The sequence below is a fragment of the Xiphias gladius genome, chromosome 8 (assembly GCF_016859285.1).
Source record: "Xiphias gladius isolate SHS-SW01 ecotype Sanya breed wild chromosome 8, ASM1685928v1, whole genome shotgun sequence".
Classification (NCBI taxonomy): Eukaryota; Metazoa; Chordata; class Actinopteri; order Istiophoriformes; family Xiphiidae; genus Xiphias; species Xiphias gladius.
This window is the reverse complement of record NC_053407.1, coordinates 19437925-19701527: the sequence shown is the minus strand read 5'-3', so window position 1 is coordinate 19701527 and position 263603 is coordinate 19437925. Positions and strand designations below refer to the sequence as shown.

At 40.7% G+C, this 263603-nt stretch overlaps 23 protein-coding genes and 1 long non-coding RNA gene across 40 annotated transcripts; 14 read left to right on the top strand and 10 right to left on the bottom strand.

Annotated features, from left to right (window-relative positions):
- Positions 1-3296: 3296 nt before the first annotated feature.
- LOC120793234 (aquaporin-9-like) lies at positions 3297-7663 on the bottom strand. 2 transcript variants are annotated; one of them, XM_040133116.1, is made up of 6 exons: positions 7403-7663; positions 6957-7083; positions 5759-5896; positions 5438-5556; positions 4389-4606; positions 3297-4100 (listed from the first exon to the last, which is right to left on the bottom strand). In XM_040133116.1, the coding sequence occupies exons 1-6, from the start codon at positions 7502-7504 to the stop codon at positions 3893-3895; spliced, it is 912 nt and encodes a 303-aa protein (XP_039989050.1). In that variant the 5' UTR covers positions 7505-7663; the 3' UTR covers positions 3297-3892. The 2 variants fall into 2 exon arrangements, with proteins under 2 accessions (XP_039989050.1, XP_039989049.1); XM_040133115.1 differs by having other exon boundaries at positions 6957-7480.
- Positions 7664-7782: 119 nt separating this feature from the next.
- Positions 7783-19915, bottom strand: LOC120793750 (cingulin-like protein 1). 3 transcript variants are annotated; one of them, XM_040134084.1, is made up of 20 exons: positions 19869-19915; positions 19232-19291; positions 17084-18085; positions 16916-17010; positions 15715-15820; positions 15520-15615; positions 15276-15424; positions 14513-14654; positions 14192-14404; positions 13882-14088; positions 13614-13718; positions 13175-13327; positions 12773-12943; positions 12279-12431; positions 10921-11010; positions 10083-10166; positions 8975-9099; positions 8587-8695; positions 8327-8490; positions 7783-8226 (listed from the first exon to the last, which is right to left on the bottom strand). In XM_040134084.1, the coding sequence occupies exons 3-20, from the start codon at positions 18056-18058 to the stop codon at positions 8157-8159; spliced, it is 3207 nt and encodes a 1068-aa protein (XP_039990018.1). In that variant the 5' UTR covers positions 18059-18085; positions 19232-19291; positions 19869-19915; the 3' UTR covers positions 7783-8156. The 3 variants fall into 3 exon arrangements, with proteins under 3 accessions (XP_039990018.1, XP_039990016.1, XP_039990019.1); XM_040134082.1 differs by having other exon boundaries at positions 19764-19890; XM_040134085.1 differs by lacking the exon at positions 19232-19291 and having other exon boundaries at positions 19764-19890.
- Positions 19916-21274: 1359 nt separating this feature from the next.
- On the bottom strand, positions 21275-32315 carry LOC120793313 (transcription factor 12-like). The gene is made up of 13 exons (XM_040133271.1): positions 32149-32315; positions 29630-29729; positions 28848-28984; positions 28636-28759; positions 28443-28513; positions 27957-28053; positions 27760-27833; positions 26509-26685; positions 25589-25706; positions 25286-25439; positions 23494-23723; positions 22560-22721; positions 21275-22234 (listed from the first exon to the last, which is right to left on the bottom strand). Exons 1-12 carry the CDS (start codon positions 32215-32217, stop codon positions 22579-22581), a joined length of 1494 nt encoding a protein of 497 aa, XP_039989205.1. The 5' UTR covers positions 32218-32315; the 3' UTR covers positions 21275-22234; positions 22560-22578.
- Positions 32316-40668: 8353 nt separating this feature from the next.
- Positions 40669-56120, top strand: LOC120793200 (DNA-binding protein RFX7). The gene is made up of 10 exons (XM_040133030.1): positions 40669-41084; positions 43419-43452; positions 45853-45938; positions 46393-46431; positions 46522-46644; positions 46763-46879; positions 48105-48189; positions 48294-48501; positions 49462-49757; positions 49852-56120. Exons 1-10 carry the CDS (start codon positions 40957-40959, stop codon positions 53275-53277), a joined length of 4542 nt encoding a protein of 1513 aa, XP_039988964.1. The 5' UTR covers positions 40669-40956; the 3' UTR covers positions 53278-56120.
- Positions 56121-59393: 3273 nt separating this feature from the next.
- On the top strand, positions 59394-73977 carry LOC120793521 (protogenin B-like). Its single transcript, XM_040133668.1, has 19 exons — positions 59394-59460; positions 60204-60503; positions 63537-63681; positions 63844-63977; positions 64081-64377; positions 64637-64796; positions 64945-65192; positions 65811-65975; positions 66270-66575; positions 67518-67703; positions 69622-69717; positions 69829-70015; positions 70248-70375; positions 70541-70711; positions 71240-71422; positions 72903-73026; positions 73142-73280; positions 73361-73468; positions 73564-73977. The coding sequence occupies exons 1-19, from the start codon at positions 59394-59396 to the stop codon at positions 73975-73977; spliced, it is 3558 nt and encodes a 1185-aa protein (XP_039989602.1).
- Positions 73978-77020: 3043 nt separating this feature from the next.
- Positions 77021-80441, top strand: rsl24d1 (ribosomal L24 domain containing 1). Its single transcript, XM_040133795.1, has 6 exons — positions 77021-77171; positions 78984-79097; positions 79179-79251; positions 79345-79408; positions 79592-79677; positions 79928-80441. The coding sequence occupies exons 1-6, from the start codon at positions 77091-77093 to the stop codon at positions 80002-80004; spliced, it is 495 nt and encodes a 164-aa protein (XP_039989729.1). The 5' UTR covers positions 77021-77090; the 3' UTR covers positions 80005-80441.
- A 601-nt stretch (positions 80442-81042) lies between these two features.
- LOC120793586 (cAMP-regulated phosphoprotein 19-like) lies at positions 81043-83222 on the top strand. The gene is made up of 3 exons (XM_040133801.1): positions 81043-81313; positions 81848-81970; positions 82060-83222. Exons 1-3 carry the CDS (start codon positions 81269-81271, stop codon positions 82228-82230), a joined length of 339 nt encoding a protein of 112 aa, XP_039989735.1. The 5' UTR covers positions 81043-81268; the 3' UTR covers positions 82231-83222.
- Positions 83223-84889: 1667 nt separating this feature from the next.
- On the top strand, positions 84890-102212 carry LOC120793516 (unconventional myosin-Va-like). Its single transcript, XM_040133662.1, has 40 exons — positions 84890-85176; positions 85565-85675; positions 86265-86436; positions 86638-86782; positions 86902-87058; positions 87141-87284; positions 87683-87764; positions 87897-88004; positions 88140-88246; positions 88391-88656; positions 88746-88827; positions 88908-89048; positions 89189-89314; positions 89802-89885; positions 90207-90332; positions 90583-90680; positions 90793-90879; positions 90991-91099; positions 91221-91432; positions 91525-91681; positions 94022-94261; positions 94419-94667; positions 95943-96036; positions 96126-96268; positions 96576-96689; positions 97353-97487; positions 97641-97697; positions 97915-98142; positions 98280-98347; positions 98665-98739; positions 98829-99027; positions 99205-99298; positions 99400-99543; positions 99672-99826; positions 99944-100033; positions 100136-100286; positions 100400-100679; positions 100914-101088; positions 101175-101255; positions 101382-102212. Exons 1-40 carry the CDS (start codon positions 85150-85152, stop codon positions 101532-101534), a joined length of 5466 nt encoding a protein of 1821 aa, XP_039989596.1. The 5' UTR covers positions 84890-85149; the 3' UTR covers positions 101535-102212.
- A 1352-nt stretch (positions 102213-103564) lies between these two features.
- Positions 103565-114399, top strand: myo5c (myosin VC). The gene is made up of 40 exons (XM_040133663.1): positions 103565-103682; positions 104053-104163; positions 104273-104444; positions 104549-104693; positions 104773-104929; positions 105080-105223; positions 105304-105385; positions 105560-105667; positions 105755-105861; positions 105969-106234; positions 106334-106415; positions 106509-106649; positions 106775-106897; positions 107037-107120; positions 107272-107403; positions 107531-107628; positions 107746-107832; positions 107940-108051; positions 108154-108365; positions 108466-108631; positions 108738-108884; positions 108965-109129; positions 109240-109333; positions 109407-109470; positions 109603-109877; positions 109991-110054; positions 110146-110226; positions 110353-110533; positions 110649-110742; positions 110844-110907; positions 110992-111160; positions 111268-111352; positions 111433-111531; positions 111722-111876; positions 112192-112281; positions 112391-112541; positions 112640-112925; positions 113005-113179; positions 113259-113339; positions 113425-114399. The coding sequence occupies exons 1-40, from the start codon at positions 103650-103652 to the stop codon at positions 113575-113577; spliced, it is 5235 nt and encodes a 1744-aa protein (XP_039989597.1). The 5' UTR covers positions 103565-103649; the 3' UTR covers positions 113578-114399.
- Positions 114400-114847: 448 nt separating this feature from the next.
- On the top strand, positions 114848-119059 carry gnb5a (guanine nucleotide binding protein (G protein), beta 5a). Its single transcript, XM_040133776.1, has 11 exons — positions 114848-114983; positions 115534-115670; positions 115807-115848; positions 116424-116500; positions 116600-116732; positions 117112-117255; positions 117363-117454; positions 117819-117867; positions 118330-118426; positions 118691-118857; positions 118958-119059. Exons 1-11 carry the CDS (start codon positions 114848-114850, stop codon positions 118967-118969), a joined length of 1086 nt encoding a protein of 361 aa, XP_039989710.1. The 3' UTR covers positions 118970-119059.
- Positions 119060-120269: 1210 nt separating this feature from the next.
- Positions 120270-133640, top strand: ap4e1 (adaptor related protein complex 4 subunit epsilon 1). Of its 2 annotated transcripts, XR_005707997.1 has the most exons (22): positions 120270-120598; positions 121962-122033; positions 122154-122277; positions 122532-122605; positions 122686-122807; positions 122930-123089; positions 123233-123399; positions 123514-123587; positions 123687-123809; positions 123908-124017; positions 124105-124244; positions 125088-125200; positions 125310-125428; positions 126270-126572; positions 127084-127195; positions 127289-127427; positions 127516-127771; positions 128662-129219; positions 129304-129494; positions 129577-129737; positions 131050-131283; positions 133534-133640. XR_005707997.1 is itself a non-coding variant. In XM_040133664.1 (21 exons), exons 1-21 carry the CDS (start codon positions 120458-120460, stop codon positions 131208-131210), a joined length of 3420 nt encoding a protein of 1139 aa, XP_039989598.1. In that variant the 5' UTR covers positions 120270-120457; the 3' UTR covers positions 131211-131514. The 2 variants fall into 2 exon arrangements, 1 of the variants encoding a protein (XP_039989598.1); XM_040133664.1 differs by lacking the exon at positions 133534-133640 and having other exon boundaries at positions 131050-131514.
- LOC120793548 (aromatase-like) lies at positions 131591-137503 on the bottom strand. 2 transcript variants are annotated; one of them, XM_040133737.1, is made up of 10 exons: positions 137218-137502; positions 136079-136314; positions 135526-135676; positions 135281-135435; positions 134922-135098; positions 134673-134787; positions 134473-134587; positions 134199-134361; positions 133867-134108; positions 131591-133781 (listed from the first exon to the last, which is right to left on the bottom strand). In XM_040133737.1, the coding sequence occupies exons 2-10, from the start codon at positions 136242-136244 to the stop codon at positions 133530-133532; spliced, it is 1536 nt and encodes a 511-aa protein (XP_039989671.1). In that variant the 5' UTR covers positions 136245-136314; positions 137218-137502; the 3' UTR covers positions 131591-133529. The 2 variants fall into 2 exon arrangements, with proteins under 2 accessions (XP_039989671.1, XP_039989670.1); XM_040133736.1 differs by having other exon boundaries at positions 133867-134361; positions 137218-137503.
- Positions 137504-138284: 781 nt separating this feature from the next.
- On the top strand, positions 138285-148336 carry LOC120793535 (gliomedin-like). 4 transcript variants are annotated; one of them, XM_040133705.1, is made up of 20 exons: positions 138285-138594; positions 138761-138973; positions 139998-140049; positions 140167-140184; positions 140272-140343; positions 141425-141553; positions 142544-142627; positions 142789-142878; positions 142987-143079; positions 143207-143287; positions 143591-143668; positions 144640-144714; positions 145364-145417; positions 145544-145633; positions 145731-145823; positions 145983-146063; positions 146377-146445; positions 146554-146679; positions 146771-146930; positions 147086-148336. In XM_040133705.1, the coding sequence occupies exons 2-20, from the start codon at positions 138800-138802 to the stop codon at positions 147546-147548; spliced, it is 2082 nt and encodes a 693-aa protein (XP_039989639.1). In that variant the 5' UTR covers positions 138285-138594; positions 138761-138799; the 3' UTR covers positions 147549-148336. The 4 variants fall into 4 exon arrangements, with proteins under 4 accessions (XP_039989639.1, XP_039989637.1, XP_039989638.1 ...); XM_040133703.1 differs by having other exon boundaries at positions 138285-138973; XM_040133704.1 differs by lacking the exon at positions 140167-140184 and having other exon boundaries at positions 138285-138973.
- Positions 138908-150052, bottom strand: LOC120793593. Its single transcript, XR_005708004.1, has 3 exons — positions 150005-150052; positions 148564-148656; positions 138908-138971 (listed from the first exon to the last, which is right to left on the bottom strand). It is a non-coding gene; the product is annotated as an uncharacterized LOC120793593 (long non-coding RNA).
- clpxb (caseinolytic mitochondrial matrix peptidase chaperone subunit Xb) lies at positions 148621-159853 on the top strand. Of its 2 annotated transcripts, XM_040133720.1 has the most exons (15): positions 148621-149014; positions 149570-149647; positions 150537-150697; positions 150825-150939; positions 153098-153252; positions 153393-153552; positions 154447-154488; positions 155155-155331; positions 155487-155651; positions 156613-156701; positions 156917-157081; positions 157193-157492; positions 157953-158045; positions 158136-158242; positions 158375-159852. In XM_040133720.1, the coding sequence occupies exons 2-15, from the start codon at positions 149593-149595 to the stop codon at positions 158463-158465; spliced, it is 1875 nt and encodes a 624-aa protein (XP_039989654.1). In that variant the 5' UTR covers positions 148621-149014; positions 149570-149592; the 3' UTR covers positions 158466-159852. The 2 variants fall into 2 exon arrangements, with proteins under 2 accessions (XP_039989654.1, XP_039989655.1); XM_040133721.1 differs by lacking the exon at positions 154447-154488 and having other exon boundaries at positions 158375-159853.
- A 281-nt stretch (positions 159854-160134) lies between these two features.
- Positions 160135-163570, top strand: LOC120793559 (ubiquitin-associated protein 1-like). The gene is made up of 7 exons (XM_040133760.1): positions 160135-160213; positions 160405-160578; positions 160665-160814; positions 161310-161975; positions 162092-162259; positions 163050-163151; positions 163251-163570. Exons 2-7 carry the CDS (start codon positions 160477-160479, stop codon positions 163383-163385), a joined length of 1323 nt encoding a protein of 440 aa, XP_039989694.1. The 5' UTR covers positions 160135-160213; positions 160405-160476; the 3' UTR covers positions 163386-163570.
- Positions 163571-164025: 455 nt separating this feature from the next.
- Positions 164026-168702, bottom strand: LOC120793545 (protein regulator of cytokinesis 1-like). 3 transcript variants are annotated; one of them, XM_040133727.1, is made up of 14 exons: positions 168543-168701; positions 167995-168127; positions 167777-167899; positions 167452-167685; positions 167204-167374; positions 166943-167092; positions 166715-166862; positions 166478-166614; positions 166277-166372; positions 165836-165982; positions 165621-165731; positions 165405-165512; positions 164976-165149; positions 164026-164139 (listed from the first exon to the last, which is right to left on the bottom strand). In XM_040133727.1, exons 1-14 carry the CDS (start codon positions 168551-168553, stop codon positions 164068-164070), a joined length of 1815 nt encoding a protein of 604 aa, XP_039989661.1. In that variant the 5' UTR covers positions 168554-168701; the 3' UTR covers positions 164026-164067. The 3 variants fall into 3 exon arrangements, with proteins under 3 accessions (XP_039989661.1, XP_039989662.1, XP_039989663.1); XM_040133728.1 differs by having other exon boundaries at positions 164027-164139; positions 165043-165149; XM_040133729.1 differs by lacking the exon at positions 164976-165149 and having other exon boundaries at positions 164028-164139; positions 168543-168702.
- A 2049-nt stretch (positions 168703-170751) lies between these two features.
- Positions 170752-173761, bottom strand: spi1a (Spi-1 proto-oncogene a). The gene is made up of 5 exons (XM_040133787.1): positions 173611-173761; positions 173023-173116; positions 172740-172924; positions 171474-171639; positions 170752-171344 (listed from the first exon to the last, which is right to left on the bottom strand). Exons 1-5 carry the CDS (start codon positions 173635-173637, stop codon positions 171034-171036), a joined length of 783 nt encoding a protein of 260 aa, XP_039989721.1. The 5' UTR covers positions 173638-173761; the 3' UTR covers positions 170752-171033.
- Positions 173762-174971: 1210 nt separating this feature from the next.
- tmem276a (transmembrane protein 276a) lies at positions 174972-177580 on the top strand. The gene is made up of 4 exons (XM_040133786.1): positions 174972-175772; positions 176219-176332; positions 176444-176581; positions 176738-177580. The coding sequence occupies exons 1-4, from the start codon at positions 175370-175372 to the stop codon at positions 176983-176985; spliced, it is 903 nt and encodes a 300-aa protein (XP_039989720.1). The 5' UTR covers positions 174972-175369; the 3' UTR covers positions 176986-177580.
- A 3124-nt stretch (positions 177581-180704) lies between these two features.
- fibina (fin bud initiation factor a) lies at positions 180705-181949 on the bottom strand. The gene has a single exon (XM_040133793.1). The coding sequence runs from the start codon at positions 181792-181794 to the stop codon at positions 181165-181167; it is 630 nt and encodes a 209-aa protein (XP_039989727.1). The 5' UTR covers positions 181795-181949; the 3' UTR covers positions 180705-181164.
- A 7554-nt stretch (positions 181950-189503) lies between these two features.
- On the bottom strand, positions 189504-222675 carry ano3 (anoctamin 3). 3 transcript variants are annotated; one of them, XM_040133678.1, is made up of 25 exons: positions 222622-222675; positions 210527-210733; positions 208992-209122; positions 208681-208836; positions 208387-208487; positions 208228-208272; positions 205066-205200; positions 204349-204455; positions 202433-202488; positions 202215-202336; positions 200705-200839; positions 200467-200563; positions 199701-199761; positions 197772-197854; positions 197444-197584; positions 196868-197032; positions 196619-196655; positions 196385-196496; positions 196015-196072; positions 195623-195720; positions 195220-195374; positions 194912-195064; positions 193954-194104; positions 193676-193865; positions 189504-193074 (listed from the first exon to the last, which is right to left on the bottom strand). In XM_040133678.1, the coding sequence occupies exons 1-25, from the start codon at positions 222665-222667 to the stop codon at positions 192892-192894; spliced, it is 2925 nt and encodes a 974-aa protein (XP_039989612.1). In that variant the 5' UTR covers positions 222668-222675; the 3' UTR covers positions 189504-192891. The 3 variants fall into 3 exon arrangements, with proteins under 3 accessions (XP_039989612.1, XP_039989613.1, XP_039989611.1); XM_040133679.1 differs by having other exon boundaries at positions 205066-205197; XM_040133677.1 differs by having other exon boundaries at positions 202215-202488.
- A 9029-nt stretch (positions 222676-231704) lies between these two features.
- LOC120793587 (small VCP interacting protein) lies at positions 231705-235628 on the top strand. 2 transcript variants are annotated; one of them, XM_040133804.1, is made up of 4 exons: positions 231705-232393; positions 232684-232734; positions 233213-233259; positions 233697-233803. In XM_040133804.1, exons 1-4 carry the CDS (start codon positions 232331-232333, stop codon positions 233776-233778), a joined length of 243 nt encoding a protein of 80 aa, XP_039989738.1. In that variant the 5' UTR covers positions 231705-232330; the 3' UTR covers positions 233779-233803. The 2 variants fall into 2 exon arrangements, with proteins under 2 accessions (XP_039989738.1, XP_039989736.1); XM_040133802.1 differs by lacking the exon at positions 233213-233259 and adding an exon at positions 234374-235628 and having other exon boundaries at positions 231717-232393; positions 233697-233810.
- Positions 235629-235731: 103 nt separating this feature from the next.
- On the bottom strand, positions 235732-254769 carry LOC120793570 (growth arrest-specific protein 2). Of its 3 annotated transcripts, XM_040133780.1 has the most exons (9): positions 254535-254769; positions 253010-253129; positions 249908-250068; positions 247005-247135; positions 243711-243855; positions 242306-242369; positions 241962-242184; positions 241760-241867; positions 235732-237829 (listed from the first exon to the last, which is right to left on the bottom strand). In XM_040133780.1, exons 3-9 carry the CDS (start codon positions 250050-250052, stop codon positions 237620-237622), a joined length of 1026 nt encoding a protein of 341 aa, XP_039989714.1. In that variant the 5' UTR covers positions 250053-250068; positions 253010-253129; positions 254535-254769; the 3' UTR covers positions 235732-237619. The 3 variants fall into 3 exon arrangements, with proteins under 3 accessions (XP_039989714.1, XP_039989715.1, XP_039989712.1); XM_040133781.1 differs by lacking the exon at positions 253010-253129 and having other exon boundaries at positions 243711-243852; positions 254535-254767; XM_040133778.1 differs by lacking the exon at positions 253010-253129 and having other exon boundaries at positions 254535-254720.
- A 569-nt stretch (positions 254770-255338) lies between these two features.
- On the top strand, positions 255339-257691 carry fancf (FA complementation group F). Its single transcript, XM_040133777.1, has 2 exons — positions 255339-255441; positions 255717-257691. The coding sequence occupies exon 2, from the start codon at positions 255765-255767 to the stop codon at positions 256794-256796; it is 1032 nt and encodes a 343-aa protein (XP_039989711.1). The 5' UTR covers positions 255339-255441; positions 255717-255764; the 3' UTR covers positions 256797-257691.
- The last annotated feature ends 5912 nt before the right edge of the window (positions 257692-263603 follow it).

Sequence of the window (263603 nt, the reverse complement as noted above, 5' to 3'; positions counted from 1 at the left end):
CTGATGATTTTTTTGAAAAATGACTGAAAGAGGCACCAAATGACGTTGATACTGGGGTGGGCCATCCTTGTTTTTTTTTTAAATGTCCTCTTGTCCTTAAAATGCTGCATGATAAACACGTGTGAGGTTAAAAAAAAGGACCTTAGGGTGAATGATACTGCAGAGAGATGAACTGACTGCAGTAGGATGAAGGATAGAGAAAAATCTGATTTTTGCTCGTTGATGTGCCTTTCCCGTAGTGTCGGGCTCTGGAAGCTGGGTCCCTCAGATGATCATTTACCGTGGGGAATTCCTCGATATTAAGCTCTTGCAGTAGAGAGGCATCCACAGCAGAGGGAGCAGCTGCTGTGGACGAAGTGTTGGGACCGGAGGTTTTAGAGCGGCTTGTGAGTCGCCAACATCAGCACCACAAACCCACTCCTCCTCTCCTCTGTTTCCGTCAGAGAGTATTTTAGCAATCACTGACAACTTTAACCTGAGAACATAACTCCAAATGCTGTCTGGGATCAGTAATACTAATGTCCTTTTTGGTTAAAGTTGGTAGAGGGAATTCCAACTGCTGTAATGTCCCACACAAGCAAACGCAGCTTATTGACAGGATGATCCACGTGTTTGTTACACACTTTATTGTTTATTCCCTACATTTATCGATGACTTTTACCTCACGAGTGTGTCTGATGATGTAACAGCCACAGGAAAGTGTACGTGAGATCCTGGAAGCGCACATTTCCACATGCAATGGACTGAGGGCTGCTATTGATTTTCAATGCGGATCCTCAGCTGCAGTCGCTGGCCGTGACATGAACGAACACAGTCACCCACAACGAGAGTTAAGGTTCAATATTTCCTGGATAAAGCAGGTGCTGATTTGTACTACAGTAAGTTCATATCGTTGATGCTACTGATGCTGTAGTCCACTTTCCCATAGCTCCCTTCACACTGATGCCACTCTGTGCCTGAGACAATGTTACCACCACCGGTCAATATGCGACATTTAGAGCTGCAGCTCTGTGCAAGGAGCTGACGTCACGGCCGATAAGCGAGCAGTACCTTTTGTCTCTCCTCGCGGTGACAAAAGCGTGATTGTGAAAGTGGCACCGGCCTGCCGAGTGTGACCCAGCCCCAGCTAAGCGGCAGCTCGCGCTTGCTCCAACGAGCAGCTGACCCTTTGCAAAAGAAAGAATGGGGATCCACAAGAGGCCAAGACGTAACTGCCAGTTGATTGTCCAGTATCAGATAATGGCCTCTAGATTTTCAAGGTTCCCTCGTTTAGTCAATCTGAGGAGATGTAGTCAGATGTAAGTTTGTATATCTTATGAAAAACACAAAGGCACTGCTCAGTATAAGGTGCCGCCAGTTGAAGGAATCTCATCCGTTACTCTCAAATCTTGCTGTGACTTTTCCTTTCATTTAAAACAACAGTGCAGTTTTGGAACGATGAATGTGTGTCAGTTGGGCTGAAGGTAACAGATGCTTTTGAGAAACAGCGTTCCTCACGTTGGCCTTGTTTGCAGTGTCCATGCAATTTCACAGAGAGAGGGAGAAATGCAGTGTTTCAGACCCCGTTCTCAGAGGACTGCTGCTTGTTGATGCTGAGCGGCTTGTCAGGGCTTCTTCAGAGCCTGGCTGACTCGGCGCAGTAACGTCGTCCTTACCTCGGCCCAGGAGACAGGCGAGAACGGAAAATCACGTGCACCTGCGCTTGTGTCGTTATTGAGCCGCCATTATTTCTCTCTGTTCCATGTATGCAGTCACGCACTGTATACATGACAAACTGACGCGAAGAACAATGTGATCTGTGCTTCCAGCCTCAGGCTGGTGTCAGATCCACACTCTGCAGAGAGCAACCCTGCAGCTCTCCAGTTCACCCGTCAGATACCTCACCCTCCAGTGTTGAGGATTTGGGCTCCTTGCACCCGTACTCTGTTAGTGTTTCCTCCTCCAGGCTAGACCCAGTGGGAGAGCTTTTTTTTGTCTCTGAAACTTGGCTACAGCATGAAAGTTTAGGTGGGGACTTGTGTTGCCTATGCACTTCCTCCCCTGGAGTTTCATGTGTCACTGAAGACATCCCCCTTTTTTAAAGTTTGCCTGCACCCACAGACCAATACTGAGGCAAAACCCAGCGGTGGAAAGTAAAGTACATTTACTCAACTACAGTCATGAGGTACTTAATCTCTACTTGAATATTTCCATTCAATGCAACTCTATACGTCCACTCCACTACATTTCAGAGGGACATATTGTTCTCCACTTCATAAATCTGACAGATGTACTTACTAGTTACTTTGTAGATTAAGATTTTATACACAAAATTTAATTAAACAATTTAATTACATGTTCCTAAATTGTGGATTTTTCAATTGGGGAGAAGGAGCGGATGTGCTTTTAGGAATTTTTTATAGCCAGGTAATTGAACATTTTTGTGGATTCTGGAGGGGATCTTCGAGTAAAAGTTTGACTTTACGACTTTTACTTGCGACAGACTAAATTTCCACTCAGGTATTCATATTTTTTCTCAGGTGAAGGTTACGAATACTTCTTCCCATCACTGACCAGAGCAGTGAAGAGTCTTTGCAGGATGACAGGAAGGCTCTCCTACAATTAGACTTTCATTTGCTATGTACACTAACCGCAACTCTCAACTCTCCGACAGTGGAGTCAGTAGCTGAGGTTCCCGGTAGAGTTAAAATCAGATAGCCAGCTTTGACTCAGACCAGCTATGATACGCACCGGGACATTACGTAGAGTGATCCGCTCATACAGGGGATATTTCTTCAGCGTAGCGCTCTGAGCTGACACCGTGAGGCATAATCATCCCCTGCAATCGTTTCATCTAAACATAAATAATCCATCTCTTATGTCAGTCCAATTATTGCTGACGGTGCTCCGTCTGAGTCTAATGAAACTACTTGTCTGCTGGTGAGGTTTACCGAAAAGATTCATGTTGCTCTGACTGTCTTCTTTCACTTTATCACATAGGCTGCTACAGCCTGGGATGTATGACGATATATGAGACTAATGGTGTAAATGCTGGGAGGAAAATTACATCAACAAACTCACTCAGCTTAACTGCAGTTTTCAGTGAGAAGTGAAATACTCACTGATGCATAATGAAAATAGATCAATCACTGCTGAAGTGAACTCTGTCCCTGAAGTGAAATATCTCTTAGGAAAGTGATGTTTGTAGAAACTTTAATGTAGACAAAACAACACTGAGTAAAATACAAATAATAATATTGAACAGGAGGGAGGATTCCTCCTGGTATGCAAAAGAAGAAAAATAAAAACCAGTTAGAACAAAAAAAAAAAAAATGTAAGTGAATATACAGATAAACTATCAAAACCACTAAAGAAAATGGGAGCAAACCTAAAAGGAAACTGGCATGCAGGTTAAACTATTATTCCAGTGTGAGTTGTTTCCAAGTGAGTATATTCAAATGAAGGGTAATATTTACAATACAGTATTTACAACACATTTATGAAAAGTCATAACAATGTGGAGCAGGACTGAGATTTTCATGTGTTTGTGAGACATAAAACATAAAAAGTTACATTGAGGAGGAGACAGTCCAGCATTGGTTTGGAAACCAGTATCAGCGCCGTGCAACTAGCTGCAGTTTTTTAGTCTAAAACGTTTCCTAATTTATTTTACTTTGTGTTTTGACCCGTGAAGGTTTTAACGGTGCCGCCACTGAGCTGGAAAAGCTTGTCCCTGCAGAGCATAAAGTCAATCAGAAGTGTTACTACAGCCTATCCTGCTATTAAAGGGTTTACCACAGAGAGCAGACTGACAGAGGAAGCCCGCCGCTGTGCCGGGTGCTTGTCGTCTGATTGACAGCAAAACAGCTGAATCTGACCAGTCAGTCCTGGAGGTTAATGTCTTTTTTTTTTTTTAGCTCATGGTGATCATCTCATATTTGTCCTTCAGACTGCTGTCCTCGTCCTCCTCGTCTTCCTCCTCCTCCTCGTCCTCCTCATGGGGCGTCTCAGGCTCGTTGTGGTGGTGGTGCAGCTCGATGAGCAGGTAGTAGACGACGGCTGCGACAACCCCCCCCACCATGGGCCCCGCCACGGGGATCCACCACCAGTAGTCCGCGGTGCTGCAAACACCGACGTATACAAAGAAAAAAGAAGAAAGAATTGAACACAGCTCTGGCACTCACTCAAGCAACTGGCACAGAGGCACAGATGGCGTATTTGGGCTAGTCCATTCTCTAAGGGCCAAACTAATTGTTGCCTGAAGACCCATTCATGTTACGTTTCCCTGTATTTGATCCAGCCCAGGTATACGGGAGAAATCACACAGCTTAATATAAGGCACTTTGGGGGGGGAATTCTGATCTATTAAAAACACAACCCTAATCTGTCTTCCTCTGTTGTACCGTTACCTAAAAACCTCCATCCCCCACCCTGCTACAGCCGTGAACAGTCGGGGTCCCAGGTCTCTGGCGGGGTTCAGGGGGTAGCCACAGTTCAGTCCCATGGACACGCCGATTGCCATGATGATCAGCCCGATGGCCAGCGGCTCCACGCCCTTAGGAGCTCCAATGTTTCCGCCATCGATGATTGCAAGGATACACAGGACCAACATGCCCGTCCCCACCACCTGAAGGAGCACAGCATCACTTTGTTGATATACTGTAGTTTACAGGACAAACACAATACTTTTAAAAAACAGCATCATAACAAACACTGGTAACTTCCCAATTACAGTGTTGATTGATTTTCTTTTTCCTCATTATTTTATTTTATGTTATCCTGTTTATCTTGCCCTGAGTTTTTTAGGAGAGGAGAAGCTTTTAGCTCCCTACCTCCCCTGCACAAGCTTTTGTGTAGTTTACTTTCATGCATGTAAAAGTGCTTCCGTTTTTTTCTGAACGTTTAAATATTGTATCTTTTATGATAACTATATTTTTAATGTGCAAACAAATAAATGAAAATAGATAAATAAAATGTGTAGTTGGTACAGTTGTCAGGCTTTATTGGTTAGCATTTTGGTCTGTCATTCCTTATCCTAATGGTTCAAATCTAGGTTTTAAGTGCGGTTAATTATTTAAGCAAAAAGTATTTAGGGATCGCAAATGGTTCCTCACCTCCGAGCACCACTGTTACACAGAACTAACAAAGAAAACATTAACATAAGCACAATCAGACTAATTCAACTGATCTGATTCACCTGATGCGGTTTTCAAAAGTTTTAAGCTGGTAGACGTGTTATTTTTGGATCGTGTTAAGTATAGATTTGACCTCCCGGTGAATGGCAGGAAATGGTTCATTAGGCCCAAAACCAAGCAAAAGAGGGGGTGTTCTCAGACTAACTGGGGCAATCAATTTCGCATTAGCCATGTTTTCCAGACTTTGCGGTATTTAGAGCCTGAACGGGAGCGGCAGTCCCTAATAGAGGTGAGGTCATTGGGTCACAGCAACCAGAGCTCACCTGATCAATGAAGCCGCCAAGGGCTGACAGGTGTCTCGCGGGGTAGGAAGCAAAAATGTGACCTGTTGCATTGATTCCCGTCACGGACAGAATCCCGCTGGTGAAGTCCATGAAAGCATCTGTGCGGAGGACAAACAGACAGTCGGAACTGTGCACAATGGTTGCTTTCATCCAGGAGCTATCTCATATTGATGGACGTGTGGCTGAAATATTTTTTACTGTGAGAGCTCAATAATGACAGATTGGGTTGGGTTGACAGTTGGGTTTCTTAGGGCTGGTTTAATAAGGATGTGTAAGAGAGTAAAGTTCAGGTGTACTCACCATAGTATAATCCAAAGACTGCAGCAGCTCCAGCAAAAGCACCAAGAAACTGAGCGATGACATAGAAGGGAAACTTCCAAATCTTCAGCTTGCCCAGAATCACCATGGCCAGGGACACAGCAGGGTTCACATGGCCCCCTGGGACGGAGGACAAAGCACAGAGTGAAAGAGGGGTGCAGTGGTTGGGGGTGGCTGGCATGATAGCCTCTCCATCATTAGCGAGGCCGTCACCTTTACAAGAGGCAGCAGAAGGGGGGGGCAGCCCCCAGGGCGGTGCTGGGCTTTGTTATGTATGTTCAAGAGCAAAGAGGCAGAATAATGGTCACATATTAGAAATTCATCCTGTGAGTCAAAACACAAAAGTCAGCATTATTCTGTTCCCTTTTTAATCAAGCTGTGCTCACATCCTTCAAGCTTTTAGTTTTTAAAAACATATTAAAAATCTTTTGATCTGCCTTTATGAAATACAATTGGTCCTTTTGATGTAGACCTGGAGGGAGCTGCTGCTCAGAGGAGGCAAGCAATCTCGTTTGGACTGAGTCTGGTCTCTGTTCCCCGTTCGCTGATGAACGTAGCCTATGATCAATGGAGTTTGCAGGACATTTAGTGCCGAGGGTTATGTATGACCCTGGAGAGGGTGTGCACTAGCACTAACAAATCAATGGTCAGTACACATTCACTGAATCTGGACGGAGAGCTGGCACATTCCTGCTGAGACCGGAGCTGGGGAGATGACACATGGCTGAGCAGGAAGCCATAAAGTTATGTTATTACAAGCTGCGAGCCACATGAGTAACAATGCTTTGATTACAACACATGCAAGGAACCTGTGCCAGACTGTTTTATATGCTCTGGCACAGGCTGTTTGTATTAACCATGAATTATTTTAATGCATCATAGAGTCTGTGGTGCTGAACAGGAGATTATACAGCGGCAAAGAAGCTGAATTTGCAACTGTTCACAACTATATTATTAAAACTGATGACGTTTTCCAGTTGATCTGACAGGACGCCAATATCAGCAGAGTGGGAAATTGATCTCAGCAACGTCCATCAACAATTATTTACTAAATCGTTTTGTACATGCTTTAAATTCAAAGTATGTCATGTCAAACACTGTTAGTGGGGTGTCGTGGCTCATATGAGATCAGTTCTACTTTAGTGGAGATAAACAGGTGCATTCATGAAGTCATATTTACCTGACACTCCACCAGCCACATACGCCGCCATCATCAGTCCTACGGAGAAGCCGATGTGGACAGTGAGAGGCTCACCCAGGGTGTTTCGACTGAGCACGGTTTGAGCGACTGAGCCACAGCCGAACAACTGACCAACAGGGAGGAAGACAACAACAGCAACAACAGATTTATACCAACATCTGTTCAAGGGAATTAAACCTCTTTTTAAAGGAAAGTCATTAACATTCCTGAAGATCCGCTTGAGTGGTCTGGACCTCAACAAAAAACTGAAAATTAACATATAAACAACATCTCAGACTTGAAAACTTAAGAAAGAGAAGCTCAACTTCAAAATCTGTCAGAAGGCAAATACATTTTATATATTGCACTACACTGAAGTATTCTGCACTATTGCTCAGTCCAAAGCTCATCTGAAAAACAATTTTACCAAGCAAGGGGTTACTTACAACCAAGACAAACGTCCCGAGGAATTCTGCCAGGAATTCCTTGAGTATTCCATGTTTGAGAGCACAGTGTTGCCTCATGCTTCTCTTGTGCTGTATTTCCATGTATCACTGTGCAAAATGCTGTTAAAGCTGCCAGATGTCCAGCAGTGTGAACCTCTCATGTCAAATCCCCACCTCTACCCCGACCACAGCCATTCAGCACAGACCATTGATCCACGTGTACAACCGTCGCGCTCTTCTCGTCAGCCTCAGCCCAACACGCAAAAGCTCACAGCCGAGGCCAGGTGATTGAAAGGTGTGTTTTCGCTTGCATTTCCTTTAACTATAAATCAAAATCTGATCTGGTATTCTTTATTTATGTGTGTAGCCACAGACAAACTCTCAGATTTACGGAATCATCATACAGCTGGATCGATTTCAGTTTTAAGAGATTCTGGAGGTGTATAAACATGAGTGAACGCTGGGAAAGCATTTTAATACATTTAATCATTCAGTTTAAGATTTGCAGTTTGCACCATGTTAACTCATACAGCAATTGAATAACTTAGGAAACAAAACAAAAAATCAATTTCAGTAAATAGGTTGGAATTTGTCACATTGTAAAACACAAGTTTTTTAAGATATTGTAGTTATACATGTTACCACAAGAGGTCAGCCTCGACAAGCTGCCATGCTGCTCTCAACTGGAAACCTTATGAGATCACACCTGAGTTGTTAATATGCAGAATTATTAAATCAGTGATTCCTCAGTCAGTCAGTCAGAGCCAAAGTCGTCCACGTCGTTCACATCATCCTTAATGGTAGGAGGTGATTTCTTCTTACGCCTGTTGATGCAAAAACATAAAACTGCCAGAGTTAAAGAACATGATTTAATGTAACAGTATATCAAACCCAGAAACCCAGTGGCAGAAGGTGAGTGGTCACCTCATCTCATTCCGCAGTGTGCTCAGTTGACCATGAAGCTGCTCGTTGGCCTCGATCTGCTCATCCAGTTCTCTCTGCAGTTTTTTTTTGCTGTGTTCCAGACGCTCGATCTCCTCCTCCGCCTCATCCATCTGCCTCTTTGCCGTCTTCAGCCTCTGAGTCAGCTGCAGAGTTCCCAAAAGTGAGACATTGAATCACGAGTCAAGCCCTGCTGCTTCTGACTACTTAACTTCTTTCTTAATGCTTAAATATGCGTCTACCTGATCTCTCTGGTTCAGCAGGTTGATGTGCTCCTCATCCGCCTGCATCTTCATCTCCTTCGCTTTGCGCTCCAGCTTGCGGTTTGCTTGTTGCAGGCTGTTGTTGTCTCTGAGGGCAAAAGCACCAAGAGATCACGTCGCTGCTGCAGCTTCCTGTAACTCAACACCTTCCCTGTGTGTTCGGCCCAGAGATACTCTCGCTCTTACAACCACAGAGAAAGTGATATGAGTGGGTTCATCGCTCCAAGAGCTACCATCAAGTGTCTAATGGAACTATTATCCAAAGTGTCTTCTAATTGTTAGCCTAAGCTGGTAAACACAAATTCTGTATACACTTATGTCTGTAACTAATATTAATGTGAACGCGGATGCGGATGTGGATGCTTACCGTTCTTCTCCTTGCAACCTTTCCTCCAGTTCCTGGATGCGGCTGTTAAGTTTGGAGACCAGTGAATCCTGGTTGGTCCTCTGTGATCCTTCCAGATGAGTCACTCTGCTCTTCAGGTCTTTATTCTGACAGAGGAAATCAAATGGAAGAGTGACATAAATGAGGCAAAAATTAAGGTATCCCGTGGAACGTTTGACCCCCTAGTAGCGCCATGGTGCAACATAATGTGTGTTTTTTACAAATGAGTCTCATTTTTGTTTTTCTTGCGGTAGAGCGCGCGGATGATGCGATACACAGTCACCACATCAAGTTATTTCAAAATTTTCCAGATAATTGGCTTTGCAAATGTTTCATGACGACGGAATTCACACGATGCATTTTGGTTTTTGCGTTCGAGAAAACCCCACAGGACATCTTTAAGTGGGTTTACACTCGTACTTCAATGTCAGCAGAGTAATAATGCTGAATTATCTGTAGAGTTAAATGTCCTACAGATGTGATGACAGGTACTGTGAGTTTGCTGAGTGGCAGATGGTGTCAGCGGTCACAAAATATATTTAGAAAATCAATTTAAATTTCTTTTTAATGAGTCATTATTTTATTTTTATCCTTCAACAGAGCTAACCCCCTACATAAAACCATTTTAACTCTGGTGAGCTTGACATTTCATTATCAACCACTTGATAAAAAAGTCTTGGCACAAGGTCCACTTTCTGGAAACTGTTCTGAGCTTTCAGCCACATCCCACGGTCTTCATCAGCAGATTGAGTTTGCCCGGTTTTCATAGAGATAATTCAGTAGTTATCACGATTCAAGACTAAAGATTTAGAGTAAAAATGTATTAATTAAAAAAAGAGATATAAAGGATAACATTTCGAAGATAAAAAATTAAATAAGTATTAAAAAGTGCATACTGTCAATATAGGAAAATTGTTAAAAGTATATACGTCACATTTTTAGGCGGACTACACAGTCACATGATAACGGGTGGTCAGATATGGTATGGAGACAATAACCCACATCTCTGATCGAGGATAGTCTCTGAAAAATGACTCAACCCTGGTTTGTTATCCAGCATTGCCAGAGTGAGGGGGTCAGGGGTCAGTACCTGTCTCTCCAGGCTCGTCTTGTCACACTCCAGGTCCTGTCTGACTGCTCTCTCCTGCATCAGCTCGTTCCTCATCTGATCCATCTGTCACACACACAACCCACGGAGAGAGAAACACAGTTTCAGTCATTGCATAACATGTGCATATGTAGTCCCTTCCATTTTAACTGAAAACACGGCTGTACGTTATGAAAAAGGGCAGAACATGTTGACGAGCACTTTCGGGTTAAAGGAAAAGTGTCCAGCTTAATTCCTAAAGCCTGAGGAAATGCCGTCTGTTCTGAGTGGCCACATCAGATCTAAAGGCTCTTTCCTCTCTAATAACATCCAGAGGCCCAGTGAAGGGAGTGTGAATAGCTGCTCACAATTGTTAGCTGCTTTTTGTCTTTGCACTGCACCCAAAACTGTGTTTTGTGTCAATTAGTCTGCACCACTTTTCTCCAATGAATGGTGGCCTACTTTACAGACACCCTGTGGATGCGAGGCTCTTATGACGGCATCGGATAAAGAAACACAGGGTATGTGAAGTAAGAGGGATTCAGTCATATTTCAGGGCAGTTACGAAGTGAGTGTTAAGGCACAGAAGCAAAACTTGTTAAACTAGCTGGTCTGAAAAGCAGCTTTCAGTTTCTGCTGGGAAATCTGAGTACTCAGCCCGACATCTGTTTATGATAAAAACAGACGTAGGTATGGGGGTTCAATCTTGTGACTGGGCATAATTCAATCACTGATGGGTTGTCTCTTTACAGTCGGGGAAATTTACGAATGTCGGCAAATACAAAATGAGAGCCTTGTGCAGAAAAAAAACAAGAAAAGACAGTGAAGGAAGTAGACCTGCCTGCTCTTTGGTTTTGTCTAAACGTTCCATCAGGCGGTCGGCACTGCAGCGCTCATCATTAAGATCTTCTGCTAGGTGAGTGATACGTCCCTGAGTCGAGAGGAAAACATGAAAAATGTGTCGGACCATCATCAAGTTAATTTATATTAAGCTACACAACAAAATTGACCAGTACAGAGAACATGAGGAATCTATCCCCTGAGGCTGTGGTTAGAAAACTGACTCAGAGAAAAGGGTTATTGGGTAAATAACATATGAGGGGGCCCGTGGGAAAAATGCAGTTAAGACAAAGATAATATCATTTAAAAAAAGGGGATAATAATTAAAGGATGTGAGTGTTGGACAATGGAAGGGTGGGAAAAAGCGAAAGGAGATTCCTGAGAACACCCAGACAAGTCTGATAACTTTTGACAGTAAACACGAGCCTCCTCGGTTGATACGCAGTGTCAACAGTGAGCACACTGGTGTCACTGTGTGATGTTTTGTCATTAGCAAGACAAACAGTGCTGAGCTGTGAGATGCTGTTGCCATGGCTCCTTGCAGCGACCCTTATATTTCACAGGAACCAGTGTGCGCAAATACTGGCACCTGAGAAGATAAACATGTGATAAAGTAAAGTGTGCTGGACTGTCTGCCCTAATAAGAGTGAGAACAGTTTCTAATTGAGAAGTTCACCTGGTCATCAGTGTCAAAAGGCAGCTTTTTAGTAAAACATTTTCAGTATATATTATTATGACAGGAATAATTACCTAAATACCTGCTTTGGGTGAATTTTAATCTCTAAACTTCAGCCAGAGGATTTGACCTGCTGTGAGCTCAAAGATATTTAAAATCATCTGGCCTCATTAAAACCTGTCAAAACTGGCTGCAAAGTTTAAAAAAGGCTTGAATGACAATATAGTAAAGCATACTTGTAATAAAGTTATAAATATTATTAATGGGAGAATTTATAATTGTTGGCAAATACTGTGCATTAATAAAAACTTAGAAATGTCCTTATATCCGCTATCTCAACTACATTATAGTGTGTTATAAACCAATAATTAGATGCTTGCATACTGCTTATAAATGTTAAATAGGGCAAGTTAAAGTAAAGTGTTACAGACAATTTTGTGGACAAAATATTTTCATGCCAATGAATGATAAAACATGTAGCATGTGAGTATATTTTCATTCTTTTTTGTTTCTGTCTTCACTCAAAAGCAACAATTTATTCATATTTATGTTAATCCAAATGAAAAGTGTTTTCTACATTCTGCACTGCGACAAAGAAGAACCAGGTCAGTGGATGCATGTTTATGTTCTGACAACGTCTTCATTCGATGCGTTTCCTGAGGGGACGTTCCAGAGACATTTACCTCCATGAGTTTGACCTGTCGCTCTCTCTCTTCCACCGCGGCTGCGTTCCTCTCCTCCAGCTCCTCCACCCTCTGCTCCAGCTGCCGGCCCCTCAGCTGGGCCTCCTGCTGCTCCCGGCGACACCGCTGCAGATCCTCCTCCAGAGGAAGGAGCTGAACACAGAACAGACCCCTGAGTAAACACGCACCATGAGATAAGGTAACGTGCAGCGTTTGGTGTTGGGCAGCGGCTGCAGTCAATCAGACATTATCAGGAAAACACAGACTTAATCAAGTCTGGTAACACATCTGACTAACACTGAAAGTTTTTATTAAATCTCCCACAAAGCTTTTGAAAAATTCTCTTAGGATCCTCATAGCAACTTCTCAGGAGAAAAATCCTGAAACAAAGGGACATAACTCCTTTTTATCCTGTCGCTGACTTTCTGTTTTATTGGTGACCGAGACAGTTGAACCCACGAACTGATGAATCAGAGAAAAAATGAGTACCACACCTCTTCCTGCAGTTTTTTGGCTGCCTGTCGGAATTTCTCCAGCTCGGTTCCCTTTTCCTGCAGCTGTCTCCGCAGCTCAGCCAACTCCCTCTGACTCTTTTCTCTGGCCTCATCGACCTGGTTCTGAAGTATGTCTGTAGACGCCTCGCACTCCTCCATGATGCTATTCATCTGACCAGACCGAACAAAAAGCTTTTAAAGTCAGATATGTGTTAATGTCTCTGGGTATATGAACAAAGGGGGATGAAAGAAACTATGCAAGTACAAGAAATATCAGATTTCTCTGCCGATCTCTTGTGTGGCTTCAGGGTTAAGATAACAGATTTTTTAGGTCTCCTTAGGCTCCAAAAAATGTTGAATTTTCACATTGGGCCTAATAAATAATCCCAGTGCACCACTCACCTTCCTCTGCAGTTGCTCCACAGCCCGGTCCTGCAGCCTCCTCTCGTCCTCCAGTTCGGTCTTTGTCTTCCATAGCTCCTCTATTTGTTTCCTCTCATCCTTGAGCTTCTCCTTCAGGTCCCTGTGCTCATGATTGAGTTTAGTCAGCTTACTCTGTCAAAAGAAAACAGTGGAAAGGGGAGACTGTGAGCCTCCAATCATTGCTAAAAAGCATCTCATGTCAGGATATCAGTCATGAGCTTAGTGCCATTCAAGCTGCTTCCTCTTTTGTTTAATCATTCTTTGAGACAGGAAACATGGAAAGAGAAGGAGATGAAAACAAAGCACTGGGTGGGACTCACACTGGGAACATTGTAGCTACATGGTAACATCGTGGATCACTAGGCCACCACCACGCCCCAAGGCGGCTCCTCTGAGGCTGACAGCGACCTGGCCTTACCTGCACGTCCTCCAACCGAGTGAGCAGCGATTGGTTAGACTGACACATCTCCTCCTCATTCCTCCTCACATCTTTTAGCGTTTCCTCAACCTGCTGCTTTTCCCTCTGAGGAGCAAGACAAAGAACAACAGCAATATACATAAAAATTACAGATCAAATCAGTTAGATAATCTTTGATTTTAGAAAAATCCAGTAAATAAAACATGTTCCCGTAAAAAATTTGTTCAACATCAAAATACTTCCACCCCCACTCACACCTTCTCCATACCTCCAGCTGCTTCGCTCTCTGCTCCAGCAGTCTCTCTGTGGTTTTAGCCTCCTGGATTGCCTGGTTCAGCTGATCCACTTTCTTGTTGAGCTCCTGCACCTTTCCTCTCAGCTGATCTCTCTCCTGGCTCAGCTCCTTCAGCTGCACCTTAGCTACACCTTTCTCCTCCTCTGCCTCAACCCTCTCCTGACCCAGCAGAGCATTGCTCTAAAGACAGGATGGAGTAATAAATGATGACCATGAGAAATAAACCACATTTTGGCTTACGAAATAAAGAGAAATCAAAAGAGATGCCCATCTTCCCTGTTACCTCCTTAGCCAGCTCTAAGTCCCTGAGCAGCTTCTCAAGCTCCTGCTCATATTCATCCTTCAGAGCGGCCGTGTATTTGTCATGAGTCTCCACCTCCTCTTTGAACGCCCCCTTCAGGGCATTGAGCTCCCTTTCCCGGCGGTGCAGCACCTCCTCCTGCTCCTCCTTAACCTGTAGCATCTCCTGAAAGTCCACACGCAGCTGCGCCATATCCTGACAGACATCCATCATATTACAGTGTCAGTGCCTTGTGTCCAGCGAAGAAGCTTTACAGCTGCTGTTGATTTGTGAAGTGTATCTCCTACACCTGGTTTCATTTACCTGTAGAAGGACTTCTTTCTCCGTATTTATCACCTCTGCCTTCTTGGCTTGGTCCAGCTCATCATGCATCTCAGAGAGCTGCTGCTGAAGGTCTTTCATCTCCGTCCTAGATCTTTCTCTCTCTGCCTTCATCTGACTCAACCTGACAACACACGAGAAACGAAGATATGCAGGAAAGACAGACATAGTTCGGTTAAATATTTTGTATCAAAAGATACGAAAGAAGCGTTCTTACCAAAGTTTTAGATGTGCTGTATAGGACTAGATAACAAAAACGGATATCTGCACACTTAATCCAAGTGGTATTTGACTCTGCTTACGGTCTAATGATCTTCATCACATCACACATTACAGTTCACTTGAATGACCTAAGAGCACGAGCAGAGGCTTCTTCAACGAAAGTCAAGCACAGCGTTGAGCTAAAGTGTGTGGTTATTCTGTTTAGTCCTGCATGTTGTGCAACGGTTTCATTTGCTGTCCATGGAAAACATACTCTTTCTTCCGTGGCACCGGACACCTACGAGAATCATTTAAAGGAATAGTTCGGCTTTTGAGGGAGTGCACTTATTTGCTTTCTTGCCAAGAGTTAGATGAGAACAATGATACCAATCTCAGGTCTGTATGGTTACCATGAATCTCCTGCCAGCGGAGAGTTTAAATAAGACAAAAATCTTCTCAATTCTCCTTTCAGCTGATAAGATGTGAGTATTTTACAGAGCTTTACTTTGAAATTTTCTGAATGACTGAGGGGCCAAATCCTTACTCCTGTTTGGTAGACTGAAGTTTTGCCTCGATTTCAGCCAGTCTGTCCCTGAGTTTGCAGAGCTCTGTCTGACTGTGGGTCAACTCTTCCTGAAGTTTCTTCTTCTCTGTCCTGGCCTTCTCACAGGCCTTGGCTAGAGTCTTTTCATTCTGCACAACACAACAACAGAAAAGGACACCATCAGTCACAGGAACAGGAAGTGATTGGTTTAGAGGTGAATCAGCAGGATGGGACCACACTGCACCTTCATCTCAGTTTCCAGTTTTTGCTTTAACACAGACGCTTCTTTCTCCAGCTCTGCCTGTTTCTCCTGCAACTGCTCCACCTCTGCTGCACAATCCTACATGAGAAGCGAGGTGTGGTTGGGGGTGTCAGACAAAGACATCAAGTCATGCTGACCAGCTATCAACACTGGCAAACATCCCATCCCAACACTCACTTTTTCCTCCTCCTCCACATTCTCAGCTGTCTGCCACTTGAGCTTGTTGATCCTTTCAAGCAGCAGGTTGACTTTCCTCTGAGTGGTGGAGTCATCATCAGTCGTCCTGAGAAGCAAGAAAAATATCTCGTAAACACATCTACAGGGATGTAATGATAAAATGAAATCTAGTCAGTTTCCAGCTCAACAAATACGTGGGCGGGGCAGGACTCTGAGTGGTGTGAATTTGTTTGTACTTTTGGTATCCTGAGAGGAAAACATGTAAGAGCTTTAACTCAACCCGTTTTAGGTATGAAGAGTTTTTTTTTTTTTTAAACTTCAGCACATATTTGAAAATAGGCACTGATAAGTCTTAAAAACTTTACTAGTGAGTAAGTTATTTATCAGTGGAAACGAGGTTCATTCTTTGCATTCCGGACTGGTGTGTGTTTGAGTACACATAGCTCATCTTGACTGCACTACACACCATTGGATCCCTCCACTGAAAGTGGAAATGCAAACTCATTTATTAAGTTGTTTCAAAGGAATAGTTTGATATTTTGGGAAATGTGCTTATTTTCCTTCTTGTCAAGAGTTAGATGAGAGGATTGACACCACTCTCCTGTTTTTATGCTAAATATCAAGCTAAAACTAACAGCTAGCTAGTTTAGCTTAAAGCATAGTCTGAAAAAGTCTGAAAACACAGGGAAACAGAAAAATCCATCTACTAGCATCTATAAAGCTCACTAGTTAACAGGTCATATCTCGTTTGTTTGACTACAGGAAGTAGCTGCACCCGGGCCAAGAATTAGTCCAGAACATAGAACAGAACAACATTAGAGGTGTTGTTTGGTTGATTTTGTAACCATCTGGACAGAGTCGTGCTTATCTGGTTCTCCATTTCCAGTCTTCTTTAAATGTAATTTCATTCTATTTTAATCGGTTATATTTTATTTATTTTCCATTTAGCTTTTTATTATGTTATTGTTATACTAACGCCTTGCTTTGCCTCGTGTAAAGCACTTTGAATTGCCTCTGTGTTTAGAAGGTGCCACACAAATAAAGTTGCCTTGCCTTTGCGCTAAGCTAAGCTAAGCAGCTCAAACACGAAAGTGGTATCAATGCTCTCACATAACTGTCAGCAAGAAAGCAAATCACCACTAGTTCCAAAAATGTTGAGCTATTCCTTTAAGTAAAACTGCTGAAAGCTGAGGGAACTTACCCATCCTTGAGATAAGTGAACAGTATTTGTTTTGTCGTGTCTTCAGTTGGGTCTGCTGAGAGTTCTTGCTGTCCTTTCAGGAGATCAGGAGTGACCTGGTTAGAGAACATACAGCAGATAAATACAACCTTCAAAAGGACAACTGTGCTCTAAAGCAAATCTCATTACCTGTGCATCTCTTTCGTCAGATTGATCAGTCTGGTCACTACATGGTCTGGAGAGAGAGGGTTTCTCTGTTTTGTGAAGCAGTTTTGCAGCCTGTGGAGATAACGTCTCTTTTCCATGATGTCCTTTGAGCAGTGTCCTGGGCTGGTTCTCCTCCCTTGTATTTGCCAGAGAGGCCTCTCCACCAAGGAGTCGAGCCCTGGCTGACCCGGGAGGATATATCCCACCTGGGGTCTCCCCCCTGACGCCCTTCAGAGACGAGGGTCTGCTGGAGGAAGAGGAGGACGAAGAGGAGTCTGAAGTTCGACGGCTGTCCGCGCTGCGTGACCTTTGACACTGCTCAGGGTTCAGCCTGTTCCTTGGGCCGCCTCTTCCTCTCCGCTGGCTGCTGTTGAACTGGTTTATTAGCCTCCCCACAGATAAGAAGGAGTCTGTGTCCACTGAGTTTGGGGACCTTGCAAGGATGTCTCCACCTGAGGGGGTTTCCTTATTCTGGGCCAACTCCACCTGCTCTCCCCCTGGGCCCTCAGCCGGCAGAGGGATCCTGGGTTTGGTCATGTTAGCAGTCTGGGTTGTCTCAGGAAGAAGTCCAGGTTGGGCGACTGAGGCCGTTTGCGAAGGAATGACTAGGTTTAGGTTATTGCTTTCAGGGTCATAAGGTCTCAGAATCTCTGGGTGTTTCTGATAATGAAAAACAGAGGAGGCTGCAGTCCTCTGGGTCTCAGCTGGAGCGTGTCTTTCATCCACAGACCTCCTCACCATACCCGGCTTGTAACCCGTCTGGTGAGTGATGACAGAGATATCCCTGTGGCTCTCCTGGCCAGAACTATTCAGAACCACATATGGTTGCCCTTTGATCCCCTGAACCTGCACCCGCACTCCAAACAAGTTGTCCTGGCTGCCTCTGGGACTGTGTTGCTGCATGTAGCTCCTCTGTATTCTGATGTCTGGAGAGCTGCTCGGTGTGTTAGACTCCATCTTGATTCCACTAGATTAACAGATGAACTGGCGAAAAAAAACAGACAGGTGAGTTAAAAAGCGGCACTGAGGGAGACTCCTACATGGGAAGGTGAAATTGAAAACTGATGCATCAGGTTGGTCAAGCTGAGGTTGGTGTTTACAAAACAATGGAGCAGGGCTGTCTGTCACAGTGGGACACAGTGACAGACATCCAGGGAGCTCCTCACACAGCTGCACTCATCCAACATAGAGACACAATAAATAGACACTGACAAGGGGCTGATATTGCTGTGCAATGAAAACAGCTCCTTCTGTGTGCCAATGACAGTGTACTATTGTTCAGCCAAAGCTGAGCCAACTGCATGACGACTAAGACTGGCCAAGGTCTCCGAGGTGTCGTCACCCACTTCATGGCATAACACTTGACGAAAACGTTTTTGAACGAATATGCTACTGTGAGGCCGAAACAAAAGAACACAGAGGTGTTGTGCTGCAGACCAAACGGTATCTTTTTAAGGGCATCATCCCGAGCGTGGATACTTAAATTTTTAACACTACAGACAGCAGCTCTTTTATTGTAAGTGTAAGTTCAGAAATAAAAGTATTTGTACCACTTTCTAAAGAGGTAACCTTCATTAAAGGTTTATAAGCTGTGACAAATGGCTTTATTAATAGTTATCAGTGATCCACTAAAGCTTTATAGATCAGATATAAGCAATTAATAAGAACCACTTCGGGTTGCCAAGTTGTACAAAATCCTCCTCCAGCACACTTGCTGAGTCCTTTTAGCTAGCTCTTATACTCATCAAGTCCACAAAAAAATCGACTTCTCTGGGGCATTTAATGCCTTTATTAGAGAGGTGACAGGAACTTAGAGGAGATGATCTGATATGCAGCAAAGGTCCCCAGACTCAAACCTAGGCCCCCATGGTGACCTCAGTTCTGTGCAGTTTTTGAGCTTGAAATTTTGATACTTCAACAGAGACTTCATAGATCAGTTTGAAGAAATTAATAAGAACAATTTTTGGATCGCCAAGCCGTGGAAAATCCTCCACCAACGCGCCACTTCCTTTGCCCTTTGAGCAAACTCTTACATTCATCAGGAAAGTCCACTCAAATGGACTTTTTGACCACCCAAATCCATTCAGCACCAACTTTAACAACATCAACTTATCAACATTGACTACTTACCAAAAGGGAATTGGTCGGACGGTCAACTGAAGGGGTCTTCTTAATGAATTAAAGAGCTTGCTGAAAAAAGACAAAGCAATTGTCATGCAGAAGGAGGATTTAATACAACCTGGCAACTCCTTTCACGTTCTTATTAATAGCTTATAACTGTTCTCTGAAACAAATAATTTATTAACCATTAATGACACCATTAATTACAGCTTATAACCCGGGTGAAAGTGTTATTTATCAGAAAGTGGTAGCAAAATATCTTAAGAAATATCATTTGCAAGTAGGCTACGAGTTTATTTGCCGTCTGATCTGCGTTTATCCGGTTTTACTTGATGGACTTCACACTGTTACCTTTAAACAAAAAAGGCCAGCGTTCAGTCGGGAGAAAATAGGCCCGCAGGTACATTATTACATTCAGCCACATGAAGGCTAGATATCAGCGAAAACTGCGTGTCCCGCTCAAGTATTACAGCAGGAACATAACAGATAAAGTGGGGGGGAAGAAAAAAAGAAGAAAGTACATTATGATTCCTAAACTCACCACTGAGCACAGCACATACACCACGGGTCGGCACCAGGTCGGTAACGTGGTTCTTCCCGCGAGCAAACATGGATAATAAAGCGATCGATCCGAGGTGAAACTTACCCGCTGTGTGTCCAGTCTGAGCGCTGAGTCCTCCGCCCTCCTCCTCCTCCTCCTCCTCATCCTCCTCCTCCGCCCGGACACGACCACACCGTCCCGCTCGGAGAGGCGTTCACTGCCCGCTCGGTGTCAGACAGTCGGGCCATTAGTGGGGTGTAACGAGCCGCACGAACGTTGCGGGGACGCGGTGATGATGAGAGCACCCGGGCCATCTATCGCGCTTTTACGGTCTCGAACAGCTTGTGGTGGGGGACACTGGACCGGATATGGGCTGAAGGAGGTTAAAAGTTCCCGTAAAGGTTTAAAGAGACTATTGCACGACTGACTTGGTTCAGGTGTTCAGTGTAGCCCACAGCACTGTGAGGCATTGACATCTCGGAACGTTTGAACGCCAGAAAGGAAAACGTTTGTCCCAATGGCTCCACACGCAGCATGTCCATATAGTTAAAGATCCCCTCCAAACATTTTTAGGCGCATAAAAATACTCCGCTTGGAATAACAATTTGTGACTGGTATAAGATAAAACATCAAGGTAAGTTAACAGTAAGCAGAGCACATTTTTGAGTGGAGGAGGACTTTAAACAACAGGGCTATAGTAATCCTGGAAAACTCTTTATAATTTCCGTGGAGTATTTCCATTATTTGAGGGTCAAGGTTTCACGCTCTTTGCACCAGGTTCCCTCTTTGTATGCGGGCCCTGATTGAATGTGGTGTCTGAGCTGCAGCCCCGCTATAAATAGACCACAAGCTTTGTGAAGCTCACAGAGCACAGTTACTGATAAGACTAATTGATTCTGTGTAAAAATAAATAAATAAATGAATAAATTAGCATTTTGGGGGCATTTGATGCTTTTATTAGCGTTGACAGGAGTAAGCTGAGAAGAAATGGAGGAAGATGGAGGAAGTGTGTGTGTGTGTGTGTGTGTGTGTGTGTGGAGGGGGGGTGACATGCAACAACTCTCCCTGGACTCAAACCTGGGATGCTGCACCTTAAACCCCTTGGTCACTGGAAGCGACCTCCGTTCTGTGTCATTTTTGAGGTTGTCATTTGTTGGCATTTCACTGCTTTAACTGCAACTTTGTGGGTGCTGTTCATTCGTACTGAGGCAGTTGGTCATGTCTCATCTTGGCTGTCAGTCCGCTCAGGCTTTACAACATGCAGAACTTGCTACACTGTGATCAGTAAATACGAGCTATTTTATTTCTATTGGATATGTGTTACTTCTCACTCACTAACTTGAAAACGCAGATAATGAAGGGGAGTTTCATACATCTACAGCTGTCACTTTTTGACAACTGACCTACACTGTAAATCCTGTTGGCGCTCTACACAACACACAGACTCAAACTATTTGAAAGAGACATTTATTGCTACATTATCATTTTGACACATGCCTGCAGGCTACTTCAAACTGTACACATACTGTACATGTTATGATAGGAGTTTTTCAGATTATTCTCGATTATTATTCATTATCTGTTCAGCAGTGTGATAAGCAGACAAGACATCAATTCTTCTGTAATACTGTATTGCTCAGAGCATGAAACGTGGCTACATCTAACAAAACTGCACAAAAAGTGTTTTGTGTAAAATCAGAATGAAGAAAAACAAAATAGAGACATTAATAAATTCACAACATCTGTATAAAAGATAACTTACATAACTTAGAAAAACAAAATGTTCTATTAAAAACTCAAACATGCAAAGAGCTTTGACTACATCAGAAGAGCAATAATAACACTGAGTAGAAGACGGGTTCTGTCCACCAGTGTTTCAGTAAGTGTAATCTTGTTAACAGTGCTATAAGACAAATTTATAACAAAAATACAAAGAACAGACGATGCCCACACGTTTAAGAACATTCTCGGAGATCTGGTCATTCACAGAATGGTCAAACTCCTGCAATATTCACACACACTCGCACACGCACACACACAAACCACAGGACAAATGAAATCCTTTGTCTGAACGCACAAATGTGGTCATGTCAGTCCTCTGAGCTCAGTGGAGATCACGAGTGTACATGGTAAATAGTGATACACTGTAAAAGTCGGACTGAATAAATCTGGCCCTGCCAAAATTAAACCTGTGGATGACACCTTGCCACTACTGGGTTTCATCCATTCAGATATAATCCAACGTAAAGATAATCAATAAATATACAAAATATGTACAAAATATCTGCGGCATACAATGCATTTGTCTGTTCCAAGTAAAGTTTAGGCACAAAGTTAAAAGTCCGTTTTTCGAAGCGAGGAGATGATTGTTCAACTGCATCCAACTTTACAATCAGAGAGGTCGACCTCTCCACTCTGGTCCGAATTCAGAAGAAACGCCGGATGCTTCTGGGATGCTCTTCACTCAACATCTGGAAATCAAAGAGACAGTGACATAAAAGATGATGACAGACTCTTTGTATAAATATCATTCATTCATCTGAAGAGTTCCTTCTAAAAACGCTTTCGATCCACACAGGAATATCCTCGACTATACCGCTCAGTATCTCTAAAAGTAGAGACATCATGGTGTGGCAGTATTAACTGTGTCAACTGGTTTTCAACAATATTTGAAAAAGAAACATATATTTCCTATTTGCTGAAAATCATAAAGCATATACCCTGTATATCTCATCTCATTTCACCAGTGATATCAAACTGTATAAATTAATGTTAAATACTTGATGTTGGACGCACTGTAGTTATTATTAGATGCTCAGAGGTGGCCCATGGGGTTTGCTTGGTCAGTCAGACTGGGATGAAAAGCGAGGTGCATGGACTGTGGATCCGTCATGACTGTAGACGCCTTCTCTTCCTCTCTCCTCCGCAGACACGCTGCCTTCGGGTTCAGGTTCCTCTCTGTAGGATTCAACAAAGAATGGGGTTAGAATTGAACTAAATAAAGAACCTGAAGACGTGTGGTTGTACGGGGATATTATTCATTTCCATCCCCTGTGTAATGCACACTCAGATATTTTAGCTCTGGGGGAAACTACTGGAAAATACCTCATAAATTCTGCTTGGGCCGTTGACTTTTCTATCCGTTGTTGTTGTTCTTGTGGCAAATCAATGCACTGCTATCGGCCACAGTGCATTTTTCATATGTCTACAACAAGTCATAAATGTTCAAATCCTGCTCATAGGGCGATTTAAAGCTGCTCCAAGTCATATTCTTATATTACCCTTTAAATCAAATGGATATGTGTAATGTGAAGTGGGGGCGGTTTTAGTAAAAAACCCCACTGAGAATTATCACCTGACTCTGCAGTTCCACTCAGCTGTTAGGAGCGTTTTAGCTTCTTTCAGCTCAATGTTTTGGTTTTATGGTCGCAACTTAAACAAAACTGTGGATAAGAAGATATGATGTGAGATATTTTAATCTGGATAAACTGCGGCTAAAAACATGTTCAGACTCTGTAACCAGCTGATTACCCACCTGCACTAACTCTCAACCCCTAGTTGTAATTTTCTATCTTATTTTCACTTCCCCCCCTTTAGTTTCACTCTCCTTTACTTGTTTGACTTGACAGAGAAACAAGGCCCCATCTTTGCATCTCCCTCATGAGAGAGGAGCGCATGCAGCCTCTCCCGCTTCCCTTCACACCTGGCCCTGCAGCAGCGATGCACTGACCTCTGACTTGTTGTTCCAGGCTGAGGATCACCGCCACGGCCTGGTGCAGCACCAGCAGTTTGGTCTGCGGCTTCTCACTCTTCAGGTGCAGCTGACACATGTGACCCAGCTCCTTGAAGGCCTCGTTGATGTCCCGCACACGCAGACGTTCACGGGCATTGTTGGCCATCCTCCTCTCACGCTCACGCTCGGCCTTCTGCTCCGGGCTCAGCTCCTCATCCTCGTGGATACTTCAATAACAAAAAGGTACAAAAAAAATAGAGAATGCTCACGAAGGCATAAAGGATTAAAAGATTCCATGTTTTTAAAAATGACATTAAAGCTTAAGTGGATCCAAGTTAAAACTTCAGCAGATTACACGCAATGGGACTGTGTTGAGTTATCCTGTGGATTACTCTGCCCTCTGCTGGTCACTGAGCTGATGCCATGTTATTGAGTCTGCTGAGGCCGTTTGATATTCTCTCATTTTTTCTGTGAAAGCCGTTTTCATAGAACCTCGACAAGAGTCACACATTTGCAAATTAATCATTAATGCATGAGAGCATTTATTTAAACAAAAAAAAAGTTTTTAGAAAATCAGTCAGTGTCCATTCTTAGGCAAGAGATGCACTTTGTGTCATACTTCAGCAGGGGTTTTATTTTCCATTATTTTATTATTTGGTTTGAATAAAAAAAATCAAAACAAACAATGTTCGGTAGAAAAATTGTTGCTTGAGGTCATTCACATATGTCAACATTGATTTCCCTCAACTAGATTATAGATCTAAATAAAAAGAAAACATGCACTCAGACACCAGAGCTGATGTCATGTGGAGGTTTGTCCTGAAGTGACCTCTGGGATTTGAGACATCAGGACATACAGTCTAATCTGTGAAATGTTCAAGATGTACAGTGTGGTTTTAAATCCACATTTTTTAATGGCTCATTTAATACCAAAACCTTGTTAATGAACCTGAAAACACCATCCTTCCATCAACAGTGGTCAAGTCTGATGCCACAAATAGACGTGAAACAAAAAAGTCGATAAATCGATCAACAGAAAATTAATCGGCAATGGTTTGATTAATAGTTCAATCCATTTATTAAGCGAAAGATGCCAAACATTGCTGGGTTCCAGCTCCCCAGAAGAGAGGATTTGCTGCTTCTTCTCATTTCTATATCTTTGAAATTTGAATGTATTTGGGTTTTGACCTGTTGGTTGGACAAAACAAGCAATTTGTTGACATCACCCTGGCATCTGGGCAATTTTCATTATTTTACAGACTAAACAATTAATCATCAGTAATGAAGATAATTGCTAGTTGCAACCCTAGTTAAAAAGAATACAAGCGCAGTGAAAACTCAGCCTAGACTGTATCTCACGCTTCATTTTGACTGAGCTGTTTACCATGATGTCTTTACCATGAACTGTATGCCCTAGCGGCTGTTCTTATCCCTCTTTTTTCATCATTTTTATGGCAACTTAAAGCTTAAAAAACAACTGTAAATGTTCATTTTGCTTCATTAATGTGTTGCCAAATACTCCAAAAAACCCCAGCGTTAATGAATCATGCACAGCACACATTTCAGCAGAAAGGCCTGACTCTGCATAACAACACAATAAGTCTGGGGCAGTTACTTTCAGCAGCAGGTTTCACACAACAAAATAGTTTTTTCTGACCAGGTGGATTCTGTTTTTTTTTTTTTTTGCCCCCTCAGAGTAAAGCAGGAAACTATGTATGTATGTGTGTGTGTGTTTGAGAGAGAGAGAGAGAGAGAGAGTGAGTGAGTGAGTGAGTGAGTGTGTGTTTACCTGTTCCTTGTGCTGTTTTCTCCTTGTGTTTTGTGTTCACTCTCCTCATCTGATCTCTGGCTGTCAGAGCTGTGACTGTGATTGGTGTGCATCATCTCTTCCCTTTCCCCGCTTTCCATCTTCAGCTCCAGATTACCCTGAACTCCCAGAGCTCCTGTGGGATATCACATAATTAAAAAAAAAAAAAAAAAAAAAGTAAATTGTGAAATGTCTTAAGTCCTAATAGTTCAAAGGTTGAAAAGTGCAGATAAAGGAGGTGAAATACAGGAATGCAGCAGCGGATAAATGAGAGGAATAACTCACCTCTACCTCCACCTTGCATGGACTGAAGTGTGGCCCTCTGTCTGGCTGGGTAATGGTGGCCATTTTGTGTGCGGCTCTGGAAGGCTGAGTGGTTGCCGTTCATACTGACAGCTTCAACCTTTGTGACACACAAAAGACGGGATGAGATGAGGGCAGTATTCATGTGTTCATTAGTCATCGGCTGAGCATTGAGCACATGAAAATTCTCTAAGCGTTGAGTGTGAGCGGTGCTGTGGCCCCGTGGATCTTTCTCAGACAGCGAGTCTGGCTCAGTCACTTACAGTATACAACTCTTAGATCCAACCAGTGAAAAATAAGTCACAAAACCAACATCTGCCCTCTCACTTCCGACGTAACCCTGAGTAGTTCTCTCGCTCTACAGAATTAAATTAATCTCAGACCATCTTAATCCTTCCCTTAAAAACACTGAATACTTCCTAAACATTCCCCTAATTCTTCTCAGGAATGATTCACTCCCAACCAACACATCATTTGGAAAAAAAATAAAAGTGAGAGAATTTAATACCCTCCTCCCCCAAAGGATTAGACTAAAAAACCCTTTCCCCTGCATATACTTCAACTCCAGCTGGGCTAAAATCCCCTTGGTCTGCTGTAAGGGAAACATGCTGGAATGGAAGTGCACGATGCAGGCGTCCCCCATCACCCCCACAGTGGAATTAGAGTCCGCACATACTGTACGCTCTCCATACAAGGGCAACGCTTCACAGCGCTCTCCCATTGTGCTCAGTTTCCTATTTCAAGGACAACAACCTTTACATGAGGAAAACATGCAGACATAGCGGGTGGAAAATTCCTGCAACTGAATACCAGCAAACACTCATACTGTACACACACAACAGGGAATTTCCATACACTCGGCCCTATCCTTCCTTAAATACTTCAAAGTAAAGGTTGTTAACCATGGCTGGAGTTTGACAGGTGAGCGGTAGAGTGTTGGCAGAGCCCGGGTGGCCATGTTGGATCTGGTTCAGCAGGCCGTGGATGTCAGTGGGAAGACCGGCCGTGGGGCCCACGGCGTGGTTCCTCAGGACGTGGATCACATCGTCAAGTCTGTCCAGACGGTCCTCCACCTGAGACTGCAAACACAAGGAGACAACAAGTTAAAACTGTACTTGTGGCATTTGGCAATCAGGGCAAAGTTTTTAATATCCTCTCAGTTACATGGAGTTTTAAAAACTGTAGCTCTGCAATTCATTCTCTCAAAGAACAAAAACCAGCAGTTTTTGTGCTCAGTTTTGACGAGAATAGTCAAGATTTAGTCAGATTTTTAGTTGAACGATGGAAACCTTAAAGCAGTGGCTGGACATTTCGAGAAAATACATTTATTCACTCTCCTGCCAAGAGTTAGATGAGAAGATCGATACCAGGCTGCCAGGCAACCGGCCCGGCACATAAAATCCTGTAAAACCTCAACATTACATACAGCATAACAAGTCTATTAGTGAGCTCTAGAGGTGCTGATAGGTGGATTTTGTGACTTTTGGACAGAGTCAGGCCAGCTGTTCCCCCCTTGTGCATTGCCTATGCTAAGCTAAACTAAGTGTATTTATATTAGTAAATTGTATTGTAATATATCAATAAATATGTTTTCTGGACAGAAATGAGAGTGGCACGGATCTTCTCAGCAAACTCTCGGCAAGAAAGCAAATAGGCCTACTTCTGAAAATGTGGAAATATTCCTTTAACGTCTCTATCAGTGAGTAAAAATTCAGTCCACACACTTAATATACGGTGCAAACTACATGTGTACAGTTTGCTTTTTTTCCCCCTCATTTTCCGTCATTTGCAGTCTCTTCCAGTTGTCTGTTCCTAAGTCTTGAACTGGTAAAATGACCAATTATATATTATTATTACATATATTATATAGGTATTTTCATAATGGTCCAAATTTTTTCAGGTGTGTACACATGGTATATACTTTTATATATGTTTAAATGTACTTTTAAGGCATTTGCTTTTTTGATTGTTTTGATATTTGATATTTTTTAGGTACTTTTATATTGAACATATTCTACTTGTCTTTTATACTTACTACATTTTTTTGCAAAGCTGTCATGAGTTTCATTTATCATTTATTTATATATCCATCCATTAATTATCTCTATATGAATAAATAATCTAAGGGACATGATATTAAATTAGGTCTTTACCAGTGATATAAGTGAAGACTCATAATGTGGTGAGACTGGTGCCGGAACTGCACTCCGGGGCCACATGTTAGTACCTGGGAGGAAGAAAACAACCCAAAAACAACATGAAGAGGTTGAGATATACAAAAATAAAAATAAAAATAAATTATACTTCACTCGGAGCGGCACCTACGGCTGCATCTGTCACTCCAGTTTACCTGCAGGTTCAGCTGAGTTCGGCAGCGGAGACGGAGACCTCACCGGTGTGGACGAGCTGGAGGGGAAGCTGCTGCTGGTGTGATCAGGGGAATAAATCTGGCGGCAGACAGGGAAAGAGAGAGACGGAGGGGGAGGGGTGGGAGCAGGGCATGGATCATTTTAAAAGCACAACTTGTCATTTCTGCGCAAGGTTTTACAGCTGCTGCCACAGCCTTTGGAGCAGGCTCCTAGCCTGAACTAAACTCATCAATTCTGGTCATTTTACTAGTCAGCAGCCAATAAAAAGTCAAACGGCACAAAAGTAGCTTTCGTTAATATGCACTTGTCTGTTACTGGCAGGGGGGAAAAACTATTTCCCTTTTGCTATATACCAGTGGGACTCTCAAGGCTTGTTTTTATGCTCTGGTCTTACTGTTTAAACATAACAAGGCATACATGAGTCGGCCTGATGGGATTGAGTTGGGGATTGAGTGTTGCATACTTACAGAGGCCAGAGCTTTGCCCAAGGTATCGCCTGTCTGTGATCCTCCTGATACATTTCCCTGGTTCCCTGAGACTGAAAAAAAAAAAAAAAAAAAACCCAAAAAAACCATTTGTCATAAAATATAAGAATAAAGTACGGTCAAGACTGAACTGAGCTGAAAAAAGAAGTCAAGATTATTTTCTCCATTTCCTCACCTGTTGAATTCTCTGAAGCACTGATTGACGGAGTGCGTGGTGCCGTATTGTTGCGGTGAAAAGTGGACATGGGTGGGAGACCCCTATTCATATCAGCAGCCATCACTGAATGTGGAGAGTAGTCCTGAACAGTAAGCAAACACACAGTTAAATACACAGGGGTCAAAAAGGGGTGCACTGTCAACATCCACGGGCCTGGAGGTAAAGCTCACCAGGTGATTGTGTGGTGGTTGCAGGCCGCTGTAGCTCCCCGTCTGTGTTTGGTGAGGTGCTCCCAGTGCACCTTCATAGCCCTGCTGGTTCAGCCCATTTACAGCATTCCAGATGTCGGGCGAATTGCTCGTCCCCTCTAAAATGCATAAAGATATGTTATAGCCTGCACTGGAACAGCATCTCAAGCAGCCAGTCCAGTCATGAAGCTCTACCGCAGCCGCTATGGAACCAATGAAGTCCCCTCACATCATTAAAGCTAATGTTTACCACTGGTTCAGTATACAAACAATGTTTTTTCCCTTTAAAATATCATCTACACTTTGAAAGCTACATCAACTTCATACTTATCTGAAATGGCTGGACGATGTTAATCAATATAACTGATGTGACGATGTTTATGTGAGCTCTGAGAATTAGTTTTTATTTCTTATTTCCTGAAATCAGGCTTTTCTGATTAAAATTACATGACTTTATGGATGAATAAGAAAAAAATACAAAAAGGCCAACAGAGAAAAGCCACGTTGAGAAAATTTTACTGTTGTCTACTTAGAAATCAAAGCAGGCAAAGCAGATCGTGGGTGTGTTCACAGGATAAGTTCGTCTGATTAAACGTGAACCTGATGACCATTTTGGTATCCCTGAAAACTCGGACAGTAGTTGTAAAGGGACGACAGGTTTGAATGAACATTGAACCAAGCAAAAATATTCTAATTACAGAGACAGTCACTCTGGTAGAGTTGTCGATGGATAATCATGTTCATTTTGGATTGTTTGAGCTCACCAAAGAAGGTGCTTGCGAACACATTGCTGGGGGCCTTGTTGGATGGATATGAAGATGAGTTCTGGTTGATGTCGTCATTAGTGGGAGACTGCCCATAAACCTTAAAAGAAGAACTTATTTAAGGCATTGTCATAAAACAACTTTCAACCATAAGATAATGTATAATCAAACACTAATTTTCTAATTTGTCTATATTACTCAAATAGATCTTGCTGACACAAACACACGAGTACTATGAGCGCGGGCTGATATACCAACAGCATTATGAAAACAAAGCACTGAGCTGATGCGCACTTAGAGCTATTGCGATAATCCATAAACTGCAGATCCATGCACCTCCTCATCCGGATTTAGGAACCATTCACCATGAGAAATCCCTGCCCTAATCATGATCAGGTTCAGCTGGCTTCAGAAGACTGGGATACAATTCCCTCCCAAATCAAATTGAATTACAGGCCTTCTCATGCTTTACCCTCAGAAAGAAACCAAACACAGACCTGAGTCTCACCCTAATTATCTCTGCTGTAGGAAGCAAAATACTGTAAATAGCAAACCGATCAATTAAACTAAAGATACCTTCATCTTATGTGTTTTTCTTTTACTTGTAGGCACAGGGCTACCAACTGAACATATGCACACAAAACACACCAACACATGCTCACTCACTCAAACACACCAAGAGGTCTGGGCTGCACCTGCACCTCCCTCGATTGCTTTGATGTGCCCCAGGAAATGAAAATAAACCTCCCTGCGCAGCATCAATGGGGTGTCAGTTACCCGGACGACAAGTTCTGTAAAGCAGGCTATTAAAGACTCTCTTGAGTATGCTCGTACAAGCACACTCACAGTGTCTCTCTCTCTCTCTCTCTCTCTCACACACACACACACACACACACACAAAGACATATGCACTTAAGCACACACGCGCACACAGACACACACGCAGCCATGACCCTGGCTGGCATGAGTCCCATGGTGATTGTGGGCTAGGCCAAACAGAGGAGCCCCTGCCGACACTGGGCCCGTCTGAGCCGCCATGGGCAGCATATGGTGGAGGATAAAGCCAATTGTCCTCCTTACCATCAGCATAGCAGGCGACCCGTTAATAATGGTCACACCCCCGCCCCAGCACGCCCTCTCTGGCCCCCGCTGGAGAGGAGCCGTCACCATGGCACCCTCTTTTAGCATAGCATTGATTTAGGAACCATCAATCATGGCATCACAAATGATAAGGGACTTTTTTAACCAAATTGAGACCACAACTAAGAGGGAATTGGAATAGAACAAAAACCTTTATATCTGCTTGAAATAAATATTTTTGAACATGTGTCTTTGAATACATAAAGTTATTTTAATCTAAAACCACCTATAAGCTTTTACAAAAAGAGCAAACAGCTACACTATTTTCCCCATTGTAAATGTACACAGCATTATGATGCCAGATGAGTGAAACATCAACTTGCTATTCAGGGCCTATGCTGTGCTCCACCATGGCCAACTCCAGCCACATGCAACCAATTTTCTGCCTCTGTGATCCACGATGTCTGGATATGGTTAGTCTCACAGAGATCAAAGCTGCCTTTGATAATGGCTGCAGTGGTGGAGGGACTGATGCAACATAGCAGGGTTAAATCAAATAGAAATAGCAGCAATCTGCTTCATGTCAAGATGTTTACTGCTGCTAGGCTTGACTACATGGCGTCCAGCTAACAGGAAGCACGAGTCTCGCCAATGCCTTTTAACTAGAGTTTGTCGACATAAAACCACAACTGAGTGAGTGTGTTATCTAACTGAATGATAACATTATTGTGGGTGGTGTGATTTGTGAATAACCGTGATTTATAATGCCAGAAAATCAAATTCTTACGTAAACTCCAAGACAAATATAAATGTATTTCATGGGGAACTAAATAAACCAAATAAAAAAAAGTAAAAAATCAACCAGTCAATCAACAACTCAATTTATAACCTTATAATAGCTGCACAAACTGTTTCAGTTCTTGCAATTAACTCCGCTAGGTTGCAGCCACTGATGTCTAAACAAGAGTAAGCTCATCACACATTCAGTATAAACTATAGACATGACACATTCAAAACACAAAGCTCTTTCTCCCTCTGTCTCTCACTCACACACATGCAAACAAGCCAGATGCACCAACCTTATATCCCAACAAATGCTCTGTGCAGAGTAGGAAACATTCACACCAACTCTAAGGTGCCCCACTAAAGGTACAACCAAATTAGAGAATGTTAAATTACAATACGTATAACTTTTATACAGGGTGCACATGTAAATGCATTTCTTACTGATGCAAGATTTTCTATCACATCTGTCAGAGAACACATTGTTCAGCCACTGTGCAGCTGGAAACTAGTGATGAATCACAGAAGTCAACAAACAAACACAACATCTGAGGAGACCATTTCAGACTGCAACAGTATCATCACTAAACACACTGACCCTGTCATTTAACCTCTGGAGAATAAAATATAAATTTATAGATGAGAAATGTACTCACTGGTTTCATGTTGTAGCAATACATCAATGAGTTGTTTCCTGTGCCAGAGACAGGATGAGCACAGTACATAACTCTGCCTGGTTCAGTGCAAGACTCCGGGCTCACAATACAGTCCACACACAGCTTGTCTGTCCGCGTCTCTACTCATGTGTATATAGTCCACATGCACTCCTTCTCCTAACCTACCCCTGCTGGTCATGCAGCTACCCGCAGACAACTTATGCAAATCAGGGCCGGACCATTCCAGGCAGCAGAGAGGGGTGGCCAAGGGTTGATGCTATTCTTGTAGTACAAGCCTGGTTCAGAATATTAGGAGCGTCCCCTTTTTAAAAAAAAAAAAATTTTATTCGAGGAAATTCAGTCATTAAATAAACATAGTTAGGTTTTAGTGTTTAGTGTTAAGTGTGTGTTGACAGTTAAGGAGCCTGTTGGTGCAAAATGGTATGAATGAAAATAACTGAAACTTGTATTAAACAGGGAATCCCCCACACAGGTATGACCAAACAGGATGACCACACTAATCCCAAGAAAAATAAATAAATAAATAAAATAAAGCCATCATCAGTGTGGGTTAGAAATGTCATGGTTCAGGTGTCACCCTTTTCCTGTGACATCCTGTGTTACTGTAAAATCATAAGCAAGCAAGCTCAGAAATGCCTCCACGGGACCGCTGAGCTAGTGATGACGCCACGAAGATTAGCTCCTGTTAGACAGGTAGAGGTTTTCAGTAAACAGATGATACCACACCCCTGTCTGACCTACATTCACAAATAGAACCAAGTCTTAGATTGTAGGCACGTGTAACGTGGCAAGCTCCTCCAGCGGCTGGGTTAAATGTTATTTATACAGTAGACTGTCTGGGTGATCTGCTAATGAACAACAGTTAGACTTCCTGTTTGATGTAAAAGCCACTGTCTGCTGCCCTGGTGCTGAAATTCCCAGTGACCTACTGCATGTGCAAACAAACAGCTTACAGTTACGATTTCTTCAGAAACTCTCTTCCGGGAAAGTCAAACGCCAAAACTGTTCATACTGAAATACTTTATCAGCCCGAATAGAGGCTATGTAAACAGTACCAGGAGTTTACGTGCAGTGTTTTTGCACCGTACGCTGTACGTTGCAGAGAGATAGGGAAAAAAAATACTGCAGTTGGCTTGATGCACAGACTTGCAGTGTGGCACACTGTCCTGGCAAGTCCTGTCGTCCTAGAGAGACCTCACAAGAATCCAACCAAATAATTCCCACTGAGACAGCGTCCAAGTATTCATCTCAAACACATTGTCTTTCTAACCCCTCCAGTGTTTACACTGAAACCCCATGGGACTGGGTGTACTGTGGCCAAACCAACGGTTCTTTGGAATCTTTCCATGCCATCTATTTCTATTTAAGCCTTTGAGAAAATGTTAGCAGTGGCTGCCCAGTGTCTCACTTTTAATGCACCATTAGTGCAGTTTAAAAATAGTCAACATATATTTGTAAAAGTGTTTCTGAGTGTACTTTTTTTTTGTATTTAAAGAACTGATACACTCGCTAAGAATTAGAAAACTGTTATTTAAAAAGCATGACCGTAGGTAGAGGATTACTGTTCACTGTGGCAAACAGCACACTAATAAACTGACCTGAAAGCAGAGAAGCAAACCTCTGTTAACTGGTTTCAGTCTGTCTGAAGGTGAGCCGTGCAGCTTCCTTAAAGTCAAAGTCTAATCCCGACTATCCACGCTAGTGTTAACTGGGTTAGGAGGTCAGTCTCTTCATCATCGTCAGAACAACCATTTGTGGATTATTCCTTCTTTATAGGAATAGTGTTTTTCCTATGATTATTTGGGGTTAGTAAGAGGAAGTTATCACAATACAGGTGTCTTAAGCCAAAAATTAAAAGCAAAATTCAGAATACATACATATACATATATTTATATATAATTATACACACACACACATATATATATATTAAAAAAATTATTATTTTTTTGTACAAATAATCCAGGAACACCAGCGGCTACTGAGTGACCTTTACCGCTGACAGAGATCAGTTCTCCTATCTTAGACACTAAGCATGCATAACACACACACTCTTGGGTAAATGATCCAAGAGCAAATATATACAGTCCCCTAACCCTGAACTTTGCATCAATCTTAGTTAATTGCAGTCTTGTCAGGACTGCGATTATTCAAACAGGTAATGCAAATGTTAATGAGTTCAAATTTGCATATCTTTATTTTCCCATGGTTGAAATGTCATTGGTTATGGCGCTCTACAATGAAGAATGTCAATCCTGATGGCCCCCTGATACGCTGTTGGCCATTAAGAGGCTAAAAAAGACCAACTGAAGGAAAAATAAATAAGGAGCCGCTTTTAAAATAAAAATGAAGACTTTTATATGCAAATAAGTAAAAACAATTCACATAATCATGCCATCACTTCAGTCCTCGGTTATCAAATCGGTTCAGTTTTTGCAGAATATCATTCCGTGAGATGCACAAAATCTGATTATATTCTGTGAAGGAAAAAAATCTGTGTTGATGTGGCCGACCAATGGGAACAAAAACAAAACCTCTTTGCAGTCTGAGGTCATGGTTGTCCTTTTAGCATACGATATGCTGTTGTCCATACTATGCCTTTAACACACATTTCAAGTGTTGTTGGCATATTCCTCATCGTCACGCGCCTGATTTGACATGGCTTAAATAACTATCTTCCTGCCAGTGACTGGCATTCACACAAGAAGGGGTGAGTGGGACTGGGGAGCAGATGGTGACATTCCACATGACCAAACTGATCAATCAGCATGCTGGGACGCAGGTGCAGCACAGGCGGGCAGCACCACACCATCTATTTCACCATCTACGGGGCACAAATACATGGGCACCATTCATGGCACCCTGAGGGTCTGCATGCTCCCCTGTCCCGCTGTGCCAAGGTTGATGACATCAGAATTTCCCATCCGCTCTTCCGCAGGATGCCAGGAAAAAGGAGGAAAAAATACCCCCCCTCACTGCATAAAATCTGCAATAACAGCCCGGCCTGGGATAGGTTGCGTAAGTGACGTCACAGCCAGGGACTCCCATATTTCACCCTGGTACTAAACTGGTAGACCAAAGGAAAAAGCAGACAGAAGTACAGTGTTGTTTTTTGGGGTCTGACAACAGTATGTGGGGGCTAAAATGACTACAATGACTTCCTCACTGCAGACACACTGTGGATACTTGACTCCAACGGAGTTACATGACCCCATCCTAATATTCACGTTTAGATTTTACAGAAAAAGGACAATATCTTTGAAGATTTTTAGTATTTTTATTATTAATTAACCTGGTGATTATTTTCATGAATAACAATAATTATAATTTTACTTGTTGTATTTATCTGGTCAGTATTCCATCATATGTGAAAGAAAAATCAGCAAATCCTCACATTTTAAGAGCTGAACCCAACAACATTTGAAAATTTTTGTTTTTGGTAAATGACTGATTAATATAGATTGATTATCAAAATCGTTGCCAAATTATTTTCTGTCATGTCACTAATCGATTAAGCAAGACATTGATCATTTCAGTTTTCGTTGCCTTCCTGTCCTTTTCAGCAGCAAATTTTTTGGATGACCACCTGAGTATTTTAACAGAAAGTAGGTTACTATCAACAGTGATGCTGGTTTTATCAGACAGATAAAACTAATTAGGTTTATACTGTACATTACACATTTGATGTCACTATAATGAGAAGATATCTGGCATGGAAAGACACAACTGACCTACACTGTCGCCTAACAATCCTGTAAAAATGTGTTTGGCAATTTTCAAATTCTAAAGCAGTTATAAAATAAAATCGCTTTCTGAAATTCCTTTTGGAGGAAATGTCAGTGGATGCATCTCAAAAGCAAACAGGCCTCCGATATGCGTCCAGAGGTAAGCGGGGTTGGCTGTGGTGTTTGATACCTGCTGGCGTGACTCTGTACTGAGGATCTACTACTTCGGGATAAGACCTGAACACAGTGAGCTGATCTTATAGTCTGAACTGAGTGCTGGAAGAAGTGGGGGGTGTAAGAGGATTGAATCGGCTGTGGCTGAAAGGTGCACGTGAGATCCAGACTCACTGACCTCCGCACCACGGCGTCCTCGCTGTCCCACATTCACCAATAACTATGAGGTGAAGACGGGTGGTTTTAGGTCAATGTGGGTCTAATGTGTGACCTGGTCAGTATTCAGAGAGCATGTCATGCAATCAAAACTCCACAACAAACAAAATAAGTGGTGTTTAGAGTAATAAATGTATTAGTGTGGCATATGTCTTTATATTTCAAATAGATTTAAATATTGGAGAGAATATCCACTTTAAAATTACTTGTGTTAATTAGTAAACCTCCAAAAAATACAATTGCATGTTTTTGATGAGCATGACACAGCATAATGTGCCATATTAAACAAAAGTAATATCTAAAAAGTAATATTTTGTGTAATAATAAAGCAACGTAGGCCGACGAGTGTCTCGGAACCGCGCAGACTAAACTGGGGAGATATTGTGAGGTGTGAGCATTGGATGGCAGCCACTTTAGGGGGAGTGTTGTGTAAATCTTAACATTCGGAGGAATGAGCAAGGGCAAAGACTGCTGAGATGAGACCTTCCAACCCAAATCAGAAGTGACAGAAGATTGACAGTAAAATAAATCAGTCCAGAATAGCCAGCAACCGAAGGTCAAAAATAGAGTGAGAAAACAATGACTAAGAAGGAAACAACATTTTCTTGAGATTTAGATGAAGTGTCACCGTTCCACACCTCCGGTGTTGTTAACAAGTCCGCAAATGACAAGGTTTGATGGATGTGTGTGATACGTTGTGGAAAGAAGGAGAAATTGTCAGGAATATCTAAATGCCGAAGCAAAGATCTATTTTATCAAATCACACCAGCAATAAAAATAAGACATGTTGGCCACCAGATCATAATTAAAGCATCTGCCTGTCAATTATATGAAACAATGTTTTACAGTTTCAGAAAACTGCTCCCAAAACACCCACTCTCACCCAAAACAACTAAATTAGTGATACAATCCTGCAACTTTACATCGCCGGCCTTCTGTTTTTCTCCAGTTTCTAGTTGTCATGTTTAAAAAAAGAGGATCAAACAGGGGCTGAACAGGCCCAAGTAGATGTCTCCATTTCTGCAAGCTCAGTCTGTTTCATGCTTGATTCAAAACTCATACACCAGAGGGTGCAAAGCCCACCTATAACACACAAGCGCAGATGAACACATGTATGTAATATTTCTGACCTGCTCCATAGCTCTACTCCACGCCTCACCTCACATGGCCCCCTCATCGTATGTCCTCCAACGGCAAGATTTGTGTCTATTGTGGGCTCTCTGCGAAACCGGGGAGCCCACAACATCTCCCCCTCATCTGTTTTTGATCCCCCCCCCCCCAAACTACTACAGCTTAGTCGATGATGAGTCAAATACAAGATTCATACAACTGCATGTAGGTACCGTTGCTGAAATATTTATACGATTTGACATTTTGCAAAGCAGCAAGCATTGGTTGTCATTCCGGTGTCATTTTTCAGCAGAAGTTTTCATGCATTTTCTGAAGGGGAAAAAGTAGGTTCACACGTTTCTGGTATTCTGTGTATGTTAAAGGAATTAAACCAAAATGCGAATCAAGCATGTTTCTTGTCATACGCTCAAATGTATGACTTTCGGGGGAAAAGTGTATGAAAATGAAGTACAAAGATCAATATTCCAATTTTCCAAAAAAAAACAAACAGTTTCAAATATAACGGACCCATTTTCCCAACACAGCTTTCAAAGAAATAACTAATTGCTTTGGGGACCCAGTGTATTTATCTCATTTCAAAAATATTCAGTGATAGTTAATCCGCAAATGCTCTTCTTTTAATACACCCTGGTTTTTTGGGGGGGGTTTTTTTGGGGGGGGGGGGGCTTGGCTTGTTTTAATGTTTGTGTCTTTTTATTTATATAATTACGTAGTGCAAGGTCGAATTACTGCCAACACTTCCAAAATATAAGGATGTACCATCCATCCATCACGACTGCATCGGAGCATTGGTGTACACGAGAAGTTTCTGCCCCCGTGACAAACCCGTGACACACTAACGCGGGTACAAATCCATCCCAAAATAAACAGGAGGGTCCAGCGTCGAAAAACATCTGTCACAAAAACGCCCGGGTGTGGGCTTCGTCTCGGCGCGTAAGCAGGTCACGCCGCTGGGTGCGAGGTGAGCCGGGCGACACTCCCTCGGCCCTGTCCTCCGATTGGAGGCTGCCACGGCTGAACCGGCGCACTCGACCCCCGTGGCACGTAGACGGAGTAGCCGACCGGCAGTCGACCATTTCGAGTCTGGGCACCTTGGTGTCCGACCCGCGCATCCGACTCCATCGTCGGATTGTCTGCACCAAGAAAAGAACACAGGGGAGCGACATTTCAATTAGTCCCTTACGCCCCCGGTATTTCTCGTCTCCAGGTCGGACAGGCCCCTGTATACTTGTGCATAGATGCCTTTCCCGTGCGTGCCTCAAATCTATTGCTGTCCTGCATTATGTTTCACGGTGTCAGTGGAGCAGGGGAGTAACACTGCCTGTTTCCATCAACAGATGGCAGCATAAAATCAGTCATGATGAAAGAATTTATTTAGGTCTTGTTTTTCTTGACCTGGTGACTTCATTCTTCTGAATTTCTACATTTCTATACTCATAAAAGGTGGAGGAGGGTGTATAGATCTATAAGCAGTAACTATAATCAAATGGACAACATTTGTGACAGGTTTAAAGATGTGACATCAGTGACCATCATATTTATATCTGCTGCAGACAGTCTCAATTCAATTTATCTTCTCAGGTGTGGTTTGGTTTTTTTGTTTTTTTGTTGTTTTTTTTGCCAACTTCGTCTCGGATTACAGGCGAAGACAAAAATAGTAGGCTGGGTGAAGAGCTGAGGACACTCCTGGGACGACCTGTCTGCGGAGCCAGTTTCGGTGTTTCCTCGCTTCCTCGCTCCGAGAGCCTGATCAGATGATCCCTCCATGGGAGCATGTGGCTAGATGCCGAGAACGGTACATGCGCTGGTAAATGACCGGTGTACATGGTGGAGTGATATCAGCCCCGGCTGTTTACCCGTCATTGTCACTATCTGATCAAGCAGCTTCCTGCAGCAGCGGCCGCCCCCGGCCGACGGCGGAACTGCAGCGCACGGGCGGCGTCAAGTCAGACGCAACGAGAAACCGAAGTCCCGGTCAGGATTTTAACATTAAAACCCCTGTTTAAAACGACACGCGGGTCTCTGGAAACTGGAAACTCAGAACGGGACAAGGACGCATTTATGCATCGGTGAAATGTCTGCATGTCTGTCTATTAATCTGCCATTGTGAAAAATGTCTGTCTCGTAGTTGCTTGTTTTATCCGACCACCACTCACTAACCCAAAGATTTCCAATTTAATATAAGACAAAAAAATTTTTTTAATATGATACAATAATTCATACCTAGTACCGCTATCTGTGGGAAAAAATGTAGTGGAGAAGAAGTACAATATTTCCCCCTGAATGTACTTTTTTGGTAATGCACTATAAGTATTTAGTTTCTTTCTACCACTATGTATTAGGGGCTCCAAAGGCCCCAGGTTCACAACGAGGCAATTAGTTTGTGGTAATTTGATGAATTGCAGAGTAACAGTACAAACTGAAGTGTAGTATTCCATCACAGAAAAACTGCACATTGAGACGGGGCATAGTGAGTTTTACCTGGACCTGATGTCCTTTCAGTAAAAAAAAAAAAATGCCCCCCAAAAACCTCTCTGTGTGGAAACACAAAGGTATTCAGTGCTAAAAAGACTAACTTTGGAAGATGCCCACTTGATCTGATTTACCCAGACAGCTGAAGACTCATATGAACTTCAGAAAACGGGATGTTTTTGTACGGAGCGAGGCCTGTGGATTTCGTCCCCCTTTACATCGACTGGAAGCCTTTTAGGGAGGGGTGTTTTCATGGCCAGCAGAAACGCCTACAGCTAACAGAAACGCCTTGAATGTACGTTGCTGTGCAAAAATTGTACGCATTTCAGATGAGGAACTATCTTCAAGAGACAAGAAAGAACAAGGAGTCCTGATCTCAACAGGATCATGGAGTCGGTCTGGGACCACATGAAGACACAGAAGACACTGGGACAGACTGAACCCACAGAGGAACTGTGGCAAGTTCTCCGAGATGCGTGGAACAACCTGCCTGCCAAGTGCCCTGAAAAAGTGTGTCCAAGTGTACTAAGGAGAACTGGTGCTGTTTTAAAGGCAAAGAGTGGTCACACCCGGTACTGATTTGATTGAGGACTTGTTCTCCGTTTACTGCACTTTGTATGAAGTTAATTGTCTAATAAAAGATAATCGTGGCTCTATTTTCTTAAATCATCCCCCGCTTATCCTCAGGTGCCCGAGCCTTTGCCCCTAGCAAACTCGGAGCTTTTATTTCCTCGGCGAAACCCCGCCGCGTTTCCGGCCCCGTCCGTGCTACCTGCGCGGAGCTTGACGCGGGCAGCTCGTCTGTAGCTGCTGCTGGCTGCTGCAGGCGTGCTATTTGCGGCAGCGGAGAGACCCCCTCGACATGCCTTTTGTATGCCCGGGTGTTTTTTCTTTCCGGTTTTGTTTTGCGTTTTGCGAGGGTCCGATCCCAGTGTTTCGTAGCCATGCCCCGCGGTGGATTCAGCGGGCTGTCCTAGCTGACTGAGCCGCTCCAGCGGCGGTGGGTCCGGTGCAGCGCACAGCCGGGGATGAGGCCTACTTGTTAAAGCTCCCCCACCACCCCTCCATCGCGATGGCTGATGATCAACAACAACCTGGTCAGAAGCCTGCCGCGGGATTAGGCTCTCTTCCAGCGCTGGTGCCAGGACTCCAGGGGCCCGAGGCTAACGCGTTACAGTTCAAAATAAAGAATTCCATTTGGTAAGGATGCAAACGGTCCTCGGGCAGCCACACGGTCCTCTTCGCTAGCCGTAGCCTCGTAATTAGCGTATCTAGCTCTGGAGCGGCAGGGAGGCAGTGAGCTGCACAAAGCGGGCTGAAAAATAACACGCGTGCTCCCGAGCTAACCGTGGGTAGTTATCCGTCGCACGGGAGCGGCGAAGGGGGGGTGGGGGGAAGGCTACTGCGCCCGGTGCCCGCTCGGGCATCGACGGCACGGTGGCGTCGCTTCACCCACGGCCGTGGTGGCCCGAGTCACCCAGTGTCGAGCCACGGGAGGCCATGTTACAGATGACACCAGGTCCATCGGTGGTGCCGATGCTCAGGGTGACAGGTGTCAGGCCAGACACCTCCACAGTTACAGCTCCGCACTGATTTTAATGCTGTTAATGTGAGGGCTTTGGGGGGGGTGGGGGGTGGGGAGGGGGACAGTTGTCACAATACAAGAACTTCCTCTGATAGCGGTTCAGTCAGTCTACAGTGGCTTTGGTAATTCTTCATACAGTTTCAGTTGGATTTCCCCCTTCACCATGCAGTAAATGGTGATTAAAATCGACCAAATAACTCTGCATTTTAACATCTGTACCGGTCCAGTTGTTTGACAAACCGTACCGTGGCCTCACCTTTTGCACACTGTCCGTCTACACACAATAAACCCACCGTGACAAAGTGCACATATGTTTTCAGGGTTTTTTTTTTTGCAAAATTGTTAAAAGAAAAAAAGAAATCTCTCATTTACACACTGTAGATACTCAGACTCCGTGCTGTGGGATTCAGCAACATCCTTTGATGCACCCGCTTTGAAAATCTCTCTGGCTGTCTGAATTCACTATTGACTCAAATCACTATACTCAACAACTAGGAATTGAATGATGCACTGCATTTACTGTCCACCGTTATCTGACTTTCAGGATTCTTAATATGAAAATTATGCCCTCAAAAACTCCCACAGTAGGCCTTTTTTTTTTTTTTTTTTTTTTTTTGCAGCAGACATTTTGATGACACGCTGAAAAAGCGCAGGTGTAAATAATAAAATGAATGATGGCTGAATTCCATTTAGCTGCCTCAGTCCCGGGGTCCTGGTATTCAGCATGATGGCTCACTGTCAGGGATTACTGGGACATTTTAACAGGGACAAAGTCGCCAGTAATGTTATTAGTTACACGTGTTTTTGCTACTATGACGAGCCGGAAAGTGTCCATGGCATGTCAGCTACTTTCTCTCAACAATCCCAGAACGCAATGCCTCACGTTTTACGGAACGAAAATTACAGTAGCGCAACACTACACCCGCCAGTGATGATGCAAAACGATGATAATACGGCGAGTGTCCGGAATCTCTTAGTTAGGTCTGTAGCGTCTGTTGTATAGGGAGGAGTAGATTGAATGAACTAGGGAGTGATTTCGACACAACCCAGACCTTGACTGGAGTCCACATAGGGCAAATTCAGTTGATTGACCACAGAGGTTTGGTGTGCTGTATGGTCCCACCTGTCTTGCTTTGTCAGACTAAAAACCAAGCCATAAAGTCCAAGGAACTGTATGTAGTCCTCTGCGATTAAATTATCAGAAGGCGTGGACCTGGGCAGGGTCTTCTTAAGCTTCGAATGTTCCCGGGAGCACAGCAGGCTCCATCATTGTGAAACGGAAGTAGTATGACGCCACTGGGGTTCTTTGTAGAGCCAGTGGTCCAGCCAGATCCTGTAACCGAGCAAGAAGAGCCTCGGTCAGGGAGGGGACCCAGAAGTTCAGGTTATGGGCACTGCTCATCACCTGGTTAACACCATCTCATTTCAGCAAAGCACTAAATAAAGGCTCTGGAGTTTTACATAAAGGAGAGATTTATATTTTTAATTAATTTGCAAACAATTCAAAGACATGTTTTCACTTTCCCAGTATGGTGCGATGCGTGTAGATTGATGGCCAAAAAGTACAGTCATTCCATTTCAAGTGAAATAGTCTGAATACTTTCCAAAACCACTGTATATCAAGGTACCTGAGTAGATATAGATAAGATACATAGTCACTTTGTCTTGATTTCACTCACACTTTACCACGTGTTGAGGCAATAACTTTTTTTAAGCACATAGAATTATGTAGCTATATCTAGGAAATATAAAAAAAAAAAAAACTGTGATCAGACCAACTGTTCATATAAAGACTCATTTTGGGAACTATTTTCATACCATACAAAAAAACAGGGTTAGGAATTAAAAATATAACTTGAAATATCAAGATATCCTGCATGTATCAATGTTATTTTTATCCAAGACATATTCATTAACGTTTCTGGCTTTTGTTCCGTTTCTCACTGTAGCAAATCTGTACAATCAAAAGTGGACAGCATATTGGTGAGTATCCATAACAAACTGTCCTACTTTATGACAATCTTTTTTTGTTACCCCCCTCCCCCCGTCTTAATATCAGAGAGACACATATAACTGTTTATTCGCGGATCATGAGATCAGGTGTCGAGCTTTAGATTTTGTTAAAAAAAGAATAGATAACTGTGCGTTTCGTACTTCTAAACTAATGAAGTGACTTAGTTGTCCTACGATGTACAAATGACTAATTGAAACCATGAAGCTTAAATTTGCTGATCTATTATTTACATCACAGCTTTGGATACAAAATAGGACATAGGGTGATGATAATATTAAAATATGTATTACAGGGTAGTATAGTGTACATTACATTGGTGCACATTATTGGCCTCAAAATACATGTTCGTCCTGTTTTTCAGAATATACAAAGGAACTACTTTTTTTTTTATTTTTTTAAATTTTGACATGTACAAAAGTGTGAGGTATTTAATCCCTGCTCTATGTGAACAAATGTAGGTTAATGACTGAATCCAGGTACAATTAATTAGATATATATCAGATATATCAGTGTATTAGTGTGTTTTAAGTCAGTAAAAGTGGATCTATTTATACACATTTTGTCGTGGATTTATCTGCGCTGAAGTGTCACACACCTTGTGTTCAACAACAATCAAAGCTGCATGATAAAGCTTTTGTCTATTTTTATGTCACCGGAAAAAATAAATAAAAATACAGACAGTCAGAGTCTGTATTTTAATTTCAACAAGTCTGCCTGGTGTTTGGCAGATTTCAAGAGGCAAGTTTAGCCCATTTCGTCACAAGTCCTGATGATAAAATATCTACCGCTTAGCACCTCTGATGCTTACACATTGACATAGTTGGACACAGCACATCAGATTAGGGCAGTTGATGCTTAAAGGATTAGAATAAATGGTTAATCCCAGTGTAAACATTAAGCAGAATCTTTTTTTTTTTTTTTTGTGGAAAGGTTTCCTTGACACCAAAATCACATTAATATGCATAATATTTAGGGATGGGTGATATGGATACAATCCTCTAACACTAATGTATGTAGTTTTATTTTTATCATGATTTTTTTAGTATGATCTTGAAACCATTTACAGATAAAATCTTATTCAGTGTCTGAAATACCTCAGAAATCAAGATACTCAATCACATACATGCAAAAATCCTGTAAATCCAGTATTAGGATAAGAAGAGTGGTGGATTAACCAGAGATATTACCATCGTATAGACAGTACAGGAAAATCTCTTACAGTTGATTTTAAAGTTAGGTTCATAAGCCTAACTGCCTCTGAAAATGAGGGACTATGGATAAAAATGGTTGTAATTCCTAAACGGTGAATGTAATTTTTTTTGTCAAACCTGTTGTACTGAAGCTGAAAGTCTACACTTCAATCACATCTTGATGGCTTCATTTCAAATCCATTGTGTTGGTGTACCGAGGCAGAATCACGAAAATTGTGTCACTGTCCAAATACTTGCGTATGTAACGGTATATAATGTCATATTGGCCAACCCTAATAATATTTTAAAATAATGTTATTATTTGATGCCATCCTTCCTAAGGGTTAACACTTTAAAACCTGCACATCTCAGCATTTTATTCTTTTTATAAAAACGAGTTAATGTTTGGATCAAACAAGCTGAGGAACAATTCAGATCACATTTATGTGGTACAATAACAATATTGATACTTGCATAGTGGTGCTTGACATGAAGTTTTCCATTTCTGAGACATTCAAACATGATTCTGGAAACAAAACTCACCAGTATACGTGCTAATGCCAGGTATAAAGGCCTTCCTAGAAAATCCAAGAAAAAAAACAAGAACATAAAGGAATGGTGCAAAAGAAGAAAGTTAAAGCTCCAACCATGGTGTAAGCAGAGAAGGACTCATAAATGACTCCATGCTTGTAGGGATGGAGTGTAGTAAATAGCGTTTTTCCTTCACTGCTCATTGGCCGACAGCCCTCACCTCATTCATTCAAGTATTGGTTCCCCTAGCAACAAAGAGACAGACAGAAAGGAACAGGTAAGATGAGTCCATTCTGAGAAACCAGCTGAAAAGCAGATGAGGTGGAATCAGTAGTGACGGAGGCTGCGTGCGACCGTCACACCTGTGTAGTATTTTGAAATCGCTGCTCAATTCTGAACCAGATAGTCTAAATTTTCTGCCTACTTAAATCTATCTGACTGGTCCATTGGTAAAGACCTAACCATTAGGCCCGGGATAGGATTTTGATTCCTTTGATTAATGCCACCTGCTGACTTCATTCTTCATGTTTAATACATAATATTCATGAAACATACATTTATAGATTCTAACAGTCTGCATTTTATTTACTTACTTTTAACTGAATAACCTTTTGACACATGTGCTTTGTGATATTTTTATTTTTGCAGCAAGATGTTGAGAAGTTTACAGACATTGAAAAACTCTACCTCTACCTTAAGTTGCCTTCTGGTCCCAGCAGTGGCAATGATAAAAGGTATGTCACAGACACACACTTTACTCCAGTTTTCCACTTTGCTCTTTGGGCTTTATTTATTTTTTTATTTTATTTTTTTTGTCTCACACACATGGCTGCTTTGTTGTGGCTCTCATTACATTATTGGCACTGTTGTCTCATTGCTTGTCAAAAAAATTCAAGTCTCCACTGCTGCTACACAGACACAGTTCAGGCTGATAGCTCCTAGAAATGAAATTGAATTTTTTTCTTCTTTTTTTGCTTTGTGACATTTTTTTTGGGGGGGGGGTTGTTGGTCACTGGTGAGTTTTTTTTTCTTCGTATGAAATTATCGCTCATTTTTCAGCTGTATGATTGATTATCATTATGACGCAAACCACTGATATATGTAGATTTTTGCTATACCTAGCTGTCTGTGTTTCATTTGTTTCCCCATATCTATTCATCACCCCAACCCCCAAATTCTGCCCATTTGGACTGAGAATGAGAGGGGGTCCTCCACTCCTGGATTATGGTATTGAAGTTTCTGTATTAACAAGAAATGATGCATAAAAGTCAAGGACGGTGCCTCACCAGATTTGTTTTTCTTATGCACCCAATTCAGTGATCAGAGTTCCATGTCATCGAGCCGTACTCAACAGATGTATGCGTTCAACTGGATACGGAATCACCTAGAAGAGCACCCAGAGACTTCCCTCCCAAAGCAAGAGGTGTATGATGAATACAAGTGAGTGTGTGACCTTCACTGTGGGGCCCGGGGGGGGTGAAGGGGGCAGAAGGGGAGACCAATATACTGTATGTACAATCTTTTAATCTTGTGGTGAATTTTTCTTCTTCTCTTGCAGGAGCTATTGTGACAATCTCGGCTACAATCCACTGAGTGCAGCAGACTTTGGAAAGATCATGAAGAATGTCTTTCCTAACATGAAGGCACGTCGACTGGGCATGAGGGGCAAATCCAAATATCCTTTTTTTTTTTCTGATGAACTCGTCAACAAAGTGTCCCAGTGTTTGTTTTGCAGTTTTTTTCTGTGTGCAGTTTTGGTTGATGCTTTTTGCTGATAGTGCTCTCATTCAGGTGCCAAGATTTGATCAGGCAGGTTGTGGATTTTTTCACTGCTGTAAATTTGTGCCACTTTGTTTCCATTTTAAAGATTTTTTTTTTTCCAACAGTTTTAACAAGCTCCTGTGAAGAGTACGTGACGTGTACGATAAACATAAAAACTCAAAATGGACACACTGGACAGAACCATTAGAAGAATGCCTTTTAAAAAACAAAAAAAAAACATGCTTATGCTCTTGGCTCATTTTTCCAGGTGTTCATAAAATTAAATTCCATCATTAGAAAGGTCAGGATGCAAGTAAATCGGCTGACTGTTGGTGGGCAGTGATTATAAAGTTCAGCTGCTGACAGTTTTTCTTGACCAAAAAGCTCATAGACATTCTGCCGAGCGTCAATGGTCAGACAGCTCTACACTTGCCTGGTGGTTTATTAGCTGTGTAAACGCATGAATATGCACAGAGGATAGTCTGTTCTGACTATGTCAAAAGTAAAGGAAAATGCTGTTCAAACTGTAGATAATATCAATAATGCACAAGAAGAGGCACATGGTGTCAACAAGGTGTCAGTGAGAAATTAAACTATTCCTAAAATGATGTAAATCCTTAATGTGAGTACAGTAATTAGGGGATTTATCCTACACATGCAAAGGGATTGTTTTTGTTTTTTGGTGGTATCTTTTAGAAAAGGATGTAATACTTTTTTTCTGAAGGAGATTTCAGTTTATAAAGACTACTACAAAAAGTGACACATACAAAGGTATGTGTTAGTAGTTGTCAGTTTGGGCCAAACACATTGTTCTGTGGTAAATCGGCCGTTGAAAAACTGCAAACCACTATTTCCAAAAGACTGTTGCCAGTGTTGCTGGTGTAATGAAAAAGTGAGCTGCAGGGTATCCGTGGCACGGAGCTGAAAAGCTAATGTTTGGCCTTGGATTTTTTTTATAATTTGAGGCAGATTTTCAGAGCAACTTCTCTGTTGATGCATGTTGACTAGTAGAGGATAGATTAGAAAGAGAGTCTCAAAAAAGGATTTGACCAGACTCAACGTAAAAGTCAGCATTAGCATATAATAACCATCTCTGTATCCACAGTCATTATGTTTCAGAAACCTTAACTCCTTCTCACATACTGTTATAGCGGGTTAAGGAAGAAAGCTTTTGTTCACATGCCGTCTTTACCCAACCTGGATCTGCAGAAATCTGGTGACGGGGTAAGTTACATCATAAAAATTTTAAAACATAAAGTAAATATCTAGTTAGACTTTAAACTAGTCCGATGCTCATCCAGCCACTGCTCTGCTCTGTCTGACTGTAGTGTGAACTAATGGAGCCGACCGGCCAGTCGCCAAGCGCTGAAGATGAAATGAGATCTGCAGCCTGTGGACTGGTGTGTGAGTGGGCTCAAAAGGTCCTGAGTCGTCAGTTTGACAACGTGGAGGACCTGGCCCGCTTCCTGCTCAATAGCCACTACATTGGTACTAAGTCCATGGCTGCACTCACTGTTATGACCGGAACACCCACAGGTAAAGACGTCCTCTGATACTTTGTTGTGTTAATTTTACGGTCGTCTTTGTGTGTCATATCGATGTGTTATTTGAGGAGGGATATATTAACCTGGAAAGGCGTGAGCTAACGCCTTTCAAAAGTACCATTTGTCGTTTCCATTGTTATTATTTGCCTTGGGATGATCACTACTTGACATCATGTTTTACACATTTACACCTTCACGGTATAAAGTGTTTTCGTAGTGTGACCCTAGGTCAGCCGAATCCTATTTCAATTGTCTGTAAACCATGTGTCATGTTAACATTCCTCATAATGTGTTTGCGAGAATAAAACATAGGCTATGGTAGAAAAGTTGTACGACGTGATTTTCATTTTATTTCAGGCATTTGTGTATGCTTCCACACGTCTGCACCTCGCTGTCTGTGCACTCTTCAGTTTTGAAAGATGTTAAAAATTAATGATGAATTCTTGGAAAATTCATTGAGTACGCTATGAAAATGCTCTCAACAGTCAGAGCTCGCCCAAATGCAGCCATTAAACACAAATTAAAAACAGGCTAAAATAAAGAGGAACATTTCTCCAAGCCTCCTCAAAAGGATAGTCATCAACATTTCATGTTGTCATCACGTCCACATTCTTGAATGAGATCTTAATGGAAATTGGAGATTTTCCGTCAACGAAGAATAAAAATTACATAGCCTCCTCCCAGTAAACAAAACAGAAGTTATGGAGACTAAAAAACAAAAGATTAAACCCATCTTGCATACCCGGTTCAATGGCTTGCTGTCAAATTAGAATGAAGTTTAAATAACTGGTGATATTAGGCAACATGGTTTAAGAGTGACAATAAAATATATGGATTATGTTTTCAATTTTAAAACTTTTTGAAAGTTTTACATATTTGATAATTGTATATTGTATATGTGGCACTGCAAGCTGCTAATCATAAGTCTTGGATTTTTTTCTTCACTTGACAGGAATGAAGACGCCAACTCCTGCCTCTGCATTTGTGCCCACAGCTGAGGCAAACTCTTTCCAGCCCCAGGTGAAGACCCTGCCCTCTCCCTCTGTTGATGCAAAGCAGCAACTGCAGCGAAAGATCCAAAAGAAGCAACAGGAGCAGAAGCTCCACTCACCCCTGCCCAGTGAGACCCAAGTGAAGAGAGCGGAGGCCAGTACCCCCGGCCCCACCATCCCCTGTGGCAGCCCTGCTCTGCTTTCCCCTCAGCCCACCATAGGCATCGTAGTAGCAGCTGTCCCCAGCCCAGTCACGGTATGTGGCTGAATTTTTCCCACTAATTATGTTCAGATATGTTACCGATACATATGCCTAATGTTATTTTATGTTCTTGCCGTTTTTCTCCCAGGTACAGAGAAGCAGGCAGTTAATGACCTCACCCAGCCCTGTAGGGACAGCAGAGGGAAAAGTGTTGCCTGTGAACTTCCAAGTGGTCACTCAATCTCTTAAGCAGTCCCCCAAAACTCCCCAGAATATCTCAGCTAGTCCTGTGGGTGACCGTCTGGCACGACACGGTACACGATATGCTCAAATCCTGCCCAAGCCCTCTGCCACCAGTGCCATCACGCTGCGCTCACCCCCCACTCTGCTCATCACCAACAGCCCCATAAAAACTGTGATGCCCACTTCCCACGTGAGCTCAGTCAATGTGGTGAAGATGACGGCGATCGCTCTGGCTCCCAGCAGCAGCAGCAGCACAACTGTGCGTCCTGCCTCGGCGGGTGTGAGTACCACAGCTGCTTTGGAGGATTCCCAACAATCACATGGTGGGAACTCGGCTGCGCCTCAGTCTCCTGCGATCAGACCCACTGCTCCAGCCTCCACCCTGGCCCTCTCTAGTGACACCAAATTGGTGTCTGAGGCGGGAAATGACAGCAACCCCACGTCTGGCACAGAGAAAAGTGCTGTTGGGGTCAAAGAGGAGAGAGTAGCTAAGTTCAGGGCTGCCAGTGAACCAAGCTTCCTGGTTAAGTGTTCCCCGGGACCAGATAAAGTGGTAAGGATAAAAAGTGACCCCACATCCTCACCCACCTCTGTAGCTATAGCTGGGACTCAGGACAGCAATAACGGTAACTGCCATGACAGTACTTTGTACTTGACTGTTGATAATCAGAACTCCAGTGGCAACACGTCATCCAATGGCTCATCCGCTGTTACCCCAACGTCAAAAGATCCCTGCCCAGATGCCAAGAGCCCCAGGAAGCGCACAGGCCCAGGTGGGGACTCCCATGTTATTCCTGTGAAGAGGGTGTTTATCTCCCAGCAGCCACTGGCTGTCGGTGACAATCCAAAACCTGGAGTCAGCGCTGCGGTGAAGAGGATCCCCCGACCGGGAACCCCTGCCAGACCAGAGAGTGCCCCCTGCAAAGTGACTGTGAAACACACACCCATAGGGCCTACTCAGATCCTTGCACTCTCCGACTCACCCATCACACACACTGAGGGCTCCCAGACTGTTGTCAAACCCCAGGCCTTGGTGGTGAAACACGAAGACCATTCTCTCAGCAACGACATCAGCACTGGAGCAGCTGGAAACAACCCGTCTGGTCAGACGTTGCTACAGCAGATCACTGGGGACCCTCGTGCCATACCAGCCAACTCAGGAGCACACGAAGCCTCTGTGATGAGTGACTTAAAGAGCACAATATGGGAGGCGGGACAGCTTGATGAGCTTCGAAAGCAGGCGTTTGCTCAGCAGATACCAGCAGAACACAAACAAGCCCCTGCTGACCAACTTTCCATTATAGCTCAACCCCCCGAGGCCTCAGGCCAGCTCACCCTCACACAGGAGATGGTTGACTTTGCAGGTTCTCAGCCAAACATTGACTACTTCCCATTCAACGATGACGACATGACCCAGGACAGCATCGTGGAGGAGCTAGTCCAAATGGAGGAGCAAATGAAGCTCAAGGGTCTTTTTGGTAGTTGTGTTGAAGTGTCTCTACAAGGCCAGTCAGCCAGTAACCAAGGCTCTATCCTGAATGCCCACCAGGCAAGCACTACCTTCTACCACTCTGCCCACAGTAGTACCACTCCCGTCCAAACTCCCACTCCAACACCGACACCAACCCCGACACCCACCCCTACTTCTGAAATGACGCTTGGGCACAGCCTGACGAGAGAGAGCCCCTGCTCCCGCATGGCTCCCATCACCCCTGTGGATGGAGCCATGGGTCGCCACACCCCCATCAGCACACCACTGTCCAACTGCAGCAGCAGCGTCCCCCCAAGCCCAGTAGAGTGCAGGAACCCTTTTGCTTTCACTCCCATAAATTCGAGTATCACAGGTTATCATGACGCCAGTATTGTCTCCAGCAGCCCTGTTAAGCCCATGCAGAGGCCCATGGCAACACACCCTGACAAGGCCAAACTGGAGTGGATCAACAACCGCTATAACAGCAGCTCTGGAGGCCCTTTGTCCAACCATAGTATTGGTATTCTGCCCAGCTACCAAGACCTGGTAGATGACCAGTTCCGTAAGCCACATGCTTTTGCAATTCCCGGCCAGTCATTTCAAGCCCAGTCGAGACAGGATGCTGCTCACTTTGGCCGTTTGACTCCCATTTCCCCAGTGCAGCAACAGCAACAACAACAAACACCGCAGCAGCAGCAGCAGCAGCAGCAGCAGCAGCAGCTGGTAACAGGTGTGACTGCTCCCACTAAACAGGAGAGTTTTGCTGTGCCTGCCCCGTTAGACAACAAAGCATCAACCTCGTCTGCGTCCATTACTTTCCGGTGCCGCAGTGTTAGCCCTGCAGTGCGCCAGAGGAACTTCAGTGGCAACACAGGCCCTCCAACCACCACCACGAATACCACCACAACCACCCGAGCTGTGGTTTCACCCTTTAACTCCCCCATCACCTCCGAGGTGCTTAGTATCCTGTCCAACAGCCAGACAGTCAGCTCTGTCCACAGCATGGCCCAGCGGAGCCAGTCTGTACCTCTGAACATCATGATGCAGAGTGAGATGCTGCCTGTGCAGGGTCAGAATAACACCGCCAAAATCACCAATGTTCTTCTCAGCAAGATGGAAGCTGATGGGGATGATTCTGTCCGTGGCCTGGGCATAAACAACCTCCCCTCTAACTACACGGCCCGTATGAACCTCACTCAGATCCTGGAGACCACTCCTGGCTTTGCTGGAGGAGCTGCTCACCAGACTCAGCTGCCTGTCAGCTCTAGCCCTGGTGCCTTTGAGCTCCAGCAGCATGGCTACCTCACCACTGGTAGTGGAGAACAGGTGAGTTTCTCTACTGGGGATGGCCAAGCACAAGCAGGTCCTGGTGAGCAAGAGCAGCAGCAGCAGCAGCAGCAGCAGCAGCAGCAACAGCAGCAGCAGCAGCAGCTCCAGGAGAATCCGGTGCAGACACAACCACAGCTCCTCCTCCAGAGCACACAGCAGCAGGAGGTGGAGGACGAGCAACAACAGCTGGATTTCAACAACACTGTCAAGGACTTGTTGGGGGATGATGGTCTCAACCCCAGTTCCCAGTTGGTGGGTCAGGTCGCTTCGGAGCTCAACGCCGTGGCATCTGACTTCTCAAACGACATCAGACTGACCTCAGATCTGTCCAGTAGCATCACTGACCTTAACACTTTGGACACCAACCTGCTGTTTGACCCAAATCAACAGCAGGAACAATATGAAGATTCAACACTGGAAGAACTGAAGAACGACCCGCTTTTTCAGCAGATATGCAGTGATACTGTGAACTCTGGTTTTGACTGGCTAGAAAGCAAAGACCAGCCTACTACAGTAGAAATGCTGGGCTAATGTTATCTTTTACTCTGTATGATTTCTGTTCTCTGTTGTTTGTTTGGTGCATTTGTAGTATATCTGTTTTTAAAACTATAGTTTGTTGGGATTTGTCTGGACTTTGCCATTCGTTCTGTTAAAAGTGCCAGGCTTACCAGAAAATCTCTCCTACTGATGTTTAGTTACTTCTCTCCTTTTTCATTTGTCACCCAGAGTTTCAGTACTTAACCACTTTTCTCCCTCATCTGAAATCAGAAATGTAAGCCTTTCAAGTAAAAAGTCTGAATACTTGGTGGCAGCATTGCACTTACAAAAGCAGATTTGTATGGTATGAACATTAAGAGGAACGTAATCTTCCATGTTATAACCAATCAATAATGCAATATTTCTATTTAACGAACACTTAATGAAAGCGAGATGGGTAGGAAATCTGGCACAAAAGACTTCACCAAAAACGTATGCTGTTGCGTACTATTTTCAGTGTGTGCAGTTCAAGTTCAACCAAATGGAGACAATATTGGGATTGTAGTATATGCACATAATAGTTGTAGTACATTTGCCTGCCATATCTGATTATTAAAAAGGGTGGCATCTTATGCTGCCAGGTGCTGAATTTATGACATAATCTTTATACTTTATCATATACCAAATCAGTGGAAAACTGATTCACATCTGAGCATTGTCCAAGAGTGAAATTTTCTTAAAGCCTATACTTCTTGTACTGTTTAATATCTTATAAAGGGAGTAGATGAATCAGTAGGGAGAAGATGGGAATTCAGGCCTCTTTGTGGACTATACATTGAAAGGAATCAACAACTGGCTGCCTTATTCCCAAAGTCCAAGGCCTTATGCCATCTTTAGAGAGACTGTATATAGTATAATGTTAAGATATCTTCAGAACCATCCAGAGCTTCATCATATCAAGGCAGCTGTTACTCTGATATTTTCAGTACTATTTCTTATTCTGTTTTTGTTTTGCAGTGTTACAATATAGACGTGTATTGTACAGGCTAACGACTACACTGTGTGTGCCCTTATCAATGGATTTAGAGGAATTTGATATGCTGTCATTTCATGAAAACCATGGCAGGCACACTTTCAGTCATGAGATTTTTTTGGCATGCTACACTCCCAGCTTGGATTACAATATTAATGGTATGGAGAAGGCTTAGTTACATAAAAGGCTAAAGGCTGACATGTATGTTTTGATGTCATCTGGAGATCAAGAGGAAGGGAAATTATTATGTTTGTGGAGATCCAGCCTTATTTCCATACCAAAGATTATCTGTTTGAATAACATAAAGAGATTATTACACTTAGAGACACTCCTAGTAAACATTAACAACAACGGGAAACGGGCAGCCTCGGAGATATAAAAGAGTTTTATTGCATTTGAGGAAAAAGATTAAGTTGCATAAATCTTATGTACAGTATGTAAATTTGTGAAATGGTCACTGTCCTATGTTTTATAGGTAACCATGGACCTGAAAGCATGTTGAAACCATCACTTCTAGCCAGGTAGGCTATGTGATACAGTAGGATGCTTGCTTGAGTTTTTGGCTATTGTCAATGTTGTATAAGTCATGTTTAAGCTCCATCTGTAAATAGGATAGATACATAGAGATTTGATGTATCAAGACACTATATTATGGCCATTATTCTAGCTAAGTATGTGCCATTTAAAAGAAAAAAAAAGCTTAACAGATCTATAGTCGGCAAGATACTGTATGTTGTGTGTTACATTTCTGGCTCAATGTGTCGTACAAGTAATGCTGTCTGGTCTCGCTTGCTGATTTGATTTTGTTTTTTTCTGTTCAAAGATAATAGGTCTCTGCAGTTGCAGAAGTGATGTGTGCTTTGAGCAGGATCAGTAGCATGGTATATCGAGAAAAAAAAGTTGTGATACTGTTAGCTGGTTGCAAACATCTCTATGACAGACATTGTGCTTGAAGCCTTTCAGCAGACACTGGAAAAAAAAAAAAAAAAAACAATTACTCATGCTTCAACAAACTTTGGAGGTTCACATTATTGCACTAAATTTTTATGATACATGGCTTTGCCACATCTTTATGGACAAATGTAATGATGGATGCCCGCAAAAAAAAAGAAAAAAAAACTTTTTTATGACAAGATGAGTAAGGAAATTAACTGAATTGTCAGAAAATGACTAATTGTCTTGTAGCAAAATGTGCATTAATCTCAGTGAGATACACATTTCTTACTCATTCTCATACATGAGAATATAAAGCATTGAGGGAAAAAAAAGTTAAATAACCTTTTAAAACCTACATGCTCATTATGTTGATAAATGATTGTACGCACGCATGTGTGATGACTTCTGTTGTACTTTGTATTCTTGGTAACCACTGTCTTCTGTGATTTGGGCAGGTTCTGTTAACCAGACTGGCAGTGCTAGTTTTATGAGTTACATTACTTTTGTTGTGTGGCGTTTACTAAGTTAATGTTGTTCTATATGTTATGTTGATGACTGTTTTCTGTCGATTTTACATATTCTTATTTTGCTAAATGCATTTGTGAAGAACTTTAAAATTTTCTCTTTTTTTAACAATAAGGCACTGATATTTGAATTTGAATGAAGGAAATGCACCTCTTAATGTGTACAGGAGCTCCATCAAGCAGTGACTGATTCTTTACCTTTGACTGACCCCGGAACCAACTCTGTTTGACTATCTTGTCCATTTCTACCAGTAGAAAAAAAAAAAAAACCCTCCTCTGTGGTGTTGTCTGGTGTACTGCTTAATGTACAGTAGCTTGTTAATATTGCAAACGCGTTGTTTCTTTTTTCAATGGAAAGTACTCACTGGTGAGATTTTTAAAGTGGTTTTAAAAGCCAATAAACTTTTTTAAAGAATGCTCTTGTGTTTTTCTGTGCTGATGATTTTGTATTTTATTGCAGTAAACAAAAAAGTGGGAGAAAGTAACTTTGCAGGACTTAGTTGTCATTGTAGTTAAATAATAAGCATACTAGGCATTAATAGCTGAATTGGTTGATTTATTAGCTAAACAATTTCTATGGTAGGTGTCATTGTCAGTACTGTGAAAATGTCACCAGGTAATTGTAGGAAGGAAATCTAGGATCCAACTCCAATACAAACATTGGAAGAAAAAAGTTGATTATTTGACTGTCCCCAGCTTATGACATGATGGTATTGATTCTTTTCCAGACATTATGGTAATACCGATGTTTATTTGCTTTTGGTCAAACACAACAGACTTTTAATATTTTAGCACTCAGATCTATGCCAACATAAAAACCTTTCCATCACCCTCTTGACATAAGGTTAGAGGTCATCAGCTCTTCAAATGACCTCTTAGGTCAGTGGGGGGTGGCCTCTCCTAGAGACAAGCTACAGCCAATCAGAGCCCAGTTCGTTGGTCCTCTGCTCGGCTTTCCCAGGGCCTCGTGATATTCATAACATGTTAATGACCTTAACCCTATTGATCATGGCCAAACAGCCTAACTTTTAGCCATGTGGAGCCCAGCGGTAACCTCGATCTCCACATCACAACATTTGGCAACGTGGGTTAAAAGGTTTCACAAGGAATACATGATCATGTTTCCTCTTTGTGTACAACATATCAGTAGCCAAATAATATAAAGCTATAGGCACAGACAAACGCTTATTTGAGGCACTGATAGACACCTTGCCATCCTTTTCGTTACTAAAACAATGACCGGAGGTTTTGTGAGAGTGAAGAAAATATTTCTTTTGTATCCACAGAAATAAAATATTACCAATTTTTCATCTCTGTCAACTGATGGATGTCAGTAATTGTCATCTGAACACAGTAAAACACGTGTCCTTGAACTAGTGGATAACCATCCATTACTAATAAACTACAACGTAAGTGTGCTTTTCCTAATAAAGTAAATGTAATTTAAATACATAACAGTAGATGCACGTGTTTCTCCCTAAATTTGGGATAATTAATAAAATAATCTCAAAATCTAAACTGAATAAACATATTACAAGATGCTATTTACCTGACCATTGGTTTTGAGCGTTGAATTATGGCTATGAGGCTTTAGATGATTAAATCAATATTTAGCTCTAATCAATACATAATTACTTTTCGCTCTCCTCATTTGATTGGATATTGAAGTGTGGAGGTGCATGTCTGCGACAGTAACCCCCTTAAAATCATTACACAACCATTCGTAGATAGCGTTGAGAATAAGAGTTATATAATATCTTTTATAAGGCGCCACACATCTCCCAGTCTGAATGTGACGACTGCATTTACCTGTACCGATGGACGGGTGTTTTGCTGATGCAGCATGTCTGATCTCACAGCTGGAGCCCATTGTACTGCTCCTGAATGAGGGCTGGGAGACGGGAGGGTCATTGTCAACAGGCATGGTCGCTGGATCAATATCTGAATTCATTAGGCAGCTGACTTGCAGCCATCAATACCTCTTCATAACGACCAGATTCTGTGGTAGGAACAGATGTCGTTCAGTGTGACCTTGTTACCGGGGGCCCTTTGTAACTGATAATTCACTATGTTCATCTTGTTTTGTTGTTTTAAATATCTGATAAACAGAAAAGAAGATCTCACTAAGCCGAGTTGCCACATGGGAAAATCAGTCGTTAATGACTGATCAGTTTGTAGTTTGAAAATCACTGTATGTAGGGATGTCATCTGTAGGCCTGATCAGAGCTTAATGTGTATGTGCATTTCAGCTTCATATAGTGTGTTAATTAGACTGAATGAAATGAAAACTCAACTTGTTGTCCACCTAGTGTCAAATCTAGTCAGTTTTATTCATATAGCCCAAGATCTCGGAGGGCTGGGATAAGAGAAGACTCCACTAAAAATCCCTTTTAACAAGAAAAAAGAGGGGAACCTCAGGAACAGAAGAGCAACAGAGGTGGAACAGACATGCAATAAATGTCTTGTATACAAAGTACGCAGGAAAGGCGGTAGTGAAATAACAACATGGAGAATAATATTAGCTAAATAAGGCGCAAACACACGAAACATATGGCTCGGAGAAAAACATCACGCAGCTTTTAGGTACAGTTGTGCACTGGTAGAACCTGGACCAGAAAACCTGTGCTCAAGAGAAAAATAATCAACAACTACTATTTTGATATTCATCAGTTTTGTTATTCAGTTCGTTTCAGTCATTTTTCAAAAACCGTGAAACAATGCCAAGTATTCTCTGATTCCAGCCTCTCATTCGTTGCCTTTCTTCGTCATACATGAACGTAAATAAAAAAATTTCAGGGTATCTGGACTGTTGGTCGAGCAATACCAGACATTCAGAAATGTCTGCGAAGTTGTGACGGACATTTTTTTGACAGTTTCTTGATGTTTCAGAGACTTAAAAAATGAACTCGATTAATCACAAAAATTATCAGCAGATTAATCAATGCTGAAAATAATCATTAGTCCTAACAATAAGACAGTTCAGTCAGACACAGCAGTTACCGCAGACCCACACTGAGTATTATTAAACATATTAGTAAGAAAGAGGAAAGACTACACACGGACAGAAGAGGCAGGAGTCAATGATACAGTTCAAACATCGGGAGAAGCTGTAGGTTGCACAAAAGTGCAGTTTTAAAGAGCTCTTGTATCTGAGCACTTTTCAAAGTTCCCAGTTATTTATGTCAAACAACGAAATGTGAAGATTATCAGGCCACAGAGACCAAGTTTGATTATAGTGTGATACCTGATGAGACCCTCCTCTTATGCCAGTTTCAGCCCCACGTGAGGATCTAACAGGAAAGAATCAAAGTCGCAGATCATTACATTTTTTCTGTGGGTGTAATGGATGAAACTGCTGTGGGAACCTTCCAGTTCTGTATCTTGTGAGAGTTCCTCCCGGGGGCCCCTGAGGTCCCCGGACCCCATTTTGAGACACACACACACACACACACACACACACACACACACACACACACACACACACACACACACTTGCCTCTGGCCTGTGCTATGAGCGCATGCGTGAGAGGGCGGGATGAAGGGGTCCCCGGCACCCCCTGTAGAGCCGTTGGTCCTCCACCGCCGTCAGAAGCGGTTTCGGGGATCTACTGACAGCACGCAGGACAGCGGCGGTTCGCAGTCGGGGGGGAAAGAAAATGACACAACAATCCGGGTAAATGGCGAAGTTTAAGATGAAAGTCTACCAGCGCTGGCTGCTTTTTGTTTTGTTTCTTCCTTTATCAGGTAAGTGTCCCGTTTTTATCTCTGATGTTGTGTTATTGTCGTTGTTAAAAAGTGTGCTGACCTGATTTGCGGTCCGCGGACGGAAAGTCGACCGCCTACATATCGTTAGCTACGAAAGAGACATATATATATATATATATATATATATATATATATATATATATATATATATATATATATATATATATCTGTGTGTGTGTGTGTGTGTGTGTGTATATAACTGTTTTTTTTTAAAGAGAACATTGTTTTGTTTTTTTTCGGACCGCATTGATTAAAGGGAGATAACAGGACAGGCTGCTTCACTTTAACCGCGTTCTTTCTATGAGTCCAGTGCTTCTCTGTCATTACGTCGGTCAAGCTGCGTCGCTTCGGATGCTCACAAAACTTCATGTCTGATGTTTATGACAGGCAGCAAATATTGAAGCACCATACCTCATTGTTTCTGAGAGATAAATGTTTCTCTTTTCTAAAAACAGGATAGCACAATACACATTAACTGATACAGCTGCTATTACTTTAACATTTGTGTCATACAGTATGTCTAAGAAATTAGTGTTTGTCTGTAAAATCATTCTGTGAGGTGTGTTTTTTTTTCCAATTTTTTCCTTTAACAGCAACTTATTTCTCCCTAATACCCCTGTAGGGCACAATATTTCAGGCTATCCATGTGCAGCCGTCTGTAGTCTTCCACTACTCAGAACCATAACGAACTCTCTACTAATGTTCCCATTGTTTTCCTCCAGGTGTTTTATGTTTCAGCGAGTTGTCCTTCATCACAGAGCCCAGTGATGTTACGGTACTACCAAAGGACCCCGCTGTCTTGGACTGTCAGGCTCACGGGCAGCCTCCAGTTACCATCAAGTGGCTAAAGAATGGAGTTCGGTTGGCGGAGAGTGAGCACGTACAGTTTCTGCCCAACGGCTCCTTGTATATACCAAAGATAAAGCATACCAAGGAGGATTCAGATGAAGGATTCTACCAGTGCCTCTCCCAGAACAGATACGGAGCTATCCTAAGCCAAAGATCACATCTGACTATCGCCAGTAAGTATGGAGCTCAGAGTGAAAGGAATTCTCCGGGGCTAGCTCGGGCTTTATTGCTGTTTTGCACAGTCGGGACCAAAATGAAATGGCTTAAACTTGTTGGTGATATCCACTTGGTAGTGTCAACATGCAGGCATTAGAATAGCAAGTTCATGGGTTATTAACCTGGAGATGGGAAGCACATGTACCCCACCCCTCTCTTTTTTTTCTTTACTGAGTAAAAACTTCTAAAGACTGGGTTTCCATGTTATTGGAAGTTGTTGAGACTTTGCCATGCTTGAGTTTAAAGCTGTCAGTCCAGTTATAGGAACATTTTAAGAGACTGTTAAAGATAGATGGAGAGTCAATCTAAAACCTCATAAATACTCCATAAATAGGCAGCCCTGCGTCTGAGTACACTATCTCTTCCTTGTTTTGTGGAAAAGTACCAAGTGCACATGTATGAAAGTGCTCAGGAAACATTGGCAAAAAGTGAGAAATTAGCCTTGTCTCTCTCACATGCTATAGGGATTTCATTGTCACTGTAGACTATGGCCCTGTAATTGCTGAATGGTCTGCTACACAGAGGAATCTCTGAAAGGCCATTTGCCTTTTAGCCTTTGTTTGGAGTGCCCCTGACTGCCCCAGAAGAAAAGGCTAGGTTTTCAGGGCATTTGTTTGTCCACATATCAGTGGACAGGACAGCTGTGTCTATTCACTGGGTCTGGTCTACCATGGCCACTTTTCACAGGTCTTGGAAGGGATATCCCGTGACTGGTGTCATGGAAACTAGCATGGCCTTCTGACATATACTGATTTTGACAATGACACTGAAGATAGAAAATTTTCGGGCAACGTGTCCTAATACTCAACATTACAAAATGAACTAGATACAACGAAGAGATCTATAAATACAGAAATACAAACAGGAAAATAAATCTTAGTGGCTTTTTTTCACACCAATTCTCTGACAACCTTGTTGGGACTGTTGCAAATCTGTTGAAGAAAAAAAAGTCTGCTATCAGATGACCACATAGAAATCTTCAAATGTCGAGTTTGATCTGGCATCCAGCCTTTGTCAGTGAAAGGGTTAAAGGTTTTTGGTCAGCTGTAGGCGGGGACTGGAGGATGGGCCTGCTCTGTGCACCCCTTCTGTCCAGAGGTCCCGGGGGTCAGGGGTCACCAGGGAAAGGCTTTGTGATGTCACGGGCCTGCTCTGCCTGAGCTGCCCTGCTGTTCTTTCTCCCAACCCACAATTCCTTTTCACTGGATCGGTCCCTCTGTTGCCCTGTCAAGCAGAGCCCTTTTGTTAAAGAAAGGCCAGTTTGTCATGTGATTGAACGGGCCTGATATTCCACTGTGAATAATTTTGGTCCTTTCAAAACATGTTTACATCCAGGAAGGGTTTTCCTTGCAGTCCTAGGACTACATCACCAGTTTCGGTACCTCATAGATTTACAGATGTCATATATTTCTTACAATATTTGCATAATAAGTACATTTGTGCTTTGCTGTTAAAATTTTTTTTTGCTACTATATCATTTGGTAGAGGATATAAACAACATAAGAATCACAAGGTTCACATTTTTGGAAAAAAATGGTAAACTGACTTCGATCCGGCGCCCAGTTTGGGCTAAAATTGAATGGACAGGGGGTTGAAGCGAACTTTGACCTCTTTAGAGAAACCTTTGTGCTGTTTGACCTAGACATTGATTTGTTCTTTACAACAGAGGTGACCAAATTAGCGCATCAGTCTGTGCAGGCCACGCCCACCATCTACATCTCTGATCCGAGTAAGAGGGAAGATGGTCGTCTATCTCTTAGATAAACGTAAACAACATATTGTTTTTAACTTCTTACCAGGTGCTGAGGACTTTTCATGCTGCTCACCAGTCAGGCATGCTGTCAGGAGCCAGAATAGGTGGATAATTCCAGATATTACTGACCTTTGGAAGATAATTAAATGTATTTTGGCATAGGGTTTGGTTTGGTTTACTTACAAACAAACCACAAAGGATCATCATTTCTGATTCTGGTTTTGGGCTAACCCCCTAATGCACTTCAAATAAGCAGGGTTACCAGTTTATCTATGTAATATTGATGAGATTAGGCTTTAAATTAAAGGATTGCTATTTAATTTGGATCTCCCAAAGCCCATGATTTATATGTGGAGTTTCAGTGGGAGAACAGGTTATTGATTTTCTTTAACATGATATTGACTTCCTTCCTGTGAGTGAGGGGGAAGGGAGAGAGTTATCACCTTAATGAATGAAGGTCATTGGTCATATCTTATGGTGTGCTTCAGATTAATGCAGATTGGGGGTTGCTTATTTGCGGTGATTATTGAAAGCCCTTTTGAATGCACAAAAACAGAATGTGACTCAGCCAATTGTGCACAGCTGTTTAGTTATTGTATCACAAGTATTTTTATACTCAGTCAGTGTCCTAATATCGGGTTCTAAGTAAACACGTTTACATATGTCGGACGTAACACTGACTAAATTGGAATATTTTGCCTTTATGTCTTGTGTTGTCCCTGACTTCTGCAACAAATAGGTTGACTTTTGTATTACAACATTATTTTAGATATTTTCTATTCCTAGTGGTTGCTTGCAGCTCTTTTTATGCAAAGTGAATTGATTAGTTTTTATCTATAACAATGTATCATTCAGTGTCATTTCTCAGTTGATCCATTGATCGGAACAGCTGGTCAGTATGGGACTTCATCTGCACAAAAGCAAGATCATGGTGTCTTACAGGGATTAATTCCTCTTCATAGAATCAGTTCACATCCATCAAATCTAGGGCTTTGCAAGCATGATGTATAATGTTTTACCAAAAGTGGAAGAAATTGCTATATTAAGTGTGTGACCATCACAAGTAACTGCAAAATAAATTTGTGTAAATAATCATGTAAAATCTCTAATTCAATATCTAATTCACTATTAAAACAAATGCCCATTAATGGCCCAATAAGTGAATAAGGAAGGTTTTAGTTGAAATTTTCTACTGCTGATACTTCCGGCTGTGAACCTTATTTATTTTTTTCCCCAGGTATCTCAGAGTTTGTGTTGCATCCTGTGCCTATGGTGGTGACCGAGGGGTCAGTGGCACGATTCTCCTGTATAGTCACCTCCAGCCCTCCTGCAACCATCACCTGGGAGCTCAACCAAAGCCCATTACCACTACAGACAGACAGGTACCTGCAGACACGCCTTGAGTCATTTTAGACACCGTCGTACAGGTGTCCCCGTATAATAAACTTTATTTTGTCATATATTTGCAGCCCATGGGGGTTTTTAGGTTGCCAAATTCTGTTGCAGTCCAGTTTAACGTAATGTTACCCTTTGTGTGTTTGTAGAATTACGGTTTTGCCAAACGGAGTACTTCAGATTCACAATGTGCAATTGGAAGATGCTGGACAGTATCGATGTGTGGCAACTAACATCGGGAGCCGTTTAAAGAGTAGAGAGGCCGTGCTTACAGTCAACCAAGGTAAAGAGACTGCATCTGATTAAACATCATGCTGGACATTAAACCGCCATACTGTTTAGACAACTCTGAATTTATTTTTCAATATTTTCCTTTTCTTCTAAAGGTGTAGGTGCTAAACCACTGCAGAGGCCCAGAATCATTGCTGGACCTCAGAATGTCACAGTTTCTCTTCACCAGACTGTGGTGCTGGAGTGTGTGGCCAAAGGCAACCCCTGGCCCATCATCTCCTGGAGCCGTGCCGACAGTAAACCCATTGATGTGTACAATGCCAAAGTGCTGGGCAATGGGAACCTGGTTATTACTGATGTCAGTTCCAAGCACAGTGGAGTCTACCTCTGCAGGGCCACCACCCCTGGAACCCGCAACTACACTATTGCTGCAGCCAACCTCACAGTTCTAGGTACTGTATGCTCTTAAGTAGTTATTCCACGTAGGTCCTCACATCACATCTTCCGCCTGTTTCTTGTATTCCATATTCCAAAACACAACAAAAGCTTTTTGCAGATTTTAACTCATTTTTATAACCATAAAATTAGTCAGTGTCTGCTTGTAGAGAAACTGTTAGGTGCAAGATGCCAAACAGTTAGTGGTTTGTGAGTCAGTAAATGGTAAAGAATAGACTGTGTTTTTATGACTTTCCTCTCGCACGTCTCTTTCAGAGCCACCATCCATTGTCGAGAGGCCTGAGAGCCAGACCCGTCCAAGAGCAGGCACTGCTAGGTTTATGTGCCAAGCAGAGGGAGTGCCCCCGCCACGCATCAGCTGGCTCAAGAATGGAGAAGAGGTTCACTTAAATGGAAGGATTAAAATGTATAACAGGTACTGTACAACAGAAGTAGCGGCCATAATCAAACGTAGCTTAGTACCATGAAAACAAACTTCCCTAAACGGATTAAAATTAAATGTCTTGAAGTAACTTTTCTATGTTTCGTTCTTATTGTTATTATTTTTCTGTATTGGTTCACAGTAAATTGGTGATTACCCAGATCATCCCTGAGGATGATGCCATCTATCAATGCATGGCAGAGAGTGAACAGGGTTCTGTGCTGTCCTTGGCTCGCCTTATTGTTGTCATGTCCGAGGACAGGCCCAGTGCACCGAGAAATATCCATGCTGAGACCATCTCAAGCTCTGCCATCTTACTGGCCTGGGAGAGACCACTCTACAATGCAGACAAAGTCATTGCCTACTCTATTCATTACATGAGGGCTGAAGGTGAGGCCAAGTGGAAGAACCAGTTTATTATGTTTCAGGTTTTGCATTTGAGCTAAAAAAAAAAAAAAAATCAGCTGTGACCTGGGAGGGATAAAGGTGTGAGTAGATGCAAGAAGACAGTCAACCACAATTAGCAATCTCACTCTCTCACGTGATCAACTTTCCTTGGTGAAGGCCATCTGTTGATGCTGCACAGAGCAGAGGTCAAGGAGGACTGAGAATGGCAACTTCACTGAAATAACAACAGGCTTAGCCAGCCCATTGTCCACTCACCGGCTCATTCTGCTTGCAGTTAAAGGGACAGGGTGGCGTTTTGAAAGCCTCATAATCTTGCAAACTAGTAATGTAAGGAAATATTTAACTTTAACCATTGAATTGATAGTTAACTAACTCAATTAAGTCGAGTCTGCCTTTGTAGTTGACTTTGCTTTAAGTGGCCTGGAAGCAGTTATGTTGTAGTGCCTAGCATTGCACATGTTTATAGAAAGGATGAGTGACATTCAGAAACTAAGAGGATCAAGCCTTTCATAACACTGTCTGTTTACATGGTACATGCTTGACAACCTTGGTTAATCTTAACCTATTTCCTAACATGCTTTCTCATCTGTTGCATGTCAGGGCTAAACAACGAAGAATACCAAGTTGTTATTGGCAACGACACGACCAGTTATATCATTGATGACCTTGAGCCAGCTCGAAACTACAGCTTTTACATTGTGGCTTATATGCCAATGGGAGCCAGTCGTATGTCCGACCAAGTCAGTCAACATACCCTGGAGGATGGTAAGCAAAGAGCGTTGAGACTCCCAGCATTCCTTGTAATAAATCACTTTGGTAGTTAAGCTAACATGCATGCAAGTGATGTGTGTACAGAGCACATTTTGAGTGGAAATAAGGGGGATGGGTATGCTGTTGTTAGCACAATTTTCTTGTATATTCTACTCACTAACAGCAAATTTGTGTGGATAATAGATAGAAATTTTACAGTCTAGCTTTTTGCAAGCAAGTTTGTATTTTGAAGAAATCCATCACCACATTAGTGTCAAGGATATTTGTGATATCCTTGTCTTTCCGCAGTGCCTTTGCGTACCCCAGAGCTAAGTCTGACCAGCCACAGCTCAACAGACATCCAGGTGAGGTGGCAGCCGCTGCCTGCCAAGGTGAGCCGTGGTCGGGTGTCTGCATACAGACTATCTTACCGCACAGCTGCAGACAACACTGTCACCTCTGTGGAGCTACCTCAGAACAGCACCGAATATCTGCTGGAGGGCCTGCATTCTGACACCATCTATCTGCTCCGTATGGCCGCAGCCACCCGTGTGGGCTGGTGTGAGCCTTCAGCATGGACCTCGCACCGTACACCTAAGACCTCCAGCAACAAAGGTAAACCTGCTGAAGGCTGAAACGGAAATGCCAAGATATTTTCAGTGCTGGTAATATAAAGCCGTATGTGATATTTTTCTATGCAATCACCTATAGAGGTTTTTTTTTTGCCACTTATTTTTTTCATTTCTTGCTAAGTTTTCATGCATGTTTGAATGTATTTAATTGGGTCAAAAGCAGAGTTTTTCATTTGAGTAAGAAAAAAGTACATAAAGTACATGTTATACAAAAAGAACATGTTATAGAGTATAGAGTAGAGAATCAAGTGGTGGCAGATTGGTAACTGGATGTCCTTTTGCTTTTGTCATATCAGTACTCTGCTGCTCTTAGAATACCAGGAGGCTCACTAGAGCTCATGCAGAGTGGTTGGCTTATTACTAGAGTTTGCTCTTGTAGCATTGTCCGACGGTCTTTGTGTTGGTTACCCAGGAACCTTTGCCCTCCGCTGTCAGTGATGTTAGAGCGGCCTCAGTCACGGGTCATAAAGAGAGGGCCTCAGGCGTCTATGTGGGGGAAAGAATAGCCTCTTTTCATGGCCTGGTGTGTTGGGGGAGGATGTTTGTCCACCAAAGCTGGATTTCTTGTTTTCAGAAGTTTAGTTATATATTTAGGTGTAGATGTAGATCACAGAGAATATTAAACATTTTTGATTTGAGGATAATGTGCAAATTGGTACAAAGCCAATTGAATATTTAGAGTCATTTTCTTCCAGAAAGCAACTGAATTATAACTAACACCTGAAACTCTCAATATGAACTGGGTCTTCTGAAAAACCATTGTCTTAATAAGTGGATGTTCCATCTATCTATCTTTTTTCTATAACCAGTATCCTGTTGTTTTTTGTTTTTCAGGGGTTTAGTCTTCAGTTTTGCTCAGTAAAATGCTAAATATGAGTGTTTATTGATCCCACGTCTGCTGTCTCTAACACCCCCGCCCCTATAGTGCCTTCAGCCCCTATTCTTCAACTTGAGCCGCTTAACTGCACCTCCATTGTGGCACGCTGGCAAACATCCCCAGGATCTGTGGCTGTCCAGGGTTACCGGCTGTGTTACCATGAGGAAGGCCAACCAGAGCAGCCCAACATCCAACTGCAGGCTAAAGCCCATACCTACACCATCAGTGGCCTTGGTGAGTCATGCACTTGTTATAGCTGTCTGGTTGTGGGGTCACAGGATAGTGGAGTGAATGAAAAACATAGAAGATTATATTTGACTGTGTTAGTGCATTTCCACCATCTAGACCTCTGTTTGGGTGTGGAGACAACAGAGAGTGACCAATAGCTTCTCACTCAAATGGGTCTCTTTTGCACTGCCCAATTTAATTCAATGGGCAGTTAGATTTTCACCCTCTATCCTGGCTGACCCCTCTTGCCTAACCAGAGGCCCACTCCGGTTGGGCTGCAGTATTGTGTGAGATCAGGCTCCAAGGGTTAGAGGTCAGGGACCAGATGTCCCTCCCACCACCGGTTTCCCATCCTGCAGCTTGCATAATTACCCCTGGCCATTGTGTTGTATCCAGGGCCAGACATGCCCTGTAAGACTGGTCACTACCCCCCTTCAGCTGGACACTGGAGCACACAAACAAAGACCCCTGGGATTGGCCAGAGCTGGACTGAGCCACTGACCTCTGGCCATGAGACAGCAGTCTTGGATTAGGACCCCACACCCACTGGTCGTCTGCGCTGTCCATGTGAATAACCCACAGCAAACTATCTGCAATATAAACCAGGGCCACACTGATCAAAAGTATATCATTTTGTCTGATGTGAGCCTTCAAGCACAGTTTGGTTCCAACTCAGTTTATACCCAAAAAGTTGAAATGGAAATGGGTAGATTGTTAGTAACTGTTTTTAACTTAAATGTTTTTGTAGTAATTACTTGCTAGAAATGTAAAACCTTCTTATTATGGTTCTATATTGACAGTTTCACAAACCACCGTCATTGGTTCCATATTCCATAATATCACAGTTCTCAATGTAACTTCTGTTTTGGAGCCATGTTTGCTCCAAGTTGAAGGCTATAACACAAGGCCAGTAGGAAGAATGTGAAAGGGGAAACAAAAGGGGCCCAGCTCCTATCCCAAAGTCCTGCGCCCAGATTCCTTCTGTTCTATCTTGGCCTGACCTCGTGACCCCAGTCAACCCCCCCCCCCTCTCCAGTCCCATGGGTCTAGGATCCAAGCAGCTGAACATTGCCCCTGGCCCAGCCCCCACAACAGGCCTGGACACACCGCCTTCACTGGTCAATACCCATACGCTGACCTTTCACACTGGAGGCATAAAGCAAATCTTAACACTCCCTAAAAATGTCCTGATTTAGGAGCTGAGGCAATTGTAGTTTTTCCAGTTAAAACACAAAATTTGATGCATATTTTCCAACCCCTAGACCTCATTGATCTCTCCGATGTCTTTTAGTCAGTCCGTGATACAGCCCTGTGTCCATCATTATTGTAAGCATACAATACAAACAAGATCATATTTTACCTGGTTCATCTCTGTTATTCCCCTCAAAGTTAATGATTTGTTTGTGTTACGTGTAAGGCACAACATAGTACTAATATGGTTTTATTGTTGTAAAATCTTTATAGGCTTTGAAAGGGGAAAAGACGATATCATTTTTTATAATTTTCATAGAGCTTATTGATCATGCCACCATATTTACTGGGCCTTAGGGCTGGTTTATCTTTCACATGCTCCTTACACATGACAACACATGATAAATGGGAGGTTGTTGTGACTCAGGAGACCATGCATTGTTCATGCATGGGGGATGGCCAGTTATGACCTACAAACTTCCCCTCCTGCAGCTAATTGTCAAAGTGTCTCTTTGCCTTTTTTCAAATAGATGCTGCTCTATTTGTTAACCATCACTTTTGCTATTTTAATCGTGATCTTTCAGGCTTTGGCATTATTAACAAAGTTATTTGGCCCCTATTGGATTATTAATTTGAAAGAAGCTGCTCTGCGCTATTATTGTAATGTGAGTTTGAGCAACCCTCTGTTGTAGTTGTAGTTACAAATTTTTTAATTTGATTATTTCTAATCCAGATCCAAGGAGAAAGTATCATGTCAAGATTCTGGCTGTCAGTCAAGCTGGAGATGGCTATCAGACAGACCAAACAGTTAGTACTCCGGGATGTGTGTGTAAGTACATTTCTCTATTTGTTTATTTCACTTGCAATATAAAATTGAATAGAATGTTTTTCTCAAAGTGAGAAATGTGACAAAAAAATACATTTTGTTTGCATCATTCAGCGGCTAGAGACCAACTGGCAGCAGCCCCTCCACCTCCAGATCACGTGACTGTCTCGGCTAGCAATTCATCAGCAGTGTCCCTGCGTTGGAGCCGTCCTGCTTTCCCCTCTGGAAAGGCTGTTAGCTATACGGTCCGCTGTACACCTGTGGGCACCCACAACGCCTCTGCCATACGCTACATACAAACGTAAGCAGAGAAGCAAAAAACAGTTTGGTATTTTGGCAGATAAAGCCTCCAAAACATCTTTTTGGTGTGGTTGCGTTAGTACTTACGTTATGTTACACTGAATGTTTGCAAATATTTTTAATGACGATATAGGAATATAAGTTTAGTTTACAATTGTACATTTCATACAGTAAGTAGCTCTGGATTACTCCCTCCTAGATGCCCATCATGTAAGAATGTTGTTTGTTCACAGTACCAAACAGAGCCTGATGGTTCAGAATTTGGATCCAAACACCCACTATGAGTTTGTTGTGCGTCTCCATGTGGACCAGATGTCGAGTCCCTGGAGTTCTGTTGTCTACAATCGAACCCTGCCGGCAGGTAACAAATTGGACGTTACTGTAACATCATTTTGTCATGATTATGTTGCTTTCTGTGTATCCCGCTACTTCCTCTAGGGTGCAGACTCAAATCAGATCATTTCATATTTCTCAGTAAACTCCACTGTTAGCGTTGTTTATAATGCATGTGATTTTCTGTGTGCAGCGCCTAGCCAACCACCTGCAGGAGTCCGTGTAACTTTGATCGAGGATGACACTGCTCTGTTGTCCTGGAGGGAGCCCACAGAGCCCAATGTAATGGTTACACACTATACCATCCTGTACGCTTCCCAGAAAGCCTGGATGGCTGGTCGCTGGCAAATAATGCAGAGGGAGGGTGAGTGGTACACTGGATCACGTTATCTGTAGTGACAGTGATGCGGAAAGTATTCCCAGCACCACCTCTTACAAACACCTACTTTATCGTCGTGATGTTGTAATTTTATAAAGATACGCACAACAGAACATTACATAGAAATATAGTGAAAATGATGAAGGAATGGCACATGAAAGAATTAAAAAATTCTTTGAAGTAAATAATAAAGAAAGTAACCACTGAATATACCCAAAGTGCCTTTATCCCTCGTTGTATGAGTTTGTGAGTGTTTTAGGCAATTTTTACAAAATAAGAACATTGTGTTACCAGGAAGCATTTCAATACATCTTACTTTGCTGAAAGTTATTCATCTAAAATACCTACGAAATGTTAGGTGTATCCCCAACCACAGAGGGACATACTCTGACCACCAGTTATAGTGGGTTGTCTATCACCTGAACTCTGCAGCTTCAGGTGCAACAATAAGTGCACCAGTATCAGTTTTCTGAACTTCTAATCCTTACTATCTGATTCTTTTGCCGTTGACAGGAAGCCATACGATGGCCCTGCTGGAGAAGCTGGAGCCGGGGAATGTCTACCTGGTGAAGATCTCTGCCTCCAATCAGGTTGGTGACGGGCCCTTCTCTAACATCGTGGAGCTGGCATTGAAGCGCGGAAACACTCACCGCAGCAAGAACCCCAGGCATTCTGACAGCTTCCCAGACACAACATGTAAGCATCATGAAACACTGCAGCATACATATTATTAATATATGAAAGTAAAGCTATACTCTGGTGTTAGTGTTCTTCACTTGACATGAAATGGTATGAATTTTCTACGTGGAGCTCTTCAGGCTGTACTGTAATATTATGGTTGTGATGCCACTTAGGCTCCATTTGAGTCTATCTTTATTTAGTCTATGTATGTTTTGTTGACAAAACTGCATTTTGTTGTTTATTTGCTGTACATATCCAGAAAGCCTGCGATTCTGACACTAGTGTGGGTTTATAATCATTAGTTAAAAAGGGTCTGTGAATGAAGGTTCCTCTCTGGTAGGAAACAAACCACTAGGAGGTGTAGGTTAGCAACACTTATTAGCCCTGATCATTAATAAACAAAAGAGTGGTTCCTTGTAGGCACAGTAGAGCACAAAGTTTTACGATATTTTTTTTGTTTTTTGTTTTTAATTTTTGGATGTTAAATTTCAATTTCAGTTAAGTTTAAATCAAATTTCAAGTTAGACCGATTTTTTTTGTTTTGTTTGTTTATTTAAATTGTTTCTTGTTTTAGTTATAGTATTCTCACATGTAAGGTGGGAATATGGAGAAGCTCCGTGTTTTTTCTGATAAAAGCACAGTGTACTGTTTGACGTGCTTCTAGTCCTGCACACAGTGTTGATTGTGAACTGCTAACAACAATGCTGCCCTACAAAGGCAGATAGCAGTAACTACGGAAGCAATGAAGCTGAGAAAAAAAGGGTTTAAAGTTTTCTGGCCAGCTGCCAAACTTGGTAACACATAGAAAAGTTAAAAGTAAAGCCCTCTTTTTTTTTGTCTTTTTAGGCTATTATTTTGATCACAAAAATCATTGGCATCGAACCTAACCCTAAAACTATCTTTAAAAAATGGAGATAATGCATTCCGCTGCAGTATCAACCAACAAAATGTGTTCTTTCAGCTTTCTTGTCCATTTTTACTGCTTCGCCTAGAAAAATAAACTTTAATTTGATTATTTTGCGTTCACAGATTTTAGGAATTTTTTGTATCTCTTTTTGCTAGGTGTCCATTGTTGTTAATATTCATATTGGAATCAATACAGTACATTTAGTTTTGTAGTTGACAGAGGTCTATGACAGAGTGCATTAAGCGCGACGGTGGCTTCTGGAGACCACAGGGTGTAGTAACTACAGCGTGGGCAGCAATAGTAAGCCATAATGCAGTAGGCATAATGATTTTATATATAGTAAAAGATATGTCAAGACATAAAATTCTGGTCTTACTCAAGTTTGTTCAAACATGTAGCTACTGCATTTTGCCTTGTAGGGTAGAATACATAAATGTGAAGTTTTGTTAAACAGCGCTCTCTAGGGGGACAGTATTAACTTACATTGTCCTTTAATGTTATCTTTCCACTGTATCTTAATTGTTTTTCATAAGTGTAGCTGATGTGTAAGTATTTCCCACCTGAAACACTGTGCTGTTTATCTTCCAGTGTTCTCTGATGGTCTCTACCACATAGACCAGAGGTCTATGACAGGGATCATTGTTGGTGTGAGCATTGCCTTGTCCTGTATTGTTATGTGTGCCTTGATCCTCATCAGCAAGGGCCGACCAAGGTACTGATTACAATCATTTGGAATCGTTAAAACCAGCTCACAATTTTATTATAAAACATAATCAATGGGATTTGTATGCCATTTGTTTACATCCTTATCTTTGTATGACTAATAGAAAATCCTCCAGTCACAAAGTCATTGCTGTAGGAGCTGATGAAGGTCCACGTGCTGGTGTGTCTCTGCACAATGAACACCATACAGAGAATGTCGAGGCCCTCATACCCATGATAAATGGTCACTTTTTAGATGCCAAGGTAAGCGAAACAAAACATGTGTACATGAGTAAGTGAGCTTCTGGTGATGTCCTGCTCAGGCATGTTTTCATATATTCTAGGGTGGATCTAATATGGTCATAAATAGGGTCGGTCCAGTCAGCAACAAGAATCAAAGCAAGAGGTGGCTGCTCTTCAAGAGGGAGATCAGGAATCCAGCTGAAAGAGATGTGAGTGATGTGACATTATTCCGGTCAGTCAGCCTTCTATTCAATCAGATTTCTTTTTATTATAATTTCTATCCCATCATCTTTTATCTCCCCAGGTGGAGAGGAGAGCCAGCTTGTATGAGGCCGGCAAAACCGTTCTGAGGTATGAGGAGCATTTAGGCTCAGCACCCCTGCCGCCTTCTTCCCGGGAGATCATCTATGGACCACTTCACTCGGAGAGCTCTCATACCAGTGAGGGCAGCCAAGAGACGGGAGACTCTGGACATTACTCCAACGAAGAAAGCAATGAAGAGATGAGCAACCCTTCAAGAAGCCAGAGATCCAGACCAGAATCTTTTGAGCCGGACGATGGCACCACTGTCGCTGAGCTGAAGCAGTCTTTCGAAGTGGAAAATGAGCAAATGCTGACTCATCCCCTCCATCACCCCGCCCCTGATGCTTCCCGGCTCGGCTGCACCTCGGAGGTCTCTCATCCTGCCTTGCAAACGTCCCAAGCAGCCGGATCCTGACATCACCCGGCCCGTGTCTGCTCTCCAGAAGCCGAAGCTACATCACTTCAAACTCGTTCGCTCCCTGAGTTGAGTCCCTCAGTCATTTCACAAGGGCACAAGGGATCAGGCAGCTGCGATGGAGGAGATGTGCTTTTGCTCTGAATCTACCTCAGGATTTTGTGTGAATGTTTATTATAACATTTTTATTTCTTTTGGGGTTTTTTTTTTTTTTTTTTTTTTTTTTTAACAACTTTCTACCTGTTTGCCTGTGTTTGGCATTGTCTGTCCTAAACCAAAGCTCACCCATGATGAATGTTAAAAAGAATGTCAGAAATGTACTGTGATACATTTTCATTATATTTAATTCCTTTCCACTGGAGTGAAGGGTGTAGTTGAGCCCTTTTGACTGATTATCTACCTCAGTGCTCTGTTCTTATATATACATTACTACCTCCTTTTCACCACATATTGTGCAGTATTATCTCAGACTCAGGGGACAAGGTGAAAACATTTCATTGCCACGTCTTGTGACCTCTGTTGGGGCGTTATTATCTCGGTGTCCTCATTTTTGAAATTCTCTCTTTTATTTTCATGGTTGAAAGAGCTTTTGTTTCACATTGTTTGTCTTTGAACGATGTATGCTATGAAATGAACAAGTGCTTTAGATATTGTCAAACTATTTGAGCTTCATCATACTATATTGTTTGACATTTCCAGTGCACTGAACTCAAAGCTTTAATATGGCCTTAGTATCGAAAGGGCGTTGCATACCATAGATAATGAGATCTAAAGGAGGAAAAATTGTACCCAAAGAGTTTTTGATAATAAAATAGATTATTCTAAGGCAACCAAAAATATAGTGGGCGTACATTAAGGGTGTGTTTGCCGAAATTATTGTTCTTGCCAACGTTGTAAATTTCCCTTAGGATGGTGGTTTGAATGCTTTTTCTCAGTGTAAATTTTCTTGATGCTTGATTCTGGTGAAAGCTTTAGCGCAAGTCTCCACCCGGCTTGTGTTCCATTTGCCTTCTGGACCATTGCTAAACGCAGCGGTGATGCCGGTGCTATTATCCAAAGAGTTGTCTGCTTCCTCAGATGGGTATGGCTTTTCATTCAGTTAATCCTTAGTATGATGAGGTGAAAATTACTAACACAAGACCAAAGATCCAGTGTGTCCTGCCAGTGACAGATGATGATATTTATTCTTTGTTTAGAGAATCATCTGTCACCGTTCACCAATATTACTGTATGGAGAAGAATTCATTTCATCTCCTTATAATATTTCCTGTCCAGGTGTGACAATGAAGGATTCTGACTATCATAAAAGAAACCCTATGTGTGAAGAGCAACATAATCAATTTTTATATCTTTGTAATACAAATAATCCTAACCAAAGAAACTTAAAGTCTCTGTTATTTAGTGATTTTCTTTGGTTTTCATTTACATTATTTGAATTTAAATGTGATAGCTTTCCAATGGTTTTGATTGCTAGAAAGGCATTTCTTCTTCTTTTTTTTTTTTATTAAGCTTGAGATGTCAAAAACTGTTCTGCTGTCTTTTTATCACCATGAGATTTCACCCAAATGGTACTTAGGTTACATTGGAAATTTTAATATAGATTGTCTTTTTAGCCTAATGTTGTAAACAGAAAACTTATCCCAATTTTAATGTGACATTTTCCTAAATTGATAAGGCTGGTTTCAAGTTCAAAGTTTGTCGGTGTAATGCATTAATATAAAAGGTTCATTTGAAAGCCACAGGTAATTTTTGCTGACTCAACTCAGGTGCCAAATGTAGATTTAGAGTGTAGACTTAACTCTTATTATTTAAGTTATGGTTTTCGGATATTTCTGCTTTTGAATACCAAAATAAATCTTTTAATCCAAAGTGAGTAACAAAACAAATTATTTTAAGTGCTGAAATGTTGCAACAGATTTTTTGATACTCTCAAGATGATCACAAATACTAGATATTAAAATTGTTCTTGGAAAAATGCATTTTGTGTTATTCTTTGTCTCATTGGGTTCATCAGCATATGTGCGTGTGGGTCATGTTTGAGAGGAAATGAATGTTCCCTGAAGCGTTTATTAAAAAGTAAAAAAGTACAGTCCGACTGATACTGGATTTTTGAGACTAATACTGATAGCGATGTATGGGAGTTTTAAAAATCCAGTAACAATGTATTGGCCCAAAATTTAATTTTATGTATTCATTTATTTATTTTACATAAACACATGACATAAATAAACAATCTCAGTAGGGACCCCTTAGATTTTTTTAGGAACTGTGAACAAAACTGAATGGAGCATTTAACAGATGAGAAAGTTTATCGTTACTTATTGATCAACATGTACACTGATACTGATATATTCACAGTAAGATTATATTGGCCAATATTCCTGATTTTTCAGTCTAGCTCTTACATGGAGTAAAATATAGGAAGAAACTGATACGTTTTGAAATTTTGAATTAAATTCATTATTATTAAAAAGTTACTTCATCATGATTATTTACATAATAACATGACAGTTTTATCGGCGTTTATGTCCATATGATTGGCTGAAAGATGAGGCGGAAAATGCCATTATGAAATTAAAAACTGACTTCTGAAAAACGGCACTTTGAAATAAATATAACTTATAATTTAATAACAATCATTTATTTTTTAACAATTTATTATATGAATTACAGTTTGTTTATTCATATGGTTATTTATGTCGTAATGTCTTATTCATTTATTAAAAATTGAACAGTTTTGGCCTCCATACAAAACAATGACATGTCACATTGGACAATGTAATGTGGCACAGCAGATCAAAAAAGTCCATCCAAGAATATAAATTATCTTCAACTATACTCACCAATCTAAAGTGCAGGTGCAGCTTTTTCAGCAATGGGGGGATGAAAGTTTTATAAACGCTGAAGTTTGAACCTAGGTGCCCCTGAATCATTTTTGAGGCAGAGACTTTGACAGGTGTAACAGAAGGTCCTGCAGGGGGCAGTACATCTCCGGAGGGAGCTTCAGCTGCGAGGCTCGAAGAAGGATACGGAGGAGAGGTAGAAGAAGAAGAAGAAGTGACGGGGCGGTCTTGTTTTTGTCGGCTGCCGCACGCAGCAGATGCGCTGCGAAAATGCGCATCGAAAAGTGTTATTTCTGCTCGGGACCGGTGTACCCTGGACATGGGGTAATGTTTGTACGGAACGACTGTAAGGTATGGTGCTGTCTCGCTGCCTGAATAATGATGTTACTTTAACAGAAGCTCGTGTTCGACTTTCAGTGTCGGCCCGTTAGCTAGCAGGCTAACATAACGTGCTGGATTTACTCACGTGGGTCGACACAGGGTTTTAGGAGCTGACAGACAGTAAATAACTCAGCGGTAAACTAGACTTACAAGGTGGGGGTTATGCACGTGGTGTTAAGTAAATCAGTTATGAATGTTAGATCCAGGCTGCGTTTATAACAGAGGTAATAACGATGATGGACATTTAACCAGCAGGGCCTCGGTTTTGTTTAATGGGTCGATTTCGCCCCCTGAAGGCTCAATGTGGAAACAGAGGCTTGGAGCAGTACCTGTGGACAAATCATAAACACCTCCACAGCCTAAACTCTGAAAATTATACTGTCCTTTATAAGCTTTAAATATTTGTTGAGATTGTGTCAGCGCCATTTTTAAACTAGGCAACAATTTTTGATGTGTGGTAGAATTAACACCTTTCTGATACACAGTACATTTGCCTGAGTACAATTTTGAGGTACTTCACTTAAGTATTTACATTTTCTGTTACTTTATACTTCTACTCCACTACATTTCAGAGGGAAATACTGTACTTTTTACCCCACAACATTTATTTGATGACTTAAGTTATTGGTTATGATTCAGATTATTAATACAAAATATAAACAACAATAAATGATTATGTATTATTATAGCTTAAGCTACTCCACATTATCTAAAATCATTAAAATTATCCCTGCCTTTACCAGCTGCAACATTAAAGTGTTGCCTTCTGCACAATGAGTACTTTTACTTTTGGTACTTTAAGTATATTTTGATGCAAATACAACTTTCAACACTGCTGACACAGTCTTAACGAGGGTAAAACACAGGCTGCACAAGGCTAGTCTTCAGGAGCTAATTATTTTTATTTATTTACTTTTACTTTGTTATAATAGTATATAGTAGGTAAATTTAATTTTAATTTAGTTATGTTTCTAATACCTACAGTTTTTAAACTAAAGTTTGATGATGTTTGTAAGCCTGTTTATCAAAATTATTATTGTTGTTTTTGTTGTTGAAATTCATAATTTTAAACCACAAGTTTTTTTTCTTCTTCCATTCAGAATTATTATATTGTAATTATATTCTACCTGACACTGTTAACTTTGTATAATATTCCTTATCAATACTAAATTTAACACAAAATGGTTATGCCAATTAGGCAAAATTTGAATTGGAAAATAATAAATAAATAAATAAATACATTTCTATGATGTTTCTCTAAAAGGCGCTATGGGATAAATATTATATCCTGATGTATTTTGGATTTTTAAGGCTGATACCGAATTTGAGTGTTTTAAAAATAACGGATACAGTAAATTGTTATCATTGTTATCATAAGCATATAACAAGTTTTTGATAAAACAATTTTTCAAATATTGTTATTAAAGAATTGTGACCAGGATATGTAGTGAGTGAGACACTTTACAGTTGAAAAATAAACTACCTTTGGCAGTCTTTTACTGCAGTTTCTTGTGGCTTGTCGGACAAGTTGAATGCAATTGTGTCTGTGACAAGCTCACATCAGCCGATATACCGGTTGATAAAGAGAGAGTTTGTAATTTTTGACAAAGCTGATGTCACATCTTAAATGATGAATATTTCAAATTTGTAAATAAACTGTAAAACTTTGAAATCCTACAATCCAAAACCGTCCAAAGGTCTACCTGTTCATATCCATTCAAACGCTTGTGCTTCTTTTGGTTAAACTGACGGGTTTTTCTGTCTCCTTTTAAATAAATGTAGACATTCAGATTCTGCAGATCAAAATGCCACAAGAACTTTAAGAAGAAGCGTAACCCAAGAAAGACCAGATGGACCAAAGCATTCAGAAAGGCATCAGGAAAGGAGCTGACAGTGGTGAGCTGGTTTATAGAGCGCTAACTTGGTGTCATTAATTTGTTTTACTGTTACTTATCCACCAAATTTACTGTTTTCCAGGATAACTCTTTGGAGTTTGAGAAACGCAGAAATATACCTGTTAAATATCGCAGGGAGCTGTGGGACAAGACAGGTAATGAATGAATTCAATTCTCAGAGGCACTTTTTGTAAAGAAATGGTTGACTTTTAAGCACTTTATATATGTTTCACTGTTATCTTCTGCAGTGGAAGCAATGAAGAGGGTGGAGGAAATAAAACAGAAACGACAGGCAAGATTTATCATGAACAGGTGAGCAGTTTATTTTTGTGTTAATGTTTAAGGATGAATTTTCTTTTCAGTTTATCTTTTTCGCATCTTTAAGCTACTGTTTTGTGTTTAATAAATGTTTTATTTATTTATTTATTTTTTAAGTATGGTATTTACAGGATTTGGAAAACTGCCTTGTCTTAACTGTTTGTGTCCACTTTGTAGATTAAAGAAGGGCAAAGAGTTGGAGAAAGAAGAGGCCATCAACGAAGTGAAGAAAAATATTCACCTTATCAAAGCGCCACATGCAGGTAAAGAGCCAATTGTCCAAGTTAGACACTAGAATCATGTAATTATGTACAAGGAATTTGATTTGGTGACATTGATTTTAATACACACATACTTGAGAATGTGCACAATGTACAGCCCTATTTTAGTATAAAGAATACTAATAAGAGAATAAGATTGGGGGAAAATTTTAAAAATTTTGCATAATGATTGTCCTTAAAACAAGTGTGATTTCCACATTGTTTAAATTTTCTTTTATTTCTTTTAATATAGGAAAGGCCAAACAAATGGAAGAGAAAATGGTGCAGAAGTTACAAGAGGACGTCGACATGGGGGATGAGGATAATTAATCTTATGCCCAAGGGGTTCTTTTTGTGTTATGAAACTTGAGAGCAAGTTTACCTTGTATTATATTGTATTTTTTTTTATTTCCAAATGGCAGATGGTGGACACAGTAATGAATTCAGTTTTTAACTGATGTAAAAGGACAGGAATCATTGACCTAACAAATATCTGTCTCCAAAGCAGCAGCAATTAACCACGTCTCCCTTTTTTTTTTCTTTTTTTTTCTGTGTGGTGGTTGGGGCTGTTATTACAGTTAATTTACTAACTCCTGATGCATAGTATAAAGTTCTACAGAAATGCAGAAAATGTTAAAAGGTAACCAACAAAAATTTAAAAAAAAAACAAACATCTTTTGGGGATTGCTCTTCTTCTGTTTGTTATTTTCTGTGACATTAAACTCACTATAACCATAGCTAAATTAAAAAATTGGTTGGTATCAAAATGAATGGTGGTTTGAATATTTGTTAGAAACAATAAGCCATTTTACTTTTGTGTTAAAATTGGATTTATGCTGATAAAACCTTGATCTCTTGATTGCTGTTGCTGGCATGAAGAACATTATGGAGGAAGGGAAAGTTAACAGCACTTTTCTTCACTGCACACACAATGTATAAGTTGTATAATGCAAACACAGAATGAATTTACCTGCCCAATGTGTAACCTATATTGTAGACGTAGTGCATAATATGCTATCAGCAAAAAAACTCTTTGGATATGTTCATGATTTCTGCATCTGTTACTCATTCAACCATAAATAATCAATAACAGACAAAAAATTTGCGACCCAAAAAAATAAAGATAAAATTATAAGCTTCTTAATCACACCATCAATATTATATTTTCAACATATTTAAGATGAAAGTGTTCATGCGCTTTTGAAGCCTTAATTGATTATATCTCAACATCTTTATTAAAAAAGCCAATATAAAATCTGAAAAGATATGGTATATATGGCATCAGTTGAGCCCGAAGCTTTTTAAAGTTTTAAAATGTATTTTTGTATAGTACAAGGCTTGACAAGGAAAGAAGAAAAAAAAAAAGCAATTTCCGGTCGCTTGACAGACGTTCATGTCACAGACTGTAAATTGGGATCCTTAGATGCCGCGGTCGGGTTCGTGTAATGCTTATGGTCCAATCTGCCTCTCTGGCATCGATTCACCGTCCTGTTGCTGGACAGGCTGCTGCCCTCGCCCGCCTCGTCGCTGCCAAGTGCTGCCTTTCATCGTCCACGAGAGCTAGTTTGACGCAGAGTAGGGACTCAGTACAGCTATGTTCGAGGAGGTCGAAGAAACGATGACTTCTGAGGATCAGCAGGTAAACTGTAACGACGAAAAGCTCATTTTAACGAGTAATCCAGCGCTGCTGCTAGCTCGTCGAATCTGGTAAATTAGCAGGCGGCTAGAAGCAAGCTAGTTAGCCAGTAGCTGCTCTTGGCTACTGTCATCAACGATGCTAACGCCTAGTAATTAGCTAATTATCCACCAGCGTTTGTTGGCAAAACAAAGCAAATACGCTGCTTTTTTTGGGCCGACGAGTAGATTTCCATAAGCATTTGTAAACTGAGTAATAGCTTAGCTAACATTGGGTAATGCGGTAGCTAAACTTGCTAAGTTAAATGGCAAGATTAATGCTAGTGCAAACACCAATTGGGAGTTTCCCTCATGGCGGCGCCTGCATATTATGCAAAATAATTAGTAGCCAAACTAGCCTTATTTGCTGCTGTTGTCAGAATATATATGGCAGCTCCGCTAATCCCTTTCATGTGTAATCTTTAAGAAACTTTACAATTTTTCACCCATCAGCTGAGTGCAGCGTCTGCCATCCATACACTCTGTGCTCTTTCAACAGGAAATGGAGGACAAAGTAATCAGTCCCGAGAAAGCAGAGGAGGCCAAACTGAAGGCCAGGTATCCTAACCTCGGAGCCAAGCCTGGAGGCTCAGACTTCCTCAGGAAAAGACTTCAGAAGGGGGTGTGTTTCAGACCTAAACTTGGCTAGCTACTCATTTAAACAATAGTAATCTTGCAATATTCTCACTGTATGTCTTCTTGTTTGTCCAGCAAAAGTATTTTGACTCTGGTGACTACAACATGGCCAAGGCAAAAATGAAGAATAAACAGTTGCCATCAGCCCCAACGGAGAAGACTGAGATCACAGGGGGCCACATCCCAACACCTCAGGACCTGCCTCAAAGAAAGACTTCAATCGTGGCCAGCAAACTGGCTGGTTAATGGTTCTATGTTTACTGTATTGTCACCATTCCAACCCCCACTTCATATCTACCTGCCGTTTTTGTTAGTTTTTCACCTTTTTATGTATTCTCTAAGAACAAGTTATGTACCAAGCCAAATACTTGAGGAAAATTGGCCACTGTCAGGCACTGAACTGTCAGTGAGTTGAATCCAACAAAATAGTAGCAGAAAATGTTTCTCAAGCTTTTAAAAGACTGAATAGTGACTGATTCTGAAAATATCACACTCATAAATATGAATGGATGTTAATGTTATCTTATTTTCATAGAACATTTTTTCACTTTTAAGGATATATGCCTTCATACAAATGCCTAACAGCAGGTGAAAGGATCTGCCTTCATCACCACAAGGGAATCTTGTCACTGGTAATTAGAGACAACTTCTGAGTTAAGAAGATGTTATCAGAGTTTGCATTGAGGTATGTGTGAAGTACAAGTATCATTTACAGATACGCTTTTCTGTTTGAAACTTTTGAGTGTTCACCTGCTCATTTGGAGGCATGTCTGTTTAAATAGTGAAAAGTGAAGTAATCATGCTGTTTCTTTTCTAATCCTTGATTTTGTTTCTGTCCCTTCCTCTCCCTGTGAAGCAATTTGATTCTGTGCTTTCCAAGTACTGAAGATTAGATCACAGTTTGTAGCCAGTTGTATTTTAATTCATTTTAGTGACATTGGTTTTGCCATGTCTTACTGCTGGTTTGCATCTCATCCTGACCTCTAAAATGGCCTTAAAAGTAATGAACCGTTGTTCCTCTTGAGCAATATTTGCTCCCTCAGTGAGAATCTTAGTTGTGAGTCTTGCCTGAAATGTCTGTCACTGTCTGACTGGAATCACTTAGGATTTTATGGAAAGAAACTCCCTTGACATGTCTGGTGTGTGCATGTGCATTAACTGTGCAGTCACACTGTGCCATTTGTTTTGTAAATAAAATAGTTTTGCATAATATCTTATAAGAACACTTACTCAATTGATTGTTTCCTTGCATTTTTTAAATTAATTGTTACTTAACAACTACCTGCACTAAGAAGAGTCTTGTTTACATTGTACTAAAGTGGAAGCTTAGGTATTGCTAAAAGGAAATAAAAACTATGCCTTCATCCATGGGTAGGGGGAGGTATAAACATTTCAGTAGAAAATACATAGTGTCTTGAGACTGCTTGAGGAAGGCAGGTTTGCCAATATGTGCTGATGTCTTTCTCCAATGTATTAGCCCGTATTTATTAATTTGGTTGAAGCCATAGTTTTTCCTTTTTGAAATTAGTTTTTACCCTGTGCAAAAGCACCAGTGGACACAGCAGACACCAGAACCCGATACCAGTGTTTTTATTCTTAAATACTCCCAATAAGCAGTACAGGAAATGGTATTGAAATATTTGTCAATAGTAAAAGTAACCACAATGGATACTTAGACGTTTGGAGAATAAGATGTACTTTACTAGATTAAATGAACCCATTTAAAATGTTAAACAATTGATGCATTGACCAGTAATTAATATTTGTTTGTGTTAGTCTAACTGCACCACTCTCAACTCTTCTAATACATCATATTGTGAGATTGTTTTACACGTAAAAGTTAACTGTGCAAAACAGTGACTACAGCTTTCAAAAAAATCTCTTTATTTTAAGATCATCTGCTGTAAAGTTATGTTTTTATCAAATTGCTTTAATTTTTTCTGTGTCAAGTAATTAACACACAGTAAACCTCAAGCAAGTTAATATCATTCCAACACAGGAGAAGAAGGCAACAATAATTTTCATGATGGATAGGTCTGATGATAATTTTCCTTAATAATAAATGTATTTTTTCAGTGGATATCTGAAATATGGTGACAGAGCTTTGTTTGTTTGTTGTACAGCGTTTATGCACCTAAAGCATGGAACAACCCGTTTACTGAATTGAGGTTTGCAACGAGACTGTCCTCTTTTAAAAATAAGCTTAGGACATTTTTACCTAATTTCGTTTTGTACGAGTGTGTGTATAGGTGTTGTGTGTGTGTGTGTGTTCATGTATGCTTGCTGTCTGCCTTTATGTATCCTTTAACCTATTTTCTAGCAATCTATCACTCTGTAGAGCACTTTGAATTGCTTTGAACTTCAAACGAGACTTTGAACTTTCTATATAGTGTCAGAAAATGTTAGAAAAAATGCCCATCGTTATTCCCTGAAGCCCAAGTTAGCATATTCTAACTGCTTTATTTTATCTGAACAGTTGTGGAAAAAACCCAGAGATGTTGAGTTTACTATTACTGAAAACTGGGAAACTAGCAAATATTCACATTTGAGAAGTTGCTAACAGTGAATATTTGCCCCCCCTCCCAAACTTAAACAATCAATGAATTATCAACATTTCTACAAATTAATTTTATGTCAGTCAACTAATTGATTAAATCAACTAATCATTGCAGCTTTAGAGTACTGGTTGGTTTCTGGGTGGGGTAGTAATGAAACTACAATGTACAGCGAGGGTCAGTAGGGGCCCAACAACAAATTTTTGCCGTGCTGATGTGGACTAGCAGTCATGATGATAATGATATAGTGATTAAGAATTAAAAAAAGTACTCCAGTTACAATCTTCTAACATGAACATCCACGTTGACACCTCCGTGGCCATCTCCTCCTCCTCGTCCTCCTCCTCCTCAGGTGGGTTTAGGTGACATGAACGTGCTGGCCGCTGGGAGGCACGCAAGACGCGCGAGACCAAAACGTGTCAGGGCGCGCGCGGCTTACTGACAACTGTTGAGGCAGCGGTAGAGTCCTCCTCCCGGTTGAGAGCTACGAGACCTGGAGAGAATCCCTGAAAAGTCCATGTTTTTCAAGTCCGGGAGACCGTAAGATGCGCCACCCTTCTCTCTGCGGGCAGAGAAAGTTTCTGATGGCTCACTGAGCGAGTTCAAAGACATGGCAGCCTCTGAACTTTACTCCAAGGTAGGTATACAAACTTTGTCAGTCTGTCGGTTGTCCAGCTCATTCAGCGGTTTCCTCAAGCTAACGTTAGTTAACCTACTTTTTTTATTATATCCGTAAATAATGGTGGTTTACTGGTGCCAGTCACTTAGAGTAGTCTGCTGAACAGCTTTTAGGTTTTTTTTATCTTAATTTATCGCTCTTTTACCTTTCTACCACCTAAAAAAAAAAAAAACCGTATCAATCCACAGTATACACGACTACTGTCTGCTGACTTGAAGGCAGCTATCCTGCCATTTTTTTCTTACGTACATGGCATTGCTGTTTCACTGTAGTTTTGTAAAAGACTGTGTTACTGTAAGGGCAGTGGTTGAATGGCTCTGACCCGGTTTCCCCCACTGTCCATCAGTATGCCCGTGTATGGCTCCCAGATGCAGCAGAAGTGTGGAAGTCAGCAGAGCTTATCAGAGATTACACTCCCGGCGACCTGACGCTGTCTCTGCAGCTGGAGGATGGCACGGTGAGGCAGGGACATGCCACGCACACGCACACACACACGCACGCACTCAAATAGGCACTGGGGTGGAAATGGGTGTGTGATGTTCTGTGTCGTGACCACATTTCTCTGGAAAAACAATGGCATTGGAGCCTTATAGACCTCTTTGCTGTGGGATTATGCCAGGCCGCTGTGATGTTTGGTAATGCACATAAGAAGCCTACTTAACGTACTGGATTCAAAATAGGTGGAATGATGGGTGAAATCGTACAAATAGTGTGGTTTAAAAAAAAAAAAATAATAATTACTCAGCGCTGTTGCTACCTGCAGCTGTGATGTCAAGTTTGGGCATGCACTTCAGGTATGGAAATAAGGCCACGGTATTATCATGAGTCTACATGAACTAGGGAAACACAGTGGTTGCTAGATAGCTTTTATATGATGTACAACTGATGCTAATATTTTTTGGTTTAACCATATATTATTACTTGTTTTTTGTCTTTTTTCACTGGTTGTCCTCCCAGTTTTTGTAGTTTTTTCTTAAATGAAAGCGACATAGTGTCTTCAGACTACTACTGTAGTTACTCAAAGCTAACTTCTTGTTCATTTCTAGGAGGTGGAATACAAAATAGACCCCAAAACCAACAACCTGCCACCACTAAGAAACCCCAACATCCTGGTGGGGGAAAATGATCTCACATCTCTCAGCTACCTCCATGAGCCAGCAGTGCTGCACAACCTTAAAGTGCGCTTTATCGACTCCAAGTTCATTTACACATACTGTGGTAATGAGCTTCATCTCCTTTGACTCACACTATCACTGTCACTGTAGACTTTGGAGCTCTGCTTACTGTATGCTCTGAGATAATCTACAGTACATTATGCTGATTATCGTGGCACAGGCTTCTCTTAAAGGAACACACACCAAAAGGTATATTGGTTTAGAGTCTAATTGAGAATTTTTATTTTCTCCTTGTGGTATTTAGGAATTGTCCTGGTTTCCATCAATCCGTATGAGAGTCTGCCTATCTATGAAGCTGACATCATCAATGCCTACAGTGGGCAGAACATGGGGGACATGGACCCCCATATATTTGCAGTGGCAGAGGAAGCATATAAGCAGATGGCCAGGTTTTGACACTTAACACTTCAAATTTTAAAGCAAGTAAAATGTTCACTTTCTTTGATGATGATTCTCTAAATTTGTTTTAGCTGATATTTGGTCTGTATATTACCACATTTTCATGCAGGGATGAAAGAAACCAGTCCATCATAGTGAGTGGTGAGTCTGGGGCTGGCAAAACCGTCTCTGCTAAGTACGCTATGCGTTACTTTGCCACAGTCAGCTGCTCCTCTGTTGAGACCAATATTGAGGAGCGAGTCCTTGCCTCCAGCCCCATCATGGAGGTAACATTTGCCACTGCAGGAAAATGGGACAGAATCTTAAAATAAGAAAGGTTACTGATACTCTTATGTATGTTTTATTTAGGCACTTGGGAATGCCAAGACAACAAGGAATGACAACAGCAGTCGCTTTGGGAAGTACATTGAGATTGGGTTTGACAAGAAGCATTGTATAATTGGGGCTAACATGAGAACCTACTTACTGGAAAAGTCTAGAGTTGTGTTTCAGGTAATTTCATTGGTATGGATTTAACTCGCATGTCTTTCGCTGACTGCCCTCAGTGTGTGAATGTGGCCCTTACTGTCTTTTTTAGTTAATTGATTTAAAACACTCTCATGGGCATGTAAAATCTAACATGAATATCTTAGCAACATAATAACAAACAATATAAACAACCCACAGTTTAGCCTCACTGGACATTGACTCACAGACATGTAAATTTATTGGGTTTTGTTAAGCAACTGTCGACTATTTTCAAGACAGAAGTTGATGATTTCAGTTTAGCAAAGCACTTGCTGTTTATTCCTACATCTACAGTCGAAGGGCTTTGAATTTTACTGAATGCGTTTTCAGTACTTATGTTATTTACCTGGTTCCCATTTCACATCTTTTTGCACTACTTTTAGACCCATGGAGAAAGAAACTACCATATATTCTATCAGCTGTGTGCCTCTGCACATTTACCGGAGTTCAAAGCATTCAAGTTAGGTATGTGAGTCTCTGAATTATCGCTTTCCTTTTATCATGATTTAAAAATTATTTTAAAAAAAACAATTCTAATATCAGTTGTAACAGGTAGTCTGTATTAGTACAATATTTTTATGTGATTAATGATTGAAGGTTGCGCAGATGACTTCCACTGCACTAACCAGGGTCAGAGCCCAGTCATAGATGGGGTGGATGATGCTGAAGAGATGTGCATTACCAGGAGGGCTTTTTCACTGTTAGGTGGGTGTTAGTTGCATGTCAACTAAGTTTTCTTTTACAGCACATGTTGAATACTTTCCCTGTAGATTTTTGTTTCTGGATTGCCTGACATGATAAATTATAATTTATTGTTTCATTGTTTTGTTTTCACTGTAGGGATCTGTGAAAGTGGTCAAATGGAAGTGTACCGAATTCTGGCAGCTATTCTCCACCTTAGCAACGTGGAGGTGAAAGATCAGTCAGCAGACAGAAGCAGCATCATGGTAAATACAGATTAATTTAACAACATAACTTAAGTATTTTTAAGTATTTTGTTTAGTATATTTGTTTAATTTTTACGTCTGAATGATGTATTGAGGATGTGTAGATTTATTTTCATTGTGAGATCATTGTGAATGCATTTCCAGCCAGATAATGTCCACCTGATGGTGTTTTGTGAGCTGATGGGGGTGCCCTGTGAAGAAATGGCTCACTGGTTATGTCACATGAAGCTCAAGACTACAACAGACACCTATGTGAAATCTGTCTCCAAAATGAATGCTGTCAATGGCCGAGATGCCCTAGCCAAACACATCTATGCCAGACTCTTTAGCTGGATTGTGGGCAGTATAAACAATGCCTTAAAATTAGCAGCGACGCAACATTCATTCATCGGTGTGCTGGACATTTACGGGTATGTAGTTACCCCCTGGTTTGTGGTTTTTCAATTTTTTTCCCTAGATGACCAGACATGTTTTAATTTAAACAATGATTTTTCTTCAGGTTTGAAACATTTGATGTCAACAGCTTTGAACAGTTTTGCATTAATTATGCCAATGAGAAGCTTCAACAACAGTTCAATCTGGTATGTCTGTTGCTACTCGACACATTCATTTTCTAGTCAAAATGTACACGTAAATCATTTTTAGCTATCACTCCCTCCAGCATGTCTTCAAACTGGAGCAAGAGGAGTACATGAAAGAAGAAATCCCTTGGACATTGATTGACTTCTATGACAACCAGCCGTGCATTAATCTCATTGAGGCCAAGCTGGGTGTCCTTGACCTTCTTGATGAGGAATGCAAGGTAAAATGCCAGTTTTACTTTTTTCCCCACCAAAAGACTGTTTGGCTTCTTTCCGGTGGAGGGACTTCCACCAGGCTATGTTTGGAGGTTATGAGTAATGCCATGACTAACTGATGTGTCAGCTCTTCCTCTTTCCACAGATGCCCAAAGGCTCCGATGACACATGGTCCCAGAAACTGTACAACACCCTCTTGAAGCAGAATGCTCACTTTGACAAACCTAGGTTATCAAATAGAGCTTTCATCATCCACCACTTTGCAGACAAGGTACTTAATCACCCGGTAAACACAGTTATGTCTCATGCTGAGGTGGCATTGCATCCTGGTGCGGATTTCTGTGTGGAGTTCTGTGTGTATCTGCATGGGTTTTCTTGAGTGTTCAGTTTTTTTTCCACAGTCCAACTGTGTACGGGTTAGGTGAGTAGAGAACTTTAAATTGGTCGTAAGTGAAAATGTGTTTGTCTGCATGTGTTTGGCCTTTGGGACTGCACTTAGACTGGCAACCTGTCCAGGGTATAACATGCTCTTTTATCCAATGTGTGCTGGGACAGGCTCCAGCTCCCCACTAGCACAGAACAAGCAGTGTGGAAAATGAACGGATGGATGGATGACTCATGTTTTCTTTTCCATACCACAAATGTTTGATGATTCTATTAATTAAAGCAGGTCTAATCAGTCTTCTTCAGACTCTGGATGATGAATATGAACTTTGCTCTTTTATTCGAAGAACACTGACCTGGTGCTTTGTGCCTAGGTGGAGTACCAGTGTGAGGGCTTCCTGGAGAAAAACAAAGACACAGTCAATGAGGAGCAGATAAATGTGCTCAAAAAGAGCAAGGTGAAATAGTTTATCAATTGTTTACAATATTTTCACTCATTAATTCTTCTCAATTAGTCAGTCTTTGTGGTGGTCAGAGTAAGAAATGTATTCAGTGTCATTTAATGTTAGCAACTCTTCAATTGCCAAGAAGCCCAGCGCAAATAACTGCTAAGTATTTTTTGTGTATAAGTCCCCAGGCACACACCCTAGAATTGTTCAACCCTAACTATTGCAGGAAATACACCCACTGTTGAATTTTAGATTGAAAACACTGCCATCTGCTATACAGTGATAACTTTGTATTCTGCTGCTTTGCTGTCTGAAAAACTACATTTTCAGTTTGATTTGCTGCTGAGGCTGTTTGAGGATGATGAGAAGGCAAGAAGTTCTACTAAGAAACCTACTAGCAACACTGGAAGGGCTGTTCAGAGTCAGAGGGATAATAAGAAGACAGTTGGACTACAGGTGAGAGCATAAAAAGCAGGAAACATTACATCTGGTGGTGATAGTTGGTCATAAGGTTACAGTGCCTATACTCATTAAACACCTGGGGAAGAGGGATGAATAACCACCAAAAAAGAAAAAGTATGATTGGATAATGTCTAAGCAATTGTAAGTCAAAACATATATTCGAAACTTAACATGAAAGTTCAGTCACACTTTACAATTCATGTATTACAATACTTTTTGTTTTTGTTGTTGTCATTTTACTCAGTTTCGACAGTCTCTACATTTGCTGATGGGCACACTAAATGCTACAACTCCTCACTACGTACGCTGCATCAAGCCAAATGACCATAAAGCTCCATTCACGTGAGGAGGATGATTTCACTCTTCTGTTTCATACAGTTATCTGCACCAAGCACAGATGAAAGAGTAGTACACTCATTTTGTGACGGGTGTTTGTATGTTATCTTTTATAAAGCTTGGACCCTGTGAGGGCAGTGCAACAGCTCCGAGCATGTGGTGTCCTCGAGACAATCCGGATCTCAGCAGCAGGCTTCCCATCTAGGTAGCATATCAAAAACAGCAACTGGTACACAGGGGCATGGGTAGTTGCGCACACGCAATTATATGTTATAAAAATGATCTGTCCAACTTGTCTTATCCATGAATATTGCAGATGGACCTATCAAGAATTCTTTAGTCGTTATCGGGTCCTCATGAAGCAAAAGGATGTGCTTTCTGATAGAAAACAGACGTGCAAAAATCTCCTGGAAAAACTTATCAAGGTTTGTCTAAATTGTATAAAAGCATCTCCATAATGTTAATAACAAAATAAATGTTACTTTCACAGACCCACTAAAATATGTCATACTGCATATGCCACTATTTTTTGTGTTTTGTCTCTAGGACCAGGATAAGTACCAGTTTGGCAAAAACAAGATCTTCTTCAGGGCTGGTCAGGTGGCTTACCTGGAGAAGCTGCGTTCTGACAAACTGCGTATGGCTTGTGTCCACATCCAGAAGACTATTCGCTGCTGGTTGGCCCGCAAAAAGTACCTGAGGATGAAGGAATCTGCCATCGCCATTCAGAGACATGTACGGGGCCACCAGGCACGCTGGTGAGTGGAGATGTTAAACGTTAAACAGCAGAACAAGAAGTTTTGAGGTACTAAATATTTCTCTCGCATTTCTTACATGTTTTTCATGTCAGTTATGTTAAGTTGCTGCGAAGAACCAAAGCAGCTGTTGTCATTCAGCGGAATGTGCGTATGTGGGCAACTAGAAGATGCTACCAGCAGCAGCGCTCTGCAGCTATCACCATCCAGTGCTTCTTGAGGGCCTACGTGGCTAGAGAGCAGTACTATAAGGTAATGCCCTACCTGATAAAAATTTTGAAGCATTTAGAAATGCCTGCTGTGGATTTCTGAGTTTGTTTCATGTAGTTTGAAAGGGTTTTTAGAAAGGAATTTACTCAGTCCTCAGAGGAACTGGACTGTTGATTTTTGCAACAACAACAACTGGATTTAACAGGTGCCACCAAGAAAAAACAGGAATTGCATCTTGAATGTAATGTTGAAGAGTTCTTTGCTGAAAGGGAAGTCCAGATGTGCCAGGTTCCGGTATTAACATTGTTGAGGTAGTGAAGGCTTGATTGTTTTGGACTTCCTAAACCTCTGTTGCTGTGTAGTATTACACAGCAATCATTAAGTCATGTGAATAGAGAATGACAATATTGTACTGAATTTGTTGACCCCATTTACACCTCAGCACAGTATAACTAGGCAAAAGCTTGGGTCTGTGTTTACTTCCTGTCAGCTGATGTCATTCACATACAGAACATTCAGACAGTATCCAGACACCTTCACTTTTTTTTTTTTCACATTTTATCATGTTGCAGCCTAATGCTAAAATCCTTTAAGTTCATTTTTTTCCCTCATCAATCTACACTCAATACCCCATAATTACATAGAAAAACAGAGTTTTAGAATTTTTTGCAAATTTATTAAAAAAGGAACAACTGAAATATCACATTGACTTAAGTATTCAGGCCCTTTTCTCAGTACTTACTTGAAGCACCTTTGGCAGCGATTACAGCCTCGAGTCTTCTTGGGTGTGAAGCAGCAAGCTTTGCACACATGGATTTGGGGTTTTCTGCCAGTCTTCTCTACAGATCCTTTCAAGCTCTTTCAGAATGGATGGGGACAGTCAGTGGACAGCCATTTTCAGGTCTCTCCGGACACGACTGGGTTCAAATCAGGGCTCTGGCTAGGCCACTCAAGGACATTCACAGAGTTGTCCATAAGCCATTCCTGTGTTGTCTTGGCTGTGTGCTTAGGGGCATTGCCCTGTTGGAAGGTGAACCTTCAGCCCAGTCTGAGGTCCTGAGTGCTCTGGACCAGGATTTATTAAGGATCTCTGCACTTTGCTCTGTTCAGCTTTCCCTCAACCCTGACCAGTTTAACTGTCCATGCATCTGAAAAACATGCAGCATGATGCTGCCCCCACCAGCGTTGGGATGGTATCGGTCAGGTGACGAGCAGTGCCTGGTTTTCTCCAGACATTCTCCAGACGCTTAGAATTGAGGCCCAACAGTTCAATCTTGGTTTCATCAGACCAGAGAATCTTGCTTTTCTTAGTCTGAAAGTCCTGTTGGTGCTTTTTTTTTTTTTCCAAGCTGCTTTCATGTGTCTCTTTTACTGAAAGGCTTCAGTCGCGCCACTCTGCCATAAAGCGCAGATCAGTGGAGTGCTGAGTGATGTCCTTCTGGAAGATTCTCACATCTCCACACAGGATCTCTGGATGTCAACCAGAGTGTCTATCGGATTTGGTCACCTCTCTTACCAAGGCCCTTCTCCCCCGATTTACTCAGCTTGGCTGGGCAGCTAGCTCTAGGAAGAGTCCTGGTTGTTCCAAACTTTTTCCATTGAAGAATTATGGAGGCTTATTTTTTTTGTAGCTTTCCTCAGATCTGTGCCTCAACACAATTCCGTCTCTGAGATCTGCAGGCAGTTTGACCTTTGACCTCATTGCTTGTTTTTTTTTCTCTGATATCCATTGTCAGATGTGAGACCTTATAAGGACAGGTGTCTGCCTTTCCAAATCATGTCCAATCAGTTGAATTTACCACAGTGGAACACCAATCAAGGTGTAGAAACATCTCAAAGATGATCAGGAGAAACGGGAGGCACTTGAGGGTCTGAATAAAAAAAGGGTCTGAATACTTATGTCAATATGATATTTCAGTTTTTCCTTTTAAATAAATTAACAAAAATTTCCAAAATTCTGTTTTCATTTTGTCATTATGGAGCATTGAGTGTAGATTGATAAGGGAAAAAATTAATTTAAAGGATTTTAGCATAAGGCCGCAACATTACAGAACCTGAAAAAAGTGAAGAGGTCTGAATGCACTGTACACTGCAACAGGAAATTAACCGAGTCACATTTCGAATATTTTTGTTTGAACCTGTGAAATGGTCTGGTAACAGTTCTGTTATTTTGATACACAGTGTTAATGCAGTATGTTTTATAGTATAAAATCGAATTAGCACTTTTTATGTAGAAATAATCTTACCATCAAGTTTAAAAAAGAATACAAAATTTTGTACACAAAGCCCCTGGATTTTCACCTCACCTCTTTTTAACACTTACTGTAAATTTTTTTCATTGGCATTTCACTGACATTAAACATTTGTCTTTGTTTTAAACAGTTGATGTTTGAGAAAAAGGCTGTGGTCATCCAGAAGTGGGTGAAAGGCTGGCTGACCAGACAGCAGTATAGACGTACCGTGGCTGCTATCGTCCTGCTGCAGAGCTGTGTACGTCGCATGAGGGCCAAGAAGGAATTTAAGAAGTTGAAAGTAGAGGCTCGCTCTGTGGAGCACTTCAAGAAGCTCAACATAGGCATGGAGAACAAGATTATGCAGTTGCAGCACAAACTAAATGAGCAGGTGAGTATTGTGAGAGTATGGATGTCTAGTTTTGTCTGTGTTACATAGTTGTTTACTCTGGAATCTACCATTAGAAAAAAATGTTGCTGGAGAAATATTGGGTCATTGGGAGTAGTCGTATCACATGCACAGCATGTGTGTGTATCTCCCCCTTTAGCAAAAAGAAAACAGAGACCTCAGTGAGAGGCTGAATGTGGTGGAGAAGACCCAGTCCATGGAGAGAGAGAGACATTGCAGAGAGATTGAAAACCTACGTAGATCAGAACAGGAGGCCAGAGCCAAGGCAGAAACACTTCCCTCCCTTCTGGAGCAGCTCTCCTTCCTTCAGCACGAGTTGGATAACACCCGCAGACAGAAAGAAGACCTGGAAGAGCAATCAAAGGTGTACAAGGAGCAGACACAACAGGTAGGCTTATTACACAGTCCAGTGTTTGCCATTAATTACCTAGATCCAGACCTGCCACAGTCTAATTTTGCCCTGCCACAGTCACAGAATGAACTGAAAATATTTTTACACTTCTCACAATAACGTAATAGATCTCTAACATAGTCAGTGTTTCCAATACATTGATTTATTTGTGGCGGCCGGCCACAATATCAACATGGACCACCATATATTGATTTTTCTGGTTGTTTTTTTTATTTTACTACTCCAAATGGGTAGAATCTTATCTCAGTCTGGAGCTGCATGCAGCACACTGATTTGCTCAGCCCCACCTTGCCCCACTCTCTCTCTCCCCCTCTCAACGGACCTGTCTGTGAATAGTACCTCCTATCCTTGCTCTCTCTGAATCAAAATATGATCATGTGTGGGAGGAAGGATTGTTGTTGGCTTTTCCCCACAAAGAAGACAGCTAGCATAGCTGCTAGTCAATATTGATTGGATGTGCAAGTTGATAACGTTAATGTTAAGTCTGAAACTCTGATGCTGAATGTTTGCTCCCTCAATTCAGATGAATATTGAAAATATTTTCAAAGAATCAAAAGGGCTCATCCTGAGGAGGCGCAAAGACAGTCTGGACCACAGGTATTAGCAAAACAGAGTATCTGGAAAGTTAAGAAACAGTGTGAAAAGTGTGTTTAGCTATCCAATTTGTTTAGAATATTTCCAGGCTTCAACCAGTGCTGCTGCAGCAGCCGAAGCAGAAAGAGAGTTTCAGGAAGGGATAGCTTCAGTAGAACTACTTGCCGCATTTCTTTAATTATGTGGAAAGGTAATAAGTAGGGTTAATGACATAGCAATGGTGGAGCTACATAAGTACCTGCAGTGACATTTAGTTTAATTCATACTGTACTCTATATACCATACTATTGTATGGGTTTTTTTGTATGTATAGTTGTTTTTGTATAATGTGTACTGCTGGTTGTAATGATGTAAAGACAAGTTTGCTAGCCCAAAACATTTAGGAAAGAATGGAACAGTCCTACATTTGGGTTTAGGCTTCCACAAATCAACTATGATGGCCTACGGAGGACAATAGAAGAATTTACTTGGCTGCAAATGAGTTGCAAAAGATCATAATGAAATGCAAAATAGGAACTTGTCATTTTTAGTTTTTGCACATTTCTGAACTTAGTAGGTTATTGTGCTATCTTTCTGTTTAGTTTCTAAAACCTTAAGAGCCATAATGAGGGGGAATAAAGACTGAGTATGCATGATCTTGCCTTCTCTCACAATCAGGTGGTAGAAGAGCTTAATATGAAGAACAGCTTGTTGAACCGCGAGAAAGATGAACTGAACACGCTAATACTTGAGCAAGCCCAACAGTTAACAGGTACTGAGCAGTTCACTTTAAACATTTACAGTTGACCAGTAACAGCTAAATTCAGAATAAATAAATAAAACAGAACTGTTTTGTTTCAGAGATTAAGACCAACATTGAGAATACAAAACAGCTGGAGAAGGACTTAACTGACGAACGCTCTCGCTACCAAAGTCTGCTGAGTGAACACCTGCATCTGGAAGAACGGCATAGAGACTTGAAAGAAGAGATGAATTTCAGCATTGTGAGGAACTTTATTCCTTTATTTCTCATTTGATACCTCTTGAGCCATTGATTTGAATAACATAGTGATTTCAAGATGCTGTCACAAACCAGAATCACTTCAATTGAGAAGTTCAGTAGCTGTAGACAACTTTTTTTACATGTTGACAGTGGCTTAATGATCATACTGAAACCAGTTGGCAATAATAAGAAAAAGGTTCAAAGTATCGATTACATTAGAAAAATATTTCTCATGAGGGTACAAGTATAGGCCTGGCTATTTATTCTTCCTGTAACATGTTCTGTCATGTTTTTTTCACACAAACCAGACCTCAAGTAAAATTGGTCACAAGAGGACAGACTCCAACTACAGCACTAACTCATCTGAGTTTAGTCAGAGCATAGGTTCTACTGAGGGAGAAGGCAGCTCTATACAAACAGAGGTAATGTACTAAACCACACAATATCATGTTGCATAATCAGAATTGTCTAGAAGTGATACTCTTCCCAAAATGTATGTTTTTGAGTATGAACTACTCACCCTCTGTAGGCTTAGAGGTGGATGCAAAACATTCTCATTTTCTGTAGTGACAAATCAAAGCAGCTGTTTGGTATGAACACTGTCATTTAGGAAGGAATTCTAAAGCTTTCACAGTGTAAAAATGTTTGTTATGGTGTATTATCTACAGACTTCTACAACATCGACATCTACAACTTTACTGAGGTGTCAGTTACAATGTTGACATGCTCAACCATAAAATGATAACTGTAAATAGTTAGATTACAAGGTTTGTGGATGTTAGATTTTCCTAATAACAGGAATTCATATGGTTTCTTTAACAGTTGGGTTCCTGTTAAGAATGTAGGATAGCCAACAGGAAACCTTTTTATTAGTCCCACAAATAAAGGAGTGGAAAAAATTCTCAATGTGTGTTGATATTTGTGTTGATGACTTTACAGTGTACTTACAGGGAACTGGACAGGCATTCCTTGGAGCAGCTGTGGGAAGTTTTTTCTGGCCTTGTCTGTGTTATAATCCTATTAGTGCAGCATTCTGGTTAGGTTGTGGATGGATTAATCAGTCAATGCTTGCATTGTTATGTTAGGATGAGACCCAGTCCACGGTGGACCTGCCTGTCCTTCTGAAGCTCCAGAGAAGACTGAAGGAACTGGAGCAGGACAAACAGTCACTATGGCAGAAGCTGGATAAGAGAGAAGAAGCCCAACAAGAAAAGGCAAAGGTATGTACAAAAACACAGGTCATGTTTCTTAATGGTGAAATTAAAATTTACTAAACAGATAGAAGACTTTTGTATCAGTAAGCTATAGTTCTTTTTCACCGAAATTTGTGGTTGAATGGCTGATATTTACATTGTGTGTATTTTTCTAAAAAGGAGATGGAGGAACAGAGAACTGTTGGCAGAGCAGAACTGGATTTGGAGACACTGAAGGTAAGACCTGGTCAGGTACATACAGTATATTTGGATCCAAGCAAGATCTGTTCAAAATCCCAAAAAGGAGTTCATAAAGAGTCAACCCATTACTATTCCTGAAAACAGTTGTCTATGATAACTTATCTTTGTATTGAAATACTGAAAGGTGAACAGAGACAAAAATTCATTTGTAGATGTGTGGTTTGTTTATGATTCTATAAATGTCTTAATGCAGCGGCAAGAATTGGAGTCTGAGAACAAGAAGTTGAAGCAGGATCTAAATGAGCTGCGAAAATCTCTGACCAATGAGAATAGTGAATTAGCTCCTCCTGCCCCAGGCTCTCTGCCCTACAACATACTGGTAGAGCAACTCAACTCTTCCAACGAGGAGCTGGACATGCGAAAGGAGGAAGTTCTGCTCCTTCGATCACATATGGTCCGCCAAGAAGCTCTTAAACATAAGGTGAGAAAGTACATTCATTATTATTCTCATTTTATAGTAGGAATGTTTTTTTTAAATGATATTCATTGTTTTGATTTGGCAAAATTTACATCTGACATTAATTAGAAATTATTTATTCCATTTGTACTGACCTCTAGGACTCTGCACTGGGAGGAAGTGTGAAATTAGATCTCAGTGAAATTCCCTCATTTCAAGATGTTGACAGGTAAGACCACTTGGCTCCCACTCTTGTCTAAATTCTACAGGGTTACCAGAGGCTGACACGAATTATTGTTATATGCTGCTGGAAAGTACTGAAAAAAATGAAATTGAATAATTAATAATTGTAGGTCATACCATCCACTGGCTTCCTCTCATACTTTCATACTATGGTCAGTATGATTGTGAAACAATTATTAAATTGCATTCTATGTGGTATTAAGAAGTCTTAAATCTAACTTGGTGGACCCTGCAGAAACTTTCTTCTAGTTTGAGTCTATCAGGAGTAATGTGTCATCTTCATTTTCTGATGCTCCTCCTCAGATCTCCTAACATCCATACCCTGAATGAAGATGGAGAGCTGTGGCTGGCTTATGAAGGCTTGAAAGAGACCAATAGGTATTGAAGTGATATTCTGTTTGTGGTTAGTACAGTCAAGCATGTTCATCCCATATGGAATCGGTATCTCTCCTCTCTCCATCCTCCAGGCTCCTGGAGTTCCAGATGCAGGAGCAGGAACGTGTTCACGATGAGAAGTGTAGGAAGCTGCTTGAGGAGGTGAACAAGTCGAAGGATGAAAAGCAGCAGCAGCAGAAGCTGTTGGCTCAGAGCCTCCTCCTGCCTGAAGATGCCCGAATTGAGGCAAGCCTGAAGCATGAGATTGCACGGCTCGCAAATGAGAACCTGGTGGGTCCACTCACAGCAAAAGAATTAATAGTAATATAGAAAACACAAAAGAGTAAGGAAAGTGATTTTAAGATGCTTATGAAGTGTTTCTACTCGTCAAAAAGAATTTTTATCATGTTTCTATGTATAATTGTGTTGTTTTTCCTCACATAATGTAATATATTTGAATAATTTTAGGAACTCCTGGAGCAGCAAGAAAAACAAGACAAAACCATACGCAAGTTGAAAAAACAACTTAAATTTTACATGAAAAAGGTTGGCGATTTTGAAGGTAATTACATGGCGCTGACTACGTTTGTAAAGTATTTTCTGGATAATATTTGCACAGCATAAATCCTGTTATTGTTCATATTGTGTCCTTTCTGTGTTTAGCAAGCACTCAGCAAAAGAACAATTCCTCCACGATGAACGATCCCGTCAGAGCAGTTCATATCACCCGCAAGGAGAAAGAGTACCAGGGCATGTTGGAGTACAAGGAGGGAGACGAGAGCTGCTTGCTCAAAAATCTGGTCGTAGGTATGTCAAACTTCTTTTGCTCAAGCAAATATTTTTCTGAACTGTTTTTAGAATTGCAGGCAAAGGTTTTTCATAGATAGAGGAAACATTATTGGAGCATTTTGATTGAAATATTGTAACCTTCCCAGATCTGAGGCCTCGAGGTGTAGCAGTCAGCTTCATTCCTGGGCTTCCAGCCTACATCATCTTCATGTGCCTACGATATGCAGACAATGTCAATGATGATCAAAGAGTTAGCACTCTGCTCAATTCCACCATCAGCAGCATAAAAGGGGTTATTAAGGTGCAGTATATAACTTTGTTCCGAGCTACTTTTATTTACAAAGCAACTCATGTTTATCCTGAATTCATTTTCATTTTCACATTTTTTATTTTTTATTTGTTTTTTTATTTTTTTTAGAGAAGAGGAAACGATTTTGAAATAGTGTCCTTCTGGTTGGCCAACACATGTCGCCTAATGCACTGTCTGAAGCAGTACAGTGGGGATGAGGTAAGCTTGAAAAGGTTTTGATGCCAGAGTTATGTTTACATACTGTACTGGACATGTCCCTCAGTTAAACCTGGATGTCTGTATATCCTATGTATACTGTAGGTCTTCATGACGCACAACACGGCTAGGCAGAATGAGCACTGCTTGACAAACTTTGAACTGTCAGAGTACCAGCAGGTTTTTGGTGACCTGGCCATCCAAATCTACCGTCAGCTCATCAAATGCATGGAGGACACCCTGCAGCCCTTTATAGGTGAGGAGACATAATCCTAATATAGAGAATAACTAACACCGTGTTCCTCTGAACTCTGACTGTAACAGGCCAACATGAATTGTTTTTTCCCTCCATTTATGGGTTATGTGTAGTGGCAAGCATGCTGGAGCATGAGACAGTCCAGGGAGTTCTGGGGTCCAAACCGACAGGCCTGAGGAAGAGAAGCACCAGTTTCCCAGAGGGGGCTGTTACAGTGGAAGTCCTCCTGCAGCGTCTTGGCCTCTTCCACACCACCATGAGTCAGCATGGGATGGACTCAGACCTCATTAAGCAGGTGGTAAAGCAGCAGTTTTACATCATCTGTGCAGTCACCCTCAACCACCTGCTGTTGCGGAAGGACATGTGCTCCTGGAGTAAAGGCCTGCAGATCAGGTACGTGATATCTCAGGAACGTCTGGAAGGACTTTCATTACATCTGGGAAAAACGTCCACTTGGTCTCAAGGATGAAATGATTAGTATTTGGTGTTTTATATTATATTATATTATAATATAATAACATAAACTGTCATCAGATGTGTGGTTGCACAGCACTGATGATGGGGGGGACCTATTTAGGCGGCACCTTGATGTAATCTGAATTGTTTCCCCAATGTCTCTGGCATCAGGTACAATGTTTGGCAGTTGGAGGAGTGGCTGACAGAGAGAGAGCTGGCGGACTGTGGTGCCAAGGAGACTCTGGAGCCGCTTGTACAAGCTGCACAGCTTCTGCAGATCAAGAAGAAGACAGAGGCAGATGCCCAAGCTATCTGCAACATGTGTACTGCCCTCACCACAGCGCAGGTCCATCATCAGTAAAGGTTCAGCCTTCTAAATGTGTAGACATTATATTTTGCTAGTGTTTGATCAGTGTTTGTTTTTCTTGGCAGATTGTAAAAGTGCTGACCTTGTACACCCCGGTGATTGAATTTGAAGAGCGAGTGTCAACCACTTTCCTCACAACCATTAAAGTGAGTAGCTGGAAAGTTTGGGCAAGAGTGCAGTACTCTGTTGCACTCAGTGTTGTGTTTATTAACACTATTTTCATCTTATTTTTACAATATCTCCTTCTTCTTTTTTTTTAATTTATATTTTAGAACCTTTTGAAAGACAGGGTTGAGTCATCCACTTTGATGATGGACGCCAAGAAGATCTTCTCCATCACCCTCCCCTTCACACCCTCCTCTGTGGCTCTGGAGACCATCCAGGTCCCTGCTAGCCTTAATCTGAGCTTCCTCACCCGCATCTAGACCAGTGACCTCTAACACATGCACCTTGTTGTCTGAGTTGTGTCTACCGGAGTAAAAACAACCAAGACTTTTTTCACCAACATTTCTACCTTTTGTAATGTTTTCAGTATCACTGGTTATTGCAGTATTGCAGCAGAATAAGGATATGTCGTTTACATGCATGTATGTATTAGCTTTTCAGCGCTGCATAGCCAAAGAGCAATAATCGTATGAATAGTGAATATGCAAAAATGTCTTTTAAAGGTTATCTCTTGTCACACCTGATATTTTGCTGATACAGGTGTAGATGCTCTTTAGCGAATTTGTGGTTTCATTCATGGGTATGATTTTGGCCTACTGTATCACCTAAAACCAAGTAAGGGACATTGTGACGTTTCACAACACAAAACTGTTCACTATGAATTTGAGTGCTTCAATGGACAAACCTTTAAAAAAAAAAAATCGATAACTAGGAGCAATTTTAAAAAACGACTGTGCAATTAAACACTGATTTAAATGTTGAAAATATCTCAAGGAGATTCAGGAGAACTGTTTTATATCTGTAACTTTATATTTCTATAACTCCCAAGATCAAGTGATGGTATTTATGTCATGACAAGGTAAAGGAACAGAAAGTAATTCAAGTATGTATCTAACCAGTCTCAATGCTGTTGGTCATATTAAAGGCTGGATCTTGTAGCTCAAGCTTGGTGTTTTTCTTCCAAAGTGGGGTCTGCAAACCGCCATGGAGATACACTCCATGAAACACATATAAGCAAATAGCAGTCTGTATCTCTAATCCTCATCGAGTTGGGAGCAGAGCTGCAGACTTGAGACTCGGCTTGGACTTGATCCTAAAGACTTGAAAACGACTTTGTCAATATGAAAGCCCTTGACATGGAAAAGTTTGTAAGTTAGTAATCTCTGAATTCATTCAGATTTAGAAATGTACCTGTATCAGACTGATGTGACAAACTCTTGCCTTTCAGTCTGTGTAATATCTGGAGTTCACATACAACCCTATGCTGTTAGAACATCTTGTCTTTTATTTTTTCACGTTCATCATTGCTCTGTATTTTGACATGCTTAACACATGAAAAGGCCTAAAAGGCATTAATGATTAACCTCATGTCTTAGCCTCTCAGGTGTGCACACATGTGTTAATGTGCTTCCTCGTAAAAAGCCCTTTCTCCAAAACTTTTCAGTTTTGCAAGTCCACCGATCGCGTGGGTCAAGTTGGTGAGAGGTGGTAAGGCAGTGGCTGAAATGCGTTCACACATGGTGAGCTGGCTGAGATCTGCATCCGGTTTCTTTTGTTGTCAGTATCCTTGATCAAACGACCACACCCACTCCGTCGGGCCGATGTCACAAGACGGGAGGGCGGAGACACCCAGTCAGAAGTCCGCAGCAGGTGAGCGACAGGCCATCCAGGAAGCCAACGAGACAAGCCTGCAATATGAGTGATGGGGCTTTCAGAATAAAAGCTTCAGGTTCGTCACTTTTAGATATAGAGACCTTTCACAGTTCTGTTTACCAACCTTTTGGCATGTGACCCCTTAACAAGAAGCATTGTCTACTTGACCCCACATCACAGGCGTATAGCAGAAATATAAATGTTCCTATTTCATCTCCTTTGTCTTATTTGCGAGACCCCCTTTTTAGATGCCCAAAAATTTATCTGGGTTCCCCATGCCGTGCTGATCAGTGTTAATAATGGTAACAATAAATAATGATCTGTATCTCAATATAGGTGAAGCCTCAGAGTCAAGTAAGAGGGGCATTAGTTAGACCAGCAAACATCAATCAAGTTAAAGTAAATAAATTCGAAGCACAAGCTAACTGGAGATATGGATGAAATAATGGGCAAACACACGAACCTAATAAGATTTAAGGAGCATTATATGTAGTGAAGATTAAAAGAATAAGTGTTTTTCAAAGATAGATTTTGAATTAATTCAGTGAGTATTATTTTGAAAATTACGGCCGGAAAGGGGATTGTGAATGTTTTGTAACTTGACTGGTGATTCTGGCATAGTTGTGAGGGGCCGGGAGGAAATTCGTCGGTAACCTGAATAATACAGTGATACAACAGGTGTTGAATAAATACAGCGAAAGGACAGGTTACAGTAGTAATGCATGAACATGGCTCTGTTGGAACTGTACACCGAGGTAAGAGAAGGGCTCCCTGCCTTTATTGCAGTGGGGATAATGTTTCCATACTTACTGAGACATATGGAAACTTTGTCAGTGTCTAGGCAAGTTGCTGGGATGTAGAGGAGGCTGTGCCCAAAGGAATTTCAAGTCTAAATGCTCAACTTTTTACTTTTATTACACTTCTTAAATGTAAATCTTTATAATTTTGTGACATAGATTAGGATACAAACCATTTTAACTTGGCAAATAAGGTCCTCATAGTTTATTTAGTTAATGTTTACATAGGCGATTCCTTACATTTATAGTGTTAAATACTGTTTTAATCAATTCTTCAGAAAGTATTGATTGTTTATTAAGCTGTTACCCCTGAAATCTTCTCCCTCAGTACAACAGAGTGTGGATTCCAGATGCAGAACATGTGTGGAAATCAGCCGAGATTAAGAGAGATTTTCGTTTTGGAGATAGTGTTCTTGAATTGCTTCTTGAAGACGGCACAGTAAGTGAAATGTGACTAGCAAAGCCATCACATGCAACTGTAGTGGGTTTATGATGGTTGAGTAAAAATAGCTGACATGACTCTTTTACATAACTTGTCGCTGTGAAAGGAGCACCACTACCCTGTTGACCCATCCAAACCACAGCTCCCTCCTCTTCGCAACCCAGACATCTTGGTTGGGGAGAATGACCTCACTGCTCTCAGCTACCTCCACGAACCTGCCGTTCTGCACAATCTTAAAGTGCGCTTTGTGGAGTCCAGAATCATCTATACCTACTGTGGTACAGCCGCAAACCGTTTTTAACTACTAAACTATATCCCAGCACTGAGGTGTAGGCTGCCAGCAGTGCTTTTGGCCCAACATGTGTTGTTTCCTCATTTTCAGGTATTATACTGGTGGCTGTAAATCCTTACAAACAGCTCCCTATCTATGGAGATGCAATCATTCATGCCTACTCAGGCCAGAACATGGGAGACATGGACCCTCATATATTCGCAGTGGCAGAAGAGGCCTACAAACAGATGGCCAGGTAAATAAAACCATATAGTCACATAAAGTAGAATATAAAGTGTATTTTTAACAGTGCATTGCACCTTTTTCTTTCTCAGAAACCACAACAACCAGTCTATTATCGTCAGCGGTGAATCTGGAGCCGGTAAAACAGTGTCTGCTCGATATGCTATGAGGTACTTTGCTGTTGTAAGCAAATCTGGCAGCAAGACTCGAGTTGAAGACAAAGTCCTGGCATCCAATCCAATAACAGAGGTATGGGTTCACTGGACCAGGAGCCCAGCTCACGAGGCAACGCTAGACCCCCAGGCTTCCATTTTTTTTATGAACCCACTGTTTAATTAAGTTAACTAATATCTCTCTGATGATCGGAAATGAGATCTAAAGGGCTTGGTTTTGTCTCAGGCGATAGGAAATGCAAAGACCAACAGGAATGACAACAGCAGCCGATTCGGGAAGTACACAGAGATCAGCTTTGACAGGAGGTACCGGATCATCGGAGCGAACATGAGGACCTACCTCTTAGAAAAATCCAGAGTAGTTTTTCAGGTAGAGTATGAGATGAGGTTGTTGCCAAGTGTTACTTTTCTTATGTATGATCCATAATGATGATTTTCTGTTTTATTCAGGCGGACAACGAGCGGAATTATCACATTTTCTACCAGATGTGTTCCTGTGCTCACCTGCCAGACTTCAAGAACCTAAGACTGTGTGAGTGTCAGTACGCAGGGTTTATACGGCATATGTGAGATGGAGCTTTTACTGCTTTATTGCTGTTGTGTTTAATCTGATTCACTTAGAACAGATGTCTAAGTCTCACAGTTGTACATGCATTTATTGAGGGATTATTTTTATTGTATTTATTGTTATTCCCTTTACCTGCAGTGAGTGCGGATAACTTCCGGTATACCTGCATGGGTGGTGACATCACTATTGAAGGTGTAGATGACAAGAAAGACATGGAAGAGACTCAACGGACCTTCTCACTGCTGGGTAACAAGTGCCTCAGCTTTCGGGCTGTAACTTGCTTTTAATGTGACTTTTATGTTAGCCATTACGCTCCTCTCTCTGCATCTCCAGGGTTGAAGGGGGACTTTCAGTCAGATGTGTTCAAAGTTTTGGCCGCCATTCTGCATTTGGGGAATGTGGAGATCAGAAACTCAGGAGAGGACAAATCATCAGTGCCTGTAAGTCATTACTCCCCAAGCCTAAAAATGCTTTTTTTTTGCGGGCAAGGTCAGAACTTCAAACATTAACCAGGTTAAATACAAAACCTAATTTTTGTATCTTCCAGCCCAGTGACCCACACCTGGCAGTCTTCTGTGAGTTGCTGGGTGTGAGCGCAGAGGGGTTGGTGCGCTGGCTGTGCCATCGGAGGATCGTTCTGGTGGCTGAGACTGTGGTGAAGCCGGTGCCCAGGGAGCGGGCAGTGAATGCCCGAGATGCCCTGGCCAAGCAGGTCTACGCCCACCTTTTTGACTGTATTATTAACAGGATAAATACAGCACTACAGGTCCCAGGAAAGCAACACGCTTTTATAGGGGTTCTGGACATTTATGGGTAATGCGGATACAAGACACATTTTTCTTCAGCTTTTTGATATATCCAGGTGTCTTTTGCCGCCGTTGTTGACAAAAACTTGATGTCCTGTGTCCTCAGCTTCGAAACATTTGACATCAACAGCTTTGAACAGTTTTGCATCAACTATGCAAATGAAAAGCTTCAACAGCAGTTTAACTTGGTATGCGACGCCATCAACCAAAATCATTGCAAGGCACTGCACACACCTCTTTATCAGCTCAGAGGGTTATTCTGCTGTGTCGTTAATTTTCAGCACGTCTTCAAGCTGGAGCAAGAGGAGTACATGAAAGAGGACATCCCATGGACGCTGATAGATTTCTATGACAACCAGCCAGTCATTGACCTGATTGAAGCAAAGCTGGGGATCCTTGACTTGCTTGATGAGGAATGTTTGGTAAGATTGAACAGACATGATTTGGACTTCTACAGTTACATTTTTCAGTTCAGTATTTGTATTTACCCTTGACTGCGTTTTAATCATCTCTGTCCTTCCTATACACGTGTCCCTGTACTTTACAGTTCCCTCAGGGCACTGACCAAAGCTGGCTGCAAAAGCTGTACAACTACCTAGACGCCAATCCTCTGTTTGAGAAGCCCAGGTTATCAAATGAGGCTTTTGTGATACAACACTTTGCAGACAAGGTGGAGTCTGATGACCCATAAGGATCCATTACCTGCGTAACGGAGCACAAAAATCACCATAACTGTTATTAACAGTTAATGCTTTTGGCTTCCTAGCAGATGTCTTTTTTAAACAATGTCAGCCTATTTCCCCTAACAGGTGGAGTATCAATGCAGAGGTTTTCTTGAAAAGAACAGAGATGCTCTCTATGAGGAACTGCTGGACATTATGAGAGTCAGTAAGGTAATCCAAGGCCCTGTTTTATTTTGGCTTTTAATCTTACAATGCACCACTTTGGTCACAAAAACAAATCAGAGTTTCTGTATTATCAAGGATGTTCCATGCAGCATTGTGTTCTCATTAACACATTTGTCCTGGTTGCAACTGTTACCAGTTTCCTTTTCTGGCCAAATTTTTCCAAGAGGAAGACGAAAGCACTGTGACCAGTAAAGGCATCAAAGTGAGGCCCGCCAGGCCTGGGGTGAAACCAGCCAATAAACAGCTGAGAACATCCGTGGGAGATAAGGTGAGAATATTTACTCTGTCACTGGTCACAGGAGATTATTGGAGCTCCAATCCTGTAATAGCAAGTGCGTATACAATACAGCTGGGTTTTTGTTTTGCATTTATTCTTTCTCTGTGGTCAAATGTAGTTTCACAGCTCCCTCTCCTTACTGATGGAAACACTGAACGCTACCACTCCCCACTATGTGCGCTGCATTAAGCCAAACGATGACAAAATCCCATTTGAGTGAGTACTAATGAAGCCGTGATTGACATGATCCACTCTGATTGAATGAATGATTCACAGAATCATTTGCATTTGTTTGTATCTTTGCTACAAGTGAGGGTTTGCTCGTATTTTAAGATATGACTCCAGGAGGGTAGTGCAGCAGCTGCGAGCCTGTGGAGTCCTTGAAACTATTCGTATCAGTGCACAGAGCTATCCGTCCAGGTGATTCTCTACTAAGTGATTCCGTATTAGCCAAATTACAATACTCACCTACCTTTCTGACTGAGTTGTAATGGCTAACATGCTTTTTTTTTTTTAATTTTTTGCAGGTGGACATACATTGAGTTTTACAGCCGATATAGTATCCTAATGTCACATCTGGAGGCGGACCTCAGTGATAAGAAACAGACCTGCAAGAATGTGCTGCAGAGGTTGATTCAGGTTAGCTGCCTCTTCAAATTCTGCCTTTAAATACAACGTTGTCAAGCATTATTGTGCGCTACATGTTTGTGTATCACTTTGACCCCACGGCTTGATCTCCAGGACCCAAACCAGTACAAGTTTGGTCGGACAAAGATCTTCTTTCGAGCTGGTCAGGTAGCTTATCTAGAGAAGCTGCGTCTGGACCGACTTCGAGGAGCCTGCGTAACCATCCAGAAACACGTCCGTGGGTGGAGCCAGCGGAGGAAGTACCTGCGCATGAGAGAGGCAGCCGTCGTCCTCCAACAGTACATCCGTGGAAAGAGGACAATTCGGTTAGAAGCATTCAGTAACGTGGTTGTTGTCCTGCATCCCCTGTTGTACCAACTAGGATCTTGACACATAGACCTACTTGTTTTCTTTGTAAACCTCCAGTAAAACAGTGAGTGCTGCCACACTGAAGCAGGGCTGGGCAGCAGTGGTGATCCAGAGACACTGGAGAGGTTACCGCATTAAACAGATCTATCAGTTAGTCCGTCTGGCCTCCGTCACCATACAGGCCTTCACACGAGGTTGGATGGCCCGTAAACGGTACAAGAAGGTCAGTAATTGATAATTAATTAATCATTTGTGTCATTTAGTATGCTGAAAATACAAAATGTCCTCACATGGGATTTATGCCATGCCATCTCTTGTTTACCCGTCAGATGATGGAAGAGCACAAAGCCCTGGTTCTCCAGAAGTATGCCAGAGCGTGGCTGGCTCGACGGCGATTTCAAACCATGCGTCGGCTGGTGCTTAATGTCCAGCTTTCGTACAGAGTGCAGCAGCTCAGAAAGAAGATTGAAGAGCAGGTAAAGATGCTTCCGAAGTTGTTTTAGCTGTGGCTTTGATGTAGAAGACAGACCATATATGAACCCCTGTAACCTTACAGAGTAAAGAGAACCGTGGGTTGGTAGAAAGACTGACCAGCTTGGCCAACACCCACTCTCAAACTGTGGACAGACTTCAGGGTGCGGAGGCACAGCTGGGAAAATCAACCAGCCAGAAGGCATTTTTGGAGGCAAGAGAGAAGAAAGTGAAAGAAGAGGCTGCGCTGGTCAGTCTTCAAAGTTAATGCCAAATATTTAACATAGTTGTTCATGTCTCTGCAGCTTTTTGTTGCTGATGAAGCAGACTTTATGAAACATATTTTTATTCTCGCTGTAGAGGATTGCACAGCTTCAAAAGGAGATAGATGCACTAACCCTTGAAAAGCAGAACTTGGAAAAAAAGTTTGAAGCTTCCATCAAAGAGGCGAAAGGTAATAGGAGTAAAGATCCCTTCTACTTGTAGTAATTTTTACCATATTTATGACTGGTTTTATGCTCTTGCAGAGAGCTTTGATCAAATAAAGAGGAATCTTCTGGACGAGAAAGAAAATGAAGCTAGGCTTAGAAAGTAAGTAATGAAAATGTGCAATCTACCTCCAGGACAGCTCTGAGGAAGTTTTTCCTTTTTTTTTTTTTTTCGGCTAAACCAAATTGTTGCGTGGTCAGTTGTTCAGATTGTCAATGAGAGTTTTCTTGGCAGGATTGCAGAGAACAACACTGACATCCAGAGACAGGACCACGAGAAGGAGGTGGACGCTCTGAAAGAAGAGATCAAGAGATTGAAAGAGGAGAGTCTCAGTATTCACAGAAAGATAGAGGAGGGGGGCCAAGTGAATTCTGACCTGCAGGAACAAGTCATCCAGCTCACCAAGCACGTCAAGGTCATTCCTGAGCTACGCAGAGATCTGAACCAACTGCAGAATCAGAGAAATAACATGGACCGAAAGATGAAGCAACAGTCTGAACAAGCAAGAGGCACAGACGTTTCCATATTTAGTGAACCTTATCTAAAAAATATGACACAACCTCATGTTAGATACACAAATAAAAATTGTATTTGCTGATAATCCCTGGATATTTTTCTGCAGCTAAAATGAATGAGATTACGAGACAGCTTCTTGGTGGTGTTGTTGAAGAGGAAGTTCTTACAGGGTAAACCAATTATTTTAGGTTTTCCCTTTCCCTCCTGCAGTTCTTCTACATCTCATTTAGAAATGTAATCTCACACATTGTTTCTCTGAAGGCTTACTCTGGATGACTCTGATAAGATTTCTGAAGTTGAAGATTTGCTGGCAGCCTTTGAAGGCCTGCAGAAAGCTACCAGGTCTGTATTTGGGCTGTCAACCATAGCAGTCCTTCCACTTAATATCAGATGCATGAAGTGTTGTATTTGAGAGACAAACGTGCACACACGTGACCCTGTTAAACATAGTTCCACCTTTGATGGCAGAATACTGGAAAACCACCAGAGGGAACAGAAGGAAAGCTATGAGACTCAACTGGAGGGCTTGCAATTGAAAGTGGACCACCTTCAAAATGAGAACAGCAAGCTGCAAAACCTGTTCCAGGAGAAAAGTAATGTCAATGAGAATATTCGCCACGAAGTGTCCAGGCTCAGCAGCGAGAACTCCGTGCGTTGGTTGATGATTGATTGATTGATTGATTCCATATTGAATTTCTTACGAGGATCAATGAGGTGCAGTACATACAGTGATTGTTCTTTCCCTTATTTGATGTTATCCACAGGTTATACCAGAGCTGAAACTGCAGGTTTCAGAGCTGCAGAGACAAAAACAAGAATTGGAAGTCCACGTAGAGGAGCAGAACAGAGAGTTAGCAGGTAGATCAGAGTTTTTTTTTTTGTCCAAGAATTCCGAGGCATTTTTTCAAAATAGTATTTTACTTGTTCTTTTGTTTATTTTATTCCGTGTCATCTGAAAGAAAAAACTGAGGAGATCACCAACACTCTTCAAAAGAAGATCAAGGAAGAGAGCTCACTACGCAGGTAATTACTCAGATTGGAGTCTGTTTCTTGATTAAAGATGGGACCCGTCCTTTCTGAGTCCACGTGATTTTTGCTGCTTTTTAGGCACTTTGAGGAGAAAGCTGAAGAGCTGGAGGAGGTGAAGGGGGAGCTTCAAGGCCAAGTGGAGGAGCTGATAGAGGAGCATGATCACTTGAAGAGACAGCTGCTGATGGAGAGCGAGGCCAAGAGCAAACTGAGACAGGAGACTTCACGGTTAGCTGCTGAGAACATGGTATGTGTAGATGTTAAAGGTTAAGGGTTACCAGTACAAGTGTGTGAACGCATGATTGATCTTTGAGAGAGACAGTAACTACTTTTTTTTTTACGTTTTTCTTCCAGGACTTTGAAGAGCAGCTCGACCAGAAAGACAGATTAATAAAGAAATTCCAGAATCAAATAAAGAGCCTTGAGACATCACAGAAAGGTAGCGTTGCGGCTGGTAGGTGAGAATTATCAAATAAATCTAACTTCTCCAGCTTAATGACTTCGTTGTTTCTCACACAGCCAAGCAAACGTCTGCGCCTGCTATTCCTAAAGATTACCTCGGCATGTTGGAGTACAAGAGAGAGGACGAACCCCGGCTCATTGAAAACATCATTCTGGGTATTCTTCCTCTGTACTATTTCTATAAAATGCTCACATTCATCTCGTGAGTTTGTCTGCCTTTCTCCCAGTGCTGGCGTAGGCTGGATCCTCGGTGGGTTTGAGATGGAATAACCAGACATACATAATGATAAATGAAAGAATTATTGAGTGCATATCCTCCCTCAAACATGTCACAATCTGCCCACAGACCTGAAGCCCAAGGGTGTGGTGGTCAACATGATCCCGGGTCTGCCAGCGTACATCCTCTTCATGTGTGTCCGCCATGCCGACTACCTGAACGATGAAGCCAAACTCAAGTCACTTATGAATGCAATCATCAGTGCTGTCAAAAAGGTCATCACGGTGAGGTTGATTAGAAGTCGATTTCCCTTTATCTGCACTGTAGATCTGCTAAATGAAGATTAATTTTATAAAAAAGCTATTATTCATGAGCACATCTGAGATTGTGTAGTGATTTGGCAGCAGTGTAGTTTTCTCTTGTAATTAGATTTTGAGATATTTTTCATCTAAGAAGGATAAAAGGCAGGAAGAAAAGTAAGATTTACAATTTGCATAAATAAAATAAAATGTCACATCTCTAAAGAATTCGAATAAATATATAATTGAGTTGCTGAAAATAACTGAAAACAAAACACAACTGCCATGTTTGTGTTTCAGAGTCACCACAAAGACTTCGAGTTGCTCTCCTTCTGGCTCTCAAACGTGTATCAGCTGCTCAACTGTCTGAAGCAGTACAGCGGGGAGGAGGTATGGATTTCCTGTCTTTCACTCGGTTGCGCTGTTATGCTTTTTGCCGGTCATATACAGCGGCAGGCATATTTTGACATGCCGTTGTTTTTCTGCCTGTTCACTGAAGGAGTTCATGAAACAAACTACTCCCCGTCAGAAAAAGAACTGCTTGCAGAATTTTGATTTGTCAGAACACAGACAGATTCTCAGCGACCTGGCCATACACATCTACCATCAGTTCATCACCATCATGGAAAAGACCCTCACTCCTGCCATTGGTATTTTGCACAGTCCGACACTGTCACATGCAGATTTAGAAAGTAGTTAACCTTTATAAGCATCTTAAAATGTGCTTCTTTAATGCCTTGACCCACAGTACCCGGTGTGTTGGAGCACGAGAGTTTACAGGGGATTTCTAGCATGAAGCCGACGGGCTTCAGGAAGCGCTCCAACAGCGCCTACGAGGACTCCGAGACCTACACCATCTCCTCCGTCATTCAGCAGCTCAGCGTCTTCCACTCCACCATGACCCAGCATGGTATGGAGCAGGGCCTCATCAGACAGGCTGTCAAACAGCTGTTCTTCCTAGTGGGTGCGACCACCCTCAACAACATCATGCTCCGCAAAGATATGTGTTCCTGCAGGAAGGGAATGCAAATCAGGTGTGTGTGTGTTTGCTTTTGTGGCATTTGAATAAAAGACGGAATAAAGTTCAGTTTCATAGCGTCTCTGCTCATTTAGGTGTAACATCAGTTACTTGGAGGAGTGGCTGAAGGAGAAGGAACTTCAGAGCTCTAATGCTATGGATACTTTGAGGCCGTTGTCTCAGGCTGCCTGGCTACTGCAAGTCAGCAAGTCCACAGACGATGACGCCAAGGAGATCGCTGAAAAATGCACCGAACTCAACCCTGTTCAGGTACTTTATTCAGTGAGATATCGTTTATTCAAAACTCCAGCATCACAGTAAAGTAAAACAAAACTCTTTGCACCTGCAGATTGTCAAGATTTTGAATTCATATACACCCATTGATGATTTTGAGAAAAGGGTGAAATCATCATTTGTCCGCCAAGTTCAGGTGAGTTCTGCTGTGTTCATTTTCAAATTTTAATGCAATGAGCCTTACTTACACGTCAAAAAACATGCCCTGCTCTTGTTTGCAGTCGTTACTACAAGATCGTGAAGGGTTCACACATCTGATGCTGGACACAGATTATCGTTTCCAGGTCACGTTTCCTTTCTGCCCGTCCTCGCAGGCTCTGGAGCTGCTGCAGGTCCCGAGCAGTCTTCATCTGGGCTTTCTGACCAGGATCTGACACAGCCACCCTTTCACCTTTCACTCCACATGACTGATTCATAGTCTAGTTGCCTGTGGCTGCATGTTACTGTTTATATAAATATGTAATAAACTTTTAACTTTTAATGAACTATGTACACCACATATTTAAAATGTAGCACCATAGCTGGGATTTAAGAAAGATAGACTGAGGTCATGTCTCCCCAGAGCACCCCCTCTCCTCTGTCGGAAAAAATTGTTTTCACAGCTTATTCTTTCAAATATTTTTGTCAGTTTTATTAGAGCTGCAAGGAATAGTCGATTAACCAGGTGATCAAACGAAAATTTACTGGCAATTATTTTTGATAACTGATTGATTGTTTCAGTCATTTTCTCTGTTTGACATGGTAGTAAATTGAATGTCTTTGGGTCTTTGGGGTCCTGGTATTGGTCAGACAAAACAAGACATTTGACGGAGGACACCAGTTTGGACTGGAGGGTCCATTTTTCGCCATTTTTTTCACGAAGCAATTAATGGATTAATCAAGAAAATAATGGGCCGTTAAATCCATCATGGAAACAATCGTTGCAGCCCTAAATTTTATTACCCAACATCAAGCCTTTTTTACACTGCTGTGAATAAAACTCAGGTGGGGGAACGGTGAATCATTTATGTTTTTTAATTTGTTGCCTGAAAAGTAGTCAAATCTATATATATTTTGAGTCTAAAAAATGCTGCGATGAGACAATGAAATGCCCACTATATGTATTTTTTTCAAGTGTATAATGTAAAATATTCACCAGGTTGCTAAAAACCCTTGAATGGGGACACGACCTCACTGCCCTCATGTGTATCTACGGCCCTGGTAAAATGTGAAAGTGTAATCAATAAAGCTCTCTCACAACAGAGGACTGGATAAATAATGTATAATATATTTCCTGTAGCAGATATTTAACGTGAAAAAAAAAAAAAACAACGTGCTTGCTAATTGACAGGATCCACCGAAAATAAACCGTTTTACATGCCGGAGTGCCAGGTGCCGTATCTGTCGGCTACATCTTGACAGGACAGTCGGAGGGACAGTGTGCAAATGCGATGCATTATGTTTCGCCGCGGAGCCATGAGGCTGCTGAGGATGCAGCCCGTGTGGTGCGGCGGCAGCATCACCAGGATACGGGACCCTCCTCCCTCCTGGAGGCTGGCGGAGCATCTCCCCCCCCCCCCCCTCTGACGTCATGACAGCGGCATCAGCTGTTAGCCCCGCTTCGAGCCGTTCCGCCGCCGATCGCCGCCCGCACAAAGGAAATATATGAGATCCCCCCTGGTCCCTGAAATGGCGACACAGGAGGTACCGCTGAACGAGACCCTGGCCCACCTCAAAACGGAGTCGGAGACGCTGAAGTCGAAGCTGGAGGAGGAAAGAGCGAAGCTGCACGACGTCGAGCGTGAGTGCTGAAAATGGAGGGGCCTCGCTTCGCCCCCTGCGTTTACACCGTGGCGGGACGAGTGGCACCAAATGTACCGAAATAGCCTCCCGTATTTTTTTAACGAGAGGGTCAAATATCAACCGATTTCACAGGGATGCGAATTTGTCGGAAGTGATTATCGATCTGATTGGCCTGACGTTACCCCAGATGTGACATTTTACAGTCCAGTGCGTCCAGCCACATCTCCTCTGTGTAGTGGCTTTGTCCAACCACGTCTCAGGAATATAGCAACAGTAAAGATGTTGAGTAAAAATGTGAATAACTAGAAACAGGCTCTTTTGTTTCTGATGCCTGTCTGATGAGATGCTCATAAGAGCCGTTTGAGGGCAAGACAGATTAAACAAAGATTAATTCAATATATCCCTCCATTTAGCATAGGCCTACTGTACTTTAATCCTTATTGCTGCCAGCAGTATTAATCGAGGGTTAGAAGCTTGACTGTAATGTACATTATGTGTGTGTGTGTGTGTGTGTGTGTGTGTGTGTGTGTGTGTGTGTGTGTGTACAGTGCATCAAGTGGCAGAGAAGGTGGAGGGGCTGGGTCAGTTTGTCATGAAGACCCGAAGAACTCTGAAGGGACATGGCAACAAAGTTCTGTGTATGGACTGGTGTAAGGACAAGAGGAGGATCGTCAGCTCCTCACAGGTCACAGACTCAGCTGAGTTTTATGCTTTTAGAGCCGATTTTCCACCTTGACTGACTGACTGCAGAGTCAGTCTGCGATTGAATATAATCGTTGGTATGTGGGTTTTACATTGTACTTGTTCTAATCTCTTTGCAGGATGGAAAAGTGATTGTATGGGATGCTTTCACCACCAACAAGGTAACTGCTTTTTTTCAGTGTACTGGTATTTTATTACAAAATGAAGATCATCAAGATCAAATTTTGTTTAACAGAATTTTTTCTTTTTCTTTTTTTTTTTACACAATCAGTTTGTGACCTTAAAGATTTATCTTAAGTCCAAGTCGTAACCTTAACAATGCCAACAAGTACATGTATGTGGAGTAAAATGTAATGTTCATGTTAGTGTAATAACTAATCCAAACCATGAGAAGACACAGCAGAAATTAGACACATTGAAAGCCAAAATATATGTGTGTAGATTATAAAATAGGAGTTATCAATATCATATGTTCATAAAAAAGGGATTTGTCATTTTTTGTGTAATTTATAAAGGGCTGCAATAGATTCTTCTAATAAGCTTATAAGTGAGAATTTCACATTACCTAATGTCGTGTGGAAAAGGGAGGGATGGGAGGCGCTACCCGAAATTGCTAATATAAAGAGCTGAGGAACAGCCTTAAACTGGCCGCTCTGCTCTGATTATGCCTAATGAATTTGAGTCATCTCCATGTCGCGGTGGGGTTCATGCAGCCTTGTCTTTTGATGTGTATTAGGAGCATGCTGTGACAATGCCTTGCACCTGGGTGATGGCCTGCGCCTACGCCCCCTCTGGGTGTGCTGTAGCCTGTGGGTGAGTATCTTACCACCAGTGATGACCCAACTGCTGTGTATTGCCTATCTGGTTATCTGGGGGGGTTTTTTGGTAAACTGGGGTTTTTCTCTGTCACAGTGGCCTGGACAACAAATGCTCTGTGTATCCTCTGTCCCTGGACAAGAATGAAAACTTGGCCGCGAAGAAGAAGTCAGTGGCCATGCACACAAACTACCTGTCCGCCTGCAGCTTCACCAACTCGGATATGCAGGTGAGACTATCCCCATTTCACAATAAACAGATAAATAATTACACAAAACGAAAGAAGGTCAAATATATTTCTACCAAAAAAATTGTAGTTGCTCATTTCGTGTTAAGCTTCTGTTTTAACAACAGTTTAGGTTCCTGCACGACTGCTTCTCCTCTCATTATTAGTCAGAAATCACTGCCTTCCATATTCGGGTGAAAGGAGCTTCGCCACTTTGTTAATAATTCACAGCAGCCAGTTGCTCGTGGTTTGGTGTCCTGGTCACATGATGTTTCACACAGCAAAGACAACCCGTTTATAGCCTTGTGTAAGCTCACACTGGCTCCTACTGAACTCAAGAACAGCCGTTATTCTTCCTCCTCATCGTCTGCTTGTGTTAAAGATCCTGACATCCAGCGGGGACGGCACATGTGCATTGTGGGATGTTGAGAGTGGGCAGCTGTTGCAGAGTTTCCATGGACACGCAGCAGACGTCCTCTGCCTGGACCTGGCCCCCTCCGAGACCGGAAACACATTTGTTTCGGGGGTGAGGACACTTATTCCTCAGTTTTCCTTACTCCTTATCACTTATTCAACGCAACTGAATTATTTAAAGTATTTCTTCATGTTCTACATGATTTTCTATTATCACAGGGTTGTGATAAGAAGGCCAATGTGTGGGACATGCGTTCAGGGCAGTGTATTCAATCCTTTGAAACTCATGAATCAGACATAAATAGTGTGCGGTAAGTGACTGCCTTGAAATGGCTCTGTCAACTTTGACTTCTGTTATAAGTGTAGAGATAAGCATATTCTTCTATTTATCATACAGTGAGGAAAATACAGATATTTTAAAGCCATATGTGTAGAATTTTTTATGTGGTTGTAGCATCTCTCAATTTATTCTGATGACCTATGTTTTTTTTTGTAGAAAAATGAGACAATCCTGGCAAAAACTTGATTTTAGCCCATTCATTCTAGGCCCCAGTGTCTTTTCATACTACCACTGGGATTCACTAAAAGTCAGATATAATCTATGTATATCCTATACACAGGGGCTTTAAGAGACTAATTTGTTCCTAACTGTGGCTGTCTGTTTCTTTTTAATAGATACTATCCCAGTGGAGATGCATTTGCATCTGGCTCAGATGATGCTACAGTACGTATTCGGATATTATTTACGGGTTTGATATTAAAGGAATAATTTGACATTTTGGGAAATATGCTTGTTCATTTTCCTGTCGAGAGTTAGATGAGAAAATCAGTGCCACTGCCTTGTCTGTATGGTAATTATGAAGCTGCCGCGAACAGCCGGTTAGCTTAGCTTAGCAATAAGACTGTAAACAGGGGGAAACATCTAGCCTGGCTCTGTCTGAATGTAACAAAATGCACCTCTGAAATTCACTTATTAACACGCTACATGTCACTCGTTTCATCCGCTTAAAAACCGAAGCATGAAAATTCACAGAAAGAAAGCAAATAACCGTATTTCCCAAATTGTAAAAAACTATTCCTTTAAACTGGCATAGGAGAGGCTCCTGTTATTGACTTTACAAAGGGCTCTTGTAAATCAACGCATCTAAAACGCTGCTGAAGATTCAAACACTGACCTTTGTTACAGTGCCGCTTGTATGACTTAAGGGCAGACAGAGAAGTGGCTATTTATTCCAAAGAGAGCATCATATTTGGGGTCTCCAGTGTTGATTTCTCTCTCAGTGGTAAGATTCATACACATTTCTGCTTCAAAATGACTCAAACACAATTAAATTGAATTAACTGCAAGTTCATAGCAATTCAGTTCCCCCCTTAGGTTAAAGATATTGCTTTACATACTGTTAAAACCATTTGTGTGTGTGTGTGTGTGTGTGTGTGTGTGTGTGTGTGTGTGTGTGTGTGTGTGTGTGTGTGTGTGTGTGTGTGTGTGTGTGTGTGTGTGTGCGTTTGTGTGTGTGTGTGTGTGTGTGTGTGTGTGTGTTTCGCAGGCCGGCTACTGTTTGGCGGCTACAACGACTACACCATAAATGTTTGGGATGTTCTCAAAGGGACACGGGTGTCTATTCTTTTTGGACATGAGAACCGTGTCAGTACGCTGCGAGTTTCACCAGATGGGACCGCCTTCTGCACAGGTTCCTGGGACCACACTCTTCGGGTATGAGATGTCTGTTGTTATAGTCTGGTCCGACAACTTTTCAGTCTGAAATGACCTTTCTTGTGATATCTTGTTATGGCTGCTGTTTCTTTATTTCCAGATCTGGGCTTAAGGATGAAGACACGGAGGATTAAATGGTAGACAGACCTACTGAAGACACCCCGATGTTTCTGTTTGCTAGAGTACAATCACAGAGATAGAGACTCAGTTTTGATTGTACAAAGAACATATTAATAGAATTGTATATACTCCAGTTTCATGACCAGGGTATATTTACATATTTCAGAGAGTAATTAAACCAAATGGCACGCTTGCATTACAGTATGATTGAAAGAAAATTGCACAGAAGTACTTATGATGTAAAATGTATATTGCAGAAAATATAATTGGTAGTGACTAGCATCAGTCTAGGATAGAAGTGACACACTAAAGTGATGTATTGTATGTGCCCACATAAAGGACATTACTTGTTTATTTATTTGTTTTTTGCACAAAAAATAATGGAGGAACGTAGTCTGTGGAAGAAAATGGGGACACAAGGAAACAGAATGAGAGAGGAGAGAGGAGAGGATGCGGATATGCGGCTTCTCTGTAAATGAGAAATATTGGAAAACGATGGATGGTAGTCAGGATGATTAGATTGGCCTGTAGAAATGAATCAAAATTAGTCTGCAGCAATTAAAAATAACATAACATATGATTGAGCATTGCCATAAAATACTATAACCAAAAATAAAAATTTGTAGATTATTAAAGATTAAGATAGACAGCAAAGTCATGTATTTTTAATTCTACATCTTCTCCAATCTTGAGAGCAACTCACCTGCCAATATTATTCTATTGTAAGAAAGCACATTTAAAGGTAAACCTACGATATACAGTATGATGTTTGTTTTCCATCCCTATGATCATAAAATATGATTTACCTCTCTGTTTGTTTCCAGCCGTGGAAGCCACTCACGGCTCAATGCGCACATTCAGCCACTGCAGACACCCTGAACCTGTGGTCCCCCACTAGCTATCTAAATACTAATATACAGATATTTAAAAAAAAAACAAAACAAAACATATTTCAATTCTTATAATGTACTCCTTTTCATGCAGTTGTCCAATGGCTGTAATTTCATATTTACTGTAATTAATTTATTGTAGTTTAGTGTACAGTTATACAAGGGACTGTTTATCAAAATATTACAAACATAATAAACCAAGTTTTGAATATCATAACTGTGTGTTTCATTGTTGTTCTTTACCCTTTTCTTATGGTTTTACAGTTATTTTCTTGCCAAACTACTATTATAATCATTTAGACCAATTGATTTAGACCCAGTCGCCACTGTTTTTTTTTTTTTTAAGGTTTCTAATAAAGTTTCAAAATTCAAGGGGAAGTGACGTTGTCATCAAGCCGTGGCTCGTCTGCTGAATCAAAACAATGGCCGACTGGCAAGCTAGCATTTTACCTCTTGTGATCTTTTTAAATGTTTAACAGGCAACGTTCACTGTCTCTGTGTCAGAGAGTCCCGCGGGGATGGAGAGATGATTTAAGGAGTGCGTTTTTGAAGGAAGAAGACAGCTGACAAGCCCGCTTTTCGCTGCCAAAATGAGCGATGTTGTGGAGAAGACCCTGACAGCTCTGCCTAGCCTCCTGTCTTTAGACTCTCAGCCTGGCTCTGCGAAACTGTCCTCCACCTCCAAACTAGGAAACCTCATCAGAGGAATCACTGAGCTAACGTCCAAACATGTGAGTCTGCCCTTTAAAACCGGAGCTAAGGCGAAACAACATGAGTCTTAGTCAGTTTTTCATGATATGCTTTAATGTTAGCTTGCTAAGATGACTATGCTAAGCCTAAAAAAAAAAGGTGTGCTTGTGTTTTTTTAACTAATGTTTTTTTTTTTTTCACTACATGCCAAGTATCCCGTACTAAGTTTTACACTAATTCTCAGACAGTTTATGCTGTGCTTTTATTATCATGTGGATACTCGGGTGAAATACAAATTGGATTATTTCAAAAGCTTGTCCTTGTTGGTGCGTTCAAGTGCTTGTGATAAGATCAGACCCTCAGGCTGTTCAGAGTGAGGCTGTCAACATGCTTTACATGAACAAACTGTGCTCTAGGGAAGTTAAACCTGGAAGGGCACAAGTGGAGAGAAACCAAAAAAAATCCTCCTGCTTTTCGTCAGATAATTCTCAATCCGTCCCACAAACGCCTGAATGCAGCAATCGAAAATTGTTTCCAACTGTCCCTGTTTGCAACTACGGCAGCATAACGACTGTGGGATAAAAATGCAGCTAATTGTCACTGAGATGGACTGCCAATCTAAAGCAAGTCTCTCCAATTTGATATTCATTGTGTGCCGACATGGTAAACTTTAGACAGTAGGTGGGGGTAATGTACTGATTAACAAATCTTTCGGTTTGATTTATTGAAAACATAGTAATATATTTATAAGCACATCGCACCAGATTGGATAGAACGATAAATTCCTAACCTTGTTTCCACTGTTGCCCCGCCAAATGGTCCACAGTCCAGAAAGCAGGAAGTAAAAAACTATATATTTGAACTGTATAAGCCAACAATCTACAAACAATATACATTTTTTTCAAGAAGTGGACAAGGTAGAAGATAACCTAGACACCCAGAGTATCACATGATAAATGACAATGGTTGCGTGACATTATTCAAGGTACAAACCTCATTAGGTTAAAAGGTAAAACATAAATAGTACATTAAAATACCTGCATTCAGTTTAGGGAATCTAGATGCAATGTTTAACTTTTGCCATGAAGGCCAGAAGGTTTGACACTTTCTTAATTAAAGAAGGCAGCTTATTTTGTCCTTAGCACTAGCATACAGAAAAGCATCTTTAACTGTATAAAATCCATAAAAACATTTGTTTGTTGCACTGACTCTGGTATTTTTACTTTTAACCTTTCCCACCTTTTGAAATATTTGTGAGTAGCTGGAGACACTTTCATGTAAGCTCTTGATATATGAATAGGCTGAAGTATGTTTCTTTAACCCAACCTGGTCAATGAACGCAATTAGAGTTTTCCTTTAGACATTTGCTCTGCGAGTCTTCAGTTGTATGTTGCTCCTGTTCAGGAAGAAGAGAAACTTATTCAGCGGGAACTAGCATCCATCAAAGAACAGGTGTCCTCCCCCAGCACCTCCATGGTACGGCTGTCCTGATTTTTCGTTTTGGTTTTGCACAAGAAACCAGATTATTCAAAACGTCCAGTGATGCCTGAAATTGCTGATGTGTTTACTTCTTCCTTGTGTCATAATTTGATTCAGAGGCAGATGAAGGAACTAATGGTGAGAGCGATCTACTGTGAAAGCCTGGGTTATGAGGCGTCTTTCAGCTATATTCATGCCATTAAACTGGCTCAACAAGGCACAGTTCTGGAGAAAAGAGTTGGTATGTTCTTTTGTAATTAGCTAAATACCGTAGTCATTCCTCAGAATAGTTTCCTAGTGGTTCTGCATTACTAACTTAGTCTCATGATCCACACAAGGAGCATGATTCGTAGCTTTTTGAGTTTTTAAACTAATGATTATTGAGAACCTTCTTCATTTGTCATCACAACAACTTTATTGGTCTAACCATGAAACAACTCCACTGCATTTTCCAACACTCCCACAGGCAAAAATAGTTTTCTGTGTGATTTGCAGGTTACCTTGCTGTGTCCTTGTTTCTGAACGAAAGTCATGAGCTGCTGCTTCTTCTTGTGAACACTGTGTTAAAGGTGGGTGTTAGGTTTTTACAGCATTTGTCATCTTGAGTTTGAACGAGACTAAGAGATTTTGATGTATTTTGTGTTTGCAGGATCTTCAGAGCACGAACCTTATTGAAGTGTGCATGGCTCTAACTGTTGTCAGCCAGATGTTCCCCAAAGATATGATACCTGCAATCCTTCCTCTGGTGGAGGAGAAACTTAATCACCCAAAGTACGAAATACTTGTTGCCTTTCCTGTTCAATTAGTTACCTGTTTATTCATATGGTAAATGGAGCATGAAAAATTAGCTTGAATCTCGTGATTTATAAGTGTTTCTCATAACATATTTGTAGAGAAATCATTCGACGAAAAGCAGTCCTGGCACTTTACAAATTCTACCTAATAGCACCGAATCAAGTTCAACACATCCACAACAAGTTTCGCAAAGCGCTTTGTGACAAGGATCCCGGTGTGATGACAGCTTCACTACACATCTACTTACAGATGATCCAGGTAATTTGTTTTTCTGGACTCGACTTCACCACGCTTACTGCTTTTTATTGGAAAAAACATTACGTACATCTCGGTTTGATCATATATGGTGTAATCTGCTCCTGTCTACTCCTAATCTACTCCATATTTTTCTCTTGTTACAGGAGAATCCAGAGGGATATAAAGACCTAACAGCAAGTTTTGTCACCATACTGAGGCAGGTGGTGGGAGGAAAGCTGCCCATGGATTTTAACTATCACAGTGTTCCTGCTCCTTGGCTTCAAATCCAGCTTCTCAGAATACTGTCCTTACTTGGAAAAAATGACCAGAGGTAATTATTACTTATTCTGTCTTTGGACAAACTGGATGTTTATGCTATCGTGTGGTTGTGCTCCGTTGACGAATTCTCACAAATAGATTTTACGAGTCTGCTCTGTGTTCACAGTGCAAGTGAGATCATGTATGAAGTCCTCGACGAGTCTTTACGAAGAGCAGAGATGAATCATAACATTACCTATGGTATGTCAAAGTTAGAGTAACATTTCTAATAAATGTGGTTGTTTGAAATCATTTAAATAATTCCATCAGCCAATTATCTACATCTCTCTTTATTTCCAGCAATATTATATGAGTGCGTAAAATGTATTTACACAATTCATCCCAAATCTGAACTTCTGGAAAAAGCTGCAAAGTGCATTGGCAACTTTGTTCTGTCACCGAAGATTAATCTCAAATATCTAGGTAAGATCCCAAGAAAACATGATTTAATACAAGTAAAATTTTCTCCACTGACAATCAAGATTTCTTATATAGACTTTATTTATTTGGCGTTATTTTAGGTTTGAAGGCCCTAACCTACGTGGTCCAGCAGGATCCTAAACTGGCCCTGCAGCATCAGATGACCATCATAGAGTGTCTCGATCACCCTGACCTCATCATAAAGCGTGAGGTGAGGCTGATACTGGCGCAGTTTGGATTTTGGTGTCATAGACTTTGTAGGTTTACAGGATTTGGTGCGTTCTGTGTTCTCTTGTAGACACTGGAGTTGCTCTTTCGGATCACTAACGCCCAGAATGTCGTGGTCATTGTCGAGAAGATGCTGGAGTTTCTGCACAACAGTACAGATGACTACAGTACTATTGACCTAGTGGGGAAGGTGGCAGAACTGGCAGAAAAATATCCTTCCGAGCGCGTCAGTGCTCCGTGTTAAATGTACATTTGTTTACCTTCGGCAGCCCGCTGCACCTGGAAAACGGGGAACCGCTTACAAAAATAAACCACAGTCGTAGAATTATGCTGATCTAAATATTGAAATAACAGCCATCCGCAAACTGCAATGCCTACTGGAATTGCTTCACCGATTCAAGAACCAAGTCATACTTAAAACCCCTTCCACTACATCTCATATATAATTCTGACTGTTTTTCAACCCACATCCTGTTACAATGTTTCTGCTCATTAATTACTCTGCGTAGTATGACTTTATCATGGTGGTGAAGTGGTAAATTTCTTAAAACTTACTGTACCTCTTTGTTGCAGCTTTTCATTGGGCTTAAACACAGTCTAAAGGGGCAATTGTCGAGGCCTTCAAAAACAAAGATACATTTTGTTTTAACAAATGGGTAGCTCACGATATCGGTAGGCTTATTTGTTCTGACAGTTAAAAGGGGTCACAAACTTTGCTTTCTGTGAAGTTGAATTGTGGTTATCTCAAGTTGAATTTACTTTCTTATCTATATAGATATAGATAAGAAAAAGTCAATAAAATCTGGAAGAAAGTACGGTTTTCAACTCTGTTTTTGTCAGTGGAGCAAAAAGACAGTTATGACTCACTCCAAACTTACTGGTGGTTCAAGGCCTGGATGATAACTCTGTTGGACTGTGTTAAAGCCCGGTGACCTGTAGCTGAATTTCTCAGTTTCCCAATACTAAAGCCTCTGGTAAAGTGCAAGTATGACATTTAAATCAGTGTTTGGGTGAAAACCTTGTTGTGTTACTTTTTCCTATAAAACATTATACATATGCACCAGACAACGAATGGTTCATTGAGACCATGAACACAGTGTTTTCAGTGGGTGGAGACATGATGCAGCCTGACATCCCAAACAGTTTCCTTAAACTGCTGTCTGAGGGTGAGATAACCACATATTATTCTGTGGTGTTCCTGTGTTGTGATAATTCAGTTCAGTAATTTGATACTGATATTGATTTGCAAAACTTAATTTCTCTTTAATGACCCAGGGTTTGACAGTGTGGAGGAGGACAGGAAGTTGAGGTTGTTTGCTGTGGATTCATATGTTTCTCTGCTGCAAGGAGAGCCTGGCAAGCTGCCACAGCGCTTCCTCCAAGTCATCAGCTGGGTGAGTGCTATTTCCATAATGAGCAGTATGAGCAGTTTGTATAATTCTTGTGTAATAATAATGATAACAAAAAGCAGAAGAGGGAGAAGGAATACAGTATTTGGTTTGAAGCATACTCTAATATTACTTTAAAATTTCCAGGCTTAAAAAAGGAAGAGTAGTAAAACAAAACAGGAGATGAAATATACAGTATGCATTTCATTAAATGTCAGTAAGAATAACTACAGGAAATAAAAGCAAGCCCATTAAGGACCATTATCAGGAAAGGCTCTTTTGCCCAAGGTCCTCTAGCTCTAGATCATCTCATAGTCAACAGATCCAGAAGATAAAAGTCATGCTGGAGTCTGGACTGTTGGATGGTGAGAAGTGCCCGTTGAGAAGATCAATTTTATATCCGTGTCTTAGCTTTGTAGTGTGAAAATTATAGGGGATACCCCTGCATGTTTGGAAGATGATTAACAGGACCGGAACCGAAAAAAAAAACATATTCCTGCTACACAAATTGATGATTACTTAATCCAGACTTATTAATTACAGTGAAATATTGTATACTTTTGACCTCTTTAGGCCTCTAGAAATAGAATGCAGAGAAAAATCATTCTTTGGTTTAACTGGCCACAACCATTAGACATGCAGCTGGTAATGAGGGGTCACAGGTATACACTGCTTTCCTGTAAGGTGTCATAAGCAAAAAAGATTGGGAACCTGGGCATATAGAGGATGTTGCAGTACTGTAAGCAAGATGAGATATAATCATTAGGTTGGTTATAATTTCTAAATCGGTTGCAGATAAAAACTTCTCTTTACACTGAGGCTTTGCCCCCCTCTCTGCCATGCGCAGGTCCTCGGTGATTACTCTCATTTGAGGGAGGAACTTGAACCAACCACAGTCCTGAGGCTGCTCGCAAAGCTGTTGGACATGAAGCAAACCAGCAGTGAAACCAAGAGCTGGGTCCTCATGGCAATGACCAAGCTCTGTGAGGGCGGGGCAGGTGTTTGTGTTGCTCAGGAAGTTTCTGAAACATACAGCAGCTCAATGGACACAGTGCTGAGACAGAGGGCTCAGGAGCTGCAGCACCTCAGCCAAGACTCTGGACTACGAGCCAGGGTGCTACCTCGAGAACCCGGCCCGGAGCCCCTGGAGGTAACATACATGTGCTGCAGAATTACAATAATGATTCTTAAGTGTATGTATTTGATGATTGAAACGATTATAGTTACTCCTCTCTGGCAGAGTAAGTTCTCATTATCTGATGGTTGGAGAACAGCCTGCGCAACACTCTCCCTCCATGACACACAGTCGATTAGATTAATGACCGTAATTATCAGAATAATAGGGATCATCATTGCAGTCGTTATCATTAGTGTTTTAGCATGTCTGGAGTAATCTGAAGGGTGGGTTTACCGCAGAACTGCATTCAGTGTCAGCCAAGTAGAGAACAACAACAATATTCTAAATACATACAAATTTCATGTTGCAATTTTAATGTCTTTTGTGGCAAAACAAAGTGTAAAAATAATAGACATAGTGTATTTGCAAGCGCTCACATATGACGTCTTTAATTTGCAAATCCTACGGAACTTTTCCAAATGCTCTTTTCCTCCTCACTAAAGGAGGAGTTTAAACTTGCAGCTGTTATGATGTTGGTTCCCAGGTGGATTCCTCTCTGTCATTTCTTGATGGATTTGTGTCGGAGGCATTGGCTGCTGGCGCTGCTCCATACAAACCTCCCCATCAACGGCAGGAGGAACTAGCTCAGGCAAAAGGTAAAAACCATTTAAAACTTTCAGACTGTGGCACATTTGACAGAATGTGCACTGCCTTGTTTTGAGTTGTTCTGACTGTGTTGTCTGCCTCAGCGTTGACCCTGGAGCCATACGGCTTGTCCCTGCCCATCAGCATGTCCTCCTGCAGCATCGCAGACAGACAGTCTCCTACGCTGTTGTCCATGAGCTCTGGTCTGTCGGGCGACAGTACCGACCTCTCACACAAAGGAGGGTACGTGGACACAATGTGCATTCCACTGCTGGCAGAATTATGTTTATTGTTTTGAACTCACACTGGTGGTTCTCCATTTTTGCTTCAGCTCTACAACTCTCAAGCTGGACGGAGTTAAGAGAGTTTGGGGGAGGGAGGGGTACCTGGCGCGGAGGGAAGCCGTGGAGGAAGCTGCCCAGGTGGAGGAACCCAGTCCCCTCCGGTCACCCAGCCAGCAGGCGGAGGCTGACAGCTCACACACCCAGATGCTAACTCCGACACTGACCCCTGAGCCTGGACAAGAAAAACAGCTGCTGGCATCTTCTCTGTTTTTCGGCCTCAGCTCCCAAAGCTCTGTCTGTCTGGTGAGCTTGCCAATTATTCTGTATGGGTTACCTTTATCTGTCTGAGGTGGGGCTGCACAATAAGATGCAATCTTTGAAAAATTTCTTGGATATTATAAATTGAAAAGAAAAGTACAGAATCCCGCACATCCTCCATCACACACAATTCTTGTCTGTATGAATGTCTGTAGAAGGTCTGAGGACTGAAACGTCATTTTAATAAGGTGAGTTCATGTGATGGAAAGTGTGTGGGATTCGTGAATATTATAAATGCAATTTGTAATGAAATAAAACTTATTTAATTGCCTTCTTCTGGCAGAGGTCATTTAGGGTAAAGCAGCTGCAGGCATATGACATAGATGAATCAGCTGAGTTAATCCCGAATGCTCACTTGCTGCTTGATTTTTAAATCAGGCAGCAATATATATTTAATATATATAATATATATATATTGGGCCTATACTTTTGGCCTATACTTTTGGCAGATCCTTTTGAATCATGACGAGGAAGGAACAGATTTAAAAATGTATACAACTGGGGGGCCGTTTAAGGCTGCAACTAATGATTATTATGATCATTGGTTAACATGCCAATTACTTTCTCAATTAATTGATTAATCATGCAGTTGCATAAAATGCCAGAAAATGGTTAAAAATCATTTCTTTCCCCAATCATAACTTTTCAGATCCGTTTTTAAATAACTTGTTGTCTCAAATAAACAGTCTAAAATGCAAAGATATGTAAGTTTTTCTCACAAAAGACAAAAAAAAAGCAGAAAATTTTGGACTAATCGTTTTGGCACTTCACTGGATCTACTGGCTCTATACATCTCAGCTATTTTGATGTGATATTACAGCCCTTTGCAATGTTGAAAATTCACATTTTGAAACTTAAAGTTTTCTTTCTAACAGATGGGAAAATCTGAGCCGATGCTCCAGCGATTCAAAAGAAAAGCCAAAGGTCAGGGCTCTTCCTCGGGGGCCACTGAGCAAATATCCAACTCCCTCGTCTCTACTCCCAGCACTGTGGATAACTTGCTGTGTAACAACCTACTGGACTCCAATCTCACATCAGAACTGGCCGTTTCCTCATCCAAACAGACATCTGAACCTTCTCAAGGCCTTAATACTGCTAATGGAGCCTGTGATGTAGAAGCTGATTTAACTGACAGTGACCTAAAGGGAAGTAACCTCTCTCTCATCGGGGATAACGGTGTGGTAGCTGCTGATCCTGCCCCACGTGAAGACCCTGACAGACCTAAAGACTTGTGTCTCAGCTCTCATCTGCCTGCAGAGCTCTCTGAACTCTGCCACTCAGAAATCACTCCTCTGTGCACCCTCCAAAGCCTGGATCTCTCAGCCTGTCATGTGCAGAAAGAGGATTCCTTAGTTCTAGTCATTTTCATTACCAACTCCTCTGACTCTGCCATTCAACAGATACAACTAGGTCTTGACTCAGAGCAACTAGAGGTAATGTACTGAGCTGAAAATTACTGATGAAGGCCAATGCTGTCCTTATTAGTCTTCCATATTAAAGGACATTTTCATTTTCAGGTATCCTGTTTGTCTGACAGTCCAGTGGAGGATGTAAGAAGTCACGGTGTTGCACTGTACCAGTATGCCCTGAGTGTGAAGAGGCCTTCAGTTCACGTTGAAGTAGTCGGGATGGTATCTTACCAGTTGCCTATTGAGACGCCTCATGCAGTGCAGTTCTCATACAAACTCCCTCTAACCAGCTTCATCAGGTGACATATGTTTCTGCTTTTATTCAAAGTGTGGCCTAGCAGAGACCAGTAGTTGCTTACTTTAATTTCACGTTTCCTGCAGACCCTTGACGGTGTCCACAGAGGAGTACGGGACGATGTGGCTGGCCTTCTCTCATGACACAAAGCAGAATCTGACACTGATAAGTGATGGCCAAGAACCTCTCACAGCCACTCTGAATGTTCTGAAGAGGAAACTTCAGCTTCATGTTGTGGAAATCATAGGTGAAAAGACATTCATCTCCTGCTCACACTCAGTTGTCTCATTGACCTCAACCTTCTCAACTGAAATGCCAAAGCTGAGTTGTCAATTTATAGCAACATCATGTAGGATATGCTTTGATGCTTAAAGTATGTAATAACCTGCGATGGCATTAACATGTTAGAGTAGTCTGGTTTATTCATTGTGGTAACTGCAGTAGTTAGTTTAGACATGAAAACTGTAAGTTCATTCTTGACCTCAATAGTTTTGCTAAGTAATTGTAATACGAGGTCAACTTACGAGCTTTTTCCACAGCTTTCAACCCCATCTCATGGTCTTTACCATCTAAATACATATTTCAACTGTGATGACCGTGAGATGCTTCTGAAAAAGCTAGTGGACCTTGTCGAGATTATTTTGTGAGACTAGGTTACACATTAAATATTAATCATCCGTTTTCCACTTATGCTCTATATTACTACTAACTGGCACTGCTTTCTAATGAAGTATACATGCACTTATAAAGGACTTTTTTTAATGGCGTAATGTTAATAAATTAATTATGTTAGTAAATCAGTTATTATTGCTTTATAGACCAGTAATAAGACATTGAAGCTAAAAGCCAGTTATGCTGGTGGAGAATCAACACCAGCAGATTGGATTTTTCACCACGTGACAACCCAAGTGTTCAATGCCATTCAGTTCAATTCAATACAACTTTATTCATCCCTTTAAAGGGCAGTTGTATGCAGCAACCCATCACCCAAATCATAAGATACACGGTAGACTTAGTAGGGAAGAAAGACAATTACTGTTAATGACGAAACTAAAAATGTTTAGGCTATAAGCTTAAAAAAACTATATGTGGAATTAGTAATAAATAAATTCATATATAACTTTAAATGCTTAAACAACAATCTAAAAATATATGCAAGACAACGAGGTTGCACAAAAGCATAGAAGCATCAAAACACACTAAGACCTGATCTTATTTATGGTTTAGCGCTGCTCTATAAGTATTAATAAATGATTTATTAAACATTGATAGCGCTATTATTAGTAACTTATAAACATTTTATAGTGTGTATTATTAGAATGTATTTATTTGTTAATGTTATAGTTAATTCAAGTATTGTTACATAGGTATAAGCAATGCAACCCATGTAATGTATATAGAGCATCTAGCTGAAGCTATTTAGTTTGACAGTTTTTGTTTTTTTTTGTTTTTTTGACAATCAGTCTCAACTCAAGGTCCACTTGTTCCAGATAGGCCTGATGTGTGTCCTATGTGTTTTTACACTGTTGGTGAGTTACCCTTCGTCACTCTCCCCACAGGGATTGAAGGTATTTTAGCTTGCCGGCTCCTCCAGGATCAGCCATGTCTGATGCACTGCCGTGTGCATGCAGGCACACTGGCTGTGTGGCTGCGCTCTCCAGTCCCCGACCTGCCCGACTGCCTGATCTACCACTGTCAGAGAGCTTTACAGGAGCACTGAGCCCCGACTGCAAAACCTCCACTGACACCACTGAGCAGCCAGACCACCAGACCCACAACCACTGAAGAGGAAGGTACACAGAGATGTAATGGAGAACAGAAAGAGACATCTGATGTTGTACATTCCCATCTTTATATTACAGCATTAACCATTTGTTTATCTCTCCCACTATGGGTTACTTAGTAGGATTTGGTTTTAATTGTCCATGGATCATTGATTTTTAACAGTTAAATTGGTAGAATATTTCATAGGACCACAACTGTTTTAAAGTCATGGATGGTAATAACCTCAGGGCCAAAAGACTGTTTGTTAAACCCTATGTGGGTGTTTGGTGTTTCAGCAAAGCACTAATGTCTTAAAATGACAACAGGGCTCCAAAATGACTTGAAAACTTTAATGGTTAAAACATTGTTTGTTTGTGAGTGAAATGAATACTAAGTACGATATTCTCGGTATAAGGGAAAAATCATGACGTTGTTTCTGTGCCTCGGGTATATAGTAAGAGAGATATCATGACAGTGAAGCCCGTTAGAATTTAAATAAGACAAAGACATAAAGATTGGGCTTAATTTTTCATTTTGTATCTTAAAACAATTCACTGCTGTTATTAACTGAGCTTTTTGGTTCTTTTCATGTTCATCGATACTGATTGAAGTAATACTAATTCAAATGGAAGGAATAACACCAATCCTTGAATTGGATTAACTGATGTTATTTATTAAGTGTTTTGGGAGAAACACTGGGAAGATATTGATCTCTTTTACGAGTACAAAATGAATTGTTCAGAATTTGTGGTATGGACTTGGAGAAACTATTGCAGGAGAATTTAAAATACTCTTCCTGTCAGTTAAGAAAACTGATATTTACAGTTGGTTTTTTTTGTTTTTTTTTCAAGGAGCAAAAAGAGGTTTACATCCATGTTTGTCTAAAAAAATGACATTATGCTGACATTAATCTTGTCTTAAATATAGCAGTGAGGCTCTCACTCTGCGATGTCCATATTGTCCATTTATCATTATGCTGACGTTTTGCAGAAGCTGCCTTCTGTGTGGTATGTTTGTCTCTGCACGCATGTTTGTGGTGTGTCTGTTTCAGTGAGAGTAGAACTTTAGTGGTTTTTGATTATTATATTTTTGTATCAATGCAGTATTGAAAACATATTTATTGGATTTATATTCTTACAGAAAATATTTTATTAATTTCAATCAAAGAAAAAAATCATTGTGCTTCATGTACTGTTTTGATTGCGCTGTGCCAGGGAAAGTTTACCTTTTTTCTTTTTTTTTTTTCTTTTTTTTTGCTTGCGTGCAGATCTAACGACTGAAACTCTACTTTAACCCAACGCCTTATGTCCTAACGCCAAACTGGCGTGTTTGATTTGTGCCTGTGGTACAGAGAAAAATCACTGTTTCTTAGAGTGCCTGTCAGTGCATTCTCCTAAATTCTGAATAAATTCGACATGTAAATTAGCTTGAAGCAAAGAGGGATATTATGAAAGTATTAATATTTTCTGATGCGCTTTCCTCTCATACTGGTCTATATTTGATATTTGTAACATGGGAACAATTATTTCAAGTATTCAAGTACGAAATGTAAAAAACATTTTCAAATGTAAAAAGTATTAATAATGTTGTACCTCTACTGAATTTGTGTCCCATTAACAAAGCCCATCTCTCCATATGCATTTTTCATTGTCTAAGAAGAAAAATGTTTGTTTCTTAAACACATCTACTTCAATTGTACAGAGTTGACATGACAAATACAGTGAATAACGGATAATAAACGAAAATTGGTTATAACTGGACTCAGCTCATCAGTATACAGTGAATCATCTTAATGTTAATGTTGTTAATGTTTCCTAATAATTTATATGTTTGAGTATATGCTGAAATTGTAACATGATGTGTACCAACGCTACTCACTAGACCATACTGTTACTTCACCATATTAATTATTTCTGGTGTTTCTTTCATGGTATTTATTTTTTCGACCCCAAGACAGCAAAACAAAAACTGGAATCATGTTGACTCTGGTTTTTCATATGGTGTCATTCCTGCATTGCTGTGCGGGGGGCAGAAACCTCAAACTATCTCTTCAAGCTCAGTTAAGTCAGAGTAGGCAAAACAGCTGCTGTGACACACAAATTTACTGTTTTCTATCTATATAGAAAAAATATATAGGATTGTGATAAGCTGGAGGACCGGAGTGTAAGAGAGTATTAAAAGCTCAGCAGGCCGGACTCCTTCATTTTAGCAGCTACAGACTTCAGCAGAAACAAAACTATAGTTTTCATCCAAAATGTAACAGCGTCACTGTGTTTCAGAGCTGACGGTGGCGAGGTTGTGTGGCTCGAGGGATGAAGCGCATGGTCAGGCTGTGCTGGTCCCCCACAGGCTGCTGCGACAGGTTGTTGGTCTGCCTCAAGCTGTCGAGGGTGCAGCCCTGACGAGGACACACTGTGTAACGAGACAGCAGAGTGACCAGGATGGCCTTCATCATCACCATGGCGATGTGTTTGCCCACGCAGGAACGAGGCCCGCAGCCGAAGGGCTGGAAGAAACGACTGGGCACCTGCCGAACAGAGGAGGTAAAGACTGAACTAGTGTTTGTTTGTTTCTTGAGCCACGTATTGTTTCGTGACATTCGGCTGACTCACTGTTTTTTCGAAGTTCATCAGGCTGAACTCCTTTGGTTTGGGGAAGTACTCAGTCTTATGCATAAGGCCAATGTTGAGAATGATGTTGGTTCCTTTCCTGATTTTAGTGCCTTCGATGCTGTCATCTTCCAGAGCTTTCCGCATTGTGAAATCAACCACAGGATGAAACCTCAAAGACTCATTGATGAAATTCTCCAGCACGTTCAAGCTTTGATAATGAATGTTGTCAGCACCGTTTTCACCTGGAGGTGAAAGTGCAGCACTCGTAGATTGTTGGAATAGTTTAATATTTAGCTGTTGTGGAGTGAAGCTGCGATTAATACAGAACTTACTCAAGACACTGTCCATCTCCTCCACAATCCTCAGCTCTACGTCTGGGTTTTGTTTCAGCAGCATTAGCATGAAGAAGAGGCTGATGGAAAGCGTGTCAGGGGCTGCAATCACCATCTCTAGCACGCACTGTCGGACGTTATCGGCTGAAAGCTCTCCGTGGTTCTATTAAACAGAAAAACGAAGGTAATCAGAAGGCAGCAAACGCACACCATTATCAGAACGGTAACTCCGTGACACAGATATTGTAGATTCATCAAGAGAGAGCGAACTGACCTGTGCAAAGATGAGCTCCGTTGCAAAGTCAACATCATCATCCAACTTCTCAGATTCATTAATAATTTGTCTTTTAATTTCAAGAAGGCTCTCCATCGCATCCTGCAGCTCTTGGCTGTTGGCTCAAAAATCAACACAAAGATTAAGCTGAAGAGTTCAGAAAGCAGATGTTAATGTACTGGTGTGTGTGAGGTTCTTACGCTGCTCTCTTATGCTTGTTGTACAGCCATCCAATCCTGAAGAATATATCAGGCTTTATCAGAACTGTTTGCCAGGTCTCAAAGTAGTTGTGGATTTTCTTCAGCAAGTCCTTCTCTGAGTTGTTATGAAAAAGAAAAGTAGTCAGGAGCTGCGGGTTTGAGTGTGAGAACTGGAAATATTATTATTTACTGGCAGGAAACCCATACAGTTTGAGTGTAGAATTAACAGACAGTGAACATGCAGCTGACCATTGAGAGGCACCCTGAGAAAAAGCCTGTTGGAAATGTCCACCACTATGGCTCTCAGCAGATTGAGAGCATCCAGATGTCCGGAGGAGTCGGTCATCTCCTCCAGGCTGTCCAGGTGTTTGGCAGTGGAGCTCTCACAGATCGCCACTGTCCTCCGGAGGCCAGGGCCTGTCAGGGCTGTAAAACAACACCATAACAGTACAGTAATTCCACCTCCACGAACCCGTGTCTCCTCCATCATCAGATTTGACTCTGCAGGAGTTTGATTTATTTTTGTTAACTTGTGAGGTATACGAAAAGCTTAGAAAGAGAGATGACATAAAGCACTGCAATACTCTCCGTCTACGGTCGAGGCTCACCTTTAGAAAAGTATGTCCTCACTTTTTTCCAGAGTGTGACATCATTGTTGAAAATGATACCCCTCCCCTCCATCCCAATACACTGCAGCCCTTTTTTGCTCCCAAATCTAGCCGTGTAGTGGGCGCTTCTCAAAACATGATACACTACTGAAGACCTGTAAGTAAAGCCAGGCTTTGACTCAATCTCATTGCAGAGTCATGGCATAAACTGTGAGTGCAAACGGTTTTATCTCACAACGACTCGCCTGCTCAAAATGAGGGTCTCCTCGCCGTTAATCCACACCCGCACAATGCTGCCGTATTTGTTGTTGTAGTAGTTGCTCGCTGTTCCGATCCCAGTCCAGATGAACCTGGTGTAGGTGAGAATAGGACCGAGTCCGGCCAAGAAAGGAGGACCTGGCAGAAAGGCACAGGTGATGAATTACAACATGATAGTTCACGTCTGCTGATGGGACTTGGAAAAAGATGTTTGAATCAATCTTCGGTGCTCTGATGTACATTTGGTAAGGGGCGGGAGGACTTCTTGTATGCATGTCAGTCAATAAACAATCATGCTGTTTCATTAATAATGTGACGCACAAACGTTCAGTTTGGCTCTAGATTTCCTTTCTCTGTCAGGAATTATAGAGAATTCACTGTTACTAAATTTGCATGAATTTTATTGACGTGTCCTGCCATCTCTCATTGGAAAATAAAACTCCTTTACAAGACATCTTTTTTTTTTTTTTTTTTACAGTAGTATTTAAAGTACAAAATATCTCGTAAGACAAGTTTAGAACAGTACCTGTAGTCTCTTACCTGGTATGTGCGACCGGTTTGATCGGCTCCAGGCGGTGATGAGCAGCACCAGCAGAAGAAGGAGAAGAAGAAGAAGAAGAGGAGGAGGAAGAATTTGCAGGGTAGTGGCTTCGGACACTGCATCAACCACCACCGTGCCGATGGCGAGCGTCTCTGGCGGCAGCATTGCCCTCGTGAGTCCGGCCGCGTGCACACGCCCGAACCGGGGTCCCCCCCCCCCGTCTCTCCTGTCCCGCCTGCAGATAAAAGAGTTCGCCCGGGGCTCACAAGACAACAACCTTAATCTGCGGACAGCCCTCCTTTTCCATCCCCTGTAAAGCTCCTGTCCGTCAGTGCTCATATGCCACGAAGCCCCGGCATGCACTAAAACCACAAAAATACGCCCGCGTGCGCTTTATGGCGGATCCATTCGTTGGCGACGCAGCGGGTTGTATCAGGGCACATTCATCAGATTCTAAATCTAAAATCATCGTAATGATGGTTCACAATGATCTAACATCATGTATAACACTTTAATATTTAACATAGTATTTGAGGCTTTTCAGTCATTTTTAATGTGATAGCAAGTTTATAACGGTTATACATTATAAGTGTATTCTCCTGACATATTAATTACAGCGTGTTGCACTATTTCCCCCCCTTTTACCTTTGGCACCATTACGGTGCAGCATCTTTCAAAACCTAAACGGGAGGTCAAACTGGATTAAAAGGGCCCCAGTGACGAGATCAGGGATTCCCTTGAGAGGTGGCAGTGAAGGCCAGTTCCTGCGGTTTCAAGGAGAAATGATCAGCGTGTCATTATTCCCTCCTTGCCTTGTTGAAAATGAAAGTAGTGCACTTTGCTTCACGTTTAGGCCCACCTCCCAGCTGCTTAAAATTTGCTATGATTTTGCAAAAACAGCACTGAGTCCAACACTGAATTCCCGAGTATGTTTGTGTTTTCTGATTTAATTCCACATGAGCTGTCCACTTCGTCCAATTTTTGAACTGAGTAAAACGCAAGGATTGGGTAACACTTTTGCATCTTTAAAATATTGAAGCGGTATCTGCGACAGTAATTTGGTTTACTCTCTAAACTGTTTTTTTTTTTCTTTTTAAATTCCTCACTAACAAATAATCAGATCATTAAAGCAACTTACTTCTTGTCCTGTGCTTCCCCTGACAGGTTACAGAGCAGTTTGATGAGAAACTTTTGTCCACTGGCTTTAGAGATGATCAGAATTCTCCTACCGAACAAATCACAGTGATACCGGTGTTTATAAATCCTCAGTTTAGCCTTCACTTTCCTGGTTGCTTAGAGACGCTGCCACTTTGGGGGTAACAAGGACCATTGCATGGCAGCACACTGAACAGGCCAGATAACAGTGCACGTCCAAACCACAAAGCAGCTTCAAGAAGTTTTTCATTCGTAGGAAATTCTGAACTCTTTCATTGGTTGTACTCTGCATTATTTTATTTTTTTTTTAAAATGGGCTTACATCACATTTGGTTCTGTTCAAAAGGAAAAGAAAAAAAAAAAAACCCCCACTGTCCAATTCATCAGCCAAGGAGGCTTTTCAGGGTGAAATTAATTAGCTAGGTCAGACTGACCTGTGACAAAGGGAGCAGGGGTTTACCCAGTGGCATGAGAACATTTTATTTTTTATCATTTTATGAGCTTAGTCTTAAGAATTTCATGTCAAATTTCTGTGAACAGTTCACTCACCACTTACTGACTTCATCGTAATAAATCAGAGATGCAAACGTGGAATGGAAAACAGTGTTCAAGCGGTGGGCGTGTGCTTATAATGAGCTGCCCTTCAAGCTCAGTGGCCTTTTGAAAAGCTGGTATGCTGTTGATCAAGATATTGGCCTCACATTTAGGGGTTTAGGTGGGGGCTTTTATTCCAAATTGGCTGACAAAGTTGCTTTCCTCATTGCAGTAGCGACAAAACTGGAACAATTGGGGCTTTTATTTTGAAACGGAGGAATTTTTGAGGTTACTTGTACAACAATACAAGTTGAGAAAAAAATATGCAACTTTGATTCTTTATTTGGTAATGCATGTTTAGATAATAAAAAACAGCATCAAAACCCCTTTCATAAAAAGGATATCTTGACACACACATACACACACACACAAATACGCACGCACACACACACACACACACACACACACACACACACACACACACACACACACAATCACAGTCTTTGACCGAAAGCGCTTTTGTAGAATGCCTCCTTTGTTCACAACTTATTTGTTCCACTTCCATGTCTTTTTGTGTAGGATGGTTTGGTGACAATATTGAGAGGAAGAGTACTAGAAAGATTCTGGAAATATGTACATTAGCTGCTTCTAAATCAAGCAAGCCTACCGATTTTACTGTAACGGTTTCCCAGATGCTTTTTGTTGCGCAACACATCATGTGGTTCCCCGAGTAGTTACAGACAGATTTTTGACATGTTTATCCCTCTCCAACAGCTCGAGTGTAGTTCCCCCTGACGTCTCATCTGTTGGCAGGTGTTCAGATACAGTATGTGCTGTATGTGTTTGTGAATTTCAGAGCCCAGATCAGGAAACAGGGCACAAATATGAAGGAGAGAAGTGGAGTTTTCAACATGTGGAAAGTGCCGCTGGTGGGGATGTGTGCGCTACTGCTGCTGAGCTCTGCAGGTTTTGTGTTTCTGTTGGTTCGGCAGAAAGAGCTGACGGAGGAGCTGGTCAGGTTGGACGCCCAGATGCAGGAGCTGTCGCAGAGCTGCAAGCTGCAGGCAGGAACCCTGTCCGCGGACCCTGGAGAGGCTGCAGAGATGAAGGCGCTCCGCCGCAGCAGAAGGAACCGGGAGGACGAACCGACCCAAAGTCAAGACAAGAAGGATATGCTGATGCTCATGACATACTCCATGGTCCCTGTAAGACACCAAAATACTTGAATATGGGCTCTTTTTGCGAGACTGTGAGGGTTACAGTTCATTCACTGCAATGTAAAATATGAAAAAATAGATTTCTGAGCTACTGATTACTGTTACTATGAGAGAGAACAGGCAAGGAATCGACAAGTTTTTTTTTCCGGCATCTTTAATAGAGACATTTCTCCTCTTTTCCCTTTTGGGTTAAGAACCACATCCGTGTAATGCAAAGAATCCAGGAGTCTGTTGCAGTGATTAAGAAGGGGTCAGTTTTTCCATTGAATGCTTCCTGGATAAATACTTTGAGCAGTGTGGCATGACGGCTGCCTACTTCTCCCTGGACTGCACTCACATCCTCTAGGAGCTGGCATTTCTTCAGAGGGCGCTACTGTATATTTTGACAACCCTTGTATCACTGATACGGAAGTATTTATTTATTTTACACACAGTAACTTCGCTTTTTAATTATTAATAATTACCAATAGTAATAGGTAACTTCAACCTATTATTTTCATTATCAGTTCATCTTTTGATCACTTATGCAGGAACTGTTTAATCGTTTAAGCTAATAAATGACAGAAAATAGGGGAAACATGCAAGTTCCCAGAGCACAAGCTGACATTTTCAAATTGCTTGTTTTGTCCGATCAACAGTCCAAACCCTAAAATGAATCGATTTTCTATTGAAGAAGACGAAGAAAAGCAGCAAACATTCACATCTGAAAGAAGTGAATTTATGGCCTTTTTGTTTGGAGAATTATTTGAAAGATTAATTGATTATCAAAATAGTTTCCAGTTAATATTCTGTCAATCGACTAATTGTTTCAGCTTTAAAAAAAGACTGTTGCAGGTGTTAGGATGTGACACAGTAAAAACTGATATTTGTTTCCAAGCAACTAAAAGAGTGGACTCTGTAACTTTGGAAAGCTTCCTCTGAGTTGTACAGGACGGCTTTCCCAAGTCTGTTGAAGTTAACTTACGGTCAACGCTTACTTTACTGTGTCTTTCTCTTTTTTTCTAAATTTCAGGTCAAATCCTTCATGGACCTGTGTAGCAACTTCAGAGGAGTTTGTTTAACAGGTGCACATAAATAAATATTCTCCACTGCAACACTGTGTTTTTTTTTTTTTTTTTATGGTTACTGGTGCCTCCTTTATTCAGTTTGTGTGATGTGTATATATATTTTTTTTTTTTCAGGTCCACCTGGACCTCCAGGTAAAAACAGACATTTTAGTCAACTGCGTCAATCACTCAAACTAAGCTGAATTTGTTACTGCATAACTAAGTACTCTTGTCTATTAGGTGTGCATGGTAGAGCCGGTTCACCAGGGCCACAGGGTGTGCCGGGGCCGGAGGGGAGACGAGGAAGAAGAGGTGAGAGACCTGTTGAGTCTCACAAATCTAACAGTCCCTCCCTGGCTATAGACAGACCCTGTGTGGAAGTGTGCATCAGGAAGGAAGGACAAATAAATTCAAAAACAGGAGTCAGTCACAAGTCTGAAACGGTCTTCCACTGTGCATCTATGGTCAAGTAACATGAGCCTCCCACTTACTGTGGATAAGAAACTTTGTTTATAGCTGCCACGTAGCTGTTTACTGGACTGATTACACTCTAATAATGCTGCTTTCAACGAGAAAGTGACTTTGTGGACAGTGTTTAACTTTCCCTCATTTACTGGAACATTTCAGTCTAAGGCATCACAGATCTGCATAGGTTTTATTTTTCATTCAGAAAAAGTTTTTCACGTTTGATCATCTGTTGACAGGTTCACGGTCCTACAATTAACACACGATTATCCTGTTGTCATTTTTTTTTTTTTTAACTATTTCTATTTTTGCCTAATCCTTTGGAACTAATGATAACAAACCTGTTAATGAATACTGTAAGACCCCCTGGTAACGTAGGAAAACCGGGACCTAAAGGAGACCCTGGGCCTCCCCGGCTGAAAGGTGAAACCTCCAACGGCATTCTAACCGAGGGTGAACCCGATAGGAATAATGTGTCTAACAGGGGGGAGAGGTCACATCTCACAGAGTCGCTCAGACTATATCCAGTATTACTCCAAGGCTCAAAAAAAGCTTTCACATTATTTTACAAAATATACTTTTTGTTTTCTGAGTTTATCATCTTTTTTTTCAGCACAAACTTGTCTTGTTAAGCCCCACTACCACTGAGACGGTCACTAAGTTTTGTAATAAACAAACTGAACCACAACTTCTTTGAACTAATCCTTTTGGTTTAATAATGATTCTTTCCCCCAGCTTTAAATTACAAAAAGAAAGTTTCCCTTTGAAGCCAAACTATTGAAAAATATATCACAAATTCACACAGAAGACCAAATAAACTGTTTCCTTTTTTTTTCTTTCGTTTTTTGTCGTTGTTGTTGCTTGCCCGCAGTTTTGTTTACTGGGTCAGTTTTTCATGTGTGACATATAGCTATGTCTATATTTGAAGGTCCTCCTGGTCAAAGGGGTCTGCCGGGTCCACCAGGCTTACCTGGTCCAGCCTGTCCTGTCTGTTATTCTAGTCAAGTGAGAAAAAAGACCATTGGAGGACATGTTGATCAAACCAACATGCTCATGGGTAAGAACATCTCTACAGAATCTTTATCTACACTAAACCAGCACGTCTCGTGATCACTGCTGAAAAAGCTCTTCACAGAAATGACACCGAGGCCTAAAGAAAAAATAAAAATCTTGTCAAGTTATACCCCAAAATCTTCTGAGTATCAAACACTCAACCCTGCAGACTTGTTGGTTGTGAGGCTGTGGTCACCTTGAATTCATGAAATATCCCAAGAAACTTCTCCAATCACTCCTTGAGGATAATCCACCTCTTCAGTGTCTATCCTCATGGGTCGTCAGGGTAACCTGCACTGTTTTACCCGTTTTACCAAAATATGGTGAAATGTATATATTTTCATCTCAATCCTAATGCACTGGGTTACTTTGAATAATCCACTGTAACCAATTCAAATTGCCCACAGACAGTGCCATAGTCAGGATTTTAAAGATACTGAGGTCAGGAGTCCAAGGTCATTCTCTGCCACAAAAAAAATGGCCACACACTTTCTTATTTGGACTTTAATTTGAATATTTGGATGATTTGGATTTGTTTACATTTTCTTTATTCAATTAACTTTTCAATCATATTCTCTTTAAATTCTATTTCCCAACATGATGGTCTCAGAGCCATCGCCACTCTGCCAGGAAAACAGTTCTAAAGTCTAATTTAAATATAGCGTTGAGTCTAGAAATATTGGAATTAGTCTATAAAATTCCCACAAAGTGTTGGTTCTTAGTTTTAAGTTTAGTCCTCCAGAAAAAAAAAAAAAAACCCAAATTCAGTGGTAGCTATGGCATCAAGCTTCATGAAGGAGAAAACCACAAAGTACTGGCAGCTTTTCAAGTCTACATGGTAGGAAATCTTTCAGCATGAAGTGTTGGCTTTGAATATTTGAAAGTTCGACTTTTCATATGCATTTTGGCTTCCCTTATTATTATGAACAGTAGTTTTAAAGTATAAACAAAACACAAACGTTAACTTCCCTTTTCTCTTACTCTACATATTTAGATTCGTCACCTCCTTTCCTGACCGGGGAGGCCTTCAGTGACATCGACACAGAAAACATTAGCAGGCCAACAATGAACAAGACTGGTAGGAAATAATCCACATATAGTATATAACAATTATATGGGTTACTGGCATTGATTATAGGCTTTTTGTGATTAAAGGCCTTAGTTCTTCTTTAATGTTTATGGCATTAATGTGATGTCTGTACCATTTCTTCTAGTTAAACCTTATCTTTCTCTCTGCAGATTCACCAACACCACATCCAGCTGATGACGCCGGAAATGTTGTGAATGTTGCTGACTCTGAGAAACTTCTGGACACGAAAACGGAACCTGGTAAACATCCATTTTTAGCCGGGGAGGGAGAATGAAGACAAACGTGTCTTTGACTATATGAAAAAAAAAAAAAAAACACATTAAACCCAAAACTCTTTTATTTTCCAGAGTCAGCATCATTTCATCCAGACTACAGCCTCGGCACCTTGAATGATACCAACACAGGAAATGTCACAGAGGCACCAGTAAAATTATCAACAGGTGGGAACTATTGTGCTTTGAACTGAAATTATAAACTATCCGACGTTTGCCTCTCATGTCCCAATTAGAGACTTTGAACACTAACACCATTAATATTTGTAATGTGATGTCTCATTTCATTCTTCAGCCCTTCTTTCTGTGGACTTGGGTCGCAACAGTCATACCGTCAATGGCAGTGGAAATATTAGTGATACCACAATGAAAAGTGGTGAGAAACTGTCCTGCTGTATGTCCTGTATTTGGTATCAGTATTGACCAGTTCACTTGTATGTCTAGCTTCTAGACAAAAATAAGGAATCTGGTATGCAAGCATTTTGAATGGAGGGAAGATGTTACTGACAGACTGTTTTACTGATGTTAATTTAATCCACATTTATTTCGTCACACTCTTAAAAGTCCAACCTCGATATACCTTAATACTAGCTAGGGATCAGACTGTACTGTATGACCACATACTGCCTGGTTTGATATACAACATTATGGTTGACTTAATCTGTTTTATTTTCTACAGAGTTAGTAGAACCTCGTCCAGACTACAGACATGACACCTGGATTGAAACCAACACAGCACCAATTAAATTACTAACAGGTAGGAGACACTGGAACTCATTCATGAAATGTTTGTACACACAGATTTGATCTTAAGCAAAAGTTAACGTACAGAAGTATTATCAGCAAAATGTACTTTGAGTAAAGTAAACTCCCAGGGGGAATGGAAGGGAAATGTCTCTTTGGTGGAACTGCTAACAACACACAGACATCTGAAACCTAATCAGCAGTCATAATCACAATAACACACACTGTTTTGTTCGTTTTGTAAGGATTCATGAGCCAGAAAGTTTGAGAGCCACTAGTCTTTGGCAATGTGTTGTATTTTATAATCTTATGTTCACATTTTTTTTTTCAAATGTAGAATCTCAGTTTGAAAAATAGCCAGTAACTGTAGCCGTCAAATAAAGGTAGTGCAGTCAATATGTCCTTACCAAACACTAGAAATTAGCATAAAATTGAAATAGTCAAGTAAAATACAAGTACTTCAAAACTATACTTAAATACAGTAGTATATGTACTTAAGTCGCTTTCCACCACTGGAAAAAATAGATGTCTAATACAAAAATTAACTTTCCATAATTTGTAATGTGACAAAACATTTTCTGCTGTAATCAAAATCTCAAGTCAAATCTTTAAAAAAATTTAATAAATATTTTGCAGTTTTTCCACTCTGCCAGTTACAGGGACCAGTGGCTTTGCTGATTAGTTCCATTCTCTTGTTCTGTTGAATTCAGGATGCATAAAATATAAACTATGTCTTGATTACATGAAAAAAAAAAAAAAAAAAACTTGTTAAACTCAATACCTTTTATTTTCTAGAGTCAGTGTCGTTTGATAAAGACAACAGCCAAAACACCTTGAATGACTTCAACACAGGGATTATTACAGGGACACCATTATTGATTAATTAATTATTAACAGGAAGGAAATACTATTTTGAGTATTATGTGTCAAATGAGTGACCATAACTTGATAACATTATATATAATGTTTCATTTTATTCCACAGCCCCACTTTCTGAGGACCAGAACAGTGATGCCTCCAATGGCAGCAGAGCCGTTATTGATAAACCCATGAAAAGTGGTAAGAAATATGCAGTATCAGCTGGCACCTTGAATAATGCCAAAAGAGAGAATATTACAGAGGCACCACTAAAATTATTAGCGGGTAGGAAATCCTGTGTTTGAATTACTGTGTGTGTGTGTGTGTAAATTAACTATAACTTCAAAACATCCCGTTTTGTCTCTTGCGTTTAAATTAAAGGTGCTGCACTATAAAACCATTAGAATAAGTCAACTTTAATGTACAGCCCCACTTTCTGAAAACCACAACAGTGATGCCTTCAATGGCAGCAGAACCGTGACTAAATCACCCACGACAAGTGGTACCAAACTGTCACACTATATGTACTGCACTTGATGTCAGTATTGACTAATTCACATTAATGTTTAAAGTTCATCATTATCTTCAAAATGCTGATTTGAAGATTTTTTCACTCCATGGTGAAATACATTAACTCGTTTATAATCATTGCGAGTATTGCACAAGAAATAGAGAGGGCTGCTTACTAGTTATAGTGGCTGCAAACAGAATAAATACCCACAATCATGCACAAGCCACTGTTCAGATCAGGTAGTATGTTGACTGGTATAATAGTAGGAAGCAATACACTACTTAAAGTATATCTCTAATATGAGAAAATGTGAATTAGTCTTTTTCTTTATTTCTGTAGACTTCCAGAACAAAAAGCTAAATTTAACTAGCAATGAGCGATGGACAAAAACTGGTGAGTAAAGTGAATTCCAGCTTCCAATTACAGAACCATACAACAATGAATTATCTGAGTGCTATTGGCGTTGATATTTAATGTCTGTACATCTTCTCAAGTTGAATCTCGTCTTCCTTTCTGCAGAATTACCAAGACCACATTCACCTGAAAACACCAGAGATCTCTTGAATGTTACTGACTCTAAGAAACTTCTAGACACAAAAACAGAACCTGGTAAACAGCCATTTTGAGTTGCAGGGAAACTTTAAAGACAAACCTAACTTTGACTTCATGGAAAAAAAATTAATCCCAATTCTATTTTATCTTCTAGAGTCAGTATCATTTGATCAGGACAAGACCCATGGCAACTTGAATGATACCAAAAGCAAAACTGTTACTGGGGCACCAAATAAATTATTAACAAGAAACACATATTTTGAATTATATGTGAAAGTAACAATGACCTAAAAACCCTCAGTTATGTCTTCTGTACCTAGTGCTGCACTATAGCACCATTAGTATGTATATTTATATGTATCTATCTATCTATCTACATGTATATATGTTTCATTTTATTTTTTAGCCTCACTATCTGTGGAACTGGCTCAAAAGAGGGACAATCTCAAAAGCAGTGGAAACATTATTGATACACCCATGGAAAGTGGTAAGAAACTGTCATATGTACCATACAGTATTTGCTTTCAGTATTGACTTACTAACATTTAGATTTAGTTTATTAGATGTCTCTCTTCTCTCAAAACCCATCCATCATCTTTGAAATGACGATTTTAAAGATTTAATTATTCCAAGGTTCAATTAAGTACATTAGCAGTGGAAAGATTTATGACCAACTTGCACAAAAAATAGAGTATTTCTTAGCAGTCATATTGGCTACAAACAGCAATAAACAGCCACTATCTTTTTAAACTTTGTGAAAAGAAGAAAAAGCCTTTGTTTTCTTCTTCTTTTTTCTTTAGATTCCTCATATCCAGTCCAGACCGTCAAAAAGATCAATGTGACAGCCAATGAGAGATGGACAAAAACTGGTTAGAAAAATGTGCCAAATTATCTATCTATCTATCTATCTATCTATCTATTTAGTAACCTCTTAAAATACTGTTCAAATTCTAAAATACCTATCTTTATTCATTTAGATGGAAATATTAATACTATTAACTGCTCTGAGAAAGCCATCAAAATGAAAAGCACTTTTGGAGCCTGGATGTCAGATGCATCACAGCTGGATAACGGTCGATACTGGCTGGCCGATCATTTTTCAGGTGATTTATACAGCAACCGTAACTCTTTCATCATTCATCACAGAGTCTTGTGAATCATTTTGGATTAAGCATATTGACATTTCTTCCCCAGGTCGAGTCTTGGTGGAGTACGAGAATATCTCAGCATTTCAGAGCTCAGGCAACAAACAAACAAAAACTATTGACGTCAAGAGGTTCTACCAGGGCTGTGGTCATGTCGTTTACAAGGGGTCATTTTACTACCACAATGCAGGAACAAACAAGCTTATAAAGTAAGTGTTCGTGTTAAACATATATAATAATATGCTCTTATATATCTTTATGTATAAACATTAAAAATGTTCTGACATTTTTAATGTTTGTGTTATATGTAACAGTTTTGTACTCAGCTTTTTAAGTTACCCGTGATCAATTTTTGATTTTACAGATTTGACCTGAACACTGGGAGAACAGAAACTCTGACCATGGCAAACAGCAGATATAACAACCTGACTTATCTTTTCTACAACTCGAAGACGTACTTCAAGTTTGCTGTGGATGAAAATGGACTGTGGGTCATTTTTGCGTCAGATACAGATGATAATACGATGATTGCAAAGCTAAACCCTGACACATTCTCTACGGAGTCTGTCATTAACACTGCCTATCCTACAACTAAAGCAGGAAATGCTCTCATTGTCTGTGGGGTGCTATATTTTACAGATGATAAAGACAGAAGAGTGTCATATGCCTTTGATTTAAAGAAAGAGAGTCCTTTTGATGCAAGTTTTGATTTAAGGCCAGCTAGTGGCATCCTGGCTATGCTGTCATACTATCCCAACAGAAAGCTTGTGTATATGTGGGACAACAGCAGTGTGAAAACCTGCAGAGTTAAATTCAAAGTAACCTAAAAATAACCGAAAACCTTGTAAAGTGAGCAATAAATTTTTTTTGAAATATTACATGAATTTCCAGAAACAGATTGACACAGATTTTGACAAAGGAGGAAGTTGCTGATAGAGGTTTAATAGGTTGCACCAGATTTTGTTTGCAATGAATGTGTGATGCATTAGTCAAATCAAGATTACTTAGTAGTGACTACATGTGTTGATACCTATAGACCACGATGCTGGATTTACGCAGCATGATATGAAGAATGGCAGTGGAAGATTTGGACATTGTATCACGGAAGAAAATGATTTTGTTGAGATTCACAGAGCCGCAACAGCCTGCATTTAGGTTTTGTAACCTTCATCCAGATTTGTCCCAATATTAACTGTTTAAATGGATTTTTCATGCTCATGGTCAAAATACTATATACATACACGATATTTTCCTAAGTGTATTTTGCGATATTGTAGATGCATGGTCGGTACATGATTATGGAAAAACACAGAAGAAGGAACAAGGGCTTCAGCTGAGGGTTACACATCAAGAGCTCAGATTTCTACTGTCCTAATGTTTGGGCACAGAGGAGATCAGCAGAAACACTCACAACTATGCTCAGAAGAGCAGTCCCTCTGATCCAAATATGCACCAGGAAAGCAGCATGCTTCAATATAAGAGACCTTCTGCTTGCATAAAAGCCAAGGATGGATTACCAACTGGGCAAAGGGCCCCAATGTGGTTGCCTGATTTTGACAGAATGCAGTTTTTTTCTGACTATTGTTTTTAATGCATGTTTTATTGTTTATCTTATATTTAGAGTATTTTGTTAAGTTTATTTGGTTTCATATTAAATTTCTAATTTTACTGCCTAAGTTCTAGTTCTTAATTTTGTAATCCTGTAAAAACCATGTAGCGCACTTTGTAACTTTGTTTTGAAAAGTGCTATATATATATATATATATATATAGTTTTTTCTTCTTCTTCTCCTTCTTATTATTACACAGTTACGATGATCACCCAAACGCAACGCAAGTTTACCTTGTGAACTGCGCACAGTACGAGAATCACTTGAACGCACCAGCAGTCATCCCTGCTGAGCTCGTCTTTGTGGGTTAGTAGATCTCAGCAGATCTGGATGGGTACCAATTGCATAGACATAGACGGAGCCTCCATATTACTTAAACCGATTACATTGATTAAACCACTTCTGATAACTACTGTACCATGAGCGGAGGCTAGCTGGTTAGCCGAGTAACCGACCTACTTCATAACAGCGAGCGTTAGCGTTACATCACTTTGGGTCGTGTCCCACCTGGGAAATAGCGACCTAAAGAATTCAGAGCGGCCCAGTTCATCCAATAGACACTGTGGCATTAGCATGATACACTGACCTGTCAAACTAAAACAACAGAACGAAAGCGGCAGTGAGTTAGCAAATTTATTTTTCGGACGGGACTGTGTCAAGACGCAACTTGTTTCATCGTGCCCTGTGAGTAAAACTAGCAAGCTGTTTACATGTTGCCTCGCAATTTTTTGCTGTAAAGTTGGAATTAAGCTAGGCATTTGGCCTAGGGCTAGGTTAAAGCCACCCAGCTAAAACACTGTGCAACACTGGCTGTTTGTCCTGTCCTGCCAGGGCTGTTTGTCATTTCCAATGGCAGAAACGCTAGGTGGCTCTGGCCTGGGCCTAGCTTAAGTAGCGAATAGTTACCAATTTATTTAACCCTGGTAGCCAGCTACATTGTTTATTTTGTTATACATTTTTAGCATTAGTTAGCAGGAGGTGCTTGTCCGTCATGGCCCAGTCCATCAATACATTCCAGCTGGTTTAAACAAGTTTGATTTCAGCAGTAATAAACAGCACTGGCGACCACCTTCACCAGCTACTGACCTGCTTTGCTAAAGCTAACAGTGACGTAGAAGTTATGAAATGTTTAACGCTAACCGGCCTCTCCTGTTTGCCACTGCTGTCTGCTAGCCACCAGCTAATTTAGCAACCTCCTCAGCTCTCTGTGCACCGTGTTAACTTTATGTTTATTTTCAGGGTTTTGAGCCAAAAGGAGAGTAATGTCCTGTCCATGCACTTCGGCTGCCAGGTTGTTCCTAAACACTGCCCAAAGAGGTAAGAAAGGGAAAGTAAACCCCCTGCAAACTGGCTAAAGTTGCATGACATTTTGTTGTTTGCTGCTGCCCATAAAGTAGGTCTCCAGCTAACCAGCTAACCCAGATCACTGCTTGTCATGACAGTCATGTAACGTCAACAGCAGGTGGAAAAGTCACATTAAGAGTTTAGCAGCGACGGCTAAACTAACGTTTTTACATCACCCAGACTTTCAGAGAGTTGTACAGCCGGGACTTTTTTTTTTTTTTTTTTTTGAACAAAAACTCATGAAGAAAGACACAAAATAACGTTAGCTAACTTGTTACATCAACCACCCTGCAGAAGCAGAGTAGGGAATTCTGGCACAACTTCACCTACCTCCAAGGTGCATGGAGAAGGGAAAAAGTCTGAAGAGGTAAAAACTCCAGCAGCACTTGTCGTATAAAGACGAACCTTTAATCAATTTTATCAATTAATTTTCGGAAGAGTTTCGTCATTAACTGATTGATTGTTTAGACACTGAAGGAAAAATAAAAAGTCAAATGGCTATAGCAGTTACTAAGAGTCCAAGGTGATGTCTTCATATGTCTTGTTTAGATCGACCAACAACCCAAAGCCCAAAGATATGTAATTTAATATCATATATGTCAAAGAAGAGAAGTAGAACATCACAGTGGAGAACCTGGAACCACAAATTGTTTGGTGGTATTGCTTCAAAAATAAGTGAAAGGATCAATCAACTATTAAAATACAGTTTAATTTTCTGTCAATTGACTAATGAATTAATCAACTACTCATTTCAGCTCTAGTTACATGACAGTTAGGAGAAGTTGAATGTGTTTTGTATTGCATTGCTATTACAAACTGCAGTGATGTTAGGAATCAAAAGAGATGTTGCTGTTTGTTACAGGATTGTCCTGCTCTCGGATTCAGTTCTTTTCTCTGAGTCGTCAGGGATCTCGCGAAACTCATTTACTCAACCGTGTACGGGTGAGGTCATTTTCGGAGACAGCTGTCTGCTATGCCTCCAAAGATGGGACAACAAAGGACAGTGGAAGTGATGGTGGAAAGGTAACATTCGTGCAGGATAAATCTCATTTATAGCCTTCTTCCACTGTAGAACACCACTGCACTTTGTACATGGAAGAGACGGTAATAACGTAATTTAATATGTACTGACGCAGTCATGTTTACACAGAAAAGCATCAGTGAGGGGAAGAGACTCTCAGGGTCTGGAGGATCAGGCAAGGGGGGAAGTCAGCTCCGCTGCCCTAAATGTGGAGATCCCTGCACACATGTGGAGACCTTTGTCTGTGAGTAAACCTATAAATATCGGACAACCGTGTAACAAAACAGATGATCGAATGTGCATTTTGGGTGAACCTTTAAAATAAAGAGGAGAAAGTGTAAAGAAATGGCCTTTAGGTAATTGAGAGAACACATATGTGTTGTTGTTTTGTTGAATTCCGACACAGGTAGTAGTCATAAGTATGTGAGCTCAGATGGTGGCGGTAAGGAATGTTTGTTCACCAAACATTTTAAAAAAAATGACAGGTTATGAGAGTGACAGCATTTCTTGTACAAAATATGAAAACTCAGTGTAACATGAATAACCGGCATTATCGTGGCTAGAAGAAATGTGGTTGACATCGTTGGATGACATGTAACATGGATTATGGGGGAGAAAATAAAACAGAGGTGGTTTGTGCACTGGCTAAATTTTTTTAAAAACGAAAAGAGAGGAATATTATTACAGGGATAATATACACTGTCCCAGCAAATGGACAAACGATCATTTTCATTAATTCATGTACAGAAATGTGTTTTCTTTTTCGTAATTATTTTTTCTATAATTGAAGCATTACAAACTTTACCATTTTTCTGTGGTACACATCTTGGGGTGGACTGAAATAACCATAAACACAGTAGTGTATAGGATATAAACACACAGGATATAAATAGTGCACTTGAAATTCACCTCAAGTCATTTCCTGGCACAGTTAGTCAAAATAAAGACCTGCAACTAAACACTGAGATGTTGGTTTCATTTTTGTCTAATGAGCATCTTCTGCTTTGTGTTGCAACATCAACCGTTTAAGCAGCCTCTTTCTTCAAACCAAGAAGTACTGTTTGGATTGTTAGATGGTGTAACAAACCTCTTAAACAATCAGATTAGCCATTTCTGCACTGGTCTTGTGTCAGTGACTGACCAGGGGAGTATCTACTGTACATGTTGACTGCCCAACCACTCACCATGAGTAACTACAAGGAAAAGTCATCAGTGTATAACCTCACTGGAATGATATCAGTCGCCTCCTTTTTAGCTCTGTTTACTTGCACGTTTTTAAATTGACAACGTGCCAAGAAATAATTACATGCTACCTCTTACATTTCTTACTACTCACTGCACCTGTAACTACCCAGGTATATTTTTGCATGTGATCACTTTTCTGTGGTCTAGAATAAACTTTCCAAGTTAAGAGGCGGTGTGTGGTGTGCCATTCATGTGCTGTTTATATGTCATTTCAGTCATGTTCTCTTGTAGACCACAGGAGATAAGGTGGAAGTTGGTTTAATACTTAAATGTAAAAAGTTTATTTTTACAAAGGATCCTGTCAACTGGATACACAGAAAACTGACTGAGCTGAACATTGATCAATACTGGGACTACTGGGACCCATGGTGGATATCTACTGACCCAGTTTGTCTCACTGCTTTTCTGTTTTCTATTCAGCTTTTCAGCTTATACACAGAAAATCTCTGTTTTGTTTTATCCTGCTTCATCATACATAGAAGCAGCAATCTATCATCATCTGATGGTAACCCAATACCCACCAGCAGTGGTAATGCAGCTTGGTCGTTATTAATTTATTAATGCAGCAAAATTTAAAAGAAGTGCATTGTAAAAAGAGCAATTAATTCAAATGTGTAGAAAGCAAATATACCATATGTAGATCTAGGCAGTACATATGTACATTTTTTTTTTTAACATTTATGCTGTTGCATACAGTATTGAGCTAAGTCTTTGTATCTACAATCACGTTCGTTACATTGTTGTACAGCCAAGCTTTGAAAATAATAAATACAACTCATAAGTTTGCATCATTGCTATATTTGTGAAACATTACAGTGTAATATAAAACTGTAATTCATTCTTCATGCTTTCATTTTTAAAATAAAACTTGTTTTATGTAGATTTATTGCCCTTTATGAGTTTCCCTATAGGTCAGGACCAAACTCTCACTTGACCTTCATGCAACATAAACCCACATCAGTGGGTTTTCTGCCATTTCTGTGATTTCAGCACCATAAGCAACCCTTTAACGTTACACAGATTTATTTTTGGTTTGAGTATCAGTCAGCTTAATTTGCAACCTTGAAAAATTGTTTAACTGTAAATGTCTCAAATGTTTCTTTTAAATCAGATTGTAAAATGTTGCAGCATTGACTGTGTGTGTTACTCTTTTGTAGCATCAACACGATTTGTGAAATGTGAGAAATGCCATCACTTCTTTGTGGTTCTTTCTGAAACGGACTCTAAGAAGGGGCTAAACAAAGAGCCAGAATCTGCTGCGGAAGCAGTTAAACTGGCATTTGCACAGAAACCACCTCCTCCCCCCAAGAAGGTGAGAAAGTGGAAGCAGGAATTAAAGTTGTCAGAATATGATTTTAAATTACTTTAACTGAAGTGCTACACATTCTGTTGTAACAGTCATTTTATTATGCTTTTATAAAGTGTGTTATTTATTTATTTTTATTTTTTCAGATATATGCTTATCTTGACAAGTATGTTGTGGGGCAGTCCTATGCAAAAAAGGTGTTAGCAGTTGCAGTATACAATCATTACAAGCGGATCTATAACAACATTCCTGCTGGGAGTCGACAGCAGGTTGAAGTGGAAAAACAGCCCTCTCTAACACCTCGTGGTCAGTATTACTGTTGTCTGTAGATAGATGCTTATAGATGCAACTCCTCCAGTTTCATTTTCTAATGTCTTTGGTTTGTTTCAAAGTAATTTTAAACCATATAAAATCAAATTAAATACGTGTACAAAATATACACGTATTTTGTCTCCACAGTTCACTGTTACTTTTCCACCTGTAAACCAGAACATCATTGCAGTCTGACGTGGAAAATACTATAGTGCATAAGAAAGCAAATGGAAATTTTGATAATTATAGTTCAAGGGCTCACAGGATATGAAAGTGGCTCTTTTTGCAATCAAGTAACTTAAGAAAATCTTCAAGTTCTGTATCTCTGTTTTCATGAAATCTGTTTGCCTTTATACAGTAACTGACAAGAGAGACAGACAGGAAATATAATTATATAAATTAAAGATAACAAAGCCTTTCATTTTTATACAATTAAAGAATTATTTCTGTGTGAGGATGACCCTGGAACTGATGAAAAAGTAAAAACAGAATTTGAACACAATACTGATAAAGGAAACATTTAGGGGATGCAAGATTACATCTGACAGCAATGATTTGTTGACAAGTGCAAGTGTATTTGTTTCAGCACTTGCATGTTTTAAGTCACAATAAAGCAATAAAATTTAGGGCGCCATATATTTTCTATTTTACAGATTAAAAGGTTTACAGTATTAAAAGTTACTCTTATTAAAATCAACACAAATAACTGGTAAAAGGTTGCAGCTTTGGCCTTCAGTTATAATGTGTTTTAAATCTAATCTGTATTATTTGGCATTTGTCCAATAATTACCATGCACAATTGTGTAAACTTTTTTAGCAGGATTGTGTTGATAATGTAATAATGGTAATGGTAATATTGATTTGAGTACTTTCATCCTCTCCCTGTAGAGCTAGAGATGAGAAGACGAGAGGATGAATACAGATTCACAAGTAAGTGACTGGTCCTCCTTACTGTTATCTTTGCCAGTGGTGACTGTAAAAGTCATAAACTGAAATACCATTTTTCTATTTTTATTTTTACGAGTTGCACAAATGCCAAACTGTACAGACCTCTGTGGCTCTTTGCTTTGCCTTTTCAGTGAGATGTGTCTTGTAACATGTTTATAGTCATGTTCAACCTAAATAATTAATTATAAAATTATTAATCAGGATGATACAATATGTATTATTTGACGAACTACAGCTCCAGCTCTGGAGTTGTAGTTTTATTTCCCATTTACAATGTGTACACATGAGTTACAGAAGCTACCGATGCAATAAAATAAAGAAAATAAAAAAAGGGTTAATCTTGGACTGACCACATAAGATAAATTAGCCCAGTGGCCTACATTCTCATCTGTACTTTTGCTATTTTCAATTCAGCCCTCCTCACTAACTCGACATTGGCACTGACTAGGGTATGTATACTTACGGTAACCGTTATTACCGTATTCAGAGATGGACACACAAACCATCAGTGAATGGAATGTTTAAATTTTACAGCAGTATTTCAAAAGGAAAGCATTCGGTTGCTTTTCTACGCTGCTATGTGATATGTATGCAGGTTCATACTTTTCAGTCACAAAGCTAACCCTGTGGCTTTGTGTGTTGTTGCAGAGCTGCTGCAGATCGCAGGGATCAGTCCCCATGGAAATGCTTTGGGAGCGTCCATGCAGCAGCAGGCGAGCCAGCAGGCAACTCAGGAGAAGAGGGGCGGGGAGGTCCTGGATTCCACACACACTGACATTAAACTGGAGAAGAGCAACATCATACTTCTAGGCCCAACTGGCTCAGGTTAGTCTTGTGTCAACATTGTCATAAATTGTTAAATTGTACAGTGTCACTTACCAGATCATTAAAATGTACACTGCCAAATATGTGGTTTATTTGTAAATATGGATCTGTCTGGCCAAAAGAAATTTGATCATGATTCCTCTAAATTTGCACAGGAAAAACATTGTTGGCGCAGACACTGGCACGTTGTCTGGATGTTCCCTTTGCAATTTGCGATTGCACCACACTAACTCAAGCTGGTTATGTGGGAGAAGACATTGAGTCGGTTATTGCCAAACTGCTGCAAGATGCCAACTACTCAGTGGAGAAAGCACAGCAAGGTGAGTAGATGGACTAAATTTAAGAGTACTGCAGTTTGCCATGTTTAAATCGTACCTCATTTTGTGTTTGACACAAAAAGCAAAACAACTTGCAACAATATTAAATATCACACAGTGCTGATGGTTGAAATCAATATTGATGTAAAGTTGTTTTTTTTTTTTTTTTGTATTAAAAAGATAATGCTGACAGATAACACAAACTAGGCACAAACACATTCAAGTCAGTATGAAAATTATGACGCGGGGACAGCGAGGCTTCCATCCTCTGTCAGACAACAGTACAGGACAGTAGCAACACCTGCAAGCAGCTGAATGAAGATTTACAACTTAAAAAAAAAAAGAAAAGAAGAATAAAATCCAAAATAATCAGACTCCCTTTGTTTATCACCACTCTGTTATATGCTGCTGAAAACAGTAGTCTTACATATGTTAATATAACCACCACACCATTTCACTCTTCACTGTTCTCTAATGCTCTCTGACATATACCAAGATAGTCTTTCCATCCAAAAAACAGTTCTTACTGATTTAATGTAAACATTACAAAACCACCAACAGCTTTGTAAAAAAAACATTCAGCAAGGCTTAACCCTTGTAAAAATTATATGTTTACTTTCACATCAGTTACTGTATTAATCAGCTACAGCTTGTTAGAATTTGCGATTTTATATGTACTCTCCCCTTTCCTGGCTCGATCTGGTTGAAAATGTCAGCAGGAACAAGAAGGGAGCAGAATGAGGTTAAAAAAAACTGCGATCAAAGCGAGCTCAACAAAACTAAAGAGTAATTTTTTTTTTAAGGATACACACACTATAATGTGTTTTGCTTGTTTGAGAGTTTTTAACATTGAATCTAAAATAATTTAAGCACACAAGGTCTGTCAGCGACAGGGAAGGTATCAGGTAATGGCAATAAGTCAAACTTACACTACTGTGGTCCTGCCCATCTATTTCATTTTCAGGTATTGTGTTTCTGGACGAGGTCGATAAAATTGGCAGTGTGCCTGGAATCCATCAGCTGAGAGATGTGGGTGGAGAGGGAGTCCAGCAGGTCAGTTTTTACCCAGAGTTACACTAAATAAAACCTTTTTATGCAGCCATTTCTTGATAGACATCAAACACTCAGTGAAATTTTGAGAACAAAATGTATCTAAACAGTAATGTTTTGTAAAATTTGAATTTAAAACAGAGCAGCAGACATTATTTTTGTATTGGTTGACCAAGACTTGTGTAACTGACTTTTTTTTACCCTTTCCTAACTATCAGGGTTTACTTAAACTCTTGGAGGGCACAATTGTCAATGTTCCTGAGAAAAACTCCAGGAAACTGCGAGGAGAAACGGTGCAGGTCGACACAACAAACATCTTGTTTGTTGCATCCGGTGCCTTCAACGGACTCGACAGAATCATTAGCAGAAGAAAGAATGAAAAGGTAAATTGAGCACAGCTCATATGTACTGACTGTCAGCAGACGTTCAGCCAAGTCTCCTGTTTGTCATCATTCTTGCCTCTAACTTGATCGTCATGTTTCATGATTCTTCAGTATTTGGGTTTTGGAACTCCTTCCAACCTCGGGAAAGGGCGCCGTGCGGCAGCTGCAGCAGACTTGGCCAACACCAGCGGTGAGACAGATACAGTGGCAGAGATTGAGGAGAAGGACAGACTGCTGAAGCACGTTGAGGCCAGGGACCTGATTGAGTTTGGAATGATCCCAGAATTTGTTGGCCGTCTTCCTGTGGTTGTTCCTCTGCACAGCCTGGATGAAGAAACGCTAGTCCGAATCTTGACTGAACCACGCAACGCTGTAGTGCCCCAGTACCAGGCTCTGTTCAGCATGGACAAAGTAAGGGTGCTGACTGATGATTACTACAGTACAGTGTTAGGCCATATTCGAAACAACAGCACTGTCTGAAAAAACCGCAGCCTTCTTACTCATTTGAATGGGAACGCTGTGATTGCTTAGAGGGTCCAACGCAGAAGGCTCCAGAAACAAAATGCAGGGTAATCTGGCAAAAATAGTTACTAATGGCTTAGTTGTTGGCACAGCGTCATCCAGCAAGGTGCTGTGTTGGTCAATTGAAAACCTGCACTCCCGGTAGATTACAGAGTTATTATAAAACACTGTGCAGTATTTTTACCTGAAACAACACAAGCCCACAGATGCAGCCCTTTTTTCCTTCCATTAGATCTACAAGAAAATAACTTAGTGGCAAGAAAGTTATCGACAGGTATTTTACTTGTTAAGACCTGAATGATTGGATTTTTAGTATTGAAATTAATCTGGAATGTTTTTGTTGTTTCAGTGTGATCTCAATGTGACTCAGGATGCCCTGAGGGCCATAGCTAGGATGGCTCTGGAGAGAAAAACTGGAGCTCGTGGGCTCAGATCCATCATGGTATGCAAGTTTGCTAAGGGTATCAAACTTTTGAATTTTTTTGCAATGTTGATGTAACACGATAAATTTAAATATCCTCTTTATCAACAGGAAAAGCTCCTTCTCGAGCCCATGTTTGAGGTGCCACACTCTGACATCATGGCTGTTGAGCTGGACAAAGATGTTGTCCAAGGAAAATCCCAACCCAGATACATCAGGTCAGCATCTCTCTGCTCACACAACAGGGCCACGTGTGCGTCGTGTTAGAGAACAGATTCCTTAAGCCCAGCACAGAGTCTCCATATTTGTGTGGTTTGAAACCTGAACTTGAGTTTCCATTTGAATTTCAGAGCTCCAGCCAAGGAGTCGGCAGAGGAGGAATACGACTCGGGCATTGAGGAGGAGAACTGGCCTCGACAGGCGGACGCTGCTAACAACTGAACCACATGTCACATATTTCAGCTAAAGACAGTGCTGTCTGAAATGATTAGATTACTACCAACCCTCGGATACCAACTCTGGGTTTTATTCTAGCCCTTGACAAACAAGCTGTGGACATTGTAGTAGAGGTAATCAAGGCTGCTGGTGTTTTCATGATGAACAAGTAAAGAGAGTGCAACAACCTTTGGTCCTGTGCATCAGATGTTAATTCTCTAGTGGTGCACTCACATGGTGGACCTTTATAAAATATTTCAATCTCTGGGGATTGTTAACATTTTATCTATATAAAGATAATGCAATTTTATTCATGAAAGGACGTGTAGCTAGTTATTCGTTTTCTCTTTTTGTGGTGATGGGCTGTAATGGCAAGGGAAGCAAATGGAAATTATGGGATCATACTGTACACTTGAAAACGGGGGCTGCTGAGAAAGTGTAGAAGTGATGTTACCATGTCAAGTAATGCCTTATATCATAAGAGCATAATATTCCACGAGCACATCAATATTTTGATGTTTTCTTCTTTACCACCATTGTAATAATGGTGCTCACAGTGAAATCAGGCTGTAAATGTTGAGCTACAGTGCTTAGGTAGCATTTGTAAGCAGTTTGTATGACATGTCCTCTAATCAGGGGAACATATTGTGAAGTGTAAAGCACCAGCACACAAAACACAGCAGGCTAAAAAAAAAAAATAATGGTGACCTTTTAAACAGCCAGAATGGTTATTTTTCAGTGTTTTGCTTCCCCCTTCTAGCCCAACCTGTAGGGAATGTATATGTGTTTACTTACAGACCTCTGTTATCACAGAACTGGATGAGGCGGCTGTTTCACAAAGCAGCATTAGCAGGGTTAGCTCGGGAACTTGAGTGTTAATGAAACATCCTCTCAAATTTAGTTTTGTAGTAGCTATCCTCCAATATTCATGATTGAAATATATTCCTAAAGCAGATATTCAGATTGTATTTTCCAGATTCATTGCTGGCTGCCACTGCTGGCTGCCAAACCTGCTTTGTCAAACACCCCTCAGAGCAGCAGCTATTTTTACTTTCTTTGTATGTGCCACAGCGTTGGAAATTCACCTCACCTTTAGTGATGTAATATCCCGTTACTAAATGGTACCTCAATTCACCTGTCTGTAATCAAGTCTCGACCTAAACGCTCTCTGATTGAAACACGCTGCTGCACTCTTTAATATGCTCTTTGTGCTATAAATTGAGATTAAAGTAGATCTGTTCTCTTTTTGCTTTCCTTTTCTTTCATTGATCTTCTGTATTCAGAGGTCTGTTACAGAACCTGTAACCCCCCCCTCCCAAGTTTATGAATCTTAGATTTATTGTGACTGTTTAAAATATATAAATAAAATGTATATCTCTGTACAAAATTTTAATTGTTCTTTACCTTTAAGCTCACCTGCACGGCAGAATGTGCAGTTAAAAAGAATTCAGTATAATGAAATGATTCAATGCAGAAGAAAATTTCTCAGACATCCACAACACTACTAACAAATCATTGAAACAGGAAATGAATCCAACAGACATCACAGCATTGTACTACACTGTTACGCAGTCATCTTTATGTAATCAGCTAATCTCTGGAAAGTATTGCGCTGTTCTTGGTTTCCCAATACCTCAGCATTTCCCTAATCCCCCTTTCAAATCCAAACTGAAATTACAAAGTCAAACTGTCTGATATGTGAATGGGAAGGCTGCAAATAAAAAAATATATATATATACCTATAAAATATCGAGGTAAAATTAAGATATATCTTACATTGTTAATGCACAGGTACTGAATGTAAAACGTAAGAATTAGAAATATAGAACAAATAATCTGTGCTATTTTTATTTTATTTTTTGCAGTAGAAGTACTAGTCTGGTGGATATTTATATACAGTATATATATTCAAATATTCCATTGTTTATACTGTGTGCCCTTCCAGGTAGGAGAACAACAGGTGTCTGAGGTGTTATTGGTAAACAAGCCCTCAGACAATGATGTCAGAGGCTTAGTGATGAAGAGGTTTATCACGCACCATGGTGTCTGTCTGTCAGTCATTTGTTCCAAGCGCCTGTCGATGCTTCAGAGCGCCGTGGGCCACAGAGAGAATACAGAGGTAAGCAGTGACGGCAATGCGCCAGAGTCGGGGCCTGCAACTGTAAACGCTGACAGTTTTTTTTTTTCGCGGTTCTTCCGATGCAGGCTGTTCGCTGGCGCATTTCGGTGACAATGAACACGCTGGAGGACGTCCCGTTTCAGACCCCGCTGGGTCCGCTGGAGGAGCAAGCGCGGATGGTGACGGCTCCAGATGTCACCATACCAGCCTGCCACCGGATACTGCGAGAAACCGAGGTCAAACATCCGAGAACACCTACATACCTTCTGTCTTGAATGTCTTCCTGGGATCCATTCATTAGCAGTGCTCTCTTAGACCGTACAAGTTCTTTGCGATTTCTGCTAAATAAGTGAAATCAATGGTTTCTAGTTTCATTTTAGGGAATTTTTATTCTTTTAAAAGTCCTAAACTATATCAGATTAGTCACAGCCAAGAAAATTTAAGATGCTGACCGAAAAAAAATGTGCATACCAATGTATTTTTAATATCCAAGCTGGTTAATTTCATTTTGCAATAACCGTTATAGTAATGATCAAGATACATTATCTTGGATATGTTTAATAGTAAATACTGGCTTGTATTCCTACTGGAAAGTTCAACGTATTGTGGGGTTGCAGTTTCCTTCACTTTCGTGGTAAACTCTTGCATTTGCCTCGCTGATATTACCTCAGGTCTTTTTCACTTCAGTGCTGTTGCTTTAAATCTTCTCTCGTGTTTGTTTTTCTCTGAAGTATGGATTCAACCTGGAGAAATGGATTTTGACCGGGCAGCAGCCAGTCTGCCAGGCCCCGTCCTGCCCCCCTTACTGGCTGATGTTCAGCAGCCCTCAGGAAAGTCGCAGGGCCAACCGCAGGTGCATCGACTCGCTGGCCTGGAGCCTCAGGCCCCGCAGTCACAGCCTGAGCTCCGCAGACGCCCGCAGGCTGCACCATCGCACTGTCAGGTTCTTCATACCTGACTCAGAGGATGAAGACGGTTACCACGAGGACAACGAGGGCTCCTCTACTGAAGATGCACCTCACCCGTTCAAGAGCGGACAGCGGCCCTGGAGCGCGGCGCCCAAAGACCGAGTCTCCAGAGTCAAGGACACGCGGCCTGGTCCCTCCACTCACCACTGTAAACCTGACTCACCTCAGGGCCTCCGAGGCCACAGGGGCGCCTTCCCTTCGTCCCAAGACTGCAGGCAACCTCCGCGGGCGCTGGAGAAGCACAGATCGCAGCAGGCCAGCCCGACCCCCCACGGGCAGAAGACCGGCAAGAAGAGGCAGCGTTCGCTGGGCTCTGTGGGCAGAAAGTACTCCCAGAACACTCCACCCGCTCGTCCGTCTCTATCCGGGCTGCAGCAGCAGCAACGACCCTCTTCTGCCGGGCCTGTTGTCAAAAACCGCAGACAGAAGGTTTTTTCTTTTCTTTTTTTTTTTTCAGTGTCACAACATTTCTCCCACCTTTACCGCTTTCCTACCCGCTTATTTTTTCGTAACCCACAATGGTTGTCTTCCCCCCTTCTCACCAGACCCTCAGGACTAGGTACTCCCATGGCGTCTACTTTGACTCGGCGGAGCTGTTGACGGCGCTCAGCCAGGAGGAGCGGGAGCTGCTTGAAACCATCACGGAGAATGGCTACCCCTTGCACACAGCCATTCTGGCTCTGCAGAAGACGGGCTATCGCAGCCCAGAGAAGGTAGGTACTACTCTGGGTTCAGAGGATGTTAATCAGTATTTTTTTGATAACTTCACTTACTAGTTACTTTGCAGTTTCAGATTAATAATATAAAACATAGCATCACCTTTACCAGTTGAAACATGAAAGTGAAGCTCACACATTAAAACATCACAAATTATAATCCATTAACATAATACACATTGTTCTGAAATGGGCGAATCTGTATAAGGAGTACTTTTACTTTTAGTACTTTAGGTATATTTTGATGCTAAAACTGTACTTTTACTTTAGTAAAAAAAATTGAAAGCAGGGGTTTTGGACTAGTAGTAGCATTGCTTTTACTTAAATAAAACATCTGAGTACCAACCCTGCTGCTAATGTATAAGTAAAATACTTTTGAGTTGCCTTCATTAAATGCAGGTTTTGACGGATAATTTTAAAACAAAACAAAAACCTGCATTATTGCAGTAAGCCATCAGGTGTGCATTTAAAACATTTTGTAATCAATAAACACTTCAGGTTAAAGGAAGGAGTCTTTTCTGATCACTGGCTAAAAAGACAAAGCAAGATGGCAGAGGAACTGCGCTAACAAAATGGATAATTTATTTATGTGGGCTCACAACTTGGCAGCCCAGAGTCTTATTTATGCAATTATAAGAGCTTATTATGATTTATAAAGCCCCAAAATAAATAAAAGCCATATAAACATATACTTAAAGTGGCATGAAGGTATTTTGTCTCCGTTTATTTGTGCTTTATAAACGCCCAACACGCCATTCCTCACAATTATTTGTTCTTTTATCAACAGATCCTAAAATACCTAGTTGCCAGCGACCGTCTGTGTGAACTGGGCTATGATGAAGCACAGGTAGAGGAGGCCTTGGAGATGTTTCAGAACTGTGAGAGCAAGGTGATTTACTTATCAAATGATACAAAAAGCAGAACCACAGCCATACCTTTTTAGCTCAACTTGATGCGTATTAACTCTTGTTTTCCATTTTTGTTTTAGGCTGCTGAGTTCCTGCGCCTCCTGACTCAGTTTAATGAGATGGGCTTCCAGCAAAGTGCAATCAAAGAAGTGCTGCTTGTTCATGAAAATCACCGTGAGAGGGCTCTTGAAGAACTCATGACACGAATGGCTTAAACAGACCATCTTAATAAAGGATTATTTTCACATCTATGTGCTAAAGAAACAGTATGTGGTCAAAACGGAATACTTAACAGATACTGCCTTCTGACTTGGTCTCAGACTTAACATAAAACCCTTGCAGTTCAACCATAAGGCATAAGATGAAAACATTCAGGTATAATTAAAAATTAGACAGGAGAATAAACAGTTACACTTTGTAAGGATGAACGTTTTTTTAAAACGTTTATTTACAGCTTGATTTTAAAAAAAGCACTCAATATTTAGTTTGAGGAACAAATTTAGCTGTCATTCCAGCTGGAGGATGAAAATCTTGCACTGTTCCACTTGCTAACTACTAAGGTAGTAAAAGTGATGCTCAAGATATGGTTAACAATGTGACTTAAAAAGGCTGTACCCCCAAAAGAAAAATGTCAAAAAGCCACAACAGCCATGGTACGAATATCATTAAATTGCCATAAAAATACATACAGTAGAGAACACTGCTCCAGCAGTAACCCTGAAATAAAGTCTTACGAATACAGGATAGATGGAGCCTCAAATGGCTCACACAGATTAAAATATTTACATTTTTTGTAAGAAGATGACATTAAAGTTCCCTGTTGTCCACTATTAAAAACTACACCAAACTACCACTGAGCTGAATGACTCCCGGCGGCGGAGCAGCTCCTCTGAACCATCACTGATGACTGACGGTGGAGTTCAGCAGTTCTGACTTCACATTCGATTTAGAAGCCTTCGTGAGGTCTCTCTGTAAAGAAAGACAATCAGTCCGTGTCTGTGTTCATATTAAAAGGTGAAAAAAAGGTAAAGTCAAATAATGGAATATACGAGACAATGTGTTGGCATTCACACTGTGTTAGCATGTGATGTGACAATATGAAAGGCAGCTGTATATATTCATTCTGGAAAAATATTTTTGCAAATGAAACTGTACCAGTGAACAAGTTAGAGTCTTTGGTATGTCAGGAATTGTTTATAGGAATTAGAGTGAATTAAAAAAAAAAAAAATTCCTCATGACTTACTGCACTTACTTGAATAAAAAGAATTGTTACATGTATTCACTGTATTATCCGTAGTACATCTCTGAATTTGATGCAGATCAGTTTCTTAACAGTTTTTATATCTAAATAAATACAATGCATTATGTAGCTTTGGCAAATGGTTGCTTTTTAGTTCCTCTTTTTGATTACCTACATTTTTACTGTATAGCCATTAAAACACTAAAAGATGGCTCAAATTTGGTCAATTTTTACTGCTAAATACAAAATTATATAGTATCTTTAGCAACAAAGATGAAATTAAAAAAAAAAAAATCCTTCAGATTTACACTATGTAATTTCTAGGATTTACAGGTGTTAGCTCAAGTTTGAGCTCAACTGTGGTGCCAAATGGTTTTTACATGGTAAACCATACATTTACTGGGTTAACTATATAATCCTAAAAGACTTGAAAATAGAATATTGCTTAGTGGTACTTCATGGTGCTGATGTCAGTAAGGGAAATTTGAGTATTTTCCGTAATCAAGCTGTCCTTTAGAGGATTTACTGTAGTTAAGTACCAAACAGATGTAAAACCTCATTTACCGCAAATTCCGAATAGGAGCCAGCAATAGAGTTAAAGGTGAAGGTGTGATCTTGAGTATCCTGAGACCTTAGTGTTCCACTTGGAGTATTTCTGTTAAGATGGGAGATGTTTTCCTTGTTTCGGTCTAGTGCACGAGGAGTCTTTCCATGTCCAGGGGTTCGCAGGCCAAGACCCTACAACAAGACCAGCTAGAATGATGATGTGTTTTTGTGCCAACTCTGTCATCTTAATTTCAGACTGTCATAACGTGTGTGTGTGTGTGTGTGTGTGTGTGTGTGTGTGTGTGTGTGTGTGTATGTATATGGACCCAGAACAAGCAGGTCATGTATGGTGCTAACCCATTTACCCTTCATGGTCTGCTTGGCCTTCAAAAAACAATGCAAAACTTTGTTGGTGACACCAGGAGAGATGACGACAAGTGAGCCTACCTTGCTGGCAGACAGAGGTGGTTTCTGGATGGAGGACTGGCACATGGTTCCACCGAGGCCTGAACTAAGGAAGCTGTTAGGAGTGGAGATGGTCGAGGTGCCGTTGAGCTAAGTGGACAGAGGCAGGAAGGTGGGTCAACTTTTTGTTCACTCAGAGTCACTGCATATTCAACGGTCACAAACAATAAATCTGACAAAACTGTCGCAGCTTCTCACCTTTCTTACTTTTCCAGGTGTGGGTGTCCCTGCTATCCGCCTTTTGGACGGTGTCCTCACTGCTGTTCCGTATAACATGTCCTCCTGAGTCTGTTTAGTTTTCTTCATTTGCTAATTTCAAACAAAAAGAATGTAATCATATTCACAACACTTTTGTGACAGGGAAATTTAAGACTTTCTGTAGATTTTAAAATCAAAGCAATAATATAACATACCCTTTCCTGTTTCTCTTTCTCCTTTTCGGTGTGGTGGCAATCCCACTGCTGCTGGACATACTCGAGAAATTTCTGTCCATTTACCAAGAACTCCTTGCTATGCTCCTGCTCCCAGGCATCAATTTGGGCCTTCAGACTCTTTTCCAGCTGAAAAAAAGAAGAAGGAAAACTTGTTTCACGCAGTTGCCATGTTAGCAGATTTAAAACTTAAAGTTTTAAAGACTGCCAGTCAACATTACATAACAGTCCAATTTCTAAAATGCAATTCCTTTGTCAAAATCTAGTCAACGATTCAAATCAAGTGCAAAGAACTACAGACTAAAGATAATTTTTTAATATCCCCATCTATTGGCCAAAACGGGTAATGCGCTAACAACCTCAGCTGTTTGGGCTCCTCTTGCATATGGATTGCTTGAGCAGCACTTTTAAACAGTTCCTCACCTTAGGTAAACTTTTCTGCAGGTCAGTTCTCTGCTTCTCTTCTTTCAGAAGGTTCCCACCTCTGTTGTTGAACCTTGAAGGGTCACTAGCCTTTTTCTGAGATGAGAAGCACATAGATCCACACAAACGTTACAATACCAAGAAAAGTTTGAAAAGTTGTTTTAAATGCTTCCCAACTACATTCATGAGGATAATACTCACGTCAAGTTCCAAGTACAAGGTCCAGTTCTCTTGCCATTTTGTGACTCCCTCAAAGAGTTCTTTGTGGTCCTCGTAATACTTCTTCAGGGTCCTGACCTCCGCCTCGTGCAGGTTGAGAAGCTCTTCGGTGAAATCATCTGTGGTAAGAAAACATGCAATGAGACCCACACTCCCTTTGTGATGATCAAGTGCATATAGTCAGTGTAAGGGCTCTTCGATTAAACATCAGCTACTCACCATCATGATATGGAACAAAGGCCTGCTGCTGTTCGGGGCTATAGAAGCAGCTCCCCCAGAAAAGTGCAATCTCAGCTCTGATGACCTCAATGACACTTTTCATGCTCTGCATTTTCAGCAGCTCTAGACGCTGGAGCTCAGCCTGGAGCTGGAAACACAGAGTACACTATTATATTCTTGTTAAGGAAGGGTTGGGGGTATTTTGTGAAACAACACACTACTTCTTACTGCCTCAGTGTTTTTCTTCTTTGACTTGACCATATGCTCTGAAAGTGTTTCCCTCTCCTCTTGGGGAATCTGAAGTCTTTCCCACAGCTCCTGGATCTTAGTGCGGAAAGCCGAACAGCGGAGTTCCTTCTCAGCCTTGCGTTCTTGTAGCTGGAAGGAAATCATACATCCATTATAATATGATTTATTACGTGATATTGTAGAATGTCAAATCATAGTATCACAGTAACAAACATCTAGGTGCGATTATCACTAAATCACCTGACTGAGAAGTAGTTTAAGAGCAGCAATGTTGTCATTTGACAGACAAAATGCCTCCTCATCTTCACACATCACATCCATCTCAAAACTGGTCTCCGGGTTCTGCTCCAGATCATCCATGCATACAATAATCTCCTTCTTTATGCTTACAAATTCATCATGACGACACGCCTGAAAGAGACAGTTACATGTAAGACATGTTCCAACCATTTTTTTTTTTTTTAGGCGAGTAAAGAAAAAAGTAAAACCTTCTCTTTGGTCAATTCATCAAGGTAGGCATGATATGTCTCTAGTTGACTCAGTGATGGGACGGAGTCCTGGTCGATGGAGAAAGGGGTAGTGCACATAATATCACACAGCTCACGATCTTTGACAATGAGGCCTTTAAGCTCTTCCATTCTTTGCCTCTTGTGCTCCTGCATCACCTCTAGACGGGTGCGGCTGTTTTTCTCCATCTGCAACATAGTGCAGCCCTCCTCCTCCTTTAGATAAAACCAGAAAGTTAGTCCAAACGTGTTAGCCATTTTCTCAGCGGAAAGACAATAATAACATATTCCCAGAACGTGACTGTACCTCAAAGGGGGGCAGCTGAAGTTCGGTGCACAAATTACTAAGTTCCTTGCGGCAGGACTTTATGCTTTTCATTAATCTCTTCTTGAGCTCTTCTTCCTCAGCGATCATTAAGTCCAGCAAACCCTGCAGGACAAGGGAAAGGAAAAATGCATTAGTTCGTTAGCTCTGAGGGGTCACCAATGAGACTTTAATTAAATTTAAATTGATGTGGGACTCACTTTAATGTGCTTGTGGACATCATTGGTTCTCTGTAGGCGCTGCTCCTCTGGAATCCCGATTTCTTCCCAAATATCCTGCAACCTGACCAGTGCTCTGTTGAGGTAGGCAACAGACTCTGCGGCGTGGACTTCACTGGAAGAAAAAGCAAGTGTTTGAGGGGCTCTGGGGTTTAAACACCTTTGTAACTAGTCAAGTATTAACGTTAACGACGATTTTAAAAATCAGGCAGCAGGTCTGTTATTAGCAGAGAGCTGTTGACGCTAGCTAGCTGCCGGCGCTGTGCTATAGCATTAGCTGTAACGTTAAATAACACCAGTTTTTTTTTTTTTTGAGTAGCGTGAGATAAGCAGAAAAACGTAATTACCATTCATAATGGCTCATTGCGGCATGCACAGACGGCTACTCCGCCACAGCGTGTGATACAAGCTGTGTGCGTTAGCTTTGTCTAAAATTAACTGGCTAATCGGGAAGCAAGTTTGCTAACTTAATATACCACCGTTAACGTAAACTACTGAGGCTCCAATTAATTAAGTTCTTAAGTACTAACCTCACTCTCATGTTGCCACCGACGACAGCTAAAAATTTATCCAAAAATAACCAATCCTCTTTAACGCGAAAGCGGCCTTTCGACGGTTGTCCGGCTGCCGTTCCGTTTGTCGACTAGACAGCGTTTGAAATTTGCACCGAAACAACGTCTGAGCTCTGATTGGCTGATTGAACTGACGTCATAGAAAGCAGTTCTGGGGGCGGTTCTAATTCGTGTCGAGGACGAAAACAAATCATGGATAAATAATCAATTAAAATGACACAGTCCACAGGGATACAATTAGTAAACCTGTTTCTGTTTTTTCTTTTTTTTTGCAGTGATTTGTATAATGGTAGATTGGGGGAAAAAATAGGATGTTACCCGGGATTTTTTTTGGTTTCAAATAAATATTGAAAAATATTGCATAGGTGTTATCCCGTTAATTCAGTCACTGTAAAATACAGATTAAATGTTGGCGGTCTTTGTTCCCTCTGTCACAAAACAGATGAAACTAAGACTCATCTCTCTTGGGAGTGTACCTTTAGTCGGACTTTTTGGTATGACCTTAATAACCTTTGAAACAGAAAATTAGATACTCAACTCAGAATTTAATAATGATTTTATTTTATCTGGTATTTTGACTGATGAAATGTCTGCCAAGAAAATGAATGTCATTAATTTGATTTCTTTATTTGTAAAGTTCCATATATATTCCAGCAAATTTGCATAACAGAAACTGAACTTTACTGTCCTACTTAAAATCCTACCTGGACACCCTGAAATACTGCACAAACTCTAAAACTGTGCAACTATGACCTCGTATAATGAATTTGATCTGTGATTTATTTTTGCTCTATTTTGTTTATTTTTACTTTTTATCTGTTATATTTCTTTATTGGAATGGTAAACCTGTTATAAATTCCATATTGCAAATAAAGTTTACATAAAAACTTTGTCAACTTAAAAATAGACTAACTTACTCATCCTTTAGGGGAAAAGAATCCTAAATAAGTAAAGTTATAATTAATATTTTTCTACTGACATGTTTTAGATATTTTCTTCTCAGGTTAAATAAGACAGGACAGGATTTTGTGAGGTCATTAAATAAAAAAAATTGTAGTTATAGCCTCAAATCATTGGTAAATGTCTATAATAATAGGCTATACACGTTGTTTTGGCTTTATTTGGCTATACACAAATTCCATAGACATTAGTGTGACTATAACTGTGACAGTTTGAGCTCCTCTTTTCAGAATAAGTCACTGGTGCCTGTTAATATTTCTTGTCTGAAAGTCGGACACTCAGTTAAGATACAAAATGACCAAAAGCAGATGCAAGAAGATCCCGAAAAGATGAAAAGAGACCATTCAGTCAGGGGGGCATTATACTGTAGCCCATTTTCCCATAATCTGTTCATGCATATCTATCTATCTATCTATTTTTTTCTCAGGATAATCTGTCGATTTTGATCCTGTGTGTGTGTTTCCCATGCTGTTTGTATCATTTGCTCTGTTGTTGCTCATATCCATTTTTGCATCAGATGTGGTCTATGACTATATATTATATGATTATATGATTTCTGCTCTCCATCTGTGTGGGTGGTGTGCTTGAGTTTTGTCCTTGTGTGTATCTATCATTCTTTCCAGGAACACAGCGTCGAGGTAATGCCAGTTGCCCATCTTTTCATAGCTACAGATTCACTCCACATGTCTTTAACATCTGTTTGCATCTGCATTTGAAGGTTCCTTACCGAAAAAATGTATTTCATCTTTGAATGAAGACCATGGTTGAATTTTCTATTTTGTTTCTTTTTTGTAATCTTATTTCGTAGCTCTGGGCTGTATGTTGAAACCAATTTATTTTTTCAGGTAATTGCATCTCTGATAGTTGGACTTTCTTGTTTGTTTCTTGTTGCTTTAACAAGACTAAAAGGCCAGGCCACTGAACTGGATAAAAGCTGCACCATGTGCACAAATACACCATGGGCCAGAATGTGTTCTGTCCATGTTTAAATGTCGATTCAGTTCATTTGAGTAATTTGACAAAATGACTACAACATAATATTTATTAACACACATTCATGGCAAAAAGTCATGTAAAAACATTTGAATTTTTCAGGGGGTTTTGTGTGTGTGTGTGTGTGTGTGTGTGTGTGTGTGTGTGTGTGTGTGTGTGTGTGTGTGTGTGTGTGTGTGTGTGTGTGTGTGTGTGTGTGTGTGTGCGTGTGTGTGTGTGTGTGTGTGTGTGTGTGTGTGTGTGTGTGTCTGGGTGTGTGTTTTGTAGCTGTCCCTGAGCTTTAATCATAATTTAATCCTTGTAGACAGGCACCCAAAGGTCATCTGAGCCTGAAATAAAGCCTTTTCTAAGGAAGTTTGCATATGCCATAGAGTAAGTGCACTTGCATCACAAATAAATAAGTAAGGAAACTTGGTAGTAAAATTGCAAATGTACAGGCAAATTCAATCTTGGCTACTTTAGTGATTTCAGCATAATTTCACCCTTTGTTCCCTTATCAGTGAGAATACTGATGTAAATAGAAGTTCCTCAGCACTTCTTCACTGAACTGGTAGGTTAGCTTCTTTTTTACTTTTTTAATCTCTCCAGTTTTACCATAGTTCCTCAGAGCTCGAGCCATTTTTTGGTAGGTCATTTTTTTGCGGTTTCCTTTCTGGATACCCCAGTGGCTGGCAAGGGCCTCTTTGTGTTTTGTGGAGAACTGGAAGATGCCCTTGTCCTGGTCCACCCACCAGATACTGTCACTCATGTCACCATTTCTTAGCAAGTCCAAGAGGAACTGGTACAGGCGGATTTTCTTCTTGTTGTCTTGAGTGGGAAAAATGAGACTCGTTAAAACTATTTTGTCTGGTATGTATCAGTTTTTCCAGCCTTAAATATGCCGTTCTGTATGTTGGGACTTGATGTAAGAAGAAAATCTGTAATGGAAATACTCACTAGTGTCTCTTCTGAAGGAGGAGTGTTTGTGGTCTTCAAATTCATCTTCCCCCTCTGATACCTCAAGTGGGGGACTGATTCCTCTTTGTTCCTCTTCTGAGTAGTAATGGCCAGGCGAGGTGGAGGGTTGGTACTGGTAGCACAGGGATGGGGTGTAATATGGGATCTTTAAGAGAAATGTAGAGCATTTCACAGTTTAAGATTTGAAGGAGATGAGACACAGTTGAATTTTTTGGTTTTGCAATTATTCAGCGTTTGACATTTTCGTTTAAACGCTGTCATTGTTGTAAAAGAGGAAGTAGCTTGGCCAAAATAGAACTCTATGCTCAGCAAGACCATGTGGTGTAGCTGACATTTCAGTGAAAATATCCCTGACTGTCCACATCATATAGCCTGCTGTATTTGTCAGGATAAAATTGAAAAAATGAAAAACAATAGTGTGTTGTTATTGTTGAAACAGCAATAAATTAATTGTAAAAAACCACTTCACATAATATTCCATTCTGAAACATGTATATCCAATCATTATTTACATCAAGATTAGCGCTGAAATGCTTAGTTGACTTAAGGATTATTTTAATCAATAGAGTGATAAAATTAGCAACAATCTTAGTAATCCTATAATCATTCGTTTTTTGAGAAAAATTAAAAAATTCTCTGGTTTTAGCTTCTTAAATGTGAATTTTTGCTGATTTTCTTTGTCTACTATGATGCTGCTTGGAATCTGGAAAAAACAATTTTCTGACAATTTCTGGACTAAACAAGTAATTTTGAAAGTAATTGAGAGATTAATCAATTATGAAAATAATCATTAGTGGCAGCCCTAGTTAAGATTTCAATTTCAAATCAAGTGAAGTCAAGTCAAGTAATTTGCTATCATTTTCACTTAAAATTGAGGAAAGGCTGTAGTAAATTAGTACCAAGCTCACCTAAAGATAATTTAAAAATTTTTAGAAAACCTTAGTTTTTCTTGTGAGGGTCCTTTTAGGCTTGAGATGCTTATGCTTGTGAAGATTTGATTGCAGTGGGTAAATGTCCCCCTCCTCACTCAAGGGAAAAATAGGGAGTAAACATAAAGACATAAAGACATAAAGGGTTTTCGTCATTGCTACATGCTAATAATAATAATAATACATTAAAAACTGACCCTGTGATAAATGTAGGGATCTTTTTTCCTGCTTAGGAGGTATTTCAAATAACATATGTAGAGATTTTTTATTTTATTTTAATATCTGTGCCGTCATTAATTTCCCCACATGAACCTACTTGGGGTGACATGGAGAGAGGAGCGAGTGGAGGGTCCAGGTGAAGGGGCAGAGACTCGCCGCTGTAGCGGTAGGGTTGTATCAGTTGTTGAGGAGACACAGACTGAAGCTCTGTGAGGTGATTCACTGGTGAGTTCTCAAAGTCCGACGACTGGATGCGGTCAGAGTGGAAGGTCCATCTATGGTCTGAAAAGTGACAGTAGTTTAAACTCTCGGTCCCGTAGTGATTCTTCTTCTTTCCTTTTTTTTTTTTTTTTTCAAACAGTTGAATCCAGTTCTCTCACCTTCATAAATTTCCCCTACATTAGTGAGGTAGGGGTACAGCTCCGCAGGTGGCCGATAATTCTCTGGCTCATTTGGAATCATTTCCTCTGAGGGCTTTGGAAGGGAAAAATTAGATTTTGTCATTAAGAAACTAAACGTTTGTGTCTCTCTGCCCAGCCAAAATTATGTCAGATATGATCATTGGGTGTTACACTAGAATTACTTTTCAATAATTTTGTAAATTTAATTTGTATGGTTTCTAATAGAGCATAAAGACAGAAAGATAAATAAAATAAATAATTCAACAGGCCAGGTCACCAGGGGCTATACATAACTTCCTACACAAGGCTGGGTTTACTTTATGTCAGGGGTTTCTTTCCCAATTTCCACAGAAAAAACAAATACACGTCCTCATTAAACACAACCAAAACTCCAAAAGTAAGTCTTCCTCTTCTCCTCAGATATATATATATATATATATATATATATACATATAAATATATACTATCAGATGTCCTCTCACTGTCACAAACTGTGACCAAAGAGTGAAATACCAGATTAGTTCTGAAAAAAAGTCAAACATGAAACAGTAAAGCAGCAGCACTTACAGATGACATGACATAGCCGTCCATCATGTAAACAAGGCAGCATGAGAATCTGGGTTCTTGAGGCTGGCAGTGAGTGTTAACTTTTTCTTACTGCTTCACCGACGAACACGCAATGTTGCTGAGCACTGACTTCACCAGACAAATGGGAACTGAAAGCGAGAAATGAGTTGGACCCTATACGGTCTAGGTTCCTATCATCAAATTATCAAATTCATACGATCAGCTACTTCCTGATGGCTGAATATCATGTATGTTCCTGCTTATCTAAGAGGTATAATTGTACAATAAAAGAGCAGGTTATATGCAATTACCTCATATCTATAATTATTCAAAAGTTTTTTGTTTTTTTTATCATGATCCAGAAAAAAAAAAGCAATAGCAGCAGGAATCTGTGCTGTTTAAAAGTCTCCAAGCAATATTAAAATAGGTTTTTGTATTAGTATTCACAGTGGGAGGCATTTTGAGGCATACTCTATATAAACCATGTAAGTATGTTTGTGAAATGTGTCACACTATTGCACCTTATTTGTCATGGCACATATTCAGTGGTGTCCCCTTGTATACTTCAACTTCCCCCCCTCCTCAGTTCCAACCAAACTAAAATGATCAAATGTTACTGCTGTGTAATTTGCTCAACTTCATAGTTGAGTAGAAAAATCAGGCTTTCCTAAATGTGCTGTGCAGGAAAAATATCATCTTCACGATTTCTTGCTCTCAATCACAACAAATCCCCTGTATGATTTATTCATGTAGGAATTTTTTAAGCTCTACTGCACACAGGAGCTGAAACCAAAACTGAAGTTTGGAATTGAGTTTGTTCCTCATTTAGGTTTCAATTGAGGAAGTATTAACCATGAGAACGAACACATGATTGAAATGTCCAGAACTTGTGCGTCCCTGTAACTTTGTTTTCTGCTGTAACATTTTACCCCCCCCCCCCCCGTGGATCAAAACCAAGCACGGAACATGTACGTTACCTGTCATGGTCAGAAGTGCTAGACATTAAACATTAGCCATCATTGACTGACACTTAAATCCTATATGATGCTGCCTGATTGTGGTTACACAACCATCTTTTTTTTCCCCCCATCAGCCAATCAGTATCGGTATCGGGCTTCGGCTTGTTGATGTGTTTGGCTCTGCTGGGATGGAAAGTTACCAGAGGCATCTGTTGGATGTGATGAAACGGTTTCCTGCACACCAGAAAGAGAAAAAGGAGGCCCTTTGTGGGGTTAGACCCGGTCTGTCTTTCAGTGTTTCATAACTGACCACTTTAGACAACAGCAGCTGAGGTGATACAGGAGCTGGTCTATTAAAAACTTGGAGGAGGAGGAGGAGGGGGGGGCTTCCTCTTGAAAGACTTTGTCAAACTTCGGCAATCTTTTCCTAGATCATGATCTAGAGTACAGTAAGCGCAGGGCTCGTTGTGTTTTAAAACATTTGCTCTGTCTCCATCTACTGGAAAAAGAAATGTTGGACTGGCCAGTATCTGGGCTAGACCGAGTTCAGAGGCATAGCGGAGACAACCAAAATAGCTCAGCGAGGCCCAAATGTATTTATCCTCCGCCTCGGAATTTGGCTCTTTTCGGCGATGGTTGACAAATGACAGGATGGAGGGCTTCGGGGGCTCATCTGCGTCTCACATTTCCTCGTATTGCTGAAATTGCTCCCCACCTCAGACACTGACGGCAGCAGCCAGGAGCGGAGTCCTGCTGTCCCGTGGAATTATCACGGCACCGAGGCGAGATACGCATGGAACATGGCTGCGATGAGGACTTTAACCGCGGCGGGTCTCTTTCTGGCGTTTTGCGCGTTGGGGCTGATAGCCATCGCGATCGGCACCGACAACTGGTACGAGACTGACGCCAGGAGGCACCGGGAACGCTGCAAGAATTACTCAAACAAAAGAAACGACCCCGGCTACATCTACATCTCCACCAACAACCTTCCGCTCCGCATGTTGCCAAAGGAGAGAAATGTGGAGAGGAAGGGCTCCGGTGTCAGCGGCGAAATGATGCTGCGGGCCAAGCGGCACTTCTTGCCTCCTGCCCCGGCCATGGAGTCCCTCTGCAGTCGGCATTTCAACTCCACCATCACCGGACTGTGGAGAAAGTGCCACCGAGAGGGATTTGACTTGGAGACAGAGGATTTGATCTTTAAAGGTTTTGTTTTGTTTTGTTTTGGGGTTGGTTTTTTTTTTTGGGGGGGGGGGGGTTGTTTTTGTGCCATAATGTGTTTATTTTGGACATTTGTGTTGATGTGCGAGGCGCTCTCTGTCAATACTTTGTGCACGAATGCGCTATCCAAGGTGCTGATGCTGCGCACAGACCCTCAAGGCCTACGCAGCACAACACGGAGCGCAGTTACAGTGCGATCGACGTGCTGTGGTATTTCCACAGCACAAAAGGGCAGGCTGTAGTAACAGAAAGCCTCGAGATGCGTACAAAACGCTGCTCAACAACGGTGTGGGTGGATGGGCGGGTGGTGGTGGAAGGGGGTTGGGTGCTGGTTGGGGGGGTGGGGGTGGGGGGCAGAGAGCCTTGCGATATCCTCTTCATCTAATCTCAGTGCTTATGTGACATCCTCTTTGCGTTGTTTACATCCACAGGATTGGTTCCGCGCTGCACACCAATAAAATACTACTACTCATCATCGGCGCTCCCCAGAAACCTGCCAATCAATCTGACGAAGACAATAAGGCAGGATGAGTGGCACGCGCTCCGTGAGTTCCCCCGAATGCTTTTTTTTCATAATGTGATGAATTGATGCAGAGAAACTTGGCATCGCCCCAGAAAACAGCGCCACAAATCGCTTGTGTTTGTGCGCCTTGCAGACCTCCAGAGGATGACTGCCAGCTTCATAGGCATGGCCGTATCCATCATCCTGTTCGGCTGGATCATAGGCGTGCTGGGCTGCTGCAAGGAGCATGATCTGATGCAGTACGTCGCTGGACTTCTCTTCCTCATGGGAGGTAAGGCGTACTTTGCATAGAGAGCACTACCCAGAGTCGCCACAGAGGGGCAGCAAGGTGTCGATCAACGAGAGGCTGGTGAAACGATGCATCAGAGGAGATGAAACTGGGTTACTGTCGTATCTGACTGTCCCCCCCCCCCTTCCTCTCTTGCAGGGACATGCTGCATAATCTCTCTTTGCACGTGCGTGGCTGGGATCAACTTTGAACTGTCCCGGTATCCTCGCTACATGTTCGGCATACCAGAGGACATCAGCCACGGTTACGGCTGGTCTATGTTTTGTGCCTGGGGTGGCCTGGGCCTGACGTTGCTGGCTGGCTTCCTGTGCACACTGGCTCCTTCCCTCTACCCTCCACACACCCCCGTGGCGCACAAGCCCCGGCAGGAGAACGGCTGCGTCTGACAGGCCGCCGCACATCCAGCAGACACCCGTCTCATCCCGAAAGCGTGACGAGCTCTGTTCCAGAGACACCTTCACCCGGGGACTCCGAGCAGAGGGAGCCTCCACGCGGCTTGGCACAGATAAAGCACAGGACACTGGCTCTCGCTCACACGAGAATGAAAAAGAGGTGACATTTGACTGAAGATGATTTCAGTCCCTCTGGTGCTTTTTTTCTGTCCCTCTCTATGAATGAACTGTTCAGTGTTATTGCTTGCTCTTCAAGAGGAGAATAGTTACACACACTTTCTTCCTGTTAAATCTGCCAGTTTGAGAAGAAAAAATAGAGAAAAAGAAACACTGGCAGAGGAACCATAGCACAACTTTGAAATCTGTATTGAAGATCAAACTCTGGATGTGTATTGTCACATTTCAAAGGGCAACCGTGTATCATTATGTACCCGTTCAAAACAAGATATGTACTTGTACTTTTTAAATTGTATGTATGCAGATGCATTTGTGTTTATCCAAGGAAAAATATGAGCATTACGACCAAACTGTGTTTGAGGGAAATGTTTTGTTGTTCTTGAGGTCTTAGCCCCATCGAAATATTTTTGAAAAATAAAACATTCATGCAAAACTTTTTTTTTTTTTTCCTTCTGTGTAACACACTCAGCAGACATCAGATAATCTTGTTTATGAATTCCCTGGTATGTCAGCAGGGCAGAGAGGCCTGTAAATGGAGTCAAAACTCTTACTGCATCATTTTTAAACAGCAGCTGGTTATATTTCTGTCAGTGTTGCCGGCATCTGTTTTATACAACCACTCCTTAACACTTAAATGTGTGAATGTCAGTGGCCAAAGCTTGAGTCAGTGACCTACAAAAAAAAGACACACACAAAAAAAAAAAAATCCAAATAAAACATTACAGAAAAAATCAAATAACTGTCTGCTCTGCATTATAGCAAAATAAAAGCTCCTTTTATAAACATCAATGATCCATGAAAAGAGGAAATCCAGAAAGCTGTATCAAAAGCTCTGGGATCACATACTTTAAACATACTTACAACCGCACAGATTCACACTTGTAGTATGATTGATTTCTTAAACAGATTGTTGTTTTCCACTGACAGCATGCATACCAGCCAATGTGAGCTGTAATTACTTTCCCACAACTTTTATGAGAAATTAAATCTTTCTGACATCTGATTCAAATGCTGGCTTCCCTCATTTCCTGAGGCTTCTCCACTCCTTAGCAGCTCGTCTTTACTGTTGTCTCATGCAAATTATATTTATTATCTTCATAGAGTTATATGCGGCTGAAGCCTCGAAAGAAGTCCCCATTGCTAGGCCATGTAGTCCGACGGAGACTTTGTTTTCATTATTTAATTATAAGACACAGAACACAGAAAATCGAAAATCGAAACTCGAAACTCGAAACTCGTAAGGAATGGTTCCTTTTGCGGAGTTACATTGTTGTTGCATTGAACTGAAATCTCTCTGGTAACAATGACACACACACACACACAAAAACACCCGGTCCACTTGTTTCATGAGGAGAAAATCCTACACATCCTATATAATGGCCACGGCATTGTAGATAGTGTAATTACGCTACATATTCTGGCCAAGATATAGTATAACACTACAGCATTCAATTTTATAAAATCAGCGTATGTTTTGCATGTAAACCTCATTCTGGAAAGTCCCTGCAGGAGAGGAATGTAGAAATGTAAAAATGTGCATATTTACCCCTGAAACAAGTGTTTTTTTTTAAAAAGGCCAATGCTTTAAAAGTGAACATGAACATGCAGTCCCACAGTAAATGTAGACTGAGCAGTGATGGAAAGTAACCAAGTACATATTACTTTTTAGTCCGCTCCTTCGAATTATTAATACAAAATATAATCAACTAATAAATCATGATGTATTATGATAGATTAAGTTACTCAGCAGCATATAAAACTCTCGACAACAAGCCTCACCTTCACCAGCTGCAACATTAAAGCTATGCCTACACATTAATGCATCAATAGTTATAATCCAATGATATATATGACTCTGAAATGGATCACTCTGAATAATGAATACTTTTACTTTAGGTACTTGAGTATATTTCAATATATATTTTAGTATATTTTTGAATACAGAACTTTTACTTGTATTTCTACACTATAGTATTTGGTCGTAGTATGTGGTAGTGGTGGTAGTTAGTATAGTAGTATAGTATTCATTGCAGTGTAAATTATAGTAGGACTAGTAGCAGTTGTAGTATTCAATTGGCTCTCATCTTTCTAATAATAACAACACGACAGCAGCATGTGGTTTTGGGGCTTTGTGCGCTGCATAGAGAGGGATCACTGTGTTCTCAGGTCAGCTCTGGTCTGCATTCCTGACCTTTCTTTGTTTGTCCTTAAAATATGTCAGAGAGGAAAATGCATTCTTCTAACAGCAGGCCTAACGTTCGAGCCTTCCTGCTTCTAAGCATCAGGGACCTGAAACTAATCTACAGAAAAAGTATTTTTCTATAGGTGGAATTAATGATTTGGGGCCAAAAAAGACAAAAATTAAGTATGATGGGTGGGTTGTGTATGAGAGCTTTCGTGACCCACTCTACCTTTACTTACAAACTGGAAATTTTAAGCAAATCTTTTAATCGAATCCTCTGAGCCCTGTGCAGAGCCCCTGGAAATTAAGAGCCATATAGGCGTATAGGGTTTCTCTGCACATGGAGCTCCGCACTGTGCTGAGCTGCAGAGAGCTGTTTTTAAAAAGGGGTCCCCCAGGGGAAGCAGGACTGTGAGGAAAACCAGACAGAGGAAATCACACCCAGTTGCACCCATGTCTGCCCATCTGGCTCCCGCAAATCTGCAGAGACATTATCTGTGTAAAAAGCGGGCACGCTTATGGCTGTTACTTTGTGGTTGATGCAGACACTGGCTCGAACATGAAGCGCTTTAAACGGTAGTCAAAGACATAAAATACACAGATGCCTACCCAGGGCATTCAAAACAATATACTCAAGGCACTGCAAATGAAAACAGCCTGACAGTAGACTATTTTGTGTGTGTGACCCTGGAGGACGGGGTTAATGCCGTTCAGGAATTCAAAACTACTTCCCTCCCATAAACAGTGTGTCTGAAATAAGATGATGTGTGTCAACACAAAAGCGGAGCATTTTGACAGAGATTAAAACAAGCTGTATGGCATATAAAGGCCTATTTTTAGAAAATTTACGTAATCCAAAACAACTCAGAAACATTTCATTCCAACCACGAACTCAATAGGTTGTGACAGACAAAAGAAGAGATAATTACGACAGTGGTTGCCCTCAGACATATTTCATCCTTGAGTAGATGATTTCCAGATGGGAGTGGGGAGGCAGTGACAGACCTGAGACGCTAATTAACCAGGGCCAATTGAAGGGAGAGTCAAGTCTGCCACTTGTAGTGCCAACAATCAACATGGTGACAGAAAGAAACGACAGGGGAGGAGGGTCACTTTCCACTGCTGGAAATCAAAAGTTTAGATTTCAAAGGTTTTATGTTTATGTAAACCTCAGGCTTCAAGGGACAGAGGTTGTTTTATAATACAACACTGAATCACTATGGTACGTCTCAGGACAGGAACACAACAGAGAAGTCATGCGTTTCACATGAAAACCCCAATGGTCAATTTAACTGTAGAAGACAGTGAAGAGTGTTTTGTCTCGCTCGAAAGAAAAAGGCAAAGTTACGATATGTGATGAAAATGAAGTATTTATTTGATCAGTTATAATAACCTAAAATTGAGAACATCATTCTTAAAACCATACAGACAGAAAGTTGGCTGTTTCATTAATCCGGAAGCCAATAAATCCAACTGGGGGAATGTTATTTTCATACTGTCTAGTGAATAAAATTCTTCCTCAGAAGTGGCACAGAGGGTGTAATTTATGTTCACATTTCCTTTTTCCCTCCTGACTCGGAGGAATGTGTAGATGTTTTTGTTAGAGCTCCCTTTAATGACACAAGTTCCAAGGAATGGGAATAACCGAGAGGTCAGAGATATTCAAATACTTAGGAAGGGTATTCATAGGCCACAATGAGCTTTCCAGTTTTTTTTTATGGAACTGGAGGGTCCTTTCTCTCTTTCTCTTTCTCCCTCGCTCTCTCTCACACAGAACTCACACACACAAACCCACTGAGCTGCCATAAAACCCACTATGAGCCAAAATTAAGATACTCAGTCTTGAGGCGGCTCAGTCTAGTGCCATGACTGCGAATAATGAGAGACAGCAGCTCGTGTTTATCTTTAAGTCCCAGAGAGACGGCAGTGGTTTCCCTCAGCGCGTCCCTGATGTCGCTCACTTGTTTCACTACATAGCCGTTCAACTGTTGCTCCTCTCTCAGCTCACTTTCTTGGCTCTGCTTAAACTTTACCTCCAGCTCCAGCAGCGACTTGTCCACGTTTGAAAAAGCTTCGCTGATCTGGGAGATCTCCCGCTGGAGGAACTTGCCGTAGCTGTCCTCTCCGTCCAGGTCGTGCGCCACAGTCCGGTCGATGCTCTCCAGCAGCCGCGCCGCGTCCTCCGCCTGCAGCTTGGTGATGATGAAGTCGTCCCGCACCACGGAGTCGCGCTCCTCGTAGGCCCCACATGGATACACGTCCGAGAATTTAAACAGCATCTGGCACAGCTCCGGGTCTTCGGTCTCTTCGTAGTACCCGTCCGGGACAAAGAAGTGATGGAAGGTGCCGTTGGAGATCTCCGGTTGGAGGGGCCCGGTGTAGACTGCCGAGCAAAATGGCAAAGATGTGACAATGATGAGGAGCAGTGGGACGGGGTCCATCATGCACCTCCTCTCTCTCTTTGGCGACCAGCATCTGCACTGGCAGCCGGATCCAGCGCACAGTTTTCATCCCGCCTCATGTTACACAGCTCGCCGTCACCTAAAAGGCACAGACTGCCCTGTTAAAGTAAGGAGGGCCCCTGGTGGCTCCCAGTTAGTCCAACCACACAGCGCCAGTGCAGAGCCACGAGGCTGCTTTCCAACAAAAGCCACACGAAACACAAAAGCCATAAATGTTAGTCATATTCTATAGTCCTAAAAAACTTAGACAGTTTGTCTCATATGTGCAAAATTAATATTTGGTCTTTCTCATTCAGTCCTATTCAAAGACAGACCCGTTTTATTCCAATGAATGTGTTTGTTTGTTTTTCTTTTGTTTTTCTTTTACAGCATTAGAAATTATGGGTAACTCACAGACTTATGTGGGTGTTATTTAATGGAAGTCCTTAGTAAAACATCTGTCAATCATTTTTGGAGCAATATCCGGTTTAAAGCTTGTGTTTTGTGCATATAATCAGCAGATCAATTTGCATTTTTTCTCTTACAGAGCTTTTATAAAAGCTTGATTTATGTCAGTTAGTGTATAAAAACGACAAGACAAATCAGAGGGTTTTGGGACAAGTCCAAGTCAAGCGTCAAGTCCAACAGAGGGTCTTCAAGGTCTCCAAATGTTGACCATTAAAACGATATAGAATTGGAAATTTTCTTTAAAATTAAATATTAATATATTAATATAATAATATATTTCCTTTGAAAGTTATATAATGATTTTTTTACGTAACATAACCAAGACCTTCACATTTTTGCATAGTATATAATAATAAAATATTTAAGCCCTGCCTGAATACAATCCCATGTACTACACACAACAGTCAAAGCAAGTCTCACAAGTGTACAGGTCTGACTAACGCTCATCACATAACAGAACTAAAACATAATCATTTTTATTTTATCATCAGGGAAATTAATGAACGTTGTCAGAATCCTACCAGCAACTGTCCTACTATACCAAAATTTACACCGTCAAAAGAAAAAATAGATAGAAACTAATTATTTTAGTTTCCAACAAATCTTATATGTCACGCTAAAAAACTACATATGGAATTAAAGAAAAACCGGACCAGGAGTACACGGAAATAGGAAGAATAAGGTTCGGAAATTTAACTTTAAAGAGCAGATTTAGTGAATATTAAAAGAGTATAGTAGTCGATGCATTTCTATTGCATTGGCAGAGTGTGAGAGTTAGGGTAGAGTAGTCAGAGCTCAATCTGATGACTTCAGTCAGGTGATTACATTACTACACTGGCGGAGAGTCCCCTGGGCTATGATCTCCTCTACTGTACATCCTGTCTTGGATAATTACATCATCACTAGGTGATCTCAGATACAGTTCTCAGCATGTCAGCCTTACTCGCACCAACTGGAAACACATGGCGAGCTGTAAACACAGGACTGGAACACAGACTATTTCAAACACAATATATGAAAGACCTTATTATTTCATAAACAAAATATAGAAGAATGGAAAATAAAATGCTGTGTATGTTCCTTCCTTCACGTTCCTCCGACTCACACCAACAAGCAGATTGGAGCAGTGGGATAAAAGCAGGGTTTACTTAGTCAATAGACAGGATACATGTTGGCAAGAGGTAAGCAATCAACAGTGGCAAACAAAACTAAAACAGTTTGAGCAGGAAGGTAAAAATAAAAAAATTAGACTGGATCAAATAATCAATAAACAGAAAGGCAGATATGAGGAAACAAGGTTGGAACACTATAACTAGGAGGAAGATTGCTTTAGATACCCTCTGAGATCTGTTTAAAGCAGTGATAATTTTTTTTTGGTCATTTGGAGGCAGCGGAACAAGTGTAAACACAACACTGACAACAACTGCAGACACTGAGTAACATTACCATATATTTGAAGTTGTGTTTCTGTCCACCTGATGAATGTAAGTCCAATATTCACTCTCTTTTTTAGCTCTGGTTTTGGTCTCTACCAACTCCTGAGGGAAAATCTGGCCCAAAAAAATAATGCTCCACTGTGTTCACCAACTAGTAGCTATCTTTGTCTGTCCACTGTTGGGTATTGGACATGTAGCATACAGTAAGTTTATCTGAGCTTTTTTTTTTTTATTGCTAAAAGGCTGCCTGATGAAAGCTGGGAGACTGAACCAGAGCAGTAAAGCCAGAAAACCAAAACAATGCGCTGAAAGAAGGTAAAATGCTCCTTAAAGCAGATAGGACCTGCAGAGTCTGGTGAAAATTTACTGTGGGTTCATCACTATGAACAACCCCTTTCACATTAGAAACAGCATTTGATCCACTGTTAATATAAAAATGTCGATTACTGCAGCTTTAAAAAAGATATTTATACTTGTATGTACCATTATACACCGCCACTCTGTAAATATTATTGACCAGAAGTTTTATTACTCTGGACCTTGAACTGAAGCTAATATTCCCTCTGCTGAATCAGTTAAAACTTTGCAACTCTATGTGTGACTCAGACACACTTTGCACCTTCTACTGCATTTATTTTTAAAGTCTGGGTCATGACTCGACAGTAGTTCATTGGACATTTCAAAAGGGTCACCAAGGGATCAACAATTTAAAAAAAGTCAGTGTCGTGGCATCTGTAGTAGCACAATAGCGCAGTCATAACACTGAGCATGAAGTTGAGGATTGCACTTTAGAACAAGAGTGGGAAACACAGTAAATGCATGTGTTTTGTATTTACCCGTCTAACTTGGGGTCACCAGTGTGGAGCTTTTTAGAAAAAGGAGTTGTTTGTTTGAAAACCACTGTACTGCTGAACACACTGCTGAAGACACTGCTGAATAAACGAGACAAGCTTGAGACTTCCCGGCATGCGGGCGTTCTCTGTTTCTTCATAAGTCACACACCTGAATAAATACGGTGTCTCTCACCATAAACAGTGACAGAATAAACTGACCAGCTCACCAAGACAGAGCGGGGAACTGCAGGGCAAAGCTGTGTGAAAGCAGATGTGGCAACAGATGTAACAACAAATATAATTTAGCGGGGCTGTGAGGGATGTTCTTGTTGATCCTCTACTGTATAATGTTGTGTTTGTGTGTGTGTGTTTGTGTGAGTGTGTGTGTGTGTGTGTGTGTGTGTGTGTGGAGGCCTGAGGGGTGTAGTTTGGACAGATGCCTCTCAGATGGTGGTGATGGGTTATCTCTCAGTGCTGATCTGAGGCAGCAGGAGGGTCGAGGGCCGGCAGGCTGTGTGGGAGGCTGCAGACTGACTCACAGTGAATCTCAATGACTTCATGCTCAACACAACTAAAATAATTATTTAGATTTGATAATTCACTTTTTAGTCAGTTATCAGCAGTGAAGCTTATCCTTGATTGCAGCAAGCTCTTAAAGGAATTTAGACATTAACATGTATCCTATCAACAATCAATTAAAAAAAAACAACAACCAGAGAGCACAAACCTCTGAACAATCCCTTAGTCTTGTTATTTTACTATTTTTAATAATATAAATGTTATAAAGTCCATGTGGAATCTGTGAGTGGTATCAAAACTTACTTGCAATACACAAAGCCAGAGACAGTCATGCTAATGGTGGCCATACATTTTTTGAAAAATCAATGCCAAACCCATTAACTGTTGTGTTATGGTGACTTGAATGTATCATGTCGTAGTGCCACCTATAGGCAAAATGTCATTCAGTTTTTCAGGGTTCTGCTGAGGTGACATTATAATTGCACAAATGTATTTAAGCAATGTGTCAGTTTATGTCAAAAGAGCCTTTGGCAGCCATATCCTGGCAAGCAACATGAAAGTTGAGGTGAAAGAGGAGAAAAAAATTGTGTAAAAACACAAACAAACAAAAAATCAATCTACAGAATGAATAAATGCAAGAAAAAATCATGCAAAGTTCTTTAAATGGACACATGGTGGAGAATCTGGACTGACACCAAAAATGACAATTTTGGCAATAATCCTTATCTTTGTGTTGGCACATTAGTTATTATTGTACATGCAGAAGGGCTGTTTGTTGGAAATGTAGAAAATAGTGATTGTTAAAACTTAGGACAGTGGTTTGTTGTTTACTTCTCAGAATTCTGTCGCTCAGCCTCCTCACTCTGCTTGTCCTACTTTTTTGCGCTATGTTGTCTGCTCTCATGATGTCTTCTTCCTGTGCCTGTAAAATGTGAAACCTTTTTCCAGCCCCTGAGCAAGACATGGCATTAAGTGCTTTGTTGATTTCAAGTTCCCTGTCTCACCAGATTCCTGAACTTTTTGTAGTTTCCAGTGGATCTCGACACAATTTGCCATTTAAACTGAGGATATTGATGACCACGCAAACGAGTTAAGCATTCATTATATCACACTAAGCACTGTGGCTGTGAGAATCCTACTACAGTAACCTATCAGGACTTTGTGGTGTGTAATTTTCTCCAGCACTACCAGCACCCGAATGAGCAAAAATTTAGCTATTTACAGATTAATTTGTGCTGCAGAACACAAACCAGCAAGACACGTGTGTTAGGGTGGCCGATCAGAGGCAATATATCACCTTTACAATGTGAGGACAAGATGCTGGATGTTGGATCAGCTTGCAGGTATTTACTCTGGAGCAGCCTGCATGTAGAGGAAAAAATATTTAGGATTTACAAAGGCATGATGTACATAAATTAAGCAAATATTTAAAAAAATGTTTAATTTTCCTTCCTGTAATGTGATTTTTTGATACTACTACAACTAATAACACTAGCAACACTACAATAACAATGAGGATGATGACAATGGAAGTTTTCATAGTAGATTATGTGTAGTTTGTGTAGAATGAATCAAACTGACTCTGGCTCAGCCGGTTTGAAAGCAGGTTATGCCTTGACCCTGTGTACATGTGTCAGTTCCTTCAACTGTCCAGCTCTGCAAGGTAATTTGAGGCTTTTGCTTCTCAGTGCCAGACGCTTTACTCAGGTCAGCTCAACTGTCACTGCAGTTGCTCACACGTCACATTTGAATCTCACCTCTCTCTCACCTAACAAGGCATTTTATCAACCATGTCTGCTGTGTCTTTATTTGGTAGGCACGGATCTTAAAATAACTTGACTTACCTACATCGACAGTTAATGATTTAAGTAACAAGTATTAGATTTTTAAAATAGTATTAATTAAATGATTAAAAGCTCCTTTCTCCTGCTCTGTATAAATAAAGCTTTCCAGGTGTGCTGTAAGTTCAGATGCTTGAAACTCATTTTGGATGGACCTCAGCACTTCATAAGAGGAGCCAGTAAAAACTCGAATCCAGTGAACTGAGAAGAAATACTGAGAAGACTCCACAGCCATGTCAGTGTCTCTGTGAGGCTATACTTATGCACAGAGGTGTTTTGAACTAAATGCTAACAGCAGCATGCTAACATGCTCACAGTAACAATGCTAACATACTGATGTCTAGCAGGTATAATGTTTACCGTTTTAATTTAGCTTGTTAACATTTGCTGATTAGCAACACAAAGTGCAGCTGAGTCTGATGGGAAGTTTGTTTGGTTTGCAGGTACAAACAGAAAATACTGGACATCTTAAAGTTTTCACCCGAGTTTGGTGGTAGATGGAAAGTCGGGACATAACCCAAATTATTACAAATCATTCTGAGGGAAACGTGAATATCTACAAAATTTAATAACACTCCATCCACTAGTTGTCAAGACATTTCACCAATGTCAACCTCATGGTGGCGAAGAGGAAAAGCGGATCAACAAAGTCAGTAGGATTCAACCACTGGGGAACATGAATATCTGTACAAAATGTCATGAAAGTCAGTCTAATAGCTGCTGCGATATTTCAGTGTGGACCAAGGCAGTCGACCGACCAACAGACTGCCATAGCTAACCCTACAGCCACGCCCCTAGCATGGCTAAAAAATAACTACCCAAATGAAATCAGTGGAAAGTGTTTTTCATGAAACCGATTTTGTCATGTATATTTGCGCAAAAAGTTATTTTACATAGCAGATCCCATTGATTACACCTTAGGGAACAGTTAAGATCTTGCTCTACAATGCTGGAAACAGTTTCCTGCAGCCAGCTATCTGTGGGCTTTGATGATTTGTGGATGCAGTGTTGTGACTCCTCTGTCCCCTGCTGATCGTCCTTGGCTACGTTTTGTCTTTACATCTCAGTACTGCTGGATTTATGGCCACAGTCTCAGTGGCCCCACTGATTACCTTCCTAACTTGTACTGTAAATCTGTGCTGTATGAATAACATCAGTGTTCGTAGAGAACAAGAACTAATGTCTGCAGACTGCATGAGAGGGAGAGTGGTTAAAATCATTGATACATGAGGCTGGGTTGGAATTATGTCTGCTTTGGAAAACTGCTCTGCACAAGATGGGAAAAATGCTGCTTCTGTTTTATTGGTAGACAGACCCACAGGTTTTACTTTCCTGGCCTGTCCAAAACATCCAACTGGTGCAGCTATGGGCGGAGGAGCTAGAGAATACATTTCTTTCTGAACCAGAACAGTTTTCTTTTTGTAGGGTGCACATATGTGAAAAAGCTGCTTCCCACCCTTTTTCATTAGACACCGGTTCCTGACATTAACAGTTGTTTTTAATATGCTAATTTATCAGTCAGGTTATACGTGTTTTGTGCTCCACAAGGTTACGATCTGTTACAAGTGTGTTCTTTGTGCGTGTCGCTTGGTAAGATCATCTGCCTAATCAGTGGTAATAAAACAAGTTGCATATCGTTACCTCCTGACCAGTGACTGATTGTGTGAGGATTGTGAGAGGTTGGTAGGTTCTGCAGTTCTGTCTTGTGGTCCCTTACAGAAAAGCAGTGTCTAGCTGCGGGTCCTTGTCGTGTTTTCATGGGTTGTTAGCAGTTTCACCAAAGAATGATTTCCCCCCTAAATTCCTCATAAAGAGGAAAAATGATCCAATATGTCCCAAAAAGAGAAGTTATATGCAGTATAATGTGTACTCTGCTTTTAATGGCTGATAATAGTGGAGGATTTTGAATGCAGGGCTTTTACTTGTGATGAACTATTTTAATACTGTGTCACTGCCATTTTTACTTGAGTAAAGGATCTAAATATTTCCTCCACCTCTGTGAGACGAGTGTTGAGAATGTGAAACCACAGGCTTTTTAGGCCAGTATGTAATGTCTTTTGGTCAAAGAGGTGAAAGGAAATATCTCGCTGTGGGTTTCCAACCGTAAGTCAGAGCATACGAAATAATAGAAGTATTAGGCATCTGTCATTAAAGCTCAAAACAAACCAGATCTTTGCGCGTTTCTCCTGGAGTGTTTAGATTACGCTGTGAAAAATGAAGGCTAGTGTTAACTGACGTGACACAAATGTAAAAGCAGTGAGAAGTGAAGGCTGAGAAGCAGCGGCAGTAAACAGTCACAACGCAGTGGGAAAAATCCTACAAAACTCAAATAGTGGGTTTTTTCATAGAAACACAATCTTGTTAACAATATGTTATATGAAGACTATCTGGCAAGAAGATTAGTGGTTTGTGATAATAGCTGAGGGGGGAAAAAAAGAAAACATTTTCTGCACTCTGCTTTTCTCTGGTTTGTTCCATAAGCAGATTTAGTCAAACTTGGAATGTCATGAAGATGATATCAGCTACGCCCAGAGGCTGCCTGTCTGCCATTTTAAGTCATAAGAGAAATGAAGAGACCAGATTTGATTTAAAAGATACAATTCATGATTTATTACAGAAAAGAGTGATATCCAAATTATTCTATATTATTTTTATACATTTCAATATGTTTTTACATGTAAACAGGAACAAAGTCAACAATATTATTGATACACGTCATGTCACGACTGACACCATCTATTATACAGTTAAATCTATGGTCTAACTTCACTGTGCTTCCTCGTCAAGCACATCACTTGCTTGAGCACAATCCTATTAGGAGGCATAGCATAGAACACAAAGATTAATCCCCTCTAGACTGCTATGTTTTAAGAGATGTGCAAGGTCATGCCGTTATTACTTATTATACAATACCCATAATGTGCTATTGCCAACAGTAGAAGACATGAGAAACACCTTTCCACCACTGTGCAGCATTTTTATTAGTGAGTAGGTGAAACAATGCTCTCGGAGAGGAGAAGACAACAGGAAAGAGATCCATCCGGAAATGATTAGTAGCTGGGCAAGTCAAGGTCATGTAATTATTCATAAAAATGACCCCTATCCCCATTAGGTTAAACACGTCAGCTGTTTGAGGGTAAACCTAATTCTAATTCCCAGTTGAGTGTTCAAACAAAACAAGTATGAGATTTTTTTTAATCAGACTCCTTGAAATTCAGTCCAGGACAGATTATACTAATCAGTCTTGAGTCTAAGCTATTATTTAGAAAATATTCTTATAGTTTAAAATTCTGCCACATCAAGAAACATATGTCTTTTCCCGGCCTCCAAAAACGATCAACACTGAAAAAGGGAGGTGATATGTTTAAGACGCCGTTAACAACTTTACAGAAGTTAGCACTGCTCATAGCAGGTGTTAGGTCATGCATACTCTACAGTACAAATGCACCTGTACATTTACATCTGCATCTGCTCAAAAGAAAAGTAGCGCTCAAGGATAACAACATGCATAGATTTTCAATGTTCACATAGCAGGGAAGATATTCTGAAAACCTGGACTAGTTTCCTAATATTGGAATAAGATTTAAAAACAAATATCTCATTCTTGTGAGAGAAGTCATTATGAATCACTGGACTGAATATTATGACCTGAATGCAACATTATTTTTTAGCCAAGAACCTGCATCAGAAGTCTCCATAATAAACTGTATGATTGTATTCCATGATTCCCATGATCTGCTCTAATATACATACTGGGATTATGCAAACGGAAAATCAAACATGCTTTAATCGTGAGAGTGCCTTATAGTCATGCAACGCACTGCAGTGCAAAAATATATATCTTAAAAAGCAGGAAACCTTTGATTGGATCTTAGAAAATATGAAAAAAAGTTAATCATCTGCGAACATTCAGAGGACACCTGAGAGATGTGGATGTTACTTTGTCTAACTGAGGGTGAAAACAGGTGAACTCGGAATGGTAACACAAAATAAATAGTATAAAAACATTACGTACATCATAAAATGTATATACAAAGAACAGCAAAATAAATAAATGAACAAATCCAATTAATGTACAATTCTTGCAAAATGAGTGATAAGTTTCTCTGTGTTGTGCGACGCATTCAGGGTAGTGATATTCTTCACCTTCAGATGTAACGTTGGTGTAACCTTCACTTTGACTGTGCACAATGTGCACATTACTCTGAATCTTTACCATCATATGATCATATTTAGCATCATATTTACCACCACATGATCAGCATGACTGGTACTGGGTCAGTGTTTGGGCCTCTGTTATACTTTTCATCACTAGCAAGTACAGCTCCCTCATTAACACTTTACTGTACATCCTCCACAACTTTCCGTCTCAACATGGATGAAGCAGGAAATGATTATGACTCTGACTCAGCCTCACGGATGGATGTGTCACTCGTGCTGCCTGTTTTCCTGAGTTCTTGTTGGGCAAAAATATGCTGCTCTGATCCTTGACATCAGAACCCACCACAATAAAAGGCAATGTCATGACTCTGCATTTAACAAATCCTACTCTTTGATTAAAGGTCAAAAATCAGCTGAAACCGCATCTGACCCTGTGTTTAATAAAAGACTAGAAGTGAAGTATGTTAGTGTACTTTGTGAGTTAGGAACAGTGGATGGATGTTCTTTGCAAATTGAGCATCCAAGCCACAGGTATGCCTAAGTGATCCAAGTTTCAACCACGCTTCAGGGTTTCCAATAGCAAATGAAAAACAGGCTGCGAGCGCAGAACGGAAGAGCAGATTTGCAGCTCCTGCATGCGAGTGTATACATTGTTCACGATGGGAGTCGCATTTCAACTTATAGCGCTGATGTGTTTCAGACCCATTAGCTGAGATCCGAGTACTGTGGTGTGTCTCACATCCAAAACAAACCCTTACAGCAGAGTTCAGAGAGTTTATAGCAGACCAGACAACAGAACAAGAAGAGAGAATATTTCTTGCACTTGAAAAGCACGTGCAGCACAAACAGGCACACGTGATGTTGGTGACACAATTGTGGTGCGCACAACTGTAGGCACAATCAAATCGCTCTAAGTTCACATTTCCTAAACTCAAGACAGTCAAGCTCGGCAGTTCACAGACAGAGATTACCACACAGCTCACACTGAGTACAGACACATGTGAACCAGGCATCAAGACTTTATCAAAAGGTACAAAACAATATTACCATGCATTTTATATGACTTCATAGAGAATTCGTTTTCCGATGTACGCAATGGATGTTAGCATCCTCAACGATGAGTGCTGCTGTTTTTGTGTCTGTTATTTTTTTCTTGGCAGTTTATGAAATGCTAGCAAATATTAATCAGCATGCTTCAAGGGCAATATACAGTCACTTTGCAAGAACATTGTCCGTTTTATTTGGAAGCCACATCACCAGAATCAATTTTGCAATAAGAAAACGCTAAGTGCTGCAGTAGCTCTGTCGCATAGCCGGTAGAAGAGTGGCTCTGCTGACGCTCATGGGATAAATACACGACCATGCTGTGGGCTGCACCAGACTGCACGGCCAAAGGGATGTGCTAGCTGCCACACGGACAGAGTGAAGGATGGATGCCAAAAGTGAACAATGGTGATCTGCAGCCCTTGATCTGCATAGTAAACATTGCAATTGCACAGGTTTCCCCAGTGAAGCCATGACACAGCACAGACCCAAGGGCCACCTGCTGGATGAAGCCAGGTGAGGGATCGGGGCAGGGCAGTAAGGGTCAGAGGCAGAAACCAAGAGCAGCACCAACACTGGTCGTGGAACAGATGGCGAGGGAGGGGTCGGGGTCGGCGCTTGGGTTGAAGCCAAACAGGCTGGGGGAGGATCTGGTCACTGAAGAAGGTGTCTTTGGTGTACAGAATCAGCCGAGTGAAGCTAGACTCTCAAAGCTAAAATACATAAACAAGCAGGCAGGGGAGGTTGTGCCTGTGAGTTGAGGGCTGTGCTGCGTGTAGTGGAGACGTGGGGGTAAGGCTAAGGCCACTCGTGGTGATAACGCCGTCCGTTCTTCTTTCTCTCCTTCTGCAGGTGCTCCAGTTCCGCTTCGTACATCATCTCCTGCATCAGGTACTTTTCCCTCCTCATGCGATCGCAGAGATCCTTCGGCATATCCGGAATGAGGTACGCTATGAAGGACTTGATCCCAAACACCAGGTGCTGAGGGAAGCATCAATCATTTACGAGTTACCTTCCACAGAACTCTAGTTTAGTTGCTAGTATTTGCATTATTATTATTATTATTATTATTATTATTATTACTACTACTATTATTATTATTATTATTTTGATTTATTTATTTTTTAATTAATCGAGCATGTCAATGTAAACACTGTGTGGACCAAAATAAAGAATTTTAGATGCCCTATAATGTCTTATAGGTGTATATTATGCCATTTTTCTTCTACAGAAATCAATGCACAGGGCAACATTGTCAGAGGACAATCTTGTCACCTTTTTAAGAAAAGAAGAAACATAGTGCCTTTTTTTAGCTGGACCATCATGTAATTTAGGTTTTATTCTGTGGCTTGAGTGAAATTTCTACTGTAACAGCAAGATTCAATTAAAGCATGAAAATCACATAAACTGGACATGTGAGGTTTTCATTTAACATAAGTAGCACTTAAATTAATAGAATTTAAAAAAAAAAAAAAAAGAATCTACAAAAAAGTCTGCAGTTGAGAAAACAGAAAGGGATTTAGTTTTAGCTACTTGCCTTGATGGTAAACAGGCAAAAAAGAAACAGGGAGTGCTGACAGACCTCAAAGACGATGATGAAGGCCAGCCTGGCAGCCAAGACGTGCCAGAATTGCAGAGTGAATTCATACGGCACCGAGCTCCAGGGCGGTGCCCTGTAGTCTCTGTACCTGCAGTATCTGGGCTGGCTGCTGTTCTTCAGCTCACCCATGTCAAACACAGAGAGGCTGCTGTTCATGTAGCCTCGCAAACACCTGAGAGCGAAAGGAGAAGCTATCAGACCATAACAGAAAGCACTCTGCTGCATAGATTCACTGCTTACGCATTATTTTGAACGCCTACTCATCCTGATGGTGGTGTCCCTTGTCCATACATGGGCCATATTTGAAGGCGTAAACAAAGCGGGGGATGTAGTCTGAGGTGATGGCAATGACGAAGGCGTTGGTGATGACTGCCAGCACGCCAATACCTTCGAGAATCCCATGCCAGATACCTGACAGCCAAGACAGAAGAGAGTAAATACTTTCCAATAGTGTTTCCAGGATAAAGAAAGACAGTAATGAAAATGACTGCTCTATATTGTGTTACAGTGAATCAGGCGAGAGATCATAAATTACAACTGAAAATTAAAATTCTATCATTTTCACACATTAGTCCTGTGATTTAGCTTTCTTGATGTGCTCCCTCTCCATCGTGCTTCATTTACTTCTCTTCAGTTAATAATATACAAGAATGCGAGATTCAACAGCCTCCAGAGATGGTTCAACGACATACCTGCTGTCTATATACATGTACAGCTATGTAAACAAATAGTTTCTGAACTTTGTTACAAGTCTAAGTCTTATTAAGTCTATTACGGCTACTGTCAGTGGAGGAAAATCTTGTCTCTGGCTTTTCTGCATTAGATCGGTCCTCGTATGATTGGTAAATGTCAGCTCAAACCTCCAAAAGGGCTTTGCTCTTTGATTCTAGGCGACTGCCACATAATGTCTTCATTAAAGCTGAGGAATTTCTAAATCTTTCAGGGTGGATTCCTCCTTTAATTACAGGGCAACATGCCACATGAAGCATTTGGTCTAATATTATAAGGCAGTTGGAGGGTGGTGTTTGTAATCATATTGGGTGGGGGAGTGCAGACACAGGGTATGGAAACTTAGCTATCTCCTTAGAATGGAAAATAATTGGTTCCCATGGAGTTTTACTGTTGGAAAAAGTGGCTCAGATCCAAATATAAAACAGACTCTCTATGGGAGAGACACTGAGGAGGTGAAGTGTGAGGGCGGTCAGAAATCACACTGACCGATGTCAGTGGCCCGGGCAGGCATGGGTCTCCTCCACTGAGTGACAAACTTGTAAGCGTCAAGTCGAATCTCAATGATGTTGTTGAGCAGAGCCAGAAGAGGAGCCAGTGGGAATGCCGCTACAAAGATGGTAGTGAAGCCAAACTGGAGAACTGCAGAGGAAAGAACCGTTTGGATGAACTTCAGAGGAAGTCTGTTTCAACACTGGCAAAAAACAATGTTAAAGCTTGAGTACCAGCATCAATTGACATGGATTCCACCTTAGTGTTAGTTATCTATAACACTTAAAAGGACTGTAATGTTTTACCCATTTCAAGGTATTCATCCACCAGTCCATGGGCGTTCATCGGCTGCAGATTCCAGTCTTTGTCCCACTGTGGAAGCTGGGCTTTATTCTCTACGTTCTGCCCTCCTCCACCTCCTTTCTTTATCTTCCTGCGAGACCACCAGTTCTGCAGCAGACTGAAAACGTGGCAAGTAGCTAACTGTCAACTCAAAGCAATTATTTCTGACAAGAGGATTTGATGTGTTTCTGTGGGAGAGAAGCCTTTTTCATGTGCTAATGAGCTAAAGGGCAAAAAAACTACAGAGAAATTACAAATGGTATGTAAAATGCCAATCACTTGAATCTACAGCATTGAGGATTAAATATGGCACTTCTAATAGTTAACAGAGAAAGAAGCACATGACTATAATAACATATTACTCACGGATAACCGAGCTCCATGAAGTTGTTCCAGATTTGTTTGAAGAACATGATGACTCCCATTTGCAGGCACAGATCAATCAAACAGCCGCTCGGGTGACACTGAGGAAAATACATTCAAATAAAAAACTGTGACATCCAATTTTCATGCCCGACAATTCAAAGCCATGAGTGAATACTGGGACACACTTCATCCCATTCTGTTTTTTGATCATTTGAATTGAAAATCCCAGTAATTATGTGGGAGATTAATGGTTCACATAGTAATATGCAGATGGATCATTAGTGAGATGAATTACTTGAAAATTCTAAAAATATCCAAAAACACGAGGCAATAAACAGCCCAGTCGTTGCTGAAATAATCACCCACTTATGGTGATGCCTAATTGCACTCACCTCCTCCAATCTCCATCGATTAAAGAGTTTATTGTATTTTCCAGGCCTGCCAGCAAACCTGAACAGATTGAGATTGAGATTGAGCACATTCTTTGAAGAATTTCATTAGAGAAAAAGTCAGAACAGAAAAAAAGGCACTTGAAGTTGCTCTTTATGTCAAACAAACCACAGCTTAGTCACATTTCTAAGTAGGACAGTATTTTGTAAATGCTGAAACGAAGTCCAAAAACAACTATATAGTGAGGAGGCAAAAGGGAGGGAGTCTTGGCAGATATCATGATATGGGAGTTTGAAACAAAACATCTTTGCACACTCACTCATTAAATTCCCTGTAAACAGAAACTGTAGAGTGTCATGGCAGCCGGCCTACCTTCCAAGAAAGAAAGCGATGTAAAATGTGGAGCTGTTCAAATTTACAAACTGGAACAGGAACATCTTCAGAGCAAAGCTGTTCTCCCACTCAGACTCTGTCCGTGGGTGCTCTACAGCGGGGAGAAACAGGGGTTGTGGGGTGGATGGTGGAGAAAAATAAATGCTGGCCAACCATCTGGGAATTGAGAAATAATGAAAGTTAAAATGCTTGCAGCATGTGGACAACACTCACCTAAATTAGTCAGCAGATAGGCCACCTTTTCGTACACCTGACAAGATGATAGTAGTCATAAGCATCAACAGGAAAAGGGTTGAGGAGGGTAACAATCATGAGAAAATGAGGCAAACAGGAATCTCAGCAAAAAAAAGGTCTTTCTGGATGTGGATGTGACAGTTCCTGGAGTTCTACAGAAATGTTTCATGAAACATTTGTTGAGCAGAATACGTAAACGTGCCAAATGACGCTTGTCCAGACACCCACCACGTTGAGAGACATGATGATCATAAAGTTGATGCAGACACCAGTGCCAGAGGTGGCAAACTGCCAGTTCTTCTTCACAAACTTCCAGTTGAAAGAGGCAAACTTCTCCATCACAATGAGACGAAAAACCACCACAGCAAACACGGCTGTCAGAACGAGGGAAATCTGAGCGGAGATGACGGAGAGAAGGAAGCCGAGAAGAGGGGATGATGAATGATCTTAAAAATTGTGATAAGCACTCTACTTATTCTACGGAACAGATTTAATTTGGGATGAAGATGTTTAATCTCATTTTATAACGATGAACTGGGCAGCAATGAAAGGAAAACCTGTTGATTAAGAAACAATTAACTATTCAGATGAACAAAAACGTAATCAGTAAACAACAGAAATTAGGCCATCAGAACGGCGAAATCCACCATTTCCTCTAAGTACATTCTTTGTCCAGCAGGGGGAGATGTCATGCCGCTACTGGAGCGCATCATACTGTTCCAAAGGTGGCGCACAAAATAACGGTGAGCTCATTTTGAGCCTGAATCCCAAAAGGACAGATTATTCGAAGATCAAAGGGTTTACCATGAAGAATATTCCGGACACAGACACCATGAGCCGGCTGAGTTTGTCTGAGAAGGGCTGGAAAGGCTCAGGCTTGCCAGAGATGGGGTTGACTCTCTCCACCCTGGAGTATTTGGCTTCAAACTGAGGCCTCAGCTCCTCCTGATTAACAACATATATTCCAGCATGAACTATTGAACTGTAGCTGTATCTGACTGATGCAGCAGTAACTCTTCTTTTTATATCATGTAAGCAGTGTCAAATTCAGAAGATGTACTACATGAACTCAGGCTAAAACTGTGAGGTAATCAAATTTTATTTCGTCTATTTGAGGATATTGCTGACATACCTCTTCCTCCTCCCAATCAATGAGATCCCAGTCATAAGTCAGTTCTGCCCTCCTCCTTTTCCAGAACTCCAGGAATACTGTGGCTGCAGAGGGGATAAGGAATCAATTGCATTATTGGCTAACTTTGATACGCAACACACAGTATGATTGATAAAAATGTGGGCCATTCACTGTGGAGACAATGCAGAACCAAACGCCAGATATCCCGGGTGAAACACAGGCTTGCGGTGACGTGCATGGCCCATTATGGAAACTGATTAGAGTCATCAGTGCACATACTGCTTCGTTTTGTGTTGAAGTTAAGGAAAAGTGGCAACAGCAAATGGGATTTACTGGTATAATGTTTCACCCCTAAATCGTGTCTTTGTCAGGCGAGATCCATTTTTTTCTTGAAAGACTTGAGAAGTAAAGCTTCTGTGGGCAGATTTCAGGCTGAAGGCTTTGTTTCCTTTGCATCAGACTATTATGACTTGAGCTGCACACAACAGCAGATATGATGTTCAAAATCCTATTCTGTCAAGACTTTTTCATGTATTCTGGTTAATTACAGATAAATACACTAGACAACAAGGCTTTTATAAAGGCTGCATGGCACGCACACACTTCAGAGTCAACAATTATTTGGCTCAGTATATGTGGAAGAATTTGCATTAGTGCAAAAACAGTGACAAATGGACCTTGTACACAGTGGAAAAGGACAGTGCAATCATGTAAGATTATGATGAACAGCACACTGTTACACTGTACTACTGATTCAGCTCATTGTCAGTTTTCATTAGACATTCATAACATACAGATGTGGTTCTGTAGCAGAGGGATGGACTTGAAATCTGACATGAGGATTTGATCGGTGCTGTGCAGGCTCAACACAGCTCTTGTTTGACATTTTTTTTTACCTATTTTCTGCCATTTTAGGAACCGAAAGATTGATCAAGAAAGTAACCATTACTTGCAGCCCCACATGTGTTTTTTGTTATAAGTTTAAAGAAAAACAAAAATGATTACGGTGATAAAGATAAATGTGGGACAGACAAAGGAATCGTGGCCTTAAAAAGCGCCAGAATGTAAAAGTTTAATATAGCTTGACCCAAATTTATTTAAAGAAAGAGAAACGCAGCCTTTTCTAATGCCTACATTTGGTCCCCTGGGCTAACCAATTTTTCACCTCTATCTTGCAAAGACACACACACACACACACACACACACACACTCACACACTCAACCTAGAGTGCAGTCACTCAGTGGCGCAGTACTGCTACTTTGGTCCACATTGCCAAAAGCCTTTATGCAGGATTCAGAGCTACAGACCTCAGTCAGCGAGGCTGGCCCGTCCTCCCTCGGCTCTCCAGCTCTCCTTGGCCTTCATTTAGCCCAAACACAGAACACAATGTGCCAGGTGTTCCCTCTGGGCACAGTTGATTATTTACAGTGATGGCATATACGTGGATCTGGGCCAGACGCTGCACAGTAACGCTCACACTCTGCATTGCAAAGATATTATAGCTGTGGGTACCATTGTCGCAATATATGGCTATCATGGTACAATTCTTCAACCCTGACAATGATAACACCTCCCTCTGGAGAACTGTTTAATTATCTGACTCATTACATCAGGACAGCAGTGGAAGTGTAAGCGCAGACCCTCAGTCAGAGAAACCAGACCATGATTTATTGGCCTACAAATGTATTGCGGAGTGAAGATCTGCTGTATTTGCACTGCAGAGTGTTGATATATTGAATTCTCAGTGAAAAGCTTAATGTGTTTGGAGGAGTTGAGTGGAGAATAGAAGCATGAGAACTGACACGGTACTGTATAAATAGATTTGAATTCCAGAAGGGTTTGTATCAAGCAGAGAGCAGAGTTGACGCAATACAACAAGGGTTCTCAAAATCAGGAAAAATGGCCCAACAAAAACAGCCTCCACTTACCCCAGATAGCCATGAAGATAGCGAAGAACACAGTGCCGCCATTGTCAAACAGATGGGTCACCTACAAACAGAAGCACATGAAGGGTTGCTCTGAAAAGAGGAGGAGTGCTTCCTGAAATAGGGGGACTTAGAAAACAAAAACAAAAAAATATGACTGATATATTTTCAGTTTCAACAGCTTTGTGACAATTTACTTCAAAGGTTTCCCCCTCCTTGAGTTTGGGGCCTCACATGGGAAATTTCTTCAAGGAATAGTTGACATTTTGGGAAACATGATTATTTGCTTGCTTTACGAGAGTTAGATGAGAAGATTGATACCACTGTCATGTGTGTCTGTTAAATAGGAAGCAACACACAGCAACCTGGCTCTGTCTACTACTGATTAACGCAGCATATCTCCTTAATCTAATCTAATCTGTTAAAAACAACAAAAGCCTAAAAATGACGTGTTGTGGTTTTGCCTTTGGACAGAGCTAGCAGGCTGCTGGTTGTAGGTTCTATTTAACAGACAGATTATGAGAGTGTTTTGGCAAAAAAATGTACAGTATTTCCAAAAATGTCTAACCAAACCCTTAAAATATTGATTTTTGTTTATCTATCTTCAACAAAAAACTGAATTAAATCATGACATACTTAAATTCAAATGACAACTTGACAACTGTAGTTTACAGTGTCATGAGAACCTAAAAACGTTGTAACAAGCTAGAAGAGGTTGAGAAACTGTAACATACTGAACTACTGTGATGAATATCAGAACTGCACTGACCTTGGCGTAGACACAACTGTCACTAAGCGTCCACGGGTCACAGGTCTCCTCACACATAGGACACATGATGGTCGTGTTGGCTTCACAAATCTCTTTACTGGTGAGACAATGAAGCAAGTCTCAGGAAAAAGACAGCAAATCAACACTACACGTTTTAAATTATGATTTACATCAATGGACTCTATGGCAACAGAGTATGTGCAATATCTTAAATGGTATGCTGGCTGAGTGAACTGACCTGACTTGGCTCGAGTCCATAGTGAAGAGACCATAGAGGAAGACTAAAACACCAACCAGGGCGGCAGGGATCAACATGCCGGTGTACCAGCCCAACCATGCAAAGTAAAGGCCGATTTTCTCACCAAAGTAACGCCTGTGAGAGGGACAGGTCAAAATTCACCAATAAAGTTGTGTCAACAAATCTTCCCTAAGTATGTTTACATGTACACTATTTTTTCATCAATGGTTTCTGGGTTCAGGATGAGGCCTTATACGCAGAAGGTTTCTATGGATTAAACCTTTTATCATGGTATATGCCATTTTATATAACGATGTTGTCATATACTGTGATATAGTAAATTTCCAAAAAACTCAACTGAGTAACCATTTACAGATAAAATAGCCGGATAGGAATTTCTGTTTTTCTCTAATCCAGTGAATTAAATACCTGAAAATATAACTTTAGGTCATCAGAACGATACAGAAACTTACAGTATGTACTAATATAAATCTAATATTGCCATGAAGCAGTTCTGCTCGCTGATTTGCAACATGATCCACAAACCAGTTGGGGATAGCTAACTCGATACAATCGGTGCGAGAAAATCTCTTGATGGTTGCCAAACTTCTGCTCTCTCTTGTTATACGATGTCATACACCACAACCCTAAAAGAATATAATGATTACATGCTCAAACACATACATGACCTGAAGCTGGAATATTCCAAAATTATGTTGAACAGTTCACCATTTTGGAAAACAGGCTTGTTTGCTTTCTTTGTCGATAGTTAAATGAGGCAATTGATACCACTGCCATTCCTGTGCTTTAAGATTGGAGTTTTAGCCGGGAAGAAATTAGCTTAGCTCAGCATGAAAACTGGAAGCACGGGGAAACGATTTGTCCAAAGTTAAAACCAATATCCCCACTAGCACCTCTAAAACCCACTAATTTACACGTTTTATCTCATTTGTTTCATCCTTACAAAATAAGAAGTTTAAAAATTACTTCTGTAGCGTCACTGCCTCCCCCTGCTTCCAGTATTTATGCTAAGCCAAGCTCACATCGTGTCCTAGATCCAGCTCTGTACCTAACACACACGAGAGTAGCAGTGATCTTCTTATCTAACTCTTGGCAAAAAGTTGAATATATTTCCCAAAATGTCAAACTGTTCCTTGTCACTTCACTCCTTCAATTGGTTGACTTATATTAAGATAGAAAAGACTAAAGACTAAAGTGGGCTCACCCTCAACTGTTAAAGCAACTCCATCAGTTAGGAAATATCAGACATGCTGGGATTTCGGAGAGTGATAAACAAGCCTGTTCATCAGAAACTGGGATAACTTAATAATCATGCAGTGTATGCATCAAGATCAACTACTGGGTTACTTTTGTTCTATTTAAACAGCCCATCCTTAATATGATCAAACAAAGGACTAGGGTGCATCACCAGGACACTAGAGCACTAGAGCTCAGGTAAATGTCCAAAAATAGCTCATGATGCTGTGTCATCTCCTCCAAAGCTGATTACCTGATGAGGTCCAGAGGCTGGTATTTGTACCAGATGCCCCAGCGGGCCCAGCGCTCATACAGAAGATGCCTGTGGTTCTGGGCACCGTGTGTCTTGATAGGATGTCTGCTCTTGTAACCACCCTGATGACATATGGAGTAAGAAGATCCACATGACAGAAGGCATTTTATAGTTTGACGATTTGTGAATCTCTTCAGCCAAAATAAAAGTTGTCTTACCTCATGAGGAGGAAATGCAGCCTCGTAAGTGTTGTTGCCCAACAACCGGTTGATACCTACATAAATAATAACGCTTGTCATGTCAAAGGATGCACAGACAACAGCTAGAACAGCACAAGGACACAACATTAAAAATTTTAGTACCAGACATAACTGAGAGGGGTCCTGTGAGAGATTCATTTAAACCCACTCGTTCACAGTCATAACAATTTACTCCATTATGTAACTGACAAGCTGCATTAGACAAGCACATTAGAGGCTTAAAACATTCAGGTCAGAATTTCAAATAGCTGCACTTAAAAACAACCTTTTTCATTTCTCCTGAACCATAATTACTTGCTGTCCATGCCATCATTGACGCAGGTTGTAAAATATTGTCTCAGTCATAGTAAACTAACTCAACTGCGTCTAACATGGCTGCGGGTACTGTACTGTATGAAGCAATGATGAATGAAACATCAATTTCACAGGACAATAGTGCATTCATTTGCATTGTCATTGCCTGACTGAAACCGTAGATAGTGAGAGCAGGAGCAGGAAGGGGTGGATTTGAAAAGGATTTTCCACTCTTGTGGTAGAGCTGATCTTGTTTTTTGGAAAGGAGCGCGGTCAACAGTATTAAAATATTAAATGTGAAATCTATTTATAGCCCTTCAAGGCCAAACTTTAATCGGCAAAACATGTCGGCAGTGTATAGACAAGATAGTAGAGCGGGAGTCGACGGACAGTTTAGCAACTGCGGATACCAAAAAAACAACAGCCAGAAAGAGAGGAGGGATCAGCCACAAGTGGGACGATATCAACAGCTCAGCAGCTGCCCATATTTTAATCATCCCACAGCAAATCAAACAAACAAGGCAAAATTCCCCCCACTATCCCTCTCTGGTAGTCAGATTAGCAGGAAAATCTTAAAGGTCTGATGCCCATGGTGGTTTTAGTAGAGACAACATAATCACAGGCTAACATGTAGACTAAAATTACCGCCTTGTGCTTTTACTCCTCCACCAACCAGTCAAGTTGCAGTTTATATCAATGTCTGTCCAGACCCATATAATATATGTGGTGAAGACTTTGAAGGAATTTAATAAAAATGTATAAAGTGTATTTTTTGATTTGTGAAATAGAGATATATAAATAAAACGGATTTGGCTTGACTTTGTTAAGCTTTGTTGTTCTTGTTCTGCTGTATGTCGACTGTATTTTGTGTAAGTTCATTGAGAGAAAGAAAAAACAGAGTCAAATTCCTTGTGTGCATGTGTCACATGCTTGGCCAATAAAGCTGATTCTGATAAAGCACAAAGTTGTAGCCATGACAGCCGACAATGCTTCAAATATGGACGTTGGTGTAAAGAAGCTACAAATTCTAAAACGTGGATGCCTCACAAGCATCTTCAACCCTGCAGCACAGAAGATCTACACAATCACCACAGTTTCAAGGTGGGCACCAAAGATTAGCGTCACCATCCGACCGCATATGAAATATGGTCACAGTCTCCCCGTCAGTTCCTGAGTTATGGCGTTGAATAACGGCCAGAAAAGTCATAGTGATGTTGACCTTTTACCTTTTGGATATCGTTGGCGCGGAGGCATAAAAATGCAAAGATAGAAATGACGACAGAATTATTGTGATTTGGTGGATTTCCTGTTTTTTCTTTTGCCACTAAGTGGCATTAATTGTTTTGGCCTGATTATAAGTCTAACATTAAATTTAAAGCTGCAAAATCAACAGAAAGGAAAAAAAAAATCTTTCCCTTAAATATGTACACTCAGCCCCAGACTCAGTAAATAAATTGTCCTGAATAGGTCATTATGATGGGTATATGTACATTATTATATACAAGCCACTAATGTGACAATGCTAGAAACATTGCTCGGTACGTGAGCAAGAAGAGAAAGAAGCAAGTGTGGTGCCTTACCCATCTTTGATTTTCCATCCTCGTACTTGGTGCGCTGCAGGACATGATGAACGATTCTGCTTCTGGTGGAATTGGAGAAGAAGCTCTCTCTGTTGTTGATAGTGAAGCTGGGAGGAAAACAAAAGCAAACTCCTTTATTTAGTCATCATGTTACGGCATATCAATATCATCCAGTCGAGGCTTTTAATGAAAGCTGAGCCAACAGAAGTTCATTAAAACTCAATATGTGATGTTAGGTTTATGTTCATTCTAGCATAATTATTTCCAAAAAATGTCAAGGCTGACAAGTAAAGGAAAAATGGAAAGGATTCACTGACAAATGAGATGAGATGATGCCTTTCATCAAAGAAGCTTAAACAGAGGCAGAATGGAGGAAAAATCTAATCATTTCATCGACATCTGCTGCTGAATTTCAATATCTCATGCATGATCAACATGTTCTTATCGTTCTGGCTTCTGAGTTCTTGCTCAAAGCTTTCAAATACACAAGACTTCATGGTGCAAATTTCATCTCCTGGTTTCCAAATGCCACATCCAGAGCTCAGGACATGAATGAATGTGAAGGATGGGAGAGAAATTAGGGACACAGAGCAGGATGGATGTCAGACTAACACTACTGATACAGACACTACTTTTCTATGCCCCTGTGATCATAAGCGTGTGTTTATGTGTTGGCATGCGCGTGCGACTGACTGAACATGTACATGTCCTCCTTACTGATGCATGCGTGCTCTGCTGAAGGGGGCTGTGTAGCAGTCGGTCTCCTCCAGGTCAGGTAAGGCCTCTTTGTCAAGCTTCATGGGATTTCTGGGAAGCCAGCTTTTTATCTGACGACATCTCAGATGAAACCTGCTGCACGGAAGCACAGAGAAACAGGATTAACGGCAAAGATTAACATGAAGATTGTTTTCTTTGATGTGGAACACTGGCTCCTAACCTTTTTCCTTAACGCTACCCTGACATCCTCGCACCACCTCATCGTTTACACACACACATGCACACGTACACACACTCCTACAGTATTGCATGCATCACAATCATTTTTCATTTTCACTTTGGTTATAGCTCATGAGCCTGGGAGGCACTGATTCTGGATAACAGCTTGCTGAATTCAACTCAAAGGATAATTTTATTTTTTCATATTACAGTCATGATTTAAGGACCAGAAGAAGAGTGAGGGAATGCATTGATTTCTTAAATTGTAGCTCCTTTTAATGTTAAATCAACTAAACCTACACAAACAAGAGTATTGAGGCTGTATTTAGGCAAAGTGGGGCTTTGAGCTAAATGGTCACGTCAGCATGCTAACACGCTCAAAAATGACGATGCGAACATGCTGATGTTTACAGGGTATAATGTTTACCATGTTCACCATCCTACCCTAGCGTTTAGCATGCTAACATTTGCTAATTAGTACTCAACATGAAGTAAAGCTGAGGCGGATGGGAACGCACTGGAATTAGTTTGCAGGTCTTTGGACATAAACCAACATATTGGATAAACTGAATTTTGGATCTGATGATGGTGCTACATGAAAAGTTAAGGGATCACCAACGTCATTACAAATCATCCCCTGATACCATGAATGACAAAATGTCCTGGCTATCCATCCAATCCTTTTTGAGATATTTGAGTCTGGACCAAAGTGTTGGACTGACCGACAGACTGTCACTTCCATCCCTAGAGCCACGCTGCTAGCGTGGCTAAAAATCAATTGGCTTGGTAAGATTTGCTCACTAATTCTCCAGATTTGCTGGAGAGGACTCTGACTAATTTTTGGGGCTGCTGCTCTGATATGGATTGAATTAATATATATTTGAATTTCCTAGGGGAAAACACACTGTCGCCAGAGAGCGTTTTATGAATGTTATTGTGAGGAGGACAGATAGGTACTGTACAGAAAGTAATGATATCAAACCACCAAGCTGTCACCACCTGCTCATGGCCCATTTTTTCAGCTTCACAGGTACATGAGTTAGTGACAGACCATTAGTAAACACATAAAACCTATTCACTACTCGGGTAGATTTTTCTTTTAAGAACAACACCTTTGTGAAAGACTGCAGGAGCGCTGAGGAAAACATAATGGTCCTCCCTCTTCACAATGACTAAGATCACTCTCGCACAAGATTTAAAACTGCTTTGTTCTCAGTTGGACAGCTGGGCGAGTGACTGCTGTCCACATGATTTTGTCTGCTCTGTGTGTGTTTGTGTGTGTGTGTGTGTGTGTGTGTGTGTGTGTGTGTCCTCCAAACACGGCAATTAATATACACATAGTATGTAAAAGTGAAAAAACAAAATAAGCATTCAATATTGTCAGCTCCTTCATCTTTGAGAACTTCTATTGATTACAGTATATTTATGCAAAATGCATTCGTAATTGACACAGTACTATCAATCTCCATGATGAAATATCATAATCACTACACTAACACAGGCACATTTATTGTACTTAGTATGTTAGGTTGCACTTAATTACTGGCTGATGTCGATGAGCTCTGTTCAAAACAGAGCCAGAGGGCGAAAGCAACGAGAGTCACACCATGTTTACAGTTTAATAGATAAAAACCAGCAGTGCTTCGAGACCAGTAATTTCACACTTCACTGAATGTAGAGTAGTCAGTGCTTTACAAGGGCTCATTCAAAGCTTATACGTAAACTCCTGCCATCTTGGTTTTAAACATCATTTCAGTTACCAGTCATCACTGGAGTCAAGGACAATGTGCAGAAATGTATGGACATCAGGTTTTACAACCCCTGAAAACATGATTTCAAATCTTATGTTTTTGTCTATAACATTAAAATTGATGTCTAAATAAGCAACACTCCAAAGTGATTCTTCTAGAGTTTAACTCAGCTAAAGCTGTGTGGTTCTGGCTTTTTCAGATTTGACTGTTAGTTGACCAATGACATTAAAAAACACAACCCTACAACTGTGATCAAATTTGGATTCAAATGTTGCTACATCCTGATTGGTGCGGGGAAATACATGACATCACCTTTTCCCTGCCCACTTCAAACTTGTAAAAAAGCAAAAGCAAACCATAAATACAGACATTTCTTGTGTGAAACATCCGAAACTGTGACAGAAAATGTTGACTTCGTGTATCACAGGATCACAGATTTGCAGACTTTACACAATTAAAATTTACATGTATGTTAACCAAAGGTTTTAGTCTTGAAAACAACGACAAAAGATGCAAATTTCTTTCAGTGATTGCTTGTTGGCCTGTTTCTGTCTGCCCTCCAGTGAGATGAAGAGATGGAAATTTGGAGTCCTGCGCAGAGCTTGGACAACACTTGAACATCACATCAAAGCGCAATTGCATCTCTCTAAAAATAGTATGCAAATAAGCTCATGTAACTCCATTTATTTGACTGAAAAATTAAAAGTACTTTATAGAAAAGCTCTGTCAGGGCTGAGTGCTGTGCTTTTTGAAAAGGTTGGAAGTTTAATTAAACACAATCATCTTAGCAAATACAACAGTGCTCGTGTTCCTAAATCCTGGCAAAATGAAGTACTGCACTTAATCACTGATATTTTCAATGACTTTCAAGAGCCTTCCTTTCCAACCATTTTAATTACTACTACTTATGTACACAGGGGTTAATTTTCCCAATTAAAATTCTAATCCCAGCCTTTGTAAATTCTGTATATTTACACAAAGTCTGTAGATAGATAATTTGTTAATTCTGGACCTAATGTAACGTGGGTTACCAGGGACAGTGGCGGTTTGGCTCAAACACCATCTACTGCTCACATTTCTGCTGAAGCCTTGCGGCAGTGCTGCTCATGAATTTCAGAGAAACTAAAGCATCCAGCTTCCTGCCTCCAGACAGCAACAGAGAAAAAGAATCCTATACGTTAAATCTACTTACCTGCCCAAGGTTTTGCTCTTCCAGTCCGTAAAATAACATTTTTTCCTTAAAAAGAAAAATAAAGAGAGATAAGTTAGAGAGATTGGATGAAGATGCCAGCCACTGAAAAAAATGACCAATCACTTTCCAGAGTTAAAGGTTCAACTTTTTTTCAGTTACCTGAAAGGCATTCGGATGTTCATCTGCTCCGCATATTTGCAAAGCGTATCCCAAGGAGCATGGACCTTCACAAACATGATGTCGTTGTTTGTCAAGGAAGGCTTTAAGTTAAAAAGAAATACAGAAATTTGAGAAATAAGTTGAGAAATGGAGGTATTGTTAGCCATCCTCTATTTCTCAAACCAATGTTTGTTCTGACGATACAAATAATGACACTCAAGTTTTAACATGATTTTCCTTTTTTTTTTTTTTTCCTATTAACTATTTTAACTCTGGTTTGACAGATATTTGTACCTCCTTCTCAAGCATCAGGCCCTCAGCACGCAAATTCTTCTCAAACGTGCACCTCTTTTCCACCTGTGGACTGGACTTCTTGTACACCAGGATGTAGTCAATACGCTTTTTCCCATCTCGGAAAAAGAGCCCAGAGGAACCAGCTGGATTCTTTCTCTGTAAAAAAATGAGTCACCTCTGACTTTTAGATGCAGGTGTGCCAAACATGGAACTGCTAATGCTTGAAGCTTATTAGTGTTCGATGACAAAATAACAAGAGTACAACACTGAACATTCATGGCAGTAACTGTGGATTACTGGGAGTATGGTACCTGAACTGAAAATGTGCGGGCCTCCAATTTAGCACGAGTGGCAGGCTTTTGTAGCAGAAATGACTCGTCTGCCCTTGTTCCACATGTAGTCACCTCTGACTCCTCCACATAATCATCCTTGCCATCCTCTGCTGCACACAGATACAGCACAATCAGTCAGACAGTTACTGAACTGGTAAGGAACCACACAAAATATCCTGTCTGCATTAAGTCTTTTGTTGTTGCTCAAGTCAATATTTTCCTTAATCCGACTGCCAACACTGAAAACAAGATGCGAGCTAAATAAAAATCCCACTTATCAGAACATGGTTGCCAGCTTGAGAGCAACACCTTGACGCAATTTTACGGATCCATGCGCCGATATAGAGAGAAAGCTAATTGTGTTTCCTTCCTTTCCTGAATCTTAACTCATCCCTCTGATGTGCACAGACAAAATAAAAGTTTAGTTAAACCCACACTGTGAGACGAGACAAACAAGGCAGATTCTACCGAGAATTAATTTTCTTAGAGTTCCAGAAGCTCAGTGTTTTTGAAAAGTAATTTTACCTTTCCTTACTTTCTTCTTTCTTACACCAAGTGTAAGACATTTTAATATTTATTCATTTATTTTTTCTGAATGTACTTGAAGATTTTAATAAGACTAAATAATTTTCCTCTCCAACAGGCATTTTTATTTTAATAGTCCATACAGTGATGTATTGTTTTCCTTGCAACAGCATTTTCCTACACTATCTCGCTCCCTCTGAAAGTGCACCAGACACATGTGACTTTTGTCTAAATCTCCTGCAGCATTAATACAATCTGCACAATCAATTTTATACACATGCCTTAAAAGTCACCAATGTTATGAAATTCTTTGTAGAAACCAACTCTGTTCCTGTTGAGCGTAACATAAGATGCACGGAAAGAAAAATAACTGAACTAGAAGAACTAATAGTAATACTAATAGTTTGCATCACAGACATGATGTGGATTTGCTATGAAAGACTTCTTTGTAGGTACTTAGAGAGAGTAAAAAAATAACTTTGACACATCATGAAGACGAATTTCAACTTTGAAATGACCACATGAATGCTGCATAGAAAGCTGGGTCATATCAAGTTCAATGCTATTGAACAAGTTTTACACATTATGTGGTCGGTATGACCTCTTATAGCCATTGGAAATAATGTGCTAAACTTGCAGGTATAGTGGTTAAAAAAAAAAAAAAAAAACAGAAAAGAAACCCCCCCCACAAAAACAGTTATATGAAATAAACACTATATATGTGGTTGAAATTCTTCTAACTGGCATTAAGCCTAATGTGACCCTCGTCTGACACAGAATTTACGTTTATAAGTAATTTACTTCAGAGTTAAAAATTCTTTTTTTTTTTTTTTTAAAGTCTTTGTCCCTGTGTAACCCTGCGGATACCTGCAACTAAACTAAAACTCTGAAATCAACACACATCGGTGGCGCCACTCTCTCGTGACTGAAGCACCACATCCACTAATAGGTTTAGGAAGGCGTCTGGAAGTTCGTCTCAGGAGACTGACCTGTCCGTGGGGGGAGGAGGCTGCAGGAGGTGCTGATGCTCTGACTCAGACCCTCGACTTCTGGTTTGGGCTCCGGGCTCAGGGGCACAGACAGGAAGTGGTTGAGGTTGATTGGATGAGTGTGACTCTGGGCAAGGCAGGGCAGGCTGCGGCGAGACGGCTTCAGGCTCTTCTCCTTCAGGATCTCGCTGATGCTGGTGTGCATGCCTGAGGACGGGAGGGACAGCGGAAGAGTGGATACTTTTTAGATATTTATACATTTAATTTCATGTTTACAAGTATGCATCCTTACACTAATAAATAAAATATATATTTTAATCAAGAAGACACTTGTAGTAAAGGATAGATTGGATTAGGCTCTGCTCTTTGATGAAGCTCTCAGAGAAACCAAGCAGCCACAACAAAGATTCTCCTGGGGGAACTACTTTCCTGAACGCACACGACATTTTATTTCACTAAAGTCAACAATACTAAGGACATGGTACATGAAGAGGAGAGGTTGGGGTGGTAACACGAGCTACAGCAGCAAATGGGATTGCAATAAAGGTATCAGCAGAGTGGTCAGGTTGATATAACTATTAGTAATGAATTTCTGTAGATGAAATTATACGTTAAGGTCTATTTGACTTGATGATCTTGCTAAAGCAGTAGCGTGTTTATGTAAAATTATTCCTTTTATTGTTTAATTTTGTCATTTTTGTTGTTTGTTTGTTGGCTATTTTTTCATTTTGTCATTTCTATATCATATCTTATCTGATCTTATCTTGAAAAATATACAAACCAAACCAAAAGTCACTGCTCTGCATAAACGTTCAATGACAAAAGAGAAACAAAATCAAACCGGGAGACAGAAAAGTGAAATGTAAGAAAATCTATTTACATAACTTAACAGATCTAGTGCACTGACTGAAATGAAGGGAGTGAGTGTAAAAAAAAGGAGGGAGGGAGAAATCACTTCAGCCATCAGCTGGTCCATCCTTTCATGGGCTACAATGGTGGTGATAATGTGTGTCCTTCATAGAGGACTGCATTAAAACCAACAGCACTCCCCCTGCACCAAATCACAGTACTTTAGGACAAGCAGCGTGAAAGTGGACCACAAAACTAAACTACATACATACTGAACTAGTCCTGCAACCAATTCAGCAAAGACACATGTAATAACATTCATTTGTTCTGCTACATATTCTCTCAATATCATGTCGTTGTTTTATTAATACCAGTAGAGGTCATTTTCAAGGTTATTTCAAATATAAATGAGAAAATGAGCAGTGGTAGTGGGTCTGACAAAACTCCTGAATGAGGGTTAACAATAATACTGCAATGATTAATTTTCAAGAGAAACTCAGAAGGTAATAACAATAATTAATGTCCAGCAATGGAAGCAGGGCATTGTACCCGACATTCACAGCAGGCAGCAGCCTCAGCTTCGCAGCTCAAATGTATTCATGAAATGAAGGCGCTCTCTCTCTTTCAGATGACAACGTGACTTACTTTTACCTCCAGTGAGGAAGCCTCTCAGTGACCTTACTGAAATGTTCAGATGCATTGGTAATTCACTCCGCATCCTGAGGGCCAAAAGCCAATAACTCATTCTCATGACATTGATCTCAGTGGAATTTCCCAGTGCTGTTTGGTGAGAATGGAGCCACTTAAAGATGTGAGCTTGTGGGCCCAGGGGAGCCACTAATCATTCTGTTTATTTCTTGTGCAGCCCCACAGATATGAAATGAATGAAAGTTGTGAGCTCCAGGTTAAGGTAAATGATAAATAATTGAGAAAGTTAACTTTCTCAAATTTTGATCTGCACCAAAGCAAAATTCAGCTTGAAGCTAGATTTTCACTTTCCCTTTTTAAAAATAGTTTGAAATAAGTCTATCAAATATAAATGTATGATAACTCAGCAAAAAACACAACACGAGTTAACTTTAAATGAATCTATTTGTTCATGTCAGAAAGTAAATTTGTCTTCAGGCTCATAATAAAGCTTAATTTCCCAGTGCTTTAATTATTTCTACAGTGTACATAAGCATTCGGTTCCTCTTCCTTCTCATATTTCAATCAATTTCATTAAATCCAATATTCCAAATCAATGCTGAGCTGCAGGTTGTTAAGCTATTATTCTGTAAAGAGTGTTATTTGTCATTGACATCTGCAATGACATTTTATGGTCCAGTGAGCAAGAAGGTTTGTTTCTCTCAGCAGTAAACACAGCAACAACATGCATTATGACTGGACTGGACTGTAAATCAGTGCGAGCTGTGAGCCTCCACTCCAGAGGCCAGAGGCCTAAAGTGCAATAATTTCACGGTCTCCGTCGATCGGTCTAAAGAGTGGATGCATTCTTACTTAATGTAACTGTCCAGTTAGAGGACCCTGCCTGCTTTCTCTCCATTATGCTGATCAATACACTGAAAATGATTACTACGTAGAAGCCACATACATATTGTCAAAAAGGTACATTTACTGGACTCTTGGCGGTCTACATAATCCCAACTGACACTGGCAATGCTCAACATGTCTGAGATGATACATCAGAAAAGAGCAAGCTAATGGGCCTGTAGTGGTGAGTCCCGGTTGTCCCAAAGGACTTTCAAAGTTAAAATAGACCCACAAATTGGACGGGGTAGGTGTTGTGTGAGCACGTGTAGATGGGGGTGGGGGAAATCACTGGTCAAATCTCAGCCTCTGTGGATATTAAGGTTATAATAATGGTTATCTGACAATCTCTGACCTGTTCCAAAGCTTTGGCCTCATTTTCTCATGCAGGCATTCTATGAACTCCGTCCAACTGTCAGAACAGTAGTGGAGTACATTCTGAAGACAGTGCATTGTGTAAGTCTATATAAATATATAAAGGGTTCATCTAATGTGAAATCCTCTGTTTAATCTTGCTGTGTGCTGGCTAAAACTGGTTTATCAGGAAAAAGTTAATCCTGTGTGTGTGCATGGACCGTACGTGCATGTGCATGGGAGTCTGTGGGACGTAACCGAGTGTCTGGGAGTCCTGGACAAGGAGGAGGAAAGAGGTGAAAATAAAGGAGTGATGAATAAAAAAAGAAAGGGATCAAGAGGCCCAGCGACGGGGTGCTTGCTGTGAGGTGATATGGGAAAAAAACGTCTCTGACCTTTCTCCGGATCAGCGTGACACCGGGCCTTGATGACAATCCTGCGTGTGCTCTCAGAAAACACCCAGTCAGGCTCAGCTGAGGGGGAGCTGGACGAGCTTCAGGGAAGTTTGTGATCTGGGATTTAGATCTCTCCGGAGCAGCTTGTCCACAACATTCTTGTGATGTGAGATTAAAAGGATTTTTTTTTTGGTCTGTGCACGTGTGTGGGTATGATTTTGTATATAATGGGGCTAAAGAAAATTTTGGTCGACTGAAAATGACCACCTCTTCAAACAATCGATTGGTTGTGTGAAAAAAAGAAAAAAAATCTGCATGTTATCTCTAGAGTAACTAAATCTTCCACAGTGCACTCTGAAATGTTCACACTCCAAACCTCAAGCATTAAACACTAAAGTTGACGGAGCATCCTGACAGACAAGTTAGCCTACTATTTTTAGATGACTTGTCATGTTGGCTGTTGAGCTGTGACATATGAAAAATGCTGTTTGCAAAGTTTACACTCAACTTTTTGATCATTTGCTTTAACAAAATGCAGCCACACTGACGACCTCTTTGACGTGGTGTCACTTAGTTTGGAGCCAACTCTGAGTAAACATTCAGTAAACAAAAGGTACATTTTGACATTCCAGTCTCCATTAGGTTGGGCGAGTTCAATGCTGTGAAAACTGGAGGGGTCAGGTCCAACCCTGCCCCCTGAAAATAACGGAATTATCCTGGTAGGCTATTGATGTAGCGGTCTTTCTTCCTTATGAAAGTAACACCAGCAATTGTCCAACCAATGATAATTTGGTCAGGTGAGAGCATATCGACCAACCAATGGACCATTCGACCGGGAGGCTATAGCCCTAGTACATATACTATATATGCCATTATGACTGTATACTTTGTAGTGTATACCTCTCTTCATATATTTGTGTTTGTGATAAAACATAAAAACCAAGAGCGGAGGTTGCGGTTATTGGTTCGCTATGCTCCTCTTGATTAATTCTGTCATAAAAAGGGAGCATATAACTGGCAGCTTAACAACATTATTCCTATTGTGCGTCTGTTTGCATCTGCAGCCAATCTACTCTGAGCCAGCTGGAAGAAAAAGTACTGCATTTGAAAAACGTCGAGGATTTTATGATCTATTAAAAGCTGTGAGATAGCAGAAAACAATACTGTGAAAAATGAGGAAAACTGTCCAGGATGATTAAAAAGAAACATTACTTTTGCTTTGAGTCACATTTTTCCAACAATCATTGTTACATACCAGGCAGGGGCAAAACGCTGTGTTTGTTTTTCATCCCTCCTGCTTTTCTTTCTCTCCCCGTCCCCTGTTTTCTGTCCAGGTGCTAACAACATGGTTGGCTTCCCCCTGTGCAGCCCAGTCATGCCTGCTGATTGGTTTCCTTGGACTTTGAGCTGGCCTATCATCACGGGCCCACCTGAAGTGTTCACACACGGTTTGAGAAAACGTGTTAAGACTAATAGAAACAGGTATGTGGTGGGGGGTTGAGGATGATAAGTAAGTTGGGGTACCCTTCACATTTATGCGCACATGTAATGAACTTTTTGTAGAGACACCAGGATTACTGGTTGGTGCCACCTCTGTATTCATTTTGGTGAAGTTCTTTTAGATAAGCAAGTTAGGTCTTTTTTTGTGTTTTTGTTTTCAGAGGTAGGGATTGGTTAGGCCTAGTTTTGTTTTACTGATTTCTATTTGTGTGGCACGACCACCTTGTTCCAACCTCCCCCACATTTTGAGAACCTTTGTTAGGTTTGTAAGTGTTGAGATGAGCTGCAAATAAATCCTTTTCACTCCTACTCTGACTCCCTCGAATTGTTTGGTTTTCGCGTTTTTGTCTCCCTTTTCCTCAATTTTCACCAAGACGACGTAACAATCATTGCGAGAGACCTGAGCAGAAACTGAAGCATCCACTACATTATCTGCAAGGATGTTGCACAAAATACCAAACAGAGAATTCAGGTCAGTGGGTTGTTTCCCATCATGCCTCGGTTTCCTCAATCTATACCTTCAATTATTCATCCAGGTTCAACCCATAGCACTTTCAGCATCACAGCTTTTAACTGAGGAACATTCTGCATCAGGACCTTTTTAAGCAAAACACACATCATTATTGCTTTCCCTTTACAGAGTGCATTTCAGGGGATTCCTGCTATAAAACAGTGGGCAAAGAAAGTAAAAAACAAAACAAAACACACACAAACTCTCAGAAAGCTTGGTTCAAAACACTGCTGCGATGCGTTTAAAAAGAAATTATCACGTGGAGGCAGGACTGAGGCGAGGCCGGGAGCCTCTCCTACAGACATGTCCTCCAAGCAATTGGAGAGTGTTTCATCCTCCGCCTGGCACCATATCAAAGAACACACAGACAGAGCTGAGTTCACAGGGAGGATTTAGAATGGAATCATTATCATTAGCCACTGAATATTGGACTCATATCTTATGTTACATGGCTAGTGTTCAAGGCACACCAATAATTCTGCCTGACCAAGGTATGAGTAGCAAATGATGATCTCAGGTATGAGTGCTTCACTGAATAATTCTGAATTTTCAAATTAATCCATGCAAGAAGTGTGAAAATAAATCACAAAATGCTAAAAATTTAAAAACTTGTTTTTGCTATGTTCAACTAACAAAATCTAACTTGGACTGATTGAAACAGAGGATGAATTAAATATATATTCAAAATCAGTGTTCTCAAAATTATTTCAACTACTTGAAAATATACTTTAAGGCTACAGCTGGTAACCATCACAGCATCACAGTAATTTTATAATAATTGCTGCAACACTAATTAGCATCAGATTGCATGGAGTATATTCAGTAGCTTTTGATTTTCTCTTTACAGCAGGGAAAAAAAAAAAATCAAGTATCGGTACTTCCTCAAATGCTGTATGAAGAGGACACAGTCAACACATTAATATTTAAAGCCAATACATTTAGAATTTGAAGATTTCTGACTTTTGCACACCCAGTGGTAGTATCAAAAAAAGATACTGTGGCAGACGCATGGACTGCAGCAGTTTTTCACATTGATTGTCTCACTTTTCTACAAACACAAACTACAAAATTTACTCCATCAAAATAATTTGACATAAAAATAAGACAATAATAAAAAAAAAAAAAACATTGCTACATATAATGGCCTAAAAATGTTCCTTTTTTGTCTGTAATTTTCTCAGGATGTGTCGGAGGAATATCAAATTTGAGTTCTCCAATCTGATTTTTGGTAAAAGTAATTTATCCACTCAAATACAAATAAGTAGTGTAAGTAAGTAATGTCTGCTCATTGATTAATTTAATTATGATAAATTATGGGTAGCTATTCAAATCGGATATGTTCTATAGATTATTGATTTAGGTAAACAAACTACTGACTTAAGTGACTATAAAGACACACAGTATACTGTAGCTAATGAGCACAGTGTTCATTTCCCACAAACCACTATAGTGACTTGATCTGATACAAATATATGGGTTATTAAAACATGAAGCATTTAAATACAGTGTATAGGAGCTGGCCATTTTTAAACCACCGCTGAAAAAAGGCACATCATTATGTGCAGTGACTACTAAAATATTCACACTTTTGACCTTCTCATGTTTTATTTTGAACAACATTGAATCACATTAGATATAATTGGAATTGTTGGACACTGATATTAAAGTATGTGATGTGTTGATCAAAGTAAAAACTGTCTAAAATACACTGCATGCACAATTATTAGGCAAATGAGTATTCTGACCGTGTCATTATTTCTATGCACATTTTGGAACTCCAAACCATATAAACTTGAACCCTTATTGGATTTAATCATTTTCAGATGATATGTAATGAGGGAGGGTGTGGCCCAAAGTGATTAACATTCTCCTGTGCCATAGTTGGATGGGCCCTCGAGTATATCTGGACAAATCCCAGAGGGCCAATGCATCAGTTGGCCGGGTGGACTGTCAAGAAATCAATAAAGCTTTTACTGGCCCTCTCTGTGTACCTGTCATTCGGGGTGTGCATGAGAGTGTGCCGCGTGCGTGTTCCAGGACTGGGCTCACTGACCACTCACAACCAAGTTTCAGCCCTCACCCTCATATTGAGCTAACGTTAGATCGAACTGAATCTTACCTCAGCATAGGGCAGTTGTTGACATGTTGCCAAACCTGCATGGATTGGAAGATGATGTTTTTCACACAGGTTTACCTTGCATTCTGATTATGTAACTGGTAGGTTATTTTCTTCGGTTATTGTTAGACTGACGATGATGATTTCACACCCAGTCTGCCCAGTCAGAGAGACAGGGAAGATGTAGTTGTGGCAGGAGGTGGAGGACGAGCAGTGAGAGGTTGAGGAATGCGAGGGAGAGGGAGAGCAGCTGGAGTAGCAGCTTCAGTAGCTGAGCTTGAGGAAAGATGGAGGAACGTCACTAAAGATAGGGCTGCAACACAGGTTTATAACCTACCCGCAGTTTCTACTTCTTCATCCTCTCATGTTGGACTCAGGACAGGCTGGAGGCTACAGTGACTCAATATCGCCTCTTGAGGTACAAAGTGGTATTAAGACACGGGACTGGTCATTGCTGGCTGGTTAGCATGCTAACTTTAGTAGATGTCTCTGCAACATTACAGCTTTTGTCTTTGACATAATGTCAAAACTGTTATTTCTTCACATTCTGTTGATAATCTTAGTTAATTTTTTAATGTTTAAACAAAAATACTTACATATTGCCCCTTTAATGGTCATTTTGTGTTGATTATTTGTTAAACTTTAAAAATTGAGAACAAACAATCTAGTTGGGAAAAAACTTCTTTTTGTAATTCAGTTGCCTAATAATTGTGCACTCCCCCGAGAAAGACAAAACCAACTTTTCCTTTGTTAAACATTCAGGTCAGACGTTCAATAACATATTGGATTGACTGAGAAAATTGTATTTGTCCAACAAAAAAAATTAATCCTGAGGAATTAAATTTGCATAATCGTGCACGCAGTGTGGGTAATGATTTCCTCCACAGACACTGTCTGTTGTCATCAGTCTGTGACGTGAAGCTGAGCCCGTCAGTCGGAACACACCTCAGAGCAGATGGCACTGTCTACCCATGGTTTGAACTGTTCAGGAGCCTGTTATACAATCCTGGCACAACCTCTGGGTTGAATCATTTGAGCAGATTAAACATCTTCATTCTCTCTCAATCTCTATATTTCCCCATTCCTTTAATGTCACACTATCTTCTTATGCCCCCCCCCCTTATGATATCTACTACATCACAGGATTTTCTGTAAAGCCTCTGCTGTGTCCACGGGTACACGCCTCGTCTGGGAATGCTATGAACTGCTCTGTCCTCAGTAAACAATATCAAGCATAAAGTTCACAGAAGAACATTTTAGTTCCATAATGCCACCATTGTCACCAAAAGTGTTGTGAGCAAAATTTGATGACATTTTTGTAGACATGAATAAACTGTAGAATAACTTTGGGCTCCAGCAGGACTTCTGCCTGTTATGTTCTTATAACCTAGCAACAAAGCAGTCGCTGACTATTTAAAGACTGTGAAAGTCTTGAAGCTGCTAACTGCCCGACTATGCACGCACACACATGCAGAACAAAACAGCCTCTCTTTTTGTCATTTCATAAACTGTCTATCTGGCATTCTATAATTTGATAAAAGGAACTTTTTAAGCAGTATGGTTCAACTCATCTTACATGAAACTAAGGTTTGCCTAATATTCTACAGTACCTTGTTAAAATCACAGATGATACTGTGTATGTGCTCTCCCCAAATGTGTCCTGAAATTAATGTCTGTATCAATAAAACCATATGCCTGCATGCTGAAGAGGCCTGGTGGCCTGCTTAGGACCAACCAAAGGCTTACACACACACACACACACACACACACACACACACACACACACACACACACACACACACACACACACACACACACACACACACACACACACACACACACACACACGATTTTCGTTAAAATGGGAAAAAAAAGCAAACAAGAAATAAATCACCAATCCCTAAACTATTTTCATGAGGAAGATGAGGATATTGCTTGATACTGGAGGTTATTGTTTGATATTGCTCCTTCACAAACTATGAGAGAAGTCGGTTTTCAATGCTGTAAACATGCTCGTAAAACAGTATAGGGCTGTAAATAACAGAGTCCAACCAACACTGGATCGGAGTAAAAAAATTCGATCTATCGGCCTAAGTTGTTTATCCATTTGTAGTGGAGCTCACAGGTTTTGCCCTGTGTTTTATTGTTTCTGTTTACCTGGAAATTAGCTAGTAGGTAAATTCGGTACAAAGCATCTTTTGTCTTAGATTCTCTTTCTCTTCGATTTATGAACAAAAGTTTTCATATCGGCGTATTTCAGACAACATACGCACCGATACCAATATCTCTTGGATAGGCCAATATCAATCGATAAAATCAGTCAACTGATATATTGGTCGGGCTCTAGTAATTAATTATGAATTATTATTATTATTAACTATGATTATCAATTGATCTGCCAATGATTTTCTACATTAATGAATGTAATTTTTGGTCTATATAACACCAGAAAACAGTGAAAAATACCTGTCACAATATCCTACGCCACAAGGTGAAATCATCAAATGACTTGTTTTGTCCAACCAACAGTCCAACAGCCAAAATTATTCAATTCACTATCATGTAAGCCAAGAAGCAAGTTCTCACATTTAGGACTAATCAATTAACCGACTAATTGTTGCGGCTCAAGGATAAAACATATGGAAGAATGAACAAAGAACCAGGTTACATTTAAATCCTGTTATGTTTAAAGCAAATATTTTCTGGCAGATGTTGAGTGTTCAGTGTATCAATAAGTTTCATCAACGTGCTGCTGATAAATTGGAGATTTTGTTTAGTCTGCCAAAGAACATTTGAAATTCACTCAAAACCTGGAAAGTAATATCAGATGATTGTGAGTGATTTTCATTTGGAAGTCCAAATGTATCTATATTTTCTAGTCTCTATCAACTGAGTAATATATTTTATTACTAGATTGTTTTTGAGGAACTGCAGTATAATTACTAAATATTGCTTTGCAAGACTTCGCGCCAGCATTCACCCCTTTTGCCTTCAATTTTAATGTTGCCCTTAGCCACAACTGACATATTGAGTGGGCCCTCAGGCTGGAAGTCAGGTTTTTACATAAATCTGATATCATCTTGTGCTACATGCTTCCCATTGGCTGGACTGAGGCCAGGAAGTGGTTCACCCTGTGATATATATCATTATAAGCTAGGACGTTCTCTGAAACACCAATATAGGAAATAATTGCTGCATGGAACACACTTCATATGATAAAATAGAATTCTAGATGTAAAGAAAATAAAAGTCTATTTAGATTATCATAAAAATTACAAACAGAGCCTAAACCCAGGATGTATTCATGTGGTACAGTCCATATTGTCCATGTGGGTCACGGTGGAAGACTGAGCTTGAAGACAAATACATCTCTTGTCAATTCAAATATCCTGCTTTGTCTTTTTTGTTCAGTTATATCTGTTTTTTTTTCAAACTCAAAACCAGATAAGGAAGCTATAGCAGATAAGCTAACACCCCCTTTTCAGCAGGGCATCCCTCAGTCCTGAGATTTCTAGCTGCTCAGCTCAGCATCCTCTCATCAGAAGCGGGGGGAATAGACCCATTCATCCTCCTCAGCCAGGTACATAAACACAAAGAGGTAATTTCTCCTCATTTATGAGCCGTGTCAGCATGAAAAAAAGAACTTTCAATCATCATTTTTCTAGATGTAGACAGCCGGCACATGTATAATTAGCACAGAGTGTTAAAGAACCACTAATGTTCTCAAAGAGCCCTGTAGTTAGGGTCTAAAAATCAATACTGTACATCAGTGTAATGTAGCTGAAATGGAAGACAAAGATTAATGACTTGATAGCTATTTACTTATAGATTTGATGAAATTTACTCAAATGTATGGAGACCAAATCATCTTTCTTTCACTGTACAGTTTGATACATGATCTGTGTTAAGTTATTGATGGTCCACAATGCAAACAAGCCAAATGGACTCCAACATGAGCCGGCGTCGGGTGTCCCATATTGCGGTTTCAATTACTTGCTGAGAAGAGATGTAATTTCCATTTGACTGCATGACAGGAACTTTTAACAGCCCCAAATCATTTTTTTTTTTTATTATTACTTTCAAAACCACAAACCCTGACTGCAGTTATTCCAGACAGATGTAGAATATAAAGAAGCTACTTTGGGCTTTAGGACAAACTATTCTGCATGTTCCTGAATAGATTTGTATGGAACAGCTTGTATCTTTCCTCAAAGCACATGCCCAATACAATGTTACCACTGCCTTTACTAGCCTATATGCTGTGAATGCTTGACTGTCATATGGACATGACCGTGAGCGCAGTCCAAATCACTGCAAGTTCAAACATTAGGAAAACAACCTTTCCAAGATCTGCATTGCTTGAATCGTGTGTAAAGGTCATTTCTTTTTCCTCTGCTGCATTACAACTGCAACCATCCACCGTATTATAACAAATGCAGTTTAAATACCTTGGTGTCTCTAAATTTGAACAATCCCTGATAGATTTTGTTATCTTAGATACATCCCTGTAATCCTTTAGACGTGATCTGATCTCTAGTCTACTGCTCGACGGTGAATTTGAAATAGTCACTGTGACTTAAAGTAGGCTAGTGGCTAAAATATCAAAAGCGCACAAGGTTCATGGAGAAGGCTTCGTCCCGGGAGGAGCAGGCTGCAAGACCTCCAACTCTGCGTCACACTTCCAGCAAGTAGAGAGTCCGATACCTCCGAGTGCCATCTCACATCACAAACTATTTAAGTCGAGGCGAAACTCACCACACGTAACACACACACACACACACCACACTCAGCTCAGAAATCAATCACCACTGGACGCGAAACGGTCAAATTAGCCACCAACCTTTCTGCTGCTTGAAGGACTGGATTGAGCCCGAGTGATGCACCATGGCGACGTTCCCTCGGTTTCCAGCGCTAATTAAATTCCGTATTTCGAAAAGCAAAATTGCAGAATACATGGGAAACTGTGGCGGGGCTGCGTAGGAGTTCTCTCAGCTCCCATGCTGCCAAACGATCTCACGGGCGATGCGCAAACCCCAGCAACACCTGTCTACGCTCTGCATGCCCCCCCCCCCCAACCACCATCATCATCCACGGCTGTTGTCATGGTGACGGGCGGCAGAGGCGGTCCTGAGACGGACACGTCCCCCTCCGTCCTGATTTACTAACGCCAAATAAAACTGCGGGAAATTACCGGGGGGGGGCGGCAGATCTCAAATGGACCGACAAGGACACGTATCGATTCGTTCGTCAATCATTCACTTTCACCCGAGCTGAAGGCTGCTTGTACCACATTCACATCGTCTGATGAAATGGGCCTTACGGTACGAAAGTCAGGCTGCTGTGCTAACTGAAATATAAAAATATAAGCCTGACTGAAAAAAAAAAAAAAAAGCTATTATAGGCCCCTTTGGGATTTTGTTATCAGGCCGGAAGTTGTTTGCTGCCTGGAAGTAAAGACTGAAAACTTCACTAATGAAAAATCTTTGAAGAGCCATTCTAAGTACAGCCTTTTTAGACAGACTACAGTGCAATGTTGCAGAAAATTCAAATAGGATTTCACATGCACAAGGGGCCATCAGATTGTGGAAGCCCACCGAACATCATGTAATCCTCAACATAAAAACACAGATGGCAATACCTTGTGTATTTGACAGAAGCCATCAGTTTGTTGGCCAACAGCCACCGTCAGATCATTCGACTTTTTGAGGCTCAGCAGTTTGCCCGTGAAGCTGTGAGAAAAACTCTAAAAAAAAAAAAAAAATCAATACTATCACTTACTACTACTGGGCTCACAGATGAGCTGTGCAGACACACTGCTGCTGCAGTGGCAGAGGATCCCCTTTTTTGAGAGCAAATGTAATATCGGTCATGAAAACTGAGCAGGCCTAACACTCAAACTGGTGGCATATTTGTCCTGCCGGTTTTTGGGGACTCAGCAAAAAGGAAAAAGGAACTGAACTGAATTTGGGAGTTTTGTAATTTGGTATAGCTATGGGGCGCTAGTAATAATGGAGAATACAGTACATTGAGTTCAATTAAAAAACATTTATTGCCTACTGAAAATGAGATATTTCAGATGGCATATTATTAATCTCACAGTCAATTTATGTGATGGCAAAATGTGCATCTTAGAAAGACAATAAAGGCAAACCATAACATATTGTCTCCATATCACCAAACTGAAATCTTATCATGGTTTATCTGCAAGGTCACTGGTCTAATCTCAATGTCAGCCACACTGAGCTGCAGACCAGCAGACCTCCAATCAGAATCTGAAGTGCATGGGATGGGAGGCCTTCATGTTGTGTATTTCATGTTGTTTCTATGTGAACACACACTGAACTGACTACTGTGATCTGCTCAGTCTTCACTGGGTCACAATAACACAGGTTGCGGTTTGGTCTGTGGTCCTAGTTTTTTGTATCAGCCCCCAGTCTGTGCTGGTATTCTGTGTAGTGGTCTGGCATTCGTCACGGATGCAAATACCATCTGTTTTCTTGCAGCTCAAAAAGCTTCTCCTCCTCCCACTGTTTCGATGTTTATTGCATACTGGTGGCAGGGCCGTGCGTGCCAACCCCTGTAACATGTAATTGGACTACAAAGCAAATGCATTTCTTCCATTGGGCCAATAAATACACAAGCAGTCTTTATCGGGTCAGTGGCAAATTAAAATTTTATCTCTTCCATTCCTGCTTGTTATTTTATAGATGTAGGTCAGATGACATCGCTGCAGAGGGAGCAAGGTTTTAGATATAAAATATAAAATACTGCCACCTTGTGGTTAAAAGGAGGACTTACTTAAGTTCCAAGAACAGCAAAGGGTTTTCTCCTCAGGGTGTGCATGTAAATACACAATGATGAACTTCTTCTCACTAGATATCAAATCCTCAAAATCTGGGCTGCAATATGCATTAGATTTTAGATTTTAGGAGGCAAACTTAATTTTCATCTTCTTTTTTTTTGGGTGTCAGTAATGACTAGGCCAAATAATATGACTGCAAAATAACGGTAATAGGCTTCTTAAAAGATAACACTAAAATTAGCAATTGAATATTCCAGTCAAAGAAAATGTCACAAATTAGAGTAGAGAGAGATATTTAATCACATTCAGAAACAAACAAAGCTTTAACTTTCCTGATATTCAACACATCTCTGTGCTTGCATGCAGTTCAAAGACTCAAAAACTCTCTACTCACTCAGGAGGCTCCTGAATGACAATGACATCTAACATCAAGTGATTCAACTCAATTACTGCTGATGACTTGCTCTGAGGCTTAGCAGCCAAGGGATCTGCTGATGAAGTTATTAATAAAGTTCAGAGGGAAACAGTTTGAATGAGGGTGTAAACTTCTCCTCTTCACAGCGTGGTCAACATGATCCCTCAGGAAGCCAGACTCATTCAGAAAGACGCAAACACGTCGATCACACCAACACAAGAATAGAAGCACCATCACAACAAAACCATCCCAAGAAAAAGGTGTTGTTGAGTTTATGTGAAGTCCAGTGGCCACAGCACAAAGACTACGCCGGTTGACAGATTCATCAACACTCAAAATGGCAAAATCAGCAAGCTATCAAAAGGGTAAGAAAAGTCCAATTTTAGTATTGACCCAGTATTTTATATGCACATAAGGTGTGCAGCAATATACCCAACAAACAGGAGCAGTGCTTAGATTGGAGATATTCAGCTTGATTCACAGGTGCCGTTGGAAAACTCACCATAGCGTTGGTCGCTCTCTGTCTCCGTGCCTTGAGAGTGGAAACTGTTGGCAAGCGATGAGCTCCAGGACACTGAGTGGCTGATGGTGGGATTGATAGGAACATGCCTCTCGCCTCCAGAAGAGCTGGAGGCCTGACTCTCCAGCAGGGGCATGAACACACAGCTGTCCTGATGACATGATTCTGCAAAACACACACGCACGCACACAAACACGGCAGCCTTAGACAAAGTGGTGATCAGAGTACGTTATTAAAGTATCACTAGTGTTGCTTTTTATCTTGAAGGGCATCCTGTCACATATTCAAACCATGATACCAGTTGCTTGAGTTATCAGTGGGACAATGTAAAAGCTTGTATGTTCAGATCAGTAAAATTTGTAGGTCATCACATCAGTCCATCTCTCCACTTATCCCTCTTCTGTTACTGCACTCATACATTATTAACACGTCTGTAGAATTCCTTTTACCCTCTGATACTTGACACTAATGGGGAACAATAAGGCCTCCGGCTTTGCAAAACCGACTACGTAACTCATCTGATCTGGTTAAATTGTTACTTCAAACCATTAGAACTAGTAAAACAGTTAAACTGACAGAAATGTCCAATAATGCAGACTAATGAGACATAGAGACGCATTATGTTAAACTGTTGAGGGATAGATGATTTCTGGAATAATCATATGTTTAAATTGCAGCTTTGTTACCATGGAGTTTGTTTTCCAGCTTGAGAAAAAGTAGAACAGAATTTCAACAGATTTTTTTTTTTTTTTTGCAAAAGTAAAATAATGACAATCAGCAGACTTCAGTGACTCAATACGCTGTACAGGTCTTAAATATTCAGGCCTACACGATTATGTAATGATACTCTTTTCAACTACACATTTAGAATATGAATTCATGTTTTTGTTCAGAAGTATATTAATTCTTGAACTCATCTCTATGCATGACAAACTGTCCATCAACATAGCATTATATTCTAAATGTCAGCTCCTCTGACAATGGGGCTATATAGAAAGTGAATATTCAGCACAATAAGACTAAAAATGGCTAAATGCACATTATAGCTTAATGTTTTCTCTTTCTGCATTTAGCTACTGAGCCATTATTTTGTAGTGATTACCTTATTACATAATGTAGAGGCTACCATTCTGAATCCTAAACAGGTCACCGCTGGGGTCAACCAAGTTAGTCTTCAATAATGTATTTTAATTTGTTTACAATGGAAAAATAACATCTACAGCCAGAGATTTTCATTCCATGTATGCTGATGTGTGCATTCAGCTTCACTATGACCAACAGGAAGAGCCGCGGGGATGCACTCAGAGTCCAAACAACATGACTCACCAACATTCAGATGTACTTTACATCTCAGAAATTATTCTCTACACGTTCAACAGCGATGTCCCCCTTCAGCATCTCTTCTCGATGGAGCCGACAAGAAAACAACACATGGCTGCCAGACGTGCTGGTGCGTACAGTGTGTAATTGAAAGGCTAAATATTAAAATGTGTTTAGTTTGCGACAGCAACAGAAATTACTACTGGAGGGCTTTGTAGCCTACCCCAAGCCTGCAAGAATGATGGGTGGTATGTCTGGATGATGCCAGAGAAGTGAAATTTCTCATCTCTCCCAGTGGTGCTTCACTGACAAACACGACGACTGCCATTAAAGAAATCCTTGTACATGAAGGGAAGGTCAAAGGCATAATACTGACATGGAAGCTTCTGCGTCTAGGTCACCAGAGCTCTGGACAACTGGCCAGGGGGAGGGGGGAAGGAAAAAAAAAAAAAAAAAATCACTTTCCCTGAAATGTGCTTTGTCCATTACAGCTGTGTAGTCTAAGTGCGTTAATATACTATCCTGAAGATTGCAAAAGTAAATAGACATTAGGTAGATCGATTGATGAGCAGGTACTTTCCTGCGTGAACTTCCTGGCGCATTGATTTTTTTTTTTTTTAAACAAAAACATTTCAAAGCGACAGGTCACTAAATTCCACTCTCAAGTAACCATGAATCTATAAAGAGATGCTGAGGAAAGCGTGATTCCATTAACTATGTAAAAGTATAATCTAGCCAAGCATATAAGCACCACAGCCAGACCCTCTGGCAAATACTATTGCCATGACTAAATTACTACTTTGCAGTAACTGTCACAAACACATGCTGTGCTTATTGATAAGCTTAGGGCATTGCCTAACATAATTAGTGAATGTAAAAACACTTTATAACATGTAAATGTCAGTTTGAGTGTAGCTAGATGGACACCTTCTCCAGCAACTTGTTAATTGAGTAAAAGGGGCAGCAGTGTTTAGAACCTTAATACCTATAAGCAAAAGGGAGTTTATGTCGAGCCTGGAGGGCATTTATACTGCAGTATTTCCATTACTTGATGGCTGCTCCAACCCGGTCTGTGTACCTTTTGTCTTTTAAACAGCGGACATTAGTCAGCAGGGATCAATTAAGGAAACATAAACGTTTCCATAAGATCATAAAACTCCTGCCTCCTTCCATATTTCTAATTTGTGCAGATAAAACATTGGGCTCCTTCGGATGAAAAAAATGCATTAAGAAACAAAAGTTAGAGCCTGTAAACACATTTTAAACAATGAGAATGGTTGTAAAAGATCACGCAAACTAAAAAAAAAAAAAATAGGACCTTGATTTCGAGCAGAGTGATGCAGATTCTCCTGGACTTGTCAAATCCTCCAAACCCCAGATAGAATTCAGCTCTGACAAAAAAGTAAAAGTTATGGTAGCTATTTAGTAGCCTACAGAATGAGAGACAAGTTCCAGAGAGAAGTTACAGGTGAATGCAGCTAATACACAGCTTTATTTTATAGTTTTACAGTATTTTTCTCATTACCTATCAATGCTCAGAAAGGAGAGGACGAAAATAATTTGCAATTCCTATCATAAGGGCTGATGGGTTTTTAAATTCTGATTTTGATAATTTTCTTCTTCTGCTATATTAGTTCTGGGGGACAACTCCTTTACAGGCAGTTTCTGCGACCTTTCAGCTTTACGTACACTAGTCATTAGTGAGGGCTGACCAGAAATATGGGGTGATGAAGTACACACTGAAGGATCTAAACCAGAGCATCAACAGCAACATCAACATCAAACACTTGATGATTTATACTGTGGTAAACACTTCACCCAGCTTCCAGCAGAGCCACCGCGTCACAATTTGCCCCCATGCCCCCCTCACAGTCTCTGCACACCACGGAACATTATCCAAATGGCTCAACACAGATGAAAACACTGTCCTATTAGCTATCAGGACATAACCAAGACTTTTGTCGTTGCCATCTCTGCCTGGGGCAATGATGATTTGGAACAACTAATAAAAGCCAAAGCATTCATGCATTAGAGAGCTCATTAAACTGAACGACACTGGACATGTTTGCTAGATTTCCCTAGAAAACAGTCACGCTCTCCTTTTCTCCAGACTGCTGCTCACAGATTCAGCACGAGATTACAATGAACTTTCCTGAGCGCTGGGAAAACATGTCAGTGATCAAATGCACCAGAAAGACGCATAAAGTGCTCTGCATAATTATTACTCTATTTATTGTACATGCACTTAATCTACTTCTCATTTATGGAAAATGACATGGGGGAAGCATCCATGTGTGCTCTTCTTACAAAACTATCATTGGGTAATGTACCTTCACTAACTTCCCTGTTCATTCATTCATTCACTATCCCAGTTCAAAAACAAATCAATCCTGAAGGATCAGTTTTCATCGAGTAGATTAACAGTATGTTTTATTTATACTGCACTCGTCTGCACTATAGATTGATCTTTTATAGTAGTTCGCAACAGTTTTTTAGAATAACAGGCAAAGCGTTGTTAAACACAAGTGTAGTTGTACCCCAGGGTTGTCAGTTATAATTAGAGTCGAAAGATGTTGAGATATTATTGTTTAAGTTGCGGAACAGAAGAAGTGAGAGAGACTACATGCAAGATGAATATTATATATATATATATATATATGTGACAAGAGGCTGAACAGCTTATTGAAATTCCTTTTTAAATAGATTTCCTGTATGAACTCTTAATAACAAAGAACAAAAGATTAAAACACACATGTCTGGGTAGAATAAGTTATCAAATTAAGTATTCAGTGTCTATGAAATCCTGTTGGTTTTATAGCTAGCTGCAGTTTTACTACCCCCCCCCCTTGATCAGCTCAGTGTGCCTCCTTCAGAGGTGACTTAAACCTACCTGACGAGGTGCCAAGAGCCTGGGACAGCCCGACTTCCATGGCACGAACTTGCGCCTTCATTGTAAATCCCCCATCAGCAATTTTTTCTGACGCACAACTTGTACAACTTCAAAAGCCGTGCAGTCTCATGGAGCCAGTCATTCCCACGGCGCAGCACCTTTCGGCTGCGAAACCGTCCGGGCGGTGCGGCGAGGAGGGATGGGTGGAGTTTAAAGTGTTGTCGGGCTGTAGCCCACAACGGTAAACTCCCAGGCTACTGATCGTAGACTACTGATTGGACGGAACCGCTGTGTGGCGTCGCTCACCTGACGAGCGCCTTTCTCGTGAGTACGCGACTGACAACAATTTATACCGAGAGCAGATCTACTGTCTTAAAAAGGTGGATTTGACCTGAATTTGATCGCTCACACTGGCGTAATACGTTTACCATGTAGATTAATTACACTTGAGACAGATTCAGTTATTCTAATTGGAATTTTAAAAAATGTGTGTGTGTGTGTGTGTGTGTGTGTATTTGGGATATTTTCGGCTGCAAGTGCCATATTGAGTTTCTCCTGCAGTGTTTCCCTTATGTCAATGCACGGGGCATTTCTTTAACTGTATTCTGATCCCCTGTGCATTTGTTGTGCCGGTCATAAGTACAATCCAATCATTTAAAAAAATTATTATTATTATTATTATTATTATTATTATTATTATTATTATTATTATTATTATTATTAATTTAAAAAAAATTTAGGCCATACATTTCAAGTATAGTGACAAAGAACAGATAAGATGAGGTACATTGGACAACATACCAACGTGTGAGCACAAGGAAAAATACCTTTAATCCCAGGCAGACAAATAAAAAAATACATATTCAGAAATAAAAGTATACATGGGTAAAATAACTTGACAAATCAGAGCAGAGAAGCCATTTGCTCTCATTTGAAATAATAAATACTGAGACTTTAATGGTTTCAGATGTAACTTGTTGTCACGTGTAAGACATTTTAGGGGACTTCAAATTATTTACATCATCGATCATAAACAAAGTAGATGAGGGGCTGGAGCCTTTCCACTGTGATGTATGGCTACGGTATTTGCCGATTATTATAAATAGATTAACCGAATCCGAGATAGCCTATTAGATGGAAGGAAAGAAGATGGAAAAGAATCTAATGTGGAATAGCTGAAATACTGGGATACTGTCAATCTTTAAGAATCCTGTCTCCAAGGTGCTAAAAAAGGGCACACTTCATATTCTGCACAAAAACCCTAGTGGGATAAATAGATGTTAAACTTTTGTTTCTTTCATTTCGGGGGCAATCAGTCGTAATAAGTAAGGAGTTTTTCAGATATGAGGAATAAAAACCTGAAAGTGTGAGCCTGGATTCTAGCCTCATAGTCTCCAAAAATGGCCCTCTTGACACATCCCGAAATTGGTCTATTGTCAGCTTTTCTGTGGTAGAAATCCAGCTCCAGGACCCCGAGGCTGGGTGAGGAACTGGGACTGTCGTAGTACTTTAAAGTGTTCTGTATTAAATGTAAAAGAACGAAAGGGGTGGCTCTACAAACTTCGTTTTAATCTATTTTTTCTGTAAACATTTATCCCAATACTTGCAGTAAAAACATCATTACTTTGTAAAAAAACAAACCATTTACATCCAATAAATCTCTCACAAAAAATTTTGAGGGGAACCAGTCTGGTGTGGGTGAGGACTTCTAAATGCCTCTTTAGTACCACAAAGTGGGGCTGTGAGGAGAGAAATTCAGGGAAAATACAACAGAGTGACCCCCCCCCCCCCCCAAAAAAAAAGGAATCTAACCTTTAAGGTGCAGTAGTCACGGGTGTATTAGTATTGTCGTTACCATGGTGACTATTATGCTGGATTTGTCCCTCGCCACATGGCGGCGCTGTTGGTCCAGCTAGCAGAAGTGTCGTATCCATCCCCGTCACACTGAGCTATGTTCAAAATCACCTTACACTGACTATAAGTACAATGAACAAATTGAATGAATTGAATGAAGTTAGTTACACTACTACCTACGATTTATGAACTATGAAAAACAGTAGTAGCTTCGTAGGGTTTTGAGTGCTGACATGACAGTTTTGGTTACTTATGCCTAGGGCACGCTAGCACAAATCGTCCACTGCGTTTTATAAATTTCACGCTGTTGAACATACCCCGGCACATTTGTCAACCAGTTGATCTCTGGCCAAAACAAACTCAGAGGGAAAGATATTTGGCTTACGCCTCTGACTTTCAGACCAAATTTTCCAAATGCCGAGGCGATTAAACAAGAGGTGTGAAGAGAAACTGTTTATTAGGCAGCTTGCAGCAGAGGCTGGGCTTGTAGTTTAGCGCTAGTTAGCTGCTAGCTAGAATGCTAACGGTGCCGTAGCTAACGGAAGCTATCGTTAGCTCACGGTAATGTAATGCCAGACGCCCCAACAGCAGCCACTGGGAGTAGAGGCTGTTGCTACCGTTGCCTTAACTATCAGCCCAGCAGTTTCAAACGGGCTCACCACCTAGTCAGGTAGCTATTTAGGCTTAACCGAGACACTGATAACTAATTTTCCACGTTGCCTTTTTGCTGCCTGGAACAACAACAAGTATGGGGATGTGCTTACCTTGCCTTGGCGGAGCAGCGGACGACGTCGTTATCACTCCAGATCCTGTGAGTTAATTTACTGCAGCTTTTATTACCAGTTGTGTCACTAGACAGAACATAATGTCTCACTTGTATCCCAGTATTGAATATAAAACGACGCACATTCTTTTAACCTACGTGGATCTGATTAAAGATCAGTAAGACAACAATAGGCCCTACTTGGTAATGTTTAGTAGGCGTTGACTGTGTTTAGCCTCTGTAAACGCTGGCATGCCAAATACACTCCAGGCCCAACGTGGTTAACGACGACAGTCTGTTTACAGTGTTAGCATAATCTTTCTGTGTTTTTTTAACAGGAGACGAGGAGACAACAATTAGCTGAGGCCGCTGAGAAGAGACAAAAAGAGGTCAGTTACAAGTGGTTTCGTCTGTTCGTCTATTTGTCGTAGACATACAGCTAAAACTAATGTTTTCTAATACGACGGCAATAAATCCTGCCATGATGAAGGCTGGATTTATTGTAGGCTGTAGTTTATAATGTTGATGAGCTTGGGTCTGTTGGACTGACAGGTGTTTCTAACATTTCGTCCACCTTCCTTAGAAGCAACTCCCAGCCACACACAGTACAGTTCAACAGCCAAACACATTACAGAAAAGCCCAACACTTCTCTGAAAAAGATTCATCAACGACCAAACATTATAACCGTTACAGGGATAGGATTTATTGCGGGGTCGTTGTTTCAGACTGCATTAGTTTTAACTAGATGTACCCAGTAATCTGGAAACTGACTGTCGTATAACGTTATATAGCCTTATATGAAATACATACACCCAATTTAAGGTAGATGCACTTGACAGTAAGGTGAGTAATTTTTTATTGTACAGAAAAGCCACTTGCAAACCCGTAAGAGCCATGCTAAAGTTTTATCAAGGTAAGTAGACATGGACCAGAATGAATCCTGGTGAATCTTTTTTGGGTTTGGCTACTATTTTAACTACCACATCTTTCTGCTCTTAGTCACTGTTTTCATCTTTAGATCGGCACCCTATCAAATCACACCCCTACTACCACAGGTGAAAGCCCCCAGCCCTAATCCACAGTCAAGTTAGCAGTAGTGCACTATTGAAAGTAGCTTGAGCTGAATTGCCTTATTTGGCAGTTGACTGCCCTTTTGCTAGTTGTGACTGAACATGCCTTGTGCTTTCTGCAAAATGTTGTGGCAATACATTTTATTAAAAAATGTTTTTTAAACACGTGCATGTTTTAAAGACTGCTTGTATAGAATTCTAACATGTAAACAAGATATAAGCACATTTTTAATGAATCATTGCCTTTAAGTGCTTGGTCATAGTCCACTCTGTTTTTCAGACAGCATACAGGGGTGTTAAAAATCCAGAAGCTGTCGAGAGGAAAAGGAAAAAACAGGAAGAGACTGAGAAAGAGGCGATGAACACCTCTGTGTCTGGTGGCGGCGGGTTGAAGGTTAGTTTTGTATTTATCCTCAAGCTGTGTGATTTCTGAACAACAGGAGTATCATAAAGGTCATTTGTGGTGCAAATGAATATCTGTGAGGGCAGAGATACTGAACCAACTTTCACAACTCAAATAAGCAGCACAGATTTTATATCTGATGATATCAGTCAAAAGAAATTGACATTCTCTTTGTCAGTTCTTTTTTAATTTGACTGAGAATTTCTTCTCATTAGAGCTCGGTGACTTACATTTATAATTTTACGATTGTTCTGAGCGAATACCTTTTATTGACAGTGTGACTGTATTCTAGTGATTACTGCTGATGCCTAGAACATACTTGAATGTAAAATTATTGGAAATTATTACTGGTATCTTAAACTGTACTGTACCTTAAACCAAGTAAAAGATCACATTTAAGCTATATTAAAGTATTATGCTAACTGAAAATTTCAGAAATTATCAGTTTCGTAGGATGATAGATATTTTAGTTATATATATATATATATATGCAAGCTCTATTTCTTGAAGCTTAACATTGTTGTAATATCTTGTCCCATTTGTTTTTCCTGTAGTGGCAGGTGGGATGAAAACCCTGATGGTAAAACCTGAAGTCTTGACTCTGAAGTCCAAAACAACATGAAGTATTGCTGCAAGATGACTTGAAAGATGTCTGAACTGCTGTCCATTTTTCAACATTTTTTTTTTTTTTTGGTACCTATTTTATGATGTAATGAGTTTAACAGCCACAGTTGTGAAGCTTCATGCAAAACAATCTGAAGTGATTTCAGACAGAACGGCAGGACTAGCCCCCTTGTTGCCAAGTTACACAAGCCAGTTTGGACCTTTGGACAAGTCAAGGATGATACACAGTAATGTGCAAGCAAATACAATTACTATTGTATGAGTTTTACGTGACAGTTTATTAGACAGAGTCTTACAGTTACTTGCATTATCACTAAAGAATATAATTATTAAGTCAAGTTGTATCTCTGGAGACTGTTGTCATATTAAGATGAGCTGTCCTCTGCACACCTATAACATAAGCTTCATCACTGCACTTTTCTTGTTGATTTACTTAGTCGAGGATCAATATTCACTGTATATCCGTTAATGGCCACATTACTTTTTTATGACTTCTCCAAAAATCCATTATGCAAATGACACATTTCACAAGTTGAACACAGTTTATGTTTACAAAGAAATGTAAGTGTGCATATTGTAGTATTAGTGTACAGTAACAATCATCCAGTTATCTCTCATTTCACCATGTTCAGGGCTCCATTTATTGGCAACACAAAGGCTAGTGCGAACAGTGCTGTAACTTGTTGGTATTTAATGAACTTGTAATTCGCTTTGCCTGTCTCTGGGGTATTTTTGTGACTGCTGCAGTGCGCATCTCACATAGGATTTCCTCACTGATGAGGAAGGCAATGCATGGCGTTGGTGTTTTGGTGAAAAATCAGTCTTTGACATTGTGCTGAGAATATGTAAATGTTTGACAACCAAGTTTATACTCGGCGCAAAGTTGTTTAGTCGCTAATTTGGTGATTCCAGCAGGAAGCGCAAACTACATAGCTGACAACGTGTAGCAACTTCTGAATATACCTAAATAACATAAAACATCACACATTCTCATTAGTGATTACACCTTTAATGATCTTGTGCACATGACCTATTGCACTTTGCACTGGCCTTTGCTATTGTTCCTTTAATAGAGCCATTTTTGGTTCTTCTCTGCACAATTTCAGTTTGTTGTATTGAATCATAATGTATGCAAAACACTGATGTGTTGCCTGCTTAAATTAAATGAGATATGAAATGTGTTTATGAATTGCCATATGACTAACAGAAGCTTTTTATAGACGTCTATTTGCACACGGTTTGTCAATATTTGGTAAACGGCAAATAGGCTTGCTTACATTCTATGTTGAGAGAGATTCATGTCGACTACAATGGAGAAGTGAAGAAAATGAAGGAGAGAATAAGTGAAGTGTGTCTGTTGTGAAATCTTTACTTTGACTAGCTTAATTGATTGCATTTCTCAGAGCCTTCACTTGATCCTTACACGCTTCCGGTGCTCTCATCGTTTTGTAGAACAGGAAAGCCAATGTTATTTGCTACAATAAATCACATTTCTGCTACTCTTGTGTGGATTTTGTGTGTGGAATTACAGTCAAATAGAAAGATGAACCAAGTTAGGATAAGATTTTGATTTGGTTTAAATGATTGATAAAAAATTTGCAACATACTGTAGTTGAGATTTATGCATGCTAATACATATTTACACTTAGTTGTATATTATGTGAGCCTTCACTGGTTTCAGGTTAAGTGTATAAAACAGGACCTGAGCACACTAAACACTTGAAAGTCATACATCCTGCTTTTTGTGTCGTTTTTGGTTTGTTTTTAGCTTTATTTGTGATAAAAGCAAGATAAACAGCTGACCCAGAAATGCTTTGAATATGAAAAGTCAAAGATATTTCAAGTTTTGAAAATTCAAGTTTTGAGAATTTATTGGAATTTTACATCTAAAAACAAACTGGACGTATTTACCGCACATACAAGCCTGTGGGTTACACTGCATAGCCACTGTTCTCATAAGGCCCACATTCATTTTTCAAGGAAGTTGTAGAAATTAACACATTTAATAATAATGTTGTTATTTATGTGTCTTAATTGCATGAATCTAAACCTAGGAAACAGATTACTCCTCAGATTTCAATGACTGCACTGCCTCTAGAGGTCAGTAGCATATAACAAATCAAAGAACTGCAGAACCTCAAATGAGTAAATCTGGATTATTATCAGGGAGGTTCTATTTAACTACATACTACATCTTGTAGAGGTGATTGTCCATGTTCTTGCAATACAAATTATATAAAACGAGCTATCCTAATAATGAATAATTATTAAAAACGATAATAGCATAAAAATGCATTGCATAGAATAGTTATTCAATATGTGAACAATCTAAGCATTGCGTCACTGTGGTAGCCTAGTAAGAAATACATAATAAAGAAAAAAAACATTATGTTTTATGACCAATGTTTGGTCTCTAGGAGAGATGTGGTAGTTTTTATAAGAATACTATACAATGGACTATTATGTAAATATTTGGTTAATTTCATTACTTTGGATTGTAAGGGTCCACTTCTAATGCCATAAGAAGACATTAGAAGAAAGTTAAATTTGAGGCTTGAGTTTGGTGTCCACTAGAACCACCCATGTATTTAATGTACCGTAAGGCATCAGCCAAATGACAAATGTCTGCCATTGCACACACACAAGGATTCCAAGGAACACAGGCTTCCCGAAGGTCCTCAGACCTCCACCACTTACTTAACTTCATTCAGAAAAGTTCTGTTTTTAACATATGCAAATGCAGACAGGTACCGTCGGCCTGGATGACTGCATTAAAGGAGCACGTGCTCTAAGAACTGAAAATGCCCACCTACTATAAGTGATACTGTAAATCGCTTAAAATACAATTAGTGACTGAAAAAAACAACTCTCAACAAAAACGTACAGCTTCACTTGTAGCCAGTTAACTACATAAAATTCAATGTTAAGGGCCTACTTGTGTGATTCCAGGCTTCATCTGATCACAAACATACATCTGACTGAATTCTCGAAAAAAACAAAACCAAGTATTACTATTACACAAGGGAGCTTTCCATGAATGCTGCTGTGTCTGTAGCCACAATATTTATAAAAACAGGCATATGTTAGATAGCCTTGTCCATTAAGTACGGAGATAACAACAGAAAGAAGTCATCCTCTGTGTCCTTTTATTAATGGCACTTTTCAGCCTCATGACTTCACTTTTTGCTGCGGTAGTGCGCTGCCACCACCAGGTAGCTGTCAGGGGTGAGGTCCTTGATGTTGAGGGCCTTGCTGCTGACGGGGGACGTCTTGCCCTCCACCCGGGAGATTTGGAGCATGCGGCATGGGTCGTGTTTTAGCAGGTAGCTCTCAAAGGTCTCCCAGCCTCCGCCAACACGCACCATCACGTGCTTGTTGTGCAGCATCTGCAGGGAGAAAATAGGATTACGGTGTCGCTTCTGATGTCTGTGAGTGTTAAAAGGAGAGCTTTACATGGCTGTTGCTGAGCCCTCTCTTGTACTAATGGACTAATGTCATTCCCCTGATTGAGGCTTTGGGTTGAGGTTGAATGAACAGTTAGTTGTGGCTTTGATGTCAGAGCTTTTTGATTGATGTGGAAGCCTCGGACTGGTGGGTGTCCCTGGAGGAAAGCTTTCTCCATCTCCCGCCAGCCTAATGCCTTGTTGAGCAGGCTACTGACAAACACAAGACTGATAGAGACATCTCACCGTTTGATTTATGGCATTACATAATAAACAAGACTAAGCTGGGAATGCTAAGCAGGTATGATGTTTACCATTTTCACCATCTCAGTTCAGCATGTTAGCATGCTAGCATTTACTTATTAGCACTACACACAATTACATCTGAGGCTAGACCTGATCATTGCTTAAGAGGAAATGTTAAGGGATTAACACTTTATTCTAGTTCATCCTGAAAGGGACATGACTGTTTGTACCAAATGCAATATCAATCCATCAAATAGCTGTCAAGGCGCTTGACTGAGAAACAAAAATGTCAGCCTGCTTTTGGCGCTAGAGGAAAAGTCAGTCATCATCAAAGTTCTTAGGGTTCATCTGGGGACCATGAATGTCTTGGCAGAATTTTATGATAGTCCAACCAGTAGTTGTTGAGATATTTCAGTCTGGACCAAAGTGGTAGACAGACAGACACTGCTATCCATACAGGTAAACCACTAGCATTGGCTAAAAAACATTCAACCAATGGCCATCTCATCACTAAAATAGACCAAACCTAAAAACTGAATGCTCTGCTAAACCAAGGAATTATGTGCAGTATTTTTTTTTTTCACTGTTAAATATTCTTCAAAATGATGCCACATGCCGGATCAGGGCACATTCTCAAGGTTGGCTACCATGGCAACATCAGCTATTATAATAAAGAGCAGAAGAAATAAAAGGCTCTGGTATATTGGATGTTCAGACCCATGCATTCCCCGGAGGGCGTGCACATAAAACATGTCTGCTTCACTTCGGACTCCCATCACCCCCTACCTCATTAACACATCATTACACCTCTACTAAAACAAGCTTGTTTACCAAGCGCCTTTCTCAGAAGCAGAGTAAATAAACACGTTATTATTAAGGCCTCTAGGATGCTGTATTTGTCTTTAAAAACACAATGAATAGGAGAATGATTCAGACAAATACCAAATTAAATCATCTGATAAAAAGGCTAAACTACCTCGTGAGATTGTCACCTCAGTCTGGTCAGATATGAGGCTTCCTGCCCTCCAGCACCATAACATGCAGCATTTATAAGCCTCTTAAAAGAATCAATCTAGAGGGCAGTGGCGGGGCAGTGCTTCCAATCACCAGCACCAGGCCTTCGGGCTTTTTGAAAGTTGATTTAATGGACCAGTGTGATGCAGAGCGGTTTCAATCACGCTGCTCTGGGACGAGTCCCTTGCTGGAGCCGAGTCTCTCCTCAGCAACCCAGAGAAGGGCAGAGGCCCAGGGCTGAGCTGTGGGGCACCTCTCAAAAACACTGCGACGTTACTCTGCCCCCTTTTTGACGCTACAACCACCTCATTTATTCCAGGAGCTGCGAAGGTCAGAGAACTGTGAAGTCGAGTCTTAGAATATGGGCTGCATGCCACTGTAGTCCTCGCTCTGAGGCTGCCTGCAGACAGTGACTGGCCTTAGTGTAGTCATACCTTTTCAGTGAAAACAACAGCTTTTTTGGGGGGGCGTTAACCAACAGAGGAATTTCAATTCAAGAACCTTCATGAAAAGTGCTGACTAAGAGACAGAGGAATAGAGGTTTAACGTACTGTAACTGTGACTAGTGCACATGGAAATGGAAACACGTGGTAATACACCTGTAATTTTTGTGTAATTTTACTATTGTTAATTCATAGTAAATGACATCTATTGCATGTCTTGAAGAGGAACCCTTCCTCTGTTGCTCCTCCTGAGGTTTCTTCCCTTTTTGTTCGGGTTTTTTTGAGGAGAGTTTAGGGTTGTGTTAGGGTTTCTCCTTGTCTTAAATGAGGGTCTAAAGTCCTTTGAAGCCAATTTGTGGTCATGCTCTGTAACAATAACACTGACTTGACATTTAAGATAGTGTAGCCTACACACTGTACAACAGACTGCAGTGGACCAGCACCGTGAGTTTCTCACCATTTGTCCTTGGTTGCCCGGCAACCCAATGAAGACTGAAGCATTCAGATATTGAAAAGGCATAAATAATGATAAATATTCAGATTAATGCAGTTTATCATGTTATTCTACCAGGAAATACTTTCATCTTACATATTAGAGGCTTATTGTCCTCACTAATATTTCAAAATTGCTTTATCATCCAAACCTTACAATGATTGAGATTTGATTTGGTTGAGATGTAACATTAGTAGTTGCAATATAAATTGCCGACAGCAGAGGACATCCAAGAGTAAACTCTCTTTTGCACGTCTGCACATCCTAAACATACCGTCGGCATGAATCACATTCTTGGAGGTGTGAATCCTGGTTGTGGGTTGCCAAGTAACCAAGATCCCAAGGGGATCGGTGCTACTTCTCTAATCTTTGTTAGCCTCCATTTATCTCTCTCCAATACCCTTTCTGTCCCTCCACTCCAGAGTGGAGTAACACTTCCTGGGCCGATAGATTCAATGTGATTATAAGATGTAATTAATGCAACAGCCCGTGTTGGGCGAAATAGCTTAGTAAAATATTTTCCAAGTAATGACTTGGTCATCGGATCATATGGAAATGAGTGGCTTTTATTTTCCTTTTATAGCCAGTGGGCCACATTATGTTTGGCTGAAGATGGACATTGTCGGAATACCATTACCAGTAAATGAGACCTCACAGCAAAGGCGGTGCTCTCCAGACACAATGGATGACTTTCATCCCAAAGCCAGCCCAAAGTATCAACATACTGCCATATGCTGTGTGAATGGAGAGGAGTTTGCACTGCACTGAGAGACCTCATTGTTGCAGCCCTACACTGATGTGAAAAGTAATGGAATGGATGAAATCAGATTAGCGAAAATATAAAGTCAAACTTCAGATTTTTTCCTACCGTTTTGTCCTTATGTTCCACTCTAAAATCTACGAATTCTGTAAAACAATTGCAGTAAGTAGAGTAGACATATTTTCACTCCATTCCATGACTTGTTTTACAGAATAGATTCATAGTAGAAGTACATTTTATCATACAGTTCAGTTAACAGATACGGGCACTTTTTTGATTATTTCCATTTTGTTAGACTTTATAATTTCAGTTCAGAACATTTCAAAGATCCATCCATCCATCCATTAGCTATGCATTAGCTATATTAGCCTATCTTTTTGGGGGTCATACACTGTCCTTTTATTTGACTACATTTATGCTGCATTTGCTGTTACCAGTTAATTAGCAAACCGTTTGTAATTGTATGGATTCCCTTGTGTTTTAACCTTTTATAATTTTTTATCAGACATTTTATATTTTATTTTCTATTTGATTTTGTACAAATACAAAAACAAACAAACAATAAAGTACACAGACTAATTAACCATAAACACTCTAAATATAAAAAACTGTTTATGCATTAATCAATACTATAACACTTGGACAAGGACCATTGTTCAGAATGAATCCTTTTACATTTGAATTGCAAGTACATTATACTTTTAATAGTTTTATTCTCTTCCCTGTGAAAAACCTTCAAACCAGGTCTTTTACGTCAAAGTCAACATTTTTTCATTGTGGTATTTTTAAGTTTTATTACATAAAGGATTTGAATACTTTCCCACCACTGTGCAAAAACCAATTCATTTGCTAACAGCTGATCCTGAATACATCTAAACATGAAGTCACGTTAGAGGGTGATGTTATAATATACTCACCCGGATAAAGAGCATCTTCTCCCCAACACGGTATCGGCCCTGCGACTGTCTCTCTACACAGAATTTATTTGGACAGCTGCAGGGGGGATCATCAGCGATATGTCTCACCTGTAACACACACACAAAGGTAAACTTTTCACAGATGTTTCCCCCCTGATATTAAAAGTAGAAACGTAAGCAGAGGCGATCTACGCTGGCTTACAGCATCATCCAGCAGCTTCCCTGTACTTTTCTTGCTTGAAGTCACTTTGGGAGGGGTCGGGGATGGGGAAGGAGATGGGGAAGGAGATGGGGAAGGAGATGAAGCAGGAGATGGAAGGAGGGGTTGAGCCGGAGATACAGGTGATGGAGGAGGTAGAGGCGCTTTCTCCTCTTGTTCAATCTCTTTCTCCAGTTTTATAAGGCCAGGAGGCTCCACATTGTACCTGTAGAATCAAGTGTAGAATCGAGGAAAGATTTCCAAAATAATCCCAAGAAGTATATGGGAAAAAAGTCAGAGCTAAACTGTAATAAATAAAGAGAAAATATGAAATAGCCAGACTGTACCGTGATGCTATCCGTCCCAACTCTAAAAGACAGAGGCACACTTCCCTTGGCTGCTTGTGAAGAACTATGGGAAGAGATAAAGTTTCAGCATTGGGTAATTAAAGTAAATAGAGACTGTGTGGTAACTGTGACATGGCAATGAATGACAATGAGTGGCTGTGTGATGGACAAGACAATGGTAAGATGTGGAAAAAACAAGCTCATCAACTTCATGCATTCAAATGTTTATCTCCTCTGCAATCCTGTTCATCCGAAATCAAATGAAAATAAGTACTGTCCAAAATTGGGATATATACACAGGCCTGAGGTGTCTATTTGAACCTCACTGACTATATGAGCAGACAGTGAGAGCGGATACAAGATGTATGATATGTGACACACCACACCATGCATTATAGACAGAATATCCACTGTATGATAGCAAACCTGGTGTTGTTTGATCTACTGCTGAACTGATAAATCCATCCAGAGAAAGGAAGGAAGGAAGAGAGAAGAGAGAATAGAGAGAAAGAAAGAAAGAAGACAGATGTCAGCTTTTACTGTTGCTGCTGTCCTCGCTCTGCGGCTGCCTATAGACAGTGACTGGCCTTCGTCACTGTTGTTTTTTTCACAACATTTTATATCAAAATTACGTGTCTACTGCATTTGAAGGAGCAGTGTTGAGAACTCACCGTGTGTGTAACTTGGCCCTCAGAAATGGTTTGCATAGTTTAAATTGCTTAGCGATGGTCGACCAGCCATTAGTCAGAAATTACGAGAATGTATGAATATTCTAGGTATTTCTTTTACAGACAGGGTCGCATACTGTACAAGATTGTCAGTCCAGTCATATAAACATATTTCAGTGACTTAACGTGCAAGACATCCTTGCAGTAACTTAGAGAGATATAGAGGAGTGCACGAATGAGGTAGAAAGCAAAAAACCCCTATGAGCTGAGGAAAACATTTGCACAGTGTTGGCCTACTTTCCCACTAACTCTCACCCTTCTGTCACTGCTCCCTTTGTTTTACTCCAGACATTTTGTGCATAAGCACAGTATTCGAGATCCACATGTCCTTATCGTCAGGTAGCGCTGCTCCCACCACAGTGCTCCCAGCAGACTGCTGCCCTTGTGAGCTTTGTGTGGATGTCAAAGGAGTTGAAGCAGAGCCTGGGGATGTGAGTCCCCTGAGCCACAGAGGGGAGGACAGGGAAGCGGTACAACCTGTGTGATACTCTACCTGCACAATCAGGCCATTCACAGGAGATAGAAATCTGAGTCCAATGCCCTGGCAGTGCCAGTAAAAGCCAAAGGCCGTCAGTGTTGTATCCCTATGAGAACTGAAGTCTGTTTATGGATCCTGTTTGTCCTACCTTCTGATTTTCTAGCGTTCTGATGTTTATGGCAGAAAAAAACAGACTCACCTAAATCCTCTGACTCAAACAGACATGTTTCTCCAACTCCAACCTCACGACACCAGGCCAGGAAGTTAGCTGTGTTGTCCCGGGCAAAGAAAGAGCCGGAGGGAGCGCTCTGCCGACATGGTATCCTCCGATATGGAATGCTCTGCTAAAGACATAGAGGTAAGTAAATGAACCCAAGATGGAGAGTATCCCCTAACTTTCACTGATGAGTAGTACTTGGACTTTGAGCTGAACATGAGCTTTTACCTTGTGTTTGACAAACAGAAAACAAAGGTCCACCAGGGCGACTTGTCCATCCCAACCCCCAGAGTTTCCATCAAAACATAGAGCCACACACTCTTTATTTACACCAACTTCTTCTCCATCTGCTCAGGCTCTGGTTTCAGATCAGGACCTTTTTTCACACAGATCAATATGGGAGATGGCAACTTCGAAAAGCGGGGCTACTTTACCAGGCCTTCTATGATTGGGGATCAAATGACATGCTTATGGGTTTCAGCCCCCACACGGTCTGTTTGGAGAGATTTATGCGCCTTCCTGTGGTTTTATACAGGATATGTGCGTCTGTGCTATGAGAAAGGTGCAATGAGCTCATGCTGGAAACATGCAGGCTTTTGTGGGTATTTTCCTTTTCTTTCCAGGCTCTCCTTTTGACATTTTCTGGAATCCCTTCTGTTGTTGAATTACTTTGCATTCCTGGAGAAATAATCTCCACCACATTGGCAGTGCCGTTTGATCTAACAACCAGAATGACATGTTATTATTTCTGGGGTGGCTCGCTGAATTATCTGCACCTTTACATTTCTAATAATTGAACAGAAGGTACGGAACATTTGGAAGACATTATGTTGAAATGGATGGGAACTAATAATAAGGATAAGGAAGTACTTTGCTTGAAAGTCACATAATTTTCTTTCACTGAGGAAGATTATAAACTGTATTATTTTTGTACACCTGCAGCATATTCTCAACACCTCTACCTCCATAGCTTTACGTGCACACTTTAAAGGAATAGTCTGAAATTTTTGGAAATATTAGATGGAATTTATAACCATTGGACAGAGTTAGGCTAGCTTTTCTGTAGCCTGCTTTAGCTTCACATTTAATGGACAGATTTGAGAGTAGTATCAATCTTCTCATCTATCGCTCTGCCTGAAAGCAAAATAAGCGAAATAATGCTTTAGATTTCAGTACTATGGGAAATGCATTTTAACAGTTAATGAAATGGTTGTATTCAACTTGGCACATGGCAGTAATATGTCAAGAAAGAGATATTATCTTCATTCCTATGTAGCTGATATCAATTGATGTTAACATGTGGAAAGATGCACGAGAAACAGCATCTACAAAGTGTGATTTATTGTTTCTCTATGCTGGAATCACTCTGTTCCACACCACACACACCACATCAACTTATAATGAGACATGAACTCAGATGGAAGGTCTCTTTAAAGTGGTCAAAAGTAACTGTAAACAACTTCAGCCAGAAAGGACCCCCATACGCCAATCAAGCAACAGATACTTATGCAAGCAACAGCATGTCTTAAGATGAGGTACTGTGTATCAGGCATGAAGAACATTGTTAATCTGCAAAAGCTCATTAAACTGAAAGTACTTAATGTGAGATGCATAGAGCTATAACATGGAGAAACAGCAACAAATCACACTCACTGCAAAACATCATAACGTAGCATTGTTTGATTTTAAGCCAAAGTTGCCCATCTGTCTCAGGACTCCTCTGCTCTCTGATGTCCTCCACAATCAATAGGCTCCTCTATTTCAGTCGTCCCACGGTCATTGACCTCAAGTATTTCCTCACATCTGTGCTGCTACACTCACACTGAGATCAGGAGACCCGCCGTCATCAGTGCTGTAATGCCTCAGTGCAAACATCAACAACTCTCTCTAAAGAGCCAACAAAAGAGTCTTTTGCCTCTTTTGCTCTATCTGAACAGAAAAATGACCTAATCAAACATCTAATCCCAGTGAGCACCAGACGTCAGCTCAATGTTCAAGTAAAAAGAATCGTATCTATAGTAACTGCAGATATTGAAAAAAATGCAACAGACATGAATGTCTGTTGCATTTTATCATATTCATCAACAGAGTTTACGATTTCTTTTTAAACTAATAAAGCCACATTTTAGTCTCAAAGGCTACAAACCAAGCTCTAAAAAAGTTCTACAAAGTTAATCAATGCAGACACTCCCAGTAGGTTGCTTCTGTAGAGTTGAAACATTTACAGAAGTAGAAATATGTGTAAAAATGCTTTAATTTCATTCTTTTAATTGGTCAGTAATACCATGGACCTCAAAAATGTCTTGCAGTAGTCCTGAAGCTGATACAGTCTACGGATTTGAAACCCTATTGTTTGTTTTCTTGAGCACTGACCCAGTAAAATATACACTTGCACTGATTGCTTGGGTTAAATTACAGATAACCACTCGCAAAGTTATCCTTTAATCTTTTCAATTCAATAAATTCTCACTCAAGGCTCAAAAGAAATCAACATTTCTCATAGTTCTGCCAATTCTCACAGGGGATGTGGGGCCCCATCAGTTAATGTGTCCTTGCCAGCCTCATTTTTTCTTTTTTGCCCTGCTGAAGGCTGCCGGCCCCCATCCCCCATCCCACCTTTGTGCACTGCTTTCTGAAATTGTGGAGGTCCTTGCAAAGTAGGGATTCATGGTCGCTGCTGAGCGAGAACCAGTAAGATGTGAGACACAGGGTGGAAGACAAACGTTATTTACAATTTTTCAGTTTTCACTGTTAAATATTAACCATCCAGAGGTTATGATCTTGACATTTCTTTGAGACGAGTATAGTTCTTATTGAAATTGTTGAGGGAAACCTGGGGTATGACTGTTTTCTTTCTCAGTGATAGTCAATAAAACTTCAATACTGTTACCTTTAAAGCCATCTAGTCCTGATAAATTACACAAAAAAAACAGGATATCAAGAGTTAATTTATGTGGCAATACAAAAACGATTTTAAATGTGGATTTGAGTTCCACTTCCAAAAACCTGTATTACTTAGTATGTCTGGATTTCACATTTTTTATAATCAAGCAGGACAGTTGTTAAAATAGCTGTGTCTAAAGTGATTGTCATTTAGTCTGATCCAGTCTTTCAATACTGCTTGACTGATGTTTTTCCTCTCAGAAACAATTTTCTGTCAAATCAAGCTGAAAGTTAGTTTAGGAACACTTTCACCCAAGATTTGGCTTCCAGATGAGTGTTTTCAGCATATCTGTTATCATGCCAGACTACTCTAATCCTCTGGTTTCTCTGTACCTTGCTGTTGCCAAGGGCAGACAGGTCTCCATTACTTTGCCTGAACTTCTCCTGTAGTGTCTCAGCCAGCTGGCACAACAGGAAGCCATTGTCTAAGCGATCCATGAAGCTCTCAGCGGTGATTTCCAGACCTGACCAGGGGACAAATAAAGAAAGCAGAGTCCAGCACCAGAAATTTATCATAAAAGTGCTCATTTAAAAATATATACTGCATAAAGAAATAAAATCTAATCTCCAGTCCATTCCCAGTTGAAGCTGAACCTGAAGCGATGTTGTTGACTCTCAGAAACCGCTTGGCTGATTGAGCTTGGCTGGCTCTGCTGGGTTTAGGCAGCTCTGCAGAAGCCAAACGTTCAAATTTTACAACATGATTTGAGAGAATCTGGGGGGAGATTTTCTGGGAAAACACCATGGGGAGGCAATGACAACTCCGTATGCAAAAGGTAGCATCTGCTTGTACACAGTAATGCTTCATTATCCCGCACAGATGCAGAGATAGATTGGTGATCAACATGTGGTGTCCAGTTGACTGACTTCCAGAGGACCATTCTTTCTTAGTTAGATCATTGTGAAATAGGAGGTGGTGGCAGGGGGGTGTCTGTGGAAAGAAACTGGAGAGAGATTTTTTTTTTTATCCCTTTTCTGTTTCTTATAGGAGGAGGGGTCTGGGGGTTCGACGTTTAATGAGTTCCAAATGTTGTAATTGAGCCCAGAAAAGAGAGATTGAAATCTTGAGAAATACTCAGTGAGCTCCCGTCTTATATGCTCATACTCTCCCCCGGTCCTCGCTGTTTGAGGAAAATATATTCCAGAGGGCTCTCAGGGAAATATTTAAACTCATATACTCGGCCCTATAAATTGCTCAGTTCCTCCATCCTCCCCTTCTTAACAACAATATGACTCATCAGTATAACCAAGCATCCACCTCCCACTCAATCATTGGACTCATCCATATACCACGCCACTCCTCCCACCCGAAACTGTAAACCCAGATATGCTCAGCATATCTGTGCCTTTTTCCTTAGAAATTAAAGGTACTGAGCATGCAGAACATGGCTTAAACCAACAAACTGGTTCGATACTTTGTATTTACTGGTAACACGTGGATGCTTGTCCTTCCGCAGCTTTTATATCTTTGATCCCTCACCACAGCAGACCGCAGGTTTTTAGCTCAGCTGTTTCCAGTGCAAACACACAGACTGGCAGAGATAACAGGGAAGATACTGAAGTGGCTTTAACTTGTTTTCACATAGGCAGGAGTCGGTTTCAGGAACTTAACTGGCTTCGAGTCAGTTTGACAAATGTCTGTTGGGCCGTATAAAGTCTCCAGGATGTTGGGTGAACAATTTTAAACCACATTAAATGCAGCAATACAGACTTCAAAAAGCAAATTTTAGAGAAAAACCTCTAATTATGAGGTAGTGGACTGCCTCTCCTCACATAGTCTACACAGTCATTAACAAATCTTAAAATGCTGAAAAAATATTGTTTAACGAACAGTTTACCTCTTGGAAAATCAGCGAACAATCGCTTAATTCTTACATTGTAACCTACTCTGCTGGAGGAATTCTAAGAATTTGTGTTTTGAAAACAAGAACATTTTTGTGTTGACACTGGTAGGTCTGTGGAGCCACAGTTAAACCTGCCAATCAGCATCTTTTAGAGCAGTGCTTCCCAATTATTTTTGTGTTGTTAACCCCTCATACGAAGCAATGCCTACCTGTCACCCCCATCACAGGGTGGATGCCTGTGAGTCTCAAGTGGTTCAATCACAGAGTGATTTTCCTTCACAGACTGTTTCAATGGACGCATATCAGGTGCCTGAAGAGGTAAAACTACACAGTATATTGAGCTTGAAGGTTCATTATAAACTTTATATAGAGTATTTTGACGAGAACTTCTTATCACAAGGTCCACGCACAGTATATAACTAGAAAATAATCAAAGACTAGAGAAAAGTAATTTTGTATAACAGAGTTTTTTTTCTTGTTTTTTTTCTTGTTTACTACCCTGGAAATCATCTCATGATTCCTTAGACTCATCTTGTGACCCTTTGTGGGATTCCTGTCCCCCAGGTTGAGACCCACTGTTTTAGAGGGACATGGAAATAAGTCTGAAATCACACCAAGTCTATTGTGTGTTAACCTGTCACACAACTTTCTTGATACATGCCCAAGAGTTGGTTTGCATTAGACTTGAGTCACTGAATTCAGATCAGATCCACAGACTGCTCCATGCATTTGTTTTGTGACTACACTGCTGAACAAATACACTCCACAGGGTGATTTATTATGCAACAGCAACCTTGCACAAAGCTTCTGCTGATGCTCCCTCCGCTGCTTATTCTCCACCACTGGCTGTGCATTATTCGAGAACTGTTAATAATCCCCATTATTCAATTAAGGCCAATCTATGGGACAGTGTGTGGACATGGAAACAGGTTCACACGTTCTGGTGCTTTCGAATAGTTTGTAATGAGGTTCAGATTGATTCAAGCCCCCTGCAGAGGTGTTTACATCAGCAATACCAGTTCAATTGCTGTTAAAGATAAGGAAAATTGCAGAGACATTGATTTGAATAAATCAGCAACAACACAAGCAAAATTAATAGTTTACTATAAATTTTGCTGCCATAAGGAATTCTAATATCAACTAAAACTATTTGATTGTTATGCTAATTTGTGAATTTCTCCAAATGCAATGGACTGTGTATGACTATAACAAATAAAGCAGATTAAAGTTAACATTTGAAAAAGACGTAGACCCTTTTTAGCTGCTACATATTACTAATTGGACTACACCCAGAATAAATGTCTCATAAACCACCACATAACCCTGATGCTGACCTGTCCTCAGATATATGATAAGACGGGTGTTGAGTTTGTGTGCTTGAGTGTTGCTTACCAAGAATATTAGTGAGCCACAGGGCCAGGTCCTCTTTCATGGGCAGCAGGCTGGCTTCGTGTCGACTGGCCAGCCACTGGTGGTACTGCTGCATGTCTGTGAGGCCAGGGCCACTGGGCTGTTTGGGGCTCAAGGAGCTGCACATGGTGCCCTACGGACAGCTTGAGGAAGGAGAGGGGGAGTAAGACAAGACACACGGAGTCTGCTCAGACAGTGGCACAATGTAAACCTTCAATGTGGGTTGAAAGGAACCCCAGAGATGTCTTTATGCATTTAAATTACTGTACATCAATAGAACAGTGAACAGTTACTGTGTCACTGAGTTGTTTAATCAACTCTGTGGAATTATTTGGGTCAGATTTTGTTGTTGTGTTGGTTTGAACTACTTCATACAGGGGTTGATCACCTTGTTACCAACCCTTTTTTATGCATATGTCATAGTATATGAGTATACATTATGTGTATGTAAGTACTGAGATCTATATGAATAAATAATGGTCAAATACAGTGTGTAGTTATAGATAGTCTATATAATCAGCTCTTTAGGAACCAATGAAAGACCGTAACTAAGAACATTTAATCTAAGTGCATATTTCAGGTACTTTACTGTTTTGAATTACTTTATACTTCCACTCCAATATATTTCAGAAGCACATATTGTACTTTACACTTCACTACAATAATGTGACACCTACACTTACTGATTACTGTGCAGACTCCGACTGTACATACAAAACCTATAATTAACTCATAAAATATGATGCAGTGTTATAGATTCAGCTACCCAACAGCATATAAAGTTATTAAATTAGCTTAACGTCAAGCAGCTACAACATTAAAAGGCTGCTTACACACTGATGCATAGGTATTAATGATAAATTAATATAATATATGATTAAATAATCACATCTCAATAAAATAGCACTGGCATTGGTCATTTTACTGCACAATGAGTACTTTTACTTTTAATACTTTAGGGACATTTAGCTAATGATACTTTCTTTGATTTTTCTTAAGAAATATTTTGAATGCAGGACTTGTAATACTTGTAATAGAATAGAATAGTATTGGTACTCTAAAAAGACGTTGGACTACTCTAATTAATGATCTAAAATAATCTACATGACAATATTCTTCCATAACAGCTGACATACAGGCCAGTTATTCCCAAAAGGAGTAGAGGAGGCTCAAATGAATATAAGAGAGGAAAGATCTGGGTGCTTTTGTCCTTTTGGCCAAATCCACAGTCCACCTGATGTAATGAGACGCCATCATGGACCCTGACAGCACACTTCCTGTCCCCCTCTTCACTGGACACGTAACCTTCTCATACCAGCCAGACTCATACAGCAGGGACTTTAATTCAACAAACACCAGACACAAACAAAGAGCTCCTTCAGATTACTCTGCCATCTATGATACAGTCTATCATACAGTCTAAATCAATCCAATATAGTCAACACTGCAGCAGGCCTTACATTAGGCCCAGATGGAGAGACTGTAGCTGTCATCAATATTCAGAGCATAATATTTAACAGCTACTTACTGCCTGCAAAGTGAAGTCATTGACCAAATGAGAAATTTCTCACAGTCTTTTCCAATATCATGCTACAGTATGATAAGAGTTCCCTGAATGAGGTTTAATGTGAAAATCTTTCACATTTCAGTCCAGTGTCACTCTATTAATGGATTTACTGCTGAGACAAGCAAGTAATTTAAAAAACCCCAAAAAAAACAAAAACTGGGCACCAGATGTAAGACCTGGCCAGAGTAATGACACATATCGAGAGCTCAGCAGTTAATATTCACAGTTGAAAAGCACGGGCGCCGTGATTACTGTGTCTCCAAAGTACAAGCTGATATGGAAAGACTATGTGATACAGAGAGAGGTGACATCTTCGAGGCTTAGAGATGACGGCATCATAAGGAAACGGATGACTTTTTTACTCAGGGCTTGCATTATTTCAAAGGCTGCTGTGGTCATATAATCAAGGGACTTTATTTTAAGTATTAAGGAGAAGAAAATAGCTTAGAATGGACAAACACTCTTTCTTGTGTGGTTCAAATCAGCAACAGGACATTTAATGCAAATTATAAGAAGAGCTTATTCATAGTGTGTGATGGATGAAAAATCCCTTTGAATACCGATGGAGTGTAACTCAATGTGAGGAACCTGACCTTTAAAGCTGTGTAACATTTCAAGGTCCCACTGGAGTTGGCTGTAACCAAATCACACAGTGGTGCAACACTGGACATCACGACCTTGATGTCCGACCAAGGTCGTCTTATCTTCCTGAAGACAAGAGCTCCTCGCTCTGTACACACTAAACTCTGGAGCTCAGCACTCACACACAGGTGCTACATTCCCATGTCCACTGTGGTGCAGGCTGACAGGCAGAACAAGGGCACTGGGACAAATTCTCATGTCTCAAAGTACAAGACCCATTCATACAAACCAATTCACTGGTGTTATGTGTAAATAAAAACATGGGTGTTTTACATATCTGTCAATGGGCAATGTTGCAAAATAATTTTCTAGCCCAATGAAGATGTTATCTTAAATATTTTCCCCTCCTTGTTTTTAATATATTGTATATATTAAACATCATCACTCTCTAATGAAAACCATGTCTTCCCACATTTTGTGCTTTTGAATTTTTCAGATAAACTGAACTACTCCTTTGTGGGTTGAGAAACTTCTCCCATGTCTTAAGGTAAACAAATAATTTGACAACGCTTTGGATTAGCTGAAAAATGCATCATCACAAGGCAGAAAAGAGGATATTTTCTCATCGCGGGTGAACATCTGTCAATTGTCAACACAGCAAAATACTTTTACTCTCTAGCATGGTGAAAACATAATCTTAAGTATTTTTCATTCCTTGTTTTAACATACTGTATATTGTACATATTCAGTATACCATTTTCTACTGAGCTGACTCATATTTAGGGGCTTGATCATTTATCTTGATGTAAATGTAAACCTTAGTCTAAAGATTGTATTCTTCTCTACGGGACCATGAATAAACATCCTGTTGGGTTTCCCTTACATTTTCCTAGGAAAGAGTCCTTAAAGAAACAACCAGCTGTTATTAAACATACCTGGTTCCTCTCACCACACTGTAGCCTGACCTCTTCAGCCTCAGGCCAAAAACACGGCCAGCACCACCACTCTGCTAGGCTTTAGGTGGCATGTACCATCTGCTGAACTTGCTGCTCCACCTATTGATGTTATTTTCAGAACCAGAATCTGATTTAAGAGTAGGGATTAGAATCAGATACAGATAACCTTTGTAGCTCAAAGATATTCAAATATACAGAGATATCCAAATATACATTTTCTCAGTCCGAGAGACCTCATGACTTCAGTAAAGCCGTCATAACATACCAGAGTTGGCTGCAGATCGCTCCAGGAAAAGGCATATGGATGGGAATTTGGACTGCTGAGTCACATCAATTAGAAAAAAACAAGAGTGGCTCTGTCCTCCTAACCCCTCAAGACCCTTCACGGCTTTCTCCTCTACAACATTAAACTGATGTGGAGTCAGATTTGTCAATTTAAACAAGGGAACTCGCATGGTTCTACTGCATATAAGTACTGTGTGTGTTGTGAGTGAGTGTTGCATTCAGGTATCAGATTGTATCAGCAGCTACACAATGTCTCCAGCAGAAAATGTCAACAAAAGCAGAATATTCTCCTTTTTGATCTCACACAAAAAACAAAACAAAACGGACAACAGGCCTACAGCACAAAGCTTGTGTATCTATCCACAATATCATATCACATATTCCAATAACCCTGTTCTTTTTGTATATTAGTGCCCCACATTGAATATCATAATTACTCAGCTGCGACACTGCACTGAGTTATCCTAGATCGGATCATTTTAAAATCTAATAGACTGCCCCAGGCCGTCAAATAAAGACCCCTGTGTTGTAAACATTTGCACCATTAACAAAGAGCATTTCAGGCAGACAGTGTGTCAGGAACACAGATAGGTATACATACTTATTTATGTGATATGCACATATTTTGTTACTATTTCTGAATTTAGTGCCATAACTTGGTTTTGGACTTTGTTGCATCGGCCTCCTTAAGCACTTGGCAAGACATTTCATTTAGAACTGCAAGAAGATTTTAAAGCTGTCTCCTCCTTTACAACTGTGAAAAATAAAAACAGCCACAACAGACAATTCACAGCTCTGGAAATAGGATCAAGGGAGGATGCCTGATGAGTTATGACTGAAATCCAGCTGAGCACACACTAATTAAAACCAATGAGCACAGAGAACTGCAACTGAAGAAAATATGTCAGAGTCTGGGTAATTAAATATACCTTGAATTAACTTTGAGAGAAATAAAAGAAAACGAGAATTAACAGCTTTCTGTTAAATGTCAAGAAATAAGAATTCACTCAGCCCCAACTTTTAAACAAGCCACAGAGGATGACATTATTCTGAACATTCCCCTGGTAGAAGAGCTAAGGGCTATAAAGTACAAGTTACACCGACAAACCTAAATCAGAATATGCATAAAAACATTCAAAAGTCTGGCATTCATTTGGCAGTAAGAAAACAGCGAAAATGTCTTGCATGAGTCCACAAAAAGCCTCATATCTGCGCTCACCCTGAGGGTTCAGCTCGTTGGTGCGCACCTTCCTTTCACTCGTCCTCTGAACTGCTGGATCCCACTTTTCATGCTTTTCACAGCGGTGCATCGACCCACAGGTTAGGCTCCAAAACACTGAGCCAGTGTAGACCGGGGAGGTCTTTCTCCCTGCGCATTTGCACAAGGATCTGACCGCACACACACACACACACACACACACAGACACACACACACACACTCGCAGCACGCTGCTGCTGCTGCTGATGGGAGGGAAGTTTGATCCTGCTGGCAGTGTCTCCCTCCTCTCTACTCCATGTGTTGCCTCAATATGACATATTTGGACTGAATTCAGCAGGTCATTCCGAGAAATTCAATTCACTTTGATTTAATGGATTTCTTTTTCTCCGTGCATGCCCATGTAATCTGATCCGACTGACATACCTTCACTGTGTCAAATCTGGTACATTTATATTTGCTGTGAGTACTAAATTTGAATGACACCCTTTAGTAGGTGTGAATAAATGGTAAGCAATTTATGACCATCATCATGAAGCAGACAATGACAGATACAAAAATGCTGATTTTTTCCGTTTACAGAAACGCACTAGTGGATGTTTTTTTTTATATAATCATACAAGTTACAATAGTATTGGCGATATAATGTAGATAATTCAAAACATAAATATGTATACAAGACAGAAAATAAATATAAAAACAAAATGAGAAAATTAAAACGTGTGTAAACTGAGTTAGTGTAGCTTCGTACCTCAGTTCTGCAGTTTGGAAAGTAGTTCATTGTTGCTTTTTATTTTGAAGGAAAATAGTTGGTCGAGGTTTTGCACTCGTGAACGCATGCGCAGTGGTGAAACCGGCACAAACTGGCAGCGGGACGAGCGGGACGAGAGGAAAGCAAGAAAAAAGACGAGTGAGTTTACTCAACAACAGCAGCTATGTTCATTTCCATTAAATATTCCTATATAAATGTGTCATATTCACTTTTGTGTGTAAGGCTAGCTGTTCGCTGGATTTTGTTTTGAAACATGGCACAGGAAGTCGTGTTTAACGTTAGCTACAGTTCGTTGACTTCACGCGCTAACTAACCTGTAGCTAACTCGCTTGCGGCATAAAGTTAGTTCTAACAGTTTTTCGGCGGCAGGGGATAGTTTGAGTCAATGTCTAGGTTGTGTCTGTCCTCCGCAGTGGCTGTCCACGGCTCAGAGGCTGAACACTGAACGCAGAGAGCGCCACATGGAGGCGGTGCTGAAAAACTTGGCGAGCACGGCGGAGCTGCTGGCGGTGGCGGCGCACAGCGATGTGGTGGAGCAGTGGGATAAACAAACTCTGTCCAGAGCTTTTCACTGGGCCCGGTACTGCGAACACCTGTTTTCCAGATTTCACAATAACTCCGCGGTAAGGAGGATTATGGAGAAGCGTCTCCAGCTCACAAATCAAAGCTTGCGAGCTGCCCTCCCTGCGTACACAGAAGTCTCCTTCTCGGACCTCTCCCGGTGCCAGCACCAGTTGCTTGTGGGCCTGTTGAAAAACCCTAAGCTGCCCAGCTCCCTCATGAAGATGCTGTTTGACAGCAAGAGTCCTGTGGACACAAAGCACAGTGAGTACCAGGATGTCACCGGCCTCTGCAGCCACATCATTCAGTGCAAATCTGCGTGTAAAGTCCTGAGTGGGCTCACAGACCCGTCAGCTGTTGGTGCTGAGGCTGAGGTGCAGGGGGTTATGCTGATGGAGAGGCTGGGAGCTTTGATGAGCCATGGCAACGAAGCCCGCAGGACAGAGCAGTTTTTAGACTCTGTCCTCCAGGGATGTGAAGGGGCAGCAGAACATTTCTGTCTGGTCATCGCTGCAGCTCTGCTCACAACTAAAAACTCAGCCACAGAAACGGCTTCATGGGATTTTGTCTTGGACTGGCTGCAGAAAAAACAAAGCATGCTGCAGCACATGTGTTCTGCACTGCCTACTACACTTCTTATGGACCTAGCAAAAGAGCACCTGAAATTTAGAGATGCATACTGTGATGTGCTGAAAACGTGGGCCTCTGATATGGAGTTCAGCATAAGTGACTGTGAATGGGTTCAAACCAGCACAAACCCGACAGTGTCCTTCCAGAAACTGACTGTGCACTTTCTGGCCTTGTTTGAGACTTGTCCCTCTCTGAGGGACGTTATAGAAAAAGAGCTAAATGCTTTGAAGATTTCTGATGGAGACTTTGAAGTCAGAGGTCTGAGTGTGTGGGGAGACCTCCTGTCAGCATTAAGCCAGTGACTGTCAGTCTTGGGGTTTCTTTAGAGCTGGAAAAGATGGCCAAAATATATAAATATGTCTATTTATATCTTGATGCAGTGGTTGACTAGGGCTGGGTATTAAACCTCAGTGTGTCCATAGCACTGATTATTGAAAGCTGTCAATGACTGAAAGCTGGCATTCTTCTTTACCTCTGAGCTATACTTCTGACAGTTGCTATCATAATTTGGCCAGTTTTAGACTGTATGTTTTAGGCAAAGTTCTTGTACAGCTTTGTGTGTTTAAACAACATTTAATAGCTTTGGTTTCTTTTGTTGAATTAAAAAAAAAGGTTTTGTAGAAAAACAAATAAATATAATAATTCTATAAATTTACAGTATTAAGAATAATAAAAATTTTAAAATACTCACCTTTGTGGATCTGGTAGACCTGAAAGTACGTTGCACTAGCCTGATTCTCGCAGTATAAATACTTTAGTGAAAGTTTAGCCATGTGCCTTGTGATAATCGAAGGTTGTTTTTTTAAGACAGTACAATTGGATATTTGTTCAGTTTCACAGGGTTTGGACAGATGGTAGCATCACATGCTGCCGTGTAATCGGCAGTAGCACGAGACCTGAATGAATTTAATTGACAGTAATTGTCAGGCAGTGAATAGTTTAGACTTTATAAATTGGTCTCTGGAGGTTCAAGGCTACATTTAGCATCATAAATTCCACCTGACTACCAAATAATTATAGATGTGCTTTTTTAAAATCATTCTGTTATTGTTTCTTTCCACAGTGTGCAGATCTATAGAGAGAGATGAGTCTAATAAAAGGTTTTGAAAGACAACAGGCTATCAAAAACTGTGATTAGGAAGCAAAGGCATTGTGTTTTCCAATTTACCCTTCGCTATTTGTATACACCTAAAATTATTTTTGGTTTCTCACACACCATCTGTCATTATCACCTCTTCGCCGCAAAGCTGCACTTGGTCTGAATCTAAAAATTTTTATTGGCTTATTGTCAGTCATGTGACTCGACTGCCAATTCACACATCTCAGCTCTTGCCCGTGTCGGAGCACCTCTGCCACGAGGGATCAATTAGTCAGATCAGGCGTCTTCAATCAAACCCTCCACAATAGCTGGTGGGTGACATAACCCTGGCAGACAGCGGATTAGAGCCCCAGCCGCCGTGTGGAGGGAAACACCAACACGGCCATGGCTCGTTTAACACACCATGAAAGCAATTCACGTAGAGACAGACAAGGGTCACTGAGTAAGGGGCAGCATGTACACAACCAATTTATTTCCAACCAATGAAGAACATATGCATTGGGCTGGATGGAAACCAACTGTGATTGAAGGGATCTCACCTGCTCCTACGTTATAAATACATGCAAATTTATTTCACTAAAATTTTCATCATGTAAATTAAAATAATTCAAGGCTGTTTTATTTAGGAACTAATACAGAGACATTTCAAAGTTTTAATCTTCAACCGCAGCGTGTTAGCAAGCAGCACATTATTGTTTAGCCTTTGGTATTCAACACTGACAGGTTACTTTTTATATTTTGTGTTTCTCACTCTGCCTTCACAGCCTTACAAGTAAGTGGCAGAGTGGGTGAGCAGCCATGGTGATGATTCCGATGTGTGACTCCAGATGAGGAGCTTGAAAGAAAAGCAAAATACCACTATTTAGTGCTATGACTGTATCTATCTAAGTTTACCGAAAATGTGGAGATTATTTTTATAGGATAAATACCCACAAGTGTGACATCTGATTTTAAAAAAAAAAAAAAAAAAAAAAAAAAAGGTAAAACCTCATTATTGTCATTCTTGCCCTCTGCTATTAACCTCCAGGTAAAATTACATGTTTGTGTTATTGTGACACATCAAACAGCAGGAGGTCGACACAGCCCCTTAATATCTATAAACCAGCCCGTTTAAATGTCTGACACTGTTTGCTAAATTAGAGGCTACATTACAAGACTCTGACTCCAACACGTTAGTCTCTAGAATTTGTGCGAATACGTTGTGAAGCATTTCTGTCCTCTTTTATAAAACACTTCCTGCGAGAAAAGAAATAGTAAATTTGGATGTGAAGTTACAACTGAAAAGTACTGTATTTACTCCCTTCCCATCTCATCCCTTATTTGTTTTTATTCTATCTAGTGTAAAATTATAACACTGGGTAACAAATTGCAGCGAGACGTGTTGAGGGCAACTGTTGTTCTGCAGCTTCTAAAGGGTACTGAAGGATAGGATTCATTAAAACACAGAACCAGCCCCCATCTGGTGGTGTGAATAGGGAGTCCTCCGAGGGGCGGGGTGGAGGAGGGAGGGAGGGGGGCAGAGCCCTCCCTCGGCACGTGGCTAAGCCGATCCAGCCTGGCCCTTGTCTGGCCTCGGTGACGGATCACAGAGGCAGGAGGGCCCCTCCGCACACCTGTGTCCCACTCAGAGGAGGCTGATGATCAGCCGCCACTATCATCAGGCATGCATTGAGGCACAGGCGACATAATTTGATTTGGTTTGTCGCAGTGAAGCTGTGAAGAGACGATTGTGTTAATGTGTGTAATGTTTTTGCAGAGTAATATCAAATGTGGGCGTAGCTTGTGAAGAAATAGATGGAAGATATTCACGTCGTCCTCTGCCTGACATCCCGGAAAAAAACTGCAATGTCAGACCCTCCAGTGAGTTGCTGCGGCTGCAGAGACATTTCTGTATTGTGGCACAGGAGGAGAGGGAGAACAGCCAGTGACCACATGTTGGTAAAACTAGAAAGAACGAAAGAAAGTAAAGCTGGAAAGATTACCGTTGTGATGATTGATTAATCATTGAGGGTTTTTTTTTTTTTTTTTTTTTTAGTAAAAACAAGCAAAAGCCAGTCCCAGCTGATGCTGGGCAAGAGGCGGGGTGCACCCAGCACAGGTCACCAGTCTACCACAGGACTTATCTTACCATTATACTGAACTAAGTATCTCAGGGTTTTGGCCTGTTGGTCAAACAAAACAAGACACTTGATGACATCACCTTGGGCTCTAGGATATTGTGATGAGAATTTATTTGATGTTATGTAGGCAGAACAGTTAATCAATTAATTGAGAAAATAATTGGCAGATTAATCAATTATCTGCAGCTGTGAAAGAGAGGGTTAATAGATCTTTTAAATATTTTATGGTCATGGAAATGTCAATTTATCTTCATGTGAAAAAAAAGATGTGCATAAGATCAAACATTTTTCCTTATTATCTGCATTTCATCCAGATTTCTTGCAGTACTTTGCCAGCGCTGAGAGTATCATGTTAAATCTTATCAGCCTCTCATCCTTTGTCTGTGTGCGATACTATATGAGCATGTAGTAGAAAGGAGGGTATGAGGCTGTCAACAAATAATGCGATATGGGGGAGGGGAACCGGAAAGACCTGTGATAGATTACCTCATATGCAACTGTACGAAAACTGGTTCTGTGGAGGAAAAACAATTGGTTGTAGCAATCTCCCTCCTCTGATTGTGGAAGATGCAATTTTCACTCCAGAGATGGCAAATCTGAAAATATTACTCTTTATATGGCATCGCTGTTTCCCCGCCTCGTTACTGTGGGTGATATAAAATTTAGTTTGGTGCTAATAAATGTTTCAGGGCAAGTGGAAAGTAAACACAGATGAAACTAATGATAGCTCGCAGTTCTTTGTCGCTGCTTTGAGCCAAGCAAGATGGAGATGTTTTAAAGCAGACGGCATTTGCATATCACAAAAGGTGGATTTTTTTTTTCTGCATTATTACCGAGCATCTTAAGCAGAATCTCATTGCAAAAACAAGCAATTTAAAAATCATTCAGAAAGAAGAGAGAGATTCAGAAATCAGTTTGGAAACATATCAATCTTTTCTAAAATATTTGTTTCAGTGTGCTGTAGTGGGTTTGAGGGCAGGGGCATATTACATCTTAATTAATGTGAGGCAAACTGATTTGGGGGTGCAAGCTCTCCATTAATAAAGCAATTAGCAAGGGAGGAGAGGGGGGTGTGTGTAAGGTGTGTGTGCGTGTTGCCCTGAGGTAGTGTAATGTCCTGCTGGAGGATGTCATAAAAAAGTAATTACTTCAATACTGCTTTGAAATGTTGGGTTATATTCACTCGATCTTTTATCATATGAGGGAGTTGATTTCTAAATTGTAAATTACGGGATATTGAGGCAGCAGTGTGGAGAGACTGCTGTGTACATTTTGGGCTGAACACTAGGGAGGAAAGAAGGGATCAGGAGGAGAATTGCATGCAGGCAGAATCCCAGGAGAGGAGTGCAACCCTGTCATCAAACACTCATTCTGGCTGGGCCTCATCCCATTACAGTCCCCCAGGAGCCAAACTGCACCTGCCCCACAGACTGACAACTACTCAGTCCCCCTTCACTCACCCTCTCGATTGCACAACCAGACAAACAGCACAAACAATATCACAAAGGCTAAGCCTTCAAAACCACAGAGGGTGGAGGTTACAGGCAGTTGAACGCTGAGAGATTTTCCACCTATGAATCAAATGTCGACGTCAGATTTTGGCCAATTACCCTGCAGCACCCTAACAAGGCGCTTCACCAGTGCAACAGCCATGACCACTCTGGCTGGTTAGGCATGAGAAAACATGTTCCACGTGGCTGGTGACTCAATTGTGTTTTCTGTCAAATTAACGTGCAACGAGGACCAGGCAGCGGTGAGCACTAATGGTTTTCCCGTCTCAGCTGGGCAGATAATCGGAGGAGAAACAGAGATTTATTGTAATTGTAGCCACTGCGGCTACTGGAAGTGTTTCAGACACGGAGCTGCTTCCTGTGAGCAAAACATCAGTCAACACAGTACAATACTACTGTAGACTCAGCGCTACCACTGCACTGTCCATCATTTGTCAACACCTTAACCTCCACCCCCATACCAGCCTACCATTTCCTCTCAGGTGAGATGGGAGTTGCAAAGGCTTAATTTGCAAGAGGCTGCAGAGGTTTTTCCTGCACATCTTCACCATGTACAGTCAGAGGTGGGTAACATTCAAAAAATGGTGCAGACCTCTGATGATGGACTCACACTTTAGAAAATGTTGCTTTGATAATTTTCATGTGCTTCCCACCTGCAGAGGTGGAAAGGCCCGGTTACAGTCAGGGTGTTTGATTTACCCTGTCTCACACACCATCGAGTGCTTCCTGCTCTAGGGAGAGGCTCAGAGTGATGCTTCTGAAGGGATGGACGCCACGTTTTCCTGAATTATTTACCACCGCGCTGATGGGCTGCGCTTTGTCGGCCTCCAGAGCAGTGTGTTGGACATGCTGCAGAGCAGCATAGCAGCACCACAGAAAGTAATATCACCATTCTTGTTCACTCTCCACACCTCCACCTGTGGGTCGTAAGACCTCCATCAGATCGCTCATGACTCCCCAAATTTGGGATAAAACAGTTTTTTGTATTCCTATATTTGGAGTTTTGTTTTAATTTTCTGGAACATATATATACATATACATCTATAGCATATATATAACATCTATTCCTGTTGTCTTAAGTATTTCTTTCAGTGATAATTTCTTAAGTCAAAAGACTATTTTTTATCCTAACTTTCATCATTAAAACCAGACAAAGTGATCTTTTGCATTCATAGCTAATGGTTGCTGGTAATATTGATAATTTAGAAATCAAATCTTATTCTATTGTTGACCTCATTATGAGTTACTTCAGGTATTTGATTAAAATACAAATTAAGCATGTTCTCGGTCTAATGAGCTTTGACTCCTTACTTGCTATGTGATAACTACGAAGGCAGCATGACCCTCCTTGTCACCCACATTAATTTTGAATCAAACTTGCATCGGAGGCGTTTTTTCTTTTTTTAAACTCCAGTGCGCTCTGGAGTTAAATAGTATTGATTTGTCACGGCATTAGATTTAATGCTGGAGCTGGGTCAGTAACCGAATGTGTTACATATAACACTGTTGACCTCGGACATTACACACATTACATTCTCAGTGTTCTTCTTTTGCAGTTAAGCCTCTGATATTTTCTTTCTCCTGTAGCGAAGGTGTGAGATGCTGCTGAGAGATTTAAAATGTTTTTTGCACCTATGTGACACTTCAGGACAGATTTTACACTGCATATTAAAGTCCGTACTCTTTGGGAGGACAGACAATGATCCTGGTTTGTAGGGATGTAAGCATCACTAATAATCTTAACATTGCTGTTCCTCTCTCCTTTTACCAGTTACCAAGCTACAGTGTCCAGTACTCTCCCCTGGACTCCAGAGACCTCCGCCATTGATTTACTAATGAGAAACATGGAGAGAATAGGAGATGCATGACACTGATTGGAGAAGGTGGGTAACTGGTGAGGTATTTTGCCTCCAGTCTCTGAGGACCTCTAACCTTCAAATTGAGAAAAAAATTTCCTCGTGTACTAAACTATAACACGTCAATGCACAAGGTGAAACGATGACTAAGAATGACAAAAGCGTGACTTTTGGTTCTTTTTTTTTTTTTTATAAAATGATATGAGTATTATAACACTTTTTGACATCAACATACCTCTTCATTAAACACAATATCAGAAGCCATAAAATCACATTTATCTGTTTACATAAACGTCAGGCACAAAGCCGTAATAGCATCTTTTGGTCATTTTAAACATTCTTAAATATTCATTTATTTTAAACATCCTTGCAGATCCATACAACAAACGAAGAAAAAGTGTTCAAATAGCAAATAAGTCGGGTGGAAGAGCCATCTATTAATTCATGTGGTCCACTCAAACGTGACAATATCAAAGTGTCAATAAAGTACTTTTGGTGACAATGAGAACAACCAAGAAACACC

Excerpts from the sequence above, each read along its gene's own strand:
- LOC120793234 (XM_040133115.1), bottom strand. The coding sequence starts at position 7,236 with ATGTTAATTTTCAGTTTTTTGTTGAGGTCCAGACCACTCAAGCGGATC. Across the intron at positions 5,897-6,956 it reads TGTGGCTGGTGGAGTGTCAG|GGGGCCATGTGAACCCTGCT; the intron begins GTAAATATGACT and ends CCTCCGTCCCAG. Across the intron at positions 4,101-4,388 it reads TGGGGGATGGAGGTTTTTAG|CACCGCGGACTACTGGTGGT; the intron begins GTAACGGTACAA and ends CGGTGTTTGCAG.
- LOC120793750 (XM_040134084.1), bottom strand. The coding sequence starts at position 18,058 with ATGGAGTCTAACACACCGAGCAGCTCTCCAGACATCAGAATACAGAGG. Across the intron at positions 17,011-17,083 it reads CTGACGAAAGAGATGCACAG|GTCACTCCTGATCTCCTGAA; the intron begins GTAATGAGATTT and ends TTCTCTAACCAG. Across the intron at positions 14,089-14,191 it reads ACTTAGAGCTGGCTAAGGAG|AGCAATGCTCTGCTGGGTCA; the intron begins GTAACAGGGAAG and ends TCCTGTCTTTAG.
- LOC120793313 (XM_040133271.1), bottom strand. The coding sequence starts at position 32,217 with ATGTACTGTGCTCATCCTGTCTCTGGCACAGGAAACAACTCATTGATG. Across the intron at positions 26,686-27,759 it reads AGTCTTCACTTATATCACTG|TCTCAGGTGGAGGACCGTCT; the intron begins GTAAAGACCTAA and ends TTGTGTTTGCAG. Across the intron at positions 22,722-23,493 it reads CCTGGAACAACAAGTCAGAG|AGAGGAACCTGAACCCGAAG; the intron begins GTCAGTGCATCG and ends TGAATCCTACAG.
- LOC120793200 (XM_040133030.1), top strand. The coding sequence starts at position 40,957 with ATGGCTGATGATCAACAACAACCTGGTCAGAAGCCTGCCGCGGGATTA. Across the intron at positions 43,453-45,852 it reads CAAAAGTGGACAGCATATTG|CAAGATGTTGAGAAGTTTAC; the intron begins GTGAGTATCCAT and ends TTATTTTTGCAG. Across the intron at positions 45,939-46,392 it reads AGCAGTGGCAATGATAAAAG|GACTGAGAATGAGAGGGGGT; the intron begins GTATGTCACAGA and ends TCTGCCCATTTG.
- LOC120793521 (XM_040133668.1), top strand. The coding sequence starts at position 59,394 with ATGGCGAAGTTTAAGATGAAAGTCTACCAGCGCTGGCTGCTTTTTGTT. Across the intron at positions 65,193-65,810 it reads TCATTACATGAGGGCTGAAG|GGCTAAACAACGAAGAATAC; the intron begins GTGAGGCCAAGT and ends GTTGCATGTCAG. Across the intron at positions 73,027-73,141 it reads ATCAGCAAGGGCCGACCAAG|AAAATCCTCCAGTCACAAAG; the intron begins GTACTGATTACA and ends TATGACTAATAG.
- rsl24d1 (XM_040133795.1), top strand. The coding sequence starts at position 77,091 with ATGCGCATCGAAAAGTGTTATTTCTGCTCGGGACCGGTGTACCCTGGA. Across the intron at positions 79,252-79,344 it reads GGAGCTGTGGGACAAGACAG|TGGAAGCAATGAAGAGGGTG; the intron begins GTAATGAATGAA and ends TATCTTCTGCAG. Across the intron at positions 79,678-79,927 it reads TATCAAAGCGCCACATGCAG|GAAAGGCCAAACAAATGGAA; the intron begins GTAAAGAGCCAA and ends CTTTTAATATAG.
- LOC120793586 (XM_040133801.1), top strand. The coding sequence starts at position 81,269 with ATGTTCGAGGAGGTCGAAGAAACGATGACTTCTGAGGATCAGCAG. Across the intron at positions 81,314-81,847 it reads TGACTTCTGAGGATCAGCAG|GAAATGGAGGACAAAGTAAT; the intron begins GTAAACTGTAAC and ends CTCTTTCAACAG. Across the intron at positions 81,971-82,059 it reads GGAAAAGACTTCAGAAGGGG|CAAAAGTATTTTGACTCTGG; the intron begins GTGTGTTTCAGA and ends TTGTTTGTCCAG.
- LOC120793516 (XM_040133662.1), top strand. The coding sequence starts at position 85,150 with ATGGCAGCCTCTGAACTTTACTCCAAG. Across the intron at positions 94,262-94,418 it reads AGCACAAACTAAATGAGCAG|CAAAAAGAAAACAGAGACCT; the intron begins GTGAGTATTGTG and ends CTCCCCCTTTAG. Across the intron at positions 99,028-99,204 it reads GGCTCGCAAATGAGAACCTG|GAACTCCTGGAGCAGCAAGA; the intron begins GTGGGTCCACTC and ends GAATAATTTTAG.
- myo5c (XM_040133663.1), top strand. The coding sequence starts at position 103,650 with ATGAACATGGCTCTGTTGGAACTGTACACCGAG. Across the intron at positions 108,052-108,153 it reads TGCTGCAGAGGTTGATTCAG|GACCCAAACCAGTACAAGTT; the intron begins GTTAGCTGCCTC and ends CTTGATCTCCAG. Across the intron at positions 113,180-113,258 it reads CCGAACTCAACCCTGTTCAG|ATTGTCAAGATTTTGAATTC; the intron begins GTACTTTATTCA and ends TTGCACCTGCAG.
- gnb5a (XM_040133776.1), top strand. The coding sequence starts at position 114,848 with ATGAGATCCCCCCTGGTCCCTGAAATGGCGACACAGGAGGTACCGCTG. Across the intron at positions 117,256-117,362 it reads GAAACACATTTGTTTCGGGG|GGTTGTGATAAGAAGGCCAA; the intron begins GTGAGGACACTT and ends CTATTATCACAG. Across the intron at positions 117,455-117,818 it reads TCAGACATAAATAGTGTGCG|ATACTATCCCAGTGGAGATG; the intron begins GTAAGTGACTGC and ends TCTTTTTAATAG.
- ap4e1 (XM_040133664.1), top strand. The coding sequence starts at position 120,458 with ATGAGCGATGTTGTGGAGAAGACCCTGACAGCTCTGCCTAGCCTCCTG. Across the intron at positions 123,810-123,907 it reads GATTAATCTCAAATATCTAG|GTTTGAAGGCCCTAACCTAC; the intron begins GTAAGATCCCAA and ends GCGTTATTTTAG. Across the intron at positions 126,573-127,083 it reads CCGGCCCGGAGCCCCTGGAG|GTGGATTCCTCTCTGTCATT; the intron begins GTAACATACATG and ends GTTGGTTCCCAG.
- LOC120793548 (XM_040133736.1), bottom strand. The coding sequence starts at position 136,244 with ATGCTGCCGCCAGAGACGCTCGCCATCGGCACGGTGGTGGTTGATGCA. Across the intron at positions 135,677-136,078 it reads AAACCGGTCGCACATACCAG|GTCCTCCTTTCTTGGCCGGA; the intron begins GTAAGAGACTAC and ends CCTTTCTGCCAG. Across the intron at positions 134,588-134,672 it reads AACAAGCATAAGAGAGCAGC|CCAAGAGCTGCAGGATGCGA; the intron begins GTAAGAACCTCA and ends TTGAGCCAACAG.
- LOC120793535 (XM_040133703.1), top strand. The coding sequence starts at position 138,653 with ATGAAGGAGAGAAGTGGAGTTTTCAACATGTGGAAAGTGCCGCTGGTG. Across the intron at positions 140,344-141,424 it reads GGGGAGACGAGGAAGAAGAG|GTCCTCCTGGTCAAAGGGGT; the intron begins GTGAGAGACCTG and ends CTATATTTGAAG. Across the intron at positions 142,628-142,788 it reads GCCAACAATGAACAAGACTG|ATTCACCAACACCACATCCA; the intron begins GTAGGAAATAAT and ends TTCTCTCTGCAG.
- clpxb (XM_040133720.1), top strand. The coding sequence starts at position 149,593 with ATGTCCTGTCCATGCACTTCGGCTGCCAGGTTGTTCCTAAACACTGCC. Across the intron at positions 155,652-156,612 it reads AGTGGAGAAAGCACAGCAAG|GTATTGTGTTTCTGGACGAG; the intron begins GTGAGTAGATGG and ends TTTCATTTTCAG. Across the intron at positions 158,243-158,374 it reads TCCCAACCCAGATACATCAG|AGCTCCAGCCAAGGAGTCGG; the intron begins GTCAGCATCTCT and ends TTTGAATTTCAG.
- LOC120793559 (XM_040133760.1), top strand. The coding sequence starts at position 160,477 with ATGAAGAGGTTTATCACGCACCATGGTGTCTGTCTGTCAGTCATTTGT. Across the intron at positions 160,579-160,664 it reads GCCACAGAGAGAATACAGAG|GCTGTTCGCTGGCGCATTTC; the intron begins GTAAGCAGTGAC and ends CTTCCGATGCAG. Across the intron at positions 161,976-162,091 it reads TCAAAAACCGCAGACAGAAG|ACCCTCAGGACTAGGTACTC; the intron begins GTTTTTTCTTTT and ends CCTTCTCACCAG.
- LOC120793545 (XM_040133727.1), bottom strand. Across the intron at positions 165,983-166,276 it reads TGCAGAAAAGTTTACCTAAG|CTGGAAAAGAGTCTGAAGGC; the intron begins GTGAGGAACTGT and ends TCTTTTTTTCAG. Across the intron at positions 165,513-165,620 it reads CACCTGGAAAAGTAAGAAAG|CTCAACGGCACCTCGACCAT; the intron begins GTGAGAAGCTGC and ends CTGTCCACTTAG.
- spi1a (XM_040133787.1), bottom strand. The coding sequence starts at position 173,637 with ATGATGGACGGCTATGTCATGTCATCT. Across the intron at positions 173,117-173,610 it reads ACGGCTATGTCATGTCATCT|CCCTCAGAGGAAATGATTCC; the intron begins GTAAGTGCTGCT and ends TCCCTTCCAAAG. Across the intron at positions 171,345-171,473 it reads CTCCTTCAGAAGAGACACTA|ACAACAAGAAGAAAATCCGC; the intron begins GTGAGTATTTCC and ends TTCCCACTCAAG.
- tmem276a (XM_040133786.1), top strand. The coding sequence starts at position 175,370 with ATGGCTGCGATGAGGACTTTAACCGCGGCGGGTCTCTTTCTGGCGTTT. Across the intron at positions 175,773-176,218 it reads AGAGGATTTGATCTTTAAAG|GATTGGTTCCGCGCTGCACA; the intron begins GTTTTGTTTTGT and ends TTACATCCACAG. Across the intron at positions 176,333-176,443 it reads GGATGAGTGGCACGCGCTCC|ACCTCCAGAGGATGACTGCC; the intron begins GTGAGTTCCCCC and ends TGCGCCTTGCAG.
- fibina (XM_040133793.1), bottom strand. The coding sequence starts at position 181,794 with ATGATGGACCCCGTCCCACTGCTCCTCATCATTGTCACATCTTTGCCA.
- ano3 (XM_040133677.1), bottom strand. The coding sequence starts at position 222,667 with ATGGTGCATCACTCGGGCTCAATCCAGTCCTTCAAGCAGCAGAAAG. Across the intron at positions 204,456-205,065 it reads AGCAGAGCACGCATGCATCA|CTTCACTATCAACAACAGAG; the intron begins GTAAGGAGGACA and ends TTTTCCTCCCAG. Across the intron at positions 195,375-195,622 it reads TTCATGGAGCTCGGTTATCC|TCTGCTGCAGAACTGGTGGT; the intron begins GTGAGTAATATG and ends CCACGTTTTCAG.
- LOC120793587 (XM_040133802.1), top strand. The coding sequence starts at position 232,331 with ATGGGGATGTGCTTACCTTGCCTTGGCGGAGCAGCGGACGACGTCGTT. Across the intron at positions 232,394-232,683 it reads TCGTTATCACTCCAGATCCT|GAGACGAGGAGACAACAATT; the intron begins GTGAGTTAATTT and ends TTTTTTTAACAG. Across the intron at positions 232,735-233,696 it reads CTGAGAAGAGACAAAAAGAG|ACAGCATACAGGGGTGTTAA; the intron begins GTCAGTTACAAG and ends TCTGTTTTTCAG.
- LOC120793570 (XM_040133780.1), bottom strand. The coding sequence starts at position 250,052 with ATGTGCAGCTCCTTGAGCCCCAAACAGCCCAGTGGCCCTGGCCTCACA. Across the intron at positions 242,370-243,710 it reads GTTTGAGTCAGAGGATTTAG|TTCTTCACAAGCAGCCAAGG; the intron begins GTGAGTCTGTTT and ends CTCTTCCCATAG. Across the intron at positions 241,868-241,961 it reads GGAAGCTGCTGGATGATGCT|GTGAGACATATCGCTGATGA; the intron begins GTAAGCCAGCGT and ends TGTGTGTTACAG.
- fancf (XM_040133777.1), top strand. The coding sequence starts at position 255,765 with ATGGAGGCGGTGCTGAAAAACTTGGCGAGCACGGCGGAGCTGCTGGCG.